Genomic DNA, 288,358 nt, shown 5'->3' with positions numbered 1-288,358 from the left:
TTTAACCTGCAGCCTGTAACTGTAAATCAAGGTTACTGCTTTCTTGTTCATAAAAAGTGAAAAGTATTGTGTGTTTCATGGGTCTTTTCCCAGACAAAACAAATCCATGCACAGATTTGCTCACTGACAGTCCTGAAATAGCATTTTGATAAAACTAAGATTGCTGGCAGTACTTTAAACAAGGTGGCTATTTCCTCTGCGATTCTTGTTTCAGAATGCTGTTTTCTTTCCCTTGTACCATTCTTGAATAGCTGCTGGAGGGAAAAAAGTAAAATATCATGCTAATGCTTTATGCCAGTGAGCTGTAGCTCTGTAGTAATCAGAGTTCAATGGAACTGCACATTCAGCAAAGTTGAACAGTGCTGAGAACATGTCCTGAGAACGTCCAGCTTATCCTGAGCTTTGTCACTGAAAAGCGCAAATCATCTTACCTAATCTTTCATGGGAACTTCCAGCCTGCAAAGCCAATAAAATAAGCACACTGATGTGTGCTTTCTGTCATTCCCAGAAAAGGCATTCTTTTGGCTTTAGGGATAATTTAAGTATACCTATATAATTTGGCTAGATGCCTCTATCAGAAGTGTGAACAAAGTAATGAATGCAGTAAAGAGAGTTACACACAGGCAGGAAGAATCCAAATTATTCTGTGCAGTGAATAGTACATGACCAGTACTTTTATAGTGAGCCCTCAGTGAGGCTGGATGCCCCTTGACAAGGATCTGGTACTCTCTTGGCCTTGTTCAGGAAGCCATTCAAGAAGAAAAGGAGTGATCATTTCAGGGTTTTTCAGAACTGTGATTGTTTGGAGACAGAAGAGGATTGAAAACAAGAACAGACTTCAGCCTGTATCTGTCAAACCACAGCCTTACTACCAACTGAGCTAGGAGGAGAGTGGCAAGCACTTCCAAGAACATTGAGATAAATGCAGTGGGATCTGTGGAAGTACTCTTTGAAATCTTAGCTTTTAGAGCTGTAGGATAAGAGAACTCTGTTCAGGCCTAGTGGAATTTATCCAGAAGCTAGTATGCAAAGCTTTTATATGAGTTTCAGTAAAAGAGAGACAATGTCATAATAGAGAAGCTCCTAAACAGGCCCAAGTAGCAAAAAAGTTGAGATTAGAAATAGGCACTTCACCTCCTCTCCCTCCCTCTCTCCTTTTTTCTTTCCTGCCCCCCTCCCTAAGTGGAGTGCTACAATTTTGCTGAATGGATAAATACCATGGGAGTTAATATAGCTATATTGACTGGTAAGTGTCTGAACAGAGTGCACCCACAATGTTAGTTATGGTCTCCTTCCCAAAGGAAAGGGAAAACAGGCAGCGAAGCCATTTAAGAGAAATTCTCATGGGTTCTAGCCAAAGAATATCTGAAAGAAAAGTACTGCAAATATCTTAAATAACCAATGCACTGCAGTTCTGTAAGTGCAGCTTGTTGTGGTATGGCTTTGATGAAGTACGAGAAACACTCACTCTTAAAGGGCAGGCTAAGGAGGTTGATACACACTGTGCATTCCAACAGGATTATTACAGAACAGGTCTTGGGAAGGAGATAATGCCTCAGATTTCAGTCTGCCACGTGAAAACAGCATAGATGGGATTGCTGCAGCTAAATTACCAGAAGATTGCTGAATGTTTTCAAAGGTGTGTATAATATATTGCATATGTACATCCACATCTATGAAGTTTGTATTTATGTTTTGCACTTTTCAAACAACAACAAAAAAAAATCTGTATCTGACTTAGCAAGCTCTCAGTCTCACTAGCAGGGCATGGTTGGAAGTCTAGATGCTTTTGATCCTGTATTTTGTACTTCCACATCTCCAGTATTCACATCTCAAATTAGATCTTTTGTACTGAATTTGTATTCCTTATAATCTGTTCAGATGAGTCAGCATGGAAATAGGCATAGAGATGTGGTCAAGTCTTCCCATATAAAGCCTGTTACCGGTTTCATTAGAAACTCTGTTTACTTATCTTGTTTTAAATTTCAAAACTTCTTTGCTCTAAAACTGTCTTCTATGTTTAATGAGCTTCCCTCACACTGGACAAGTCAGAAAAAGCAGTCTTGTGATGGGTATGGCAGTAGCACAGTGTAGGGAATGTACAGCAACATCTTGTCTTTAAATTCACTTCTTATTTTCTTTTGCTGTGAGAAACGTAACAAGTAGTTAATTTGACAGCCTTCCAATGAGAATAAATTAATTTATTGCAGAGTATACATTTGTTCAGTATCAAGTATCACTCTCAGTTGTTGTTCCAACAGATACCAGCTGTTGGACTCTAACCTTTATAAATATTTTGCTCTTTACCCTCTACGCTGAAGCAGCTTGTGGCTTACGCATCTCTGTTGGCCACCAGTGTGACAGTGGCAGTTCCTCTCCAGCTGTTTTTGGGGTGCTGCAAGGGGCTGGATGTGTGTCCTGCACAGCTCTCAGGTGGACTGGTAGCAAATCTTAAGCTCACCAAATGAGTGCATTTGTAGAATGGCATTTAGGGTTAAGCTTAGGTGTGCTGTCAGCTCTGCTTTTGTGCCTGGCACTGCTGTACAGAAATCACCAATTTGGTTAAATTACCACAGTCTTTTATAGAGGGGTATAATAAAGCTTGGAGCTGCCATATTTGAACATGCTATCTATCCTCAGTCAAAGAGAGCTTGAAGATTATCATGAACAGAAAGACAGAAGGTTGTCTATATAAATTTACCTGCTGACTTGCACGTCAAGGTGAAATGATGGTATTGTTACCCATGTGTTTGTTTTCTCTAAGTGCTAGTCTGAGGAGAAAGTTGGAAATGCAAATTTAAAGGATAAATTATGCACATGTCTCATGACATCTAATGAAGCTGAGCATTAACTCAAACATTTGCATTTTTTCAGCCACTACTATGCTTGGTAGCAGAGAAAATACTTGCATTAAAATGTAAAACTAAATACACTAGGGAGAAAATTCCTAAATTCTTTTTTAGCGGTTATACAGCTGAAGATTACTGAAACTAAATAAGATTTAGAGATTTCCTCCCCTTCCCAGTAATTCTTAGAAGAATTATTAACTTCAGAATCTCTCTAACAAGAGCATTTGCTGCTTGCTGGCATTTCTGTTTTAATTACTGGGGGGAACATAATGTGTTTGACAAAGCTGAAAGCTGCAATGGCTCATACTGTTTCAGCAACATACTGTGGTTTTAATTTATCTTAACCCATATTGATCAGTGGGATCTGAGTTTATGACAGCAGATTTCCAGTCAAATGTCCCATGATTCCAGAATGCCTCCAAGCTGTTTGGCTTGGGACTAACACTAGCTTCCCAAACTTTAATCAGCAGGTAAATAGCTGCCTACTGTGTAAGGCTAAGTGGGAGTTTGTATATTGAACTCTTCAGATGAACACAGCTGGTGAAACACAGGGTGTTCTCTTTATTGTGAAGACACTGGTTTGTGTATACACAGACGTACCATTGACTGTGAACAGCTTTCTGGGTGTGGCATAATTTTGAGGCAATCTGTGGGTTGATCATTGTTGTAAATCAAGCACATGTGAAAGCATTTACAGAATCAAGAGTTAAACATTTACCAGATCAAGAGTTAAGTAAATGCCTTTGTGTTAAAAGCTGGATGTGGGCAGTCCAGGTAGGAGAGGAATTCAAATGCTCAGTCCCCCATGGAGCTGCTGGCGTGGATGGCTCTGGTGTGTTGCTGCCCTGAGTGATCAGCACTTTTTTCTTCTTTGTCACAGCTCATCTTTGATGTCAGTTGTACTTAAGCAGAACACACAGTTCATTGCTGTTTTTCTTGTACAAAGCCTCTTCAAACACCAAAAAAAGGGGGTGGGGGAAGGAGAATTGTGAGATGTGTGCAATTGCCACTGTTGCTATGTGAAGTTTAAAAGCTTTCCATTAGGGAGGAGTAATACTTATGGCACTTGACTGTATTACAGAAACACGTATCAGCAGGTGAAACCTTGCCAAAAATAACTAATTTCCCTCACACTTCTCACAGGATCGAACAGCCCTTCTTATATTGGCACCAGATTAAAAAAAGCTGTGTCAATTCTTGTCTGTTCTGCTTTAAAAATACTCTTTCCAATTCCAGTCACTTGACATAACTCAACAGGAGTGCTGCAGATGAATTCAGAGTAGAACCTGGGCAGTAAAGAAGGCAATTATTTAACTTAATTTTACATCTCTGTCATACAGAGAAGAATTGCAGTGATACTATCACAAAGCTGAAAGAAGCCATCAATTTTATTTTATAGTCCTGTCCACCTAAAAGCACTTATTCCTTGCATAAGCAGCAGAATATATTTTCCAGGAACTAGATGTTTTCAATGGATTGTAGATTGGGAGGTAAGGAGTGGGTTGTATAAAGGAGAGAATAAAGGGAACACTTTTTTTTTGCTGCTGCTCTGTGTGGTTTCACTGGATCCTGCTTAAGGTCATAATAGCTTTGCTGAGGATAATAGCCTGTACTTCAAGCTAGACAGGTAATTCCATCCCATGCAAACCCATTTTGTGCAGAGATTATCACATTTCAATAAAGGTACCTTGGGTTATAGGCACCAGATTGGGAATTAAGCCATTTCTCACCACTTCTGTTCTTGGGTTATACTGTTAATTGATACACTAAAAGGCTGTTGAGTTGTTGTTTGTATCAGCTGTTCTACACCCAGAATGCCTGGGTAATTCATCACTGGTAGGAAGAGGGTTTATGATCATTTTGCTATCAAACTGTTTCTTCTTTAGGGTTGTATTTTGGCTTTTATGAATGAATTCAGGTTTTATTGGAGTTCTAGAGGCTACAGACAGTGCTGTGCTTAAGCCCACAGGGCAGTGAGGGAAGCACCAGCCCGGTCTTGTCTGTACCACAGCCGCATCACCAGTGGTACATGACAGTCACAGTGACATGAAAATCTCATCATTCCTCATCTATTCTGGCATCTGTAGCCGTGACATTTGTATTAATGCTCATCACAATTCTCACTAGTTAGAAGTGTTTTATTCTGTGAAACGCTGATCGTTGATTCAAGCTTGAATTCAGCTATAAAAGAAATAGAGGCTTCCTTGAGCTGCAGTTTTTCTCTGTTATGACAACAGGTTTGGCTAGTAGGTATCATTTGATTCCTCTCAAATGATGAAACTTGGGTCCAAGGGGATTTTGACACTGGGTTTTGTGGGTTTGCCACCCTCTCCCCTTCTTCAACATTTTCTTAATTATGTCACATTGTAATTACTGCTCACTCCTTTGTGACTTTCACGTTTATAGTTTGCTGGGGCATTTCAAATTTGGATTTGGTCTGATAATGGCTCTGGAAAGGAGGATTACAATATATACCTTAGATGTTTTTCGTGTAGTCTGTGTCAGTTCCTATTCATGTACAGTATTGCAAATAGTCCTACACACAAAAACTTAAACATTGCATCTTATGGTGCATTTTGGTATTTCAAAGTTCAGCTCCCACATTTACTATCCATGAATTTAGCTTTTGATCTATGTATGCACAAGTGTCTATAAGATATGGCTTGAAAGCTCTCAGAGAATGCTACATAAACACTGCAGGAGAAGAAATTCAGGGGGAAAAAAATCCCATCATACTATTTGAATTAATTTATTTTTATAAGGAGAGTCGTTTCAAGACCAATAAGTATCTGATAAGAAATGATACATTGTGTTGATTTCATTGATAGACACACGTTTGGGAGAGACCAGCAAATGCATCAGATCAGAGAAGTGTCATGTGTTTTATCTCTTTGTTAGAAAGGCTATTAGCTGCATTCAGTAACTGAGCTATCAAACATGACAAACAAAACTTACTACTTGGGAAAAGTTATGTGAGCTGTCTATTATTCCTACATAAATATAACTGATTGCCCAGGTATTAGATTTGCAGCACTTGTAATAAAACTTGTTAATTTTTGAAAATAAATGAGTTGTCTGCTATCAGTGAAGCAAGAACATTTTTATTTTAATGGTGGAGTAATAAGGATGTTGTTTGACAGTGAAGGATGTAATTAAAGCTTTTTTTGGTGTGGACTCTATTGTATATGAAAATACTGTTTAAATCAGTAAAACCAAATTAATGAGTTCTTCCTTGCTGCTTACACCCTGTAGGCATATAGGTACTGTTGGAAACCAAGGGAATTTTTTCTGAGACAGTCACAGTGAGGGCAGCAGAGATGCATATCTTTATCCCTTTCCTTCACAGTGCATTTATATCAAGCCATGTCACAAAACAAACTCCAAGTGCTGTGAGCCTTCCCATAGTATGAGTGCAGGCATCCATGAAAACTATCCTTTGTCTAGTGGCCTTTTCTCTGAGAATGTAATTTTTTTCACTCATGTGTGTTATTCCTTTGAACTCTGAATGAGCACTTTGGCTGAACTTGGCAGAATTATACATTTAGAATTAAATGCCAGCAGTTTCTTCCTCTTACCATGCAGAATTTTGTCATAGGCTTTTCAGACAGTAAGCACGGCAGACAGTGGGCTGTTTGCCCTTAACAACAGAAGTGCACGTTTATTAGGTTTTTAGCCAACTTGGTTATGGTTTATTTTACACACAATGTATATAAGGCCCTTTGCTTTTACAGGGCTGTTCCCCAACCCACCCCTGGAACATGCTGGTTAATTCCTATTGTATTCTATAACTATTGTGTTATCATCATTATATTTTCAGAGAGAGAGATTTAAGTGTTATCTGAAGCACTGTTCAGAACATTCAGTGTAGGCATCCTGACATGCTGTGGCATTGCTTAAAATGCTAAGTCTGAAAAGTGTAGCGTTCAACATTATCAAAACTAGTTCTTTATTTGCAATAGCAAGTGAGGAAAATGTTCTTATTGTCTGTAGAGGGGTCTTTGATCTCAGTCACCTTAAACTGAAATCTTTAACAATTTTCTTCCTTTTGGGTAGATGCATGTCTTGGTTGTCTTTCTTGAGTCTTAAACTGAGGTGCCAGAGCAGCCTGATGTTGCCAAAGGGAAATGCTGGAAGCTGCATGTCCTTATCAGGTTTCTGATAAAGAGTCTGCAAAACTTGTGTTTGGTTTTTATGAATGCTGTACTTTCTCAAGTGTGCGTTTCTGTCATTGCAGTTTGGGCTAACACATGGAAGAACAAAACACACGGGGTGATGTTTCCAATATTTGTTCTTTAAATGTGGCTTCCTAATGCAGGTACTGTAGATACAACTCCCATTCTTACATAATGGCTGGCCAAGGAGAACTTGTTCAGGAGCAGAGAGAAATTAATTCCTTTTTAACTTCCATTGCTATAAAGTACTTAGCCAAAAAAATCATACCACATCCCATGTCTGCATTCCATTTTCAGAAGGAAGTTAATTGCCCAAATCACCTTCTTGCATTAATTTTTTTGCTTATATATCTTTGATAATATTTGTTGTCCAATGGGTTGTCTCTTCCTAGCTCACAGAGTGCCCCACATTATAGATAACAGAGGTGTCCATAAAGGCCTCTCGAATTCGTTTTCCACTGGACAAAGAAACATCTGTGGACTTCACTGTATGTCCTCTCTCCATTCCTGTGCTAACCTTTCAAGAATCTTCCATACTTCATCCTTTTTCTCATGAAGCCAGCAGGAACTTTGTCTCACTAGGAAGTCCAGGGTCTGCTTCTAAACCAGAGCTGTTTCAGCTGCACACTTTGCCATTCAGGGCAGACAGAAGTTGAAAGTATATCTGTAAAATATTTTGTTGCCAGCCACAGGTGGCCATGTGTTCAGTACATTGGATATAAGTTATAGGAACAGGGAAATGAGTTTAGAGTCTTAACAGTGCAGTGCAGCAGGAGCAGACAGGCAGCCTTCAGCTCCAGCCTTTAGATCCAGCAGGATCCTTAGATGTGATTCTGGATCTCACCCTTATCTGTTGCATTATGGCAATTATTTTGGCCCCTGGCTCAGCAAGGCAAATGTTGAAAGTTAGAACAAAGAACTACCTGCAACACGCAGTGTGCTTCTGGTGGTTTTAAAGTATTAGAAGATGCAAAAAAACTCTTGTCAGCAAAGGAATTCATTATATTGACAAAGGCAACAGGGTATGAAAATGCATGTGATATGTAAAGTTACAAAATTAATGGCTTATTTACGACTTCAGCTGTTTTAGTACACCATTTTGCCCAACTTCAAATTGTTCTAAAAAGGATTAGATATAATTAATGCTGTATGACCTCCTTTTTTCTTCTTTTCAAAGAATGTAGAGCTGTACATCTAATGAGGACCCCTGAAAGGACTATTATGTCCAATTGTCTCAATTATGCAAATAGCGTTGATATTTTAGCAGAAGGGAGGGGATACTTCAAATTAAAAGTTTCAGCTCCTGCTTTAGCCTTTCTGCAGTGCCGGCATTTTTACAGCAAGTACATCCACTGTTTGAAGAGAGGAAAGGAGGTTTAACAAATTGGAGATTTGGGCACTATCAAAGTAGATTTGTTGTGCCTTGTTCCACCATGAGATGAAAATACCCTCTGGGCAGAGAGATGGGTCATGAGACTTCTAAAGGATTACCTTCAAAGGGAGTCATGAGATTGGTTTGAACAAAGAAGCTGCTCACATGCTTATCATATGAGATTCTCTTCTTAAAGTGGTGGAAACCCATCTCCTTGGGAATTCTCATGAACTTCAGAGAGACTGGAAGTCCTAACAGTAAGATGAATGAGAAGTCTGAACAGTAAACAGAAAGATGGGACAGAACCGCAGAGTTAAATGCACTTTATTTATTCTAGCTGTAATTCATCTTTCCAAACTCTGAAACACTTCCAGGGACAAGCAGGTAGGATATGATTTTAAATAATTTTTCATTTCATTCCTGATAGTCTTCTACCTTTTGTAGCAGTGAAATGCACAACTGAAATTTGTACTGAAGAGCTGCATACTGACCTGCAGTTGATGGGAGAAAGATAATTCCGTTGAAATGACAGTGTTCTGATTAGACTTCTTCTTAGATTTCTCATTTGGAAGTATGTGAAACATGAAGTACTAACTGCATGAAGACAAAATGAGTTTTCAGGTCCAAAAATGGTGTCTCAGAACTTCAAAATTAAAGAATTGCTTGAGTGTAACTGTGATGCGATGTAGACATGCTGGCAAAGAAAGATCACGTACCTTACATATTTCAGTAGTTTGAATGCAATTTCAAGCTACCTCAGCAGAAAATGGGGATGGAGTTCTGGGGTTTTCTTTTTTCTGTGGGTTGTAACTTTTCATTTTTGGGGGGCTGCTTTGAGTTTTCAAAAGTAGCCAGTAATATTACTTTCTGGAGCTCTCTTGTGGCAATGCACCTTCTAATAAGCAAGTTCTTTCTGTGTGTATTAGTTTCCAGGAGAGTTTATTAAGGTCTGATGATAGGTCAGGTATTATGGAAGTCTTAGAATGGAAAAGGGCAGAATTTAGGGTGCTTTTCCTCACCTATGAGTGTTGGCAATAAAGGAGGTTCCCCAGTGAAAGATGTTTAACCAACATCAGCAGCCCCGTCACATTTTTACCTGCAGTGCTGCTGCTGTCGTGTGAAGAAATGCATTCCTGCCATAAAGCTCATTGGGCTGTGAGGTGAGAGGTCTCACAGAGTCCCAGCCTATCTGTGATCTCTGAGTATTCATAAGCCAATATTTCTAGAGACTGAGGAGCCAAAGAAGCTCAGGTTTGGCCCTTGTTACCCCCCAGCTCTTGGAATCACAGCTCCAGAGAAGTTCCCATCCACGGCTGTGTCCTTCCTGCCCTTTGCTGTGTTCCCTCTAGGGCCCCGAGCAGGCACCTGCCACCTGCTGCGCCAGAGACAGCCGTGGAAACGGCTTCTGGCCTGTTCCACTCTCCTTTAGCTCCTCTCATTCCATTTTTGATAACAGATTAAATCCAGAAAATGGAAACTTTTATTATAATTTTTCTCTGCTCTCACTTTAATTCAAATAATGGATAGACCATCGCCATCATTTTAAAGAGAAGGAATCATGTGCTGGACATGATAAAAAAGTCCAGGAGCATGACTTGAGATTCTGTTTTCTGTTCTGTGGCACCTGGTAATTCTCTTCACCTCTTCATGGGTTTTAGATGCATAAGGACTGAAAAGATTGACCAAATTTTCTAAAAACTGTTTTATCAATCTCCCTTCAGTCTCCCATTGCCCTCACTCTTTGGAATTATTTCAGCCCTGAAATATTCGGGCTTTCAGGAAGTTCCCAATGGATGTTGGCAACTCTCTGGTGTACATAATGCAATATTTCAAACATAAGTATTTAGAGTTTTCAGGATATAATATAAACCTTGAATTCCAATGTGTTTGTAAGGATTTCTGAAAAATTATGAGAAATATTTTTGTGCAAACCCTGCAGCCTAAGAGTTTAAATAGGTGGAAATTTTTTTTTTTTTAAATTACAGAAAGCAGCAGGGAATAAAATGCATCTGATTGTGGCATATTCTATGAAAGGTGTTAGGTCTTAGCTAATGCCCAGAAAATAGTTGCTCTCCTGGTTGTGAAATTAGCCAGAGAAAGTTGCAAATTTTCAACAGCTCAAACTCTTTAAGAAGAACCTTACTGTCAGGAAAACTCTGTGTGCTGCAAACTAATGTTAATTTCTTCAGAGACAGATTGGCTAACTAGTGTATCACATACATATTTGCAAAAAGGGTGCATATTTGCATTATGCAGAAGAACTAAATGTTTATAGTGTATTTTCTCAAAATATGTATTTTTTTCAGCATCTCCAGAATTTAAGGACTTTTGAGATATTCATATATTCTTTATATTGTGAATATAGAAATGTTACTTCATAGCAGTTTTAAAGTGTATTTTATTAACATTCATCTCGATATGCCTTAAGAACTGGCTTTTTGTCACCACGTTTTGAAAATGTCAGTGTAACAAATTTTTCAATCTCAGCTGTTTAGTGTGCTTTTCACTTCAAGTAGTACTAATTACAACTGTGCATTTAGAACAAACTCTCACAGATGAGTAATATTCCATGCAACATGTAGTTTTTTTCTTCACGTTTTACATTTGTGGTTTGCCCTATTTCATAGAGAAAAAGGTCTCAAACCATACTATTATGTCCTGTATGAAAAATCAGCATGACAAGCTGATTTGTCAGAAGCTGTATAGTTCTCTCTGAGCTAGGAACTTGTAATCTCGTATATCAAAGAAGTACTTTTAGCCCCTTTAACAAACTGCAATCACATTTTTTATTATTTCTGATCTAATAGTCATTATTCTTAATAATGTGGACTCAAATGACCCAGATCTCTCTGATGGAGGCAATATTCTAGTCCAAATCAATGTTATTTTGCATCTGCATGGAAGTGTGGGCTAGTCTTTTCTGCAGGCATGATTAACATCTATTGACACAATTTTCTAAACCACAAATTGCCAAGAGAATTAAGTATGTGGGTAGTTTTAGTGAGAACTATTGTCAGGCTTGGTTTTGTATTGTGGGGAGTACCTTGTCACATTGATCATGATTTCATAAGTGTTGATGAATTGCACAAAGGAAGTTTTGCTGTTGAGGGTGTTGAATCCCAGGGGTTTTCATTATAATCGCAGTTTTCTATTTCGAGTAAGAATGGCCTCTACTAAAGGCTCATAGTTTTAGAATAACTTAAGGGAAATAGCCTACATGCAAATAATCTGGAGTCACCCTGACTTCCTTTAAAACCATTATCTTGCAGAGTCTTTACATTAGCCAAGACAGATAATACTAATAGTACAAAAACCATTCCTGAGCCTTGTCAGAACTATATACCAGGATCATTTTAAATCTTTAAATAAGAATTATATACAAAATTACAGAATAAACTAGTAATTGCTAGGCTACTTTGGCTAATATAATGTTAGAGGCTGCTTACTGTCTCTCCCTGCTCATCCATTCTGCTGTATCAGACCTCTTGAGAATAGTCACTTGCAGGCAAATAGAACTCCGCTATACATGAGGGTGAAGTTGCTCACCACTTCCCATCTTAGTCTCTTAGATTTTGTGTAAGATCTGGCCTGTGGTGTGTCTACAGGCCAAAGGTTCTTTGGGGAGAGAAGTGCAGAGGCTCAGTACAGGTTGGTATTTGTGCTCCCCATCTCCCAGGCATCCGGACAGAAGGGCTAAAGGCAAGAGGAGGATTTGGCAAGGTATTAACAGAACTGGATTAAGTAACAAATGGAGATTGACATTGTTAACACGTCTTCCCTGAAATTTGGTGCAGTAAGGGAAAGGACGAACTATTGCAGGAATGCCTTTTGCTTCCTTAAAATGTGGTAGATGTGATGTGTAAGGTTGTCAGTATGGAATACAGAAAAATTCCATATTGAAAAACTACACAAGGTGTGTTCCTCCCAGGCATGCACTGAGCCAGGCTGTGCAGCAGTACTCTCCAGATGGTTCTTTAAGTTGCTTTCTTATAGTTTCATTATCTGTGTAGTTACATTAGTGCTGGGCTGTGCCCAGGCAGCTGTGCCTGCCTCTGTAGGAGCTCATCCAACACACTTCGCTCCTGTGCCTCCATGGACTTTATGCTGGAGCTGGGGATCTCCACCATTTCAGAGCGAGGCAGTCTGCTGTGGTATTGAGGCTGTAGCTGTTTTTCACATTGCAAAGCCTTTGGGGAAGGGCTGTATCTCAGAAATGCAGCAGAATCATCTTAGCCTTGGAAAAAGAGCTTGTTACTTCTTACTTGAATAGTTTGCAAACTGTGTGCCTTCGTTAATGAACATAGAGAGAAAATGGAATAGTTTTCTTGTTTCAGCAGATGTTTGCTGTGCCTCTCCAGGAACACAGAGCGTAATGAAGCCATGAAAGCTCCTTACAGCTCTCTGTGCAGTGTAGCACCATTTTCTGGTTTGCACACCAGCAGCAGGAGGGATTTCTGGCCTCAATTTAAAATTACACTATTGCTTGCCTTGCTTACAGACACTGCCATCCTGCCTGGTCTGTGGTAGTCTCTACCACAGAACAAGCGATTCCCTGACTAAGTTGCTACAGGAGCATGGGTTCAAATTGAACAATATGAAAAAAACAGTGGGCTGACTGTTTTGAGATCATATATAAGATTTGGAAGGTCTCTCTATCCCTAATAATAAGAATTGCCCTGAGCAAATAGAATTTTATTTGAAAGAATCTTAAAACTGTTACAAATCTCTTCTTGATGTTCTTCTTAATAGCAAAAAATGTAAGAGATCCTATTTCTATTCTTCCTATTCTAATATTTACTAAAATTATTCTTGGTTCTACCAAAAAAAAATTTTTGATAGAACTCATGCTAACAAGAGTTTTGGAAATCTAGTAGATTCATAGGCTGTCGCTGTGTTCTGTAGTTGAGGACACTGTTCATGGCTCTGGCTTCTTCATGGCATAACACAAATTTAAAATAACATTATGGTTTTATGCCATGTTCTTTTTTAGCAATGAACTTTTAGCAATGTACTTTTCCAGTAGAATCTTACCAGTTTGTGAGTGGCTATTAACATACATCACATAGTTTGGAGGATTTTTCTCCAAGCAAGACCCTGTTATTAGGAGGAAAGTAATTTCTAGGTAGAACTAATCACCTGAAAGATTAATTAGTTGGGCACTGGAATAACTATTCCTTCAAAGTGAAGAAGAATGATGGATATTGTAATTGGGATGTTGCATTTAAAGGCAGCACAAAATAGAAATTGTTCTCATGTCAGGATTTAAGTTCTAAATAACAGAGATTCTGATAATATAATGATTTTTTTTCTCCAAACTGTTTATTGTTTTTATTTAATTTCTTTTAAGTAAGCGTGCACATGCTGTTGATAGGGATTTCATTTCACATTCAGATCATTTCTTTCTCTCACTGTCTCATCAAAGCAAACATCCCTAGGCTCAAATCCAGCATAAATATCCCAGTTTAATTCTGTAGAGCATTCTAATTTTATAACTGGGCAACACAGTTGAGATTTGAGTTCCCTTGTAATGCTACCTTTTCTAGAGTATACTGCAAGCCATAGGGCCTGCAAGGTTGGCCTGAAAAGTTGGTCAGATGGTGTTAACAGGGCTACAGATGAATGTTTCCGTAAATGACAACAATCAATCCGCATCTTAACAAGATGTTGGTCAAAGTGGTTTGTATTAGTCCACAGATGTAAACTCTGCTGCCCAGCCAGATCCATTTTTGCATTATTCTGTGCTTGATTTAGCCTGAACAGCTCTGTCAAACCCTGTATTATTCATGACATACATTTGGTCCCCTGCCTGCTCTCTCAGTCCATTTGTGCATCAGGCACTGTCTGCTGTGCCCAGTCCCTGTCCATGCTCCATGCACCAAGCCCTGCTGTTCACATGCCTGCTTGCCTGCTGACCAGCTGTGCCTGGTGCAGGCAAAGCCTCTCTGGGGTGCAGCAGCTGTGGGATACATGCTCCTTCCTTGGGCCCCAGGCTCCTCCAAGCTGTGTCACAGTGGATGCTCTGCAGTCACAAGGTGAGGCCAAAGCCCCGTCCCAACTTGTCCCCAAGACAAGCCAAGGCATTCAGCAAGGACAGGAGTCCCTGTTCCAAGGAGCAGCACTCTGGGGGTCACTGGAGTTCAGAGAGCTCACTACTGCTTTTAGATCCGCTTAAGTGTGGGCTTTGGATGTGCTCCAGTGACACAACTGACTCTCATCCCTGCCCCCGTTTTACTCCTCAAATTCTTTCACTTCCTTTGCTGGTCATTACGTTCATCACAATCATTAAATCCTGTTCCATCCTGCAGGGGTGTATCTTTACTGGAATTCACAGCTGCTGGTCACACAATGTCATGGAAGAGTCTGTAGCATGACATTTCCAGTGGCTTTCCTCTCCTATCTGGATTCCCACCTTGGAAGCTCACCAAGGATGGATTTGTGGTCCATAGCCCACCTGTTGCTCTTGCATAAAGCTGCAGTGAAACAGGACTGCAGACTTTGTTTTGGTACAGCCTGAAATGCAGGCCATTATTTGTTCACTGAATCCTTTGTTATATATGAAGTGAAATATGTAAAATTTAATGTTAATTTAGTAGAAAACTGAAATTATTTATGTATGGGAGTGAGAGAACATTCTCTTCAGTTGCTGGAGCCATAGACATGCTTTTTTCTCAGCTAATCGTGTAATTCATTTGCAATAGTCAAAGGATAATTGGTCTTTGTAGAACTAGTTCTTGTGTTTATTAGTTCCTATATTAGCAAGGTGACTAGTGATTTAGGGTCTTGATTTTGTTGCTCTGTGATTTACAAACCAGTTATACTGATTTCCTTTCATTCCTGCAGGACAATATCTTTTTAATGCTAAAGACAACTAGCAAAACCATACAGTGGAATGATATAAATCCAGTATTAACGCATTCTGTTTCTCAGCAACATTTTGGTTTCTAGACTGAAGTACAAGAATAAGCAGTGGTATGGTTTTGTTTCTATCATCGTTTAGGAGGCCTATTGTCAGTTTACACATAGAGAACGAATACACCACTGAAGATCTGAAATATGTTTTTTTCAGAACTAGGTTCTAATTAATACATTCCGGTTTTGCAATAACATGCAAGTTTGAATTTCCCTACTGTCAACAAGTTGGAATCTGCACTTTTTCTGTTTTCTTCAGAGGTGTATGGAAAACCGCCACTTGCTGTTGGTCTGAAAACTCTAGCTGATCTCTCGTAGTCTTTTAACAGTTCATCCATTGCCAGGCTAAAAAGTGCTTATTTTTTTTCAAACTCACAAGCGACCATATGTGTACTTACATTTTTCATTGAAAGACCAAGAGCTTTTCAATTCAGAGGGAGAAATGTACAAAATCTGTGTAAAGTAAGTGGGGAAAGTGCCCATTTTCTAACAGTAAATGTTTCTGCTCAAGTATTTGCACTGGATTATAATGAAGCTTTGGTTAAGCAGATTAAACAGACAAAAGCAGTGAAACTTCAAAGGCTGACCAAATGTGCTGAGGTTTTTATTTCCCCAGTCTGTAATGCCTGCTCTTGCCTTCCTCTCATTAGCACAGAAAAATAAGCCAGTAGAGCATAATGTGTAGTCCCTCTGTAGTGCCTGCAGCGACTGATTCCTAACGGGGTTCTAGGGGTGAGTATCGAAGGTTTTTTCCAATGTAGCAGTAGATAATAGACCTCCTATGAGAGAGGTTTTAAGAGCAACTGCACAGCTGAGAGTTCAGCTGTTTGTAGATACTAAGATGCAAAAGCGTCCTTCCAAACACAGCTGTTAAGTCTGTGACTTAATCCAATGGTTAATTAACTATTTTTACATGCTCAAAACAGCAAAAGAACCTCTGTGCTTTGGTAAGCTACAAGGAATAAGGTAAAGCAGTATTAACTGGCATGGTGTAACAATCCAAACTGATTTGCTGTTTCTAGATTGCATTTTCCAGTATTCTCTACAGAATAGTTTAGTGTGCAGCATCTGTTATGGTTTTTATTTTGAAGAGTGTTCCCTGCACTGTGGGATTGATTTGGGCTTTTGTGTTGCTTAGTCAAGGAGTTATCAGAGACCACACAGAAGTTGGAAGTTTTAATCAGGGGAGAAAATTAATATGTTTAGAATATGTAAAATAATAAAACCAAATTAATAAATTAAATCTATATAATTTTAGAAGTATAGAAAATATGTAAGCTCTGTAACAGGTTCCTGTTAAGGTAATTTTAAAATTTTGTCATTCATTAACTAATATGGTTACTTTATGATAATTTTATGGTTACGATAATTAATGTGGTGTAAATGAGAAGTAACAACAACACTGGACATAGTTGTTAAACATCAGTGAATTTGTACACTTTGTACATTTGTGTGGTTTTGGATTAATTCAGAAAAATTACTGTAATTCAAATCAAATGGACTATTTTTGGATCTCTGAATATTTTGAACTGCCTGAATACCTGCGAAGTAGCAAAATCTTGTACTGAGCAGGTAAATGGCATTTCTTCGGTTTATTCACCCACCTCCACATACCACAGAGCCTCATGGATCTCGCTTTCGGGGATGTTTTCTCTGGATATTTCTAGAACTGGATTCTGATGCTATAGAAAAAAAGCATTTTCTAAGCTCCACTTCAAATAATACTATTGCTAAAATTTGCCACGTAAAAGCCTTGCCAGAAGGTGTATGAAAAGAGCCTTTTCAATAATTTTGGAAGTAAGCCTCTTTAGTTTCATTTGAAAAACGAATCTGTGGAGTCAAGACAGAAAAGCTGACCAAGTCACATGGCCTTTTGATATTAAATTTAATACTCTTTTTCTTCTTATTTTGCTACATGACCAAGTTCTTTATGCTAAATGATTGAGATACATGCCTTGTCATTCAGAAAGCAAGTTAAGTTGTAAGCTACAGGAAGCTTTGTCTGTGAGTTCTTTGCTCTTCCTCACTGTTGTACTGTGAGGTCCCAAACAACTCCTTCTAAAATGACACAAGATGGTTCTGCCTTGCTGAATCAGTAGGATGAGAGTGGAGAGCGGAATTGCAGGATGTCCCAGGCCACTGACTGCCCAGACTGGCTCAAAGGCACCTGAGAGAGGTTAATGTTTGTGTACCTGAGTGATTATGGGCACCTTTTTCGTAAAATAGAAGCTTGGATTGGCAGCTTCTTGCAGTCACTTGCAATGAGGGAACCTCTAGTAGTCCGCTATAATTTTAAACATACTAGAGCAGGTGAAGAAGCCAGACAGGAAGTAAAAGGTCAACAAACAGAGGAGTCTCAGAGACAGCTCTTGCCTCTCATGAGAAAGAATGAACTCTGAAAGCCTCTGTTCATCACACCGTAGCCTGTGCAGCACTCAGGGAGCTCGGCTGGTCCCGAAGCTGCTGTCAGGCAGGCTGACAGGCATCTGCAGCTGACTTCCTTAAGTCAAAATCAGCAAGACTTTCAGTTCTTTCTCTAGGAAAAGTCCCCTTCCTCTTTTTTTAAGTCAGCCTGAAAGTTCTTTTGTCATTTTTAGCTTCTGTGTCTACAAAAATTTGATTTCACTTCCGCAGCAGAACCTAAAGCAAAACGCACAACATTTGCTTGCAACTTGAAAAGACAGTTTCCTAATTCAAACTCAGAAGAGGCAACTTTTATCAGCAAGGCAAAGGTATCAGTGTCATCAAATTGTGAGTGTTTTTTAACATTTCTCATTTCATTAAAATTAAAAGGCTCCTTTGAATTTGCTTTTTAAAATTGGTTTACAAGCAGTATAATAGGCCAACACAATTTGAAGGTCATTTTCTTTCTCCTGTTTCACAGATACCCGAAGAGTTTGTGCTTTTACTGTCATATGGTCTTGCAATTTAAAAATGCCTCCTTCCGAGACACATTCAGAGTAAGATGCCGTAGGAAAGACTGGGACTTGATTTACAATAGGAAAAAAATTATTTTACGAAATAGTTAATTAGGAAGGGAAAGTTACTGAGGAGCACTTTCTGCATACAAAGAATGATACTAAAGCGTTATTTGGAGTAAATAGTATTATCTATTTATTTCACAATTTATGCTGATTTTCTGTACTACATTGAGTCCATTTACTGTTTACTGCAGTAGGAAGGAGCAGGTGCATTTTTTGGTAGACCTTGAAACTTCAAGACCATCATCTTTCTCCATTAGGGTTTTTACACACATTCGAGGTTTGAATTTTATCCAAGTCATAGAAATTCACATCACTTTATGAGTAGATGTATCTGGTGTTTAAAAGTGATGTAATATTAGTAGCTGAAAATAGACGGTGGATGTTACTGTATCTGCCACACAGAAGTGTATCAGTACATTTCCGGGGTTTTTTCCTTTTCTCTCTTTTAAGGGTCAGAAGGCTTGGATAGAGAAGACCTTTTCTAAAAGAGAATGCATCTATGTAATTGCCAACAACAAAGACGCTACCAGGTAACATTTGAAGTTTTTGTTTCAGCAGAAAAGCTTAATACCAGAGAAACTCAACTTGATTTGGGTTTGGACGTGTGAAACCCAGTTTAGTCACTGCCTCTAAGGGGAGATGACAGGGGAACAAAAGCACAAGTCATGCTTGCACTCCAGTCTGCACAGAGCCATGGGACATGTCACTCAGAGATTAGAGGGCTGGGAGCAGGAGAGGCAGTGAGTTGTTAGTTACTAGCTTTACAAACCATAATAAATTCTTACTGAATTCTGTAAGCAAGGGTGCAGTAATGTGGTGCCATCCTTCACAGTTAGTATGATATTACCAATGACAACAGCAGACAGGGGGATTTGATTTCTTAGCCTAATATTAATATTACTCCATGGGCTAGCTGCATGTTGTGGTCCAGCTTGTGTGGATAACAGAATAGTTAGTGTCACATTTGAGCTGTCACCTCTAAGTAAGAAACAGGTGGCCAGTGCTCCTGTTCTGCATTCTTCCTCCTTGCCTGGCCTTTTACCTAGAACAGTTTTCTAGCGCATAACACAAATGAAGTGATTATTTTTTTAATCTTTGCATGTTAAAAAACACCTAAGACTGTTAATTCTGGCATATATGAGTATGTGGGAGGTGTTTCTATGATTCATGTACAGCAAGGCTTGGGCAGTTGAAAATCTAATTTCTGATTATTTTTTTTTTATTTTGAAGATACTGTAATCAAATTCACTTCAAATTTTAACCTCCAGGTGCTGCTGTGGCCAGCTCATTAACCAGCACGTTCCACCTCCTCCAAGTATAACAGCTAATAAAAATGAAGAAGAAACGAAGCAAGTGGAAGCTCAGCCAGAGAAATGGTCTGTCAGTAAACATACACAAGCATACCCAACTGATGCCTATGGAAACCTGGAATTCCAGGGAGGAGGACATTCAAATAAGGCCATGGTAAGGGGCATAGGGTACTCTAAGGTATTTATTCATCTGGTGCTCAACAGACTCCTGAGTTTTCTTAGCAGTACAAGTAACAGCAATTCAAACATCTGCAAAAGTTCTCTTTGTTTTTCCTCTTTTATGAAGAAATCCAAACTTAGATTTGTTTCTTTGTTTGCAAATTGTAAAACTCTCTCTTGAGGATGAAAGACAATGGTTACTGTTAACCATTCTTTGCTCAGACAATTTACAGAACAGGTTGAGTGATTACACATTGCTCTTTGCAGTACATCCGCGTGTCGTATGACACTAAACCAGATTCTCTGCTGCATCTCATGGTGAAAGACTGGCAACTGGAACTGCCCAAACTCCTCATCTCTGTCCATGGAGGCCTCCAGAACTTTGAAATGCAACCAAAATTAAAGCAAGTGTTTGGAAAAGGTCTGATAAAGGCTGCCATGACCACAGGAGCTTGGATTTTCACTGGTGGTGTTAGTACAGGTAAGCAATTGCCATAATTTTTAGTTTATTTAAGAATTCAGTGATGTTCATTCACTAATCTTTCCCACAGGCGGAAGATTTAAGTCTACATGAATGAGTGATTACCCACTAGACCAAAAAAGGAGCATTGTAATCATTTGTGTTAATCTCCTACCCAGCCCAGACCATAAGATTTTCCTGGGTCAGTATTGATTTGCATTTCTCGGTGTTTCCCCTGAAAATAAATTTCAACCTTGGTTTCAGTAGCAAGGAATCTATCACTGGTTTTAATATACTTCTTTTAGTGCTTGGTTATCCTTGTAGTTAAGAAGTTTCCTACTCCAAATTTGCCAAGCTTTAGCTTTGGTATGGGTTTTTTGTGCAAAGATCTTTTTGTTACTGAAAGTGTATTTCCTGATGTCATGGTTTGTGTCCGATGAATAACATATGTTGAGATGGAGGAGGGTACAGATTACACTGTGGCAAGTTAGTAGCAGGGTAAGTCTTCCACAGACTTCACTGAATTCAGCACAGTGATGTGAGAAGGTAATGGGACTTAGACACAACCATTACAAAATAAAACCATGGTTGTCTGCATTACATGTTCTGCTCTAAAGTACCAGTAGCAGTTTAGTAGTGAAAGCAACCCAATAGCTCCGTGAGAGACAAGAAGAAAATTCTGTTCTTTAGTGATCAATCTAAACTGCCAAAAATGAACTAAATTAATTGTTCCTGTAGGTGTCATTCGTCATGTGGGAGATGCCTTGAAAGATCATTCTTCCAAATCCAGAGGACGAATATGTGCCATAGGAATTGCACCATGGGGCATTGTAGAAAACAAGGAAGATCTCATAGGAAAAGATGTAAGTGTTTCAGGAAACAGCTGTGTAAAAAATACATTGTTAATATTTCTGAAGTATTACTTTTTTCCCTTTCTAAAGCATGCCTAGGAGGTGAAATTAAACGATTTCTTGAAAAAACCCTATTGTTTAAGTTTATTTCTCAGGTTGTCTTATATGACCTCAAAGTAAATATGGGATTAGTGAGGTTTCCATTGCTTTCATTAGTAAATACCTCTCTGTGGTGACAGTTTTATGATCTAACTTGAGTTTAGCACGTTGAGCCTTCTATAAATCACATAAGGGCCTTTATGGGTGCAAGGCTGGCATTTATTATAGGTACTGTGGAGTAGCATATGAATTACTAAGAACTCCAAATGAGAATGTATTTTCTAGTGCGCTAAGAGGATAATGTAACAACACAGTGTGTGAACAAGGAGAGCACAGTAATGAGCTTAGGGGAACATGCAGGGGAGTGCATGATCTGACTGTCATCCTCCAAAGAAAACAGTGCTGTCAGGAGTACAAATTTGGAATGTAAAAGCAAGCTCCATTTCTAATTCTCCCCTGGTTTTGGTTATAAAGATTTGCTTGTTTTGTTTCCTCAGAAGACTCTGAGTGTGCCTCTGTTGGGTGGTATGGGGCATTTTCCCATTCGATTCTTAGTTCTAATCTAGGTGCATCTCTCCTCTTGACACACAGGTAACACGAGTTTACCAAACAATGTCAAACCCTCTAAGTAAGCTCTCTGTGCTCAACAGTTCCCACACCCACTTCATTCTGGCAGACAACGGCACTTTAGGTAAATATGGAGCTGAAGTAAAGTTACGGCGTCAGTTGGAAAAACACATTTCCCTCCAGAAAATTAACACACGTAAGTACCAGTGGGGCAAACTGTGACCATAATGTCTTGAAGTGGTGGAAGGAGGGCTTGAAGTACTTGAAAGTATGGAAATTAAAGGCTTCTTCCAGCTTTTTCCAGTGGAAATGTGATCAGAACCATGTGACTGGAGTAGAAAATGTGCTGTCTGATAAAAGGTGAAAGAGCCCACATTGAACTGTGCAGAAAAACTATGGAGTAAAGATTGCATAAAGGAATGAAGAAAGGTTGACAAATAATAGTGAGGAGAAGCTTCAAAGCAGTGAGAATCTAAGGAAAAGAAAATGCAAAGAATTTGTGCACTTCTAGGCTAGAATTCAGCAGTAAACACACAGAATGAGGGGATTTTTTACATTTCCTGTTTACAGGAATCCTGTGCAGCTTAGTGATTTCTGATTCGGAATGCTCACATGAGCATTTTATTTTCTCTTTTATACACGGATTTGTTTCATCTGAAATATCGCACTCAAAATTCTTTGATCTTCCTGATAAACTTAGAAAGTACTTTGATTTTTAAGGACAATTAAGACAATTTTACCTTAATGCTTTCATATTTAGAGTTTTGTGCAGTTTTAAATCTGCTTCCAGTTATTACAGCTTCACTAGAATAATTTTTGAGAACCTGTTGTTATTATTTAGAAAAAAATTATTTTAAAAGATATGTTTTCCTTAACATGTAAATATTTTAAAAGGGGAAATAAAAAAATATATAAACTGTTTAAAAATAACCCCACAACCCTAATTAAAAATGGTAAAATATATTAATAGTTTTTGAATTTACACATCAGTTAAGAGCTACTGGAGAATCTACATCTTCCAGTTGCTTTTCTTACCTCTTACTGGTGCCCCTGTAAACTGTGTAGGCCTGTAAAAATTAGAGAGAAGAAACATCCAGAATGCAATTGTATTGTGCTCCACAGAAGTTTCTTAGAGGGTCTAAATGCTCTTACAGGAGGGCAGAAAGATTGAGTGCCAGGTAAAGCCAAAAGCTGGAATTGGAAATCAGCTATGAGGTATCCTAACGTTCCCTAAGTCTCTAAGTACTGCCCTGTGCCTATGGTGAGCCTAAGAAACAGCTCAGGAAAATGCTGCCCCTTGCCTTTGAGCACAGAAGTGGTGCCAGGTACTGCTGCCCACAGATGGAAACAGCTCAGCCTGCTTTTGTCATCTTTGTCTTTTGCAGAAGTGCTGGCAGAGCTGTAAGTTTGTAAAAAGGAGCACTGGCTTGGAAGATCAGGAATTCAGGGCCCAGAGACATTTTCTGTGTCATTCCTTTTAATACCACCGGGCCTTGGGGATCTGGACTCTGATTTAGGTAGTGTTTGATGATTTTTGCCGTGAGAAGGGCAAAGTTGGGAATATACAAAGAAACCTGTTCTGTGAAGGGCTGCAGTACACCTCCTAGTTACTACATACAGGGAGTTGTTTTGTTTCTTCTTGATCGCTCCAAGCACAGGCACCTCTGCTGGAAATCCCAGGAGGAATCACTAAATCACATGGACACACAGGCCGGCCCATGCTCTGTGACTCCTCCTTATCAGAGCTGGGGTGTACTGACAGGAGGATGTCAGGAAGCTTCTACTGTTACTGTGCATGGTGTTCCTGTTCTTCAGATATTGATCTTTCAATCAAGGTTGAAAGTATGAAGTCTTTCATGCATTCTCAGCCAAACACAAAGAGTGCATCTTTATAAAGCGCTGGTCATTTCACAGATTAAGAGCTGAATTCAAATGCTTATGATAGTGGAATTAGTCAGCATTCAGGTAATGTTTTGTCCTTCATTTCCCCGAGTTTCTTGTGACCAAGGCTACTGAGACCATGTGACCTGTGGGCTTCCCTTTGTCATCCTATGCCTGGAGATCACAGTGAGGCAGGGACAGCAAAGGGATGCTCAGCTGTCGTCTCTTCCATCGGCCAACCATTTCAGCCTCATGATAAAAACACTAATTCATTTTTTTTATCTTAGGAATAAGCATAGGTATGTCACCTTACTGAAGACTTCCCATAGGTAACCAACGAAAAGGTAAAGCATCAAAGGCTGGGAACCATCCAAGTAACAGTGAAGCTGATGAAGCAATAGGACAGTGATGTTAGCTGCTTTATCTGTACCTGTGTCTGTCGAGAGAGGTTACAAGCATCCACCAACACTGAGTGGATAAGTGATCAGTATGGAGCTGGTGCAAAAGCAAGGGCAGAGACACATCTTAATTTTTTCCTTTGGGACTTGGTGAACAGCATATGGATGTTTTTGCTCACATTGGCCACCAAATGGCCATCGTTTTTCCTAAGGGCTCTGGTTGGAAGTGGTGCTGTAATGCAGAAATCACATCCACTTACCTCAATTTCCTAAACTAAGTTTCAATGACACTTCTTTTTTTTTCTTGTTTCTGTTCTTCTGATTTTTGCAGGGCTGGGGCAAGGTGTTCCTGTGGTTGGGCTCATAGTAGAAGGAGGTCCCAATGTGATCTCCATTGTCCTGGAGTGTCTGAGGGAAGAACCCCCTCTCCCAGTTGTGATCTGTGATGGCAGTGGGCGAGCGTCCGACATCCTGTCCTTTGCACACAAGTATTCAGAAGAAGGAGGGTAAGATTTCAAGATCTTCACCAAAGCTGTGTTGGACTATATGCCTTGCTTTCATAGAGCTTCATTAAAAAAACCGTCAAGGACAAAATGCTGCTAACAGAGGCATTCTGCTCTCAGTCAGCTTTTGTTGCCTGTTTGAAGTTAATGAGTAGAAGTTGTTAGCACTTTGAATGCATGTTATTTTCCTTTGAAATGAGCTTGCTCTTGGTACAGCACACTGTTGTACAAGTTCCATTCAGGTTTGCTGCACTGTATTTGGTGCTGAGTTGGGCATGGTAGAAGCAAGGACAAGTTCCCAGGAGTAACTCTTTTCTTCAGGCCAGGGCTGAGGTTAATTAGCGCATGGATTTGCACAATTTGTACTGCCTGGTTCTGCTGTGTTGTGTGTACAAAATGAACTTCACTGTCCAAGAGTGCCAGACGAGCTGTGGAAATTTTGGGCTGCCTTCATTCTCTTGCTTTTGCTTTCCAGGCAAATACCTCATATATTATGTTAATTAGAGTATGGCATACCTGTCTTGTGCTGAAGACAGAACCTGTTTCCTTGACTGAAGTTGAAGCTTAGCTTGGATTAAATATTAAGCAGACAAGTAGTGTTGCAAGCAGTGTGGATGTTATTTGCTGAATTAGGAGAGCAGCTCTTAGGCTGGATTTTTGTTGGTAATTTAATTGCACCAACTGTATTTCTGATTCAGCAACTTTCCTTTCTGTCTAACAAGCTTCTTCAGTTTAGATCAAACTTGGCTTGTTTTTGTTTTGTTTTGTTTTTTCTTATTCATTCTTCCTATCAGCTCATAGGTAATTGAAAGAGCTTATCAGGATCAGTCTCTCTGAGATTTGCTCACTGCATGACTTCCCCTCCCAGTCCATATGATGCCGTGTCAAATTTTCTTCTCCAATAATTATGATAAAAGTATCTAGGAAGGCAGATCTATAATGAGAATTTTTTGTCAGTCCAATCATTTTCTCACAGTGAACTTTAAATTTTACTGCATCTCTCAGGCACCTGGTGGTAATGTTTGCCATAATCTGAAAATACATGTGTTTTATTGGGAAACAGATGAAGATTGAAGGGCTGTTTCATTTTGCTTCAGGAGATCAAACATTTCTGACCTTTCTAGAATGTTTTCAATCCAATTTCTTTAATTATCTTTTGGATTGTTCATTTGTTACTCAGTTGGGTATTATGAGGTTTCAGATGCATTAGCAAGTTCAGTCCTCTGTTTAAGACCATAACTAAGGTGACATATCAGAAATGTGAAGTATTTTGGGGGTTTTACTATATGCAAAGGGACTTGGAACATTTAGAAGCAAAGGGCAGGGGTCCTGTAAGGCCTAGTGATAAAATCCGAAAGACTGAACTTGTTAACAGAAATATGTCTATGATATATAAGAGAAATACCTGGATATTATAGTTTCTTAAACAGCAGGCCTTCTGAATATATATATAATCATTCTGGCAATTCTGACTCTTGTGTCTCATTTTTCATTTAGGATAATAAATGAATCCCTTAGGGACCAGCTTCTAGTTACCATCCAGAAAACCTTTAACTACAACAGGAATCAAGCTCATCAGCTGTTCGTTATTCTTATGGAGTGCATGAAAAAAAAAGAACTTGTAAGTATCCTAAAAGTAGTTCACAAAGGTAATTTCTGTGACCAAACCTTATAGAGTACTTTCAAGTCCCATTTTTCCGGTAGTTAATGTGAATAGTTGGTTTTGGAAAATGAAAATTTTGGGGGGTTTTGTGTTTGCATTTGGTATTAAGTTTGTTAACATAACAACATGTTGTTTGGTTATTCTGCTTTTGAATTATTATGTTCTGATATGTAATATTATAATCTAATACGTAGTTAAATGGCTAAGCTTTACATTAATTACAATTTTTTAAGTCATTGAATTGCAATGGACTGAACTAAGAAATGTGACTAGAAATAATTGAGGTTTTTGACTTGGTTCTGCCTGTTGGAATGTCATATGGAGCACATCCTGCAGCTAAAAAGTATATAATCAATAAAATGGATGCTATGATAACTACCTTGGGTAACTACCATTTCCATCACTATTGGGAAGTAGTAGAACCATCTGAAAACAATCCGTTTTGCATGGCAGTTTTGTCACCACTTTTTAGAATTCATGGGTTTGGTGAAGATTTTTCATCAAATTTGTCATGTTCACCAATGCAGGGATATTTTAGGATAAATTCACTGAAAGAATTTAATTAAACACTTCTGTAAAAATTAAATTTCTAAGAAAAATCTAGTGGAACTGTACTTTTAAAAAATCCTAAGGAAATAACAAAGCTGTACTGTTCTGCTCTATTTTCTATCCACATGTTCAGTGTCTGTCTTTGCTGTGTGGTAATTTTGTGTGTTTGGTTTTGTGGTGCCCTTTAGATCACCGTGTTCCGCATGGGCTCGGAAGGGCAGCACGACATTGAGATGTCCATCCTCACTGCTCTCCTCAAAGGTGGGTGCTCCAGGCACTTAGGAGGGATGCACAACAGCATCCCAGGAGGACATTCCTATGCACTGACTGACATTCACTCTTTGTGTTTAAGCCTTTGATTTCTTCACTTGGATTCTAACCAGTACCTGAATGTGTTTGGTTAATGTTCAGATTAGCATGAAGCATAAAATCTAGATTGAAGGTTTTGTGTGGCTTTCCTCCCCTGAAAGTGTGGGATGGGAGTGCTGTAACAACTGTACTGCTGATATTGCAGCTCATTTTATTGCAGTTCTAGCATACATTAATAAAGTTAGAGAAAAAAGTGGGAAGGTGAAATCTGGATTTTTCCAGATTTCAGATTGTGCCATTCAAACCTTAGAGCGATAAGATCAATTCCATATTTAATTGGGGTTTTTTATGTTTGCTGAAACAACTGTTTTCTGTCTGCAGTTGATACAGGCTCTATGTGGGTCTCTGGAGTCCCCAAAGCTAAGGAATAAAGAGGGGAGTTTTCACACTGTTGTGTACAGTATCAGCCAGAGAAGCTGAGAGGGGTCTTTAAGAATAGTTAAATGTCTGTCTTTAGCATCAGAATAAAAGTCAATGTCGAAGCTTTATTTAAAAATGGAGATAATCTCATTAATCCTTTGGAAATTAGGATTGTGGCGTTAAATGGAAGATGCTATAAACTGATTGGATGAATCCATTGCTTTGTGCCAGAATTATTCTAATGGTAGTACGATACAGAGCCAGGCTTGCTGTTTTCTAGTTATTGCAGAAGATTGTCCAGTTTTGTTTCATCATGTGTGAAGTGTGAAACATGTGTGTGTTTCTCTTTAGGTACCAATGCATCTGCCCCAGACCAGCTCAGCCTGGCTTTGGCCTGGAATCGTGTAGACATTGCACGCAGCCAAATCTTTGTCTTTGGACACCACTGGCCAGTAAGACAAAGTTTTCTCATTTTGTTTGTCAGTGGTTTAAATGAAGTTGTGTAATATTTACACCTTGGATTTTGATGCTGCACTAGCAGCTATGGTGAAACACTGCAGTTCACCTGTGTAACTAAAATCTTTTATTTAAACTATGTTCATTTCTCACAATATTGATGCTTTTTGCTTTACTGTGTGAACCATCTGATGCTGAATTACTCCAAAGTGGCATGAGGAGAGCAGCCTGAAATAGGCTGTAAGAATGAAGAGAAAGAATTTTGGCGGCTTTTTTGCTTAGTTGTCTTTCTTGAAACTATGCAATAAAATGACAGTCAAAGGAATACCATTCATCTGCATGCAGTGCATAATGGAGAGCCTTATTTCATTTGGAAGCCTGTATCATTGAATTTAAACAAATGTTGCTGCATATGCAGTTTTACTCCTTCACTTCTAGTAATGTGATGATTTCACTATTCAAGGTTCATTAAAATGCTCATACAGAGATGATTTGATAATCCTAAAGATTATGAAGTATAACTACTATTAAATGTTTAATTGGATGGAATGTCTCTATCTCCATGTTATTGTGGTTAGATTTAGAGATTCCACCAAGAACTGAAGCCTATTTCTGCTTTAGCCTGGTTCATACTTCTCCTGCACTGCAGTTTGTGGAAGCAGTACCAGCCAGTTGGGATTCATCATTCCATGTCCCCAGAGACTGCTTTCAGACCAGCCTCTGCTGCCACTTGGCAGTTGCAGTTTTGTTCAGGCTTTTGAATGGATTTGTGGTAGCCTGGCAGAGGAGAGGTTTTTTAGGACTATAAAACCCCAGGAATGAAGCCTTGTTAAAGGCTTAGTCCTGGAGTTGTCAGTGCAGAGCACAGGTAGTTATAATTCAGTTTTCTTCTCTGTGGAGTTTATGTAACCTAAGCATTATCTGGAGCAAGTTAAGCCTCTAAATCACAGATGAGTGGTGTGGTGCATGTGTGCCTCTGCCCTAGGCAGATAGGTTGGAAAGGGGAAGGACTTGAACTGAAGAATAAACGTGTCTCAAGAAGTATAAACAGAAATACTGTCTGCAGAACAGAAATGAACTAGTGAGTTGTTCTCTGTCCTCTCTTCTCTGCACTATGGATGCTGTTTGGCATCATGCAGCATCCTTATTAAGCTCTTACTGCTATCTATTTTGATAACTATTGCTTTCAGAGAGAGCAAAGGAATACTGAAGTGTCCCAGTCCTCTCACACTGATTTTATTTTTGAGAGAAATCCTCCGCAGTCAATCTCCTTCAGTGCTTTGATTTTCAGTGTTACTAAGTTAGACATAACAGCTTTTTTAAAAGGGTAAAGTTGTGACTATGCATAAAGACCCTTAAACTTAGAGAAATTATCATTGTTAGTTGACTCAATGTGAGAAGTGGTGACTGGGGGGTGAGCTTGGGCAGGGTGTGCTCAATTAAATAGTCACTGTAAGATCAATTAGATTTCTAATACTTGAATGCATTATAAATACAGCCTTTAGGAAGCCTTACAGCTCCTGATGGCACAGCTCCTGAGAAGGAAAAGAAATCTCCAGCACCTCAGACTAAAGCAGGCAGAGGGAAAGGAAAAGGGAAGAAAAAGGGAGGAAAAGCAAAAGAAGAACCAGAAGAAGAAACAGACCCAAGAAAACTTGAACTCCTGAACTGGGTGAGGTGAAAGTATTTGTATTAAAAACTGATGAATATTATTTTTTCATTCTGAGGTACAAAGTCAGAAGGAAGATATACACTTTCATTCTGTAGAATGCTCTTTTGCACATTCCCACAAGATCAGCTGTAGATTCTGCAGGAGTGCTGTTTGAGCCAAGAATCCCTCTCTCATCCCATGTGCACCACATGCAGCCATATCTCAACAGTACAAGTCAGTACTGAGCTGCAGCATCTTCGTCCCTGCACTTGTCAGAAGGAAATAAGACCAACAGTGAACATCTTCCTTCTGTGAATGTGTTGGTTTAATTTGTTCCCATCTTCCTGGGCAAGTTTTTCACATAATGTGTCAAGCATGGCATGCCTGGTTTAGTTAAAAATACTGAACAAAATGATTGAAATCTACATGTTGAAAGGCTGAAAGCTACAGTTGTACTGCTAAAGGTTTGCAAAACTCTTCTATCTCTATTCACTTCATGTGGTAAAGATGTTATTTTCTAAATTCCTTTTTACTTACAGATTAATCAACATATGTGGGAACTTAGTCCATATCCTAAGCAGTGAAAAGGGCTGTGGTTGCTTCCCAGCCAACTCATTTGTACTGATGTGGTCTCACATTCTCCACCCTGCAATGCAGGTGAACTCCCTGGAGCAGGCTATGCTGGATGCATTGGTCCTGGATCGAGTGGACTTTGTGAAACTGCTTATTGAGAATGGAGTGAACATGCAGCACTTCCTGACTATCCCTCGCCTGGAGGAGCTTTATAATACTGTGAGTGAGCAGTTTTGCCACTGTATTGTATGTGACTTGAATCACCACAGAAAGGTTTATAAAAAAGGGATATTACACAGCTCTTGATAGAAAGGTGTTTGTCAGTGTAGCCCAGTTCCTTCTTTTCACCTCTCTGGGGTGTGATGGCACATGGTTGTTGTCTAAAGTTCTGCTTAAGATGCCAGATCACTGATTGTCTTAGTGTTTGCAAAAAATCTGAAGAACTGAAGCTCTAATGAACCATGAATTATTTTTGTTTCAGAGACTGGGTCCACCAAATACGCTGCATTTGCTAGTCAGAGATGTGAAAAAGGTAAGCAGTGTTACATTTGTGTGATTGCATTAGCCATGTGAATCAACAGTAAAAGCAAGCATAGCATGGGGCCAAGCAGGCATTTGAAATTAGATGGCAGCTGTTAAAAGTTAAATGTCTCATTGTGGCAAACAGTGATGTCAGCCTAAATTGGATATGGCAGCGCTAGTAATTTAAAAACTAAGGTGTTAATGTAATTAAGTTCCTATAGTGTAATATGGAATTTGAGATTTAGGTTGATACTGTTTCTTCTTTACAAGAAGCTCCCAACGCAGCATTACAAGGGGAGGAGTGGAAGGAAAGGCCTGCTAGGTTAACTGGAAGCCCCACTCATGACTGCAGAGTTTGTTGCCTTTTGTTTCTTTCTTTTGTGTGTTTTCCAGTTACTTTTCTCCCACTAATCCAACTTTTACCTGGGAGAAAATATCTTCTGTCCTAAATTCGTTATTCATTTGTTTCCATTTCATTAAAATTTGTTCATTATATGTGAATGTGAATAGGGACAGTCATTGTGAGATTTGTCATATTTTCTCTCTTGGAGCTTTTGAAGCTTTTATTCAGTAAAATTCAGTTCCATGAAATCACCTGTATTTGTTTCTACAAGGAAAACTCCCGGTTGTTCTGTGGAGGTTCAGATGTGGGGATTATGCAGTACTGTGTTATTGTATAATTCATATTCATCTGCTTTATAGTTTAACACTTTGCTCATTCAGTGTTGTCACTATCAGTGTCACTAATGTTCCTCTGCATTCTGCTGTCTGTCTGTCTCTCCTCTTTTCCATTACATTTCCATGCTCCCTCCCTCAGCGGCAATCCCGGGGATTCAGTTGGGTTAACCTGGAGGTGATGTGCTTCCTTAGGCTGTAGTTGTTTCATCATAGCAGCTGCTCAGTGGTGCTGTAGAATCTGTCATTGCTGTAGGATGTAGCTTGGACAATGAAACAGTTTTTTTTCTATGGAGTCAATACAATTATCCAGTTTTAGCTGTGACCGCCAAAATTAGAGTTTGTGTTTTGCTTTGATTCTGGGCTGCACATTAATCATGGTCTGCATTGTAGTCTCAATGGTAGATAATATGATGAAATATCAGTTTCCATTTAAAATACATGTAAAGTATGGTTATCAGGGATATTCACCATGAAAATATCATGCTTTTATACAGGATAAATTATAATCAGTATCAAATTTCTTAAATTCATAAATATAACCCTGTAAACATCATAAACTTGTATGGACACTGAAATATGAGTAAATCAAACAAAAATTTGTCCAGAAATATGAGTTCTGCTAGCAACAAAAGCAAAAAGCTATGACCCAAAAAATTTTCATTATGTGAATCAGTTAATTTCATACAAAAGAATGAACCCAGTGGCTGTAAACAATAATGCCCATGTGCCAATTTAATCGTGACTTATGTCTAGCCAGGCAATTTAATCTGTGTCATGTTTTCTTATCCTAAATCCTTAGTAAGTTGTGGGGGTTTTTTTGTAGGGAAATCTTCCACCAGATTATCATATCAGCCTAATAGATATTGGTCTTGTCCTGGAATATCTCATGGGTGGAGCCTATCGCTGCAACTATACTCGGAAAAGTTTTCGGACCCTTTATAATAATTTATTTGGACCAAAGAGGGTAAGAATTCTGAGTTCATTCTGGATGTGGCCATTGTGCTGATGGTAAAAAAAAAAATAATGCTCTGTTCCTTTGTTTTTGTGAAAAACTGCCAATTAAATTCTAAAGAAATGCTGCAAGGTAGAAGTTGAAACTCCAAGAGTGAAGTTATATAGGAAAGTTGTAAGATATCTGTGTTAAAGGATGTGAGGACATTAGAGGTGGTGAACACACTGATCTGGAGGTGAATTTCCTCCTATTCCAGTAGTTCACAATCCAAGTATTTCTAACTTTGGTGTGCTTAGAAGCACTATTTTTTTTTTTTTTTAGTTTTGTGACCATGTGGTAATTTTAATTCTCAAAGCATTATTTATTAAATTATTCATTTAACTCTTCAGTCTAAATTAATATCTTTCCTTTGAGTGCAGAGTAGTTATTTCCTAAACCATTGCATTCTGCAAATACAATTTAAATGAAGAGTAACTAATTGCAGCATTATTGGTACAATTATTTATAATAATAAGTGTTATAATAAATGCTGTATATTTGTAAATGAAAATGGGTTTGCTTGGTATTATATGGTCTTTCAAATTTTCCTCCCATCTAACTGACTTTCTTTTCAATTTTTTAATATTCAGCCAAAAGCTCTTAAACTACTGGGGATGGAGGTAAGTTGAATTTATTTAAAATACTAGTTTTATAAAAAAAATTATTGGTACAGTTCTGTTCTTGCTCTTAGCTTTTTCATTATTACTGTGATTTACAGAAAAATTTCAACTAGGCAGGGTATTCCATTTTTCAAGCATTGTATTAAATACTTCTGACCAATTTTTAAAGGGTTGCATCTTTCCAAAGCTCTGCTTAGTGGTCTTCAGGCAATTTTTAGCACTATTATGTAATAACATGCTTCATGGCAGAACATACTGTAGACTTAATTATTCATCTGTATACATTAATGACATTGAAAAGAGAATATAATCCATCAGTGCTACTTATGGCAAAATCACCTTTAGCCATGAAATAACAATTTCTGTGCTTAATGATGTTTTACCACAGAGAAAACATTTAACTTGAGTGAAAACCAAGGTGGTCAGATGCTGCCTTCCACTATAAAACATCCTTGCTACTGTGATGGTGCCTTGTTTTGTAAACAGTGATGCCGATGCAGAGTTTTGGGTCCAGCCCCTACCTCTGTTGTTTGTGTGTCTGCAGAAATGTGTAATTGAGGAAAAGCAAATCTGGGATGATACCTAAAAACTCACTCTGTTTCAGAGGTAGCTGCTTTTGTTTCTGAAAACATAAATATCACCAGGAAATCACTGACACCAAGAGGCAGGTGCATTTCTCTAGGAAGTGGGATTTTACTAATGCTGTGCTAGTGCTCAAGCACAGGAGGTGTTCGTGCTGCTTGTGTTACAGTTGATGTGAACCATAGCCCCACATAAATGTCCCTATTTCCCCAGGCAGATAAGCAGCCCTTTTCTCAACAGAGAAAATCTGTAGAGAACCTATGACAGAGGTTGTGTTTAATCCCTCTGATCAGCTTCCTATTTTCTCCTGGCTCAAGGCCAAAAGCTCAGCCCCTCAGAGGTGTGACCCTTTTTGATCAGCATTGATCACAGGGCTTCTCCAAAAGCTTGTTTTGATCTTCCTATTTCTTTCAGCGAGAAATGTTTTATGTGGCACAAACTGAAGTGTTGTTTCCCCTTGACAGCAGGTAGAGCCTGCTCCTGCTTCCAAGAGAAAAAAAAAAGTTAAAAGAACATTTACATTTCTTTTGCCAATGTGATCAGTAAATTGCTGTGACTCCATGTGGTTGGTTTTTTTTTATTTCCAGTGTTAGCAGCTCTAAAACAGGAAGTTTGGACTCCTCAGCACTTTCTATCTTACACAGGGTTTTGTTTTTATTTGATTTTCCTAGGGTGTAGAGGACCTAATTTTTTGTCCTCCATTTGAGGCTTTTATGTCCTGTGCTTCAGAGATGGTAAATTCTTTGTGCAGTTGGTGACCCCTGAATTTTCCATAGAAGGCAGAGGTCACCACCTGCAGTTCTTAAAACTGCTGAAGGAGAAGTACATGCCCAGTTGCTGAGTTGATGAGTCATCTCAGGAAATGGTGTGGGAGGCTGAATTCTGAATTTGGATTTGAATTCACATTTCGTGGAAAAATAGTGCATTATGCTGAGCTTGCTTGAACAAGAACTGATTTTGTAGAATAGCAATTTCTTTTTCTTGCAATCCACTTCTGAGATTGGACTCTAGGTTTACAGTGATGATTAGCTCTGTCTACACTTATATATGCAATGTTCTTCCTACATTTTTTAAACCCTAATTTTCCCAATAATGGCTTTTCTCCCTTCAGGATCCTGCTTCATTGTCACTACTTCCCTTCAGTTACTTCCATGTTGGTTCCTGTAGTAATGGCCTATCCTCCCTATCCCTTTAAGAAATGGGATATTAATACCTTCCATGTGCACTGCATACATAAGAGGAGATTGCTTATTCCAAGGTGAAGACTCCCTTTGCTGTCTTGCTGTTCTTACAGGTGCTGTGTGCCTGTCTTTGCCTTTTGCATGTTGCCATGGCCTGCACGCCCATGGGAAAAGTGCTCTGGTCCCTGGAAGATGTGCAGCACTGCTCTGCAGGGACAGACACAGACAAAGTCAGAAATGACACTGGAGCCTGTCTCTAGGGAATTCAGCTTTGTTAGAGTCCCACTGACACTGCAGAGGAATTCATTAAATAGGAATTTGTTGCAGACCAACCTGTGCAATTCCACATGCAGTAGAGGTCTGTGTACAATGCAGTGTGGAGGGATGCCTTCAGTATCAAGGGGTTCTACTGCACGTTTCCAGGATGGGTGACTTTTAATTATGTATACAAGAAACAGCACCCCGAATAAAATCTGAGTCTGTGTGCTTGCCCAGTGCATGCTCTGTCCTTTTGCATTCATGGTAGCAAACAGCAAAACCAAGCTAGAACTTTGATTGTTAATGTGTCCTCTCAGTACTTGTTCCATGCATGGTGCTGTTGTCAGGTGAGCTGTTAAAAGCTGATAGGAACAATTCTTCTTCCCAGGATGATGAGCCTCCCACCAAAGGGAAGAAGAAAAAGAAAAAAAAGGAGGAAGAGATTGATATTGATGTGGATGATCCAGAAGTCAGCCGCTTCCAGTACCCCTTTCATGAGCTGATGGTGTGGGCTGTGCTCATGAAACGGCAGAAGATGGCCCTGTTCCTTTGGCAACGAGGGGAGGAATCCATGGCCAAGGCACTTGTGGCTTGTAAACTCTACAAGTCTATGGCCCACGAGTCTTCGGAGAGTGAGCTGGTGGATGACATCTCTCAGGATCTGGACAACAACTCAAAGTTAGTGAATGCAGAGCAGATTTTATATCCACTTGCTACAAGCTTGCTGAGAAGCTTTTAGTTCAGTACAATTCATTTCTAAATGCAGTTTCACAGAATGCCATTTGGAGCCAATTTATCAACTAGAGACAAGGCAAAACGTGGTCTTGGTATCTCAAGGCAGCACTGGCAAGGAAAAGACTTGCATTTTTTCTGACAGAATGCATTCTTTATTCAGCTTCTCTCTGTGAAACTAGCTAGCTTTATTTCACAAAGTTATTTTCAGAATTTACTCCTACAAATTAAGGAGTATCTGATGATATATCTAAACTGCCTTTAAGATATTACTGATCTAAGCAAATTCCCTCTGTTAACTAACAGTTAGTTTGGAACTTTTGTAGACTGTCCCAGATCAAGCTTGAGATTAGTTATCCTTGTCACTACACGTATGTGTGCATAAACATAATATCCAGTGAACAGAACTAAAACCCCAAAGCAGACTGATTTCTAAGTCAAACCACATTGATCTTATCTTGTATCTTCCAGAGATTTTGGCCAGCTGGCTGTTGAACTCTTGGATCAGTCCTATAAACATGATGAGCAGATTGCCATGAAACTGCTGACGTATGAACTGAAAAACTGGAGTAATTCTACCTGCCTGAAGTTGGCTGTGGCAGCTAAACACAGGGACTTCATTGCTCACACCTGCAGCCAGATGCTCCTGACAGACATGTGGATGGGGCGACTGCGCATGCGGAAAAACCCCGGCCTTAAGGTATTTCTGTTCTGCATCAGTTCCAAAGAGAGTTTGTTGGATGGAAAACTTCGTTACACACAGTGTTTGCGTAGCAAAAATGGCTTAGAGATATTTTAAGAACATATCTGCTTTAAAGTTAATTTCTTTTGTTTCAAATTTCAGAATATCTAAGGAATATCACGCCATGACAAAGGAAAATATAACTCCATAAAACACTTAACATGATTGTAATCTGAGAAAAAAGTTGTGGCTTTCAATAAAGCATGAGATTTGTTAATTGAGAGCATACTCTTTCTATTAAAAATTAGTGGAGACAAGCAGAAATATCTCCATTAGGGGTCCATGCAATGAGAATAGCGATAAAATAAACCATATGTGGACACATGCTTCTTATATTGCTTAATAGCGTACCAGTTGAAACTCAGTGTTGAAAACAGTGAAATCCGTTCAATTGCATTGTGTGAAACCATGTGATTTTTATTTCCTGCTTCTGTGATTTGATGATGCAATCTCTCTTATTGATTTTAATATTTCCTAACTGTTTGATTTACAAAAAAACTAAGTGATGTGAGAGGCCTCTCACACAAAAGAAACATGAGTGAGTCAACACCAAGAAAGCAGAGCAGTGTTTGCTTGTGTGTGTTTTCATGTGAATGTAATCCTTTCTTTGTTGAGTTATGCAGTTGCTGTCATGCCTATGGAGGCCCATGCTGCTCACCTCCTTATTTCTTTAAATCCCTTTACTGACTAAGTGTTGTATCTGTCCTCCCAGGTCAGACTCCCAGGTCTGCTGACACACACATTGCACTGTCTCTGCCATGCTCAGTTTATTTCCACTTTCCCATATCTCCCTCTTAAACCTGTTTAATATCTTCAGGCAACTGTCCTGCCTTTCAGATTGCATCATGGTACTTCCCAAATCTGTTTATTATTTTCCTTTCTTTTCTCCAAAGAATTAATCAACTTCCTGATGTTTGTTCTAGTTTCATTACCTGCCTTCTTTTCTCTGCTCCTTTTCTATACTTTGGCTTGTGTTTCTGTATCTAAGCAATCTCATATAGTAAGAGAATTTTCCCAAGGCTATCTGCAAAGATTATTTCACCTTCCATAGTTTTTTTAACTATTAAAACTAATTATAGTAGGTGACTAAAGTAACTATAAATTCCAGTAACAAACCTGAAGCCTCTTCTAACCACCACTGTGTCCATTCCATGACATTTCTCTGGACACTAATTCTGGAGCACAATTTCTTAGTTGCAGGGTATTTGTGGAGATGAGAGGCTTTCCAGGGTGCCATATTTCATGCAATACTTTATGTCAATGCTTCTTTAAGTACTTACTCATTCCTGTAGGCTTGAGGATGGCAGAATATCTTGAATACCGTTCAAATGAAAATTTTGGGTTGGGACCTACCTTGTTGCAAAATCTGTAATGTAAGCAAATATTGAGTTGAAATCTTTCTTGTTTACAGGTTATAATGGGAATTCTCTTCCCTCCCACCATCCTTTTCCTAGAGTATCGGAGTTATGACGACTATTCCTACCAGACATCAAAAGAAAATGAGGAAGGCAAAGAAAAAGAGGAGGAAAATGCGGTCAGTGATGGAGGTTATTCGAATGTTCTAATATCTCAGGACTGCTCATTTTTCTGACTTCTCTGGTTATGCTGTAGCTCACTCAGGTTAAAATCTCAACTTACTCCAGGGATAAACTCAGTGAAGAATTATGGGAGTGTATAGACCGGATTCTCAGGGCAAAGGAAGTGTCTGTGTAGTTCCGCAGATTTACAGAATTCTATTTATATCCTTTTAAAAAGAGGTTTGTTGCTCAGGGGAATCCCTGCATAGTTAACAGTTGGCTGGGGCTGTGGTTGAGGGAAAACTACTATTTTTTACTGCTGTGTATTGATGAAATCTGACAACTTTGGTCTTCCAGGATGCAAATGCAGATGCAGGCTCCCGAAAAGGGGATGAAGAGAATGGAAAGAAAAAACAACCGAGTCTTCCAATTGGAACAAAGATCTATGAATTCTATAACGCACCTATTGTCAAATTTTGGTTCTACACAGTAAGTCATGATGATTGAACTCATAGTGATCGATTTTTTCTCACACCTGTGAAACTGAAAGGATTCCAATATAAAAGTAATAACCCTGAAATAATTACATATTTTACTGACTTTTGTGGAATCTGATGGGCATAGCACTCTCTTTATTCAGAGAAAAATGCACAGAGAATAAAACAGAATGAATAACTGAATCTTACATTGTCAGTCTCTAAAGCTCCTATTGCTGAGGAGTTTTGATGTGGAATACACCAAACTGAGTGCAAGCTCCACAATCCAGTCACTCAATCGAAGCTAGACTGGATTCTCTTGCTTTCTAAAGAACCTGGATCCTAGTCTGCATTGAAATGTCCTTTAGGACCCAAGAATTAACCCCACAGTAACATTGCTGTTTGCAATGCTGCTCAGATAGGTGCAGCCTAGATGGGAGCACAGATCCCAGTCTGATAAGACTTCATAGGTACTTTTATTAAAGACAATTAAAAGCAATCTAAACTAAAATACTTACTTTTGACAGGCATCTAATTTTCTGTTTATTGCATCAAGAATTATCTGCTGTTAAACTGTTATACTAAAACAGAGCATCTGTTCATGCTGTTGCTCATAAATTTTGGATGTGCCCTGTAAAAGGGATACTGGTTCAAGATGTGTTCAAGATTAGGTTGCCTGATACCTTTTAGGTCATAGTAATACGTAGGTTTTTAGTTTTAGCACATTTTAATCACAAAACACTACATTGATCCCTTTCTGCTGCCTGAGTTAATAATTTAAAAGTGAAATTCCTATTTAATTTCAAAGAAAAGTATTCAACATGGCTTTACAGTGCAAAGAAATGACATTTTAGTAGACTATAAAAGCCCCAGGCATAAAGGGCCTGGTTTAGACTGCTTCAGAATTGCTGTTTTTCTTCTTTCAACAAATGAGATAATTCAGCTGTCTAGATCATATATTCCACAGCCTCTGTGATTCCTTTAGCTGCTGGAGGTCTGTGGAGGAAATATTTTTTTCTTGTGCAAGTAGGGGTCTTCAGCAGCTGAATTTTTTCACACTTAGCCTCAGCACACAGGTTGATATGAATTTCTTAAATAGCAAAGTTATTAGGGAATTGAGTAAAGAGGGCTTTGCTTTCATGCATTATCAGGCCCCTCAGCTAAGAGGATTTGACTGCCTTCTGTCTGGTGTTTCTTCTCTGGTGATGCAGCCTTCTCTGCTCTTACTGAATTAGGCTTCAGCAAGAAACTTGCTCCTGAGACTGGGAGCTGCCTAAAGTAACCAAAACAGCTGCAAACCTGCTGTCCATGTAGATGGGTTTAATTAACAAGTGTAGGAATAGGGACTGATAAACAAAGTTTGTATGCCTCTGGCTTCAGCTGAAGAGTGTTTTCTGCCCAGATGGGCTCAACCACATCATTACAGAGTGGAGAAAGCAAGTGGGATGTATGGCTCTTTGTTTTCCCTACCCCTCCAGGCATGTGCTGCTCACAGCTTTGCTCTCTGTTCTGCTTTATGTCTGCCTTGAAATGGTGGATAAACATTTCACACTGAAAATTCCATTCTTCAGAAAACTCCATTTTCTCCTGAAATATTTTTTGTTTGGTTAGTGTTTTGCTTCTAGGCTTTTTTTCCCTGATGTCATTGAATCCTTTTGGATTTCTTAGCTCTGGATTTCCAAGGTCTCAGAAATTTTTAGTTTGGCTGGTCACCAAAGGCTGCTGTGCAGCTTGGATACATCAGCACTCCCAGTTTGACATTTACACAAATGGTTGTAGAAAACTGAGTGTTAGTTCTTTTGGCTTACACTAATAATCCAGGACTTCGTAATGGAAATTAGTGGAGACTGGGTTTGTTGTGTGTGTGTGTGTGTGTGTGTGTAAGTCATCTCAAGTAATTGAATACTGCCTAATTTAGAAGGATCTAGGACACATCATCCAGAGTCCATAAAGGATTTTCCTCTTTTTTGGCAGATATCATACCTTGGTTACTTGATGTTATTTAATTACATCATCCTGGTGCGGATGGAACGGTGGCCATCAGTCCAGGAATGGATTGTCATCTCCTACATTGTGACCTTGGCTTTGGAGAAAGTCAGAGAGGTAAAGTCTGACCATACCAACATCTCACAATCCTTAAAATGAAAGTCACTCTTAGAAATTATAATGTCATGGACTTGTGCACAGGGTTGAGAGGCCATACAGGAGAGATGTATCCTCTCTGTATACTTATTCTAGAATATACTAGTAACTACAAATACTGTTGCTTGAAACAAATTTTGCTGACAATGGAAGGTGGCCTCAGACACCTGTTGAATATGACAAGATTGGTCTTTTCTCATGACCATTACTTCAAACATGTAACTTGGGGTTTTTTCTAATTGTTTCTTTGTTTTATGTTTGTTTGTTTGTTTGTTTCAGATTCTGATGTCAGAGCCTGGCAAGTTAAGCCAAAAAATCAAAGTTTGGCTCCAGGAATACTGGAATATTACTGACCTGGTGGCTATTTCAGTTTTTATAATAGGAGCAATTCTTCGCCTGCAGAACCAGCCTTACATGGGTTATGGAAGAGTGATTTACTGTGTAGATATCATTTTCTGGTACATTAGAGTACTGGATATCTTTGGTGTGAACAAATATCTGGGACCTTACGTCATGATGATTGGAAAGATGGTTAGTGCCTCAATTGCTATAAATTATGTCTTGAAGAACTCTGTAGGAAACTAAATTCCATTCTGCTTTAAAAAGAGGTTTTCTGTGGAGCAGGACTGAATACAGCCTGTGAAAATTGCCATATGAATTTCACACACACACACAAGATGTTATACTCATGCAATAACAGATTGCAGATAGACCAAGATCATCCAGAAAACCATCAGCTGTGCACAGGAGATGGTACAGCAATGATTATGTCATCTCTCTGCAACCACAGAGTTGGTCTGTGCTGAAAGCGCAGCATAGTACATCTGGTGCGAAGAAGAACAGGGATAACAAAGATTTTATCATTTTAAGTATTTTTAAATATAATAAGTAACCGCTTTCTCTGCATTTGTACGTATGCTTAATACCTGAGTATGATTTAAAGAATGATGTCAAGAAGATTCTTTTGCTATTTTCGTGTTTGCTGCTAATGCCTGCTGGCAGACAGACCTGCTGCTGCCACGGTGCTCCCTGGTGGTGCTGAGAGCCTCTCTGTGCTCTGTCCATGCAGATGATTGACATGCTGTACTTTGTGGTCATCATGCTTGTGGTTCTGATGAGCTTTGGGGTAGCCCGCCAGGCCATCCTGCACCCCGACGAGGAGCCCTCCTGGAGACTGGCTCGCAACATCTTCTACATGCCCTACTGGATGATCTACGGAGAGGTGTTCGCTGACCAGATAGACCGTAAGAGTAGAATTCATAGTAAGAGTCTGTTTCCTGTTTCTGAGGCAGATGATCAGATCCAAATTAAAGACTGCTTTTAATTTGGAAGTAGTGGTTTGGCTTTACAATGATGATGTTGTTGTTTGTTTGTGGTAGACCTGAGACTGAACAATTTTCTGTTCCCCACCTGCATGTCTGCTCTCTTGGTTTGTATCCAAATTCAGTTAACACAGAAAGTGATGTAGTTCAGAATATTCTCCAGTCCAGAGTATGGCAGTGTTAAGTGTTCTGTTTACTTGCAGGGATCAACAGAGATCATTCTGAAATGTTCTTTTCATTCAAAGATTCACTAAGAGTCAGTTCCAACAAGAGAAGAAAAGAAATAAATCCCTTGTGCAAGAGGTTAAAATACACAAATCCTTTCATCTCCAACTCACAAGCAATGAGCTCATACATTTTTACTCCCAGTCATACATCTGTCTGCTTTCAGAAACATTTCCATTTCATGAATCACTCATGTTGTTCAAAACCTATGGGAAAACAAAACAAAAAAAGCAAACTCCACTTGATTAGCTTTGAATTAGGAAATAGCCTTTCTTACAGGAAACCTGCACACTAAAAAAATAGCTGTTGGTGTTTTGAAGGAGATGTAAGATGTCTTGTTGCTGCTAATTTTGTGTTAATATTTGAAATTTGTACAACAGTCCAATGTGCAGCTGGCCTCCTCTAGTGTGTATCATGTAGTTTGCAGTTTATCTGAAATGATACAAGCTGTTTCAGCTTTGTGTATGTGTTACTTCAATCACCTGCATATGCTGACAGGTAGGGAAATGGAAGGCTGAAGAACCTGAAGGTCCAAGTTCAAAAACTATTAAGATTCATTATCATGAGAAGCTTTCATTCTAAATGTCATTAGAGTGTACTTTAACTGTTTAGAAAGAAATAAACTCATTAGTCTGTTTCTGAACAGTACCATGTCATCAACTTTGTTTTCCTAATGAATGCTTGTTTCTTTAGTGTAACTCAGGGTACACTCAGTTACTCTTGACAAGTGAAAGGTCAAGCCAGACCTGCTGTGTGATACTGCAGTTCTGGTGCACATGAGAGATCCTGAGCTTATCCTGGTTCACAAGTAGGGCAATTCTCCCATGGAGAGGAAGTGACTGTAATGGGCTATCCCATATCTCACTCTGTGCGTTCAAATCCTACTTCAGTTTGAACAAAGAATATTTGCCAGTGTAGATAGTTGATTTCCTTATAAATCAGAACTCACACTTTGCCAGCCATCTCTTTAGTGTAAGAGGTGTCCCAGGCTTCTCTCATGCTTCCAGTCATATACTCAGCATGCTTTGGATTGGAAATCTTTTTCAGCAGTGCAAAAGATTTGAGGGACAAAAGGTTTGGGCTTTCTGGTTGTACAAGTTCAGCTACTTGGTCCTTCCCAGGTCAGAAGCTTTGCTGCATCAGTAGCCTAAGCATAAACTAATGAGTTTGTATTGTTTTAATAATAAAATAATTCTGGCTATGCATGGTGTTCTTCTACATTGCCTTACAGTTCTTCTGTACATTTCCCCTGTGTAAAAGCTGATGGACTGACTCCCAAAGATCTTTTTGCTTTCAGTATGAAATTTTGACTCTAACCTGTGTGTGGTTCTCTCTAAACACACCACAAAAGCAGCCTCAGAAGTCATTGGGGAGTAATGACTATGGGCAGTCTAATATTACTCTGACACAAGTGCTGATGGCTGGTTTTGGCAAGGCCCAGGGGTGTAAACAATTTATGGAAGAAGTATTGCATCAAATATTCCCTATGAAAGGTAGTTGGACTTTTCAGTAGCTTCTCTGAGGATAGGATGTCATCTGGAGATCACAAGTCACAGAATTTGCTGGGCTTGGAAGGCACCTTTGGAGATCATCCAGTTGAACTTTCCTGCTCAAAACAGGGTAAATTAGAGTTATCCCAGATTGCTTAGGGACTGTCCAGTCATGTTTACAGTATCTTGAAGGATAAAGACTGTGCAGCCTCTCTGGACAACCCGGTTTAAATGGAATTTACCATCTTTCCACCTTTGCCCACTGCTCACTGCTGCTTCTGCTTTCACTGAGAAGAGTTGGGCCCTGTGTTCTTTTCTCCCACACATCATCAGGTATTTATAACATTGGTAAGATCTCCTTGAACTTCTCCAGACTAAATTATCCCAGCTTTCTCAGTCTTGCCTCATTTGTCAGATAGTCCAATCACCTTAGTAATCTCTGTGGCCCATGACTGGACTATTCTGATATGTCCATGCCTGATTTCTGTGGGGCAGCCCAGAACCAGACAGGCAAGTCCAGATGTGGTTTCACTAGGGCTGAGTAGAGGGGAATAATTACCTCCCTTCATTTCCTGGTAAAACTTTTCCTGATGCACCGCAGGAATCTCTTGTGTGCTTCACTCTCTTTAGAAGATGTGCACAAGCAATAAGTTATCAGCATCTTGTACTCAACAGCATCATACTCTTAAACAATAGAGAAGCCTGGATGAGTTTCTTTCAATGGTGTGACTTTTCTTTACCAGCATTTAGGAATTGACAAGCAAGTACCTAGACTGGCAGTCAAAATGGGCATTAATGATACTGATGTTATTACAGTGTACAGTAGCATGACTATTAATGGAAATGTAGCTATTCAAAAGAAACAGCTGACAGATTCAAAGCCAGGGTGGTTAAAAAAAAAAAAAAAAAAAAAAGGAGATGGGAAGGAAAAAAAAGAGGAGAAAATGTTTCTATAATAGCTAAAAGAATTATTTTTGTGTGATAATTTTGAGTTGCTTCGTGTTGATGGCCAGTTCTGTTTACTTGCCAGAAATATCATGTATATTTAAATGATCATCTGCCAGAAGCATTTTGTGATATATTGTTATCATTAGTTTGCTGCCATATGTAACATTTGGGGAAAGCAGCATGAAAAGGAAATTGCAGAATGCAATGCATTTTTAACAAAGACTTTTTTCTCAACGTATGTCTCTACTGTTCTGACATTTGAGTTGCTTATCTTTTCTTGGCAGCAGAACTGTATTTCCAATCATCTTTTTATTGAGTTCTTCTTTTTTATTATTCTATTGTTTTCTTTTTTCTCTCCCTGCCTCCTTTTCTATTCCGTTCCTTTGGAATGATGTTCAGTCTATGCCATGGAAATCAATCGTAAGTCTCTGTGGAGAGCTGATGATCTCATTTAGCTAAACATGTTCATTAAATCTTTTTCTTGAATAGGTACTCATATTTTAATTACAGCACTCATCCAATATTCAGGTGTGAATGTTTTATTTTCTACTGTAATAGTTTCATTTGAAAATGAGCAGAGCAAACTGCAGATCAGAAGTTTTAACTGAGTTTAAGTTCTTGCTAAGACTTGTTTCTAGTACACCAACAGTAAAATAATTGGGTTTTCAAAATTATGATGCATAAGTGGCATTGTATAACTAATTCTGTTTGATTACCTAGATACAATATTACTGAGGTTTTGGCAGTATTTTCATTTGTGGATTTGAATAAAATTAGGATTCATGTAACTTTCCTGCTATACTTTCCTGAGGAAAACCAGGAAAACATGTAGGTCTGATGTTTGAAAAGCAAGTAAAATAAATGTTATTAATTACAGTCCAAATAGCTCTTTGAGACCTCAGTAAATAAGCTTAGTTTGTTTTCAAATATTTTGCAGTATTTTTCAAGTGAGGTTGAAGCATTGGGTTTTTTTGCAAAATGTTTAAAAATACTAGGTTTTCTGTTCATATAAACTACATCTGTTATGAACTCTGTCGGACTTGCATTTGCTTAGATTACAGCTAAAGAATCTGTAGCTGACAAAAACTTTACCTGCTACTAAATAGTTAAAAGTTAGCCTTGTATTTGAAATTAGGTATGTTGGCACTGCACTTACAGACAGAACAAACTTGCTGCATTTATCCAATTCCAAGACAGCTCTTACCTGAGACAATCTATGTATAGAATTACTTCAGGCAATTATTTTACATTGGTTTGATCAATATTCTCAATTTTTGTCCCGTTCTTGGTAGTCTTATTTTGCTGTTACTATATAATTTTCATTTTAGAAATTGATTTTTGATAGCATTAACCTGCTGGTAGCATTAACAGCCCCAGACAGGTCAAGTAACAGTCTGGGGTCCATCTAGGGAATCCAGGAAGGGGCAGAAAGAGACAGAGACAGAAGGTACATCCAGGGGACTAACGCTGGTCCAAGGTCCATCCTGGAGGCAGGGGTGACACATAGCTCAGGCAGGGACAGAGGGGGTAGGTGTAAATTCCCAGTGAAGCTTGTCAGGGCCACTCAAGGCCTCTTCAATACACTGTGCACCCATAAATGTTGAATTTATGCTCAGCAATCTGGTGCCACTAAGGCAATGCTTTTGTCTCTTTGGCAAGGTATGCTTACAAGCTAGGTTTAATAACTTGTTTGTAATTCCACTATTAATATGTATGGATACACATTAAGATCTAGTCTTTGACTATTACTGTGAGAAAAAGAAAATCCATGGGAATGTGAATAGAAAGTCACACTGTACAGAAAGGAGTTGCCTCTCTGTTCACTAATATGGGAAATGTAGTTAGAAGCAGAATTTGAAGTAGAAATTATACATACTTGCTCCTGGAAATAAACTGACAAAATTTGGCAACATTTATGCATGTGTCATCATTAAATAAATATGAATAATATTTTTAAGTATCAGGCAATTTGTGAAAAATACCTTCGCTGTTTTTCCTTCAGCTCCTTGTGGGGACAATCTTTATGATGACGACGGTAAACGCCTCCCTCCGTGCATCCCAGGGGCCTGGCTCACTCCTGCTATTATGGCCTGTTACCTTTTGGTAGCAAACATCCTGTTGGTAAACCTGCTGATTGCTGTCTTCAAGTATGTAAACAATCATGCATCTTTGTCTTATTGTTGAGATAAAGTTTCTGTCCCACAAGAACTGATTCTGCAAGGTTTTGCATTCACTCAGAATCTCATTGTTCCATGCATGTGACTGGCAAATACTGGCAACAGGGTGTACCCTAGGGAAGAGTGAGTAAAGGTGGTTTTGAGTTTGCCAGCGATTGCAGCAATGTATGTGAGAGAACCTGGCTCCTTCCAATCACCTTCTAATGGATAGTGACAGGCCTCAAGGTTGCTGTGGAAAGATGAGAAGTGTGATCCATGAAAGCTGGCACACACCTGACACAAACCCGTGCAGCCACTGGCAGGCACAGCTCTGCGGGAGAGCAGCAGAACAGAGCTCTGAACGTCAGAAGCCTGAGGCATTTCCACTACATCATCTGGCTTTTTTTTTCTTTTTTTTTTTTTTTTTTTTTTGGTCTTGTTTTGTTTTCCATTTAGAAAAAGAAATGAGGGCCTTGCAGAGTCCTTTCATGACCCAAAAAAATAATCTGTGTTGCCTTAAAGTAACAGGAAGGATGGCTATGTGTTGCCAAGGTCTGTGGCCAATCCAAGCAGTGTGCAGTATGCACATATCTAATATTTAGACTTATCTGGAGTAAAATTTAATAAATTTCTTCTGCTTGTTCTTCCTACCTGCACTTAGGTTGCATACTTTTCCTCTCATGATGCAGAGATTAAAAAAAAAAATTACTTGCTGGCAATACTTTCTGAACAGAGTACCTGAGAAAAGCAGAAGATCCATTTTTGTTGCCTTCAAACATGTCGTGTTGGAGGGCTTGTCGCAGTAGGTAGCTTCTGTCACAAATGCAAAAATTTTACTTTGTGTGCCCAGAAATCTGCAGCTCACAAAGCCTGTCTTTCATTTGATGTATGTAGCTTAAAAGGTCATGAATTTAAAGTACTCAAATGCCAGTCACATAGCTGGGGAGAAGGGGAAGAATCTTACAATGGTAGCTATTATTGGCTGAAGGACCAAGGAATCAGCAGTTTGGGAAGTAGGTCATGCTGTTAACTCCTGCCATCCCAGCCTGCTCACACAGGGTTGAGATCTAGCTGGGGAATTCCTGCTGGTTATTTATCACTGATCATAGTCTCATATATACTTAACCTAAAGAAAGCAAAAGCTATGTGTACACAGGCATTCTTTGGTTTCAGAGAGGTGTTTTAACTGGTTTTATGAATGTAGATATTCTAAAGCACATAAAGTTAGGAAACAAGTGGACAGAAAATAGAAAAAGGAAGTTCCAGAGTATCATCACTATCATAGAAGTGGAGTGAGCTGCCTGAAGGTACTTGAAAATAGCTTGAAAAGCCTTTTCTAAGACAGAATATCAAGTCTGCTTTCTCTTAGTTGGTACTTCATAACTGTGACTATTGTTACCTCTGGATTTTGATTACTATCTCTTCATACCAACTGAATTTCAAAATTAAACATCTTTAAAACACACTTTACTTTGCTGTAAAAATGATGAACCTTCCAAGAATAAATTCCTTTACAAGATTATGCACCATGTTTTCAAATCAGAAGTTTGAAGGAGTAAAGTTTGAAGGAGTAAAGTTTGAATTTAGGACATTCTGTGAAAACTTGAAAAGTCTTCTAAGTAGGTCAAGCTGATTAGCATATTAAAGGCAGACTATGTGAAGCTTCTGAGTTTAGCATACAAAATACTTTTCATGGATTTAATACTTTGTGTAGCATCAAATACTGGCGTGTGTTAAAAGAAATAGTTTTTAACCAAGCCCCAAAATACCAATTATGTGATGCATAAATTGTGAGTTTCTTTTCATTGGCACCTAAGGGATTTGTACAGTAGGAGCAAATGGTCTGAGAGGACTGTTTTGAGTGGTGCCTGAGGGATGCAGAGCACCTTCTGTTTGTTACCTTCAAAAGGAGTAGTGAAATCATGAGTTCAATTTAATCCTTAGTTCAGTAGCACCAACAAAGAGCTGAACCAAGCAAATCATGTGGCTCCATGAGGTTACCTAGCTGCTGCTTTTTCAACATAGGACTTGCTCAGTAAGTGAGATTAGGGACCTCACAGTAGAAACTGTTCCTATGTTTCCTTTCAGCAATACCTTCTTTGAGGTAAAATCAATATCCAACCAAGTCTGGAAGTTCCAGCGGTACCAGCTGATCATGACATTCCATGACAGACCTGTCCTGCCACCACCAATGATTATCTTCAGCCACATCTACATCATCATCAAGCGGATCTGCTGCCGCTGCAAGAAGGGGGATGGAGACCAGGACGAGCGTGACAGGGGACTGAGTATGCAAGAAATCTTCTCTAAATAGAGCTCTTGGCACCCTATTAGCAGAAAGCAGCAGCTTTCACAACATTGAACTGTTTTGTTCACCTTGACCATCAAATGTGTTTGCAGAAGACAGTATGGGCCAATATTTGTATCAAGTTAACAGCTCTTGGGCTCTGTGGGTGCCTGAGAATTTGCAATTCTCTGATGCTAATACCTCCTTTAACATGCTTTCTTAAAACAGTGAGATAATATCTATTCAGTCCAGGGCTTTACCAGGTTCTGGTGGAGCCCATATGTTGGCAGGGGCAAATAGGAATTTCAGAGGAAGGGATCACAGTTTCAAATGTCAGCTATAGTGTCAGCTCTGGGATGTGAGCAATCTGTGACTGTGAGTATCCCCCTATCATTTAGAGATTTATCTGTCATTTCACAGGGAAACTGTGAGGATCCGTCTCCTAACGTATTCTGTAACTGTTAATTAATATGTTCATTATATGCATCATGGAAATAAAGAGAGGCTCACAACATCCCTTTATTTCTACATTTCACAGGAAACATCTTTGCACAGTAGGAAAAAAAAGCAAATTAACACTCCTTCCAAATGTAAAGAGACAAATCCAGATAAAGGCTGAATTGTTCCCAAAAGCTTATATTCCCCTTGGATTTTTCCTATGTGATTAGGAATTTCTCAACATCTTATCCAAACAATATCTGTGAAGAATCTGTTAAATTTATCTGTTGCCTGTAACTGGCATCCTTTTAGGAATAACACTTAAATGAAGGAACAGTCAAACTGGCAGAGATTGCCCAGGTCTTTATCTTGTAAAATCTGGTCTGTTTGTTCAATGGATGGCCATGGAAGCAGATGATGGTCATAATGCATTCCATTGCATCTGCCCATCCTCAGCTAAGTGCTCATTGCCTATTTTAAAAACTCATCCATTCATTTAGTGCAGGAGTAGAATCTGCAGTATTTCTATGTCCAAAATAAATTCCTAATTTGGATTTAAATTGTCAGCCAGCAGTTCAGAAAAAGGAAACTCTTCTTTTGTCCTTTTCTTTTGCACAGAGTTATTTCTGAATGATGAAGAGCTAAAAAAACTGTATGAGTTTGAAGAGCAGTGTGTAGAAGAATACTTCCAGGAGAAAGAGGATGAGCAGCAGTCATCTAATGATGAGCGCATCAGAGTTACCTCTGAAAGGTACCTATTGTAACAAAAACATCCACACCATTTGTCAGGAATGGTCTTTTTAATCTTCTTTATACCCATGGTTGAGTTAAAATACAAAAGCTTTTGATCTTAAAGAAAACCACCACTGACTCAGAAGCTGATCTGAGTCCCAAATAACTATCTGAGCAGGTGCATCTCGCAAAAGAGCAAACTTTTTGTTACTCCTGCTGTTATGGCACTAAATGTGGTTTGGGTAGCTTTGTTATAAGAACATCTTTGCTTATGATGAATTTTATACCTCTCATCCATCTGAGGATCACAGTTATGCTTTTTATCCATTTGAGAAAATCGCTGCTTTTTGAGTTTCCAACAGTTCATCCAACCATGAGAAACATGTTGGAGCTTAATGACCAAAGCACTGAGGGTTCTTCCCTTGGACTTGTGGTTTGCATTAGAGTCTGGCACTCAAAACTGCTGAATTTTAATCTCTGCCACAGATTCTCTTGCAGGCTTTGAACAAGGCATTTAGCTTTTCAGTATGAACTTCCCCATTTAAAAGATGGGGAATATTCACATGTAAATCATTATGCTTGTTCTGAGGACTAGTAATGTTTGCACATTGCTGTGTAAGCACACAGTGCTAATGGCAGCAGCCTTTTTTACCAGGTCACTTGGCAGGACTGTTCACAAAGGCTCTGCCTATTCTGTCAGTAGATCTAAGTAAGTCAAGAGATGGGGTCTTTTGTCACTTCCTTGAAATGAAGAAAAATTCTCCCTGTAATGAAAATTATACATATTTTAAACACTCTTTCACCTTAATCTACCTCGCAGTATTCTGTTGATGAAGCACACCACGTACATATTTATCTATAGATCCATATGTATGTATCTTCATTCTAACATTTGTTATGAATTAGCTCTGTGAGCCATATAATTCTTTAACAGATAAACTTCCTTCTCTTGAGAGAGGCCTTGAACCTGTTGTATTATTATATTTGAAATTTGAGAATAGAGAAGTAAATTGAACCTGCTACATATATTCAAGTAGTTTCTATCACACTGGTTATCCATGGCAATTTGTCAAAATCCTAGGTATTGTGGCAGAGAATAAAGCAGGGCTGATCAGCCTCATTGATTCGCTATGGTCTATGGTCACAAAGCAGATTTGCTTATTTCTTATGGCTCCTTGTTCCAGGTGCTTCATCATCTTTTGTGTATGGGAGCAAGAAAACGTTAATTTAATTTTCACAACGGATTTACTAGTATATGATCTCTAAGCCACATCCCAATTAATTACTTTTATATGCATTTTTCTAGTACCATCACATCCATTATTATGTAAATGATAAGAAGAAAATGGGAAAAAGTATTCTTTTAATTGAAGTAGGCAATAGTTCCACTCCCTTCAGCTGATACAAAATAGAAAGGTGTTTCAAGAGCTAAAGCAATCCCATCAACACCAGCATATGGTTCTCTCTCCTACAGCTGCAGAACCTGTTTTACAACATGCTTGATGCTATTTTAAGTCACCCCATGAGTATGTCATTAGAAAGTACTTTTCATGTAATTAATTTGATGCTTCACAGTGAAAGAGAATAACTGAGTACACAGTGGGTGGCACATGCAGAAATGTTGATAGTAGTCTGTCCCTAAGGGCTCTCTTGCCATGAATATAAGGGCAAAGTTCAAATACCCCTCTAATATGGTGTACAGAAGGCATAGATAACAAGAAAATGCTCATGCTTTTATTGCTGCACATAGGAAAAAAGAACAAGGCATGATACACACCACAAAATTCTGCCTTAGGAAGAAATCAGGACCCTGTAACAGGTTGCTGCACCATTCTACAGGTTCTGTTCTCCGCTTCCTTTTTTATACTCCACAGAGTTGAAAATATGTCTATGAGGCTGGAAGAAGTGAACGAAAGAGAACATTTTATGAAGGCCTCTCTGCAGACAGTGGACCTGCGGCTGTCCCAGCTGGAGGAGCTCTCTGGCCGGATGGCGAACGCTCTGGAGAAGCTGGCGGGCATCGACAAATCCGAGCTGACGTACACGCGCTCCAGGGCCTCCTCAGAGTGTGATGCTGCTTACCTCCTGAGGCAGAGCAGTGTCAACAGCTCTGATGGCTACAGCATGTACAAATACCACATCAGTGGTGATGAGCTCACCTACGATGACAGCACCACGCCCATGTCACCAGCCATGCGTAAAAAAGCCCACTCTATTGGTACCAAAGAAGATGGAGCAGACCCAAGGATGCTGCTTCCAGAGCACCAAACTGGACTCCATACCTCGAGTGCTAATGCAGTCACTACAGCAGATCACAGTAAATCCACATTAGAAATTGCACAGAATGTTTCCAGAGCCCATTCTGGTTCAGGTGGTTTGGGGAGTGAAAAGCAGGGGGGTTTCAGTAGCGATGGAATGATTCCTCAAAGTGTGAACCAGATGAATGCTGTTACGAACAGTCAGTCAGTAGCAGGACCAGATTTTCAGAACACTCAGTTAAAAGTAGAACGTACCAAGTTAGAAGCAACCATCTCTTATCCCTTGGACAAATCCAAAGCAATGCGCTATTTTCCTCCTGAAACTTTCAGTGCTTGTCAAACCACTATGATGAAGTCAAGGAGCTTTATATTTGCACAAGGTGGAAAGCTGGTTGGAGGAGTTAACAACTGGACCTCAGAATATAGTACCATTATGGATCAGGTGTGCCCTTCTACAATTGAACAGTGGGCCACAGAGTGGAAATACGAAGTTGAGCAGCAGCTTTCTGAAGAGCGTCCTCCAGAATACCCCGGGTTGATCTCTGAAGCAGAAAGGCAAGCAGAGGAGAAGCAGATGGACACAGATGATGATAGTAATGTTGGTGAAGCAGGTATGAGTGCCTCTTACACCTCTATGCCTGCCACTGTCAAGGCTGAGAAGGAGAATTTACTGTCAGTAAAGCCAGAAAGGACTTCTGGGTTCCCATCAGTACGCTCCAAGAGTTTGCACAGCCATTCCCGGAAAGCCAAGTCTGTGAAGGACAAATTAAATAGACCAGGACATGCCAGCAGTGTAACTAATTTGGTGGTAGCGTTTGGCAGTGCAACAGAAGAACAGAAAACTAGCCAAGAAAATGCATCCACAGAAACTGAATGTTAAAGTGGCTTATGGCCCCTGTTTTACCAACAGTTGATACAGCAGCATGACTAATAGAACAAATTAGAGATTTTAAAATTAATTTCTAAAGAAGAATTTTGAATATATGTATTTCTTTTCTTTTAAACTTAACAGATACATGTTCTGTTCTTAAACAAATGCTTGCTTGGTTGGGTAAAAGGGAGATATTCTCTCAGGGGCAGATAAAAAGAAGGTACAGTCCACAGATGCCGACTATATAGATCTTCCTTTGTTCCATTTCAGCCTCCTTCATAAGCTCATTTACTGACAAGTTCTTTATAAAAGCTCTTAGAGGAAGAGCAATATTATAATGTAATAATTTTTATCAGGCAATTTCTCAAAGTGAACAAATTTTTAACCAGCCTGAGTTTTATCCTTACTTATGCAGCTGGTTTCTTTGTGGCCATGGTGTTTTTCACATCAAAACAAAACTGTTGGAGGCAAGGAAAAGTTATGCAGTCTCCTCTTTCACTTCTGATTTCATGCATGCTTCTCAGCTTCTCTTTCAGAATGGCATGACATAGCACTTTTTATCCACTAAAATAGGTCAGAGTGACAAAATACAGTTGTGTTTGCAGAAATTTGACCTGGAAAGCCACCTGTAGATATATTCTTAATCTGTCCTTGAACTTTAGTGGCATAATCTTGCTTTCAGGATCACATCTGTCCCCAACCCAAAGCATGCTGACAGCCTTAAACTGTTGAAAAACAGTGATCATTGTTTCAAAATGTTTAGGGAGATTCTAAGAATATCAAGCACATGGAGATTTTAATAATAGAAATCCAAGATCTGCATTAGTGTTTTGTATAAATCAGGATTACAACAGAAGTCCATGTAGACTTACAATAAGATTCTGACTTTTCTTAGATGCCTGCAAGGGAAACAAATTGAAACAGAACAGGAAAGGTGTTCTGATGAGGTGAGATCAAAATACAGCAAATCTTTGCTTGAAGCAAATCTACTGTGACAAATTCATCTCCCATTTTGCAATTTCATCTTAACACATGAAGAACAAGGAACAGTTTCTAGGAGTCTGTCTAAACAAAATACAGATTTTTCAGATGAGAATAGAAATTCTCTACCTTTTCTTGAGTAAATTTCAAAAACAAATGTCAAAGGACGAAAAAAGTCTCTACAGCAAAAGTGTTTTGAGGACTAAGAGTGGAAATCAACATCTGTAGTTAGATGTATCAAAAGCACTTGTCTCCACAGTGGCACTCTAAGTATTAAGTTTTGATAATTTTCATCATAATTGCAGGGTGGTATTTGCATGTTTCCTCACTTAAATTTTAGAAACTGATTTCCCGAATATTCAGCACCTCTCTTTGCAGAGGATGCTTACCACTGAGCAGACAATTTTGAAAATGAGTCAAAGACATGTTACTTGTTCACAGAATGCTGGTCAAAGGTTTATGCTTAACTCATTACCCATCAGGACTCATTCATACACTCTTTTGAAAAGATGTCATTTCTTTTTTCACTCACCGTGAGCCCCACAGTGCAGGTCTCAATGTCCTCCTTGACAATGATGCTTACAGCATTTTGAAATGCAGAGATTGATGAAAGATTCTACAAACGCATTAATGGTATCTGATTTGTATTGTTTGCATTATGTTCTCATATTCCATCCATACATGTACGCTGAAGTTCTGTTACCAGACTGAATGATCGTGGAAAGTGCATAGACATTTCACAAAGTTCGGTAATCTTTTCTTTTGGACTTTATCTTGGCTCTTACCAGCAGGTTTACTGGTTTCACTGCTGTTGGAACAGTGTTGACATTTTGATTTTTATGTGGGCTTCTCTTTTCTTCAACTTTAGGGAACTTGACATTTTGTAAAAACAGAATGACATTTGAAATTGTTTCACTTCCATGTTTACTTCTGTGTTACCATTCTGTGCAACTACATAGCCATTGTGTATATGTGGTTAAAATAGCCTCCAGTTTGCCAATGCCTTTTTTATTGTTTGCCTGCACATTCACCAGAAATGGATTCATTAACAAACACAAAGGGATGCAGCTTTTCAGCACTGTGCTAAACAAGCAGTATGCATTGTGGAATGGAATACAGCGTGTTGCATACCTCTTGTTACACTGTCTATATGAAATGTGTGTTAATCATGGTTTTGACCACTTAATTTTTTTAGCATTTACACTGAAAATTTATCTGATAGCATGTAGATTTCAAAAGAAAATATTTTACCTTTGTATTTATATACTTCCTTTGTGTAAAAATATTTATAAAGAAACACATGAAAAATATGGCAAATTAATTCAATATACAGTTTTTTCTCTATAATGTCAAAACACTTCACTAATCTGTTTCTTCTTATGCAATGCATGGGCCAAACATTTTCTAAGCAGTTTCTTTCTTAACATTGCCAGTAATTTTCCATAAAATTTTCCATAAAATTTTCTACAGGGATGATTTTAAAAGGTTTGGATATTTTCTGTGCTCTCACACAGCATGAACTGAATGACAACCTCTCTGCCATTAACTGTGAAGTAACCACACTGGCTTTGGCAGAGTCATTTTAGACATACAGCCATTTTAAATAAGATTTAAATATAGTTTTGTATGTGCATAGAAGACCAATAATAGATTTGGAGCTCACTAAGCAGAATAATGACCAACACATTTGCATGTTCTGCCTCCATGGTTTCTTGAATACTGGCTGAAAGGATGCGGGCAGAGAATTTGCATTTCTGAAGAGGCATGTTTAATACTGCTTTTCAGGAAGATGTGTCCCCCTTCACTGCTAAGCATGTGGTGACTTCACAGCAATGTCACTGTGAATTCCATTGCCATGATTTATTATGTGCTTGACCTCTACTGAAGCAGGTCAGGCTGAAAGGGTGTGTGCTCTGGGACTGTGTCTATGCAGAGATACTACTCCAAGGTAATTTAAATTTGTTCATCTTACAGTATCTTGCAATACAGACATTTCCCTTTCCCTCAAGGCAAATGTCTTCAACACAGTGACTAATTGTCATATTCACAAAGGCAGGTTCATGACCCTTGCACCTGATTCTATGGATTACCCCTTTCTACATTGCATCATTCAGGGACTAGTTTAACTTTGCCCTCACAAGCCTCTCCTGTTGCAGCCACTCTATCCATTTTAGAAGCTGGAGTTCGATACCTGAGAATCAAGAAAGTCCATTTTTCATATTATTTAGTAATTCATTAAAGTAGCCATTGAAACCTTCCAACTACAGTTTCTCCATGCTGCTTATTTGGATGCTTTGCAAGGTTCTGTGTTTGACTATCATCTCTGGCAAAATATTTATCAGTTCTTCTAAATAAAAAGAACACATCTGCAAGGCCTTGTCAGGAAACAGGAACGTGAGGAAAGTGCATGACCAAGGATGTTAACAGGATCATTTCATTAGCTCTGCAAGATGAATAACAGGACTCTGCCCTATTACAGGTGTTCTGGGCTGACACAAAGCCTGTGTGCTGCTGGAGCCCTTTGTGTGGAGCAGGTGAGTTTTCCAAATGACAGCAGCCCTTGGACACAGTGCTGGGGTCCCACAGATGCTTCTGCAGCACAGTCCTGTCCAGCAGATCACTTCTGCCTGAATTAGGGTTGCACTCAAAAGCTGTTGGAAGCCTTGGATGTAAAGTCAAGAATTTACTGTTAGTGTAACAAGTTTTAACAATTTACTGTTAGTGTAACAAGTCTAATATATTAATTGTTATTAGTTTAGATCCATCTAACTAGAGAAGAGACAAGAAGAGGGAACAGAAAAGGATACTACTATGCTACTGATGGAAAAACAGAAAAACTACTATCTACCCCTTACTTTGATGTTCACTGACACCTGCTCTGATCCTCTGGGTCTAATGGTCAGTGTCTACAGTGAGGATAGAGAGGACATACTGCCAGCAGTCAGCATCCCAGGTCCTTTGTAGGGTGAGCATGATGATCATGTTGTTTCTTTGTCCTTATTTTTTACTACTTTAGGGATATTTTTATGTGAGCTACAAAGTTATATCTTGTTTTTCATCACTAGCCTTTAAATGCTACAAATAAATCTGAATTTCCTCGTCATTAGAAAAATTGCTTTCACAGCTAAACAAATGAAGGACAGCTCAAGGCAGGTTGAGGCAAGTTCAGACAAAGCAGTCCTGACAAGCCTCAGTCCTGAGGCCTTACAAAGTCAGCAGAAAGCCTGTGGCCTGTTACTAACAGTGACAATTAGCCTCTGCTTGCTGGGTTGTGAGGCTACATTAGCCCTAGGGGTGTTTTCTTCTCACTGCAACCACTGCAGATAAATATTCTATCACATTCAGCCTAATTGTGGATTTTGATCCCCTGTTGTGATCCAGCATCAGACAGGAAGGCAAAAGCAATGTGAGGAACTGGCTGATGTGGCCATTTAAAGGCCATTTCAAATGGTGCCAGGCACAGGGGTTTGGGGTAGTCATAAAACAGCACCCAGCAGTACTCTGCATTGTAGGCTGACAAACCACAAGCCTTGGGAGAAGTGAGACAAAGCCTACAGGTTTTCTTAAAACTACAATTTTCTTTTGCTTTTTTCAACTTTTAGCCTTATCTGCAGTTAGATATGGCAATGTGGTGCTTTATGGTTGATGCCCTCCATGTTTACAATGGATGTCTTCATAATAGGCTTTAAATTATTCTTTGCAGATGTTCAGCTGAAATATTTAAGTGCTGGTATCCACCTAGTGCTTGGTGTTGGAGTAATGAAAAAGAGGGTGCATAATTTCATGTGCCTACTCCTCTTTTGTCTCTGCAACACAAAACCCCCAATAAAACCACAGTGCTTCATCCTGCATGACTCTAGATGCAAGCATCTCCCTTTGCTTGTCCTGACTGGACTGCTGTGTTCAGCAAGCTATCACCTGAGCAAACCGACAGCCTTCAAAAAGGGCCATGAAAAAGGTCAGATTCTAGTTTAGAAGCACCAATAATCCAATAGTCACTATCACAATACCTATTTGAAATAGTCCAAGCCAAGGTAAAACACTGTGACATGAACAGCACCCAGTAACTCCAGGCAAGTAATACCTACACAATGATTAACAAGGAAAGTACCCTTATGTGACATAGCAAAGTTCCATACCATTAAACCTCCACACAAAGAACACAGCCTCCCCTTCACAGATGTGCCCTGCAAAGGAGGCTTCTTTCCTGAGATACCTCAAGAAACTAAAACCTCTGCGTAGTTTTTGTGGCTTTTGTACATATCAGAGTCCCAGACTTCTGAGTGCAGGCTGAGGCAGCTTGGGTGCACGAGTAGAGAGGAGTCCAGGTACAGTACCACTTTAAAGTACCACCAGGTAGAGTCCAGGTAACTGTACCACTTCCAGTAAAAAAATAGAACTGACTTTCACCAGTGAATCCCTGACTTCACAGACCTGCTGCACATTTGCTATAGCACTGGGCACATAGCTCAGCTGTGAAATCAGATAACACTTGTGTCTTTTTGTCTTGGAGTTCAAACCAATAATTGAACCAGTCTTCAGAGAGCTATGAAAACATGTGAGTTGCCATTGAAATACAGGCCTGGAAGAGATCATCTGCACAAGGCAAGTTCAGCTATGTCAATAGCATCAGTGGCAGATGGTGGTCTAACCTGTTCTTGAACATGTCTAATAAAAGCCATTCTCTAATCTGCTGAGAGATCAAAAGGGACCATTGTGAAAAGCTGTTCTGACTTAACCCCAGCCCTCATGCATTGCACAAGCCGAAGCACTTCCCCAGCCTCAGAGCTGCCTTGAGAGGTTGTACCAGAACTTTGGGGTGCCTGATCTGAGTGTGCACTGAACACAGCAGGTTATGCACCCCAGCCATAGCTAACAGATAATTATCTGCACTGTCACAAACAGTGGCACTGTATGTAAAAAGAGCCCCAGGAGACAACCACAGCGTTGGGGGTGATAGCACTGGGAGAGCAGGCCAGGCTGCTTCTCAGAGGGAGTGGCCAAGTGAAAGGGTCCTGGTCAGGCTGGCACACAGGAGATACCACTGAATAACATGGTAGAGGCAAGGAAAATAACTGTTGAGTAAAAAAAAGATTTTTTTTTTGAATGATAACACCAGACATCTGCAGTCTTTTCAGTTCAGCTGGCTTTGTTGCATAGCTGTCTTCCCACCATGTTTCATAGAACAAAGGCATTCTCAAAAATCTCTGGCTTAGCAGAACTGTTTGAAGAAAGTGAGTTAGGCAGAGCTGGGATGGCCAGAGATGGGCAGGCAGTTGAGTTCATTGCCAAAAAGGAGCCAGAGGATTTCCCTGCCTGTCTTGCTTGCCCTTTTGTCTTGTCTGCCCTGCCCTGCCTGCCTACCCTGCTCTGCTTGCCTGTCCTGTTCTGCCTGTCTGCAAGTTGTGACAATTCACTTGCTTCTCCAAAGGACCCAATTCTGCCAAATCAGCCTTCTCCTACTGGCGTATAGAACTCTTTCAGTGGAAACTTGTAACCAGTTCCAGTAACAATCCTCACAAATCTTGTGAGAGCTTAGGGTTTTATTTTTTATTTTGTTTGCTCCTCTTCAGAACAGCATTGCAATTTCAATATGTCACTGCAGTCCTTAATGGAAATTTTTGCTATTCTGTGATCATCCTCTCATGAGTAAGATTGCTTTTGCAGCTACTCTTAAAAAGTCTCTGTGCTGATGCAGAAATGCTCTCGTAATTCTGATGTGGTGTAAATAATCATCATTTTTAATATCACTGGCAAATTCATTATGTGCAATTTCAAGTCTGGGCAATTTCTGCCTTCCTCATCCCCTCACCTTCTCTTTCTCCCTTTTTGTGTTAAATTCCCTTTCACCAGTGTTCTGAATACGAACAAAAACTTTAAAGAAGGATAAAGATAAGGGCTAGTCCTGCATTAGTTCTCACTTATCAGACATCCAAAGGATTTAGGTTATGAAAGGGGATGAGAGAAGCTGTGGTTTGCTCTCACAGCACTCAGCTTTACACCATCAGCAGCATCTGCAGCACAGTGCACTCTCTAAAATGGACTGGGGCATGAAATCATGCCAGGCTGAATGATCCCACTTAGACAATGATGTTTGCAGAATAAAATAAAAGTGGTATATGTGAAAACAGAGGAAAAAGTGAACGGCATTGTCTGCCAACAGCAATAAAATGGGACCTTTGAGCAAGGAGGTGCACTTGTTTTGAAAAGTACACTTGGATTTGCTTTATCTTCTCTATCTCCAAGTCCAAGAGCAAGATGCTCCCTCCTGGGCTGCTGAAGAGCATGAAATGTATGCAGGTGCCAGTGAATTGTTTTCCTCCTCACTATTAAATCAAACTTTTCTGCTGCAATCAGTGAGGCAACACCTCTAAATTGTGGAACCCAGATTGTGCCCTAAAATCTGTTCTTTCATTGAACACACACCCTCAGACTTCACAAAAAATCCCAGGGTCTATAATGCAATATAATATACTTTCTATTAATGAGGGAAGATCTTGACCTTGCAGCTGAAATTGAGTGCTGCATGTGTCATTTTCTGTCTAAAAATGTGTCCATTTTTCTGCAGTCTTCACCACTATGCTGTAGCAGGCCTTTACTGATGTTACACTGCACATGAGCTGTTCCTTTTTCATGACCAAAATCATGCTTTTTAATATGGTGAGGCTCCAAACCCCAGCAGTTTGTTTGTCAGGTCCTGGCCTTCAACTCTCACCCCTAAACCATGGCCCTTGCTGTGAACTCTGCTTGGCTCTTAGCTGGAACCATGACCATGGTGCACCAGCAGCCAGGGGCCAGTTCTTCTCACCCTATTGAACACATCAGACCTGGCTCCAAAATCTGGAGAGACCTGGTGGTTTTACCCTTTCCCTTGTGGCTGCATCATCGGGGAACCCAGACTCTCCCTCTTCCTTAGATCTCACAGCTGACAGACCATGTATTCCTGATCTAGGGTTCTCCATTAAAGCACATTTCCACCCAAACTGTTGCTTTGTGTAGGAGGTATTTCTACTGTGGAGGCCAAGTCCAGAGCAGTTATATAATAATCACTTGCAGTATGGACCTTTATGGGTGCCATAAGGCCACAAAGCAAACATGAGCAGTTTCCTGCTTCAAAGATATAGCAGTGATGGATTTTGGCAGTTTAGGTAGGTGCCTGTGTTATTTCCATGTCCTGGAGAAGCTCAGGTAAGCAACATGAGTGCCTGGAAAGCTTAAAGAAAGTTACACAGATGTTGGATGAACATGCAGCTCCCAGAGTCAGCAGGGCTGCAGAGTGACAGGGTGACTGCAGCAGCTGCCTGGGGCATCATCCAGCCGTCAGAGAATCACACACAATGTGCTGAGCTGGAAGGGACACACAAGGATCATGGAGTCCAGCTCCTGTCCCTGCACAGAACCATCAAGAGTCATGCCTTGTGCTTGAGAGGGCTGCACACACCCCACAGCTGGAATGTGTACACCTTGTGTAAAGGGTGACAGGGGAAGAACTCCATAGCAGTAAGTGATTCAGAGTCACAGAATGTCAAGGGGTTGGGATGGAGCATCTCCGTTCCAAAACCCTGCCACGGGCAGAGGCACCTTGCACTAGGACAGGCTGCTCCAGGCCTTACAGAACCTGGCTGTGAACACTGCCAGCGACGGAGCAGCCACGACCTCCCAGGGCAGCCTGTGCCGGTGTCCCAGCACTCTCTCTCTCCACCACGCTGGATTTTACCACTGCCTTACGAGACACCCGGGGTAGCAGCAACTCCTGCAGGCCCCCGAACGGGGCGTTCAGTTCCCACGGGGCTCTGAGGCCAAACTGTGGCAATCCTGTGCTCCGGCAGCCGGCCCCGCCCGCCGCAGGCCCCGCGTTTGCCCGTTCCCTGGGGCAGGCCCGGGCCGGGCAGGACGGCCCCGGCGGGCCGGTGACCTGCCCTCGACAGCGCGGCCGTGCCGGGGCTGCGCGGTGCTGCGGGCCGGCCACCACCGCCCGGGGCCGGCCACCACCGCCCGGGGCCGGCCACCATCGCCCCGGGACCGGCCACCACCGCCCGGGGCCGGCCACCATCGCCCTAAATCGGCCACCACCGCCCTGACTTGGCCACCACCGCCCGGGGCCGGCCACCATCGCCCCGGAGCCGGCCACCACCGCCCCGGAGCCGGCCACCACTGCTCCGGCCCGGCCGCCACCGCCCGGGGCCAGCCACCACCGCTCCGGCCCGGCCACCATCGCCCTGACTCGGCCGCCACCGCCCGGGGCCGGCCGTCACCGCGGGCCGGGCCGCTTGTTCCCTCCGCGCCGCCGTACGCGGCCGCTCCCGCCCCTCACGGCCCGGCCCGGCCCGCCGGGGCCGCCGCCCGCCCAAGGAGCCGCTGGGCCGGCCCGGGGAGGCGGAGGGAGCCGCGGGGGCTCCATGCGGGGCGGCGGCGGCCCCAGCCCGGGCCTGCCCAGGCCGCTGGCTCCTCCCTTGGGGAAGGAGGGTGCGCCGGGGCCGCCCCCGCGGTGTGACGGGGAGCGCAGCCCGAGCGGCCGCGGGCGCCGGGCCTGAGCCGGCGGGTGTCGGTACCACCTCCGGGGCCCGGCCCGGCCCGGCCCGCCCGTCGGCGGCCACAATGTTCTCCCTCAAGCAGCCCAAACCCACCTTCAAGTCGTACCTTCTGCCTCAGGTAACCGCCTTTTACTGCCATTGCCGACCTGCCCTGCCTGCCCTGCCTGCCCCGGGCCGTCCGTGTCCCTGGCCGAGGTGCCGCCCCGGGGCTGTGCCCGCCGGCCCGGGGCTGTGCCCGCTGGCCCGGGGCTGTGCCCGCTGGGGCCCGGGGCTGTGCCGGACTGTGCCCGGGGGCTGTGCCCGCTGGCCCGGGGCTGTGCCGGACTGTGCCCGGGGCTGTGCCCGCCGGCCCGGGGCTGTGCCGGACTGTGTCCGGGGCTGTGCCCGCTGGCCCGGGGCTGTGCCCTCTGGCCCGGGGCTGTGCCCGCTGGCCCGGGGCTGTGCCCGCTGGCCCGGGGGCTGTGCCCTCTGGCCCGGGGCTGTGCCCGCTGGCCCCGGGGCTGTGCCCGCTGGCCCGGGGGCTGTGCCCGCTGGCCCGGGGCTGTGCCCGCCGGCCCGGGGCTGTGCCCGCTGGCCCGGGGGCTGTGCCCGCTGGCCGGGGGCTGTCGCTGGCGGCGAACAGCGCCTGGTGCCGCTGTCCCGGGGGTGGCCGACAGCACCTGTGGAGGGGCTGCCGGGCCCCGAGCCCTCCGGGAAACAAAAGCTGCGCAGCCGGTTCGGGGGCAGCCCCTCGGCCTCCGGGTCTCCGCGTCGCACACGGGCAGAGCCCGCTCTGTGCTCGGGGAGCAGGGCTTCTATCGAAGTGAAGTCTTGTGTTCGTTAAAATCTCCCCGTGCCAGATTATTTTGGAAAGTTGTGAGTTGCGCTTCAGGTGTTCGGGCTCGCTTTGCTCTCAGCGCTGGGCGGGATGAGGAGAAAGCAGCGGGCGCTGCTCTGCTGTGCACATAATTCACTTGCAGCCATCGTTTCACGTGTCTGATGGCATAAATAAGAAAATCAAGTATATTTATCAATTATATATAGCGCATATAGTACTGAGTGTGTTGAGAGCCACCAGGATTTTTTGTGTCATCTGGTTGTGCACTTGACAGAAAGTGATATTTTTTTACTTTAGACCAGACAGGACCTCTTCAGGCAGCGTGTTTGACATGTTGACTAATTTTTGTTTTTTCACAATTTTTTAGTAAAATGAGATGTCGATGTAATGCAGTTCTGGATATTCCTAGTCGTGGGAAATGGTTATATTCCTATCATTGTAGGAACCATGGGTTCTTTCACAAAAAGTTCCAGTCTTTTTATAGAAGGCTTTAATTTTTAAGGTTTGAAACTGAAGTGCAGGTAGGCATATGTGTGTTCTAGGCCTTGAAATCTTTCCTATGTTGGAAAGTTGTGCATGTTAGAAGTTAGCAGAGAAGGGTTTTTTGGGTATCTATACCTGTAAAACTTGCTGAAGATCTCGAGCTATTATGGAATGTCAAGCCAAATTGGGTTTTATTCATCCTGTGACTTGTGGTAGTTTGGGTTACCCAATTTGTTGAACATGAATATTTTAAATATTTTATTATTCTTTTGTTACTAATCTCAAACGCCCTCAAATTTGTTTAAAACTCTTGCTACGATTGGATTCTAGCTCCTTAAAATGAACTTTTTAAGTTAAAACAACTTTCTCTTCTTCACAAGCAGATCAGGCTTGCATCTGGCAGTAAAGTTCTGAGCCTTTAGTAAATACTCTCTTTTTTTTTTCTTCAGGCTGACGACAATGTAGCGTCAGAACCAAGGATTAAAAAACTGGAACCAGTACTTTTACCAGGTAGGCATGAATCAGGAATTTGACAAATACCTCTGTTGGTCTTGGCTTTGGTATATTTTAATCTTAGCATTGCTCATGGAGGAAGTATTGCCTTGAGTAGGAAAAGGTAATATTTGTGTCTGTAGAAACTTATTCTAACCCACCTGAAACACTAAATAAATACATAGGCAATTTTGCCTGTGTGATGCTTTACTGCTTCTAGAATAATGTCTTATTTTATTGTGAGTATTGGAAATTAAACCACTGTTAAGTGTTTTTACACTCTTGACACTCTTTGGAAGGCTACTGGTTATTACACTTTCATCAGATAGTCAGATATTTACCTGTGTGCAGAACCCAGTACCAAAGCTTGTGTCAGAGCCTTCCTTTGTTTTAAAGGAAAATAGTCACAGAATTTCCAGTATTGTGGGTATGATTGACTTCTGTATTGGCAAACTTCTAATGCCATCTTTATTCATTTACTCTTATTGATTATGGTGCTGTTAGGTAAGTTTGAAATAAGTGTTTTCAGACCTCTACAGAAGAACCTTTTTAGGGTGTGGGTGAAAGAGAGAGATTATTTTATTACTGTTCGTCATTACATATTTATAAATGTAGGGCATTAACGACATCCATATTTTAAATAAGAAATAATCTCTGGTAAATGTCATTTTGATCAGTGAGGGTTTCTAAAAGCCTTTTTTCAGATATAGAAGGAACAATCTACTGTTCTCAAGATTGCTTTCATTGCAAACTGTACATCACAGTAATGAATTTGGCTTGCAGTTTCTAAGGATAATTTGGAGTTTAAAACAATGTCATACTACAGCTTTTTCTCAGCATTCAGAATATATATTTAAAATACAAATTTACACACACACTGATATAAGTATAAACAACCCTAAAAAATTATTTCTGTCACTGCTTTACATTGGCCTGTTGCTAATTAAGCAGTACTAATTGATATGTGATATGGTCCAGTGAAGTATGTAAGAGGCTGAAATGCTGTGTAAGAGGTTCAACTGAAAGTGTAAATAACAACTTCCTGACATTCTTAATGAAACAAAAGAATGCAGAGTTTGCTTGAGGCATAAATATCTTAAAATACATTGCTGAGGTTGCTTGATATTTGAAATAGTTATATTTTTATGCTTGCAAAACTTCTGCTTACCACTTGGCATCTCAGTGATTCTGTTGCAGTTGATATTCATCCAAGGCCTTTGACTCACAAGGAAGTGACTGCATGTTCTTCTCTGAGACATTCCACAGCAAATGCAAGGCAGTACGAGAGTGCTCTGCTCAAAATGTAGCACATCTTGCCTTTGCTGTGGGACCTGGCCATGAGCAGTTACAAAAAGTAATTTCTGTGCTGACACTTCTTGCAGTGTGGCTCATTATCTATTTGTGAAACCCCCAAATACTCATAAAATGGTACTGACTTGGTTTGTTTTTCTCACCAGGCTTGTATTTATTCCCTCTTTGCATTATTTTCCTTGTGTGCACTCTCTTTGAAGTCAGCATTTCATGGCTTTTGGGACATTTGTAGTAAGTTGCCCCAAGTTATGTAGAAGCCACGGTGTGATCTACCACAAACTTAAAATTTCCACCTCCATATCATTCTAAGGTATTACTTTGAATTATTTCACAATAAAATTCACTGCTCTGTATAGCCACAGAGTAGCTCTGACAAAGTCTGTTCATGACTCTGTATGAGAGTTGGGAGGGTGTTAGAAGTGACTTATTTAAAATTACTTAAATGCAAGTCTTCCTGTTTGAAGTTAAGCACCGGCCTAAATGCATTTTTTTTGTTTCTGTCATCAGCCGTGCTGTAGGAAAGTGCATAAACAAGTACACATTGTACTGTTGGATAGACTGGCTTTTGGATTTGTCATAACCCAAGTTACTGGCCAAATTCCAGCTCATTTAATTATATTAAGGCTGACTTGCACTTCCTTGTAAATACAGTTTCAGTATGGCATTCCTAATATCCTATCCTTAACAGTTGTGTGAAATGCTTTTGCTCTCAGGAGCAGAGATAAACCTGAGTGGCTGAATATTTGTTATGCTTTTTTAAGTAGTGGAGTTTTTAAGGAGTTCTTTTGGAATTAAGTTACATTAGCACAAATGAGTACTGGCTTTAGTAATCTTCAAAACCTGCAAATGGTTGTATTAAGCTTTTGATTCCTAAAACGTAGTGACTCTGAGGGGGTGGCTTGCTTACTAATTCCAAAGGAGCTAAATACCCTGCTGTCTAACTTGTATTTGTGTGCAGTGGAGGTTAGGACAAGGAGTGACAGTCTAGGAAATAATACATCTGGTTAGAAAATGAAGTGATTAAAAAAAAAGAATTGGAATCAACTTTCAACCTGTAGTTTGTTTTAAAAGTTTCCTCTGGAGTCTAGAGCCCACCATGTCATCAGAATTTGGAGCAAAAGCCTGTGTTCTCGTCAGACTGTATGTGCTGAGGGTGTTTATTGGGAAAAGGAACAAGTGTCATTTAAAACAAGTAGAAACCTTGGTTGTAAGGGGCAACACTGATACTGCAGTAGAGAAAAGCAAGTAATTTTCTAGCATTTGGCATCATTGCAAAACACATGATATAGATTTGAGGTGGAGTTATAAAAATGTTTTGTTTTTCTTTCTGCAGCTCTATTTTCCTAGTGTTAGCTCTGTCAGTGAGAGTTTCTGCAGAATTAGTTAAGAGTTGGCCTCTGTAACAGTTTCACTTTGTTCCCCGTTGTTTGTGTGCATCGCTGGTTTTATAAGCATGTCAAAGAGGAAAATTACAGAAATAGCAGTAGTCTACCAGTGAGTCTGTTAAAGTACCTTGCCTGGCTGGTAGGAAATTAGTCTGTGTACCTTAAGGGAGTGCAGAGCTCAGGTTTTTAAGCCTGAGGGTGTGTTTTGTTCTGGTGATCAGCTGTAGCAAATTTCCACAACTGTGTCTGTCGCCTTTTCAAGTCATCAACTTGAACATTCAAAAAGCTGTCCAGCAGAAGTGGACTGTGACTGCAGAGTCTCCATGATGTGAATGGCAGAGAGGTGTGGAAAAGTGCAGTACAGGGATGGACAATGGACCAGTCCAGTGTCTGTACTGGAACCAGTGCCACACTGTGGTTTAGGCAAGACCAGGCTCTGAGATCCTCCCTGTTGCTCACACAGGCCATTGTGGAGCAGATTATGTAACCAGTGTGAGGAAAGGACTGTTCCTCCCCAATCTAAATGTCCACTTGACTTAGTTAAATTGTTTCTCACTATGGTAATTTGCTAGTAGATTAAGATAGTAGCTGTTACCTGTAAGTTTTTACAAAACGGCTAGAAATGGTTATAAAATTACAGTCTAAACTGAGTTAGACTAGTATTTTTTTATCTTTAAGGCTTGCTCATGCTGAGGCAAGTGAAAGGGGCAGTGGTGGTGAGGGGCTGCTGAAAGCAGTTGTGCGCAGGCTGTTGTGCCTGTGTAAGGTTCACGGGTGACCCTCAGAGCTGTGACAGTGTGGTGACAGCCCCAGTGGGTGCCCGGCAGGGCACAGGGCCAGCCGGGCGGGGCAGGTGTCACCTCTGGCTGCCGTGGCCGCGGGGACACCGAGGGACAGGGCAGCAGGGCACAGGCCTCACTCCCAGCTGCTCCCACTCTGGGAGTGCAGCACGGGCACTTTCCTCCCCAGGACCCTCATGGGGACACCCAGTGAGGAGCGACAGGATACAGGAGCAGTGCTGCTGCCATGGTCAGTTCCTCTTGCTGGATGTCTTACCTGAATCTATGCAGCTGCTTTCTGTAGCTGTGTGAACGTTTATCACCCACAGCTTCACATGGTAACATGTTCCACAGTTTAATTACATGCTGTTGCAACTCCTTTTAATTGTTTTCTCTGAAATGACCACCATCCAGTTCCTTTGGATAAATAATCCTAGTTCTTGTAGGATACAGCAAACATCAAGCCAATATTCCTCCATTTCATGCAAGTTGTGATTTTCAGACGTGTATTATATGTCCACTTTATTTTGCTTCTCTTTAGCTTAATTGTCTCGGTACAAAAAAAATGAAGTTTCCCATATCTGTAATAATTCTTTTGATTAATCTTGATTAATTCTTGAGCATTTTTTGTTTGTGCTGAGTTCCTGTTTTTTGCTGAGGTGGAATTTTGTATCATATTCAAGATTTTTGCCATTGGATATATTCGGCTTTTATTTAATAATGCTGATTGACTTTGCCACCTGCTTTTTTGATTTTTATTGGCTTTTTTTATATATGTGCCTTTAGAAAGGCAAGTGACTGTAGAAATTTAATTTTGGGAGGTTTTTAAGACCGTATCATGGAAAGATTTAATCTTTTAGAAGAGTCTGTTTCTCTCGCAAGTTAGCTCCCAGCTTTTTTGGATTTTTTTCTGCTTTCTGCAATTCCTTATTACATTGAGTCATGTGTTCCAGAGCAGCTGCAACACATCATGTGATAGGAGAGGGAAATCCACTGTTCACTGAGGCACCCTTGAGCATTAGTGCCCCAGGTACGGTCTATTCTCCGTGCTTTGGAGCCGTGCAGCTCTTCTCAGCGCTTTGGTGGCCGGGCTGTGTGAGCCCGGCCTGAGGACGGTAATGAGTAACCCCGAGATGTCTCGGCCCTGCCCCGCTTGGCTCTCAGCAGTTTGCCTGAATGCCTCCGAGGTGAGCTGGGCTTGTTTAGCCGGCACAAGTGCCGCGCTGTCACTGCTGGTGCCTTTTGCTGTGGATATTTGTGGATGCTCAGGAAGGCATTGCCTGCTCTGTTCGGTGTGTGCGTGTTGCTGGTGAGTAGCGACAGCCTCAGTGCTCGGAGCACCTGAGCAGAACTTGCCTGGGGCAGCTCCTCGCTGCTCCAAAGCGCTCCGAGCTGGTGATTCTCATTTCCAGAGCCGTGCAGTGCTGGCCAAGGCTCGCTCCCTCCTTTGCAGCTGAGGAAGGCATCATACTGCAGGGTTAGGGGTTTTGTTCCCTGCTTCAAGTTCGTTTATTTGAAACTGAAATGTTACTGTGAAAATTCATTTGTTTGTTTTTAAAAGTAATATGTGATATAAAAAAGGAAGCAAAAAAGCTTTGTAGCTGCAACTTGTTTTCAGGAATCGGTGTCATACAAAAGGATGAAATTATTTTAATAATTTTCATGTTTTCAACGTTTAAGAATGGCCAGATTAGAATATCAGATTGGCAGTTTAGAAAATAATGCAATTCCCTAAATCTTTTTTAAAGTAGAGAATTCAAATTTTTTTTGTCGTCTATACAAAGATTGCCAGAAGTTTTATATAAGTTATGAGAGTTTTGAATTCTGGATTCGAAATCTGGAGCAACAGGTTTCTGCAGACCAGCTTTTCAGAATGCAAGAAGTTTAAAACGGAACCAAACATTCGACTTAGATTTAGAACAAGATGTTGCTTACAGTAAGTATATGCTAAGTACTCTTTTCTGTTACAGCTTTTTTGTTTGTTTGGCTCAAAATAAATTTTCAGGCGTGGTTTGGGTTCAGTTAACTGCTTGTTCTGTGTTTGGGTTTGATTTTTTTAAGGATTGGCAGGACATAAGTACAGCCAAGGCGGTCTGCATGCAGAATCTAAGTACCAGATACAATCTTAGAAGTAGATTTTACTGGATGGAGTAATTTTGTCTTGCCTTTGTTATAAAAGGCATTTCTTAAAGCTTCTGACTAGCATTATATTTTAGTATTTGTAAACATCTGCAAAAATAATTGCTTATATGCAACAGATTAGCCATTGGCCAATGTGGGAATAATTCCTTGAAGCTAGAAGGATGATCCTGTTTTAAAATTAAGTATTTTAATGTTTTTACATATGCATTTTGCAAAGAAGTTACAAAGTAATTGATTTCTGCCTACTCTGCCCCACGTGTGTTTGATGCTACAAGCCATTAAAATCTAGTAGATTCTGAATTGTCATCTGTCCAAGCTACTGGGGGTTTTGTCTCATGGCAATTATGTTTTCTCCCAATGAAGCAAGTCTTCAGTGAACTGATTCCAAACTAATTTCTAAACAAATGTTTCTGTGTTTATTTATTTGGTAAGGCAAACCTGTATACTTTAACGAAGACTTGGTAGTACATAAGAAGTTGGCATCTGTAACTTGTATTGGTAACATAGTTATAAAAGAACAAGCTGAAAACCTCAGTCTTCTCAAATTGTTCCTGATTATATTGTTTAGGCAAAGTCAGGGTTTGGGAATCTGTAGTTTATGTAGCCAGACACAGTCTCTCCTCACTGGCTTGTCTGTTGTTAATGTTACAGAACTCTGCCCAAATCATTGCTAAAACTCTTTGTTGGAGGGGTTCTGGTGATAAGAGTTTATTTTAATTTGGCCCAGCTATACATACAGATGCCAATGGGAGCTGTTTATTATTCTATTTTTCTCACACACAAGTGCATTCTTATTAACTACTTCAGGTTCTTTGTGCAGCCAAAGAACAAGGCCAGATCAGAGCTAATTCAGGTGAAATTTGAACTGACAAAAAAGGAACTAAAATAATCCATTTTTGACTGGATCAGTTCTCTGATGTGACTAACAAAGTCTGTCATAAATGGCAGTGCCAGCACAAAGCTTGAGGTGGAAGTGAATGTTGAATATGGAACTGTTTCTACTTTAGCAGTAATACAAGTTTCTGGAATAAAGCAACTCTGTAAGCAGTTTTTAAATTTGCTGCAATGTTTTGTTTTCAATCTGTTTAATATTGAGAGCTTTGCTCCTGATGGATGTTCTGTTCTGAACTCCTGACTTTTGTTGCCTCCTCTACATTCTTGTGTCTTTAATTGCAGTTCTGAGATGTAGGGGAAGCTTTTGTGGAGCATCCCATCCTAGTTCAGAAAAGCAATTATATTCTCAGACAAACAGGTTTGTCTGGGGTTTGTGGGGGTTTTGTTTTTGGTGGTGGTTTTTGTTTGTTTGTTTTTTGTTGTTGTTGTTATTTGGTCTTGGGTTTGTTTTGTTTTTTGGGTTTTTCCCCCAGTGTTCGTAAAGATTAGCCATTAGTGGGCAAATACTGATTTCAGTCTTGTTATTTTGCATGGGAAACTTTGCATGGGAAACATGGAGATGATCTTTGAAGACTTACCAAGGAGCCTTTTTTTTTTTTTTTTGCTACTTTTTCCTTTACTGGTCATTTAAAAATTTATCTAAGATCTTTTCTCTTAGCACACTAGATAAACTAAAATATTAATATATCATATTTTAATAACCATTTTCTAATAAGCCTGGCAAAGCAAGCTCTTTTGGTACTGTGCATTTATAGCACACCACTCTCCAAGCAGTGGTCAGAGTTGTTCTTTGGTAGAAATCTCAGGTTCTCCTATTAAAAATTAATGCAAATTGTTTTTCTTTCTCCAATAATCACAGCATTGAGCTGTCCTTTTGGAACAACCTTGTAAGAGCTCATGAAAATCAGAAAATAGATGAAAGACAATTATTTCATGAGCTTACAAATACTTTTTTTTCTTAAGTTTGGAAGTGCCTGAGCACACTGAACAGAAGATTCATTTAGAAGTGGATTAGAGACATTAACATCTAAATGCTTGGCGCATACTAATAAACTGATACAATTTTGGTATTCTCTCCACAAGAGAGCAGATAAAGGCACAAAAATGTTGTAGATTTCAGTTACTTATTAATGAAGTTTTGATTGGAAATTCTTTCTTGGGAATTTCCAAAAGTTAATTATTTGCCAAATATTTTACAAGTGAACTCATTATCGTGCATTCTTAATGGTTAAATGGCTACTTGAATTAACTTGAGCTTTTCTATTGTGAACTTCTGTGTTTCACATAAACAAGCTGTTTTTCTGTTGTCTTACTTGGGTATAATCACTATCAACATTGTAAATGAGAAACAGGAGTTCAGTTTCCTAAGTGCATTCAGGTGCTAGCTTTTTATGAATTTAGGTAGAAATTTCATGACTGCACAAAGTACTTAATAACCTCTCTTATGCTTATGTCTATCTGACATTAAACATCCACAGGGCTTCAATGCTCATTAAAGAAAGTTTATGCTGATAAATCCATTCTTGTGTTTCTAGTACAGCATTGGGAAAGTTCCCACAGCAGCACGTAAGGTACCTGCAAACTCACAGAGCTTGTAGGATTTGCATTATTAATTTATGGAGTATGATCTCAGCCATCCATTGCCTCCAGCAAGTACCAGATTTTTATTGTGATAAAAAAAATGCTGCCTATTCACATTTGAAGATGTGTATATATGTGTGTGTGCTATGCTCCATCTGTCTGTATATGTATTGATCTGTGTATGTGTCTGTGTATATAAAACACTGCTCAATTCCTTTAGTTGTGCAGCATTGCAGTGCTCAGTCAGTATTGTTATTTGTTGAAAACTGCCCAGTTTGTATCACCTCCTGCATTAATAGGGTTGTGCTCCTTGATGCTACTCCAATCAGCCTTCTTCCCTGAAAAGTTACAAATTACTACCTTTCTAAAATAAACGAACAAACGAAAATTAACCTTGATCCTGTGAGGCAGGGCACCAAAAGTTACAAAAACATTATAGTGCCAACGGTTTTATTTTAGGAGGTTAGTGGCTGGGGATTGTGTTGCAGATTTTGCGGAACCAAATTGCCGCCAGGCCTGGTGCAGGGTGCAGCGGCTGGGGCTGGGCAGGGCACAGCTGTGCTGCCCAGTGCTCCCTCCTGCTCATCCCTGTGCTCAGCAGGGTCACTCCTGCCCCTCTCCCTGCTCCCACGCGTTCCAGGCTCTGCCCTCTGCTGCTTGTTTGGATTGCAGTGGGTTATGCATTATGGTGGATTAGATACATACCATGAATTCTCTTAACTTCCAAAATGTGAACCAGTCAGATTGCATGTGCCTTTGGGAGATTTAGGAGAATTTTTCTGAAGTTTAACAGTTTTTGAGGTTGTGTGTTAGGTGGAGGGTGTGTTAGCTAGATAGATCCTTCAGTGACTCCTGTTATTTTTGTGATTCGTGTATTCAATGTAGAAATGTTTTTATTAAAAATGATTAGGTTTTCTATGTAAGGGTGGCAACCTGTAGTTTCTCTTCTGGTTTCCTGTCAAAATTTAAACAAACTGCTCTTGTCTCCTGAGATCATTCTTTGACTCTTGGAGTCACATGGAAGTGTTGACTGCTGTTCTGTGTCTGGAACAGTTTGTGACTGTTTACTGGAAAAAAGCAGCAGCTACATTGTAGAAATGTGCAGTGTAGTATCTCTGAATAGCTCTGTTGTCTTGTATCGGAGAAGTCACCTACTCGACTACAAACACGAGAAGGGTTCCTTGTGCAAGTCCTGCTTATTACTCACGTTGTTTATTTACTTTCCTAAATTTTAATTTTGAAAGGTCTGCTCCTTTTGATATTGCTGATTATAGATGTCCAAATGAGGGATAAACGATAGGAGTCGCGTTAAATTCCAAACCTGCATGTCAAAAAAAAAAAAAAAAAAAATCAATTTCTAGAGGTGTTTGGAAACTACATCTACTAAATTTGCAAACTTTCACATGCTTTGCCTGAAGTTGGTGTGCACAGATTCTCTGTCCTGCCACACCTTAATCCTTAGGTCCAGTTCTGTGTTAGGGCTGTAAACCTGAGGACACAAGATAAGCTAGGCCAGAAAATCCAGAATGTGCTTGTGTTGGATGAAATGAAACAAAATGCAGTTGCACTAAAATAGGATTAGAATTAACATGTTGCAGTGTAGCCATACAATTATGAGGGATAAAGGAGGGAAGTAAAAAGGACTGGCTTTGGAAAGAGAATGATGTAGCAGGCATGTTTTGGACTGCAATAAATTCAAATTGAAGATGTGTGAATGTACTTAGTTTCTTTACTGTTTGGTTGCATCAAAGTAATGAAGTACTGAAATAGTAATTTTTAATAATTTGATAATAGTAATTTGTTTTTAAAAGTGTCTCTTATGTGATAGTAAAAATGGTTACACTTGGTAACAGATAAGTGAATGTTACCAAAAAAAGCTATGGAAGTTGCATTTCATTTCATGGTGTGTTTAACTCTCCATATTTTTTTTATTAGAAATGCAGTGATGCACTGGCAATACAGAGAGAGGGAAGAATAAAAGTTACTTTTAGTTACTTCAGTTTGTGAGGAGGTTGTTTTTCTTCATACACAGGAGGTGACTTAGAACTTCACATTGAATAGTTGGAGATTTAATACCAACACTGAGGAGAAATTGCTTCAATAAATGGTTTGGGCTTTTGCAGTTGTTTAAGTAAATGGATTATTTGAAGAAATGCTGGGCATTAAGAAGTTTCAGGTCAGACCATGCTATATACTGAAACATTTTCATTACAATGTTTAACAGAAGTAGGGCTTGTCATTCTCATGTACCCCATTATAAGACATTGTTTTCAACTGCTGTGGACTTGGATGGACTTTTAACTGTTTGTATTGAAGCTGTCAGAATCAGATTTTTTATTTTCATGTTCAAAAGCTTCGTTAAGCACAGTTTAGCACTGTTTGAGGAAAGACTTCAAAGCTCCAGGAGATTTGTTTATAGACATTTTCACAGTTCCTGCCATTTCTGGCATGGAATATTCATGTATATGATAACACAGGTCAATGAAACTTGTCTCCTCACATCTTCAAACAGTCCCAGAACACAGATCACAATTCTGGCAGCTCAAGGCTACAGACTTAGACCAAGGCATTTTTACAGCTGAACAACTGAGCCAAAGGCAGAGATACTGCTGCTGCTGCTTTTAGTGACTTCCAGGCAGATCCCTGATCATATCAGGGGCAGGAGATCCAGCAGGACCAGTAGGGCAGCTGGGTGGAATAGCTCAGGATGAGGAGCGTGTGCAGGGGCTGGGCCTAGAGACAGCCAAAGGTGCATTTCTCTCGTGTCTGGGACACTAAGGGCAATCCTTTCAAGGTGTTCTTACTGCAGTGATAACCCCCTGAGAAAAGACCTGCTCTACAGCACAGATAAATGGGGAATTCATTCCAGGCTGTGGTTACACTCCTTGGACATACAGTAACTGATTCCTGCCAGTCCAGCTGCCCCAAGAGCTGCTGTTTCCATGCAAAGCATGACTGTGAGATGGCATTTCAGGCAACAGGGACTCAACATGCCAAACCTATTACGAGCAAATTAGGCTCCAGCAATCTTTAGTCCTTAGTTTCTTCTAAGCAAAATCTCAGAGCCAATATGGAATTACACTTTCCTTGGAACACACTTGTACTCCCACGCTATTTATGGTAGACAGCAGCAGCAGGAGGTGGTTGATCTGATGACAGAAGTGAAAGCCCTGTACAGGAATAAAAGGAATTACCAAGTTGGATTACTGAAGGAGAAGTTACTGTTTAGTTTCCAGAAATCTTGGCTGTGGAACTGAAAAATATCATTCTGTGTAGAGATATACTTCTTCTTTTTAAATGTTCCTCAGTCTCATCTGCCTATATGTTTTTATATTTTATAGCTTATGCCAGACCAATTAGCATAATTTATTTTTTTTCTTCTTTTGGATCTTCTGTTTTATGAAGGAAACCAAGAAAATGTCTCCTTCATTAGACAGTCACAGTAAAAAGTTGGAAATGTGCTTGTGTTCTGTTTTTTGAATTCACCTGAAAATGTCTTTATAAATGCAAAATTTGGTGTGGCCTGATGATTCCAAATTCAGGAAGTTCATAAAACTCTGTGAAGTACTTAGCAATAGCCAGCTAATTTCAGTTTTTAAAATAAATACTAGCTGAAGTACAGGAATGTATGCTTGTTTAAAGAACAGTGTTGATCAAGCCAATGAATTTTTAATAGTGGAGAATTACAGATTTTGATCTCTGGATCTAAGGGAAGTGGTGTGTGGTTTTGTTGGGTTTGTCTGTGGGTTCAGTTTCTTGTGGGGTTTCTTTTTGTTTGTGTTTGAGGTTTGTTTTGGTTTTAAGTTGGTTGGTTGTTTTTGTTGGTTTTGGGTTTTATTTTAACAATGCAGTAGCACAATACTGTCCATTTTGGAATGGTAGTTTTCTCTTTTCCCTGGAATGGTGTTAGTTAAACTCTCTGTTTACCCAGAAGAGGTGGATAACTTGAAACTGGTAAAGAGTTGAGGGTTCCTTGGTACTACAGACTTAGAATTGTTGTACCTACAGGATTTATACAGGCTTCTCCTTTCCCCTCCCTTTCTTCTGTTTTAGGTGAAATTGTGGTGAACGAAGTCAATTTTGTAAGGAAGTGCATTGCAACAGACACAAGCCAGTATGATCTGTGGGGCAAGTTGGTTTGCACGAACTTCAAGATTTCCTTTATCACGGATGACCTGATGCCACTGCAGGTTGGTTATTGCTCACATGGGTGCATCATGAGTGTGATAAGTGAAATTATTCACACAGTCAGTCTGTGTCATATCTGATATAAACAGGTGCCTTCTAAGCAGGCTACAGGATGAGGTTCTGCTGTCCTGTTCTGAATGTGTCGTTACTCCATCCATTCATATCAGAACAAGAGCAAATTTGTACTAAAGTGCATCCAGCTCCATTCACCTCCATGTGTGGAGGCTATCCTGGGAAGTGGTTTTACAAAAGGCAAAGCAGGAATTATGCACAGATGTGTTCCTCCTCCAAGGAGCTCTTCACAAATGTCCCTTGGACTAGACAAGTGTCAGATCAGCAAAACTCTTCATGTGGTGGAGTTTTATTGGTGTTACTGATGGAGGACAAAGCAACCATGAAATGAGTTTTCATTGTAGGTCAAGCAACAAGAAGATGGGAGAAGAACTCTTCTGCTTTCTCAAAGCAGAACTCATAACATTTAAAACCATGATCAGTTTTAGAACAGCATAGCTCACAAAACTGGAAATCCAATCAGTGAGCTGCATGTTGTTTTCAGTAGAGTTTTCACTTCCATTTGGGACTTTTAAAGTAAATGTTCCATTAGCTAAAGATATGTAAAGCTCTGAAAGGAGATAGATGCTTATTCAATAATGGTTAGGAAGTTTGACCAAAGCTACTTCCAAAAGTTAATTTTTGGCACAAAGTAGTTGTCAAAACTTGTCTCTGAAAGTAGATTTTTTTTTCTTTCTGTGCTTACAAAAATAATAATTGGAGATTTCTTATGTTCCATATATATATATATATATATATATATATATGTATGTATATTTTATACTTCAATTTGTATTGAATTCCTAACAGTAATTTTTGGTACTAATCTAGTAAATTCAGTGCAAATAGGGAGGTTATTTTGCATATTCCACTGGGGTTTCTAAACTGCTGGGTGTGGAGTTCAGCAGCCTCTAATTACCTGGGAATAGGCAAGGGTGGTACCTGTCAGAAAAGCCTAGGCATGCCTGATTTTTATCATAATTTCTTCAAAGTTGTGCTGTATATATGGCTGCAAACTGCAGAACTGCAATTAATGGCTGTGAGTTCATGTGTTTCAGAAATTCCATTATAAAAACCTCCTCCTTGGTGAACACGATGTCCCACTCACATGCATTGAGCAGATTGTCACAGGTATGTCAAAAATAGTTAAGTATAATGACAGACTTTGTTCTTATTCAGTACCAAACTTCTACCTGCCTGTTAAGATCTGCAGAATTGTTGACACTTGAGGTTTTATGTCATTAATCTTCTCTGGTTTGAAGTATTTGGTTTATTTAAAATTAGGATAAAAGCCTCAAATGCTGAATTAATCTTGAGATGCCGTGCAGGAGACTTAGTTGGGTTTTTATATTATAGACTTTGTATTTATAACTACCATACTGAATCAACAGGTGCTTTAGGAGAGATGTTATAGCAGTACAAATTTTTGTTAGCAATGTTTTTATATTGAATCATCAGAATCTCTGCCACTGAAATACACTAGATTGCAAAAAGCACAGAGCTTATACAGTTAGACATAGCCAGGATTTCTGACAAGAGAAATTCTGTAGTTTTCAATCCTCTCAAATTCTTAGCAAGTTAATAGCTGGTGATCTCCAAAATGCTGCAAATGGCAATCGACATCTTAATCTGAAGAAACAAAATACTTCTTGTGGAGAATCAGGTCTTGCCTTTTTGGATTCTTTAGACTAACCTAATTGTTAAGAATGTTTATCATCTTGTAATTGTAAAATTACATAAAATAGATGATTTTTCAAATTTTGTTCATGGCATGGGCTGTTAAACACTTGGTTTTCTGTCTGTAGATAATCTAAAATTATTGGTTATGAGTTTTCAATGCCCAAAGTTGTTTGCGATCACTGTGAAAAGATCCATGTGTACCTGAGGAAGAACATGATGAAGAAATGGTATTTTATTTTACAACAAAGAAGTGCTGTTGACCTGTTATATTGTCTTGCACTGGCCCACATTTTATGCCTTTTCTAAAACATGAGGTTTACCCTAAGTTTAGTGAAACATAAGCTTTTACTAACAGGAATTAATAGATTTTCTATCTGAATCAAAATGTGCCAATAAATAAAAAACTTCTGGTAGCAACATTACTATGTCTGTCTGAGTATTGAACAGTCTTGTGTTTCCTTACAGAGCACAGTCAAATAACTTTGTCTTTTCTTTGCAGTGAATGACACCAAGAGGAAGCAGAAGGTCCTTGGTCCCAACCAAAAACTTAAATTTAACCCAACTGAATTAATAATTTATTGCAAAGACTTCCGTATTGTCAGATTTCGTTTTGATGAAGCAGGTCCTGAAAGTGCAAAAAAGGTATTATTGTCTTGCTATGAAGTCATTACATCAACTGTGCTGATAAGAACATTTTGTATTATTATGATAGAGAAGTGGGGAGAAGAATTGCAAATTATTCACATTACAGGGGAATATCTAGACACTTAGAGTCAAATCTATTAGGGGAAAAATTTTAATGTGATGTATTAATTGTTTAGTATCATATAAGATGAAACACTATTTCTTGTCATATCTGTTGTACTTTTAGAAGTTAATACGTTATTAAATAAATATTTTAAGGACTGGAATCAGAATATCGCATTGCAGATGTACAACAGATGTTTGCATTTTTATGGAGAATGTTTCAATCTTTGATACGTTTTCTGAAGGTCCTAAGCCTAATTTACCCAGAAGCTGAGTGTCCTGCCTTAGGGATATCGTTAATGGTGTCACGCAGCCCGTTCTCCGGCAAACTCTTGGAATCACCCTTTTGTCCACTTTCCATGAACCTGGGCTGTCTCTCAACATTTTGTTAGAGAAATGCTCGGCTTGTGCCGGGGCAGTCCTGGGCTCCGTTAGCCCCCGGAGGTTCCCTCGGCTGCCCGAGGCGCGGTCGGTGCCGCGGGGCTGAGCTGTGTGAGCTGCGCTGAGCGGGCTCCTGCCGCTGCCCCGGCTCCCTGCCGCCTTTCCTAAGGAATGACCCACTTTGCTCCCGGAGCTTAACAATTCCCCTTCTCAGTGGGATCAGGGTTCAGTTTAGCGCTCTAAGTCCCGAGGACCATCTGCCCAGCCATAAGTCTGTGTGCAGTTACTGCCTGGAGCTGCTGAACCGGCTGAGCCCCTTTACCCTCCCAGAGGTGTGCGGGCAGGAGCCCATCATGGACCACCCTGCCCTGGCCTTGCCCCTGTTCTGGCTGCCCCCCTGCCTGTGCTGGTTGCAACCTTTAACGTTTGGCAGTCTTTCAGCAATCATTCCCTTTCACAGTTTCTCCAAAATCCCCCTGGAGCAGCCGTCTCCTGCAATATCTTTACAGCAACTGTTTCTAATTGGCTGTCACAGCAGAGCGGAGTGATTAGCCTGGAGGAGGAGAGGATAAACTCAGCATCTCATTAACATTCTTTGTGCTGTATTTTCATATGCAAGAGCAAACAGTGAAACCCTTTTATGAAGGACTTTACATTAGGCTTTTATAATTACATGGTCTTAGGTGGTTTCTTCTGATAGGAAAAACAGCTAGGTCTAGAGAACCAGAGCCTGTGTGATTATAGAGGTTGTGCTGGTGGAGACCAGAAGTGTAACAATTGCCATGTTCAAATACCAGAATTAGTGGAGAGGAAGAAAACTTGTACAGGTATCAGCTATGTGGTTACTGTTGCAGTTTCCATGCATCAGGTAGGTTACTGCAGCTTTGTGTGGGTGTAGCACAGAAGCACTTTTACTGAAGGCAGATCAGGTTCAGCTAATCTAATGTTTCCATAATAACATTATTCTGTTAGCATTAAAATAAGTTTGTCTGTATCAGGATTTTGCTTAAATGATTTTGGGATGCCAGTGAATACATCTAGAGCGGTCTTATGCAGCATATTGAATGAAGTTGTTTTGTTCTCTCTGGCATTTAGCTGGCATGCTGGCACCACAGTATGGAAAGATTTTTATCTGGTTTCTGTTCCTGCCCTTCAGGTAGTACCCATTAGCATGATTGTCCTCATGTTTAAAAACAGAAGACAGTGATCAGGCCTCCTTCAAGTTCTGAAGCGCCTCTTTAATCTATACTTACATCCAGCTGTTTGTACAAGAAAATTTTGGTAGCTGTCTACTTGAAAATAACTCTGTGCATACCTTCTGTAGGAAAGACCAAGACTTAAAGTGTAGCTGAGTTCTGATGTGAGGGGAAGCCTGCTCTTGGGCTGAGGGTGCATTGCTGACTGACTTGGGAGAATGCTGTAGGAGAGGACTGACCATGGAATTGGAGTTCTGGATGGAGGGGCCTGTGGACATCATCACCTGGTCCACCTTTCTCTTCAGACTTGCCAAGATTAGATCAGGCTGTATTTAAAGGTCATCTTAGTAATACACAGGAGGAGCACTCTATAAATAAAGCCTTGGTAGGTCAAAACAAACTATCTACCTACTGAAATATGCATTTCAAAATACAGGAGTATAAATGTCTCTGCTTGCTGCCAGATGACTGCAAATGTTCCGTTTAGAGCAATAGTTATGTATAAACAATACTCATGGCAATTAATGTTTCAAAATGAGCTTTAAATATATGGAATAGCTAGAAGGACAACAGATGCTGACTTTATGCAGTTAAGTAATTTGTTTCATACATAGTTCCTTGCACGTACTGGAAATACTCAGCAGCATCCAGTGACATAAATTGGTGTTGGCAAAGAGAGTGTAATCTGTTCCTAAGGAAGTGTCTCTATTTGCTGAACAGGGCATAAGGGAGAATAACTAATTAAGCTGCCTTACTAGAACAGAGATTACTCCAAGTCTCTCTTTGAGGATCTCAGAAAGATCCTCTTTCCAAGGATCTCTTTGGATGCTGTGAAAAGAAGGATCCAAGTTTGAAAGCAGACTTTCTGACATGGACAATCTGACAGACTTTGCTACATGTAGACACATGGGTAATGTTGGCAGAACTTTCAGAGGTGTTCTTCTTTGTCTTTAAGCAGAAACTTAAAGACTGTGAGAAGACATGCTTTTATTTTCAGGTAAAGTATTATGGAGAAGCTTAAAAATCAGTTCTGTTAGAAAAATACCCTCAGTACTTGTTGCAGCCAATATATGCTAATAAAATACTGTCTCATCGTTAGTCAGCCAGGTAAATATTTTCTTCCTTGTTTTTGTTAGTGGATATTTGGGAAACAAGCGTTAAGGAAAAATAGAAGGAATGGAATTTTGCACTCACCACTGTTTAGCAGTTTAATTTTGTTTTGTCTCTAAAATAAAACGATAGAGTCTCCAAAGGAAGGAAAGCCAGATGGGTGTGGGAGGAAGTGGAGGATGGGGAAGCAAGGGTAAGCAAGTTGGGGAAGTCTTAAGTTAGGCGGTGCAAAAAAAGAAGCGTTTCACATTCCTTGGAGGAAAGGAATTATTTTGTTCCAAAAATGACAGCAAACAGTCAAACTGAAAACTCCTGCTATTTTTTAGGCACTGCAGTATTTGATATTAGACTGAGAAAATAAAATGTAAGAAAAGGTGAGGTTGTAGATCTATTAGGTGATGGCCAGTGCGTTGCCTCACCGTGCACATGGATCCCTGTGCCTCCATGAGTGTATCTCCATTTTCTCATCCCTTTCTCATGTGCAACTCCCTCAATTCTTTTCCTTCAGGAAGCTTTTTTGAATGAGTGTGAGAGCCATTCCAGAATCACATGGTCAATCAAAACAGAAGGAAATTTTTTTTATCTCAAATCTTGTTTCCTGTGCAATCAAAAGTAACCTTTCCTACGTCATAACACTTGGGTTGGAGGGGAACATTTTTTTCCCTAATTGTTATGAACAATAATATGAAACTCTTAAGAGGTTTGGGCAAACGGTCCTGACCCTTTCTAATGTGTTCCTCCTGCCTCCTCAACTCTATTATCTTGTTCTAATTGTTTATACAGATCACAAAATTGGTACTGTTTCAAGGCACTGGGAATGCATAAAATGCTGTCTTTGAAGGGGATGAAGAAAACATTTTTCAGAAGTAAACTTACAGCATCAGAATGGTTTGGGTTGGAAGGGCTTTAAAGCTCATCTCATTCCACTCCCCTGCCATGGGCAGGGACATCTTCCACTACACCAGGTTTTTAAAAGCCCTGTCCTGGTCTTGAACACTTCAGGGATGGCACAGCCACAACTTCCCTGGGCAAAGGTAAAAGGTATTTTTAAAAATACAGATGAATTTTAATAATTCTCTTAATGCTGGATGCTTATTTTCCCACTAGGTTTTCCAGCCTAGGAAAATGAACAAAAACTGTTTGTGGGACTTGATGTAGTCCTGCTTGTGTGACTTTCTACCACAGGTGTCTGCTTGGGATAGGAATTGCAGTAGCAATGGAAAACAGTCTTTTTCCAGAGTTCATAAGCCAGGAAGCCTGGCTTAAGGAAGGAGGGAAAATGTTGGGCTGTGCTAAATTAGCACATCTGAAATGTTGGTGCTCACAGCTTTTCTGCAAGAGCATTAGCAACACTTTGTAGCTCTTGCCCTTGGTAAAATTCCTGTTGAAGAGGAGGGTGTGCCCTGAAAGTGTAATTTATTTTTTCTCAGATCAGTGTTGAGCAGGAGACACTGACATAGGGAAATGGCTTTTGTACTATGAAATAACTACAGCCATTGTGTTTACTGCTTTTAATAAATGAACTTTCCAACAAGCAGCCTATTCTCTTGCTATTTGTCTGAGCCTAAATATCTTCAGCTTTACACAATTGTAAATTGGCAAGAATACCAAACATTTTTGAGTTTGATATGAGAGCGCTTCCTGTAAAACATGTTTGTCTTCCAATTTAGAGCGTTCTGCTTATGGCCATAATCTGCTGAGATCTGTGGAATGTGCTTGTCTTCTGAATCTCTGAGACAATAAAGCTATTATAGGGATTTAGTGAGGAATAAACAGAAAATTAGTATGTCTTTAGTACTTGCTCAGTGTATCTATGAGTGGAATTTTTCTAAAATGTAAAAGAGACAGTAGCAAGATAAATTTTTAAAATAAGAGAAATAGAAGTCTTGAACCTGTGGGTGGACTGTTACACCCATGCAATACATGGTGTGAGTTACATCTATTCCATGGAACACCCAGAGCATTTTCCAGCTCCTACTTTATTTAAAAACACAACTATGGTCTCATATTTTCTGTGGGGAACTAGATCTGGATGGTTACTATCTCCCCCCCACCATTTTATCCCTCTTCACCCAGCACACACATACTCTGTTTTTCAGATGTGGCAATCAAATGACAGAGATTTCAGCTGCTGCCTATTTAAAAATAGGTTTTACTGTATTTCTGTTGTGTTATTTGGCAGCACAGTGGAATTTTTTTCCTGCAGTTTGTCCTGAAGCCTTGAGAGTAGATTAGCATAGTAAAAGGATTTCAATTTTCACTCCATAAATGAAGATGAGGAGTAGCTCTGCTAGAATCAGTTACTGTAGTGAAAAGCTACATAGAAAAATGGAAATCAAAATGTGCATATACACAGATTTTCATTTTGTTTCCTTGTGAATGATAGCCAGAAGTAATCTGTTAGAAGAGGCCAATGTGTTATATTGTTGAATAGCTGGCTGCTTCTGCTTTGGTTCATACACTGAAATCACAAGATTTAGTAAAATGTACATGACTGCCAGTTACATCATTAAAAATTTTATCAAATCCTGGAAATGAGCTCGTAAATGTTCCTTAGGAAATCGTGTTATACTGTCCTTCAGGGACACCTGTACTGTTTGGGGTTTTGGGGGCTGTCACCCCTGGAATGTTCTGTCCTCTATTTTCCTTTGCAGTTTCATTGTAGAACTGAAAGTGTGGGGAGAACAGTTAAAGAAACTGTTGTTCTAAGACTCGACTGGAATTTTTTTGTTGAGGGTTTGTGAAATAACATTTTCAGCTCAAGTTAGTCTACTGTCATTACTGGTTTTATAAACAATCAGGACTGTCCCCATCAAAAGCCAAAGTATATAAAAATACAGTAAAGGTTCCATAACACCATGTATGTTGCATACAAACAATAAAAATACAGCAACTTTCTCCCTGCAGATCTCAGCATAATTGAGCTCTCGAGCTTTGTTCCCCTTGCCCAGTGCTGGTATTCCTTCAGTTCTGTGGTGCAAATCTTTCTGGTATGTCTGTCACAATAAGGACACTTCCCTTCACTAACAGAAAACAATTTCTTGGATGCACAGGATGCTTTTCAAAAATAATATTCAAAACTGCTAAATTCTGAATAAGTTTTGTGTGTTTCTAAATATGAAAAGTCGGGAAGAGGTGAAGGGAAGAAAGAAAATAAAAAGAAAAAAAATGGGTGATAAGAATGTGGGCTTACACTATGTCCCTGGTTAAAAGGTACAATTTAGTAAAATGCAGAAGCAAATACTGAGGGAAAAGGACAAAGTTAAAGACTCCATTCATGTCCTGAAATTTGAAGAATAGCAGCACCAATGTCTGTGATTTTTTTTTCTTCCTGAATTTGATTCTTCTAGACATTAGGGTTTTGTCAAATCTTTTGTATTTATTAGTAAATATCTACCTTCAAAGAGACAGAGACTAGAAATGCTTGATGGAATTTTAAGTCTAGGACCTAATCCTAAATCATGTGCTGCACTCTAAATTTGAATAATCTTAGGGAAAGAACCAGTGAGGGTTTTTTTAAAAGGAAGTCACACATGAAAAACCTCCTGGCCCAACTGGCAACTTTGTAGCCAAAATATCTGTCAAATGCGGTTAAACACTTATATCAGACTTTAGTTCAGGACGTGCCTGAACTGTTAATTGTTCAAAATTGTCCTGGTAAATTTCCATTATGTTATTTCTGTGTTTTCCCCTCTTCCCTAAGCACTGATTGCTGACTGCTATCAAAACAGTGCTAGACTGGATCCTTTAAACTGACCCTGCATGCTCTTAGGTTCTTCTGCTGGATTGATAAGTACTCTTTTCCTTCAAGTACTTAAAATATCAGAGGACTGTTTTTTGGCTTTTTCACAGCTCTGTATATTTGACACCATTACAATAAAGGGCTTTTTTTTTTTTTTTTTCTTTATAGATATATAAATAACGGTAATAAATGTCTCTTTCTAGGTGTGCCTTGCAATAGCTCATTATTCTCAGCCAACGGATCTTCAGCTGCTCTTTGCATTTGAGTATGTTGGGGAAATATATCATAATCCAGGTAAGGATGAAAATACTTGGATTGTCCTTTTTTCCTGTTTTGTAATACGTATTTTTAGTAAGACTTCTGTCCAGAAGCAGTGGCAAAAAGCATTTAAGGCTTTTCTCCAAGGGTAACAAAATCAGCTTGTTCTGCACCCAACCTCTTACTTATGTTTGTAAGTCATTCATTGGGATAGACATTAATGACCAAAATCCAAAGAAATGTCTTTCCTGTCTGAAACAAAGCCAAACTGTGCCAGCATGAATACTCCTACTCCTCAGTCCATGCTTCCGTCCTCCTGTTGTGTGTCTCTGTTGGTACTCTGGGTACCCAGTGAATGTCCCATCAGGCAGGCTTGCTCACCTGCCCTTCTTTTGGGAATAAGTTTCTCTTCTGGTGGTATTGCAGGAGGATTTGTGCAACTTGGGACTCCATACCTCCTTTCCTAGAGGCTTACTAGGCAGTTCTTCCCACTCAAAACCTCCACCACCCCTGCTGAGTTGGAGCACACCCTCTCTGCTCAAGGCCCATCTCCAACTTGTCAGTTAGGTAAGCCTGCAAAGATGCCTTTGGAATTGATTTGTAGCGTAACGCTGTGCGGTCACTGCTGAGTGTTCCCCAGCCGAGACACAGCTGAGGGCCAGCAGGTGTAGGGTGACCAGCCTCCCCACAGAGCCCGCTGCTGCTGCTGCACAGCTGTGCTACTGACATCTGGACTCAGCAGCTGCACTAGAAACCACTCCTCTGCCTGTTACAAAACGGGAACCTTGTGGAAATATGAGATCAGGCCTTCAAATCTGCCAGACAATGCATGGTTTTCAGCCAGGTGCCTCTATGAATGCCCTGTGCATGCACAAGAGCAAGTGTGCATGTGATAATGTTGCACACATCGATTTTCTTACCTCATATAAAGCTTGGGCAATTACTAAGGTCCATGTATTTTCGTTTTTTAAAGTACTAGAGAGCAAACCAATTTGCAGATAAAATTACAGTAAAATGTTAGGTTGTCACAAAGTTGCCTTTACTCTGTCCTTAAAATACCATTTGCTATATGGAAAAATACCTAGTGGAAGAATTATATAAGGTGGGTAAAAGTGTTCCTCTGGAGCAGCAGACCAGAATGGCAAGGGAGAGTTGTCCTGCCATGCTGCAGCTCCTCAGAGAATTTGAAATTCTTTTGGGTTGGGGTGGATGTTCTTGTTGTCCTGAACCCTGGTGTTTGTCCCATAGATCTCTGGCTTTGCTCTTGCAATTCCAGTGCTGTGTAATGACTCTCTATCCCTGCTACTCCCAGTAAAGTAAGAGGTGAAATGCTGTCTTTGTGCTTCCTGAGGAACATAAAAAGCCTGCATTGCTCTGGTCTGTGTGCATGTTGTTGTTTTTTGGTTTTTTTTCCAGGCTATATTTGTTAGTTATATATATATATATATAAAACAGGAAATTTGACTCTTTTTGTAGTTATTGTATTTCCCTGTTTACCATCTTTGAAGAACTACTTCAGTCTGATTTTAGTCCTGTTTTCTTCTGAAAATCCCAAGCCAGTGCAAGAACCAAGTTGATACAGAAAGCAGAAAGCACACAGGTTATGGGATGTCAGCAGAGCTGTGATGCTGTTCTGCTTCCTTTGGGCAGGCTTTTGCTAAGGCTCAGAGCTTTTATGGGGGAGGTAACAGGGCTCAATTTATTCCACTTCCATCTAAGAATGTACTTCAAGTGTCAAGAAACAAAATGTAATTTCTTTTTGACACAGCTGACTGTCCCCTTGGCATCTAAAGAATGACCAGCAAAGGAGAGAGATCCTTCTGTATAGTAACAGCCTCTCTAAGCTCCTGGGCCCTAGGAGATGATAGGCCATCTTTTTGTGTGGATATAAGCCTGTATAGAAACCCCAATATTTTAACATTGCCTTCCATTTCTTTTATTTGCTGTTAATACAGCAGTCATTTAAAGTTGCTGAAATTATATAAGTTTTATTTTGCTTTCTTGACATAGTAGCTATTAATGGGTAACCTATAAAGGGCTCATGTTTTTAAAACATTGCAAACTTCAGCATATTGAAAAAAAGAAAGCCTGTGACTGGAGATAACATTTGTTCCTGAGTATTAGTATGCCTTGGCTTCTACCAAGCAGCACAGCAGGCCATTTTTATGTTGCTTTTCTAATGAAACTGCAGGGAAAAAACACATTGCCATCTTCATGTGTCATCAACCTGCCATTAAATCACCGCTTTCTTGTAATACAACAGTAGGTAATATAGATAATACGAGTCCTGAAGCTAATGGCTAATTTTTGTAATTAGGAAGGAGAAGAGTTGAAATTTTATTTATTTTTTTTAATGGGCATTGATGACTTTTCTTTTCCTAGCAAAGAAGGTGAATGGCATAGACCCAGGAGGTGGTGGCGGTGGCATCGGCAGCACCAGTGGTCAGCAGACTCCTTTGTTTGAAACTTACTCGGACTGGGACAGAGAAATCAAAAGGACAGGTGCATCCGAGTGGAGAGTGTGCTCAGTCAATGAAGGTTACATGATCTCCACTTGGTAAGTGTCTCTTGGGACACCAGCGGGAGGGAATTGGGCTGGCTGGTCCTGTGTGTCCCACAGCCATGCACTGCACCTCTTAATTGTGCAGCTCCCTGGAGAGGCCCCCAGATGAAAAATGCTGCAAGTCTTGTCCCTAAAGGAAATATCATGTCCCTAAAGGAAATGTCATGTCCCTAAAGGAAATGTCATCTTTTGGCATCTGTTGCTTTGGTGCCTCTGTACCTCCATGTGGGACATGCAGTTTCTCACCAGTGTCCTTGGGGCTGTGCTGGGGCTGTGGCTGAGCCCTCACGCGGCACAGTGGCAGCCACACCCAGGGACAGCCTCACTGAGCTGGTGACACAGCACTGCAGCAAGAGGGAAGATGGTAAAAAACACGGGGAAAAGTAACCATTTTTATCGTGTTTTTTTCCACAAGCCTTCCAGAATATTTTGTGGTTCCGTCTTCCTTAGCAGACCAAGACCTGAAGCTGTACTCCTACTCCTTCATTGGGAGGCGAATGCCTGTAAGTGTCCTCTTTGTTCTGGTACTGCTGCTGCTCATTGCACAGTGTTCAACCTGGGGCTGTGTGTGTCAGTTAATAGGGTTCTGGGCACAGCTTTGAGGAAAAAATTGGTACAGAATAGCTCTAACCTGCACGATGACGTTGTTTCCTGTGTTTTTCCCCCATGTTAGTTATGGTCCTGGAATCACCCTAACGGGAGTGCCCTTGTGAGAATGGCCAACATTAAAGATGTATTGCAGCAGCGAAGGATTGATCAAAGGTAAATGACCTTTGTTGTGTCACTCTTCAGTCAGAGGGTTAGGACAGCACCAGTGGTGACTGTGTCACACAGCATGGGTGGCAGTGGAGGTGGCCTTGTGTGACACTGCAGTGTTGTAGTGCAGGAACTTTGGACAGACTGTTCTCTGGATCTGGTTCTGGCACAATTTTTTTTCAAAGCCTTCAGCAAGACAGTAAAAAAAATACCCTTCATTTGTGGCATTGGGAACTACAATCCAATAGATTTAGTCTCACAATGCACATGATACTTCTGTGAAATATTTGTCATGTGCTGTCCTTAATGAAAGACTGAAGGCATTTAGTGCCTTGTGTAGGTAGTTTACAAGCTTTGTGGTTTTTGGTTTAATCTGTAGTGTAACTTTCTGTAGTAGTGCAAACACCTGCATTGTGTTAGGCCAGAGCTCTGAGTTTTAGTTGAAACCCTGTCAGATACCCTGATTTCATAAATCTTATATATGTTCTCTTTATTTAACATAGGTCTTACTAAAAATAATGGAAAAGTAAAAACTGAATAGAGGTATTCAACTGTTAGTCAGCCTCAGATTTCATTTCTCAAATGTGATGTTTTCATGATCCAATTATGATGTAATTAGCAGACACCAAAAATGTTTGAGTCAGTACCTTTATGGCAGGAGCAATGTATTTCCTGAGTATAAACCAGTAAACTTTTTTTTTAGAATGAGGTGCATGTTTTATGTGGGTTTAATTGTTTTGCAGTTAGACAACGCATGCTTCTTTAAAGACTCTTTCCTCTCCAACAATAAACCTGCTGATTCTTCCTCCTGCAGGATTTGTAATGCCATAACTCGAAGCCATCCCCTGAGAAGTGATGTTTACAAATCTGACCTGGACAAGTGTCTCCCCAACATCCAGGAAATCCAGGCTGCACACAACAAACTCAAACAGCTCTGTGTCAATGGTACGCTGGCCTTTCCTTCTTTTATGGGACTTGTTTTCCTGACATGCAGTGAATTCCAATTGACCTGGCTGACAGGGACTGTTACTGGAGGCTGTTCTGCAATGTAATTACTGTCCCTGTTGCAGAGCCTTTTGATGAAACAGAAGAGAAGTGGCTGTCCTCACTGGAAAACACTCGCTGGTTGGAGTATGTTAGGTCAGTACCATTAATAAAATGATGTTCAATGGAATGTGCAAAGCTTTTAGCACTGTAAATGAGCAGTGCATCAGTTGAAGGATTATTTGTTTTAATATATAAGCTAGGTAAATATAGATAACCCAAATATTTTTTCTTGTAGAGTGTGAATATCTAACTGTTAAATCACTTTCTTTTCCTGTCTAGAGCCTTTCTTAAGCATTCTGCTGAGCTTGTCTACATGATGGAGTGTAAGCACGTTTCTGTAGTTCTACAAGGTAATACAACACAGAGCATGCTGTAATTATTTGCATTACTGTGATAATGTAGATAAACAGATTTAGATAAAATCAACTGTAATCTTTATACATAAACCCCATGGCTTCTGAATATCTCAGGCATTCGGTGAACTAGAAGGGAAAATAATTTTGTTACGTATCTGAACTGTAGTATAGTCCTTAGCATCAAAGGAGTATTTTGCTTTGAGTCTTTGTGGCTTTTGTTCTGATAATGATGATAGAATCAAAACCTTAGGGTGAACCTTTGTACTGTATTAATTGGACTAACAGTCCCTGCATAAGCAATACCAGTTTAATTCAGAGGTTCTATAGACAAAAGTATTTCACTCAATGCCCAATCCTTGTGTCTGTGCAAACAGGTATTTCAGAGGAAATGACACTGAAAAACTTGCTCATATCTGTAGTTCTGTAATTTCTGTAGTTTTTACAAGACCTGTTCAGCTGGTATATCCCACTCTCCCCATGTAATGGCCTTCCAAAACTTGCTTTGAGGTGGAAAAATGTTGAGAATTTCCAGCAGCATGAACACCCTCCTCCTCAGCACATCCTGGTTTAAGTACTAGGCAGCTGGGTGGGTATTTAGCTCTTGAAGAATGCACTGCTTTGCTGGATACTGCAGGAACCCTTTCTATAGTATGAGTCTGTTTAAGAAAAAAGAAGTGTGAATTTCTTCTAGTTTGTTGGGGTTTTTTTAACTGTGAGAACAAAACAACGAAAATTATATTTTAAAGGAAATTCTAAGAAAAACATGGGACTTAATACCACCTTTTTGCTCTTTGAAATCTAATTCAGTACATTTGCATTTACCTTATATATTCTGTACATTCTGTATGTTATTCACAGAGGAAGAGGGACGGGACCTGAGCTGTCTTGCTGCTTCTCTCATTCAAGTCATGCTGGATCCCTATTTTCGAACAATTGTTGGATTTCAAAGCTTAATCCAGAAGGAATGGGTCATGGCAGGATATCAATTTTTAGATAGGTGTAACCACTTAAAGAGATCTGACAAAGAGGTAAAAATGAATTGTATTTGCATGTGATCACAGTATCTGCTTGATGTCATCCTGAACATTTATTAATACAGAAATCTAAAAGTAAAATTACATTTTAACACTTTCCTAACTCATTATAATAGTATCAGAGAAAGTAAGTCTTTTTCCAGGGTAGAGGTATCTTTCCAGGGTAGAGGTATCTTTTCTTTACCCTCTGTAGCCGTGTGAGAATCAGTGAAATACCAGGTGCAATCCAGTGAGTTCTTATGTTGCTTCAGGGTTACACATGAAAGCGTCTCACTGCTAGAAACACTAGCACAGCTCACGTTTCAGATTGAAACCAAAGGAGGTGAGGAGTGGGGCTGGAGGGAGTGGTGTCGCTGTGTTTTACCAATCCCTGTGGTGTTACCTCTGTGCAGTGCTTTCAGAGCAGGGAGCTGCTGGAGCAGCCCCACAGCTGCATGAGCTGACATGGCTGAGGGAAGGAGGGGAGTGCAGGGCCCAGCTTCCAGCACTGCCAACTCACCCTGCTTGGCCTCTTCATGGCAAAGGAGGGGCTGCTAACTGCAGGTGGAAGCACAGAGGAAATGTGGAAAGTTAGGAACTTCCTTCAGGGATAGTGTCCAGAGTCACAGGACAAGAACATCCCCACAGTGTGGAACCCACAGATAAACCAAGAGCACTGAGCACCAAGCACAGAAAATATGTGAAGGGATAAAGAAATGAGACGCCAAGAGGGAAATAATGGAGAGCAAATATTATGGCCCTAGGAAAGGATATACTGAAGAGTGAAAATAGGAAGGGGAAAATATTTCTAAGGCTTTACATGAATTATGGTTTATGCTTTTGCCATTCTCAGGCTGCTGTGGAAAAGAGCTAGAAAATGTGGTGAGAAATTAAGGTGGCTGAATCATTAGCCCTCCAGTCATTTCAAACAAGGAAGCAAATACATTGTAGAAGCAAGGCCCAGTGGCAAGGAGGCACTAATTTGGAAATTAGGAGGGACATATAGATGGCAGAAAAGATTTTTGCAGCTGCACCAGTATGAGGGGAGCCCAGGAAAGAACTGACTGTGTTTTTACACAGAAGGGAACGCTGTACAAAGGTGGTGCTGAGAAAGAATACAGGCTAAACAGGAATACAGAGTGTAACAGTTGCATAGAATCGTGAAAAATGCAAGACACCAAATAGTTTACCCTGTGGTTGAGTAATGTGCCAATGGTACAGCCAAATACCATAACTGCAAAGAAATTGGTATGATTTGGGAAAAGCTTATGTGAAATCTGATAATTTCTTGTTTCTTTTCCCAGTCTCCTTTGTTCTTGATGTTCCTTGACTGTGTTTGGCAGCTGCTGGACCAATACCCAGCAGCCTTTGAGTTCTCTGAAGTGTACCTGACCATCCTGTACGACAGCGCCCGCATCTCCTTGTTCGGCACCTTCCTCTTCAACTGCCCTCACCAGCGAGTCAAGGAAAGCACTGTGAGTAGGAGGGGCTGCACCTCCAGCAGGAGACTGCAGCCTGCCCCCCTGGAAATAGCAGCATCCCAGCTGAATGCTTCCTGTGCGTCCTTCAAATCCCCACGCTCTGTTTGGGGCAAAACACCTGAGTATCCCCAGGTGAATACAGTCATAACGACTTTCAGGTGACCTGTGCAGAGACAGTCACTGTTCAAGAAGAAAGTCTATTGAATTTCTTTGTTGTTTTTTTCCCTAGGAAAACATTGCTACTTTACATTGTTATTTGTACTCCTCTAGGAAGCAAATCTATATCTGGAACTCAGAAAGTAGAATGACAGGCAATAAATAGAATTTCACGCTTCAGGCAAACTTTGAAATCTCTTGACATAATTGTTTAAATAGTTGAAAAAGTTGGAAATGTTGCATAAAATTCCAATAAAAATGCACAATGGAGCATTTAGAAAACTGAACACTTAAATTTGTTTTTGAAAACTGGAGCTTATCAGAACTGTGCATAGAAAACATTTGATGGATGATAAAAGTGAAACTTATTTCGTCAAATATTTTCCCTTTAAAGTTGTAGGTAGCAACCTTGCAAAGAAGTAGAGCATTGAGGGACTATTGGTGAATTCTCAACATGCCAGTTTGGAGGTTAAGAGTAAGCCAACAAACAATTTAATATAATTGAAAAGTAACTGCACAAATGCAGGGCGACAGTTTTCTTCAGCTGTCTTGCTGCTCTGTTATGCTACCCTGCTCCTCTTTGCCCAATAGTTACATGCTGGTTTTAAGATTCACCAAGAAACCCATTTTCTTTGATTGTAATGTGCCTGAATGTTGACTTCTTGCAGGAATTTGCCATAAGCAAAAACATTCAGCTGGGCGATGAGAAAGGCCTCAGGTTTCCGTGTGTTTGGGACTGGTCCCTGCAGTTCACGAGCCGGGACCGGCTGCTGTTCCACAACCCGCTGTACATCGGGAAGAGCGCGCCCGGCGTGCACAACGGCGCCCTGCGCACCTTCAAACGCTCCAAGGTACGGGGGGCTCTCAGGGGCTGTGCCCGAGCCTGTGCTCACGCTCAGGGCTCCTGCTGGGGAGGCTGCACGTGCCCTTGGATTAGCAGGAGGAGCCTTCATTGTCTCAGCTTCCCAGCCTAAAGAAATGATTTTTTGGTAGAAGTAAAGATGTAAATTGTTGACCCTTGTGTTTTAGGACGTTTTCTGATGTGGCTGAGTCACTGCCAACATTTGCATGATTTCACCTTTGGAAAAGTGATGATAGGCCACATTTTCCCCCGGGGTTGTCAGTATTTTCAGTAAATACTGATTATAAGTCAATCATTTGTTGCTACAAAAAACCATATGTATTTCGTTTTAAAGGCCACAGTTTGCCCTGTGAGCCCTGCAGTAGTTACTCACAAGATCAGAACTATTTAAAGGTCACAGCATTTCTCTGGATGATGCACCCTGGCAGTTCAGGGGAATTTGTTATTCCAATTAATGTGGAACTGGAAAATTACCAGTATTTATTTTCTGCAGAAAAACTACAGCTCCACATTGCGAGGTGTGCCCCCAGCACTAAAGAACGGAATCATCGGTGAGCAGGAGTTCCTTCCGAGAAGAAACTCTCTGATACTAAAACTGAAGCCAGACTTTTTGCAGGCAGCGGAGGGGCAGAGCCACAGTATGGAGCAGTACTTCAGAGACTGGTTTGCAAAGCCCGTTGATTTGCACGGCGTCATTCTGCCCCATCTCTCTGGAACACAAATAAAACTGTGGAAACTCTGCTACTTCCGCTGGGTTCCTGAGGCCCAGATCAACCACGGCGGCTCCATCACCACGTTCCACAGAGTCTCCTTGCTGGCGGACGAGGTGGACATGTTAAACCGCAGCCTGCGGCAGTACAAGAGCAACTCCTTGCAAGGCCACTGCTCAGAACTGGATCAAAGCAGGATGTACTTCAGAGCAAATGGTTTAAATGACACCTCAGGACCCCCGGACTTTCTCTCCTCCTCATTCCCATTTTCTCCTGTAGGGAACCTGTGCAGACGGAGCATTTTGGGAACACCTTTAAGCAAATTTTTAAGTGGTGCCAAAATCTGGCTATCCACCGAGACGCTTGCAAATGAAGACTGAGGTGATGTGGAGGTTTAAAGGTTTGGGGAGAATACAGCATATCATTTTGTCTTTTCTAACTTAACACTGCTAAATGCGGCATTGAAAGCTGTAATAATTTTTATATACAAACATTACGTAAGATTTGCACAAATATTTAAAAGCAAGGCAAGTCATGCTTCAAATCGCACAATTTTGTCTTCAGAAGTTCTCATCTGCTGGGGCTTCTGCTCCCCAATTCCTCCTGTTCTTGGGGGTTTGGCTCATTACAAGTGATGGAGCATTTCATTAGCTAACTGAAAGGCTTGGTGTGGTCGTTTGTGAGGGTTCTGCTTGAAATACCTTTATTTTCCCAGAAAGTGACTGAAGTGACCCTTTGATAAAACAGGAAAGCCAAAGTAGTGCAGTGGAGATGAACTGACAGCTGAAGTCTGGGAATATACCATTTTATCAGACCGCCTCTTCAGGAGTAATACTTACTTGCATAGATACAAACACACTAATGTTCCATGACTGATCACCCTACATTGTGCTAATGCAGTATATCCATGGAAGGGGGTTGTTCCCTTTTCTTTCTCTCCCCAAAATGCGTTCATTAACAATTAGTCAGATTTGTGCTCTTTGTCACAAGCTTGACTTTAGACTATAGAAATCCACATCAGGACAATGCACTGTTAACCTTAAAACATTTACTGTAGATATGGTATTGTAGTAGCTTTAGAAGTGCCTTTAATTGGGAAGAAACAGTAGCAGGATTACTCTAATGCAGCTGACACCCCCTCCTCCCCTTTTTTAAAACAGATTGTTGTGGCAAGTTCTTGATCCATCTCCTGCTTCCCCTTCTCCATTGCTGGAAACAACTGGCATCCAGAAGAAATGGATTGCAGGTGTTCCCTCTTTAAGGTTAAGCTTGTGTGTAAATCCCACAAGATCCTCACCTTTTTATTAAGAGCACCTCAACTACTCAGCATTATATCCCAGCACAGATCCTGATCCCTGCCAACCCTCTCCTCATTTTTTGTAGGATGAAGTAGCTTTCAGCAAACTCATACCTGAGCCCTGCTTGGTTCCAGAGAGGAGCACTGGCTCCCTGTTACCAGTTCCATGAGGGGTGCAGGTGCTGCAGGAAGAGCAGTGAGTGGTGCCTTCTTTTTGCAGACTGCACATCCACAGGGACAGTGCAATGCACAAGCACTGCCTGAGGGAATCGCTTCCAACAGCCTCCCTCTGCTTAATGCAGCAGCCTCCTCGGTGTTCTGAAACCATTTAAAATTATGCTTCTCCCTGGATGCTGTGCCACAAAAGGACACACAGGGAAAAAGGCAGGAGTGTGAAGAATTCCAGGAGGTTGGAGAAATAGTGATGTGTCATTCTCATAGGTTAAGGCTCCTGTCAGCTGCCTTCTCTGAACAGCAAGGCTGTATTTTGTATTAAACTATTTCTGTATAAACACCAAGGCTGTTGAACTGACACTGAACCTCTATGCAGGTGTTGCCTCACCAGTTAAGGCACCAAAGGCCTTATGCAATGGACTCAGAGCCATTCTGTTTTCTCAGTAAGGAAAAAAGAAAGCTGCAGGATGGGAATACACAGTGTATTCAGTTTAAAAAAGGGAGGGGAGAGGATATGGAGATCTCTGTTTGAAAACCCAAACTGATCTTGAGCACAGCCTAAATCACAAAGTGGGGTTTGGCTCCCAGGCTGTCCCTGACCTCCAAGGCTGTGCCGTGCTTGCACTGCTGGGAGAGGGAAGCGAGGCAGGGCCAATGCAAAGGTGAACAATGTCAGGGGAGGGGCTTCCTTTTTACCTTTCCAAACCTCCAGTCCCTGTTCCTATGCAAAGAAGCTGTTGTGTGTGTGCTGTGCACAACGTGGGCAGGCACAGGCTGTTGTGACACAATGCCAGGTGCTTCCGGGCAACTGTTTGTGAGGAAAAAACGTGTATTCACCTCAATTGCCTAATTATGCTGCAAGATGAGCTGAGCATGTTAAATGGTCCACAAACCAGTTGTGTTTGTTTCCAAGCTTGCTGGAGCAGTCATCTCACTTGTTCATTATTCAAATGTTTGTATTAGTTTGCTTTTGCCATTCCTCTTTTGCCATTAGCTAACTGCTTTCCCTGGCCTGATACTTGACATGAAGACCTCAACCTGTGTGCTTAGTGTCTTTTGGTACCAATTTTTTTTCTTTTAAAATGACAGTTAAAACTATAGTGTCTTTTTTTTCTTTCTTTCTTTCTTTCCTTAAAAGTATAACTTCTTTGGTTTAAAGGTACCAAAACTGTGTAAATAAATTGCTCCACAAAAGCAGCTGGTGGAATTAAAAAATGTGTAGGCTAGTACCTTTTGGGGGGGAAATGGGTACTATATTTAAACAGAATCGTCTTTTATAAGGAGATTTCAGACATTTTTACATTTCAGTTCTAAGATGTGTACAGATGCTGCAGAGGATCTTTGTATTTTATATATATAGCATGGGAGAGGGTTAAAAATAATATGCCTTTATAATAAACAAAACCTGTCGAAATATGTTTGCCAAACAGATTTATAAAGAAATTTTATACCACTCCAAAAAGGGAGTTAGGTAAGCAGAGGCTGAGAGTGGGCACCTCCTGCAAAGGGGAAGGGATCCACCTTTCCTTATACCTGAAGACAAGGTTCTGCTTCCTTGTGTTGCACGGCCTTGCTGAGGAGTCTGAGCAGCTGCTGTGTCTGTGGGAGTGACCGTGTGCCTGTGGATGCTGCTGCTTCCTCTGACTCAAACAGCTCAATACTTCCTGATTCACTTCTGAAAGACAGGTACCAAGTGTTGATTTTGAAATATCCTCCACTCTGCACAGTTGCCTTATCAAGTCAGTAGGGACTGTTCTGAATATCTTTAATAACTTTCAAAAGCAGTGTTGGGGTGTGAGTATATATCTAACTTCTGTGTACAGAATACTGACATGCAGGTGTGTATATATATGTCCGTGTATATATATGTACACATATTTTCAAATTTTCATTTCTATTCACCATTTAAAAGAAGATACCATTAAATGCCATTTTTGTGTTGCAAGAGTAGAAAAGCTACCAAGCAGCTCATCCTTTTGTGTTTGTAGAAAATGTGCATTACTGCAGCTGTTCCTGGCTGAGTCATGACTTTGTACCACACAGGGGGAGCTCTGCAGCTGCTGCAGCTGAGCCCCAGTGCAGCAGCTGAGCTCAGTGCAGGGCTGGGGCTGCAGTGGCACCTCAGCCCTGTGCCACACGTGTCCTGCCTCCAGAAATGCACTGGGAACTGTCTGTGTGTGTCTGTCCAGGCCTGCACGTGTTCGTCATGTGCACCTGCCCACAATACCACTCTGATCAATTAACTGCCTTGTGTTTTAATGAAAATGTAGCAAGCTGGGCAAACCTTTTGGCTTATTCTCAGATGGAAAGATATTAAAACCAAAAAAATTCTAACATGTATTTAAGCAAAGGATGAAATCTTAGATTTGCCTCTAACCAAGAGACAGAAATCTGTACCTCAAATTGCTCTAGGCAGTAGGTTTCTAATGCTGTTGCTGTGATGGTTTAGAGTTCATCATTTCAACTGAAACTAAAACCTTTGTGCCTGATAATGATTTACTGAGTAAAGTAGCAGTGGCAGGAAGATTATAAAACCCTGATGCTGAGTTGTGAATGTGAAGTAAATTAGAGTCAATAAAAGATCATACCTTTCCACAGTGACTTCAGGTGGTTTTCTTTCCCTTCCCCTAAGACAAAAAAAATTGTGTGTGTGTGTGTTTTTCCAAGAATACCATGGACACTGTGCTATAGAAAGATAACTAATAAAAATGATGTGCAAATTATCTTATTTCTTGCTATATTCTATTATAGCGTCTGCAGTTTGCATGGTGATCAGAACTTCTGATAGCAGGGGACTTATTCAATATGAGAATGAAGACTCCAGAGAAAACATATTGGCTGTGTGTTAAAATTAAGAGAAACCACAGGATTCTCGTGTCTTAAAAGGGAACTCATCTTTTTAGTTCCTATTGACTGATGTACTTCTGAATGAGCAAACACATCCATTTATGTGGGGCAGAACTGACTATCCTGAGTGTGGTCATCCTGGCACTGACCGGCTCCTGTCTACTGCCAGAAACATTTCCCTTTATACAGGTAATACAGATAAACAGAAGGGTTTGTTACATAAATTATCCTTTCATACACAGCAGCACCTTGGAGCAGCATTACTGCTTTCTGCCCTACTCTGCCACCCTTCAACACCCGTGTCTGTTTATGTACAAGTGCTAAATTCAAATACATAATGGACAGTGGGGACAGGCAGAGAACCACACGACCTGACAATCCTGACAAGGGGCTGCACTCACACCTTGCAAAGAGACTTGCCCAAAATAATGAATTTAGGCCCCAAGGGCACCAGGAAATGAGCAGGACCTGATGGCCCAGTTTCTGTACTGCAGAGCTGTCCTCAGGCCGTACCAGGCAGCTCTTCTTCTTCACTGGGCAAACCCCAGATTACCTCAGAGAGTAAGTTAGGGACTGTGGAGAGAAGGGAAAGGCTCTGCTCTTCTGAGCACGAAGTGACATGCAGTAAATCGTACTGACACTTTTCTCAAATTACATTTTAGAATGATTTGTGCTAAAAAGGACTACAGTAATGTTCCAAGAAACCAGAATTTTAGAAGAAACTATTTTTAATAAGCAGCAGCAGCAGCAGCCATTGGTGTGTGCTGCTGTTCCTTTAAGAACACCCGCGTTCCTCACATGATCCAACCTCTGTCAGCTGAGGCGTTTGCTCTTGCCTCCAATGTCCTGCACGTGACAAACCTCCACTGCAGCCCCCAGCTTGTGCAGCTCACTCAGCCACAGCGTCTGCTTGGGAGACAGGCGGTCGTTGGGGCCCTTCACCTCCACCAGCTACAAGGAAAGGAGGACGGTTAGCAGGGTGTCCCTGGAGGAACTCAAGGATCATTAGTTCCCACACAAGAAGTATTTTTTTACAGCTGCTATTTGCACAAAAATAATCGAGATTTTAGCACAATGGAAGGTCTGGTGAGTGCTGAATTATTACCCCATATTTCAAAATTTAACTGTAAGAGAATGAAATTTTATATAGTAAATATTCACCAAAACACAGACAGAAGCCCTGGTGAATGAAGATCTCTCATACTGAAAAATCGATTGTCTCACCCTCACCTCTTCCAGCTGATACTGACAGCAACTTATTCAGGTGTTCTAGAGAACTAATTTCCGCTATTCAGCTCTGTATCATAAACACATAAATTGCTCAAACAGATGAGATGTACAATAGTCTTCTAGTAGCTATTCCACTATCACACAAGGCACCATCCATGACTGTTTACTCAACTTCTGTAGCAGACACAGACACAGTTGTAGACTCAAATAGTCCAGATCTCGTCTAAGTGGTGCCAGTAGAACTATTTGGTAACAACAGTCAACGTGTGGCTGATTGGTGACAGGTGCTTTACACTACGATTAATCCAAGGGCGTTTCTCCACCGGCCCTAGGCAGTGTTGATGGCTGCGGCTCCCTCCATTAAAGCTGCAGCTCAGCTGCCGGAGGAGCCGATAATCCCCACTGCTGCCTGCGGCGGGGCAGCCGAGCTGCACGTCTGACTCCACCACAGGAAATCACGATTTGTGTGGGCCGACATGTGCAAGGCTTTACAGGAGGGAAGGCAAGTGGGCCCCGAGTACCCCCGCGCCCCCACGCACCTTGAAGTGCCGGCTGTGGGAGCGCCACACGAGCAGGTCGGGCAGCCCCCCCCGGCAGTGCCGCAGGTCCCTGCAGAGCCGCCGGAAAACCCCGCTCAGAAACGCTCCTCCAAGGCAAGACACCAGGCTCTGCAAGAGAACGTTTGGGAATTGGTTGGGATTGGTTTCATTTCCTGCAGAACCGTTTCCCAATCCTCACAAGAATACTTACTGGAAGGCCCAGCTCAGCTCTGTTTAGTCTCGTGTAACAAGAAATAGAAATAGATGTTTTTTACATCGATTTCCCTGCTGTGTTCCCAGCTACTGTTGCAGGAAAAGTGACGGTGTGAGAAAATTGTAACACTACCTGTGCAGGCATCCCAATAATCCCAATTCCTCCCTCCCACCACCACTCTCCATCTGCCGTGGCTCAGTGCCCCAGTACAACCTGCGAGCACACTAAGGCCATGTGTAATGTAAGCCTAATTGGCGTGCCCATGCTGGGCAACAGTTACTTACCTGCACTTGCTGGAGGGAAATAAAACGTCCCCAGTTAACCAGGGCTGCAGCTTTTCCCTCCTGAGTGGTCCAGACTTCAGCAACCAATTTTGCCAGTGTCTCTGAGGAAGCTGTGTGAAGCTGCTGGAGTCTGGCCTCAATGACAGCCCTCCTGTTCTCATAAAAGCTGTCAGTGTATAAATCCAGGGGGGATGTCTGGATGAAAAGATAAATACAGCTCTCAGGAACTGCCACCACAGCAGCTATTCCCAGAATGACAATGTCCTTCTTCAGATTTTTCTTACCTACAAGGTCGCTCAAACACTGAGCTGATTTATCTTGAACATGCCCACCACATAAATAGTTATTAATAGGGAAGAATTTGCCTATGTTTAACACCCAGTGCCAGTGCAACAAACACTGGCCACATCTCGGCCTCTGTTCCGTTGTTCTGAACTCTAGACAGAGGTTTCCTTTAACAGACAAAGAATTCTGTGCATTCCCAGCGCTCTGAGCAGTATCGTTCCAGGCTGAATTTGGAATCAGGATGCTCAGGCACTGAGAGCAGTTTGAGGTGAAAGAACAAAGCCATGATTGGGGCGGATCCTCCTGCGCCCACAGGAAGAGCCCGGGGACGGCGCTGAACACATCAGGGTGTAAAAAGCCTGCAGCAATTCAGTTTTGACGCAGCTGAAGAGACAGGGCCCGAGAGCCAGCAGCTTTTCAAAAGCAAATGCAGAGTGCTTAGGAAACAGCCTCACAGAATGGCTGCCACACATAATCCCACAAAACACAGCCTAGGAATGAGAGAGAATCAGGTGTGAGCTGTCAGCTCATCACTGGTGATGCCTGAGGATCATCACAGCTTTGCTCTGCATTACTCAGCACAACAAGAGGAGCTATTTGTATGAATTCCATTTCACAGTTCTGTATGGCCTTTGGAGGTACAGCTGTCCCCTTCCTGTCCTCAGCTACAAGACACAAGCTTCAGATGGTGAAGAAAATTAAAGGCACAAGTTCACCTGGAATCATCGACCTTAGGGTGTTACAGGGAGCTGTTGGAGAGAGCTGTGTAATTTTGTTTGCTTGCTTCTTTGTCAAAAAGGAGGGATGATCCCAAAAAATGGTGGGGTGGGCGGGAGTATTAAAAAACCCGAGTTTAAAATAAGGCTTTTGGAAAGAAACAGACTTTATTTTTCCCCAATGGAACGTGTCATCTTCCAAGAAGAGGGACTAGGCTGGGGAACAGCAGTTTCTCCACTGGCCATCAAGGATATCTTGCCCAGTGGGCTCAGCTACAGGACACAAGCATTTAACCAGACCAGTCCCACCTTCTCTGACTGGGAATCCAGTCTGACACAGCTACTGGTTACTGAGGAGGCCCTTGACAATAAACCAAATATAATAAATAATGAAGTAAAGGAAACACCGAGATCTGTCTGGGAAGTCCCTTCAGAATAAAATGTTACTCTAATCCTAAGTAAGATTTTAACATGGTTACTGAGTCTACAGCAATGGGCAAATAAATTAAAGAAAGCCTTTCAAAATTACCTGATAGGAGTTTCTGAACACATCAGGTATGTCATCCATGAAAATGATATCCCACATTAGAATCCCATACAATGTAATAAACGTTGAGCCTTCCCCGTGAATACCTAAAAGGCAGAATTCATTAAAAATGGAAGCATTAATTTCTACAATGTCATATGAAGAGGTACTGAGTCATCACAACCCAAAGCAGAAATATGCCATGCTCAGGTTCATGGCCAGCTGCTGTCAGCACACATTCCCACTGCAGCTGCAAATGCAGTTCATTCTGCCCCATTCCCCTGGCCTGCTGCTCCCAGGCCACAGGCCTCCAGCTGCAGCACAGTTTCCATCCCTGCTTGCTGGGCTAACTCTAATTTTTAAAGACACAACTTTTTTAACATTAAAAAAAGATACAATATGGATGATGATAATAATATATTCAAAACATGATATATATTTATAGTATATAATTAGATATTGCATATAATATTATTCTAGGTACCTGTTTTATAGTAAATATTATATATTATGCCTTTTATATGCATATATATTTATATATGTAAATACTTATGTGTTCATGCATGTATACATGTGCTCCTACACACCTTTATATGTTCGTGCACATATATGAGCATGTGAAAACAACATGTCAAGGACACCAAGGAAGGCTTCTTTGAACATTTCAACACCAAAAGGAAAACTCAGGCTAATGTGGGTCTGCTGCTAAATGGAGGGGGGCCCTGACAACAGGGGACACAGCAGGGCTCTGGAACACCTTCCTTGCATTGGTCTTCACTGCTAGCTCTCAGGGACCTCTGATCCAGGAGACTTGGGGAAAGGAATGTTGGAAAACCTTCCCTTGGTTCAGGAGGACTTGCTTAGAGAACAGCAAGGCAAATCTGACATCCACGAGTCTATGTGCCTTTAGGGGATGCACCCAGAGGTGCTGAGAGCAAGGTGACACCATGGTGAAGTCACTAACCATCATCTTTGGAAGGTGTGGCCATCAGGAGAGGTGCCAGAAGCAAGCAAATGCCACCCATTCTGCAGAGTGGGAAAGGAGGACCCAGGGAAATCCTGACCAGTCAGCCTCACCTCAATCCCTGGAAAGGTGACAGAGTGCCTCACTCTGGGGGCCATCTCTGTCCACATGGATGACCAGAAGGTGATCATGAGTGGTCAGCATGGATTCACTACAGCTAAATAATGCCTGATGAACCTGACTGCCTTCTAAAAGTGCTGTGCACTGGAACAGGCTACCAGGGATGCTGTGGAGTCTCCCTCACTGGAGCTATTCCACAACAATCCTGTGCCACGTGCTCCTGAGTGACTCAGCTTGAGCAAGCAGGTTGGACCAGGTGACCCCACTGTGAGCCCTTCCAACCCAAACCATTCAGTGGTTCTGTGATTCTGTGAACATTCCTACATATATGTGTGATCATAGAGAGACATATATATGTATGACTGTATATATGTACATATGCAAACACAAGGAAACACTTTTTCACTGTGAAGGTGATGGAGCACTGGCACAGGCTGCCCAGACAGGCTGTGGACTCACTCTCCTTGGGGATACACTAAAGCTGGACATGGTGTGGGAGAGCTGGCTCTTGAGCTGAGGGTCAGACAAGGTGACCCCCAGAGCTCCCTGTCAAGCTCAGCCCCTCTGTGATGTGTGTTTGTCATTGGTCTGTTAGTACAATATATTATCAATAGTGGTGTATGTAATGTTACATGTCACACATACAGATCCCAGAAGCACTTTGGTAACAAAGTGAGGAATTAGAGGTGTTTGGGAAGGAAACAGAAGCAGCCTATAATCTGGCCTAATGAAATCAGTTAAAACTGGCCTGTTAACTAAACTACTAATAAATAGTTTCTTTACTTACTCCCACAGTTATTTTACTGCAAAATATCCCCAAACCAACAGTGCAGTTACCCTGATCGAAACCATTCCTCCTGTAATGAGTTAATGCCAGCTCCTCAACTGAGCACATGACTGTGGATACACTGCAGTCTTCACCTCCTTCTCCATCACCAATATCCTCCATGAGAAACACGGACTTTCCCATTCCTGTCTGAGGACACATCTTTCCACTGATTGTAACCTAAACATATTAAAACATCTGGTTACTCTCCAGCATCACACTTAAAAAGCTTTAGCCCAAAATCCCCTTTGCAGTTTTCTTAAAATTGGAACTAGGTTTGTTTCCAAAAATCAACTGAATAAAATTTAACCTGTCATTCCTGCCAAATCATCCTGTTCAGCTTTTAAAAACCGGCACATTTTTAAGAAAACAAATGTCTAGCAAAAATTCTGGGCAGATGGGAATGTAGCCTTTCTATCTGCAGGACCAGGAGCAAAACCACAGAAAACTGAGGAGACAGACTCTGGGCTGAGACAAAGATGGGCTGCAGGAAGACATGTGGTGAGGAGGCTGAGAAAGGGAGTGAGGCTCTGCTCTGATTTTGCCCAGACAGAATTATCTTTACAATGGTATGGAAAAGTTAGATTTTTTAAAAATCCATTCTAATGTGATGCAAGTGTCCCACACTGAAATAACATTGTGCATAACACATATTTAGAGTGCATAACTTCCAAAGGTTCCTAAAAGAACGGTGGCTTTTTTTTGCCATTAATCTACTGCTGACAACATGCTAAGGTTACTATTAGTTTTTCTAGCACATAGAATTCTTGGCCTGCAGCCACCAGAGCCAATGCACTGATCTGATCAGACTCTTCAGCCAGAAAGGCTCTGAGGACATTACTGCTAAATTAGTTGAGTTTATGGCTGATCACATCCATAACAAATACAAAGCAATGCAAATTAGATCAGTGCACAGCTGACTAACTTCAGATAAGAAGCTGACCAACGTAGAAGTATTTGATGACAAGAGGCTTTTGTTTTATAAACACATTTGTATTCCTTTCCCCGCACCATGTCAGTCAGAGGCTGGTGCACAGCACCTAACGAGTCTCCCAGATTACTTTTCCTTGTCAGAATAGCTCCCGAGTGGGTGCTCCCTCGCTTACGTGTGTGACATCATGCACGGTGAGGAGGGGCAGGTCCTGCAGCAGGCCCTGGAGCTGTCGGCAGCTGGGGGAGTCCCTGATGCGCAGGGCGCGCTGGCACAGCGACAGGCGGTGCCCGGTGCGCACGGCAGGGTCGGCCAGGCCCCTCCGGATACAGCCCACGGCCTGGCAAGGGACAAACAGCCATTACAGACACCTCTGCACGCCTCAGCAGCAGCTGATCTGAGCACACACACGTCAGGGGTAAGAGTGAACGGACAGGACAGGGCCACCCTGATAACCGATGGGAACTTCTAACCAAGGAGGAACATTTTGTACAAGGAGGCTTCTGGATTCAAATTTACACCAGTACAGTAAAAAAAAAAATTCCTCTCAATTTCTACTGATCAGTATAATTAAGGAAGTGGATTCATTTTGTTAGTTGAAACTAGTTGTCTGACTTTAGAATTCCTAATAAAACTGCATTTTTAGGAGACTGTACTCCACTGCTCTTTCCAGAAGAAATACGTATTAAAAATGTTTTCAGACAATGCCTGCAGTGTTCCCAGCATTCCAGCAGCAGTTGTGAAGATACCTTCTTAGTGTTTTTCAAGTGCTGATGTAAATTCAGAGCCAGCCGATCCCACCATCTCCCTCTGCTGTCAGCACAATACACTTCCTGGGCCAGGAGGCTCTGCAGCTGCTGCACTGCTTCCTGTGGCAATGGGATTGTACCTTTATTAATCGGGTTACAAAACCAAGTTCAAGTTACCTTGTCACTTTCCCTTCTAATTAATGAATACTACAAAAACTTTGTCTCTGGACAAACCAAACCCATTATTTACTCCACTACTCAGTATACCCATTTCAGATCCATACATGTATCTTAAAAACTCTAGAATAGAGATATTTTTATGTAACCTTAAAGGCTAGCTGCCAAAACCACAGTATTTTTATCCTTTCTGTGTCCCTTACTGTATACGAAAAAAATCTTAAGTATTCATTGCTTTTTTGCAGAAGTAAAGTCTTTTTCCAAATAATCTGATTTCCTTTAATATGTAAGTTAGAGGCCTATGGAGATGTTAAATCATCTCCAAAGATGAAACAAGCATATCACAGCAACAGTTTTATGGTATATTACATATAGTAAATCTTCAAAGCATAAGCAAAAATAAAAACAATTTTAAACTTTCTAAAGCAGTACTAAAAAACTGCTCTTTTTCCTTAAAAGTAACATGTTACTAGAACTGCAGCAAGCCCTGGCAAACATTATCACCATTTTTCAGCCACATCAGAAATGTAAACTGATGCACAAAAATTTAACACATATTTCTATCCATCTCACCACTTTACCTTATACTTGTGAAGCCTCTGCAGAATTTCAACCCCTTGAGAAAGGATTCTTGTGTACACCCAGCCAACTGTGAAACGTCGCAGGTAATCAGGTAAAGTTCTGTGATAGCTGAAAAACAAGAGCAGTTCACATCAATTGAATTATGTCAGTTTTACTAAGAATACTTAGACCTAAAGCATTTACCCAATTAAATGCCTTATATATAGCCACATTGATCTGAAATGAGTATCCCAGCTGCAAAGTCAAGAACCCAAAGGTAAGGCATTAGTTTGGCTTAGGGAGTAGGTAAAAGCTGCACTTGCACAGCATATTTTAGTTTCAACACCAGGAGAATGATCAGTTAATCAGTTTTACAACAGATGCAAAACATACATAAACTTGCTACATCATATTTTGTTACCAATTCATTCTTATAAGTCAGCAGTTTAACTTCAGAAACAAAGCTGAACTAAAGAAAAAGTCTTGAGCAGGGATTTCCTGCCATAAAAGAAGACTTAACATCTTTTCAGTAGGCACCTCTGTGTTTCAGGACAAAGTCTTTTGAATGTCTTGTTAAAATCAAAACAGATTTTTCCACTGTCCTCAGTGTAAAATGGAACAGATTTCTAAATTACCCTCTATGAATATTATTTTAAATCAGTTGTATGGAATTGAATATATGCCAAACATAAGGCTTTAACTTGTGGTGTATCATTAAGCCAGAAAGCAAAATAATTGAAAGAAAAATTGATGAGGAGCACTTCAAACCCAATACACGTTATTTCAGTTCTTAGATATTCAGTAACACTTCCTGAGCAACACCCACTTGGAAATCTAAAGACATGGATAACCCAGCATGTTTTCCCATAACATTTGCAACATCCTTTTGTTCACAGTCAATTTTAATTTCTGCTTATTGCCATTTGTTTGAAAGCCATTAAAAAAACCCCCAAAAACCTATTACAAGGGAAAAATAAGGCTCTTGTTCTCCTGCACTGGCACATAGAACAGAACTGCTTTATCAGGTTTAAATAACATCCTGAGTTGATAAGCCTCTCTCCAAAGGAAAAGCACCCAAGGTAAGATAATGCACTAAACTATTTCCAGTTCTCTACCTCAAAGAGGGGTGATTCTTCAATTCACTCCAGGTTTCTTTAGCACACAAATAGAGATGGTTAGCTTCTTCCCAGTTCCCATTTACCATTGCAGTGGCTATATCATTTGACAGATGAACAGCAGTTGTATACCTGTGGTAAAAAACCACAACCTTATTACACTTGAAAAGCATCTATAGTTGAAAGAAATAAATTCTTTCCCTTCCAGTCTCCAAAGACATTGAGCCATGCAGCCACCTTTATTCTTACTCTTGTAGGACTAGCAGAGTTTAAACTAGCAGAGAACATTATGTTTGAATTTACTTACCACTAGAGAATATTTTTGTTTAGCTCAGAATCAGCACAGCAAATGAAGAAAAGCTTCACGTGATCATGAAGAAAATAAACAAGCTATTCTGTTTCAAAATGCAAGCCACTGTGAAATACTGGTGGCTACCTCGATACAAAGATGTTCTTAAAACAGTTGCAAAATGAACACTTCTACGTATTTACATCTGGAGCTCTAAATTTGAATTCTTATTTGTCTGCACAAGTGCTGCAGTAAAGCTTTTCTAGAAATGAACAGATTTCCAAGTTGCCAAAGCTCTCCCTACCTGATGAGGTCCTCTCTGTCCTGGAAGACCTGTGTTTGCCTGTTTACTGTGTAACTGGGGAACACCATATGGCCCATGTTTGCCCTAAGGACTGTGGAGAGCAGGCCTTGCCCAGCACTGCCAGCCTCCTCCTCCTCCAGTGACTCAGGCAGAGAAAACAGCAGCAGGATTCGGGAAAAGACAGCCCGAGCATCTTTGCAGACCCTGACACATTTTCCAGCCAGGTCCTTCACCCTGGAAGGACAAATAAAAATATTGTAAGTGACTTGTCAAAATGAAAATATACGTAACGAAGCATAACTTTTTTTCAAGCCAATTAATGCAGAAACTTGATTTTCCTTGAACGCAGAGAGAATATGCAGTATAGTATTTACCCTTCTCTTTGACTCACTGTGAACTGAAATGTAATGCCACCCTTTTTATCAATAAATTTACTAAATGCCTTCCTCTCTTGAAAAGGCATCTAGATTTCAGTCATTTGAAGCACAGCTTCCATTTACCCTCAAAACTTAGCTTAAAAAGGTAAACATTTACCTTTTTAAAATCACTGTCCCAAGACCAGCCTGACTCCTGCTGAAGATCGAACGCTGTTTTGACAACTTCAGAAGATCATCCACAAGTTGCTGTTTCTGACCATTTGGGTTTGGCAAGTGAAAGATTTTTGCCAGTATTTTTAGCTCAGGGGCTGAAAGCAAATCCAACCCTTCACACAGGTCTTCCAATTCAGATTCTAAAAGTAAAATTATCCACATATTTTCATTGTGTTATAACACTCAAGCAACAGCTCACGGCACATTCAAACAACCTAGTGCTAATCTAATGGTTTAGGTTTGATGCCCAAAGGACAGGTTGGAAATAAAACCCCATAGACCAGTGTCTATAGAGCTGGTATTTGTTTATTTCAGGGCTCTATGTGAGGGGGATTTCTCCTCCCTACCCACCCACCTTCGTCAAGTGCTGTGGTACATTTATACAGTAAGTATTGCTCAGTGTTACTGTGTCACTACAACATCTTCACCTATGTGCCAGAATTCATTTACGTTGTATGATCTCACAGTTATTAGACAGTTCTTCTGCACTGTGCTTGCACTTCCCCAATCTGGGGGTCATTTGGGGTCTTTGATGAAGGCTTCCAAAGTCTTCTTCATATCTGAACTTTCCAACCTTGTCTTTGGAGCAAGCACAGGTGTGGTGTTCCTTAGTCTGTCTGGTCCTAACCAAACTAAATTCTTTATTATGTGGCTAATTGGCTTTACATTTGCCAATTTCTCATTAGCACTATACTTATCTATCTATAAAGCTATCCACCTAGTGAGGTGGGTTTTTTTCTTTTTTGTCTATTCAGCATTAAGCCACTAGTTAACCATATACTCCATTACATTGTATAGAAAGTTATTTATATCAGGTTGTATAGATGTAAAAGTTATTATTCAGGCTGTATAGGTATGAAAAGCTATGATTCAGGTTATATAGGTATAAAAGTCACGATTTAGGTTACATTGATATCAGGTTACAGAGATACATCAGGTTACATTAATATCTTATAATTCAAGCTATAGAAGCACCTTGTAACTGTGACCTAAGTTATACAGGCATTAGGTTCTTCAAAAATGTATTAACAATGCTATCTGGTTCACCCTGAAATTCTTCTGCACCTTCTTCTGGACCTTTTCACAGGTCTGCTTTGAAGGAATGGAAAAACCAGAAAAAGAACACCCTTTACAACTTTGAAACAACTGCAAAGATTAAAAAATTCTGTTAAGTTATAAAAAAATGCTGTTCAGAAAAAACTGGTCTTCTCTATTATCTAATTTGCACTATTTGTATTTTCACAAGACCACTCATCTACCTGAAGCCTTTTTTCTGCCCCAAGGCTCAGATAAGCATGTAGTGCATCGATCTCTAATATGATACAACTTCAGATTTTATTTGTAATAGTTTAAAGGTTTATTAATGCTGGCCTTACCTGTTTGTAGAAATCTGGCTTCAGCCAGTTCTTCAATTATTGGTGACAAATCCACACTTATCTCCCCATACTCTATTTTGTTCACCTTTAACCAGTTCAGCTTGCGTTGGAAAAGTCTCACATACAACTTCTGCCCACCAACTGCAAATTTTATTGAAAGCAGGGAAGGACAAAAAGAAGAGTAAATTCTAAACACAGTACTAGGCACAGTCACCACATTAACCAGAAAAATTGCTTTGATGATCTCTAAAACACTTTTTCAATCTCCCCATGTACAAGCAGACTTGGTAAATTACCAGACTTACCTTCTCACGTATTTAATAAGTTTATTAGAATCTTTAAGTTTTGTAGGTGGAAAAGTATTACCACATATTTTGTAGGCTATTTACATTACTAAAATGCATTTTGACATGCTTACCCTTCAAGAAATATTTAGTTTTATAGAAAAAGATAACTTCAGTTTTCAATCCTGCAATTTGTGTGGTTAAATAGGTCTTTTTGCTTTCTTAAACAGTCATTCAATAACCAAATATTTCATGCTAAGGAACAAAAGAAAATGTAGTCTGACAGAATAATTTCATAAGCATAGAATATATCTCTGAGCAGCATTCTTCAGGTTCTTATTTTTCCAAAGATAAGTCAAATTATATTAATATATCTACTGAAAACAATGAGGAAAAAAACTCCTATTCATTTGATTTTTATCAGAGAAGTATTATTTTAAAGTACTTTTTAAAAAGACTTTTTAAGTACTAACAATGCTGAAATTCAACAAAATAGCTTATTAAATTTCAGCTGAAAATAGTCTAGCTATTATTACTACATTCAACAACCTTTTGAATACTTAATTCAACCCCCATTAATTTCTAAATATTTTACCCCTGTCTGCTATTGCTTAACTGAAACTGATCATTAACAAAAAACCACTGAAACACTACGTGACCTAGATATACTTAAGAAATGGCAGATAAACTTTAAATGTTTGTTTAATAATTCTCCTGTCCTTATAAGACTTTTTCAGCCTTTTCTTTAGTAGAATCTTTCCAGGATCAGTTCACTGGGAGGACTACATTCAGACATAAAAGCTTGTCCTTTTCTCTGTGGGGTTATAACTCCTTTAAAGCCCCAGTTTTTATGGTTCTGGAGAAAGGAAAAAGGTTAACATGTGGACATTCTTCCTCCAGACCAAACCAGGGCTGCAATATTAATTTCATAATAAGCTTCATAAACTTACACTGAGTTAGAGACAACTCACTGAAGAATGATAGATATTTCAGAACAAAATAATTAAATACTGGCAAATACCTATATTCAAGCCACTTCATGGTACTAAGCAGGTATGTGGGCTTTTTTGTGTTATAATAGCTGAAAGCCAATGCTTGGGTAGAAACTTCTCACGTGGGACAGATAACTCATCTACCTGAACTTTTAAAGCATCCTGCCTGGTATTTCTTGAAGGCAGTGACATCCATCTGTCAGTTGTCCAGGATTTGTTATCTATTGACTTAGTGCTATCCTCTCACTTCTCACAGCTCAACTCCTGCATCTTTCCTACCCTGTAAGGAGAGATTGTTTCATCCATGACCCTCACATCCAGTGCAGACATGGATTTATCAGCACCATTTTGCAGTAATTCTTTCTGTGTTCCCAACTCACATGAGAGGGGAATTCTGAAATCACACCACCAAAAGAGGAACAAGAAGTCCTTTTATCTAACAGAACAAGCTCCTGTTATTGATCAGTGTTGCTCACACCCAGGGAACAGTGTGGAAATGGGGAAGGTGTATCTTGAACATCTCTAATTTTGGTGTTTGTCAAAGTAGCCAACACCTGCATACACCCCTGGCCTAACTGTGAGTTTATTCCTGGATCTTTGGATGTAAATGATGTGCATCTATTGCTTGTCTCAGAGAGCCAGTGACAAGTCCTTTGTTGCTTTCTTTCTTTATATATTCCCCTTTAACTACCACAATATAAGCAAGGCATTGCTAGGCTCCAAGATGTCACTACTGTAATATTATTATGGTCTGGGGTGCACCAATGGGCTCTGCAGGCCCCCTGAGGTTTGGCTGCTCGTGTCCATGGCCAGCTTAGATCCATTAGGATGCAAGCCAGGCTGCTGGCAGGGCTGTGTGAGGCTGTGTCCCCCCATTCTCTCAGGAACATGAGGAGAGTTTATTTACAAAAAGGCACTGAGGGGTACATCTCCTGAAAAAAGGGAGCTTCTTCCCTTAAAAAATTCATCAAGTTAAATTGTCATTTGATATGGCACTTCTCACATGAAACTATGTAACAATGCTCTTTACAAGAGGGAATATGGAAATGTACTTTTTTTTAAATAAAAAAGATACCTGATAAATTGTAGAACTTGGTTATGATGTTCAAATCTTGTTCATTAAATAGTCTGACATCATCTTCATTTTCCAATACTGCTCGCAGCACTACCAAAAAATTCTGGAGGTAGTATGGGTGTCTAGGAGAGCTGGGCACAGAGAGGACCTCATCTACTTTGTCTAGAATGTCCCCAGTGGAATCCTGAGGTTCTGCCTTTTCCACTGTTCCTAACAAAGTATGGTTCATTTCATTCTTAAAGTCTTCAAGAACTTCCACAGGAAGCACCTCTGCATCATCCCTGCTAAAGCAATTTTCTGTCCCACAGTTCACTTCTGCCTTTGAGGGAGTAACCTCAGTGTGAGGCTGAGTCTTGACTTCCAAATCACTGGTCAGCTCTGCTGAAGTATGGATGGCTGGAGACGTTTCAAATTTATCAGGGCTAAGTATCCCACCTTCAGACCTGCCTTCTGCTTTGGTCCTCCTCGTACCAGATGGGAACTTTTTGTCATTATTGTTATCAGCCAGTAAAGGTACTTGAACCATTTCCACAAGGTCTTTTTGTTTACATTTGTTTATTTCGTTTTGAAATTCAGGTTCCTTCTTTGAAAAATTTTGCTCCTGGTCCTCTCTGTGAGAAGGCTGATTTTCTTTCTGAGAACTCTGCCCAGCATCAATCTCATCATCATCATCATTTGGTGCTGCAGCACTTCCACAGGCACTGTGAAGAGCTGGAGGTGAAGAGTTGATCTCTTCATACAGGACCTGTTTTCCTCCCTGCAGGCAGCGTCTTCTGGACAGTTTTGAAGACAAGCTTCCCAAGGAGACTGTTCTAACTGCTCGAGCCTGGCATTCACTGCCAACACTAAAGGCTGAACTATTATTGCTAAAATAAGGACTAGTCTGTTGTGCTGCACCCCCTCCTGCTTTCAGCAAGTTACTTTTGGAAGGACTTGTTTCTAGATTTAAGAGTTTTTTTGAAAAATATGAGCTGGAATTATTGCTCAGGTTTGCATCTGGGGGACTCTTATTCCTAAAAGAATTCAATGTAGCATCAATGGCACCATTCTCACTACCGTTTCTCTGACATGTTTCATCAATGTGCTTATTTATTCCATATCTTGGCACCAATTGCCCACACATGGGACAGCTAATCTTGGCAGGGGGGACATTGTTAAAAAAAGAAGTAATAGAGGATGATGCTGAAGGTGTAGATGGTGCTCCTGTAACTTCCGCTTTTTTTGTTGTTTCTTTTTTCTTCTTATTTTTACTGACTGACAAACTTACTCGGGATCTTTTGATTCCTGAAGACCTAGCTTCTGCCATTACAAAACTTCACAGCAATTACATGGCACAGACAACTCCATTCAGGCCATATTTCTTTATTCTGTAATACTTAAAAGACTTTCCTTGGTTTTTCCTGTTCCATCTGTAATCCTCTGACATGCCTTGAAAAAAAACCAAAAAAACATTGAATGAGTGATCTTCTAAGATATCATATGCAACTGAGATGAAGAGAAGAGAAGCAGAGAAGTCAAGCAATCCTTAACTTACAGTGCTACTTTAACTTGCCTTACCAGGCAGGAAAGCACACCACAGGCAAGCTGAGCACTGTAGCTGCCTTTAAATGGCTTAATAAATGGAAAATTAATCTCAAGTTTCCATTTACTTGCATGACTTGCATCAGCAAGTGAACCTGGAATTCAAATAGGCAAGTCCTCTAATTTCCACAGAAGAATCAGAGTTGAAAGGCTTCTCTGGAGATCACCCAGTCCAACCCCCCTGCCCAGCAGGGTCACCTGGAGCAGGGGACACAGGAACATGTCCAGGTGGGTCTGGAATGTCTCCAGAGACGGAGACTCCATGACCACCCCGGGCAGCTCTCCCAGGGCTCTGCCACCCTCAGCGTGAAGTTCTTCCTCATGCTGAGGTGAAACTTCTTGTGTTTTAGTTTACGGCCATTGCTCCTCGTTCTGTCGCTGGGAACATTTTATCATCGTCTCGTTTGCTACGGACGGACTATTTTCGGTGCCAAGCACCGTCCCCAGAGCGCTCACCCTGCAGCCCTCACGCCCCGGCTGCCGTGCCTGCCGCAGCCCGTGGTGCGCCCGGGCCGAGCTCTGCCGGCGCCGGGGGTCAGGAGCTGCCGGCGGCTCCAGACGGCTCCAGGTGCTCGGGATGGCGGGGCCCAGCTTCCCGAGCTGTTCCCGGGGCCGCCATCCTGACGTGCCCGCCCCGCCACCGCCGCTCCCCGCGCTGGGACCCCCGAGGAAAGGGGCCCAGCCGGAGCCCCCCACAGCCCGCTCGGCCCGGCCCGGCCCGGCCCGGCCCGGTCCCCCGCCCTTCCCCACGCACCGGCAGCGCAGCCGCTCGCCTTCCCGGGGCCGTGCGGGGCCGTGCCGTGCCGTGCCGTGCCGTGCTGTACCGTGCCGTGCCGTGCCGTGCTGTGAGGGCCGGGCCGGGCCGTGAGGGCCGTGAGGGCAGGGCCGTGCCGTGCCGTGCGGGCCGCGGCTCCCGCCCGCCGCCAGGCCTGAGCAATGCAGCGCCGATGGCGGCACCGCCCCCGCAGCTCCCTCACGCACTGCGGGCTCTATGGCACACACCGCGCCCTTTCCAATCCGCGGATTTAAAGTTTCCTTTCACGACAAGGCTGAGGTCCACAGGAGCAGCAACTGCAGGTTTCTTTTGTTGGGGGTGAGTTTTTTGGGGTTTTTTGTTCGCTCGTTGCAAATAGTGAAATATTTTCACCCTGAGAATTATGGTTTGTATGGAGTCTGAAAACGGTGCTGGTATGGGAGATGATGCCCCTGACTGGTAAAAACAAGCACGAAGAGAAGGGAGCTGATCCGTGCCTGTCAGTGTGTGCAGGGAGCTGCCGGGGCCGGGCCCAGGCTGTGCCCGTGTCAGACTGAGCGTGAGGAACAATTTATTTACTGTGCAGGTGACTGAGCGCTGGAGCCGGCTGCCCAGAGAGGGGGGAGAGTGTGGAGTCTCCCACTGGAGCTATTCCACAACAATCCTGTGCCATGTGCTCTGGGATGACCCTGCCTGAGCAGGGAGGCTGGAGCAGATGACTCCACTGAGTCCCTTCCAACCTGAACCATTCTTGGACTCAGCCTAAATTAAAAGATGCCATTTCCTACCTCTGGGTTACCACAGGCTTAAAAATCTTTTGTGTCCTCCTTTTTTTGCCAATCACAATTTTAAAATATAATTTCTATAATTTAAATGCTTGGATACATCTTAAGTTCTTCAATAAATGCAGCTCCTCCTGCTATAGATCCAGAGCTATTACAACAGCAGATAGAAAGCTCTGGGCTATAGATTAAAGATCTATACAGTCACAGCACATGTCAAGTATTTTACACCATTACATATCTGCCCACATCAAGAACCTTTCTTTTTGGAATAAATCAGAGTTCTAGGGTAGAAAATAAGAGTAAAATCTACAGAAAACTGTCTGAACATCACCTCAGAAGTCCACAAAGTATTTTAAAGATCAACACAGAATAAAAACTACTCAAAATCAGAAAAAAAAATTTAATATATACAAGATGCAACCTATAAAAAACTACAACTTCAGTTTATGAACAGAGATTGCTTTCTCCTTCTTCTGTTTCTTCTTTAATTTGGCATCTTTGATTTGCATTCTCACTTGATCTTGTAGCTGAGAAAAGAAGGCCTGGGATGATTTCAAGGCCTTGTCTTTACCTTCATCCTGTCATTGGACAAAATATTTGTTATAACCAAGAAATATACAAACAAGCACCATTATATTAACTACTAGATACTCAAGCATAATGGTATTTGACTTTAAAAAGATCTGGTAACTGAGTTTCCATGGGTATTTTTCACCACTCCTGCTATCTAAAGACATAAAGATGACATTATTTTCCTAAGTAGCAATTAGCACGATAGGTAAGAGCAGGCATCAAGAACAGATCCTTGCACATCATGAACTACAACTGGGCATCTGTATTTTGTGCTCAACCTGCCTTTTGAAAAGGTAAGTACAAACATCTGGAAATAATGGAGTTATTTTTCCTATTAGTTTCTAATACTTCAAGGTTTCAGAGATTTTTAGTTTAATTTAAAAGGCACCATAAGTGGTGCACAAGGTTACTGTTTTATAGCATACAAAACAATATCAATCTGATGAGACAGGAAAGGCTCCACAATAAGGACAAAGTTAAATAGGAACCAGTAAAGTTACCCAAAAGTTGAAACCAGTTTAAGTTACCCAAAACTTACACAGAACACAGAAACCTCAATGTGAATTCAAGTAACCCCACCTGATGAAGCGGAATGGTTAAATGCAGGAAATAAAGAACATGTCTTAGTATTTGCAGGAACATCACCTTGTGAACTTAGAAATAAATAGAAAAGTAACACCTCACAGGAGGTGGTGTTCTCCCTGATGAACATACTTTTATATACAGTAATTGTATCATACAGCTTTTTCATATTTTTCCAACCTTATACTTGTAAATATTTGAAATGAAGTTTCCTTTCTTCTCTAGCAAAAAAAAAATATCTATCCTTGGGATTTTAGTCTTACCTTGAGCAGAGATGCTTTGCCTTCTTTGGTAAGCCTTTTTAGTTTTGCTGCAGCAGCCTTTTTGCTAAGTTTTGTGCCTTGTTCTGGTTTCATCTTTTCAAGAAGCTTTTCACGTTTCTCCTTTTCCCTTCGCCTCATACGTTTACGGAGCTTTTTCCTTCTTAGTTCTCGTTTTTTGTCTGTGGGAGTCTTTTCTGCATCTGTTTTTACATCACCAGCTTTGTTCTTTTCCTATATAGAGCCATAACAGTGCAAAAAACAAGACTCACTTCACAGAACTCAAATCTGTCTCAGCGTTTCCATTATTTCAAGTGCCAGCTCAGGATAAGGCAAAGGCCAAAAACTGACAAAAGCTGGGAAATGCAATTTAAACAACTGATCCAGGACATGCTAATTGCTCTGCTCCACTGTCATTTAACTTTCCCCCTCTCAATACCCATAAAAATGTCGGGACAACTATGTCCATCACATAACAGTCAAGATCATAACCAAAGCATAATATTATGGCCTACTGGAGCCAAATAAAATTTACTCTTTTCCCAGTCAGAAAAAAAAACACCCCCCCCCCCCAAAAAAAACAACCCACACCACAACAACAACAACAAAACCACCCACCCCAAGAAAACCCAAACCAAACCAAAAAATCCCACCTCAGGCCCCCAAACTTCCCAAGAACCACCAATGCTAAAATTTTAGGCAAAAAAGTCCACAAGGTGAGGAACCACCCACTGGGATGGGAAGGGCAGAATTCCCACTGATCTGACAGACAGTGCATCCTTCTATAAACCACAGATCCTTTCCCTTATGCCAGTTTCTATTTACCTTGATCTCCTCTGGGGCTAAGAGAGCAGCATCACTAACAGCAACTGGTGCTACTTCTTCCATACTTATAGCTGGAAGGTTTGAAACAATCTTAACTTCTGGCACGGGCTGGAAATAAGGAGACACATTCAGCAGTGAGCACAGCATCTCAGCAGCTGATAGACAACTGAAGATCACAAGTATCTGGGTTTGTTTCGAGGCTATCACAGGGCATTTAATATGAAAGAAGAATGAGCTTAGTGAACACCAATGGTTACTTTGCTTTCCATTTCTGGAATTTATTTTAAAGTATCCAGTTTAAAAAAAAAAAAAGGAGAAAGCCACCAAACTTATGAAACTTATGCACTTACTGGTTTGGGTGTGAAGTGGAAATTACAAAGTGCATCCAGCTTCTGGAAGAGTGAGTCCATCATTTCCTGAATTTCTTTGTGTTCAGGATTTTCCTCCTCTTCAGTCTTTTGCTGCATTAAAAAATGCAATATAACTGTAACATTGGCTATTTGACTTTAGCAAGACTGGAAACAACACAACTTACAATTCAAAGCCCTTTCACTGGTGAACACTCAGAGAAAGACTAAACTACTTCCACTCTGAAAGAGTATAAATGAACACACAAGAGTACATGGTGTGAACCTCAAACCCAAAGGAAAGGAATTGTTGATGTTACCTGCTGAAGTTTCACATACTCTTGCTCGTAGATTTCAGCGAGACTCAGCTTACTCTTCTCATGATCCAAACTGATCCTCTTCTTGTACTCAAAAGCTTCCTCTTTGGGTTTTTCTTTTGGTACTACATCATCCCATGCCTGAGAAAGTCATAAAGGAATGACCAAAAGCAACTACAGTCAAGTACCAGCTACATCTTATGTAGAACATTTTTCAATTATTTATCTGGCACATTAACTAGTTTATGCATGTAGCTGCCCAGGACTCTTCAAGTTTTGCACTTTCATTTGAAAGAAAACAAAAGTAATAAAAGTTACAGCTCTGCTTGTGTCCTTGGTTTTAGTGAATGAAGGCAAAAACTATAACAAGTTACAAACTCTTGCCCATCTTTTTTAGTTCAAACAACAGTAAGGCTCAACAAGCTGTGAGATACAAATTTTCTGTCAGTGGCTTTGAAGCAAAATGAAGCAAACTACTGAGTTTTTGGTCAGTGTTCTGAATGCTCAGAGCAGTAGTTATGGTAAAAAACCAACACTTACAGGCTGGCTTTATATTCCAAATAAACTCCTTACAGTTTTATCTACACACATTCATGTTTTGAAGTGCAGCAAAACTTGGCATATAACAGGGATATAAAAATAGGTCTCCTTAGAAATCTAAAGACATATTCATCAAGACAAAAGGACAAAAGTCACAGGAATCAAGAAAATTCTACACCTAACACTGGAAATGCTTCAGACTCATCCTTGGAATGTGCTCTGTGAATCAAGTCTATGAACAACATAAGGAGGAACAGGTAAGATAATATTAACCTCATCCAATATTCTCTGTTTAATGATATCTTCAAGCTGAAAAGTAGTTTCTTCTGTGATCACAGGTGCTGAAAGGAAAAAGCAAAGAATTTTAAGATTAATGTTTCTCCAGCAAGAAATAGTTCTTGTTCTATAAACTACAAAAATATAAAGTAAAGCCTTCACAAACATGTAGCAATTGAAGGTGAAGTAAGTAAATATAAGTAAATTTAAGTCATCTTACGTAAGGCTGATAAATTACCAGATCTGCCACCAAAGTTATAAAATTCAGGTAAATTAAAAACTAACATAAAATTTATAATTTTGTGTAGTTTCTACTGTGAAAATGCACAACCTCAAAATCACACCAAGAAGTTGAACCTGGTGTCCTGTTACCCTGCTCTTGAGTCACAGGTGTTTTCAGCATGGTCCACAAGGTGCTGTGGGCCAAGCCCTGTCCCTCTCCTTACCCATTCGCACTGCGTGGTCAAAAAGGACTGTTTCTTCCAAAAGGCTGTTCTCAGGGCGTTTGTGCCCTGTCACTTCTCCTTTAAGCTGCCAAGGTTTCTCCTCTAGCAGTGCTTCTTCCAAGCTTTTTATTTTTTTGCTCATCTGGAAAACACAGTTTCCAAGGAAGTTTAAAACAGAGCTCACTCGTAAACTCACAGCAAAAAATTAGTGTTTATTTCAGGTATGTGAGGGAATATATGATTTCAGATGTATCTGTGTAGATAAACTATGTGCTTTCCTTAAATTTTACATACTCTCTTTGTATTTGCTGGTCTCTGAACAAATGACATAGCCAGGAAAAAAACACTATTTGCCACTGTTTTGAAGTATTAGCCAACTAAAATATGAACAAAACCAAAAGAAAACCAAAGCAAAATTACCTTTTCCTGTCTCTTCTCAAATGATGACTTTATTTCACTGGGACTGATGCCCTTCTCTGATTGCACTTCAGTTACATCTTCTGTTTCACTGTCATCTGGCAAACTAAAAGTTACTTTTTTAGAAGCTTCTTTACTTCTCATGTGCTCCACCATTTCATCCATATCCTCAAACCTGTAACAATAACATTTAATACAAAATAAATGTTAAGAAACCTTTACAATTTTTCACATTAAAATATTGCAGCCCTTAGATGTTTACCTGTTACAACTTACAGTTTATAACAGGTCTCAAAGGACCCCAAAGGTAAAAGGACACTAAGGAAGCTTCTGGATAGTAAAAATAACTTTGAACAACTCTTAAATGCTTTAATCAAATAAAGATCAAGGGAAAATATTTCAAAAAATTAAATAAGCTGATTTCACATCAGGTGACAACACAAACCATGAACATACAACAGTTAACTGAGAATGGCAAACTATGACCAGAGTGAGCGTTGTCAGTATTTTCTGCTTTAGTGCAAAATTTTGAGGACATTTTACCTGCACTTTACTTACTCAGACATACTTTCTTCATTTTGCTCTTCAATAGCACTGTCTGCTTCCTCTTCCTGATCCTCTTCAGCATCATTAGCTACTAAATCATCATCACCATCATCATCATCAACTGGATCAAAGAAATCTTTGTATGTGACATCTCTAGAACTTTTAATTGGCTAAAAAGGTGAGAGGGAAAGAAAAAAGCAAACATCAAACCACAGCTGTTAAGACTGACAGAAATCAAAGGGTATCCTGTCTTTTAAAGTCTTTAGTGCCTGGGCAACAGCACTACTCGTGTAACAGTAATTCAGGTTAGTGATGCATTAACCTGTGCATCATGGTAAAACTGATTTCTTTTCCTGGTATTTACAATTCTCTACCACTTACACATACAGAAGTCAAGGAGCTGTAAATTTTGCCAAACACTTGTTGGAATGCACACTAATTCCCTGGGTATATCTCTTACTTGTAGTGAGAATAGCTGGTAATATTAAGTAATTAAGTACTTATTTTTGAATCAATTACTCATCAATTTAAGCTTTATCAGAGTTACAAGGCCATGTCCCTGGAAAAAGCCCTTTGCTCTGCATCAGCCACCTCAGTGATCTTTAACTGCCAGATGCTGAGTGACAAATCTTTTTCATTTGCTGGGTCGCCTATTCTGCAATTCTTCCAAGGTCCCTGATTTTCTGAGGGAACAGTTTCTTCCATAATTCATGTAAAAGCCCAAGGCTTTGTAAGGAGAGACTGGAATAGCAGGATGCTACGTCCTTCTACACCAGGAAATTTTCTTACCAGGTATTCATTGTTAAAGTAAAGCTTCAGAAGTAATCATTAGTCACCTAAACAAATGTAACTTGGCAGTTTCTACACAGTGTTAAACACTTAATGGCCATCCTAACAGATGTCAGATTTTGATTTAAAGGAAAAGAAATACCACAAAACTGTTTTATTGATATTCTTACTTTAGCTTCTTCAGAGTCTTCCTCATCATCTGAGATAATGTCTTCAAAATAATTAATTTCTTCTTCTTCTTCATCCTCCTCATCTTCCTTCTCTGCATGTTCTAAAAAAGCTTCCATCTCAGCCAGCTTGAAAAACTTGTCATCCACTACAGATTTTCTTCCCTTTTTTCGCAATGTGGTTTCCTTGGCTGTTTTAGCTTGTTGCTCCAGTGCTTCAATATCGAAGTCAATATCAGAATCCTCATCACTGTTTTTCTGCATTATGCTTTCACTGAGTTTACTTTGCTTTCCTTTAGCTTTAGTTTTATCTTTATCTTTTGTATTAACATTCATCTGTTCACTTTCTACTTCCATTATGCTGTCTTCCAGCTCCTTGTCACTGCTGGTCTCTGCATCAGTACCATCCTCTTCCTGGTCTGAGAGAAGGCAAAGATCTTCATCCTTGGCATCCCTTGCAATGGATTTCTTGAAGAAATCGAGAACTGCATTGTTCCGGAGCTCTAGTTGCTGCCAAATCTGTTCTTCATCAAAATTTTCTATCACCAGCTCTTTTAGTGGCCCCGCACGGACTATGTTACTTCCTTTATTCAAATCGTAGAGAGTCTTTGTCATTGCTCTGAACTCGGCAGCCAGTCCATCCTGCACACTAAGAGCAGAAAAATAAAAGAGCTCAACACTTTCCATTAAGTCAATCACACGGTCACAGTGCTGCCCTTGTTGTATCTGCTCTGGTACTCTCGTGCTACAGAACAGCACCTTTCAAGAGTTACTGCTGTGGCTTAACTTTCCACGCATCTCTTGGAGTACTGCTGCTACACATTCATAGGAAAAAAAGACAAAATTCTTAATCCTTTCAGCGTCATTACACCTCGTGTATGAAGTAGCAGCTGGACAGAAAAATCCAGCTTTTTACAGCTGCATCTTACAATACGTTGATCTTATTTAAGCACTCCAGACATTTTGGAGAAGTAAACAGTACAGCAGTAACACCTCAATCGTCCAAGAGCCAGATCTCAGGTTTCAAAGAGGTAACTGCCCTTCTCCAGCGCCTCACCCCTCAACTTTTACACCTGGGCAGTGTCCTCCAGGTTTTTCTCTAGGCTACCAACGCCTCCGCCCGCCGCCCCGCGGTACCTGAGGAAGCGCTCGGGGCGCGCCGCCGCCGCTCCGGCCACCCTGAGGCACGTCTGGATGCTCTGGATGGCGGCGCTGCCCGGGATGCCCGGCACGGCCGCCATCGCCCCGCGCACACGTGGGTCCCGGCACCGCCTCCGCCGCGCGGCCCAGCGCTCCGGCCCGGGCGGCTCCCGCGCCCGCCGCCAAGGTTCCGCACACACTGGTTCCGCCCGCGGAGCTGTGCCCCGCCCCGCTGGCCGAGCCACGGCATTCCCACCTCCCGAGCCCCGGCATCCCCGCCTCCTGAGCCAAAGCATCCCGGCTCCTGGCCCAGCTCTTGCTTGTAAGCCGCGTTATCCCAGAACCCAAAGCTGGGGTTATGCCCGATGGCAGCTGCTTCCGGCCCTGGGAAGGGCGCGGTGTTGCTGTGGACTGGGATGTGCATCAGCACTGGGAAACCTGCTCTAAAGATAGTGAAGCTACAGTCATCTTACTTCACAGTTTTGAGTCTCTGACCTAGATACAAGGGCTATTTTGGAACCGCACATTTCCAGCTGATTTTGTGGGCAAAACACCAAATCTTACCTGGTGTCTACAAGTTCAGGCTAACGAGGCATTCACACACACCTTCACTGTCAGCACAGCACTGCCCAGTGCTCTTCAACTCCTCTCTTGCGTAATGTAGTTTCCTTAAAGTTTATTTTATAAAGGCAAATTAAGCCCTACACCCGCCAGCCACCCAGCTTGCGTTTCCAGCCACCCACACAGCCCTTTGGCAACTTAATCCAAAACCATGACTAACCTTTTAACTTCAATATTGTTTCTGCCTCGCCTGCTTTCATGTTTCCTTCTTACCACCCAATGAAGTCTTCTCAGTGCTGAGGAAAGAATGCCTCGCAATGCCACTTCTGCCCACTTCTGTGTCCCCTCACTGTCACTTAGCACACTCCAAAAACCGTGGTGAGAATCAGAGCCAAGCCAGCAGAGCTGTGACTGTGACCTGTACCTGCAATTCTCTGAACATTGGAAACACACCTGACACACAACCTGGACTGGAAATTGGACTTTCAAATACCCATTTTGACCATTGATTTTAATCTGCACTTTTAACTAATCACATGTTATCAGATTTGAAGTGGCACAAGCTGTTTATCTATTTAGGCTATATCTCAGCAACTTCCAGTGTGCTATGCCTTACACAGCAAGAGTGCAGCATCAACAGACAGTCCTGAGTCTCTATGGCACAATGCTTCACGGCATCCTGACCTGTGTCAGGGATAGTGTAGCCAGCAGGAGCAGGGAAGTGATTGTTCCCCTATATTCTGCACTGGTAAGCCACACCTTGACTTCTGGGCCCAGTTCTGGGCCCCTCAATTCATCGAGGTGCTAAAGCAAGTCCAGAGAATGGCAACAGAACTGGAAAAGTAATTGGAGCACAAGTGGGATGAGGAGCAGCTGAGGGAACTGGGGGGCCTAAACCTGGAGAGAAGGAGGCTTGGGGTGACCTTACTGCCCTCTAGAGCTCCCTACACCAGGAGGGTTTAGCCAGGTGAGGGTTCGTCTCTCCTCCTAGGCAACAGCCACAGGACTAGAGGACATGGCCTCAGGCTGCACCAGGGAACATTCAGGTTGGCCATCAGAAGAAATTCCTTCACAGAAAGGGTGATTAGATACTTGAATGGGCTGCCTAGGGACGTGGTGGATTTACTGTTCCTGGAAGTGTTAAAGGGAAGTCTGAATGTGGCACTTAGAGCTCTGGTTTACAAAGTCGTGTTCAGTCTCAGTTTGGACTCAGTGATCTCGGAGGTCTTTTCCGACCTGACCAATTCTGTAGGATTTGCTAAAAAAACTTCCTTGGAAAATGTTCCTTTATACCGCAGGCGTCTTTGGCACTTTTCTGCCCCAGGTCTATGCAGTGCCCAGCGCGGCCCCTAGGGAGAACACGACCCCTGCGGAGGGCACGGCCCCCGGGAGGGCACGGCCCCTGGGGACGGCACAGCCCGTGGGAGGGCACGGCCCCCGGGAGGGTACAGCCCACGGGAGGGCACGGCCCCTGCGGACAGCACGGCCCCTGCGGAGGGCACGGCCCCCGGGAGGGCGCGGGCTGCGGCTCCAATGGCGCGCTGTGCTGCCGGGCACGGCCCCTGGGGACGGCACAGCCCACGGGAGGGTACAGCCCCCGGGAGGGCACGGCCCTGCGGAGAGCACGGCCCCCGGGAGGGTGCAGCCCCCGGGAGGGCACGGCCCTGCGGACAGCACGGCCCCCGGGCGGGCGCGGCTGCGGCTCCAATGGCGCGCTGTGCTGCCGGGCACGGCCCCCGGCCGTGACACGCCGCGCTGGCGCCGGGCCCGCACGGAGAGGTGCCGGAGCGCGGCGCGGGCCCGCGGCCGGTCGGGCGGTGAGATGGCGGCAGTGCTGTGGCGCGGAGCGGCCGGTAACGCGGGGCGGTAACGGGAAGGGCGGAGGGAAGGGCGGAGGGAACGCGGGCGGCGGCGGGGCCGCACGGGGCGGCCGCGGGTCTCGGGGCCGGCTCCGGCCTGCCCCATCTCCCCGTGAGAGCCTCGTAGGCCGAACGAAATTACCGCTTCTGCAAATAAAACCGAGATCTCCCGATCCAACTGAGCACATTAGCTGGCATAGGGTAAACTTAGAGCAAATTCCAAACTTAAGGCGCAAGGAGGAGCTTGTCTTTTTTGAGATGTGTTTCAGAGGTCAAATTCAAAATAAGTTCCTATTCGTGATATTGCCCATTCTGGTAGGGTGGGTTAAACTCCCAATACCTAAACAAGGAGAAGAGCGAACGAGAGTCTCGGTGGTGTCAGTGATCGATCAGCAGGATACTGGGAGTGAAAACCCCTTTGTATGACACGGGTTTGATGGAGGGAACCAGAGCTGCAGCACACTGAGACTCAGTTTCCGTGAGCTGTGGAGCCCATCTAATTCCCAAAAGCCCCCTCCAGCACAGATGCAGAGCAGCACTGTGAGCCCAGTTTGCTTCCAGAATTCCCAAGATGCTCATACCAACTTGAAATTGTTGGAATTTAAGAATGACATCACTATGCCCTTTCTCCATTTGGTCCAGCGAGTGAACACACAGCCCCTGTGTGCCAGAATCCCTGTGGTAACAGCATCCTCTCTGGGAATTCGTGTCCACCTGACATGAGTGACAATAGAGCAGTGCCCAGTGACAGGTTCTTACTGCAACCCACTGTTGTAAAACCTTCTGACAGAGAACATGACTGAGTTCAGTTGGATTTGGCCTGTGTTTGATTCTTTAGCTTCTTTGATTAAGGTAATGAACACTGCTCCACATCAGAAGCAACAAATTTGCCTATGAATAAACATTTGAAATGTGAGGATCTCAGTTCAGACTTGTTACTTCATGATCTGCTCGGTTAAAGGATGTAACCCTTACTTGGTACAAATTTAAACTCTGATGTGCACACTACTAGCAGATCAGTCAACCATCAGTAGAATGACCTCCAAATAGAGCAATTTAAAAACATTCTTCAAATGGAGCTGCAAAAGTTACATACTATAGGATTAGTTTTGTGATGTATATATAAATACAAGTGTTTCTTTCCTGGAAACATGGAAGTGATGGGGTTTCAAACTGAAGTTTGCTGAAAAGCTTTCTTTTTCACTGCAGGGCCTTTTTTTGATTATTGGGTTGGAAGAAGATTAGAATTTTAAGTAATCTATATAGTTACTAATCTAGATAATGCAAGAAAAACACAAATGATTTTTGTTTAATCTCAGTCAATTCAATTATGGATTTAAAATTAATACTTTGTGCATCTGACTAAACCTAGGATAAATTCACAAAACTTCATATAATAAATGCTTATATGAGTGAGCATTTAAGTATCTTTGATTTTACAAGAACCTAGGAATATATTTCACTTTTTCAGTCTATTGTCTTTCCAGGAAACCCCACAAGAAATCAAATATTTCTGGGGCAGAACCAGAAGAAGGAGCATTTTCTGTTATTTTTTTTAATGCTTCACAAATATCTGAGTAACAAACAGTCTGTGTCTTTGTCAATTTACTTGAAATAGAAAAAATACAAATTAATTTACAATAGCTGTGTAGTCATATGCCCTGTGTGAAGTGCAGCAAGAATTATAGATGTCAGATGTAAAAAAATGGGAAAATCCTTGCCTTTCCATTAATAAAGACTGCTTGAAAAATATCTGTATTAGTGGTATTTCTATTGAACCTCATTCTGTTACTATTTGGAAGAAAAAATAAAACAGTAAAAGTTCTGGAAAACATGATAAATTATATAGTAAGGGATCCTTCTCCTTCAAAGGATTTTTCTTTTTTAGAGAATACTGCCTTCCTCTAAGTGGAAAAATTTCTCTTGCTTCAGAAAGAATTGAATAATGTCTTAAGAAATTACAGTACAAAACAGCTACTTCAAGCTTAGGTGGGCAGGAGAGACTCTATAGCAGATGTTAGGGGGGTTGTTACTTTTTGTAACACATTTATTTACTCTGGTTAACTGTCAAACCCTATACTAGTTAATTACCCATGCCTTTAATTATGCCATCGAGTTCCTGCATGTTTGTGCCTGGTGCATTTTAGGCATTGCACAGTACTGCTCCCTCACAGAATTACTTGGTTCACCCAGATTCAGCTGCATTGATACAGCAAGTGTTTCTACAAAATAGTTTCTGCACAGACATTTGAAAAACAAGATTTTTTGTTTGTGTGGAAGTTCGTGGGGGATTTTTTTAACTTGTAAAAAGTTAAAAAGCAGTTGCTGTCCTATAGCAATGTGATAGCTTAAAGGTAACAAGTGAAAGAACTGTGCAGAACTTCTGGCTGTGATGAAGGAGATGACAGGATGACTGTGTGAAAGCCTGGCAAGAAATACTGCAGTCATACTTGCAGCACTGGACAAGTTTCTGGAAATAGTGTAGGATGGTGATTTAGTATCACCAAAAGATTGTGAATAGACTTACTTTTTACATACTAAGTCCTTGCTAATATGCACATTGCATGTTGTAATTTTAAGTGTCAAATACGTGCACACATTTCTTCCTCCATCACAGCACTGTTGCTGTAGGACAGGAAAGAAAGATGAAAGATGCTCTTTTCAGAAGGCAAAGAGCATAGAAAAAAGACTTTATTGTCTAATTCTTACTACCTTTTATAAGGTGTTCTGATACAGACTTAACATGATTGGTGAATAGGAATGACACCTCTCTAATCCCTTTGTTTAAACTAGAGAAACAGTAAAACACCACCTGGAGAAAGACTGTTTTGAGAAAGGAGAGTTGTTTGCCGAGATTGTTTTGAGAAGTGACTTTCTTTAGAATTTTTTCCTCAGAAAAAGTTAGCAGCTGCTAGCAGGCTAAAATCCCTCAGACCCAGAAATACCAGGCCCACACAGCACCATGCTCAGAAAGGCTTAGGTTTAAGGCTTTATCAGTTATCTTTTTGAAGAAAAGTTACCTGGTAGCTGTAGAATCTTGAATTACTGTGCAGTGGTAGTTCTCAGTTCCATACAGTGAAGCAGAGGTGATTTAATTAATTACAGCTGTTACTGACCTTACAGATCCCAAGAGCCCAGCCAGGCTGTCTATCCACAGAGTGTTGCAAGGCATCCAGAATCTCAGTGCATCATTGGCACAGTCTCTTAGCAAAACAGCACATTTGTGACTTTAAAGCAAAGAATGCCTCAAAGACTCCCAAAATGCAAGATGCCTCTAGCTTGGCCTTGAGGCATTGGGAGCTCTGACTTGGCCTAAAGCAAATTGGCATGGAATTAAAATGTGGCTTTTATTAATATATCCTTTAATCTAATTCTAATTTTGGTTCTAGAAACAACTGATACTATCACATTTTCTCCCCATCCCCAAACCCTCTTGATTCTAGTACTGACAGATTAATTTTTGATGTAATTAATTTCTAAGTACTTTCATTTTATATCTTTCTTTTTCTTCGTGATCTTTTTGTTTGTTCACTACAATTTTGAGATGTACAGGCATATCCTTATTTCTTTCTCTACTTTGTAAGAAGTTCAGAAAATTTCAAAAGTCACTTTTAAACACATTATACAGTTGGCTTTTACAATCGCTCATGTTTTCCTCTTTTCAACAGGTATATGTAAGGATTTACACCAAATTTGAGTCTGCTTTGGGTTTTAATTAATATTTTTTTAATAGTCCTGAATATTTGCTTAGTCTGAAAACAGAGTAACTTTCCTTGCTCTCAGTCCACCCTGAGCACTCCCAATGACTTGGCAGCTCTACAAGACCTCTACAGGGGAAAGAGCAGGCATCGAGACTTTCTCAAAAGCATTGTGTCAGTGCTGTTCACTTTTTTTTCAGGGCTTCTTAGCAGATTGCAGCCTTCAGCTCCCACAGTACGAACTCTATCTTCATCAAAGTCCTTTTCACAAAATATTCCAAGCTGTTTGTGGAAACTGGGCCGACTCAATCACGTGGCAATTGCAGTGCCAGATTTGGAGAAAGCTCAGTCCTTGTATAAAGATGTGTTGGGAGCCCAGGTGAGTGAGACTGTTGCTCTTCCTGAACATGGTGTCTACACGGTTTTTGTGGAGCTGGGAAATACCAAGCTGGAACTCCTACATCCTTTAGGAGAGAAAAGTCCCATTGCAAGCTTCCTGCAAAAAAACAAGACTGGAGGAATGCATCATATCTGCATTGAGGTATTTTAACATAATATTTCATGTAATAAAATAGATACATTCAAGTATGCATATTTTAATAGGTTTGACCTGTGTCTAGAGCTAACATATAAAGCTGTCATATTTCTTTTCTCTTATACAAAGGAAAATTTAGACAGATGTTTTGATAGGCAACTTGTTTTAAAGAAAGGTAAGTATTTTAATACGAAATTAAATTATTCCTGAGCAGTTACAGTTTAATACCTGCAGTGAAAACCATGCTGGACACAGTAGAGTTAGAGAGCAGTCCAAGGCTGGTACTGTCCTAACACAGATGCACCCAAGGGCTTTCCAGTGTTTACTGTCACTCATCCTTGGGGAGGCAGGAATTCATTCCAGCTGAGCCCAGACTCAGTTCCTCTTCAGGCCATCTCTGCAGGACAGCAGCAGCAGCTGCTGTGGCTTCTCTGCTCAGGGGAAGAATCTGGAGGGGGCCATGGCACATGTCACATGTCACATGTGGCCTTTCTAGTTTAGATAGTTTGACAGTTATTCCTTTCTGTTTTGCAGACTGGTAGCTGTGTGTAGGAAGAACTGTAGTGATTTTGGAATATTCATGAACAAAACTGCTGCAAATGGGTAGGAATTAGCTGATGTCTGAATTAAAGCTAGGAATTTGCTTCTTCCCTACAATGGCATCAGGAGAGTTTACTCACCAAATTATGTCCAGACACCTCAGTTGTGAAAAATAGCAATGATATTACTTTAATTCTAGGTCTTTATTGGTTACTGACTACTGAATTTTCTAAACTTAGTGTTAACATTATTATTTCAGAAAATGAATGCATTTAAGTTTTAGGAAAACTCAGATTTCATTGGATGATATGACATCAGAACTTCAGATCACAGCATACAGTGTAGGCATGTTTTTGTTAATTACATATTTCTGTAGGAATCTGAACTGAAATACTGTATTAATGGCTATTAGTATAGCTGAGTTCCATAGGGAGACTACATCTGGATGTATTTTTGATTATTCCAAACATTTTTCCTTAGGAAACTTTATGAACCTTAACCTACTCAGAAGGAGAATATAGAAATCTAAAAGGGACTTTTACCTTCTGCCCACTGCCCTCCCTTTTCACCAGAATTTATTGAGTCAGTGCTCTGTCATCACTTATAAAGGGTGGTATTTTTCTTTAGTTATTGAGAGCTGGAAAGTAATAAAATCTTCCTAGTAAAAGTAATGCATAATTTAGATTATTTATGGAGTCCTTATTAAGTAACAACAAAAAAAAAAATCCAAATGGGCTTTGTGCAGGAGTGATTTTGTTTTATTAATTTTATAAATAAAGCACAATCTGTTTAAATGGTATTTTATAAAATCTTCAAATAACAAATGCAAACTTCAGGGCTATTTTTATTTTTAAGACTAGATGTTTTTAAATGGTTTTAAACTTATTTATTTTCAGAATTATATCAGAACTTAGAAATAACATTTCAGTAAGGAATTATGTTACGTTACTGCTCCTAAATGTAAAATCTGCATAAGACAGTGCAATATGTTAATTTGTGTGAACTGTATCTTTTTGATAAGGTTGATGACATAAAAGCGGCAATGACAGAGCTGAAGAAAAAAAAGATACGAATATTGAGTGAAGAGCCAAAAATAGGTGCACATGGCAAACCTGTGATTTTTCTTCACCCTAAAGATTGCCATGGAGTCCTTGTGGAACTTGAGCAAGCTTGAGCTGCTATATTCATAAATAAAACAATAGAAGAGTTGTGAAGTTCCTGGACTGGTGCTGGGAATATTGATGTGGTGTTCAGTCTTCACAAGTTCATTCTAGTTCCCATGGATGAAGTACAGCTTTTGAGTACTGAAATAGTGCTACAGATTTAGGGTCGGTTGTTGTTGCTGATCTGATTTTCAGAATTAACATGTTGGCATTTCTTGAATTCAAATACAAATACAAATGCATGAGCTGAGTTACATATGTACCATAGGAATTTATCTTTTGTTGTCTGTTTGCAGCATGATTTTACCTCTGTAGCCACAGAAACTGTACAGTTTCTAGGTCAAGCTGCATTGTTTTGCTCTACATTTTAGAGCAGAGACCCACTTCTCAGTGACAACAATATAGCTTAGACATTTTCTTTAGAAATAAAGGAAAACAAACATTGTGTTTTCTCTTTTCACCATTCACCATCTGTGCTTCACACTGATTGATTTGTTCATGCAATAAAAATTCCATATATTATTGTATGGGTGTCTGTAATCAGTAAATAAGTTTTTCTTGGCATAACAATTACTGCCAAGGAAGTTACCATGCATAAATCATCATTTAGTTGTTTTATGAACTTCATGGAAATGCAGGTGATGCAAGAAGAGAACCTGAAAATTATTTGCCTGACATATATTTCAGAGTGTAATGCACTTGTGACATTTTATTTTTTTCATTTTTAGGGTCTTTAAATTTTTTTCCCAAGCTTTCTCCACAGAAGAACATCTTGAAGAGACATGAACAAGCAGCAATTAACCTTTTCACTAACTTTACAAATACAGTTTTCCTGTGCAGAAGCACTTACAAAATCAATGGCAAACACACACCATGTAAATCTTGCTTCTGTACATGGTTGTTAACATTAAAGACCACACCAGCATGCTGATGCCACAGGCTGCAGGCACAGTTTTGTTAACTGATTTATGTAGAGACTTCACTATATTGGTGTATGTTACCCAAGCAGTCTTTTCCTGATACTTTCTTTTATAGGTTTGTTTTGACATTTCAGCTGTAGAAATAGAAGACTTGCTATTTCTTCAGTTTTCTCAAGCCTTAAAAAGTCATACTTTCTTAGCTTAACTAAATCTGAATTTTAAATTTTCCTACATCTCTTCATACACAGTAAGAACCTTCAGTTTGATATGAAGATGATTTTAGTCTAGGCAACTTTTTATTTAATGGAATTATTTGCAATGTGTGTCATGTTTGCAGCAACAAAATACAAATACAATGTTGACCTGAGATTTAAACATGTTTTTAAATACATTGATACTTCCTCATGAATTTTAGTTCTGAAAAAATCTCTACAAAGCCATGATTTTTTTTTAACAAGATAGTTTTGTACTCAAAATAAATACTCCTGTCGTATTTTAAGAAAAACACAGCCTTCCACGGGGTTTCTACACATCATCAAATCACTGTTCAGGGGATAGTTTGTGATCTAAATTCTAAACTGTTTAAATTTAGAAATCCTAAGGCTTATGATGGAAACACAGAATGATTTAATATTCCTGAAATATGATTCAGCCATTCCAAGATACATTCTATGAGCAAAGCTGCTTTTGTCTGTTCTTTCTGTGAAAGACTAGGAGGTTCCTTTTCTGCAAAACCAGCATAGGAATGCCAGTATTAAAAGTCTCACTGGTTAAGATAATTGAACAGAAGTCTTTGAACTAAATACCTTAGTTTCGTGCAACAGAAACAGTCCTCCCATGGTTCATTCTCCACTTCTTTGTCCTGTCTGAAGGAGATGGACTTTTGTGTATGAGATCTATCAATATACTCAGAGTAGTGGCTTGAGGTACTGCTAGAGAACAGATTTTTAAGTAAATAACACTTGCTCCACCTGCTGATTGTGCTTCCTATCTTACTGGCAGAAAGAGGCTTGTAAATACTTTTTAGCTGGTAACCAACAGTTTTCTGATGTGGGGTTGCCCAGCTGTAAGTCAGCTGATGTCTTTTGTTCTTTGTATCTAATTCATGATCCTATCTCACTCACAGTTTATACCTTTCTTCTGAATACTCCTAAGGTGAAAGTCAAGAAAGCACCAACACACACGCAACCCCAGCCCTGCAAAAGAGAATTTAGGTCTGCAAATTAGTTAGTACCCAAAACTGGATCATGTTCTTACAAGCTCTTACAATTTGATGGGATCATACCCCTCCTACTTATCTGGGTGTGCACTACAGGACAGCAGAATTTCTCCTTCTGGAGCAATAGACAGAGAATAGCCAAGGGAGCAAGACAGCGACAGGATCTGAAGACAGCTACAACCGAGAGAAGTTTCCTGTTCATAAGCTTAACTCCCTTAGACTTTAGTGGGAACAGAATCAGCCCCTATATACTGTGTAGTCCTTCACCTTAAGGCAGGCAGCCTTCACAGGTCATTGTTCTGACTTACCAAGGGGCTGGGACAGGGCTTACTTACATGGGCCTTACTCTTTGTCACTGCCAGGATTGTAAGAGGGGAGTAACATCAAGAAAAACAGTGGAAATTCAGGGATGGAAACTGGGGAACAAGAGACCTGTGATTTGCTCCTTTCAGTGGAGGGACATTTAACAATACACCCCTGTTGCACCATTTTACGACTTCTGGGAAGAGCAACAGTGGTTCAAGTAATTGGAGCCTGATTATCTTGGAAGGGAATTAGGCTTTGACAGTGTTTCTCCTTTTTTGTTTTTTGTCTGTTTGGTGGCTTTTTTAAACCAGCAAAACCTTCTCTGATAATGTCAAGCTTCTCTGAAGACAGAGTGTTAATATTTTGCCAGTAAATTTTCTCAGGCTTGTGCCATTTCCCTGTGCGAGTTCCCTGTTCCAATCTCTCCATGTGCCTTTTTTCCCCTCTCAGCTGAAGCGTGTTCCCATGTTATGCTGCCTAAGGCAGACAAGACACATTTTTCTGGAGTCCATCAACATTACTCAGGCAGCTAAAGAGCTCATAATTAAATGATGCAAAATATCTTTTTTTACTTCCTCTCTGCAATCCTCAAATCACTCCTGGGTGGGAGGAGGTGAACAGGCTGCAGAATGAATCCATTCCTTATGATGAGACAAACCTCAAAGCAAACTTAAAAACCTGAGGAAGAACTAACTGCATGATTTTTAAAAGCTAACCTTACAGTTCTGCAATTCTGCAAAAACTCCTTTCCTGTCATACTTACTCTGCCATTAATGCACCCAAATTTCATTCTGAATTCTGTTGCTTTCATTATTACCAAATCAAGCTGAAGTCTCACAGAAGGACCATGAAACATGGAGATGTTTACATTGTCTGGTTGAGGTACTTACAGGAGCTTTGAATGATATCCTTGACACTTCATTTGATTCTGTCCTTAAAAGGAATTCTTCCTGTAGTGATGTGACACGGGATTGTTGGACATAAGAACTGTTAAATAAGAGAAAAACTCAGAATTAATTGTTTCAATACTCAGTTCTTTTACCAAAGCAGTTGCCATGTTGACCAAATGATGAGGCTGTCAAACAGAATAAGATCATCAAGTTCAACAAATTAATTAGTATGAGAATGGAAACAATGTATAAATTAACAATGTATAAATTAGTCAAACGAGGGCTGACATTTTACAGTGGAAGACCTCAACCACTTAAGAATGCAAAATCTGTCACCTCTGATAAGCATTTTCAAAGCACTTTGAACAAATTATGAAATAAATATTTATCTTATTGTGGAGGGATGTTTGTATCCTGTATAATCCTTACATATCTATAAAATCATGTCAACTGTCAATTTTAGTGTTCATTTACACTGTCTTTTGTTAAAAAGCATTGCTAACTGCAAAGTTCATAGCATAGATTCAAAACTGAGGAAGAGTTCTCTGATACATTTTAAAGTAATGGTACATTTTGAAGCATTTATTGACTTTTCTAGATCTAATCTAAAGTGGCCTTTCAAATGTTACTGCTAACACAAAAATAGCGAATATGTACTAAAGTATTTTATGAAGTTGATCTTTAATGAAGATTTTTACTTATTTTAAACACTGCATTTTTTCAGTAATAAAGACAGGTTCAAAACATGATTTTAAGATCTGAAGTAATTTGTAACTGCAGGTACCCTGAAAGCATATGTGATGATGCACAATTTGCATTAAATAAGGGGAATATCCAACTCTGCACCTATGGTTGGCTTTTATGGAAATGATTATTTCCAGAAATTGAAGAGTAAGAGAGGTACATTCATGGACTGGTATCATGCACCCCAATTTTAACTTCCATTTTGGTATGTAATTTTCTATAACAACCATCTGTCTGAGTCACTGTCTCGAAAATTACGTGGAATGAGAATGTTTATTAAAAACCTAAATCTAAAAAAGTTTTAAAAATATATCCCACTCACTTTGGGACCTCTGAAGTCTCTTGAGAGGTCAGTTGTAGTACAATACTGGAAGCTGCAGTAACTTCAGAAAGAAAACACCTACCCTGTTGGGCTGGAAATACTGCTTTTGGTGTGTTGATAAAGTGAGACTTAATTATGTATATGAGGCTGTTTCATCGAGTTAACAATTCTGAGAATTAATAATATGAATTAAAACATCATTTGCCAAATGTTTAAACAACCCATCTACGGATTTTATCTGCAGATACACTGCAGTTCTGTGTAAAACATGCATGTATTACTGTTTGGGTAATGTTTTGAATTTTTAATATCTTCAAAAGAAAACCAAAATCAGTCAAGTAATTTGGATGTAGAAAGGGACAGATGGGAAAAGTCATCATAGAAAATCATGACAGAAAATAGCCTCTTAGTAGCAAATGGAGAGCCTCAACAAAAATCTTAACAACTGAACTAAAAACTAAAAAAAACCCGCACAAAATAGTGTTTCCATGAAGGGCCTTTGCATGTACGTGGAATGTGCCTTGATGCTAACACCTGGGGTACAGCTACCCCAGGGCAAATAAACACACAGCTATTACAATAAACACTGATACCTAGCTGAGTGCAGTGCAGTATAATTACATTAGGACAGCTTTTCACTTTTGCTATAGTGAAGAAGATTAGCTACTATCTCAAATTTGCATAATTATGAGCAAAGCCTATCATAATTGCCTTAAGATATGCGTTTCTTTATATACAGAGTCATTATCACCTAGCTGCCCTAGAAAGATCTAGAGGTTTCTAATAAAAGGCCTGAAGAACCACAGTGTTTATCACTCACCATAAAAAATATTCTTGAACAAACCCTCTTCAGTGAGCTTTTAAATAGTACACATTGAAACGCACATTTTTAAATGTTAGGGGTGAATCTATGTATTATTTGCACAAGGGCACAAAAATCATGATTTGTTCTCAGAAATCTGGCAGTAAAATGCAGCGTGACTGAGTCCAGTGCTGTCTCCTGCTGTCATGTTCAAACTTTCGGCGTTTGGGGTTTTGTTGCACTGGAGCACCTCAAGCAGCAGGGAAAAGGTGAGCTCATTACCTAGCAGGATTACATGGCATTGGGGAATGTAATTCGCGAGAGATGCTGCGGAGACTCTCAGAAAACACCCTGAGCTCCGGCCCAGCGCCAGAGCAGGTCCCTGGGGATGCCGAGCGGCCTTTGCCGAGTGCCACAGCGGGATGGAGGCGCCCGCAAACATCGCTGTGGGCAGCTGGCTCCAGGGCTCGGGAGGGCAGCTGGCCCGGGGGCCGTGGGCTGCGCTCTCAGGGCCGCTCCGGGCACCATCACCGCGGCACGGGGCTCCTCGGCCTGGCTCACCCGGGGCAGGTGCACGGGAACGCGTCCCGGTGCTCCGAACACCTCCAGACAGGGGGACGCCACACCCTCCCCGGGCAGCTCTGCCGGTGCTGTGCCACCTCAACGAGAAGAAGTTCTCCCTCACGCTGAGGTGAAACTTGTGTTTCAGTTTATGGCCATCGCTCCTCGTCCCGTCGCTGGACACCACTGAGGAGTGTGGCACAGGCGGGGCGGGCACGGTGCCCAGCGTCCCGCCCTGGAGCGGAGGGCGGACAGGTCGGCGCGGAGGGCGGACAGGTCAGTGTGTCCCGTGAGCCCGGGGGCAGTGCGGGCCCGGGGCCGCCCCCCGCTCCGCCCGGGCCGTGAGGCGGCGCGGGCGCTATGCGCCATGCAGGTTCCCGGGCGCTGGCGCAGGCAGGTTCCCGGGCGGGCCCGCCGCGGTGTGCGGCGCTCGGCAGCCACACAAAAGAGCGGCTGCGGCTGCGGCTGCCCCGCTGCCCGGGACCGGCCCCGCCGCTGCACCGCGGTAAGGACCGGGGCTGCAGGGCGGGGGACTGACCGACCGACCGGCCGCTTCGTGGCGGGCACCGGCGGCTCCGTCGGGGGTGGGGCGGCGGCATCCCGCGGGTCCCCTCAGGGGAGCGGGGAGCCCCCGGGCGCGCCCTCGCCCCGCGCCAGCACGGACCGTGCTCCCCTCGAATCGGGGCTGGGGGCTGCTCTCCCCGCGGGTGGCTGCCCCAGCCCCATCCCATTCTCATCTTCATCTTCATCCTTCTCCCCATCCCCATCCTCATCCCTATCCCCATCCCCTGGCAACCGAGCCGCCCGCAAGCGGCGGGGGAGCCGGGCTGAAGGGGAGCCCCTGCGGCATGGCGGAGCGGCCGGCGCTGTGGCGATCGGCGGCGCGGGGCTCCGGCTCCGGGGGCTGCCGCCCGCCCGCTTGTCCCGCTGCGCCCGGGGAGGCGCCGCCGCCGCCCCCCGCCAGGCGAGGGAGAACCGGCGGCGATCCCCCGGGCCGGGCTGCGGCTCCCCCGGGCCGGGCTGCGGCTCCCCCGGCCGGGCTGCGGCTCCCGCGGCCGGGCTGCGGCTCCCCCGGCTCCCCCGGCTCCCCCGGCTCCCCCGGGCCGGGCTGCGGCTCCCCCGGCCGGGCTGCGGCTCCCGCGGCTCCCCCGGCCGGGCTGCGGCTCCCCCGGCCGGGCTGCGGCTCCCCCGGCTCCCCCGGCTCCCCCGGGCCGGGCTGCGGCTCCCGCGGCTCCCCCGGCTCCCCCGGGCCGGGCTGCGGCTCCCGCGGCTCCCCCGGCTCCCCCGGCCGGGCTGCGGCTCCCCCGGCTCCCCCGGCTCCCCCGGCCGGGCTGCGGCTCCCCCGGCTCCCCCGGCTCCCCCGGCCGGGCTGCGGCTCCCCCGGCTCCCCCGGACGGTGCGAGCTCCGAGGCCGGCCCCGCCGCCTCAGCCCCGCCGTGCCGGGACGGCGGCTCCGGGTGACCCGGGACCGGCCGTGCAGCACCGCATCTGTTCTGTGGGAGGGCGGGAGGCTTAAGTCCGTTTGTCTTAATAAGTGAAGAGAAATGCGAGAGGAGCCTTCTTGTAATGCAGCACCGCTCGGAGTTTGTATTTGGTTCTGATTTCATGCCTCCACTGTAGCGAAGGGATCAGAGCCTTTGATCTGCTCTTTTCCCCTTCCTTTCATCATGAAATCTGGAGGGAAAAGGGTGCTCAATTAGGAATACCTGATTTTAGTTGGGATAAACAGCAGGAGATATTATAGCATGGTCTGTTTGCCTCTTATTGAACAGTTTTTTGAATATGTGTGTGTGGTGCCTTGTATTGCCATAACAAAAGGGATGGGGGTGGGGGAAAGGAAGGGAATACTGCATTTAGAGCTGCATCTTGGAAAGTCAAAGGCTGCCTTATTTTGCCTCAACTAGCAATCTGTGCTTTCAGATTTATGTACTTTGCATTCCCAGTGTCGTTTTGCTGGTTGTTGCATGCCGGTGAGGACATACAAGAAATTTAAATAAAGACAAGAGATAATGCAACGTGCATAGTGCAGAGATAATATGCATTGCAGTGATGTTTGAGAAAAGTCTGAAATTATTGTGACCAGTTTGAAAAATGCAAGCAGTGTTTTCAGTCGCATTACCTGGCCAAGGCCACCCTATAATCTCCCAGGAGGAGCTGGGAAATCTGTTTGCAGAAAAGGTATTTATCTCTTATGCCTGTAACCCAAGGATCCCTCATTACTTGACGAGTAGAACTGAAAAAGAGAAACAACTACTGTCACAGTTTTTTGTGGTTCTGTGTAAATCATAGTGTTTCCAATAAAACAGAGTTTTAAAGGGGGGGAATTCTAGTTTAAGTCCTTATTGCCACTAAAGATAAAATGCAGTATGTGCAGGTTATGTGTTTAAGAAGCAAAAGATTGACATTTATGTTAAAGCTTAAGATGGCAATTTATTGTTTTATTGCCGTGGTTCTTCTCCATATGGGACAGACAAGAGGAAAGAGCTTTTCTTTCATATGTTGTTCTGGAAGAACAGAACTGCTAAAGTCAAATCCACTGTCCTTAGTCCACTTGGGGCTCATAGGATTCATGCTGCAGAACTGTCCTTATAAACCCTGATTGTCAGAGTTTCTGAATTCTCTGATAGTTTAGCCTTTATCTGCACTTGGAAATATCTGAAGCTATTTTTAAAAATGCATCAGCAGTTACATTATTGCTCCCTCTTGATCTTCTGATAGTAAAAGAAAACTGTTCTTGCAAAGGCCATAGATGCTCAGCTCTTTTGGTCAAAGTATTACAGTTCTAAGGAGAAATCTTGAAAAGCGTGTTCTGTGCAGTTACTTGATTAATTCCAGTTCAGGTTGGGGACTGGACATGAATTTAAACGAGCTAGGTCTTTAAAAAGTGACCCTTGCTTAAGGCTGTGAACATGAGAAACCACTTCAAGAAGCATAATTTTACCATCTCTCCAGCTGTTTTGATAAGAATATTTGCTAAGAAATAATTTGTGAAAATACCATGGTTTAAGCATCTTTCAGTTAATATTCCTGTGCTGAGGGTGGAGAAATTAGAGAGAGTGACCTGTTCCAAGCTACCAGCTAACAGAGAGACACATGGAGGATTCTGGTTTTGTTCAGAACTAATCTTGGTTGTAGCCTTTGAACATATCAGGCTTTAGGTGCTTCTGCAGACTTTTTACATCTGTTTCCCTTGTAATCTGTGTTTAAATAAACAAGGCAGTTAATTCATGCTTTAAGCACTGCAGTGGTAGAGGCTGAGGAGCAGCCCTGCCTAAAAGGCCCAGAGGTCCTGGTGAACAGCAAACTGCACATGAACCAGCCACATCCCTGGCAACAAAGATAGCCAGGAGCATCCTGGTCTGTGTGAACAGTGGTGCAGCCAGGACATCAAGGGAAGGATACTTCCCTCCTTCTCAGCACCCAGTAGGTCACATTTATAACCCTGTGTCCAGTTTTGGTCTCCCCCGTTCAAGGAAGTTATTAAAGACCCAGGGTTCTGCAAGGCCACTGAAGTGCTTCGGGCTGGAGGCTGAGCTCTGAGCAGAGGGTGAGGGAGTGGGGCTTGCTCAGCCTGCAGAAAGGGAGGCTATGGGGGCACCTAACAGCAGCCTTCCAGTCCTTATAAAGGGTACCCCAGGGAACTGGAGCCAGACTGAACACAGTGGCATGTGCCAAAGAATGAGAGACAAAAGGCACATGTTGAAACAAAGGTTCAGACTGGACAGGAGCAAAATACTTTGCCCCACGAGGACAATCATACATGGAGACAAGTAGCCCAGAGAGGATGTTTGGTCCCTGTTCTTTAAGGTTTTAAAGACCTGACTGGAAAATTCCCTCAGCAAACTGATCAGGGCTTACTAATGACCTTGGTTTGAGCAGAATGTTGGACAAGAGATCTCTGACATTCTTAACAGCCTGAAGTGTTATGATCCTGTTAGTGCCTATCTGTACATGATACAAGAAGCAGACATGTTTCCACAAGTCAGATCTTTTAAAGAAAGATTTAGAGTTTCCATTCTAGGACTAATCCATGCATTTCAGCAAAGATGGAATACAGTATCAGTATGATAAATTAACCTCTATTACCTGTGAAACAGTACATTACATTAATACAAACTTACTATAAACCTCCCAAAGAGGAGATACTTGCTTGAAATAAACAAACAGAAGTGCATACTACTTGCAAGCCAGAGCTTTTACTAGGAGTTCTTTTGGCACTACTAAAAGGAAATTAAAGCCTTGCAACATTTGTGCAAGAGATGTAAAGGTAGTTGCTACATCTAGAGAAAATAAAGCACTGATGCAGTCACATGAGCTTCACAAGTTAAGAGGAAGATCTGAAAGCAGAATCAGAATGCTCTGGTTTTTAGACACATAAAAAAATTGCAGTGGCAGAGTCAAATGCTCATTATAAGTACTTGCAAATGCTTTTAGTCTACTGGTAGGAGTATTACATGTATGATTCTTTTCTTCCTGAGGACCCATGAGAGGTGCATGAAAAGCAGCTGAAGACAGCACCATGTGATTGGTGAAGTGAGTAGTGCTTTAGGCTTTTGCTGTCTGCAGGAGCTGAACATACACCACTTAAGCTTTGTCATGGCATCCATGAGAAGAGGACGTCCATTTGGATTCTCATTTCTGTCTGAACTTAGGTCTTATCTTGGCTAACAATACTATATTTTGGAAGGAAGGCCTTGCACAACTGGTAAAAAGCTATGGATTGAACTGTTTGTTTCTGATGCTGGTAGGTAAATGCACTGTCACTTGGGTACATGACATTCCTTTCCTTTTTTGTTGCAGTTCTTACTGTGTTCATTCACATGGTGCAGCAGAGGAAGGTGACTTGCACTTCAAGAGGAGTAAGTTAGAGCTGAGCAAAGACTGGTATGGAGAACTCTGGGATTAATAGGTGCTTCCACCTAAGCTAAAGAGGAGGACCTAGAAGATCTGTAGGTAGGGATGACGAGGAAAAAGAGTCATTGTTCTCAGATAACAGGATTATGTGAAATACTGCTGGAGATGCATACTCTGAAGTATACTGATGCATGAAGGGACCATTTTCTTTTGAAACAGAAGGAAATGAAAACGAAAGGAAATTGGCAAAAGGGTATCCAAAATATGCCAGTTATAACCAATGTGAGGTTTGCATTCTAGATCAGGATTTTCAAATAGTACTTCTGCAATGCAGACATCCACTGATACCACCCCAGGCTTCCAGTGGGAGTTGCATCAGGAGTATCTTGGGTTAGTTGACTGCTTTGAATTATTAAGATGAAGTTTCCTTCAGAAAATAGCCCTCCTAGTTACAGGCTTGATAATGAAGATTCAGCCACATTGAAATTGTTATTGATTTATTACTTAAAAGGTAGATTGAATATTTCCATTCTATTAATTGAATGGAGTTTTTGAACTTTGATTTGTGCATTGACACTAGGAATATTTGTGAGCATATCACCATTTGCATTATTTCCAGATTGCTGTCATTCCCTTTACTTTCTGAGAGATCCTCGTCACAGATGCACTTCTCAGCTACAACCTTTGCATAAGCTCCTCTTCCCAAGTCAATTGTGCAGTAACCCTGATCATTTTTGAGGAGTTAAATCCTTTTTGTTCCTGAAATACTCTCCAAGAGAGACCTGACCTTGCAAGTTTTTCTTGTGTATGTATTCTACCTTTGTGTTAAGAGTTCACAGGATCTGACCCTTGAAGACTTAGTGTAAGATTGATTTTATTTATTAATTTAAAGAAGATTAAGTGTAAGACAAAAAGATTTAGAAGTCTTTCACCTGAATATAGAGGTCGGATTTAGCTAGGAATTCATAATATGGTCATAGGAGGCACATTTACTTCTTTCTATCTTAAATGTACAAAACCAGCAACAATCAGCTCCCAACCCAAATAATAGTTCTGTAACACTGACCATGAGGGTTCTGGTGAGGGTGCAGGCCTAGATTTGACCACTGGAGTCCAAAATGCCAAGGGATATTATGTAACATGGGAACATGTGGTGAGAAGCAGCAAGTTCCCCAAGTTCCATAGGGACAGCACTGATCTAAGCAGTATTGTAAGAACCTCCCAGAAGAAGTAGCTGTGTTTGGCACTCATTGTTCCAGGTCAGTGAAGCAGCTGATTTTTAGGTGAAGAATAAAGGAAATAATATTCACACAATGCCATCCACATTTTTACTGCCTTCATCCACTATCCAGAATCAAAGGTAGATTCTGGGTAGACACTCTGTCACCCAGTGTGCCCTTCAAGAGCAGAAGATCAGAAGTGTTAGTTAACTTTGCCTTTCCCTGCTCCAGCAGCATGGTAAAATATGCCTGAATTACTGGATGAGCTGAAGAGAATGAGTGGATTCTGTTCTAGAATGACACAGGATTTTAATTTTTTTATCCAAACTGCCAAGAGTGAAATGGTATTAATAAATTGATGTTACTCTCAAGAATCACTGATATGAGCTACCACAAAAAATTATTTCAGTGCAAGGCAAGTGCATCCTTTTGGTTTAGTCAAATCTTAAAATAGGTCTCAAAACTCATGCTCTGAAAGCTGAGAGATGCCTTTTCAACACATCAGAGGGAGTGTATGGAGATGGAATTGCTTGTTTCTCATGCAGAAGCATTATTGCTTCAGAGCTGCTATTCTCCTCAAATCCATACCAAAGTCTCTCTCCTGGGAATAAAATCTTGCATTAAACACTGTCACTAAACATATCCTTTTTTTTTTTTTTTTTTTTTTTTTTTTTTTTTGTTCTAATCTGCAGCTTTTGTGTCTGGTAAGGATGGCTCTTCTGACTGGTAGCTGGTTTCACAGGGTTACTGTGCTATCTTGAGTTTCAAAGATCACTACAGCTCCTAATAGTTGAATAATCATGAAGGCAGTTACACAAAGAACAGAAATATTTCTGCTCTTATAAAATGATCCAGTATAGGAAAGAAGCAGACTTGCATGGTTCCAAATTCTTACTATGCTGCATAGCACGTTGTTGCCATGCTACCAGATTGCTTGCCTTGATATTTAAATTTGCACTTAGATTTGTATTTAAAAAGAATGAACTGTTAACAGTATGTTAAAATATAAAATAACCTGACAAGACATCAGCCTCATCACCAATTTGTTTATGGTCTTTTGGCCTCTACATGTTTTAATTTTCTTTCCAAAAATAAACACCACCATCACAACAAATCTAAGATGTGCATGAACCAATGAAATATGGAAAGGTTCTGTTTGGGAGTGTGATAAAGGTTTATATCAAAGGAGGAATGTTGATTACAGTTTCCATACTTAAAAAAATATGCATCTTGCCTGCCTTACTGAGCGCCTCTGGCCATCTTTTGTCCTCTCCAATTTACCATGACAAAGGGAAATCAGAGTATGATGATATTTTCTTCTTGTTGATGTACTGTGGAGGAAAAAGGAGCATTATTCCTATACATGTGTGTGTGCAGATATATATAAAATGTCCTTTAGGCACAAAATCTTGTGTTACTGGAAGACAGTTCTTGATTAGAGATAAGGCAGCTTTAAAAAGAAACTTATCCCTGTGATATTCTTAGCCAGTCAATCAGTGTGGCTTTAATTATGTAGAAGTATTTGACATGTTATGGCCCAGGAGATAAGAGCTGTTGCATACTAGATGAATGGAAGGGAAGGAATTCTGTTGGTGACTAGAAATTCCATGCTCAGTGCTGCATTAGGGACATAAAATGAGCGCTGGAAGGGAATCCTTCCTAGTAAATAGTAACTTGCATTGGATTGCTGATTCCAGGGTTATAAAGGTTGTTGATGGCAGAATTTTTCATTTCTGGTTAATGACTACTTGCTTTTTTCATGGAAGAGTTGCCATGAAAATACCTGTGTAGTATCAGGAATCAGTTGTGTTGTGTTGGCAGGAGTTTTTTTGTTTGCTTGGTTTTTGGTTTGGTTGATTGGCTTTTGTGTGTTTTTTTAAAAATAATTAAGGAGTTTTCTTTATATTTTCAGTGGTAGGTGGAAGTCTCAGTTTTCACCAAGTAAACAGTATCTGTTGTGATACTGGTTGTTTTCAGTACTTGGAAAGAGACCACCTTAAAGTTTTATCACATCAATTCCACACCTATCTGCAGTGATAATGAATGATCTGTCCAGCATGTCTTTAATTTTGTATTTTCCCTCCATTTATTCAATTTCAATTATTTCATTATTCAATTTGTACTCATTATAACTGACCCACCAACTAACAGAAAATGATTTGGGGGAAAATGGAGGGAAATTACATATTACAGCACTACTGTACCTTTGTAACAGTATTATTTTCCTGCCTGTGCATATATCTATATTTGCTTTTTAAAGTTTTTAGTCACAGTTTAGTAAAATACCTGTCTTATTCTTGAGCCAACATTGATTTAACTTAGATTTGTTAACATTTTTTAGTGTCAGGACTCTTATGATATTTCATGGCTTAGTTTAGGCTCCAGCTGTTGGTGTGTGAGAATCACAGCTTTGAGCTTATGCTCAGACAGGCTCCAGGAGAGAAGAAACTATGAATGTGTACTTTAAATATTTGTGGACTATATGATACCTTTAATTCTGGAGTTCTTGTGATTTGCAGTGCTACAGCAATTGTAGTAGAAACAAGTTCCTTAATATTAACCAGCATCTGTTTGAACGAACTAAGCTCGGGTTACCAGTTTTCTTTCTGTTAACATTGTTATAACCACTCACAATAAATACAAACAAGCCAAGTGTCATCCAGAGTTTCTGAAGCAGCTGTTTTATCAGTGAACAGTCCATGGCCTTACATACTTTCCTCTAGTCAATGCTATTCCTATTTAAAGTCATAATTAAGTAGTGTAGTAACCTGCTACAATATTGGTAAATCTCACGGGAAGGTTAGGAAGCAAAAGCTGTTTATTACTGCTCTAAGTTTCCCACCCTCCCCATGCCTTGGCACAATGAGTCTTGTTTCTTGACAGGATGAAATCCATATTGTCTTTAAGGTGTTTTCTCTGTCCTCAGCAGGTAAACTCATGACTAACTGTGGCTGCCAGCTGAGGTTGACCCTCACTGAGTGGCTGACAACTTGCAGCAGTTGGTGACACTGACACACTGAGTGTCAGCTCCTCAGGCTGACCCTGTGGCAGTCCTTGTCCCTCCTTCCTCCAGCCCGGGAGGCTCAGCAGGATGATTCCTGTGCCCGAGCTGCATGCCAGGCTCCTTGTCACAGGATCACCCTGAGGGACCCTCACACATTGCAAGGACGAGAAATGGGCAAATTCAAACAGAAATTCCTAAACAGTAAAGTTTGAAGTTTACCATACATGTGGAACTTAACCAACACCATAGTAGCATCCTGGATAGAATGGAGGTAATTGAAAAAAAAGATGAAAATCTATTGTAGTGGAGCCTAGTCCTAGTGTCTAGGACCCCTTGGTGGAAGGCATTTAGAAGACAGCAGTAGACTGTCTTTACTCAGAAGACTGACCTGTATAAATAGACTTCACAGTTTGGTATCTTCTGTTTAAATTAATCTGACAGAGGAAAAGAATAGTGTCAAAAAGTGGTACCAGGCCAATATAACCTCATATTACAGTAGCAAAAGATTGTGAAATGCTGGATTTAATCAATAACACGCAGACCAAACATTTGCTGAAAACCTGAATTATAGGTGTTTGTAATTATTTGAGAATATAACTTAAATGTACCTAACTGGAAAATCTTAATTTGGTGCTACTATTTAGTTGAATTTTGCTGTTAGCCTTTTTTCTGGGTTAAACTATAGAGATAAAAATAATTACCTTTGTAGGTTAAAATATTAAATATTTTCCCTATGTAAATATGAATAGCATGTGATAAAAAGTTCTCTGCTCTGGAGACTATAAAAGGATGGCTTTGCAGTTATTACACGATTTTCATTGTTGTTTTCTTTACTAGTACTGTGTCACTGGAGGTGGGAGTGGGGATGTGTTTGATTTTTAAACAAACTCCCCAAAGTCTGCTTTATTCATTTTTCAGCTGCAAACTTAGAGATTTTTAAGCTCTTTGTGGCAGGAATGTCTGCAGAATACTTAACATGATGAAATCCTGGTTAATGGACTTTTCCACAATACACATAATTTAGGATTTATTTGCCCCCAGTTTAAAGTTGCAAATACAAGACGAAGACTTAAATAGAAAGGAATATATAATGTGACTGTTCAGAGTTTGTATCTGGTACAGGGGCTGATATCAGGAGGCACAGAAGTTCATTATACCCTTGCAATGCTAGGCTGCTTAGGGTGATACAAATTTAGATCCTGCAGGGAAGCCTTCTAGGAGCCTGTCAATCCATTGGGAGAGCTCAGGAGAGGTGCACACAGTGTTAGGTAGTTGTTGCTTTACGGTGTGGGCCATTTCTATGATTAAGGGACTTGACATATCTTTAGGTGGCTGGAAGTTGACCTTTGATTTGAATTGGGTGCAGCTCAAGCATCTTTCAGGGCTTCAGTTTCACTACGAGCTGCAGCCTTCCCTGCAGTGCTCCTGTCCCTGGGAGTGTCCCAGCAGGACTCTGGCTGCCTGTTGCTGCAACACAGGAACTTCTGTGTCCACCAGGACACTGCCATGGGGTGGCGATTCAGTTAATTCAGTTGTTGATAATAATTAAGCTTAGAAAGATGAAACAGAGTTGACCTAATGACAGAAAAATGGAAATTGTTAAAAGAATTAGTCTATGTTTGACTTTCCCAATGAGCATAACAATTCTATAATGAGCAGTTTCTAAGGATCCTGTTCTGCCAGCCATAACACTTTATTATATATCTATGTATTTATGCAACTGTAGACATTACTTACTTTCAACCAGATATCAAAATTTATATACCTATTGCCTTGAACATCAGTTGAAGACAAACCAGTCTATTTGTGAGCAATGAAATTACTGAATAAATCAGCAAGACTTGTACTGCCATTTACATCTTGCCTCAGTAGCTACTTACTGCATGTTTAGTGATGGATTGGAAAATTAATGGGTAACTACAAAATAGACTGGCCCACAATGTATCAATGTGATGTGTCACTGATTTTTCAACTGTTTCATCTTGGAAGGAAAAATGTTAATTCTTGAAAGTCTTAGCCAACTGCATAGGTACATTTACTGAGAACCTAGGAAATGCATGCTTATTTAAATACATTATGTAAAACTTTTCTTGCAACAAATGAAATTAAATGCTGAGGAAATTCTTGTTTTCACACTAGCTTTTTATATATTTATTTCCAAAGATATTAGAATATTAGAGAATATTATTTCATTAATCTTCCCCTAGTCCTTTGCTAGCCAATGTGTCAGGTATGGAGCATGAGGCTTCTTGTGTGTAGGTATCTTCCATACTGCTGCCTAGCTATAACCTTGAGGTACAGCAACCTTGCACTGCAGGTTTTCTCCAACAGATCTGCTCCACAGAGGTTTTTTTCTGTGTAATGCCATTATTTTACATGCTGCAGTTAAGCCAGCTGCAGTCAAAAACTAATGTCTTGTTTAGGCCAACAGTAGATCTAATTAACCTTGCTGACACTGCATCTTGTTCAATCACAGACTATACTTCCTCCAAGAGAATGGCTGAAGTTGTATTAATAATTTTTAGAATAATGTCTAACAGTGAGTGTTCAGTGTTCTCCCTGTTCCATTCTGCACTGTTGTCTGCTTGGTCTGTCAGTTACTGATAGAGAAAGCCTATGTATCTGTGTGTGAAGAAAAGGAAAAAAAATCAGCCCCAAATGCATGCTAAGCTTTCCACATAGTTGGGATTTTAACAGGCCAGTAGAACTCTCAATGTTCCCATCTCTGGCAGAGCACAGGATGGCAGAGAGGACAAAGAAGAGATAGCCAGCTATCATCTCCTGTGCTTTCATGAAGTTAATGAGCATGGAGGAGTGACATGCACACAGTCCAAGATTATTCAAGAGACTAAGAAGATACAAATAGCGTAGATGAGCTGCCGAAGCTGCCAATCTCTTCTATAATTTCTGCTGGAATATTTCTGTTTACTCTAATTTTCATAATGACAATATTTCAGCTTTATCAGACACCTGTAGAGAGTAGGATCTCCTGTCTCATTTAAAACAGTTGTTCTTTGCTGTAACGACTTGGCAAAAGTGAAATGAACATTCAATTACCATCATGAAGGTCCAAAGGAAAATGAATGCTTCCTAAGACCTTCAGCAGGCTGATGTGTAAGGGAAGCTACACTCAGAAGTGATTAATTTATGGGGTGTCATCTCCCAGCATCAGGCTTGAATCCTACAGATTCTGTTGCAGTTACAGAAATCACCTAAAATCAAGATGCTTTTTTCCAAAGATGGTCAGAGACTTTAAGAAATATTCAGTCCCTTGATTTTGTCACCAGACCCACTCAAGATAGGGAATAAACTATTTAATAAATCAACTAAGGAGTGAACAAAGGGATTGCTTTGTTCCCCTGCTTTGTGTGATGAAGCTCAGTTCTTCAGTTTTCAACAACTTCTCCAAGTAGATGAGATCCACACACCTCTTTTCTCCTTTACAAGCCATTAGGATCTAATGGGATAAGACTGGTGCATCAGAGCCTAGACAGCTAATGATGCCTCACTTCCTAGCTGTAAGTGGAGCAATTTAAACAATAGAGTTAATATATACAGCACAGAAAATATGTTAAATCAAGAGTTTCACTTGAATTTTGCCTGCAGATTTCTTGAGAAGGGTTTTTCCACCTTTACTGAAAAACTTTTTAAACTAGAGGGTAGACAGTTGAGATAGCCAAAGTCAGATTTTTTCAAAGAATCCTTTAACTGCTAGCTAATTGCATATTTTATTTAATCCAAGATGAATGTTGTTTGTACTTTATGTAGCATCAGAAAAGAAATGAAACTTTGAAATCTTCTGTTTTGGCAATGAAGATATTGAGGGGAAAAAGAAGGAAAAAAATCAGCTCAGTTCTTCAAAATAAAAGAACACTGTCTTTGGTGTTGCAATTTCACAGATAGAAATCTGCATAGACTAGTCTGTTTATCTGCTCAAAGCTCTTTACATAACTGGCACTTTGTCATCTTCTGTCTATAAATTATAGCCAGTCATTGCTGGAGTGTCTGAGTAACCAAGCATAGGGTTTGCTGCTTTGCATATAAATGGAGCTACAGTCCTGGATCTGTGTGAACATAAATATGGCCATGAAGGCATTCTTGCTCTTCAACTGGATACCAGAAAACCCCCACCCTTAATTCCATGCATCTATGGATGCTGCTATAAATGTGGAGCAGATAACCTCTTTGGTTCCTTTAAAATGGAATGATGGAAATTGATTTGGGAGAAAGATGTGAGTGCATAAATCACATCAACGCAAATATGGATTTTTACATGAAATGGGCAAATCAAGTAACAAATTTTATGTCAAGTGTTTTTCACTGACTTGGTAAAGAGAAGACTTTTTTCAAATTTTATTATTTGCATTGGTGACACAATAGTAGAGACATTTTACATCTCAGAAAAGTCAGTCTGGATCAACTCAATTTACATCTTTCCTAGCGTGACACTACAGTAACATCTGGAAATGATCCTTAAATAGAACAGGAAATAGGCTTTATCTAAATATTCACCTTACTAATTAACTCTTCCTGATAGAGTTATAAGATTCTAATCTTTTAGTATACAGTGCACGTTACACCTGGAAGATTTAAACATCTGTGTAAGTGCTTGGGACTTTTTTGGAAAACAAAATATCTGTTTGTACAACCAAAAAAAACAAGCTGCAGAGAACCAGACTTCAAAGGAACTACAAAATTCTAAGTGTAAAACTCCACCTACCCCAACTGAGGATAAATGATGATATCATTACTTAAATTATACTGGTTACTGCGGATGATCTATCCATAGCTGATTGCTTCTTTTTTAATTAAATAATTTGCATTGCAAATTGTAGGATGCTAGGATATGTTTTTTTCAACCAAATCAGGTCAATTCCACCCAGGTCCTCTAAATCCAACAATCCAGTAATGAAGAGCATTTTGGCTACCCTGTTTTTCATATTTTGTTGGCTTAAATTATTTTCTATTGAGCATAAAGGACAGATATTTCTGTAAGTTCACTGTTGGGTTTCACAGATGTAGGTTTAAGGAGATTATTTATGCTTTAGGATTTAACATCTACCAACATGCTGTTCATTTGCCTGATATCACGGAGGACTAGTTCTTTCATTTGCAGTTTATAAATCCTCATCTTCAGACTTTGGTTTTCAGATAGCTAGATGTTTGAAACATGCAGCAGTTATTACTTTAATGAATTTTATCTCAGATGAACTAACAGTGTTGATTCAACCAACATGATTTATGGTAGGCCCAGGGTTTTGTTTTGAAATTTAAATAGAGTAGGTAATGCTAACCTGGTAGGTTGTTGAGGAGTTACCTTGGGAGCCCTCCCTTAGTTTGATGTGTGTTCGATGAAGAATGCTGTTTTCTTGTGTCCTTTACTGATAAATCTGGTGAGTAACTTTCCAAAAGGACAACAATAGAAGCTCAAAAACCCATATCCAATGTTTTTTTCCTTCCAAAAACATTGCCTCTGGAATAAAGAAGTCAAATTTGTGCTCTGTGTGCCTTCTAAGACCCTAGGTCTTTGCAAAGGTGGTAAACAAAGATGTGGCTGAGTCTCCTGTCAAGTTTGTCTCATGACTCCTCAGACAAATGCCTGTAAATGTGTCTGTTGTGGCTCATATAGAGTCTTACACTCCATGCAGAGCAACTATTCATATTCCTGCAGAAGCAGCTCCATATATTATGTTTGATTAATAAATCCTTTATTCCCTTTAGAAGTCTAGATCTTGAGATTGTACCAGTTTCCAATCCTGTTGTGCCAGGGACAGGACTGCTGGGTCCAGGGAGAACAGGAGTTCTTGGACATTTGCTGTGCAATAAATGAGAATCTGCTCATAAAGCAGGATGCTTGAAACATTGAAATGTGAGAACAGAAGGTGACATCAAAATGAGAGCCTTGCTTGAAATGCCTGAGTTAGCTAAATCTCTATGCTGCTTTCCAATATGTTGCCTATTCTTTTATAATTAAAGCTTGAAATTATTTTTATATGGTGCAGTGATTGACTTCAGAATGAGGAATTTAAAAAATCCCTATGAGAGAAAGCTTCATAATAATTAATATTATTATGCTCAAAATTTGAAAATAACCCTGTTTCTTTCTCAGTGGTTTTCATCCTGTTCTTGGCAAGCATTTTCCTGTGCTGTGTTTCTTGTGCTGTGAGAGCCATTCTGGATTGCTGATAGGCTCACAACTCAAGCAGTTTGTGTTCAAATGACCAAATGCCTTGATTTGATAATTCTGAGCTGGGATGCTGTGAGCTTTCAAAATGCAGTCTAGCATTTTACAGGGGCCTGCAGGCCCTGCTATAGTCTTACCAAGGGCTCACCCTGTATTCAGTTTTCTTTGGACTGTGAAAAACCAACAGAGGACAGAATTTCCCCATTGAAGTCTTATGTTTTCAGAGCTACTAAATAAAAACTGTATATCCTGTTATACTGTCATTTTCTAATATAATGCATTTTAAGCATGTTTTGTTACTACCAAGTACCACCAGATTATTGGTATTTTATGAAACTTTCTTCTGCCATTTAAAAAATAATACTTTGTCTTCTCTGATATTCAAAGACTAGGAAAAAACATGCAAATAAACCAGAAAAAAGACTGGAAAAGGCAAACAGTTGTGTATCAATTCTGCACCTGTTCAAAGGTCATTTTCATGCACTAGAAAGCTGGAAAGCCCTGCAAGATAAAGCCTGCAGCATGTAAGGAATGTTGAAAGAGGAAAGGCCAGAGGCAGAACCTCTGGATCCATCTGCTGTCCTCATGCATGTAATGGGAAGCTTGAGTAGATAATGCAGAGCAACTGGGAAAAAATCACTTCACTTCCAGAACTGGCAAATTTCCCCATTATACGACACACATACAGTGCTACACTCTGACAACATAATCTGACCTTGAAAAAGTCCAAGTGTTCTTCACAAACCCCCAAAAAGTATTCTTTGCACGGAAAGGTTCTTGATTTTTTCATTTAAAAGAAGAATCTATTATTCCATGCAATGTCCATGTTTAATTTTTTATATCTCGGTGGTGTTTACTACGATTGCTGATGCAGATTTCTACTGTTTTCATATAGTTGCAGCTGATCTTGACTAGATTTACTCTTGTTTTGTTTCATACTAAAGCTTTCAATGAGATCTGTTCATGAGGTATCTTGTACTACACACAGAAGTACCCCAGGGCATTGTATAAATTAATATTCCACCCATGAATGTAGCTAGTAGTTAATTTATCATTTGGCAGTGAGAAACAAGAGACTAGATTACTGATTAATTGTAATGAAGCTGAACAGGATGCTCACGTGTGTGCTAAAACAGACTATTATTGTACTAGTGACAGCCTTTGCAATAGGCAACCTGTCTTAGTAGTGTTAAGTCTAGCAGTTTAAGAAATAAGTAAGAACAGCGGTAAATAGTAGCAGTATTTTTAGTTTAGCTGATTAAAATTTTATGACTGGCATAGAGGATTTGAGTTTATGGCATCTTCAGATTTGGCATGGGGAAATAAGAGAATTCTCAAGAGTTGACTTCTGCTATAACCTGTCATATCTTATTATGCTGTTTCCAACTCTGTCTGATTTAAAACAGACTCATAATTTATTCTTCGCTAAAAAGAAGAGAAAAGAGAGCCCAGTCACTGCAGCCAGGAAGTACATCTGAAATAATACCATGATAGCTGCGAGCGGCTGTTAGGAGCAATTGCATCCATGATCATCCTAAGAATAATTGTGTCTTGCCTGATAGGAAGAAGCTTCAGAAAAATACCATAAGGAAATATTAATGGATTTCAATAATTACCTGAAATGTATTTACCAAATGCAGTCTAGATAAATACAAGAATATGTCCTCTTAAGCACACAGACTAAAAATGAATGAGCATATCTCTCCTATTGGAGAGCATGTGTGTGTGTTCTATAGAGAGGCCCTTGAGCCTTTTCACCTGGGCTTCAGACATCTCTGCCCCAGGAATATCTCCAGTTTGGTTTGTGAAAACTTGACTGCTCTGCTCTGCATCCTTTTAGGTTTTAGATTTTATTTTAAACTAATTATAATTTTAAAATAAAAATATAAGACTTTCCTTCCTAATGAATTCTTATATGGCCAGAGTCACAGGGCCATATATAGCCTGATGTGTCATCCTTAATTGATGTCTGCAGCAAAGACATACAGTTGTGCGAAGGACAGTGTGACTTAGGATTGGCTCTTGGCTGTGGGATGATGCATGGACACAGCCAGTAGTTAATTCTGTAAACCTCTGTCACACATTGTGGATCTAATAAAGGTGATTGCAGAAAAAAACTGACTGTCCTTTAATCCAGTTTTTCACTGCCACCGTCTTTGGCCAAAACTATTCCTGGGGTTTTCTATCTGTGGGAGAAATATGATGAAGAATAGTGATAAAACCAGTGTATCAAATGATTTATGAATTCAGTGATTTAGTAGTACTAAACTGTAACCCTGTCCAGGTGATCAGTGCTTGTGAAAGAAGGCAGCTCTGGGCATGGCCCCTGTAATCTCAGAAGGATAAAATGCCACAGTTGATTCAGAAAGCACTGTGCAAATTCGGCTTGTGTTTTGTCATCGTTCCACCAGTTAGGATTTACTGTGTTGATTAGTGGATTCAGACAAGGTAATTCTGCAGCATTTATTATTATTACTGCAGAAGCACCTTTGCATTTAAATGGAAAGAGTCCTTTAATTCTTCTCAGAGAGATGAGACTGGACTCTCCTGCATGACTTTGCATCTCCCTTTAAATAAACAGCTCATATATCTTTGGAACAGGAACATTATCCATGAAGGAGTGGCCATATGTCACTTCCTGCTCTTCTGACTAGCTTTCATTTACTGTAGCTTCATAGAAGACACTATTAATTACAGATTTTCTTATTGTACACTTTGATTTTACAGTAAGGATAGGAGTTAGGTACCTGCACTGTGTGCTCCTGTTTTGGAACAAATTTCTTTCATATGATTTGCACATTGGTACTTTGTACTGCTGTCTTTGTGTCCTATAATTTTCTAGTCAGTCATCCTCCTATATTCCTAATTCCACAAAAAATCCCCATTCATTCCTTAATTGATCTGTTGCAAAGAGGTTTTAAAGGCACAGCCACCTGTGTTGCTTGCTCCTGATATGCTGCTTTATACATACGCTCAATTTCTGCCTCTCTTTACTCAATTGCTCTAAGCCTCCTTCCTTAACTTCACCGAGACCTCAGCACTCCTGACAGGTGTAAAATACAGCAGTCATGTTGAGAAGAGCCTTTATTGGGTTATTCAGCTAATTCCTCTGCATCATGTCATCATTTCAGTGCTAAAGAATTTTGAGGAAAAGGCTTAAATTCACCTGGGCTTAAATGAAAGGTGAAAAAGTACAGAAAAACAAATCTCAGATCAGACTTGTCCTCAACAAACAAAATATGCTGCTGTGGGGCTGCAGGAGTGCAGTTGTAGTCTATCAGGCTGGCTGAAATTGGAAATAGCATTCTCATTTGTCATGCACTATAATCAAATTAGATGCAGATTTGCAGACTTGGACAACGATGATTGGATCTCATCAGTTATTTTTACACTGCATAGAGTATAAACAGTAGTGGCTTGGGGTATAATGTAGTGGGTTTTTGGCAGTGTTTATTATCTGTAGCTAGTGACATGCAGTGATTTTCTGTGCAGAGCAGCTGCTGGTTTATTTCCTTCTAACTGCTTGCCATACCTGTGTTTCTGGATGCAAAGAAAATGTTTCTCAAGATGGCAACTAACAATTCAAGAATAGAAAATCCTGGTTTTGATAGTCTGAGACCTACCTAGGTGCTAATCATCAGCCCTTTGAGCAATTTTAGAGCCTTCAAGTTTCACTGCTCATGTAGTAAAGGTGACACTATTGATACAACTGAGGGCTTTTTTTATTACTGAAGCACTAGCACTTATTTTTAATAACTTCCCTTTGTCTAGTCCTTTTGTGCAGACCTTCGAACTGTTTGTTCCCCAGACTCCTGCTTCACAGTTTATGGTGATGTATTTGGGCTGCAGCTGGAGCTGAATAGGAAAATGAAAATAAATAAGAATAGATGGCTTGTCACTATGGTCTGAAGTTGAACTGATGGAACTGAATTATCTTTGTCTAGCTTTTTAAAATGTGCAGTGACCACAGTAATATGTATCAGAGGGAAATAAGAAGAGTTTGGAAGGGATTTTGAGAGACATCTCATCATAATCCTAATGGACTAAAAAGATCTGATGATATACGAAAGTTACAGGTATTTGAGATTTTCCAGTTTAATATCTGTTCTTCTACCTAATGTACACAGGCATCATTTACTTAGTAATACTTTCATAATGTATAGGAAAATTTATTTCTTATTTCAGTTTATTTCTAAGAGCCCTCTGAATCACTTTGAATCCATACCCCTCAGCATCACTGGGGGTATATAATATAATTGACTTCTGGAAAATACTAAGACGACTAATTAATTGATCTTAAAATTTAATCTAAGATCAATTATATGTTGACTTTAAGTATCCTTTTCTGTATAAATTTGTGTGTGTTTTCAGCAATTCTGTTCTAAAACTGATGATGAAGGAATAGATGGATGAATTGCCCTAGGAAAAATGAATCAGGAGATCTCTGGTGCAGGCAAGGCTTTGTCCACTAGACAGAGATCTAGAACTCTAGAGAGGTGGAGTCCATGATTTTGAAAGAAAAATGCTAAGGTGGAAGTGGAATAAAGCTGGCAGGAAGTGTGACTAGCTAACTAAGTGTGATGCCTAAAGAATTAGAAGAATACTGTGTGCTCTGCCATGTCACTTTTAACTTCAAAGTATTTTGATTCTAAAATTAGAAATGTTCAAGTAAGAAAAGAGTTAATGGCAAAATATGTACTGCCCCAAATGTTTTTATGCTACTGGCATTTTTAAGAATCTTCCTAGCTAATACAATAGTTGTGTTATTATAAAAGCATTATATTCTTGACAGAGATTGTCTTAATATTTTGTGTAGTGGAAAATAGCAGCTCTGTTGAGGAAATGCAACTCACTACTAGATGTGTTCTCCAGCAGCATAACAAATATTCAAGTGTAGTAATCAGAGGAAGTAAGAGATGGATCAGGATTTGTGTACAGTTAAAAATATACATTAATTTACCATCTAGAATGGATTAAGTGAAACTACACATTGATTTTTCCTAACGATGGGCAGAATACCTATGAGGTGTTAGAAAAAGATTATTATCACCAGCATATAATCTAGTAGACAGTGTTTACTAGCATGTAGAATGTCTACTATGGTAAAGTTTATTTTTGTTTCTTTTGTTCCTGTGTGTGTCTTACTTGGCAATACAGTGTTTTATGGCTGAGTCCCTGTTGAAATGTGTCTCAAAATAATTGCAGTGAAATTTAAAAAACAAACAAAAAAAAACCCCTAGGAACTCTTAATTCATAAGATCTTAAATATATATATAAAAGTATACTTTGTTTTTGTACTCCATCTTTCAGCTCCAGCTTAAGTAACTGATCAGAATGAAATGTCTGCTCTTTCTGTGGAATAACTAAGGAATGAGTTATCTCTTCCTGAAGCCCTCTGCTCCCCAAACTAATCATGATAATAAACCCATAATTTATTACCCATGATCAACTTGAGATATATTTGCACATGTATGAGTTCCAGGTTACTCAGGATGACTGTATAACCTCTAAAGTTGTTGGATTTTTTAAAGAGCAAGTACCACATCTTCATTATTGTTATTATCCAGTAGGCACAGGTTTTTTGAGTCTTTTTGAGGAGTATGTCCTTTGTGCATCATCTCATGGCAGCATGGCAGCATCTGTTTGCCCACTATTAACTTCCTGTTTGTAGGAGTATATGTCCTCTGGTTTTGTGGTTCCCTTGTAACTTCATGCCTCAACATGAGGATGAACAGTTCTGCCAAAACAGAGTACAGGACAGGCCCTTCTTATTCCAAAAAGGAAGTAACTCCCACCTTGACCTTTAAAATGCATACTTGCTAAAGCTTTACTTGACTGAGATGTGTGGGGTTGTTCCTCAGATCAGACTTGCTGGGAAGCCTGAAGTATTTCTGTAAATGCTTGCGTTGGAAGGCTGCTTATTCATTCCGAGTACATACATGGGTTTGTGGGTTAGCCTAGGAAAATTGCTGCAGTGTGGTGCAGTGGTACAGCAGCTCACTGCCACCTCTTGGCATTAATCCCAAGGGTTGACTCTTATCACAGCCAAATTTTGCAGTACTTTTAAGCCCTACTGTGTGAAGGACCTGAGAAAATTAACTGATCTCTAACTGTAGATCACAAGGACATTATAATAAAATAATGTAATAATATAAAAATGTACAGCAAAGTATAAATGGCACCTTGTATAATTCCTATTGTACAGGAAGTGCATCTCAAAAAGCAGACAGAATGTGTTTGGAATGCTATGGAACCAAGTTATCACAACAAGATCAATTAGAGGTGATTGAACTCAGAAGCCCATTTAAATTACTTTAGTAATATCTTGAGTACAGTTTCTAGGAAATGTGCTTTATTAGCTGTAGCTTTCTTTCACAGACTTCTAATAATGGAACAGATAATTTACAGTGTTATAAAGGACTGCATATCTTAAAGCAAAATAATTAAATAGAATAATAACTGTTGAAAAAATTCCATTTTTAACACAGCACTAGAAATTCTTTCATGTCTAACCCAAGCCACTTCTTAAATTTTTTGAATATTTTAATTTCTTCTTTTAGTTGCTTAAAAACTCTTCATTTGCATGACTGCTGCAGCAGTTGTATAAGAACAGGAGGGAGACCAATATTACAAAACTTGCAGATAGAAATAACAGACTTACTGAAATACAAAGAACTTTCCTTTCCTTGCTGGCTGCTGCAATAATTTCAGCTATTTTTGTTAGAGAAAGTTCAGAGCTAACATCAAGTTGCTTGCGGTGTGTGATAAGACAGAGAAGTATTCTACTGTACATGTAGATGTCCTACATAACACTTTTGTAGCCCAGTTTCACCATTTTTTGAGGAGTTCTATCTCTTTGCAAGACTAGCAAGGGAAGAAAAAGAAAGAAAGAAAGAAAAAGTTGGGGTTTTTCCCTGCAGAGAGGAAGGGTACAACAGATGTACAAAATAAGTTGGAAAACTTTTCTGGTCCTTAGTGGGAATTTTGATCTCAGCCACCTAGACTTGAGGCAAGTCACCTCAGACATGTTCAAACACACCTGCAGGTCCTGAAAAGTGGCTGTGACTACATCCTGTCCCTGCTCAGTCCCTTGTAGCCAGGCAAGGCAGCACCCAAACACTGAACCAGGCTGAGCTCAGCGTCCCTCAGGGCTGCGGAATGCCGACGGGGAGCCCTGGAAGCGCTCTGTGCCTCTGGGCACTGCTGTACCCCCAGCCCTGGAGCAGCTCTGCAGGTGCAGGAGACCTGCCCAGGCTGGGGTTCTGAGAACCCACTTGTTGGTTGTCTCCCACTAGTTGCCTGATTATTCACAAAGCACTTAGAATATTAATGATGTCACTTACTGCAGGTGAAATTTCTTCATGATCTTATCCAGCTTGTGCAGAAACATTGTCTATGTTCCCCGGAACTGCTGTGCTTTCACCACCCTTCAGCAGAGATATTTTAAGAGTCTGGACTAAATCCTAAAAAAGAGGGGAAAAAATATCTAAATTGTGCCATAATTCCTGATGTAAGATATTAAGCTGCTAACCAAAAAGAGAACTGTGCATGGAAAACTTAGATTAAAAGTAGCATTGCAAATAAAAATACTTAATTTAATCTGCCAAAATACTTCATCACATCAGTTTATTTTTTGTGTCATGGGGCTTTGAGCAGCCTGTTGTAGTGGAAGGTGTCCTTGTCGATGGTAGTGGGGTTGGAACACGATGATCTTTAAGGTCCCTTCCAACCCAAGTCTATTCCTCTTTTCTTTGAGCTATGAGACCAAAATGCAGTCTTTCAGATGACACTGCTTTAGAACTGGTTTTTGATTTGAGACTTTTCATTCTGGTGGTCAAAGATCAAACCATTGCTCTGTTCTCTAGGGTCTTTGACACTGCCAGCATGATTTTCTTCGTGAAATTGTGCTCTCTGCTCTCAATCTTTCATGACTGTATTCTTTTCTGTGGTCCTGAATATTTTTTCAAGATGCCTTCCCAAGGAGTCTTTCTTTTCCTGTAGAAGTCTGTACAACAGTGTCCATTGTTCTATCTTATTGCCCTCCATACCCTTTGTCTCAGTAATCTCATATTTAGTTGAGGGATGATTTATACTTGCACCTCTATTCCAGACATTGCCTTTGTTCAGGGTTTTAGATGTTCTCTCAGTGTTCCTAAAACAGAAATATCTGAGCAATGCAGCTCTAAACCAGAAGTCTTTATACCCTATTTATATCCTTGCTTAGCCACTGTACGAAAGAAGACTTTTCTGCCTGTCCTTCAGGCCTGCAATTAGCATGAACCTTTTCATATGCCTTCTTAAGTGTAACATACTTTTCTGTATCATATCCAAGGAAATAATCTTCTTTCACATTTCTAATTAATTTGTGTCGAATTTCTGTAATGTTTTCTCTGACTTTAATGAATGCAATTTCTCTTTTCTTCTAGCAACTCAGGCTACCACTACAAAGATCATATTCTTACACCTCTGGTGTGACCACATCATCGAAACACTGCATCATTTTCCATTAACAGTAGTAGTAATAATAATAAACTAAAAAATATGGTTTTTAAAGTGAAAACCTTAAAAGTTCTTTGTCTCCTATTTTATTTATTATCCAGCAACCAACTAGAGATACAGAACTTTGATCATCCATTTATTATTGTACCTAGTAAGCAGGTTAGGCCTCTTCCCATGCTGGCTCTTGCATGTAGGAGAAGGTGTTAAGAAACTCTTGAAAAGATTTATCTATATCCATCATATGAATTAAGAAAATTTTCTTTTCCTCTACTACCTACTCACCCCCTGCCCCCCAAAATAAAAAGAAAAAGGCAACTGAAGTGCTAATACTGGTTGTCATTGACCTTGTATCAGTGTCTTTATGTTCTCCTTTGCAGCAGAGGCTGTTGGCTTTTACTTTGGAGCTGAACCAGGAACTTGCTTGGCCATGGCAAACCTGCCTGTTCTGTGTTTGACTCTCCACTGCAGCTATTCTGTCCTGTACTGTGTAATAGGAATAGTAAGCTGTAGTAGACTCAGCTAATTTCCTCTGACTTGGCAAACTACCAGCACAGGGAGGAGGAATGCACAGATTCCCTATCCTTCTCGTGAGAGAGAAGAGGAAGAAGTATGATGTAACTCTTCAAATCTACTTCAGGTCATTCTTTTCAGTTCTTATACTAATAATTTCTTGTGTCCAATGCAATAATGTCATTAAAACTAAATTTCTGTCTTTCTCCAATAGGAATTAGTAAAAATATTTATGGAGTATAGGAAAAGATCCCACTTTCTCTAGAAGCAGCACAAATTAATTACTTTTAGGCAATACCATAGAAAGGCTATCAAATAAAAAAATATTAAAACCAGATTCTACTCAAATTTTTCAGTTTCTGTATGCATATCATGTCTATTGCCTTAAACTATTTAAATTACTTTGGAGGTATGACTGTAAGGTCTCTAGGGAGATGAATGAGAACTTCAGGAGTTAGTTATAGCTTTTATTTGAAACATGGAAATGAAGTAAATTCGGCATGAAGAGTACCTGGTGTTTCCTGGTGCAGGATACCCTGCTTGTTTGAAGTTTTAACACCACTGGAGATCAGGTGAGATAACCTGAAACTATTCTAAACTTCCAAGCAGTTTTACTACCTTCTTTCCTCCTTTTCCATTTTTCCTCCCTTGAAGAGTTCAAATTTTCCCCCATCTATTTCTCCAAAATTATTTATTACATTTCCATCTACCTTGCTTATAGGCCTAACAGATTTCTTGCCATTGATCAGAAAAGATAAGTTTCTGCTTCTATAGAACTTCAATATAAGGACTATTAACCAATGACACAGCTATGTCAAAAGTGAGCAATTTAATATCAAATTACAAAAATTTTGTATTTTCTCTACTTGAACAGATGGTACCCTTACTCATTTTGTGAGCCTGAATTACTACCAAGCTTAAATTCATTTATTCACTCTTAGAACTGCAGCCAATAGCTTACTATCTAGCTACAAGAGTTTTCACATCCATCAGCTCAACCAGTGATCCAGCTCTTGGAACATTATGTTCCTTTTGTGATGCTCCTGGGAGGACTTACGGCCTCAGAACCAATGGATGAGCACACATTTCTTTCATTTGTGAAATAATACTCTGGAGAATCATCTTAGAAAAACTCCATGTATGATTCAATACATTAAAATGGAGCTATGTTGTAGAAAAACAGTGTGATAGAAATTACTCAAGGCCCCTTCCTGTGTATATTGTAATTTCAAATTATATATTCCTAGTTTATCGTTTTCTGTGATGGTGAAGTCCCTGAAAGCTTTGGAGACATTTGAAGGAAATTACTGTGTACTTGGGGTTTTCCTGTTCTTGGGTACATTTTGTGCTCAGCTGTTTCAACAAATTTCAGCTGAGGTGTGAAAACAAAGTTGAAGAATGAGAAAATGCTGTTGAAGAATGACTGTAAAGAAATACTAAAGCCTTTAAAATCTTACAGGTAGGGATTTGATAAGCATACAGCGGGAGAGGTGCCCTGAGGCAAATACGTGGGCAAGAGAACCATGGAAAGTCAGCAGCTACTAATTCTACAAACCCTGTGAAAGAAACAGGATGCTGGTATCATCTTGCTCCTCATCCCTTGCCAATACTAGCTTATCCCAATATACCTATACCCACTTTCTTTAGGATAGGGAGGCCAAAGCTGCAAGTGACAGCACATTTCTGAAATACATCAATTTACCACTTCTCAGATACTGTAGATTCTTAGAGGCCTGCAATTCAGAAGGTGTCATGTTTTCTGAAGTAGGTTTCGCTGCCCTGGACAAAGCAATAGTAGCTTGAGCACTGTCCTGACTATTTTTTGAGACACAGGACTGAAAAACTGAACTTGATTGAAAATGCCTGCTTGGTTTTCATTTATTTGTTGTATTCACCTTGAAATGGCTGTGGATTTTTTTGGTTGTTTGGTTATTTTGGTTTGGTCTTTTTAAGAGAGAAGTATTTCACCTTAAAGGACTTATTACTAACATTTTGCTTTTGTTGAAATTAAAAGAGGTGGAAAACCACATCATACATATCTATAACTCTTCTGAATGGGTCAGGTCCTGCTTAGACAGAGGGATCTGAGAACATTTTCTTGTCTCATTTTCTGCCTGCCTGCAGTGCATCTTCCCAAAGCACATATCCTGTTGCGTTTTTTTGAAACATGACCGTAGAATGGAAGCAGTTAGAGATACTGTTGTGTCAATAGGTTGATGGAGAAGGGAGGGGTATTCTTCTCAATAAATGCTGCTTTATGAAATATGCTGAGATTAAAATTTGCCGGCACTAATTGGCTTGCTTTGTGAACTCATGCTTTTCTCTAATTAAGTAATGGTTTCCCAGCTGCAGTGGCTGCTTGGGGATACCAAACTGATGTGAATTACACTGTCTTTGCCATGAAATGTTGTAATACTGACCAAATTTTGTTTGCATAGTATAATACTGCAGCCTAGAACCAAAGCTAAAGCAGCATGAATACTTTGATCTGCAGCTGAGATTCATTCAAATTTCATTGTGCAGAAATTTTTACTGAAGTAACACTTTGAATAAGTGTCTTTACCTCTGAGTGATCCTACTGAAGGACCTGAACTGAAGTTGTTTATAACTGTGGGATAATGTATAATACAAATATAGTTCTGGCTTCCCACTGCTCCTTTTTTCCTCCCACCTCTGTGAAAAGAGTTCAATTTGTGGTACTTCTGCTTTGGTTTCTCTGCTACAGTTTTCCACTTAGCAGTAGTATAAAAATTAATGGGCCTATCAAAGAGATAGTAAAAACTTTATCAAGATCCATCTTCCTGTGCTATTTCACATACATTTGTATAAAACTGCTTGCTCTTTTTTTGAAAAGCACTACCTCTGTATATCTAACGATTATTAATAGGCACAAGACTTAGTGAAGAGTGTAAAGCAAATCTAAGGTAGAGAGGAAAACTGAGTCCCTTTCAATATGGTGTCCAAGAGAGAACCCTTAAGTACTAAAATGTTCTTAATCTTTTAAGTTACACCAGAAGATGCACAGACTCTCATCATGTGCAGTGCTAATGGATTATATCCCCTCTTGTCACTCTTATGGATAATGTGCTCTCATTTTCCGATTTTCCCATTACTGTCACTTCTTCTCTCGGAGTCAACAGTAGATTAAATTTGGAAATTCCAACTTCCTAGTAAAAGTCACACTGTCTACCTGTTGTTGCCTTATTGAAGAATTGGCTTTGAATGAAATTTTTAATTAGGCTTAACTACAAGGTTTGATAAAGAGTTTTGAAAGATGTTACAGTTTCTAATTAGTTGATTTTTTGCCCCCTAACAGAGAGCTCTTTGGAGTTCATTCTGCAGTGATGGAGCTATGAGGGAAATTCTGTGGAGATTCTAGTACAAAAGAGGGTTGTTGCTCGTAAAAATCAAACTGCTGCTCTTGAGGATTTTATTCCAGTGCATCTGATGGCACAGAGTCTTTCCAAATGCAACCACATTTTTTGTTTTGTTTTTTATTTAGAATGGTTTATTTACTCTTTTTATTATATATCTAGTTATGGTGTTTCAGTTCTGAATATGTAATATAATTTAGTCAGATTTAGTTTATTTTTTAAAATATATCTTAAGATATTCATATGATGTCTATAGAAGTATTTTCCCTAGTTGATTTCTCTGGGAAAGGTTATTTTAGAATGTAGTTAGCAGTGATGGCTTCCATTAATGCAAGCAGTGAACTAATCTGCACTTCACAAAGCAGAATCTTTTATCAGGCACAACACAGGCATGCAAAAAGATAAGAGGAGCAGCAGGTCTCCAGGCAGAAAGAAGGTACAGATGGCAAAGACTGAAGGGAGGTTTTTAATGGTAGAAACAGCAGTTGACACATCCAATATCATATATGCATTTAGAGTGAACCCCATCTTCTCTAAATCTCAGACATGCCTGCTGTTCATATTCCATGTACCAGAAACCCACTAAAAATAAAATTACAGATGTTTTTCAAAGATATGGGGATCAGCCTGAAGAATGGTGTTCATGATCTTATGGTGAAGCTATGCTGATTTGTGACTTTCAAACTTTTACTCGACTTTTGGAAGTTTGTCCTAATCCTTGACTGTCCACCTTTCTTCACTAGAAGGTTATTTTGAAAATCAAGAATGAATCAAACGTAGTAACAATGTCTCTTTCCTCAAGCTGCCTCTCCTTGCCCTGTTTGGTGCAGGGGCAGCAGAACAGGAGGTGCTGCAACTTGGCTGTCTCTGGATCCCACAGCTCAGAGGAGCCCTGAGCTTGGCAATTAAAAGCCTTCCAGCTGCCAGGCACCAACTGGCTCAGGTTTCAAAGCCATTTCCACTCCCTACTTGTTTCTTACTTGTAAAATATTTAATTGCATATCCTAACAGTGCTCTAAACTCTTAAAAGTTATTCCCAGATATAGAAAGGAGTTAGTTGCAACCTCATATTCTGATATTGCTCTCATTTTATTTCCGACTATTATCTAAAAACACTCTAAATAATACATCATGTGCTTATTTTATATAACCCCTTGTTGGTTCTTAATGAATAAGTAAATGTATTTCAGATCTTGCAAATAGTGGCCTAGACAATACATGTGCTGGACTTCAGAGATGCGACTCAGCAATACATGAAGCAGACCTTGGGTTTTACTGATCATTTAAAGAAGGGAAACAAAGGAACGTGCATTGCTTCCAAGCCTTTGACAAGCTGAAAGTGAGAGAGTGAGAAGAATACAACTAGGCCTTCTTTTAGTGAAGAATGGGATTGTAAGGGAAAGAGGGAGGAGAAAATTAAATCAGAGTTCTCCCATTTAAAAGTGTTGTTAGCCTTAGACAGAATTCCCTATCAAATTTCTTTCCCCTCCCCCCACTTTCTGCTGCAGTTACAATACAAAACACTCTCCAGCATATGCACAGGAACCATTCCAAGGAGAACAAAAAATGCCAATCTGAAATAGCCAACCCAATCAAAGTTTTATAGACTAAGGAAACACTGGCAACATAATTTATTTTAATGGACATATTAAGCTTTCACCATCTGTTCTGCCCCTAATTATGAATGCCAAAAGAACATATTTCACAGTTAAATCAGTAAGATGTTATTCATGCACTTATATGTTACTTCTACACTAACACTTCTGCAGTGTTCTCGTGCTGCCTACGCAATTCAGAGCAAGCTGCTCACATCTGAAATTGAATTCCTTGGTTAAAAGTATTTTTCAATAACTGTTTCAGTGGGAGAGTACTTAGTGTAAAACATATTTTTAAAGAATAATAGGGAAAATTAAAGCCTTTTGTTTTGGTAATGACTTGTTAAAATCAACACTGTGGACAAGTCTGTTTTTCTGCTTTCTTGCATTTTATTGCCCTTGTCTGTCTAGATGCTGTGCATGCTGTATGTGTGTACAGTGCCTGCTGCAACTGTTGTTCCCAGCAGTGTTTCCTCACTGGGGAAGGTAAAAGGGAGCAGCTATTTTTGAGAAAGAAAAATTGAGTAATTTATAATGCTCACACAATCAAGTCAAAGATCACCTAAAACAGCAAGAAATACTACGAGTGACACTTATTAGTGTTGATGTTGAGAAGCAAAGGATGTCTTGAGTGTACAGTACAACAAAAGCCCTGAATTCTTCTCCCTGCATGAGACATCTCTGTTCCTTCCCTGGTCAGCTGCAAGGCTGTGCCAGCTGGAGCTGTGTCCAACACACGAGATGAGTGTTAGCATTAACTGCTATGGTACCACCTGACATTTAGTGGTGCAGTCTGTACCATCCTTTATCCTGCCCTTAAGGAAAATAACGTAGATAAATACTCTCTTTTAGTCTTCATACACCATGTCTTTTTTGGTTTAGCAATTTAGCCCTTAAGATTTGCTTAGCCTTGGAAGTGGTAGGTGTGGTAGTTGTGTGATGCAGAAGAGTCTTAGTGTGAAAGAGGGGAATCATCAGAGTGTTAGATTGGTGTCCAAGGAGCACAGCTATCATCCAAGTAGTCTGCAAAGTACAAGATATCTTTAGCACAGAAAATTATTTTAGTACTGAAAGATAGAAAGATATTTTAGTACAGAAAGCAGTAAAATGGAGTGGAAAAAAATGTAATTGATATTATGTGGTTTGCTGAGGCTGAACAACAAGAAACAAACTTAGCAGAGCACTGGAGTCTTACAAAGAAGGATCTGAATTTTCTGCTGCAATATCATTTATATTCCTGTAAAGGGTGGAAGAGATCACCATTTTCACTTAGTTCTTTTGCAACAAGTCAACTGGATACAGACTTTTTAAAATACAACTGTGTAGAGATTGATGCTGTACTAGCAACCACTAACTAATTTTTAACAGTATAAAATTAATAGGACAAACTAATCAAGATATGTAGATTATGAAGTGCTGCCTAGAGGCAGGGGGAATCAAAGAGATTACCAGCCTTCTAGAGAATTTTCTAAATGAAAGGAGGTAGGAGATGCCAGGAAGTAGATTCTTTTTTATAGAATCAGAAAGGGAACAGAAATCCTTTGTTATTCTAACCTGGGGGAGAATTCTTCCTTTATCTGCACAGGCATAAAAATAAAATACCCCAATATCCTGTAGAAACATCAGCTTGACAGAAAATGTCAGGAAATGTCCTTAAAAATAATTCTGACTTAAAATAAATGCACCTATTTGTCTCTGCATATGGTTAGAATTTAGTTCTGCTACAATCTGACATGACAGCCTAACATACTGAAGTTTCAGTTAACTTTCATTCTAGAATTCCGTTTTGCAGACTCAGTTTTTAAAAATTGTGGTCTTTGAGCTGGTTGAGTGTAATTTTTTTTATCTTTTTGTTGAATCCTGGGCTATTCAGGAGTTGAAACTTCATGTCCTGTAGCTGTTGACAATGAACATATGCTCACTATCTAAAAAGAAAGGATAAAGCATGCATTCATTTTTTTCACTTTCATTTATGCTTATGCATGGATATATGTGTATGGGGACTTGTCTCCGTGGACATACATGAAACTATCCAAAAGATAGTTTCATGTATGTGAGGATATCTGACAGTAAAAAGTGTGATGGCAAAGGAATCCAGTTTCAATTGAAGGCATTTTCTTACAGCACCATTTAAAATATCCTGGTTTCAAAAGAAGAAGTTTCATTTTTTCTTGGAGTCGCTAGGTATCAATTACATTAAATTCTATCAATCTCTTATTTTATAAAGGGGGAAAGACATTGGTAGATGAAAAGTAGAAAGGTAAAATTTTGTGCACAGATTGATGTTTTAAATAGATATTACATTTGTTCATTTATGTGAGTACATGTGGAAATATGTCCTTGAGCCGTTGATACAAAATTATAGGAATGCTGAGAAAAGGAATTGTATTCACTTTTCTGAAGTATCTTGCAATTTACACTGGCAATTAGGAAACTGTGTGAGAAGTAATATAAAATCTTGGAAAAAATACATATTTAAGTATATCCAATACAACTATGATGGAAAATCCTTTCTAATATGAGACAATACTTGGAGCATCTTTAATTTTCAGCTTTTAATTTGCCTCAGTGATCTGGAGCTCCTTAATACTCTTGGAGTCCCTGGTGCAGTATCCTTTCCTGTACAGACTCCTTTAATTACAGCAGCCAGCAGCAGCAAAGCAGTGCTGGTGTTCTGTGTTAGCAGGTCACCCTGGCAGGCTCCTGATACCAAACTGAGGGTTGTTCACACATAACCTGATCCACCTTGTGTGCTTGTGGCCCTGCCTCAGTGAATACTGAAGTTTGTGATGCAGATTGTTGGTGAAGATAAAAACATTAAGCTGAGAAGGCCTTTTGTGCCTTCATTACCTTGGAATAATCAATAAGGACAGGTTTTCCTTGGTATGTTTTTATGATGCTTGTCTGAAGTCAACAACAGCACATTCTGTTGTGCCTCCTAAAGACACAGCAGAGGTTTTCAGGCAGCAGGTGATGTGGAGATGCTCTTTTTGCTGTTCCTCAGGTTATTCAGGACAGCTTGTTACTGACAGCAAATCTGCAGGCATTCAAAGCCTGCATTACTTGGGTTTGTCTGAGACACAGACAGCATTGATTACTGTAGCATGTTGTCAGCTTTGCTGTGTCAGCAGGAAAAAATTCTTTTGATGTGGAGAAATAGAAATAGAAGGCATTCAGTGTGTGCTTAGCTCCATTTGTGACTGCAATATTAAAGTGATACCATGCCAGCCTACAAATATTTTTCCCTTTTCTCCTCCAAAGAATATTTTCTCAGTAGGACTATACAATATTTATGGATTACTGCATTAAATAGAATTTTAAAAAAAACCCTTCAGGTTTTTTTTAAAATACAAAGACTCTCTTTTAACAAGTTCTTGATTGTCAGCATGCATTTCTGTAGCCTGTATTAACCAGCCTCACAGATGCAACTTCATGAGCAAGATGAGAACAAGTCCTTTTTCCTACCTCCTACAGTGGGAACATTCATCTCCAATTCTTCTTGCACATGTTCTTTTCAAGAAGCCCTTGCAAATAATTAAAATTTAAAAAATGAAGAAACTGCTACTCTCAGAAATAACTGTGGCTGCCAGCCAACATGTGCAAGACCAAAGGTCATGACTACAGGTGGTTAAAACTGGCCAGGAAGAGTGGCAGAATTTTCTATTTGAACACATATGGGTTAGTAAAATGCCTTCTTCCTACTTGTTGGCGTTGCCTCTTGGTTGGCATTGCAGAACTAAGACTCAATTAAGCCACTTATTAACTGTAAATACTACCAAAGCATTTAAAGATCTTACTCATGATCTTAAAATAATAAAATGTCCGTGCTTTGGATGTGGATAAATTAATTTTCACCAGCCTTTTCAGTGATTATTCAAAAGGAGGGTCACAGTAGTACTCTGTGCTTATGGATATCATATATACCCAAAACCATGGAAATTTGCTTCTGTGGCAGAAATTTCAAACTGGAAATTTGGTTGAATCCTAACTAATTTTTTCCAATTTTATATGTATTTTTAATTTCTTTGTAGTCCACTTTTTTAGATGCATATGTGAGTTTCATTCAGCCATACCTGCTCTGAGAGTATTTCCATATATTGTGTTTAGCTAGTGAAATTTTAATCTTTCCTCAGCAGATGTTTGGGGTAGTGTTTGAGTGAGCAGGACAGACATTCTGAACAAGGTTACTACTGAAAGTAGATTTAGAAAATTTTGGATACATGTTTGAAACGTATTTTAAAGAACAATGAAAGGAAAAAAGCTTGATAGCTAATTAAAAAAAAATTAAAATAACCTGAAAGCTACCAAGTTGATTATTATTTTCCTGTCAGCATCATAGTTTTGAACATGCAGCTGCCTGCCCACCACCTCCAGTGATACTCTCCTCTTAGCAGCTCTAGGAAAAGCCAAGCAGAAATTGCATATGCTTTAGAAATAATGAAATTGAATAGACCCTAGGCTGCAAAGATAAACCAAATACACTGGAGAAATAATTTTTGTCAATCCTTTTTGGCTGCAATATTTTTACAGGGTGGCACTTGTAATAGCCACAGATTTGGGGGGTTTTATTTAACTGAAATCCTTCTAAATAGCATGATAAAAATAAAGACAGCTCTTTGGTAAAAGGTGAATTGTCACATCTCTTTCAGACATCCCTATCTCTCAGCAGCAGACAGCATACCCTGAACACATTTGCTGCTTTGCCACCTAATATACATGAATTAGTAAACACGTATTTAAGTGAGCCAGGAAGAAGTTTTATCCATTGGTACAACATTCTGTGAATTTATAGATGCATTCTAGATTAATGCTTTTGATCCCTAAAGTTAAGTATCCAGGCACAAAATTGTCAAGATATGCAACAGCTATGATTTACCTTGAGCCAGAAAATCTCATTATCTTTGTGTTACCAAATGTTAAATCACTGCCTTGAGGCCTGTTTTGAATAGCTTAATCATGTGAAAAGGAAAAAAAAGATGATCTTTACTTTGGAGATGGTACTTACTTACATTTGGAGACAGAGACATAACTTTAAACGACTTGAAATCATAAAAAGCAGAAGTAGAGAAAAATAAAACTAAATAGGTACTTCCTGGAAACTCTTGAAAAGTAAGTTGTTTTGGTTTTTTTTTTAAATAAATCTGCTTATTTTTCTGGTTATGTAGTCAATCGTAGTTAGAAAGGAAAAGATGGTTTAGCTGTAACTATGGTAGTAGATGCAGGACTTTTCCCTGAGAAGCATTCAATTTGCCCTTGGTAAATGTTTCTTGAGGAGAAGGCATGTTAATGAAATACCTCTTGTGAAAAAGGACATGAGATCCCCAATCAGTATTAAGATCTCTCCGGTGTTGTGCTTTACTGAGCAGTAACAAAGAGTTGCTGTAGCTGATGTTAACTTGTGTGGGGCCTTAAAATTTGGTAACCAAATCCACAGTACTCTGCAATTGCAGTGTAACACTGCATTCGGTGTTTTTTTCCTAAGGTACTAATGCAGAGAGCACACTACTTTAACCTGTTTCTAAAAAAATAAATTGCATTTCAGAAAGATTACTTTCAGCAGCTTGGCTCTATAAACACCTATTACATATCTTTTCAGAGATATCCATATTTTGTGGAACAATTCTTTACCCAGAAGTGCCCCAGGTTAAGAATTTTGTTTTTAATAACTAATTTTCATCCCAGTAATTTGACCTTCTGATAGATGAGGATATTTTGTGCTGTGAGTTTTTCTGGTATGCCCTAATGCAGTGAAAGTGTTTGTATTTGCCTTTTTTTAATTTTAACAAATATTTTGAGTGATAATTAACTATCCTCTGTGGGCAAAATTCTCTTTAGTCTAAACTCCCTGTCTCTGCAGATAAGAAAATAGACTGTCTGTAATGTTGATTAAAAGGGGGATTTTTTGACCTAAATGTTTAGAAAACTGGTACACATTAATTTTATATCAATTAAAATTCAAATTTATGCAAGTCATTATTAAAAATAATCCTAGTAATAATTCTTGAAATTTTGTGAATAAAAATAAAAAGTTAGAATTAATACCTGCCTCCACATGTATCAGCTTACCCGGAAGGTAGGAACTGTCTTAGAGCTATTCACTGGCAGAATTTGAGTTAGGTGAAATGCTGTGCTGGCTTAGAGGAAAAACAGTCATCAGGCCCAGTATCCCATCTCTCAGTGTGGGCAAAACCTGATTTTGTGGGAAGACAAGAACAGAGTAATAGCTAATGAGAACTTCTCCAGAACTGTGAACCTATTTCTATGAAGTCAGGAGTCTTTTTGAATGTGTTTTGTCTGGGACTTCCTCTTTTCCCTGAGGAACATCAAATCCTTCACTTTTAAAATACTTTAACTGAGCCTCAGAAGTAAATGAGGCTTCTTGTAAGAAGAAAGATGCAAGTTTATTCTCTTTTACTCGAGAGACATTTTGAAGCCAGGTGTTGCTCACCAACTACGCTCTGCTTCCCTTAAGGTCAAGTCCAGTCTGCATTTTTAGATATTATTTACTAACCTAATAGAAAGAAGATGTTTGTGATTAAAGTGCTGATTTGGGAAATAAAGGAGCAGCTCACATAGTTCAGGTACTTTAGTCTGGGTCCTCAGTGGGTGGTAAATACGCATCCATGAAATCACACGTGGCTCCATATGACGGGGATATGGGGTTTACACACTGATGAGCTGCTCCCATGCTCAAAGCTAAATGATTCTGCAGCTCCTTTGCTGTCCAGCATCTGAAACAGCCTGTCAGGTCAGCTGTACTCCACAGATACAAGGCTTAGTTCTGCCAGATCCACCAGTGTGCCTGTGCGTGCTGCTTCTTGGGCAGGCTTCAAAGCAATGAGTGTGGGATTTGATTTAATATTGGCCTTATAGCTGGCTCTGCTGGACCTGTAGTGACTTAGTGAAAATCAATTCAGTACAGATGCCCAAGCTGCATTTGTTTTCCCTTTATGCAGCACGTCCTAGTCCCCATAGCCATAGGGAACAGCAGACAAAGGAAGGACCAATAATCCATTTGTCAATATCCATTTAAACTGCAGACTTAGTTCAGAGCACATCCTTCACTGCTCACATGGCACTGAGCACAGCATCCTCCTGTTAGGTCACTGCATGACTCTAATACCAAACAGGAGTTTAAGGCATTGTGGTTAGTGCTTTGTTTCCAGTGACTATGTACATGGAAGCCTGCTAAGCTGTAAGTGTGTCATTCAGAGCACAGTTAAATAACTTTGCATTCAGAATTCTTATTTAGAAGGAAAGGTCTCATTTCCATAAGGTGTATATATACAAATCAAAGCTGGTGGGTGTAAGGTTTCAAGCCACCCTGAGGATCTGCTACAGTGACTGACAAGAGTCTTTATCTTCTACCCAGATTTTTATACATTGGAGAGGATCTTACTGATACGCAATTTGTGCCTTAGAAACTGAGAGGAAAAATCTTTCTAATCTTGCTTTTCAAATGAGGTGATCATCTACTAAGCAGCAGTGTGCCTGAAATACAACCAGCTGCCAGCTACGGATATTTTTTCAAAGGTGGAAAATGCAAAATCCCACAATATAATTCACAGTTAAAGTCTCTGATTATCTTCATTATCTACTACTCTTGTTAAATCTTTATTTTGTAAAAGGTCTCATAAATTAACCCTGCAATTTGCTAATTCTGCTGAACAAAGGCAGACTATTTTATCTTGAAAAGACCTAACATAATAGTTTTTACCCTTGTTTTATTCTTTCAAAAGATTTTTTTATTTATTTACTAAATCTACTAAGTATTTGTGTGAGTTTAAAAACTACAATCTTCTATTAAGGAGTAAAATACAACCTAATCCTCTTATACTAATTAAATGGGAAGAGTGTTAATGAGAAACGTGTCAATTGTCAATGCCTGAAAAATCTAATTAGTTTGACTCATTAAAATGATGCTGTCAGTCCTTTTCCTGTAACATTTTAAAGAAAAAAAGATTACTTTTTCCCTGTGGTTATCATACGTGACTCTGTGAAACCATTCACACAACTTGAAGGTCAATAGTGATAAAGGGAAACCTTTCTGAGGAGTTATTACACTCAGGATCAAGAAGCTGTAAAATTTGAGTGTAAATGGTTGGGTGGGAACCTCTAACCCAGCACTTAAACCCTGAGTTATGGGAAAGTTAAGCATCTCCATTTTCTGCTATAAATGAGGCCTTTCCAGTGACCTCCCTCCAGAGCTCTTCTAAATTGCCCATCTCAGTATTCCAAAGTCCCTCCTCCAGCCCTCTCACCATTCCCTGAATGGATGCTCTTGGAGTAGGGTTAAAAATTTGTGCCTTAAATGGTACAGTTTGAAATGTTTTGTTGAATCTCCAGGCTTTATTTAAGGTGACCTATTCTTCATTATTCCCTTCTGTATTGTTATTTAAACGGTATACATAATTTACCTCTACCTAACCTGAAATTAGTATTTATTGAAGGAAAGCCATCTTTTCTTTTTTTCCTCATGAGGCTGGAGAAGTGCATACATGTAATCCTTTCACAATGATTAATTAATTGCCTGTGGTAATCGTTTCCAGTTTTATTGTGTTAAAAATTTGAACAGATGCATTAAAAAAAATCAAAGGATCTTTTCTTGGTAAATGGTAAACTGAAGTATAAAATAAGTAACTTTTGAAATGTTAATTGCTTGTGCACCATGTATTTTTAAGTAAGTATCAAGTTTAAGAATTTCTTCTTTTTTTGAATAGAACAAAAAGACGAAATTTTTAAATAAGGGCATTCTAAAATGTACCCTTTTTTCCAGTGTCATTATGTTTTACTTTGATATGACATCACCTCTTTGCATGAAGGGATACTCTAAAATACAGACTTTGCTGATGACATTTATTTCAATGAAGAAATTTGATAGCAATAAAAGGAAAACAGTTAAAAACGTAATAAAGGCATAATTCTGTAGTATTAAAATAATAAAGCAATCTCTCTGTAAATTAAATTGAGCCAGGATGCGAGTTGGCAGTATTTCTGTGAAACCACAACAAAGAATAAAGGGAGTGGAATGGAGCTGTGTTGGTGAGAGTAATGGTGGAGTTCAGGTGCACCAAGTCCGTGTGGTTTCCTTGTGTGTGTGGAAATTAATCTGCAACAAATGAGAAGTCTTAAAAGCCATGTGCCTGGCTTTCAAAAAATAAAAAGGTGATAAAAAGAATTTCCAGAAATGCTTTTGGGATATTTGCATCCACCCTGAAGAGCTAATCCTTAAACAGCCATAGCTTTCTGAAAACTGTCAAGAAAAAACTGATTTCAAAGACAAAAAATAACAGGAATATATGTGGTCTCCATATTTCAGATGAAATTGGATGTGACCAAAATGCAGCATTTTCATTATGTCTATTTAGTGGTGATGTTGTATTGAATAAGTCTGCCTTATAGTTATCTGATATTGTTAATGGATAAATTTATCCCATTATATAAATCCTCAAAGTACTTAAATGATGATGTTTAAATGGGAAGATCACATTTTTTGAAATACTGTCCCAACCCATATTACTGTCTTGGCATTCCTCAAATATTCTTTGATAAGCTAACTCATCTTTCAGAATTATTTTAATATTAGAATAACCCCATAACTTTTCTAGAGAGATCCCTATTTTTTTTTTTTTTTGTTCTAGTGGGAGCAGGAACTGAAGGAGATGAAGTTATAGATTTACTACTTATACCTATGTGGTTATTAATATTATACTTATATAAACGTCTATAAGAGATATACTTGCTTGTGTATTTGTTGTGTAACATGCATGACCTGCTAGAGAAGCCTTACTTCCATCTGCAGCAAGTGGGAGTGTGTGTGTCTGACACACAGCTCCAAAAATTAAAGGTTTCGAATTCGTGATGAGCTAAAATTATTCTTGCGTGTGTGTAACCCTATTTAGCCAACACCCATCGGGTGTTTTTATAGCTGTGTGATAGCAACAGAGTGCAAAGCTTGCTCCAACAGCTTAAATTTAACCAATTTCCCATCCCTTCTGGCTGCATGTCAGGTTCAATAAAACCTGTTTTCGTTGTAGCCAGCAGTAAGCTCAGGTCCAGCCTCGGATTGCTGGAGCTCACAGCAGTCAGTGTGGCTGCACCACACAACAGGCACTCTTCTGCTGAAGGAAAATGGTCAAATTTACAGCTTAGACTTGTATTCTTCTGGAAGGGAATCTCAAGGAACCAAGAGATGTTATATTTCTTCTTACTGTGAAGATCTTTTCATTGCAGTTTGGTTTTTCCCCCTGTAGTAGCATTGAAATTTGGAATTTACACATCTTGTCAAAAGTACCAATCCCTCACCTTGGATGAGGTCCCCACATCCTGCCTCACCTTTCACCTTTACCCCCAAGTCACCCATCACCGTATAAATTTGGTGGCTTAAAAGGCTCTTCCAGCAATTTGCCATCGCAGACTATTATTTTTTTCCATATTCTAGACAAGGTAGATTTTGTCTGACCCTTATAGAACATTTCTGATTGCACAATACACTTTACAGGCAAATCTCAAAACACTGAATTATTGTAGACAAAAAGGGAATAATTCCATATATTGACATTTTAGCTGGAATCAGTTTTACTCCTAAAGTAGTATTTAAACTGACATTAGGGCCCAAATGCGTAAGTTTTTCTTTAGTGCTTTTCCAGTGAATAATCTTTTCCAAAGTATACCAGTAAATAGAGATAAGACAGAAATTTATTTCAATTGGCAGGTTTTTATGAACATTTTGACCAAAAATATGCTGTGCTAGACTTGCAGAACTTGCAGTAGGTGATGGTTTTGCATGTCAGTCATGCAAGGGCAGGTTGTGCTGATACAGATTGTGCTAATACAGCTGTGACCTCGGGAGGTTTCACACAGCTGCCTCCAGCCTCAGTGTCTGTTCCATTGCTGAATTTTAGCCACATGGCTCCCCATTGTTACACCAGCCTCATGGTGTGCTTAGAGGGATCTGTTATCATTTAGTGTGAGTCAGTATAGAAACCAACCTTGTTATAGAAATGAAAGTGTTACCCAGTGAGTTGCAAGATGACAAGAAGCATACAAATTAGCAAGAGATAAAAAGATGGCCAGAGTTCGGAGTAGCCTCCACAGTCAGCAGAAACTTACTCTGCAAAGCCTTGGAAAACTTTGTATAATCCATTCTAAGACAGACTGGAAATTCTACCAGGACTCTGGATAGATTGTAGGTTGTCTCAGAGTGGCTGAATGTGTTTTAATTGAATGGCATATATTATTTATGCATGATAATGTTATATATAAATATAACATACTTTCCTCTTACTCCTGTATCTCATTCCCTTATTCCTAGTAAATACAGAGATACAATAATCATAAGAAGACACTAAAATTTGTATTTATTATGGAATAAAATTCAAAGTTGATGCCTCTGCATAGCTATCACTGTAACTTTGTGTGCTTGAGGGGTACTTTTTCATTATTTGAAACTGATGTTTTGGAGCACAGCAGTCACAAGAATATCATTGCTTTAATTTCAGAGTCTCATTCTGTTGAATACAAATAGTCTGCTTCTGTGCTTCCCCATTTATGGGACCTTAAATAAGGTTCAGGTTTTGGTGGCTTTTTCTCTATAGCAGGTTTAAAACTGCAAAACTGATATTTGTCCTAACTCTCACAACTGTATGGATGCAGCAACTTGAGCTGGGGAATTAAACCCTAAAGAATGATCAAAGCACATCAACAATAAATGATAATTAAATATGTGATCACACATTTTTATAACTATAAAAGCTACACTCAGCTGGGATATATGCTCAAGAATACCATCTCTGCAGTGCCATTGAATTTTGCACTGTCTTTAGCATTTCTATGTCTGTTCTACTTTTAATTTCTACTGGTGGGTGCCAGTTATAGAGCATTTTTAGAATGGCTTTTACAAGGTAATGATTGAATTTTAAAAACCTATTAGATTAAACCAAGCAAAACAAATACTACATACCATGAAAAGAAATACAAGAACACAATTCAGAATGTAAAATCTTTTAAAAATAGTTAAATCATCTGAAAAAACCCTTGATATCACCTGGTGAATAGCACAAAAAAGATTTTCAAACCCATAGAAAAGTGGTTTTAAAGATTTCACTCTCAGGTGAGGTAATCAGACATCTCAAATGTACTTGTTCATGTTGATGGGGTTTAACAGACATGCCATTGCACATCATCTCCTGTGTGTTGGTGGTTTCAGGGTGAGCAAAGGGGCAGTATGGCTGGTCAATAGATGCTGGTCATGTCTTCAGTGCATTCACAGTTCATATTCTACTGAGAATGAAACCTGCACACTGACAACATTTTGTTATAGCTCAGTGGTAGCTCAGGACAGGCTGCTCCATTTTAAGAGCATTGCCTGTGGATACAGGGATGTGTATTTGCAGTATTAGAGCTTTAGGCAGAATTTCTGCAAAACTGCAAATGAAATTATCCTGACATGCAGAAATGAGCATTTGTTATCTCACAACTTTAATTTCTCAGTCTGCTGTCAGTTATTGAACTAATAAAATGGGCATGATGATGATTAATAATGGACATAATATTTTCTTTGTTTGCCTATTCAGTGTTTTTTGGTGGTTTTTTTTTTTTTGGTGACTACCTCAGGTTCACAGTAGGCACATGAGAGGAAGCAGAGAATGATGAGAAAATTTTTTTTTTGGTCTTAGCTACACAGGAAGACCCTAGTGGCTACTCTTGAGATAACTGGCAAGTCATGTATTTTAATGCCATCTATTTTTAGATGCTGCTCATTTTCACTTCCCCCACACATTTCCCTCACTTCTTTAAGAATTATTCTTGCTCTGCTTCCCATGCAAATCTCTCGCTGTTTTCCAAGTCTCTATTTCAATTATGTTAAGCGCATTGAAATAATATTTAGATGATTAATTGAAGCTCTGAAACACTGAGTAACACCTAACATAGAGTTGTCTTTAGATTTTTTCCTCCTGGCCTATCCCAACTGTGCTTTTAAAAAATCAGAGGCAGGTGGTATAAGATAATGTGTAACCATAAAATTGTAACACACTGTGTGAGAATGGAGAGTTGAGGTTAAAAGTAAGATCATGAATCTGGACTTCACCATGTTGTTATATCTAAATAACTTTTGTTGAAAGTTTTAATTTGCAACTTCTGGCTTTATTTTTGCCCTTATTGAAAGCAAGGGACTGTGTACAACCAGACACAGGGTCAGAGTTAGATGAACCCCAGCTGCTCTCAGGTTCTGTAGGTGAGCTACAAAACTCACAGCACTCACTGTGTGAGCCAGAGGCACTGGGGGAACACAGAGAATCTCCTTCTTCCCTCCTCAAATCACAGAAGGTGTGTTTGATGGTTTTCTGGTTTGGCTGTTCAGAGTGTGTAAACTGCTGTGTTTTCTTTTGGACCTGAGGCAGTCCCAGCCTGGCACCAGCCCAGCAGATGGGAGATGGGAAACTGCGTCTTGATAGAAGAGACTAAGAAAATGAAGAAATACTGAAAGACATTTAACTACAGTGTCGAATTTATAAAGTTTTTTGACAAATGGTCATCATTTTCTACAGCTACCCATGGAAAAGACAAAGTCAGATTAAAACAGGTGAATTTTGAATAGAATTTCACAGGACAAAAGAAAATGCATTTCTGAATCCCAAGAGGTTTCTGCCTGGTGCAGACAACAGTATTTGGGAAAATATGTATTTCCTTACTTGCATTTTGTTGGATTTGAATGACGGAAGTGTGAAGGAAAAAGGAAAGATAAATATGGAAATCCTACACAGCAAGTTGCTGTTAATCTATCCACATTTTATGTTTGCTACTCTTATTTTTATAACACTATCTAGAAGAGGTCAAGCATGTGAGAATACAAATACCTTAAAATAAGTAGCAAGAGAGCTCATTTAAGACTTGTCTTCTCTCATTCCTCTAATTCTTGTTGTGGGTTGAGAAGAAAATTCTCTTGGATGAAAGAAGAAGTGAAAGGATTATTTAGATCATTTTGCAAGAACCGAGACAAACTAGGAAGTTCCTAAAGTTAAGCTTTAAACTTCCTGGAAATGTCCTGAGTTGTCAGCAACACAGACAGAACACTTCAGATTTATTTCATACAGAACATCTCTTTCTCAAAGCTAGTTTTCTAAATGGCTTCTGACTATTTTCAGTCACTTCCCGCAAAAATTAAACTTAGCAATTTAAAAATTCTTCATCAAATGTATTTTTTATGCACAAAAACTCATAGAAAGAAACATACTCCCCATAAATTCACTGTCGTCTCTAATTCTCTTTGAGTTTGCCTGTTTGGGGTTTTTTTTAGCGAGTCAATAGCACCACTGAAATGTCATATATGTGCAAAGCTGCTTTAGTGTGGCTTACGTAATTCTTGTTGTATTCATGCAGGTTTTAGTAAAGCATGTAGGAAGCTTTCTGAGCAAAGACAACTCACATACATTGTAAAAGGCAGAAGTGGGGTTCCCAAGCCTGACTCAACTGCTGTCTGTACTCATACTGGAGTTCTATACACAAGGAAAATGTAGACCTCAGCCTAGTTTTCAGGCTCAAGTTTCACAGTAAAAAAATCAGATCTCAGCTGCCAAAATTTAATAACTTTTCTATGCAGGCACTTACCTAAAAAATATTCTTTATGGTATGTTTTTATTAATAGGTGAATAAAGCCATTTTATCATTTCATAAATATCAAACCATCTCCAAGTGAGGCATCAAATCACAAAGACTGGATTTTGGCACTACCACTGTCTAGATTTCTCAAGCGTCTTTGTCAGTTTCCCCCCTTGCTCCCTAAAGGATTTTTGGAGGGAACTGAGGAAATTTGCCATCTCAGAGACATGCAGTTCAAGCAGCACTCTTGAATCATATATGACCACCATATTCCAAAGAAATCCCAAAGAAACACGTGTTTTGGGCCATGCTGGACCTGCTGAGGAAGAGATATTGCATGCATAGGACTCTGTAGGTATTTACTGTCACGCAGATCTAACGTCCTGGACATAAAAGGACCAGTTTGATTATGGCCTAATAAATGAGGTTTCTATCCTTGACCTTTCCCTTCTCTGAAACAATGTGTTGGTGTTTTATAGAGTGTTTTTGTTTTAAATTCAAAAGCCTCAGAGAAAAGGAATAGACATTTTTAACAGGCCTGCCTAATAAGTCCTATGTCTTATGTCCTATGTCCTGTGCCAGCCTGAGTGAGAGAACTTCAGTAACATTGAGATGGCACTTGGAGGGTCATGACATGAGCCTAATTTAATTATGTTGTGGTAGTCCTCATTGTGGGAGACTCCTTCCACCCCCAGCACTAGAATGTCAGTGTTACCCAGGCTCACTCTGTGCAAGGGGCACCAGCAGGCCCCTTCCTCCTGTGCTGTGTTCCCTCCTCCCTTCCCTTTGTTAGAGACTGTGCTCCTTCCAAAATCCCATGTCACGTGCTCAGTCTGCTGTCACTGACACTGCCAGATTAGGGCTCCAGTGAGAGTCAGGGGCCCAGTTCCACCTGCTTTTAGGGGAGCTGGCAGTCATCCTGCACTCTGCTTCTGGAGTTCTGCAGAATCAATTCTCATGGTCTGGAGAGTCAGCACCACTGAAAAATGAAGTTAATGCAGTTTGGCCTTGGGGAATCAAATGGCTACAGACTCTGACATAGTCGCAGCAGGCTTATGCTCTTTTATCAGCTTATTAAAAATACCAGTTCCCAGTCTAGGATCACTCATAATTCCTCTGGACCAACTTAGCAGATGGGAGCCTATTAAGTCTTCTTTAATGAAAGCCTACTGAGAAATACTATTAGTTTAATATTAAAAATTGTTTTGAATTAATTGAAGTGAGATTCTTTTCCACTTTAACTTATCTCTTTATTGAAGAAGAGACTGGTATAATTAGCATAAAGCCCTGCAATCATGAATTTTCTGATGCAGTTCTGTTGAAAATTACTGTTATCTCAGTTACAGATGCACTGAGTAAGTGGATGAATGTAGCAGATCTAAACATATGTCCATGTTGAGAGGGTTGGGTGTTGTTTTTTCTTTTTTGCAGCATTTCTGGAGTATGAATGTATAGGGCTAACATATGGAATAGCTTCAGTGAGCAGTGCATCCACGGCACAGCTCAGCAGAGAGAAGCAGGGCTGTGGGCTGTGTGTGCTGTGGGCTTGCCTGGCAGTAAATTGTGTGGCAGTGCTTATAACTTACATCTGGAGATGGCTTCTAAAGAGGAGAACCAGTTTAACAGCAGCGAGATTGCAGAGGATATCTGTGGAAAATAGGAGGTATTGAACAATTCCAGGGAAGCAAAACTTGAGTGTCAAGTTTGTCAAAACTGACAAAGGGTGCAGATATCTGAAATGTGGGAGAAAGACTCAGGAGTAGATGGAAAAACAAACCCGGGGGGGAGAAGGCACAGGAAAGAGGCCTTACAAAATAAAGTGAAGATATCAAATTCAGGCCAGTAAAATTCTTAGGTTCACCTGTAAGATGGAACAGCAGGGCTCAAAAATAATTTGGCTGTAGATATAAGCATACAACAGTATATTTGTTTCCAAAAGAACCCAACAGTGCTCCCCTGCACCCTCAGATCACTGTGCATGTTAAATGTAAATAACTTGTTTTGCTCCCACTGAAATGCTATTCAGTTTGTGAATCAAGTATAGATCCAACGCAGTTCTTTAACCACAGCCAGCAGTATGACACTGGATAATTCACCATGTTTATAATTGTGTACCATTTTCCATTTTTAATGCTAATTTAATTGGTTTCTTTTACTGGGAAGACAGTAAAGAGATCTTTCTACACAGGTGAAAAGATGTAGAAGTGTTAAGGTTGATAAACCCCTCAGTACAGCTGTTTGAGATTAGGTGCAGCAAACTCAGGAGAAAGCTAATGAGTATAATGAGCACTGATTAGAATGAATTCCAGCTGTAACCCAGTAGTCCTGTTTCTGGGAGCAGAACAAATTAGTTTCCTATGCATATTCCTTTTTACTCTCACATGGAATTGCAGCATGTGTTTCCTGGAGATTGATTTTCCTTTCAACATTGAGCTGAGCCAGGGAAAATTAAGAAAAATAAAGTAAAACCATTATTGAAAGAAAAGCATTTTTTACTGAGAACCTTGTGTAACTGGTCCCTTATTCACTGATGCTGACAACACTGATGGAGATTTAGTGATGCTCTGTACAATACAACTGAAGTCAGGGTTTGATTGTCTCAGCAAGATAAAATTACTGAATCCCAAGGAAGGTAAACAGGGATCCAGCACTGATCCTTGTTCCCAGCAACACTTCATCCCAACTGCAGCCAGAAGGGGAAAAATATGCTTGGAGTGATGCAGGAGTTTGACCTAACTCTGCTATCAAGGAGGGAGGTGAGATAGAAGAAGTAGGAGGGAGTCTTACACCAAGCAGAGGAAATGATCTGTAGGCTCAACTGGAGGCTTTATTGAAAAAGTGCCTCTGAATCCAGCAAATCATTACTCCTCTTTTCACTTTAACATTGAGTAATATTAGATAGAAATCCAAGGTTTTCTCCAATTTCTAATTTTCTCAAGATACCTATGATGCTAGAAGGTTACAATAACGGATGTGAATATTAGCTAAAATAACTAACCCATGCAGTCAGGGACTCAGAAGGCTTTGTGCTGTAGTCTGAACAGCAGAACACATGGTAAAAATTTGGTATCTGCTGCATTTCTAAAAAAAGTCAAAATTCTGTTTTTTTACTTTGAAAACCTGGAAGATTAATGTCTGTAGCTTAGAATAGTTCAGACCTATGGCCCTCAGGAGCATTGCTATGTGACATGAAACAGCTTAAAATATTCAGGGTATGCTAAACCTAATCACTGACTAAAGCATCTTGCTAGGAAGCTTGAGAGATATTTTGATAGAGGGGAAGAAAACTAGGCTGCCCTGGCTGTTCTAATATTTGAGTTTAAATACAGCTGTGTGTTTCCTTGACAGCAATGTATGTACAGCTCCATAAAGAGCAGTTCTCAGACTGGTGTTTGAAAACTCAGCTCAGTAATTCTGATGTGTTGGTACAGTTGGAGAAGTTACATTTTGTACTTGAAGATGCTGTAATCAGTGCACATTCAGTCTGCAGTTCATGGGCTGAAAATAATAAATTCTGCCTTTTTATTTCAGTGCTTTGCTACCTTAAAAGTAGTGCCTGAGAAGATTGCAAAGGAGGCCAACTAGAATTGTAATGGTTGTGCAGAGATTGCTGCACATAGCATTAAGATCAGCATTGCCTCTCACCAAAAAATCCGGCTTATTTTGCCTCAGTTCCAGCATACAGGGGTAAAGCACTGTCCTCAATCATTGCTCAGGCTGAATTAACTGAAAACCCATTTCCCATGTCCCAGTACATCAGTGCTGGACATGCTTGAGAGGAATTATTTTCTCTATTTCTTACCACCCATGCTTGAAAAATTTCCAGTCTGCCACTAGTTTTTTGGAAGTTCTTCCCAGCACAGTGCAGATTCTGCACATTAACAGGCCCCAGGTGGGGCAGACTGCAGTGCCCAGCTGAGAACCCTCAGCCTGGCAGTTCCCCACAGCTGATGGAGACCCACTCACCAGCCACCCCACCCTCCCTGGCTCCTCCCCTGCCTTTTGGCTCTCACAACACATTCAGCTGCCTTCCTGCAATGTGTTCTAGAATATCTAGATTGCATTGGATTTTCCTGCAGGTAAGTAACGTCTTTGAGTATTCTCTACTGGAATTTATAAAAGGCTATTACTGCAGAGATACCACTTATGGCAGTTTTAGGGCCTGGATACTAAATGAAGACTCTCAGATGTGGGTGGAAAAACTCCATTACGGTGGCTAAAAAAAGGGTTCTCATCTCCATATGCTTTAGGAAGATCTGAGTCATTGGCTTTAAACTGTGCTTGTTACAGGCTCTGTGCTTCCCTATCTTCACCTACACTGTAGTGACTTATGTGCAGGGTCAACTGCACTGTAAATATTTAAGTATTGCTTAATATGGATAATATTTCCACTAGAAGATTGAGACCATTGCAGATGAGAACTTTTCTTTCAATAAAGGCACTTAATTTGTTCTGTTCTTAACCAAAAAAAAAAAAAAAAAGTGGTTAAACCTGATGGTATCTCTGTAGTTTTCTTGCGGTGCCATTCAAAATTATTATATCTTAACTCATTTTAGACATGCTTGTGTAGTGTACTCATATCTGAAGTGGTCATACAAGCAATTTGTCTTGCTTGTGGGCAGCTTTTTGCAGTCTGTGCAGAACATTGCAGTGTTGTGACTTAGATTACTAATTTAATCCAATATAAAATAAATTTTGTTTATACTGTAGTCACAGTATAGAAATACCCTTAGTTCGTAGTAAGAGCTGACTAAATCAGAGGTAACCCTAGTGGATGGATGGCTTGGTGTTCTGAGTTTCTTATAACTGACTCCAAAGTAAAAAAGCATCATTAGTGAAAGCACAGTGGGCATACAGATTGCATTGAGAAAACCTTGCAAGTCTGCTAGTTCTTCCAATAGTGAGGAGGGGCAAGTAATCACTCAAAGTTTTGCCTTCTCTGATCTCCTTTGAAACTTCTCTTCAGCTACACTAATTACTTTAAAGCTTTATTCTGTCAAGACTAATTCTGCAAGGTAACAATAACTAAAAAGGTCTCCATATGCTGGGTTTCTTTCATACCTCCTCCTGTTAGTAACATCATCTCTGCTTTGTGTCTCAGAATCTAGAACCCATGTTTCAGGGTTAGATTTGCCACATGATACCTTTGCAATAATCCATAGATACATCAGATCCCTGGATTTACCATAAACTAAGGATTGGGAGTTTTACCGTGCTATCAAAACTTCTACAGGGATATCTATAAGGTTCTAGGTTACAGTGATAAATTTTTTTTCTAAGTTTATAATGCCTAAGAAATTACTCTCTGTATAGCTCCTCTAATCCTCTAGCTCCATGGTAGTATTGTTGCTCAAGCCTTGGGAAACTGGTTAAATCAAAATGTTCTTGCAGTTGTGTGGTGCAGGTGAGGAGCCTGAGCTCACTTCAGCCCAATGAAGTAACTGCACAGGTCAAGATTATCATAAGGGTACAACAGTGAAATACAGAGAATCACAAATTCTAAAAGTATTATGTTTCTCCCTTCCAAATGCAGCAGATCACACTTGTCAAGACTGTCTAGAATTAGCTGTTTTCTTGAACTGTTTTTTATAAAATTCATATAACCCCTGCTTATTTAGACCAACAACAAAGTAATCTAAAGTAGCACAAATGTTTTGCAGGAAGAATTAGTGAGCTTTTACTGTAAATATGTCTTTTACCTGGAATATAGACTAGACTTTGAAAAACAGAGGGATCTGTTGCAGAGGGATTGGGATAGATTGGAGCATTGGGCCACGATTAATTTAACAATTCTAAATGCCAGGTTCTCCTCCAGGGTGCTGGCTGACAGTTCAGGACTCAGCAATGTGCTCTGGCAGCCCAGAGAGCAAAGCACATCCTGGGCTCTATCAAATGCTGTGACCAGCTGCTCAGAAGAGAGGATTATCCTGCTGCATTCAGCACTGATGCCTCCTCACCTGGGTGCTGTGTGCACTTCTGGCCCCCATCATTTAAGAAAGGTCCTTGGATGCGTGCCCAGAAAGGCAGCAGAGCTGGTGAAAGGCCTGGAAGGAGGTGTCCTCTGAGGGGTGACAAAGGACTTTGGGCTTGTCTGGTTGGTAGAAAGGAGGCTGAGGTGACCTCATTGCCCTCTACAGCATCTTCCAGAGGGAAAGTGGGCAGGGAGGTGCTGAACTTCTCCCCAGAGAAGGTGTCCAGTGATAAGATGCCTTGGAATGGTTCAAAGCTGTATCACAATGGGTTCAGACTGGACATTAGGAAGCATTTCTTTACCAAGACCATGGTCAGATGCTGGAACAGGCTTTCAGTGGCAGTCAATGGCCAAGCCTATCAGTGTTTTCGAGGCATTTGAACCAGGCCCTTAAATGATGCTTTAACTTGGTCAGCACTGGGTGATTGTTGTAGGTCCCTTCCAGCTGAAATAATCTATTCTAAAAGCAATATTTGGTTCAACAATGGGAGATATTTCATGACATCCAAATAGAAAGGGCTAATAAACCAGCAAGTGCTTTTTTAAAAATAACACTTTTAATACCAATGTATTATCTTTTAGTGCACTATGTGACTGCCAAGTTAATAGAATTATTTTCCTTTAGTTTTGGTGAGAGCAGGTCAGATTCTAAATGTTTGCTTTCAGTACACGTTAAAGAAATGCCTGAGCTGAAAATTGAAAAGAGGCCCCGTTTACTGCATAGCGATCAAAGCATGACCCCTTACTGGCAAGAAAAAGAAATTGAAAACTAATTTCAAGGTTCAGGATTAATTCTCTGTCAAATTGACAGAAGAGAGCCTACACTAGAATACATTTAGCATAAATGTAGAACCTTCTCTTTATCTATTCGTTTCAGAGTGCAACTTATTACTTTGATTTCATGGTTCCACAGCATAAGCATTTTAAAAGTTAGCTGTCTGAACTTGGTCAAATATCTACAAACACAGGCTTTTTACCAAATGAATCTATCATTTTGCTTCCTATTAACATCACTGTTCTTCGCTGATGACCTTTTCCTGAATGTGTGTTTTTCCATCTTCCCTGCAGTAATTGCTGGAAATGATTGTCATGTAAGGAGCTGGCTATGGCAAACAGGAAACATCAAAGCACTACAGCCAGCATGCTGGATCACAGAGCCAGAGCTTGCCCGACTTCATCTCACAACAGGGAGCCAGAAAATGAAGAAAGTGACCTTCCCATTGAAGATTATGCAGCGAAGGAGGCAGAACTAGCAGCTGTCAGGCCAGGTAGTCCTACCCCTGTGGAACATGAGTGCAATGACCACAGTGGAGATGGTGACTCCAGCTCTGACTATGTAAACAACACTTCTGAGGAAGAGGACTACGATGAAGGCTTGCCAGAAGAAGAGGAGGGCATCACATACTACATCAGATACTGTCCAGAGGATGACAGTTACCTGGAAGGAATGGACTGCAATGGGGAGGAGTATGCTCCCCATGAGGAACACCATGTTGAGACAGATGAATGTCAGGAAGCTGTAGAAGAATGGGCTGAAGGTAAAATTCAGCACCAAGATGAAAATGAGGTGATGGAGAGGCAAGAGTGGCAGGAAGGTCAAGATAATAGCATTCAGATTTTGGAGGATGAAGCATCATCTTTGGAGATCCAAGACCAAGAAGAAAACATCCAGTACTGTCAAAGTGAAGGTGACTATCCGGACTATTACCCAGCAGAGGCTAATGGAAATTCACAGGGAATATCACCATACCATTCTAGAAAGGAGGATGCAGAGCTGGAAGAGCAGGAAGAGGACATTGACCAGATTGTAGCAGAAATTAAAATGAGTATGAGCATGAGCAGTATTAACAGTACAACAGAAATGAGTCCAGAGCACACTGGGACTGAAAACATGGCACATGACTACAAAGAGACTTGTTCAAAGGGAGAAGCTGTTCACAGTGCTAACAGGCATGAGGGGAGGCCAAAATCACTGAATATCCCATCTGCCTCTAAGCACAGTGGAGATGTGCATCGAGGTTTTAAAGCAAAGTCAAGATCCCCAGAGGACAGACAGAAGTGGCCACAGGAGCAGGTATGAGGTGCTTTTTTTAACCAGACTGTCAGAGGCATTATGCAAGTGTTACATTAGATATTTCAAACAAAATTAGCAATATTTTAGCATGTATTAATATGCAAATGTATTAACAACATTTAAAATCTTACTGTAACTGCATTCACATAATCACATTGTGTGTTTAGAAAGAGGTGCTTAATGTAATCAGCATACATAGAGATCTAGCAAAGAGGTTTTGCACAGAGAAGAGACAAATTCAAACAAAGATATTCCAGATGCATGGGGTAAAACCAATTTCTTTAGACTATTTTCATTCTGCAGTGACAGTCTCGAGAAACTTAAAACTGGGGTCAGCATTGAAATAGTTGATTTTTTTTTTTCCCATTAATGGCTCCTGTACCATTGTCTTAGTGGTTACAACTTTCTGGTTTTGATAGAATGTATATCGAATCCAGATACTGTATGTTGAAAAAGCCTTTAAGACGTGCCTGCATATTGCTGTGGTTGTTTTTACTAGCTGGACATATCTTGACCTTGACAAGGAGGCAGAAATAGAAGCTTTAGTCTTACCAAAAATGCTGTTAAGCATTTTTATCACAAGAATGATGTAGAAGTTAATTTAAACTGTGCATGATCTTTTCTTGTTCTAATGCTGAGTGCCAGAAAAAGAGTCTAAGAACAAAGCTCAAGCTTTTCTAAAGGAAAAGAGATGTGACTTTTTCGCCTGAAGTTTTAAACTGAATGTGATTAATTCTTAGAGAGACATACCTCATTCCCTAATGTAATTTTAGAGCCTTGACTTGGCATCTCTAAAATTATATGCAGTTGAATATTAGTTATCTTCTGCAATGAACAGATCTACCTAAAAGAGTTGAAACATAACATGTACTTGGATAACAAACTAGTAAGGATAAATGAATTATTTTGCTTTATTTTTAATTTAAATGCTTTCTTAAATTTTGCATGCATAAGTTTCCTGTTTCAGCTTTATCAACTCTGTAAATAGGATTTTCTTTAATTAAGTGCCCCACAGTTAAACAGTTTAGTCTATGTGATTCCATTAAAATACATTAATTCCTCTGAAAAACAGTAAAATGAAATCAAATGTTTAAGTATATGCTGATGAAACAGGTCGACCTTCATTATAATTGTGAACAAAAAAAAGTCTTAGGGGGATATTTTCAGATTTCCCATATCTGCAGCAGTTTTTTAATATTCATTACTACATTCTATTTCCAGAAATATAATTAGAACCAAATTGTGCAACTTACTATATTCAGTGCCCTACTGCCAGCATAAAAGTCCCTTAGTGAATAAGCTTGCTGATGTTGAATGGTTTGAATAGCTACTAGGTGTTGGCTGGGAGCACAGAGGTTTGAGGTAGCATGTTTTAGACTTAGTGATGGTCTTTCTCCCAGCAGCTAATACTGGGAATGATGTTCCTTGCAAGTTCTCAAAATATTTGCAGAACAAAAGACAAGAGGATTTCCTGAATAAGAAATTCCTCAATGCTTGACTAAGTAATTGTTTGGTTTCCCCCACCACTGAATGACTGCCCATTCTAAACAGTATTTGAAATAGACTTTCATTTTGACAATTTTTTGTTGTTTTGAAGTTCATCTATCAGAAGCTGAGCTGAACTGCATTGTACCTTTGTTACTCTCAAGAGACTCCTAACAGCTGAGGGTTGTGTAACATCTGGGTATTGACATCACTGCCCCGGTGTGAAAAAAAACCCCAAAAGCACCTAAGGATTTCTGAACTGCATGTCTGAGGCTTTGTTTGTTATTTCCTGTCAGTCTTGGACCAATGCCTTCATCTTAGTTAATAACGAGGGAGGCACTGCTATGATAGGTAACCCCAGGCTGGATGAAGCCTGAGCTTAGACCATCACTCTTAACAGCAACCACAAACTCCTGTCTTAATGGATAGAGAGCACTGGACAGTACACAGTGTTTCATTCCTTCAAACACAGAGACAGGAAATTAGAGATGCAGCAGTACAGGTATCTGCTCCAGATCAGGCTAAACAAACTGGGAGACAAGGCAGGCATTTCATTTATAAGAAAGGTGACAAGGCACAGCTGCTGTGGGCATTTCACTGAAAAGAGCAGCACAAAGCTCCAAGGCAAAAAGCTGTGCAGTGGTATTTCTTACAGATATAGAGGGTCACTACTGGAGACGGGAGGTAATTCAACCTCTACCCACCCCAAGCCTTCAGGGATGTAAAAGAAAAAATTAAAACCAAGTTCAATAATCTTTGGCAAGCATTACTTGAATGTGTGTGTCATGGCAAGACTGGCTCTGTTCTTCTCACCTACTGCAGATCATCATTCTCTGCTTTACCCACAAATCAGGCTCATGGTGAGGGCATTAGAATAAGAGTTCTGTACCCATTTCTGCCCAACTTGGTTTTTGTCTTAATAGCTCCTTAAAAGTCCTTAGCACAAGGTGGGATTTGATGTTAAGCATTAATATTGGACCTCAAAGAATTTAGATAATGTGCAGAAGATTTTGCTTTTCTTTTGGGGCACTCAATTTTTTTAATATTTACTGTGAAACATCAAAGGGATGGATGGAATTAGAGTACTGTCTAAATGAACCTGTCTCTCATTTGTGAAAAACAAGAGAGCCATAATTTTAACTACAATATTTAAACCAACTACAATAATTCAATTTCTTCCATAGTGAAAGGGAAAAAACCCAAGGCTATTGTACATTTGCATTCTAAACTTACTGTTTGGAGAGAAACTGCCTAGAAGAAGAGCCTTGGTTTTGTCACCTTGCTAAAAGATCTGTTATTGTAAGTGTGCATCTCACGGTACAAAATATCAGGCTGAAAGGGATGACAGAGGCATCCATGTTGCTTATAGAGCAGTTTTTTTGCCTCAGTTATCTTTAAATAAATGTAGATTTGAATCCTTCTAGGCTAAATCAAGATATACTATGTGTTTGTCAGTTTTTGTAAACAATGAGCAAGCAGGAAGGTGCATTTGTTATTTTATGCACATAGTAAGCTATCCTTAGCTTTTTCACGTTTATTTATTTCCTTCTCTCAGCATGGGGACAGTGCTCTGCTACTGCAGAGTCCAAATCCAGGGAGTTTTTGTCTGTTAAAGATTTCACCTGTAGAACAGTGTGAAAGAAACTAAGATCATAGTTTAGAAAATGTGTATCTTAGGAATGTCTTGCTGGAAGTCAGGCTGAGTATTACGGGATGCATCTGAGACCAGTTTGTAGAAAACACAAATGGGTATAAATGAAGAACATTAAAGAAGGTTTCTGCATTCTCCTGTGTGTTCCAGGCAGCTGTGGGGCAGAACTAATAAACAGCTGTTACCAAGTGACAGTTCTCAAACTTACCAAGTACTTACTGGAAAGTGCTAAACAGTCCAAAGGGTCTCAAACAAAACCGGTTTCTCTGTGCTAATTGGCTGAGCCACAGACTTTTAGCCTCAGCTCGTGACAGCAGTCGACAGCAAAATCAATATCTGTTGCCTAAAGATGCATTAGTGACAAAGTCTTCTCAGGAAGTTTAAATCAGAAGGTAGCTTGTGCTCCTAGTTACAACTTCCTAAGAATTCAGCAGAGCTGTTTCTCTGACACTCATCGTGGCTGGGTCTCAATTTTAAATATATGCAAGGAAAAAAGAAAAAACAAAGAGGCTCTTTGAGGTGGTAAAAATAAATTGGCAATTATTTTAATGTCTATTGAAATTTGATAGAGTATTGAAATAATTTTGTGGAATGCTTAGATCTCTCAACTGACTCCTCTTTTCCTAAACTTGACTTGCTTACTTAGAATTACTTGTCAGAAATTTTTTCTCTTCGCTCCTGACATGTGCTAGCACCACCACTAAATTAACACATAAGTAATGGAATCTTGGTGAGAGAAGAGTGTGAAGTCTGACCTTTTTTCCTGTGATCACGATCAGAAAACTTCATCTAGTCAAGAGCTGCCTCATTCCGAGTCTATATTGGTGAGAGGATCCTGCTGGGCCAAACTGCTGCTGCTGACAATGTTACCAGTGCTCAGGATAACTAATGCAGTGCTCAGGGAGGTACATTAGCCCATTCCATTACACATCAGTAGACTTCAGCAGGGAGCTTGTTTCACTTGTGCAATTTCACAGGAATAGGACTGCCGTAACAGACTTGATACTAGGCTACCACATCTTCTTTTAAAGGATGTTTTAGATGTACCTTGAGGTAAGGACACATCACCCAATGATAAACTGTCAACAGATAACAACACATCACAGAAAGTAGCAATGGAAATTTTGTCCTTAAGTGGCAAACAAGATCCATCTGCTTTGTGTTTGTTCTAGAGAGAGACAATAAACCTGGCTGAAAGGTTAGTCAGGTCTATGGGTTTCCTTGTTCAACAAATAACAACAATTCTGTCAAAACACCTCTTTCCCAAGAAGGTTGGTATTTTTCTCCATAGAGCCTAACACAAGGAACTTTTTTCAGCTGGAACCCACCACAAAACATCTCTTTTCCAAAAAGCTTAGCCATCTTCAAGATGAGTTTCAGAAAATATAAGCCAGTACACTGGTCTCTGAACACATTATTTGCTAATGTCAAACAGCATTGCTGCTAAAGAGATGGGCAGATGTGGAACGTAAGACTCATTATTTACATGTTTAAACACACTAACAAAGCCCTTCTCCCTGTACTTCCTTCTGCAGGCAGCTGTTGGGCACAGAAAGTCTGAGAGAGGCACAGCTCCCCATACATGGGCTGCTGCTGAATGCTGTGATACCTGCAGAGCTGGGAGGAGCTCAGTTATGTGATGTTACAGTCAGTTTTGTTTGCAGGAAGTGCTCACAGTGGCATTCTTCCCTCCCCATCATAACTTTTTTTTAAAATAGCAAATTGTAATAGATCAGCCAAAGGCAGATAATACTGTTTGGACAGGTGTGCCTAAAAGGAAGGGATGAGTTCTTTGTGCCTGAGATTCCGCCTAATTATTCTGGGGCTGCTAAACACATAGACAAAACTCTGGGGCAAAAATAATGGCCCTCATTTTTGGACACCAAATAATAAGAAAATACATTGGTCATGTTCCTTGTGGAGGTGGTGTGATTGATCCCAACTTATCATGAATTCTGCTTTGGCTTCTCTTTGGAACCAGGAAGTACACAATAATGACATACAGAGTACATATGTGACTGGGAGTTTTGTTCATGTTCCTGAAATCCTGAAAACAGGAGTTCCACTAAATCACACCTCTGGATAAATCAAAACTGAGAAGCTATGCAAATGTTTAGCCAGGTTTTTTTTTTTTTAGGACTGTGTGGAATTACATATGCAACAATTACCATGATTGGCATGATTGATGAGCATGAGCATGATTGATACTACAATCCCCAGGGCTGACTGAATCCACTGAGATGGCAGATTTGAGACACAGACCTGTTTCAATGTTACAGCACCCAGGTGATGCTGACAAAAACAGACAATTCTTTCTTTACGTGCAGGTGCATTTTCAGTTCAGTCAAGTTTGTGGTAATCAGAACTGGCAGAGCTTTAAAAATACTCACATTCTGTTCTACATATTAGAGTTAATGTATTTGCTGTCAGTGTTTACAGTCTAATGTATCTTCATTGTGGCCATGTCATAATCCCTGCTTAAAGGATACTTGATCTAAATCCTGCTACTTTAGGGAATAATGTATGATTATTATGCTTGTTTTATTTAAGTCCCCTAGATATTTGCTTACCTCATTAATGTATTTCACTGCACATCAATACAGATTGCTCTCTATTAGTTTAGCCATGCAATATAATTAGATTTGTCTTGTCTCAAACAGAATAGTGTTTATAAGCAGGGATATGGTGGGTTTCCCAAGTCTGGGCATAGCTCAGTATATCTCAGACAGTCATTTCTTTCTTAAAGTCCTACTTACCACTTGGGTGAATCTTTGCTTTGTATTTGTTGTCTTACCTGAAAATTGTCATTACTGAGCTCTAATGTGCCTGCTTCATTAGCGTATTTTGTTCCTCTGGCTAGATATTAGTCATAGGGAATAATCTGTCTTGAGGTGAACATAAAGACTTGATTTGCCTACAGCTCCATACTGTGTTTGAAGGCCAGAAGCCATTTAACATTCAGGCTGACCCTTTCAAATAATCCTCAGTGTTTTCCATTTGCACAACTGTGAATACAAGTTTTTATTTCTGAAGCTTTACAATGGCAGTGGCATTTTGGTCCTCAGTTCTACACATTATAGGGAAACTAAGATAAAAGGGAAAATTAAATATCCTAAACCATAAAAATTTGTTCCAGAAATCACCTTGGTTTTCCACATTTGTAAGACTGAAAATCTGAGCCATAAAAACTTAATTTTCTTGGTACTCACTAGACATGGGCTCTCTCCATGTTGGGTGCTGGTGTTGTGTGACTTGGGTCAGATCTGGAAAAGAAATTCTGTCCTTGAGACTAGCGGAAGAGGAAAAAAGTGTTGTGTAGTTTAAAATAATGTTAGTTTAGTGGTTTCTTTGTGTATGATTTTATTTTTTTCTCTTCTGAAGCCTGAGGCTGTGCTGCCAGCATCCTGTAGATTTGCTTGGCCCATGAGGAAGGAGATGCCATGAAATATCTCCTACAAACACAGGATCCTACATTCAGTGCCAGAATTCTGTTTTTCAGACCAGAGATGGCCATTAGGGCTGTTTTGATTTTGTACAGTAATGAGAATAAGCACATTTTAAAATTCTGACTTTGCCTTCTGATTAATTTGGACATGATAGCATTTGACTTAATTTCATATGAAAAATTTGCATTGACATAAAATAATTTAAATTTAAATCAGTACTGTAACTTCTGCTTAATGATAATTGAAATGTACTATTATTTACATCAAAGTAGATACTTTATTATAATTAAACAGCTGAACATTTTTATGTGAAACTGATATTTGCTAAATTACAGTAGGAAATTCCAACTGCCATATCACATTATAATATTTTGGTACCAGTAATGAATATTCATTGTACATAAATAACTTCAGATAATGAATGGAGAACATGATAAATAGAGGTAATGTTTTGTGAATTTTTTATTTAATTTAATCTGGTCAAAATTTTATGATCATCTTTGCATCATTGACTTCCACTGAAATCTGTAATTTGTTTTGAAGCTTTCCAGAAAACAAAAAGATCTGAAATCCTTTCTTTTTTTCTTGCAGATGTGCAACGGTTTAGAGCAGCCCAGGAAGCAGCAGCGTTCAGACCTCAATGGCCCCGTTGACAATAACAATCCCCCCGAGGTAGGTACCTGGGACTGCCAGTTGTGCTGCCTGGCTTCCTGCAGCCCTCTCACTGTCAGCTTCTCCCTCTCACACACACAAACCCAGGCTCCCTTTCTTTTCCTGAACTGACAATAAATACCATATCTGCCTACTCTGAAAAGGCTTTAAACTATACCCATGAATTTTTGCTGCCTCATTCATTTTATGTAACTGTCTATGGCGTGTATTCAAGCCTAAAATTTTCTGACGGCATGCAGAGTAGGGAGAACACTCCAGAAGTTCTCTTTTTGGATTATTGGAGTGCAAAAGTGGCAACCAAAAGAAATCGTGTTCTGCTTCCATTCCTCCCCCGCCCCCTCCCAAAGTCAGTCCTGGCTTAGTCAGCTGTGAAGAGACACAGTGATAGACAGACCTGCTCTTGTCACTGAAGACTGGAGCAAAGAAGACATCAGAGAATGCAGAATGAGTTGTGCTTGGGGCTAGGCACAGTGAAATGAAATTGAGACTTAAAAGCAGAAGTCTCTTATCTCAAAACCATAACATTTTTAGCCTGTAGCCTGTTATATTAACGAAGAGGCACTTTCTAAAGCCTTTTCTCATAATGCAGAAATCAGCCTCTTTCCTGGAAATTTGAATGACTGAGGAGGCTGGCAAAAGACAAGCAATGGAAGGACTGTATCTGTTCCCTGTGTCTGGGTACAGTAGCTTAGGAAGAGCACTTTCATGGCGCCTGCTAATGTACTGAGCAGTCAGGGACAGTTCTTCTTATTCACTGACCCAGAATCTTGATTTGTTAAACATTGGTAAATGTTCTTTATTGGAAATTTGGGATATCACTAATAGGCAGTGTGATTTAGTAGGCAACTGATTGCATTGGGAATTGCTGGTTTGTATTGTTCATTTGAAATTTGACTTCCTTGGCCATTTTCATGGTCTTCCCCATGCCTCCCTTAAAATTTTGTCTGGTGAGACCTTAGAATACTTTTAGAGTCCCAAGTACAGAGCACTGTGTAACAGTTAGGTTGGGTTAGTGACTGTGATGTAATGTGTTCAGTGTGCTAAATAGTGCTTATGTGACAGTGGTCAGCTTTTTAAATATAATAACAATTCATTTCATGGTGTGAAAGTTATTTTGTTACAGCTATACCATTTTTATTTCTCAACAGACAAAGAAAGTGTCTTCCTTTCCAAGTTTTGTTGATGGTAAGTTTGACATCATCCATAGCTAAAGTAGGATAAAGTAGAAGCAAAAGCTTTAATATATATATAAGATCACAGTTTTAAAAACCAGTCAAACCCAAGAGAACACAGCTGAGAAGTGTGGGAGTATTTAACTTTTTCACTCTCCTTATGGCAGTGGGGTCCTAGTGGTGATAAAAAGGAGGAGCAGGTAGAGCTCCCAGAAGGATTCAGGTGAAAATGAAGAATGGCTACAAATCTGGAAGGGGTTAAAAAGGGTGTAACAGTGGGCCCAGCAGGAGGTTTATGAAATGGAAAGGTTCTCCTGAACTGACCAAACAATGGTAATCCAGTCCTCTGTTCAGCAGAGCAAAGCTTTCACATGTTTCTTCAACATCTTCTGCAGTGCTATTGTGTACATTTTGTTAGAAGAAAAACAAGTCAATTTATTAACACAAGCAGGTGGACAGAAATAAAACAGGATTCTGCTGAAAAACATTACCATGCTGTGATTCACAGACAGCTGAAGAATTTTTATAGGGAAAATGCACACAGCTCTTCCTGCAAAGAAAATGACTACACTGTAAAGTGAGAAAAGACAGGAGGACACTTTCAAGAATCTGATACCTTAGATCTGCCATGGATATACACAATAGAAGCCTTAAAAGAGTGTGAAAAACTCTTAATTTCTAATGCCATTCTCAACTCAGGGAAAACTTAAAGCAATTTAGAATAATATTAGCATGTCCAACAGATTTTTCTTTTATTCCCTGATATCACCATCTTGACAAGCATTTTCTGTCTCAGTAATTTACTTAAAGAAATAGAACAAATGGAAAGTTCAAAGATTGTCCCTTCGGGTTGACATCTGAGGGACATTACATGGAACACTTGGCATGTACTGGCTAACAGGCCCTAAATAGAGGTACATTTCAATGCATTCCCCAAGGGTGGCAGAGACAAGAAAGCAAGCTGATGCTTTGAAATAAGCATCTGCTGATTGTATAGTGGACAAGCATAAAGCAAGGCCAGCATGCACAGTACTTTAAAGCAGGCGAGACAATTCCCCCTCACGGCGCTGCAGATACAACTGCACATTTTAATTTTACTGGGATAAAAAGGTTACGTCTTTTTCTTTACATACCAGTCAGCTCACTACTCTGCTGGAAAGGGGTCAGGATACCCTTTACATAATATAATACCTTTTTTTAGTTCAATCATTTGCTTGCTCTGATTTTTTTCTGTAGTGGCACAGTACGTGAGGATAAGCTGTCTGTTAGGCTTTTTCTATTGCAGGTATTGTATGGCATTGTCTAATACAAATAAATACATGGCTCACTAGGAGCTTATGATAGCTTACATGACTGCTCTCTGAACTCAGAGAAAAACACAGTTTTTATTATTAATTTGTATGTAGACTCCCAAAAAGAACAGGACCCTTCTGCACGTAAGAAAATATTCTTCCAGCTAACACTGCTATTGTTCCCTGTGCTTTGACAGCAATATCACAACCATATTCTGGTTATGTTCCTATTCAGTTTTAAAGCACTTACAGCATGACTCCCTAACTACAGTAGCTATATCTATGTTTCTATTGATACATAATATTTTTCATGTACCATGTGAGCATAAAAAAATACCTTTTAGTCTGTCATATCTAAATGTCCTTTGGTGTTAGAATTGTTTCAGAAGTAGTACCACTACATGCTTGTAGGAGTAATTAGTTCTACATTCAGGGTTCTGGCTCTTCTGCACTCTGTCCTATCACCATAGATTTTATTCCCTTACACAGTAACAAGCATGATGAAGTAAAGAAGTCAGGAAATGGGAGTTGTAGATAGACATTCTGGAAGGTGACTGATGCCCTGTGTCCATTTACTCCTTATGGAAAATCTGCTGCAGTGCCACATATCCCCAGGTCTCAGTGACTTCATGGAGTCTGATAGTTCGGCAGGAATCTGAACTTCTCTGCTCAGAGTGCAGTCTCCAAATACTGTCTGAATCCTTGCCTTACATGATGATAAGGAGATATAAAAATGCATTCCTAACAGATTAATGAATCCAATTATGCTAAATTATTGATTTTTTGTTATTGTTGAGGGTGGTTTTTTTTTTATTTTATGAATACAAACATTATTTTTAAAAATGTTTGGACCTAGTCTACTTAGTCTAGAAATATCTTTATTCTTGTTACAGTAAATCAGCAGAAAACCAAGTAGTCTCTATTGCCTTGACAAGTGCAGAAATTTGCAGTTAAATTTTTCAGAAATAGTTATCTAATGTTTAAGCATCAATATTCAACATAAAATTCCGATCTTTGCTCACATTAAACTGCCCTTCACGTTTGAAACCTGTTCCTTCTTCCCTTCCTCATCAGTAAGCCTTTACACATGCTTGCAGTCAAGGGCATGCTTAAGTGCTCTGATGAGCTGGGACCTCAGCCAAGTCTGCATTTTTGCATTATTTAAAGCAGACAGAGATAAGGGAAGAAAACACCCAGGTGACCCAATTTGACCCTGGCAATTTTCAGCACCATTCCACCCTTTCATTCCATCCGTCTTGTTTTACCTGACAATTGCTTGCATTGCCTTCATGATGGGAAATGTGGGTTGGAAATGTTTTCTGCCCAACATGTCATGTTGTTGTTGTTGTTGGGTTTTTTTTCTATACTTCTGTAAGCATTTTCTGCATGCTGTTGATTTATACATGATGTAGCTGACTTTGTTGCTATTACAATGATTCTGCAAAACATCATTTTTTAAAGCTATGAAGAGGCAATGCAATGACATCCATCCAAAAACTCCCAAACCTTAAGGATTAGGATCATAAAATTGCTTAACATCCCAGATTATTTCCATGCTCAAGGATTTTTTTATACAGATTAGTTAAAAACAGCATTGCTGCCACAAACCAAGACATGAGAAGTAGTTGTTTCCTTTGTAGCATCCATATATTTCACAGACCCCAAAGATACCCTGGGCATTTTGGTCAAGGTAATAATGATTGTATGAGAATTTGCACAAAGAATTGCAGTTTTACTTGTCTTCAGACACAAACATTTCAAGAAAATTAATCTAAATTACCTACTAAGGGAGTTTACTTAAACTGATTTAAACATGTGGGTAAGCCTATTTCAGAGTTAAAGCAATCTTGATTCAATTTAGTCTCATTTACTTAGCCCGAAGTGAATGAAAGAAAACAAAATTAAAGCTACTTTAATTTTGAGTGAGCCTGTTGATGCAGGTTTCTAATGAAGTTTTGCTACCTTAACATTAAATTCACGTTGTTAATTAATTTCCTTCTCTGCTGCCCTTGAAACAAGATGTCAATATCATGCAACATTAGTATTTTGTTGCATGCTGGAAGAAGTACAGATGTATGAGACTACATTTTAGACTTGAAAGACAAATGAATAACACCATCATACAAAATACACCATCCCTCTGCTGAAAAACATAATGGTACAGAGATGTAAGCAAAGAGAAGCAGTGATACAGGAATGGAGTTCTTGTGGAATTTCAATTTTCTTTGATTTCTTTTAGTGAATTAAGGCTGCAAGAATAAGGATTGTATTTTGGGATATTGAAAGACTTGGCCTTTATGAAGAATTTCAGTGACTTCTAAATTACTGGCTTCTCTAGGATTTCCTTGAGGGTTTTCATACTTCTAGTGGAGATTGTCAAGATATTTTTTTATGCTTTTCCAATACTTAAAAATTTTTCAATTCCACAGAATTTTATTCTGAGTTATAATGAAGATTTAATCCATTACTGGATTTGTACGGATGTGAGCTAAATCAAATGTGTTCTGTGGTATATAATTATCCTTTTGAAGATTAAAACTATGGTGTTTGATAGCAAACCAAGTAACTCCAATTTATGTGCACATTGTTAGTTAATCTCAGGTCTCTGAGGAGTACAGGACTGGTATAAATATATATCTACATGTTTATATACCTTGAGTACTGAATTACAAAGACTGGGTTTTTCAGGGGGCTGAGATTTCTGGCAGGTGGATTTGAGATCTACAGGGATGAATAAGTGTCAGCAACACTGCCTGAAGAGGAAAGCCACTCCTTTTAATCATGTTTATATTCTGTTGGAAGACTTCTGCTAAATTAGAATGGGAATAGGAAGGATAGGAAAGCTCACTAAAAGATGTATGTGTAAATCACTATTTCAGTACATTTAATCAGCATAGCATGCCATATATTTATTTTCCACATAATTATCTTCCACATTGACTTGATTATAAGTAAAATGAACACTGAACAATAAACCTTTTTTAAAATTAACATTCCCCTTCAGTGTCATTTTTCTCCTCACACAAGATTTTTAAGGGAAAAAAAAAAGGCATTAGAAGGTCATCAAGTGGATCTAGCTCAAAGCACATTTGTATTATAAAACTGTTGAGGAATAAAAACTGTTCACTATCAAGAGATTTCATCCTAGCTCTGGAATGACTGCTCTTTACTGTCAATCTAATCAAGTGGGATGTAAAGCTTAACAGCTGACTAAAGAGGACGGTGAGCATAGTCCCAGTATTAGAAAGGTTGTTGAAGCCTCAATATCCTTTATTCAACTTCTCACCTCCCCAGTCCTTAGAAAGGCAGTAACTGCAAATGCCTCCTGTCAGTTCCAGGACCTTGTGAACCCGAGGACCTCATCGATGGGATCATCTTTGCAGCCAATTACCTGGGCTCCACCCAGCTGCTGTCCGAGCGCAACCCTTCCAAAAACATCCGGATGATGCAGGCCCAGGAGGCAGTGAGCCGTGTCAAGGTAGGGCATCTTCATGGCCTCTAGAACTCTCTGATCCTTTCACAGCTGATCCCTGAGTGGTGCAGGATCTGCAGCCTCACACCCCTCCTGAGATGCAGTCAGGTAAGTATAGATCAGTATTGTAAATGCCATTAGTTTACAGTGCTTGCTGTAAAAATACATACAGCAAAATATAAATTATTCTGGAGTCTATTCAAAATTCTTTGAGAGCTGTTTAACAAATTCAGGTATGAGAGACGAATTGCAGACTGCAATTAGAAAATATTCCAGTGGCAAAGCACTGGGATATTTGTTTGACTGTGGTTTTACTCTTCTGTTATTACTTCCTTTAACTTACTACAAATTGAGAAAATGTCTCAATATTATTACTTATATTATGACCTTTTAAGGACAAGAATATTAACTGCTATTGTGTTTGGATTTGGTGTTATTTACAGTATACAATTGCTTTGTAAGTAATGTATCATAGACTGCTTCATACAACTGTGCAAAGAAAACAGTCTTTTGGTTAAGAATCTAAGTAGGAGATTTTTATTTTATAAGTTATTTTACCTCTGCTGTGAATACCTCATCTGAATAAACACAACGTTAGAGGCAGATTTAAATGCTAGGAGAAAAAGTATGTGCATAGTCAATGAAATATTTAACTGCTAAAATTTGCATGGTTTTGAAGGAAATGAGTTTGGAAAGGCCACTTAAAAAAGATTGTCATGACTGATGATTGATTTAGCATTTAGAAAGAAATCGAATGCAAGAAAGGTCCAGTTCTTTAAACTTTTCAAACCTTTCTGTTTCTATTTAGCATGTTGTGATATCTCAAGCTACTGTAAGCAATTGCTGATTGCAATTAACTCCCTAAAAACTGTTCTATGTATTTATACCAACCCAGTGTGTCGGGGTACTTGAGTACTCTAGACAGTCATGGCAGGGAGCTTGAGCTGTGTTTTGTTCAACAGCTACATGTAGATGTGTTATGGAGACAAAACCTTGTGTTTAAGATGCATGTGCTGCCATTTGTGACTGCTGTAAATTTGGCAGGATAAGTGTTGGGAGCAGCTGACACAGACAACACTTTGGTACCAATTCTTTTGTAATTGATTGAAAATGATCATGCCATGAAACCCAATTATGCTTGAGAACTGCATAAGGTATAAACAAATCTTTCTTGCACATCCTTCCCCCACTGCTCCCAGTTTTTTTAATTTTCAGCAGTCTGGATTCACAGTCAAAGTTTCCCTGACTTCCCACACTGTCTTTTCTCTTTCCTTGTGTGTACATCTGTCTGCATTCTTTTTTTTTATGCTACTCCTCAGAGGATGCAAAAGGCGGCTAAAATCAAGAAAAAAGCGGTGTGTAAACTGTTTTTCTTGAATGCTAATGTTTACTTACATTTTTGTTGTCCTTGTTTTCCATGGAGTGTCATGTCATTCATTACAGATCCTCATAAAGTTGTCATTTTGGTTTCTTCTTTGGTCTGCAGTAGAATAGTGAATGGAGTAAAATGAACTCATTTTCTTCATTGTTCATTTGCTGGAGTGCCTGTCTGATGCCCTTCTCTTGTTGAATACCTGTGATTTGTTTACTCCAGATGTACAGCCATTGTTATCTGGGAGATGTTTTTGAATGTAATGCTTATTTTGATTTTACTAACCAAAGCAGTAAGACATACTTCCTGTGCCTGTGACTTACTATATATTTATTAAATTATTGTTGATATTTAAAACCAAAATAAATTCACCACATAGTAGCTGGAACAATTCATACAGGAAACAGTCCACTCAGTTAGAAACAATACTTCAAATAACTAAATACAGTCGACAAAAATATCACCATAAGGATGGAAGCAATACAAGCAGCCTCTGCCAAAGTACGTGCTTGTTTGTATTTTGCTGGAAGATAATTTGAATAAAATTAATCTAAATGAATTATAGGCATAGCTAAGCCTTTATAACTCCAAAAAAGATTAGCAAATACATAATTCTCATCATGAGCCAGTGTCTGACCTGGGGACTGGTGCCTGCCTTTAGCCCAGGCTGAGACAATCTGTGGCCATTTTATTCTGAGGCCGCTGCCACAGGTGCTGCTCCATACCAGCTGCAGTGGTGCCCTGTGGCCAAGCAGCTTGGAGGAATCCATATGTTCCTGCTGGACCAGAGAATTAGGGAAGCTCTTGGACAATGCTTCAGTGAGAGGCAGCAGCTGCTTTGCCACTTCTCCTGTTTCAAGTGGACAGAGCCAGGACTCACACTGGAGTGTGGCATCACACTGTAATCCCTCTTGCTCTGTGACCATGCCCTATGCACTATGGAAGTGTTTCCCTAGTGACCAGTGCTCAGAAGCAGCTGTGGTCTAAAAGTTCCCTGATGGTCTTCTGTGATATGAGACAAACATTAGTTCAGTGCTCAGTTCTTTATTTTCTAGGGAAAGCCCGAAAAGCTAGAACAACTGACCTAACCCCCACCACAGTACTGAGCATCAGTTTGCACTTCTTTTGGTGAACTCACTGAAGGTGGCAAGAGCCTAAACAGCTGATGGAGACTAAGTCACCTTCTCACTTCTCCTGCTTCATCAAGTCTGGTGCCTCAAGTACTGAAGTGCATCAGTGACAAAGTGAGGAAAAAACAGCCATACTTTTTCTCCTGTTTTGGATATAAATAGAGAATTTTGATACTTGAGCTGTCAATCCCACAGGCTCCAAACATTCCCTCTTACCCAGAAGATCAGAGTAGGCCTCACTCTGTCTGTGCAATAAATGTACTCTTTGCATGTCTTTAGAAACACCTTTGAATAGGCAGCTCTGTAATGGTTTAGTGCAGTTGCCTTGCATCACATTATGCTTGAAGCAGTCAGTGAATTTGTCATTCTGAAAATTAAAAATCCCTTGTAACAAAGCATCTATCTTTTAGACCTCAGAGGGAGATTCCCAGGCCTTGACTGAAGTGGATCTGTTCATCTCCACACAGAGAATCAAAGTTCTAAATGCAGACACACAGGTAAGTTAGATTTAGTCTCTTGGAGAATAATGTTGAGTTAGACTGCGCTCTTATACAGTTAATGGGACACTTTATTGAACCTGGATAAATTCAGGTCCTCAGAAAGAGCTCCTATTGTTCCAACACTTGTCAGTATAGTAACACTGACACCTGTTTTGCTTTTTTGATATATTGGAAGATATGTTGCTATAATTGAGCTATAATTCAATTCAGTGAAAAAAAAGATTCCAAAGTCTTTCAGAATGCATGTACACCACTCCTCTGGAACAGCTTCAGAACCCAGATTTACTGTCCAACAGGGAAGTAATTTGCTGCTTTGACTAAGTCATTCATATTGTGCCATTTTTAACATTTAATCTCAATTTTTTTCCATAAATCACACTGAGCCACAGTCCTCTGCCTAAGGTAAATTATTAATCATTCATATAAAAGCAGCATCTGGAGACAACAGCAATGATCAGCCTCATCTTCTAGGAATGCTTGTATATTCAGCAAGAGGTGATCTTCATAAAAAGGAATTTTTGAGGAATTTGCAACTAAATACAAATAATTTATACATGGATCCAAATATTTAGTAATCTCACAAAATCTCAACTTCGATCATACAAGAAATCTTCAGATTTTCATTCTGAGAGATACTGAATTATGAGACATATTGAAAAGGGTGATTTTAGCAATGTTTTGTCAGAAGTAAATAATGTCAAATAAATATTTTTCTTTTGTTTAGGGGATATATTTATCCTTGGCACAGAAATAGCACATCATCTGTTTATTTAGATAAGGCTTTAATATCATGTAATATTTTTTAGATTATAGTCTCTAGATATATATCTAGAGATAGAAGCCGGCTTATAAAACCTTCAGAGTGTACTTGTGTCTGATACATTGTCATCTATGTGGCAATGTAAAGAGAAAAAGGGCAGAGTGACATTCACAAGCATGTTTCTCTAATGTTCAGTATTTCCAAATACCTTGGAAAATAGAGAAAATGGTTATTGAATTTGTAACTTAGTGTATCATCAGAGTTCAGAAATATGGCTAAATGAAGAAATTAAGAGCTGAAATTATAGGAGACACTTGAACAAAGATATATGAAGCACGCTACATTTAGGATTTTGGTTTTAATTACAATTGTTTTTAAACAATGGGAACTATGAAGCACCTTCTTTTCCTGAAATTTAGGAGAACATTACTATCCTTTAATGTGAGGGTAATGACAGTGTCTCCAGGAAATGGATTATTTTTCTTTTAATATAAGCAAATGTCCTTAACGTGCCACTAGAACTCCCATGAGATGAGCCAGATGAGTGGAAGAGCCCATCTAACATGGGCAGCAATATTTACAACCTGCCACCCATAAATCATCCTGAAACTGCATTTTATCCACCATAAGCAATACCACTATTGGTTGTGGCTCAGCCTTTCCTTGACCTCATGGGTAAACATGCATCATCCAGAGATTATATTACCAAAGCTGATAACTACTTTTTGCATTAGCAGAAAATAGCATGCTCATAATTATCAGTGTAAAGATGACTACAGACAGTTATTAATAAATGAACAGCTCCAGTTTATAGTTGGAACGTATGGCAGTTAACAGGTATGGTGTCCTTGTTGAGTTAGGATTAGTTAGTTCAGCATTTCAGCTGAACATCAATCTTCTTAAAAATAAAAAGGGAAGGTCCTCTGAAGTAGCCCATAAACACTGTTTAAAAAGCTGGCATCTTACTCTTCTGATCCCCTGAGATTTGTAATGATGCAAAATGCAATGCACCATCATGAGTGCTGTTTAATATCTGAGCTGTTCAACCAGAAGAAAATAGTAATAGTGGAAATTGTTATAATTCCAAGCTCTCTAGTGTTTGCCCTGGGGTTTTGGTTGTGGTTTTTGTTGGTTTTGTTTGGTTTTTTGTTTGTTGGGTTTTGGTTTTTTTTTGTTTTGTTTGGTTTGGTTTTTTTTTACAGTGTGTCTTTCAGAGAGCTATAACAGAATTATCCCCATGACAGCATTTTTGGCTTGGTAACTTTTTAGTGCTAGTGAAGTTCCTGGCTGGTGTAATTGCCATGGGTCTATTTGAGCTGGAGTGGCAGCTGGCAGAGACAATCTGTACTTTCATGGCTTTATCAATTCCATAAACCCTATTTCTGCAGTATGCCCTGTGTTTTAATCTATCTTTGGTGTTGTACAGCTCACGTGAGGTAACAGCTGAGTGAAAATGTAAAATTCCCATTCAGAACATGACATGCAGCAGGGTTCAAAATGCTGAGCAGCACATCAGGTGCATTCCCAGGCTGGAAGAGAGCCAGCAGTGGTGATTCTATTGCCCTGAACAGCACTTGGAGATGGTACCTCTGCCACTTTCTGGTTGCTTATGCATTTAGTTGCTGAATACATTCAGCCCAAGTTGAGCACATGTTTAGGGATGAAGTAGGAGCAGCCTTATGTTTGGCCACGTGCCTTGTTGATAGGAAAGGAATTCTTCCCTGTGCCACAGCTTTGTGGGCTTGTACTCAGTGCCCCAAACCAGCAGAAGCCACAGCAGCTTCTCCCAGCTTCTTGCTCAATCGGTGAAGAGAAGCTGAGGGTGAAGCAAGTGGGAAAATGAAGAAAGAAAAATAAAGATGCAGAGCTCACAAATGTGGATGTGCAGATCTCTGGTGCATGATCGGCTCCATCAAATCGCCTGACTCATTAGGCTGTCTAATTCACACTCCCACAGGACTACAGCACTTTAAAGCTTGGAGGAATGCTTAGGTTTTTTCCTTCAGCTGTTCTTTGGGTTTCAAGAGAAACAACAAACAAGATTCTAAAAGAATTCTATGGAGAAGAAGGGAGACTCTGAGAAAGGGCAATCTAGACAGCAGAAGAAAACAATCGTTTCAGAAAAGCCTGAGACAGGCTGAATTTCTAAGGACAAATGTAAGGGCAGTAAGGATGGAATGGATGGGACTAGAAAAGGGATAAGAACAGAGAGGCAAATGGGCAGAGATGGAGGGATTTATGGGAAAGTAATAAAGGAGAGGGATGAAAAAGAGGTATTGGTAATGGAAAATTGAGTACAATATAATATGGAGAGAGAAAGGAAAAAGTCAAGACACAAGTGAGTCAAAAGTAAACTCATGTTTACAGTCACTAGATAGTATCTGCTTTATTCTTAACAGGAAAAATGTGGGAGGGATAGGGAAAATGATTGCTTTCACCCCTAGAAAAGGAAAATAAAAAAACTCAAACCCTTTGAGTAACCTCAGTGTGACGATATGGGCAGAAAGCTTTCTTGGCAGGTGAGATGAAATGCCTTCATTTTCCCAGTGCATTCACTCTTGTGCACACTGCATGTATGATTACACCCTTACACAATACTTGGTGCACACGGCTGAAAAGCAATTATCTCTGCAGAGCTCCCAACATCCTGCTGAGAGATGTCCATTATAAACCATTTCTCCATTCTGACAGAAGTGCTGTAAATCCTCCTGAGCCCACGCAGCCCTTAGAGACACTCCCCAAACCACCTCTTAACCATCATTACTTTTCATAGGTTAGGGATAAGCATTATTTCAAGCCTGAGAAGAATCATTACAATAATTTTATGGGTAGTGATTAGCTTCAGTAAGACAAGTGGTTCTAAGAAACAATGATAATTTATATTTTGTCTGTCAAGTTAAAGTGTACTGAAATTCTTAAAAGAATTACTTTTGTTGACTTGAAGAACAATCCTTCTTCCTTAGACCTTAGAAAATTATTCAACTAATGCTAAACTAGTGCAAAGCTGCTTAGATAAAGAACACTGCTGCTTAATATAAATTATTAAAATTGTGAAATATCTTGTACCACATTTTTTGCTCCAATTAAGATGGAATTTGGTGGATGCTTTTAGCTGTTCAGGGTGAGAGACAGGAATGGTCAGGACACATCCTCAACTACTTTGATCAGTACAACTATTCTGCTTTTGGTTGCCTCTAGTTTGAGCAATAGATAAACACCTGGAAAAACTTTCCAAACTGACCAGTGGCCCCAGCCAGCAGCAGTTTTCAGATGTGCCTGTTCTATTTCTTTAAGAACAGTTCATCCTAACAACTGCAAAACACTTAAAGAAGTCACATCATTCTTCAACAGCATAAAAATCAATGTAAAACAGCAGCATAGCTTTTCATTCTTGCTTTTCAGTAGCAACCATGCTGAATTTGTTCAGGCAACACTTCCATTGAAGCCAATGTCTTGAACAGCCTCTGTGGTTCCTTGGGAGCTGGGGCCCATCGACTGCAGAGGGAATACCTGGTCTGGGCCCATAGGAAGTGCTTCTGTAGCTTTTGTGTTTCTCAAGCAGCGAGGAGAGGGCAGGTGCAGTGTTTGTAGGAGAGCAGCAGTCATGGAGAAGTGCCCTGTCTGTCCTTGCTGTGTGCAGGAGACGATGATGGACCACGCGCTGCGCACCATCTCCTACATCGCCGACATCGGGAACATCGTGGTGCTGATGGCGCGGCGCCGCATGCCCAGATCCGCCTCCCAGGACTGCATCGAGACCACGCCCGGGGCCCAGGAGGGCAAGAAGCAGTACAAAATGATCTGCCACGTCTTCGAATCAGAGGATGTGAGTAAATGGAATTGATTTATTCAAACAACATAGGTCATGTAGAGAGCTCTGAAGTCGGTGGCCATTCACGGGCAAAATTAACCTGTGGGATATCAAATTGATCATTCATCCTGGATTATATCCTTTAGTCCAGTGGGTTGGCACAAAATGACACATATGTGCCTCCAGGCACTTGGAATGAGATGGAACCATTCTGGACTTCTTTTTAATTGAAGCCAAATTGCTTCTACTGCCTTGGCAGGGCTGCACAAGGCTGCCTGCTGCCCACTCCTGGTGCCCTGTGGCTACTGACCTGTAGTTGTATGTACTCTCAAATGTGCCACTTGATCCTTTGGTGTTTAGGAACACATTCAGTGTTGATTTTTCAGTTCTTTTTTCATGCCTAGCAAAGGTTAAGAACTAGAATTTTTATATAGAATCCTAGAGTTCTGTCCATCTCTGCTGTACATTCTGTTTCACTGTTGTGAAAAGGGCTAATGTGCCTCTTGTGACAAAACAAGATAACCTTGTTTTACTGATGTTGTATACCCAGGTTTGGGATTGTAGTGAATTAGGTACTTGTGTCTGAAGGGGCAGAGCAAGGGACTTCAACCTAAAGCATTTATGGAAAAATATACCAAACCAGTTAAACAGAAAAAGCAAAATTTGTTGTCTGTTTCTAACTTGACAGTAAGAAGCAGTACTGCATATTTCTCATCACTGTTATTATAGGAACAAATATAGATATAATTCTTAGGTATATATTTAGATATAATACCAATTAAAAAATAATGGAGTTCTTTGGGTCAGACAGTCATAACTCAGAGGTTGCATATATTTTGAGCTAAGCAATCCCTTTCCATTATTTTAAAGCAATTAAGCCTGTGAAGGAGAAATGGCATTGTCTAAAGGTTAGAGTGCTAGACTGGGGTTGTTCTGAGACCTAGTTAGTTCAGCTGTGTCACAGCTTTGCTTGGGTGACCTTTTCAAGCAACTTAATTACATTATCTCTAAGTTATGCATAATGCTGAAGACTTTCATAAACACTCACAAGACCTCAGAGACAGAGATGAAATTAAGATGTGAGAACTGGCTGTTACTGGCAGCAATAGAATAGAGCATGACATCTGGAGATATTGGTTTTGGGAATGTAGAATGAAGGCAAAAGCAGAGGATGAACTACAGACAAAACAGTGGTAATGGAGGTCAGAAGGACTCAGTAAGGACTGGTGATGAACTTTAATAGTGGAATGATATGAAAATGTCCTGAGTGACTTCTGTACTACCATGCTGCCCAGGGCAGTGGTCAGAGCACCAAGCCTGACCCAGCTCAAGAAGCATTCAGACAACTCTCTCAGGTGCACTGGGTGGAATTTTGGGGATGTTCTGTGCAGAGCCAGGAGCTGGACTTGATGATCCTGATGGATCCCTTCCAACTCAGCCTATTCTGTGAATCTGTACAAACCTCTTGCTGTAGAGTGAAGGCTTGAAAATACCCTTTAAGCTATGAAGAAACAGTTTGTGACTGGCTAGGCTACTTATGTCCTTGATTTTCTAAAGTAATTTTCCAGTCAAGCACATTGGTGCTTTTGTGTACAGCAGCACAAATGAATAAGGAAACAACCTTTTAGCATCAAAGAAAACGCTTGATCAGTAGATTGTAAGGAGATACAGATTTATAATGTCCAGAAGACCCCATGCATTCAAAATGCATTTAAAATGTAATGACTGTCTGAGAAGTTGTGTTGCAGTTCCAGAATACAAGTTTGATTAGTAATATTTTTAGGGAGTGTAAGGTGCAATTAATGTTTCATATCATCAGGAGTTACTCGTATGCCCCAATGACCCCACAAATGATGACCCAAAAATGCACAAAACTCAACATAGCATTCTCCTATGAGCTACAGTAAACTCAGAGTAGGGAAAAAATAATTCAAATGTAGAAAAATTTGACTTTTAGTCCAATTCCTTTTAGTGATCTCTGTTTCTCTGTGTTCCCTTGCCATCTAGTGGAATGTGCAGCTAAGTGCTCCAAAATGTAAGAAGGACAGGGAGTTTTGAATGGGTGTTCTCAACATTAGCAAGCTTTAATCGTGGCTCTGGCTGCATTCCTGAAACAATCCCTGACATCGCTAGTCGAGGTGTTAAGGGGAATAGCTGTCCTAGATGTGCAGTGGGTGAGCAGGGGTTTGTTTCACTGGTTTGCTGGGAATGTGGGACAGGCACCGTGGCAGCAATAGGGGAGCAGATGGCTGTGTTGAAGCAGTGTTTTCAGTCCTGGAAAAGCAGGGTGGAGAAGCAGCAGGTGACACCACAACCAGAATCCTCAGTGCACACACGTCTGTGCAGGCATGTGCAAGCCGAGCATCCCTCCCCTCCTCAGCCCTGCACACAGACTGTGTTCAGAGGCAGGGCTTGTGGCACTCTTCCATCAGCTCTGCTCCATGTTGGGCTGAAGCCAGGACTCTCCAGTGTTTATTGGAACGGGTACACGAGCAGCATATGGCTGCCTGCTACTGAAACCTACCGAGGGGAGAGCAGCAGGGCATTTTAATGGAGTTTGCAATTTGATTTTGGATGTAATGGGTTCTTTCTGTCCAACAGACCTTAAAGTGACTTTGTATCCATGCTAATGCAGAAACCTTGCAGGATCCTTATTTTGATTCTGTGTTTAAATCCAATCTCTCTCCTGGTTTCTTGTGGTTTTGTTGGTGAACTGTTAATCTGTCCATCCTCTGAGCTGTTTTTTTCTACATTCTAGGCACAGCTCATAGCTCAGTCAATTGGTCAAGCTTTCAGTGTGGCTTACCAAGAGTTTCTAAGAGCCAATGGAATTAACCCAGAGGATCTTAGTCAGAAAGAATACAGTGACATCATCAATACCCAAGAGATGTACAATGATGATCTCATACACTTCTCCAATTCAGAAAACTGCAAAGAGGTAAACTAGTTTTGGATTTTCATTTCAGATTGATCCTTTTTTTTTTTTTTTTCAGAGTAATATAGCTCTCAGAAGTATCTTTTGGCATTTCTAAGGACGATATTACAATTTCAAGATGTATCCTTCATCAGTCCTGTGTACTAAAACCAGCTTTATGGGTTATTAGGATTTCTTGTTCTCATGTTCAGGGTCTTTTTGTTTCCATTGATCAGAACAGTAATAAAGTACATTTACATCTGAGCTAGATAAACTGTGCTACTTACAGTACACAGTGTAAGATGATTTCATGTAACCACTGACACAGAAAGAGCTGACAGAGTTGTGGCTTTCTGCAATTGATAACCTCAGCAGAAGTGAGCTGGCCATCAGCATTCCCTGTCCTTCCACTTTTGAGAGAAAATAATTCCCTGTATTTGCTTCAAGAGCATATTCTCTACTTAAACTCTTGCTCCACTTCACAGGTGTTGGCTGTGCTGTGGTTACTGACAGTTCAGAGAAGGTGTCATTTACGTTACGTCAGGGATCTTACATGAACATGCCAGGCACGAGTATATTCAGTAATTAACAATATTAATAACAATAATGTTAATAATCATGAAGAGATCCTTGTCAGAAAAGAAGGACAGCCAAGCCCTGAGATCAAGAGACAACCTGTGCAGTACTGGCAGGAGTGGAGCTGAACAAAGCCTGGGTCACAGGCACTGCCCGAACCACAAAACGTTAGAGCCTCCCCCTCTGGCTGCCAGGTTCCATGGACAGAGACTTCCTTAGCATTCATTCCCATCCACTTAGCATCCAGCTCCACCACTTCCTACAGAGGTAACCATGTGTTAGTGTTTTGCTCATTAAACCTAATGACCTTCAGCAAACAAGTGGAGGCTGCCCCTGAGAACAAACAGCTGTGTGTTCCACAGTTAACACTGAAGTCACACTACTACCTAATGGCAAAGAACAGAATCTGATTTGTGATTTGTAGATTTATTCAGGAACAAGTGAGATACTCATGCTCAAAGTCAGATGAATCAAAGCAAAAAAAAAAAAAAAGAAATGTTTTTCCTTTTTAATTGCAGCTCCAGCTAGAAAAACAGAAGGGAGAAATTCTTGGGGTAGTGATTGTGGAATCTGGATGGGGATCCATTCTACCCACCGTTATCCTGGCCAACATGATGAATGGAGGCCCTGCAGCACGTTCAGGAAAACTGAGCATTGGAGACCAAATTATGTCCATTAATGGTACCAGTTTAGTTGGTCTACCTCTTGCAACATGCCAAGGGATCATAAAGGTACCCCAAACTTACAACTCTATGCTGTAGATTATAAGCCAACAGAGGTGTAATCTTCTGACAAGTAATCCTGTAGATTTCCAGCAGATACAATTTTTCATAACACTGCAAAAACCCCCAGTAATCTGTCATTAACAAAAATCAGAATTAGAGATTCAGGAGTGATAATGAACAGGAACTTAGGGCTGGAGAACATGACTGCAGTCTTATTACTGGGCTATAACAAAGGAGGCCAGGTCTGTAAGACTTGCCTAAATTAAGTTACTCAGCTGTCTTCAAAGTTTCAAGCTTCCTCACAGCTTCCAGAATAAAATACAAGGATTAAAATCTTCTGTGTGTTTTTGGGCTCCATGCAGATAAAATGGCTGGAGGCTGGTAGACTGCAGGATAGATCAAGTGAGCAGATGAAGAATCTGCAGACACAATGGAATCTCAGAATGCATTATCTTTAGATCTGATGTCTGTGCAGATTTACCAAGAGCAGCAGAAGCAGGAGATTAATTAGCCAGATGCTGGAAAAGGGCAAGCAGTAGTCAGTTTTTATTGAAAGATTTGTTTAAATTTCTGTAGTAATTAAAGGCAAAAGATTTAATGTTTTGTTGAGCCAAATGTCTTGGGAAATAAATAAGAGAAACGTATCTCTAAGTTAACCAATTTCTGTTAACTCTCGCTGTTCTTCCTCAGATCAGCTGTTTAATGCTCTCACAATTAGGAAATCACAGATGAGAGCACAGTAAGATTCACCTCAGAAATACTGACTTTGGGAATATCTTACAGGGACTCAAGAATCAGACACAAGTCAAACTGAACATTGTCAGCTGTCCTCCTGTTACTACTGTCCTCATAAAACGGCCAGACTTAAAATATCAGCTGGGCTTCAGTGTACAGAATGGAATCGTAAGTTTCTGTGCTCTTTAATTGTTTGGGGACTTTTCCCTTTACATTTTGTTTTTTTCTTTTTCAAAATACATATGGAAGTACTGAAAGAATCTTACATGACCTCACTTTTTCTACTGTTTATTAAAACCTTATGGTCTCTGAGTAATATAATGCAAATGGATGGCACTGGGAGTAACTCTTGAGGGATTTTCCTATGTAATACAGCAAGAAAATTTATAGCCCAGATTATTTGGTGCAATACCCTGATCATGTAAAACTGTCATTAGTGCCACAGTTGCAAGGAGAAGTTTTGCTGAAAAAGGTTTTTACAATTATAGCACTTCAATCTTAGACCTGATTCTCTTTCTCCTTCTAAAATTTCATTATGCACCCACTAAGACTTTTAATTTTTCTTCTGCTGTGCATAATTTACGTGGATCACATGGTAGTAGGCAATGGAATATAATTGTGACCTTCTCTTATTAAAACTAAACTCTTACAAAATATAAGCCTCTCATTACAAAGTAATTGTATAGGTTGTGGCCCAGGTGTCCCTTCTCTGTGTGCTGCAGCTTCCCTGAAATAACAGCAGCAAAGAGGAGAACAAATGTGGCAGGGAACACTTACCCCAGGCAGCTCAGAGTCCTCCTCTTGCAGTTCTTCCTTCCCAAGCCGTTCTCTGACACCTTTCCAAAGCAAACTCCCCACACAACTAGCCCAGGTATCACTGGCCTTTCTGGGGGCTGACACTAGCATTAGACACTGGCTGCAGTGCAGGGCCATCACCATTTCCTCTTGCTCCAGTCTAGGAAAAAAAATAATCAGGCGGCTCACACAGAAAACCACATCACAAGGCTGTGGGCTGTGTCCCCTGCTCTGTGAAATGCATTGATTGAAGTCGCCAGAGCTCTGTTTACCACCCTTTGAAAAGGTGGAAGAGGAGCAGGTGGCTGTAGGATGTGTTTCATGGGCCTTCAGTAAACAGATGGCTCAGCAGTGGCTTTGCAGCTCTCCTGGCCACCCCTCAGTTACCACTCCACCCCAATTTAAAGTGTTCCACCTAAGATCCCATATAAAGGACACTGCTGCAGCTGGATGCACTCTGAAGTGATTCCTGCCAGGACCTGGTTTCACCTGATCTGAAGGTGGTGCCCTGCCTGAGGCACTGATCACTTCCCTAATTGCTTGTCTTTGTAAATCTTGTATGTTCCACTATGATCAAAAGAAGGGAATACATTTAAGGACCTGGAAGTATCACTGATTATCAAGTTTTCAGGAGCCCATTCACACCTTTGGTGGGGGTGGGATCAGGCTGAGGTGGATTAGGAGCATCCAATGCCCTCACATGGCCAGGGAGTCTGTGTGTCAGTCTATTCATCTTGTCCCTGCTAATGATCTCCCACAGGATTGGAGCCTCAGTTGAGTAAATTCTGCAGGCTCTGCTTGTTTTCTGTCACAGTGTGCTCCCTCCATCTACTGGCCATTTGTCACCACACTGGTGGATCATCATTCCTTCCAGTTAAATGAAGAATATTCACATGACATCAAATATAAAGTTCACTAAATTCAGAAAAAAAAGTCCTTTTCATATAGGGAAAAAAAAGCCCCTTGCATTGCATTTCATTTATGAAAAGTCTGTTTGAATATGAAAGCCAGTGAACGAAAAGATGAGATTAACATCTTTTGTTAGGCTGCTATGGAGACAAACCCCTGGGCCTGTAAAATCCTTTCCTCTGAAAAACTCTCCCTACATTTGAAAATATGACTGCAAAATACATCTCTCTGGTAGTTTGACACTGTACTCTTTAAAAGTAGTTTTGTAATTGCCAGCAATTGTTACAAATTATTATAGGATCCAGAAGTAATATTGTTATTCTTTGTTGGCTCAGCCTTAGCAGAGCAAAGAAATAAATGGCTTGTCAAAAGAGATATAATTAAATTCCTCGTTCTGGTAGGCCATTACCTCATTACCTCCCATGCAGCTGGGACTTCTTTCTGTGCATCCTCTGCCAGCAGCTTTGCAGAGGGTCCTTTTCACCCTGCCTGTCTCATCAGTGCGGGATGCACAGCCATTAGAGTGGGAGTTGCCCATGAACACACAGAGCAGCTTCTGGCCACACAGAAATCTGAGCAGGGTTTGCCTGCACAGGGCGTCAGGCAGATGCAGACACTGCACTGCTTCAGCTGGAAGAAAGGATGTTGTGCATACAAATGTACCAAGTGTGAACGTTGTGTGATGGGGAGGTGAGCAGTAGATGACCTATCAGCCACCTTTTGAAAGTCATTATGCTACAGCTCTTTTAAAATTATGTTACTTAAATACAAGAGGTCCTTGTGTATCACATTATTTTTTTCTAGATTATGAAAAAATCTGTGTGTTACCAGTTATATTTTTACTGTGCAGCCTAGATCTCACTCTCTGAGAACTCTATCTACCCTGTCCCTAGCCTAGCACAAGCTATCTAAAAATACAGTAAAACTTTACAGAAGATTTTCTTCTTTCTTCCCTTTGTTTACTGTCATTTAAACTGGCAAAAAAAATTACACGGTTTCAACACTGTAATATAAAAGTGAGATGAGGAGAAATCTGGTTTTAATAGGTTATGATTAAGGCATTTACACAGAATAAAGTTTGGAACTATTTTATCCTTTGCTACTCTATGGACAGTTGCAATAAAACTGATTGTGAAGCTACTGAAGTTTCACACCTGATGTGCTTGTCTAAGACACTGCAAACCTGTCACAGCTGAGTGGATTGAACCAATGTGGTTTACACCTTTTATCTTTTTTCCCTTCAGTTTACAGAGTCAATAGAATATAGACTCCTGCTTACAAGAAGCAGATCTGTCTTGCTTTATTTAATAATATTATAGCTGTTGCCATGTTCAACAAATACAATAAGTTAAAGAGTTCTGGCTGAATAAAATCATATTTACTTAGAGTTCTGCTCAGTTTAAACTCACCAGCTCCAGCTGTCACTGGCTGGAGACAAAACTCCTAAGGCTGCTTTGAATCAGCCCTTGCAAATACAGGAGTCACTAAATGTGTGCTGTAAATGCAGAATATTTTTTTCTCTCTGTGTTCTGTCTCTGGCTTAGCAGAGTCTGGGAGGCTGGGCAGAGCCACTCAGCCTCTGTGTCTGCTTCTCTTTCTACCTCATTAAAACACTTAATGCTCACAAAAGGAAACTGCCTTCCTTCCCTGGAGAGGGATTCCTGAATGAAGAGAACACTTTCTACATCTGGGGCTGTTAGAATAAAGAACCTCACTGATGGTATTAAAAGTGCTAAAAGTGCTTTGAGAGCCACAGTGAAAAGGGCTCTGGATAGATATGCAAGCCATTATCTTTTCCTTTATGCCGGTGGGGTGAGGGATCACATTTCCATTTGCTCTAAAAGCTTTTATTTCAGCTGTACTCTCTATTTTCCTTTACACCACGAAAAATGTATTTACAGGATTTCTTTTGGTACATGCTGCTTTTTGTCCTTTCTGATTACTGCTCCTCAACAGCAAGGGCCAAACTTATTCTAACAGAGTTGAAGTGAGAGGCTTTCTGTAAAAGAGATCTGTGTAATACAGCTTGTCTTGTGAGCTGTGTGATTAGAAGGTAGACTACTGCAAAACAAAATATTGTATGTTCTGAAAATCAAGACACAATTCGGTAAAGTGATAGTGCTTCTTTCCACTGAAGCTCACAAGAAATACTTTAAGGACCACAGGAGGTAACAAAGCCACTGGAGAGAGCATGGTGAAAGAAAAATATCACTGCAGGAGGAGTGTATTGGGGTTTTTTTTTCCTGAAGGCTGAGAAAGGCCTTTTATAAACAAAGAATAACAATATATTCTTATTCCTCATATCAAACAATCTGAACTGAGAGGGGAGGGTCTTTTTTTAGCCTTGTTATTTGTGGAGAGGAGTTTAAAGGAAGCTGCTACTGCCATACAGGAAAAGATTTCAAGTCAAGCACAGACAATGTTTTACCTTCAACACGTTCCAGACTGGCCACTCCCCACACACTGTGCTTCCTAATTAGATAACAAACCCACTGGGGCACAAGCCACATCTTGTACTTGTATTTAGCTCTGAGCTGATGACCAGATCATAGCAAATAATGATTCTTGGGGTACCGTTCTAACCATTGACAGTACCTGTAGAAATAGGTATTACCTGATGCTCCAGCACTCATTTCTTTTTCTCCAAGAACTGGTTTTTCTCACTAAACAAAAGGTAAATCCCAACGCGGCTGAAGTCTGCTTAGTTCTAGAGATTTGAGCTGTGCATTATCTGCCTTGTGTGATTCATGGGCCTAGTCTTTTGAAATAATTGACCAGCAATTTCTCTCTAATGCACAGCAGCCGAGTCTGCCAGGGAGGATCCCCTTGCAGCACAGATACTGTTGCTAAGGAGAAAACATTCTCAACCCACACTGGATTGAGATTTCTCTTTCTGCCTGGACTCTAGGCATGTTGCAACCTCAGGATACTTCAGGTATCAAAGTCTGCTGGGACTGTGTCTGCTGAATGTAGTTCTTGTAGAATTATTACCCCTGTTGCAGGGGTAAACATTCAAAACTTGTGCCTAGTTCTTTACTGAACCTCAGCTGCCAGTTAAAGAAGAGTAGGCTAACTTGCCTTCTTCATCCTGAGCTCCCTGTGCCAGCAGCACTGAACAAGGTGGAGGGAAGCTGTCACCCTGGAGGGCAGAGCCCTCTCCTCTTCTGCAGGGGCACCAGAAGATGTGTCCCAACACAGGATAAAAACCTCTTCCTCAACTCCACTTTTGTGTGGCTAACACTTGTATCACTGTGAAGGGTATTTTTATGTTCCCAGAGACTGAAAATTAAAATTATAATAGGCAGAAATCTCAGAAAAAACCTCCCTCTAACAAACCACGACAGCAGCATTTAAGAACTCATTAATTAATCCTTTCCACAAGCATCTTCTGGAATCCTCACAGTGTCACCACTCGTTATTACACATTAAATCCCAGTAAGTGCTGCATGATGATATTTCTGAACTCCCCTGAACGTTGCTTTCTCTTGGCAGATTTGCAGCTTGATGCGAGGCGGAATAGCAGAGAGGGGAGGGGTGAGAGTGGGACACAGGATTATCGAGATCAACGGGCAGAGCGTCGTGGCTACTGCTCATGAGAAGATTGTACAAGCATTGTCAAATTCAGTGGGAGAGGTAAGGAAACAAAATCTTTACCAAGGAAATAAGAGTTGAAAAAAATGTATGTTTCATTTGAAAAGGGTGTCAACACAGCATTAAAACCACCAATTCAGTAAACTGACTTTGGCACTAATACAAAACCACAGATTTTTTTTTTTTTTTTAACAAATAATGATGCACATTCACTGCATTTTTCCATTCATATTTAAGAGTTCCTGGCATAATTCTGTACCTTTGACCTACTGTCTGAATTAAATCAAGTGATTAAAGGAAGAAATCACTCAGGTGTGTTGGCTATGAAAATGTCTTTTGGCTTATCATCACAGCATCTGCCATAGAAATGAATTACTATGTCTGAGATATGCATTTTAATAATTTAATTTCCAACTTACCTTGGGAATGAGTTAAGACACCTCTCTCTAGTACTTCCAGTGAGATCAGTAATGAATAGGCAAGATTGCCCAGTTTTTCCAAATGCCTCCTGAATTTAATGGTAGTCTAACACAGAACCCTGGCCAGATCTCCCACTGGTTCCTCTGACAAAAATAAAAGACAGCTGGTTTCCTTCTGGAAAATGATAGTTGACAAATCATAACAGAGTATATGCACTTTGTCAGGAGCAAAGCTGTAGATTCCAACAGCCTCTCCATGCCTTCATGGTCCCTCTTTGCTGTGCAACTTCTCACCTGAGATAGGAATAAAGCATGAAACTCTTCTTTACAGCATGAAGAGAAGATACCAAGGCAGCTGGTGAGGGTCAGTTAGTAAAGTTTCCCTTCCTTTCCCTTCCCTTCCTTCCTCTTGTGTTGTCCAGTAGGTGCTTAGAGCTGTAAGTGCAGTTCTGGTGGAGCCCTGGTTCCCTGAGCCTTGGACTCTGTCAGTGTGTGAAACCCCTCTGGCACTGGGGACTGCAGTCCCAGAACTCCTTGGGGAAGGAATTTAAGTACATCAGCCATGAGAGAAACTGTTCCACCAAAATCTTGATTGGCATTTAAACATCAGGTGGCAAAGTCCAAGTTTTGTGTTTGGAGGATCACACTGTAATTAGGTGAAAATATGAAATGACATTCCCACAGAGAAGGAAGACAAAACACAAATCCAAGTTCTGTTAATACCAGAACAGCAGAAAGAATTTTCAGAGAGGTTTGTGCTACTTCTTATTTAATGTCTGTAAATTTTACTGCAATTGGAATAGGGCGTATCAACAGAAAGTGTTTAGGTGGCTTTAAAACTATACGATGTCACATCATGTAATTATCATTATTAAATAGTTAAAACACAAAACAAAATGAAACAAAAACCCCCGAACCACACACACAAAAAAGCAAAGACAGCAAACCAACATCTTAAAACCAAAGAACTCTGAACTAGAATCTCCTAACAAATCTGTGGAAGCCAGGACAAAACATGCACTATGACCACAGGGAGAGACACATGGGGCCTTCTGGACTATTTTAAACTAGTACCAGCTCTATTAATGTCTGTGTAATCAATTGACAGATTCACATGAAGACTATGCCAGCTGCCATGTTCAGGCTTCTAACAGGTCAAGAGACTCCCCTGTACATCTAACATCTTCCATCCAAGCTGAAGCTGCCATAGCTGAAGAGGATTTTGTATTTTGTATGAATGGAAGGCTTGGAAGCTGACCTGAGGACTCCAGAACAAGGAACAGACAGGTGTCTCTGCCTTTTCTCTCCTTCCTTTCTATTGCTTTGACAAAACGTGTTGAGAAGGATGGTCAAGGACAATAATCACTGACAAAAATCTTTGTAAACATTGAAGTATTTTGAACATCTTCTAAACTCTTTTCTCATAGAACTTAAAACATATTTATTTGTAACCTTTATGTGGAGTGATGTATGTCTGTCTTGTTTGATAACACAGTGAATGTGAATATTTGATGAATGAGACTGCAGGAAATGGCAAAGAGAAGCAATTAGAGAAAGTCCTGGCTGCCTCAAGTTAAAAAAAATCCCAGTCCCCATAAAGTGGTCCAATACTGATGACTTTGCATAATTTTAAAACTGGTGCTGAATCGATGGTATTTCAGTGGAAAGGAATGTGTGCAGTTCAAACTCTTAGATTCTACTGTAAAGAAAACCACTGTAGTACTTGGTATTGTTATGACAAGTGTAACCTGTTTGGCAAGGTGTGAACATAAACATGTAACAAGTGTTTCATATGCTAAATAAAGAATAATTGCCACAAGATTAAAATCAAAATATTTATTTAGATACATATTTATTTTTAATGCTTGTGATTTTTATGATTTAACAGAGTTATTTCATGGATAACTTATTGCACAGGTTGTGTAATGTATGTGTTGGGCTGGGGTTTTTTTTCTTTAATTTTTGCATATTACCTTTTTGTTCATATTAGCTCAAAATGGGAAAGCCATGCTTACCTGTTTCTGTCTTTTATAAAGCATTCTTATTCCTAAGGCAATGTGTTCTGAATGTAAATTGTTTTGACAAATAACCTAGCACCATCAGCAGTATTAGAATGTGTGTAGATAAAAAACATAGTAGTAAAGTTGTATTCCTTATGAGATAAATGTTAATTGGTGTAACTTTGTCTATTTTTTTTTTCTTTTGGCCAAGGCCTTGAAGAAAATACACTGTGACTTAAGAAGCCTTACCATGCAGTAACTAAAGAGCTTTAGATGACTGTACTTCAAGGATTAGTGTGTTGCATGCAACTGACCTTAGGAAAGAATTAACCTATCACTAATAAATCTGAAATAAGAAAGGAAGCTTGCTTATTTTGTTTGTTGTGTAACTTTACATAGTAAAAATTCCAAGTAGATCATTTAATTCTTCATCTAAGTGCAGTTGCAAAGGTCACAGATTATTTTTTAAAAAGGAAATATTCTCTTGAATTAGGAATTTGTGTATCATTATGATCTCCAGAGTAGAAGCTTTCAATTAGCATACCTTGTTGCCACTGGATGTCACTGTAACTTCACATCAATACAAAAGCATGCTATAATTAAAATACATTAAAATGGATGAATCTGTAAAACTTAGACTACCCATCTTCAGCTACGTTCCTTTGTGACCTTTTCACAGGATGTCTGCCCAGCTCAGAGTGACACAAATGAAACCAGTATATGATTAAACCTCAAATGGAAACTAAGGCTACTGACAAGCACTGCTGCAAAAAAACTAAAACCCCGAAACATCAACCTGTGGTAGGTTCTTTATGAGAACCTTCTGTTTAAGGCCTTTCCAATTTCCTCTGAAAGAGCCAGGATGAAGCTTGCACTGGAAGATGTTGCTGGCAGACCTGTGTTTATGCTGGTAATGAAATCAGTGTCAATATTTACTTTTTGATTTTTTTTTTAAAGATCCATGTTAAATAAATCATAAACAGAGCAGAACCACAATAACATGTTTTAGTAATAAAATTGTCAAAACTATGAATTGGAGTAACAATTCTTTTTGAAAATATTCAAGGCTTTGCTAGATAAAAAAATCCTTTAACTTCCTACCAGTTGGTGTTGGTAAAAAGTTTGTGAAAGATGCTTTTTGGAAATGCAGAATTTCAGTGTTCTTCCCTAATGCATCTTGTGGTCACACACCGCAGAGGATTAAACATCAGTTCTTGGTCGCCCACACTAGTGCAGGACTGAGCTCGTAACATTCAGAACAAAGCAGGAATACACCAAACTGGAGTTTAAAAGGGCAGCACTGGGACGGGCGGAGGGTTTTAACTGGACAAATCAGTGAGTCTGGAATGAAAGACACTGGAAGAATGGATTAGAAGCAGCACTGTATGTGTGTATAAATCACCTTTATGTTTGTATCCAAATCAGTTGTTGAAAAGGCAAAGTCCAGAAATACTTTTTTATTAAAACACTGACGATAGTTAAAACACTTTTGAGGTACATTAAATAAATACAACTTTTAAGTTGTACAGCCAGTCTCTGGTGGGTTTTGCAATAGTTTTCAAGAAATGCTGGGCAGCATCAGTAGCATTTCTGTAAGTACAGTGAAATAAATCATTTCTGGTTGGGAAAACACTTGTTATGACTTAACTAATAAATCGATTAAAAGTTTGCAAAAAATCAAGGCTGAAATTTACATTCAGAAAAAGCAGCTGTTCTCATCCTGCTGTGGGGGGGAAAAAGTGGAATTCCAAAGGAAGACACTTTTTCCTTTTCAAGTCACGCACTACCGGTATTTGTGCCAGTCGTGGTTCCCTCCACAGGCGCGTGGCTGCAGTGACATACCTGCGGGCTCTCAAAGGATGGTCTCCCGGCACACGCCGATGAAGCTGTGCGGCCGCTCCCGCCGCAGGGCGCGGCGCAGCCGGGGCGGCCCGGCGCCGGAGCTCAGCGCGCCGCAGCTCCGCAGGTGCAGATCCTCCCGCTGCCGCTTCCTGCAGCCGCCCACGTTCTGCTGGGAACTCGTCATCACCTGCGGGAAAGGGCGCGAGGGGAGAAGGGGAAAACGGGGTAAGGAAAGGTCTCATTTAAAAACGCTGTTTAACACTGAAACTCTTCCAAAGGAGGGGCAGCCCTTCAGAACCCGTCCTGCTTCTGTCCCTGCAACCTGGTCAGGGCTCAGGACTGGGCACCTGGAAAGCACAGCCAGCCTTTCTGTCTGAACTGCAGTGTAAAAGCCACTGCTGCCCAATAAATACAAATTATTTCTTACTAATGCCATGTTGCTATAAAAGCGCTTCTGTAGGAATTGCCTGAAGAACTTAAACTGTAAAACCATTTAAACAATATATTTGTCTATGGAAACTGGACACACCTTTAGAACATCAGTGGCCTACCTGGTCTATGATATTGGCACTGAAGATGGCTTCTTCCATGTGTCTCTCATCAGATTTAATGACTGACCGTATGCTGTTCACTACGTGACGCACTTCTGGAGGGAGATTACAGTTTGAATGTTCCAAAAATTTTGCCACTAAAATTTTTGTGTCTTTATAGGCCTTAAGGTCCACTAAGGAGTGTGGCCGCTCTTTTGAGACTGTGTGAAAAGCCTTTGGCTTTAGGTGCAGGTCAATTTTCCTTGTATCCCTCTGTTTTCCAGTTGGTAGGAAACTGCTCAAAGAATGCTGGCAAGCAGAGGCAGCCATATGAGAACCAGAGACAGGAACTAAAAAAGGGGGGGAAGAATATCTTTAAAGTAATAGTTTAAAAAAAGAAAAGGAGAAAAGAAAAAAAAAAGGCGAAACAAATATTGTCACAAAGATTTTACTCTGCCATAAAATGTCTGCTTTGTTTGAAGAGTAGCACAAACATGCAGCCAAGGAAACACTACAAAATGGGTAATTTTAACCAGGGTCAGGAGTAAGACCTTCCCATGGCCAAGGAGGGCTGCCCAGAGAATGAGTGAGGGGGTAATTAAAGAACTTCACAAACCAGACATTTTTGTTACATCCACCTTCAAGGACTTCAGTTGACATTAATGATAAGGAAGCCCACCAGCTCCTCTGTGTTACGTGTAACTCATAAAGTTTTAGGCCCAGCCCCTTACCCCAATTTTAAGACTTAAGTTCTGCCTATTTCTAGGCCTTGGAAATTATATGCAAGAGAGATTAGTGAGAAACACAGAGAAAGCAAAAATGCTGATCTAAACCAGAGGACCTGATTTCACAGCATTTTTCAATCAAGGCAGGTTCCATCAGCATTGTACACCATACACGGATGCTGTTATCTGACTTTTCTGCCACAGATTTTTTTAAAGCTTTTTCCCTCTCAGAAACTTCTCATTATTTTTAAAAGAAAATAAGGAAACCCATCTTCTGTTTTAGAAAACCAATTCTCACCTGTTTCTCCTGTAGCTGGAAATAATCCTGCATCTTGGCACTGCCTGCACACAGGAGTCCAGGCACAATTATCACCTTTAACCAAAGGCAGACAGAAAGAGCAAAGTCAACCCCTGCTGTCCTCTGCCCAAAGCAAGGAAAAACACACTGGAACCTTTTGTTATCTCCTTTACAAAATGAAACTACTCACAAGAAATACTGCTTTCAAGATGTCCATTCAGAAAGAGAAGCTACTACACCCAGAAATACCCTATGAGCTGTTACACAGATACAGGAGACAGAGCTCATGTTTTATGGTTTCCTCTGTAATCCTAAATATTTCAGGCCTAATTGAAACTATGGAAAGCTCCCTATAGAGGCAGACCTCAGAACTTTTCTGCATTTCCTGGGTGAACAGAGTTTATCTTGGAAAATGGGAAAAATGAGAAAGATTAATCTCTCTCATTTCTACAAAACAATGTTGAATTTTATTCAACATTCCTCCTCCTTTTAAAAAAGATATTCTCATTATTTTCAGTAAAAATGTAATACACCACTGTTTAAATTAATGGGTAAATGAGCAGGGTAGTACCTGATGAGCCAATTAATAAGAAATGGTTATGAAGCATCTACAGACAGCTTTGAATGCCATCTAATGACAGTTTCTGGGATTCCAGCATGAGAATCAACAATGATGAGATCACACTGTGCAATTACTACTACTGCAGTATTTTCCATTTGTGACAAGATGGAATTAACTCTCACATTTGGTTGTTTATCTGTTCCCAAGACTGAAAATTAACAATTGGTTCTGAACTTCCAGGTAGCTTAGGAGAGATTTGCTTCCATATCTCCAGGGACAGTTTATAATGAAAAGCTGGCATAATCCTCTCTGGTGGAGTGAATAATTAAATGAAAGAAACAAATGTAAGATGCTACAAACATAGAAAATCTGTAGGAAATTAAGAGAGACAGCTTCTATTTTGTCTTTAATTTGTTCTATTATGCTTAAGTACTGCAGCACATGAATCATGGCATGGTTATTAAGAGGAGACACTTCAGAGGTTCTGCCTTCCCATCCATTACTAAACTGTTTAACTGTTGTACTTGCAGCAAGTCAAAGCTACATCACTGGACATGACCCTGAATTATCTGGAACACAAACACTACAATAATGACTCAGGCACTTAACTGATACAGCCACATGGTCTATCATAGCTGATTATAAATGAAGTTTATTGTAATAAACATCTGTGCTAGGAGTTGATTTAGTCCTCCTTTGCCATGACAAGCTTTACAGGGAAAAGGCAGAAAAAATGTGCAAACTATTAAGTCATTATTTTAAGAGGGAACTATGACAGCAGTATGTGAACCCACCATTTTTATGTTGTTCAGAAGTACACAGTGAGTATAAAGGCACCTATAAACCTTCATTTGTAATTTCTCCAGTAGAAATGTCAGGTTTTTCTAAACAAATTCACTTCCAGCATAAAAGGTTTAGTGGGAGAATTATTTGACTAAACCATACAGACCCCATCAGGTCAAGATGTGCTTGAAGCAAAGGAATTGTGTTTTCTTAGCCTAAAAGACTGGTAATTCATTAGACCTCACTGCTGTTGTGTCACTGTCCTGTTGCACATATGCACCATCCCCATGTCAAATAATTTATGTTCCAAACTATGGGCAGTGCAATCATAGCAATATTCAAAACCAGTTCCACAAAAATCTACACAATAAAATGTCAAGGTTGTGCTTCTAAACCTCTTCACATTGGCTTGTACAGGGAGTTGAGGCAGAAGATAAGTTAGTGTTTTTTCTTATAGCATAAAGGCAGCGTCTTAAGAAAAACCCACGCCCCAGCTACAATCTGACCACTGTGTTTTCCCTTTTGTGAACATGGCTAAAGCTCCTCCAGCCTCAGTTCCCCAAAATCCACAGTTATTAGTATTAATGTGTAGTTACAGCTGTCTTTCATCAAGTCAAGTCCACTTAACCAGCTCTTTTGCTCCAGGACAATTTTTAAAAGTAAGTGTATGTTACTGAAAAGAGCCCAAAGCATTTTTTGTGTGTTGGTTGAGGGAGCTCACTTGGTTCCCTTTATCTTTGCCTATTATGCAATTCCATGGGTATATTCAAAAATTCTGCAGTGAATATCAACAGTCAGCAATGAAAAATCCAGATCAAATGCCTTTTTAAACTTACAAAGACTGTAAAGAGCTTCAGCTGTTTGTCACAGCTTAGGAAAAATATGCTTCAGGGCTGCTACAAACAGCCAGAATGTGTTACTAGAATTGGGCTCCTTGTAACCTACTGATTTCCAAATCAGGTCCAATAAAAAGTAGAGGAAGGGGATGCAATGTAAACCTTCACAGAGTAAAATTCTGCAAACTAGTTTGCCAAACATATGCATGCAGAAATACATCTAGGCTTAACTAGAGACTCAATCCAATGCTTCCCTTGAAGATTTCATTAGGAAGTGCCTCCTAATGAAGGCAGCAAAAATGGCAAAGTAGCACCCAGCCCCTCCAAGTCACTGCTCTTGCTCCCCCTTCCCTGTGTGTCAGTATCTCTACAACTTTCTCTCCCTCTTTACTCCAGTCTTTGCTAAGCCCAGGTACATCTCAGCAATGTCCCACTCGTGTCCCTCCATGCCACTTTCCCAGAAGAGACGATGAACGTATTTAGGACAGGTTAAAAAAGAAGGCAGAGCATCTGTTCCAGCAGGTGTCCAGAGCCAGCTGGAACACGTGGCTGCGGCTGCCCACGGCAAACGCTGCTCAACGGGCAGATGGAGCAGTGCTCTGGAAAGCTGCACTGCCTCATCCAGAAGAGAAAGGGTTGTTCTTCTTGACTTTCACACAGCAGGAAGGATTCAGAAATTCCTACTTACTGTCTGCATGGCAGCCTCATAGCACGTATGTCCTAGCAGAGGAAATGTCACAAAATAAGGGCAGACTTCTAGATTAAAGAATCACTTTTCCTGGCCCAAGGGCAGAGGTTACACTACTAAAGGTAAAAGACATTCAATTATTGAGCTAAGTATGAAGTCTCTGAAATTTATAAAGATGCAAGAAGTGTAATAGAACCAAAACATCATCCTAAATGAAACCAGTTATATCAATATTTTATCTCCTTTTGCTTGGAGCTAGTCACGATTCCTCCTCTAGATCCCTTAGAAAGGCTGGTGAACAGATCTTGCAGCAGCACAACCCATGACATCTTAAAAAGCTTTTAATCTTTACCTTCAAGCCACTTCTCTGGGTTACCCTTCTGAATCTCCTTGAACAGCTTAGATCCCTCTCAAATGGTCTAGACAGTTCTACATTCCTGCTATTATTCTCTGCTAAATCAACTCTTTCTTTTTCACTAACAAGCAGACTTCTGTGAAGATACACTGTTCAGCTAACATCTCTTCCCTACTTCTCTTCTCTACTTTTCTAAAAGGAGACTTATATCAGAAGACACTTACCCACTAGAGCCAAAAGCTTTCCTTTTCCTTTATCATCTTGTCATGTGCCTCATGTTCATTTCTTTGTCCTTCAAAACTTTTCACCATACACCCCAAGCTGCCACTAGTCACAGTGACTGCCTCTGACATGCCCCATTACTGCCAATGTCAGTGTCACCTTGAGGAAACACATCCTGCTGTACAACAAGCGTGACAGCTCCAGTAATAGTTTCCTAAATAAACCCCAGCTGCCATTGCACTTCTTAGTTTAGCCTCTCAGTAGAACAGCAATAGAGAGTTGGAAGCAGCTACTCGATACACAGTTTTCTGGGCCGTGCAGAAAGAATGGTGAAATTTAGAAAAGCCAAAATTAAATTTCTCTCTGTCAATTTTTCCATTCTTAAAGATTTTTAAATTTAGAAAATACGCATGGAGCTAAAGCCTTCACACCTAAGACAAGACTCTTCAGAACACTGCATGTAATTCCCAGCAGCACCAATTGCTGCACAGATCAATATTAGTGATCTGCTGCAGGTTTGCTGCCCTGTGGTCCCACACCCACCTACCTTCAGTGGCAGAGGAACAGGACACAGGGGCACTGCTGGAGCGGACGATGTTTGAGGCTGGGTGTTTTGTACCGTGCTGCTGCTGGACAGCAGCCTCGTGGCCACTTGCACAGGGTGAAGTATTTGCAGGCCCCAAACAGGGAGAGGTCTGGAAAGGGGCAGGAGGCTGGCTGAAGTCCACACAGCAGGTTTTCTTTTGCTTCAAAGGCGGCGTGGCACTGCTCTCTTGAGCAGAGCTCTGCAGTTCTCTTTCTGAGGGGCTGTAATTCCCTGAGGAACAGTCCAAGGACCTGCTGTTGGCACAGCTCTTTTCCTGTCCTTGAGACCTGTCTGTAGAGGCTGGGCTGTGGGAACTGTCACCCCCATCAGGAAGGCCCTCTGAGCGAGTTCTGTGAAACCTGCAGTGAGTGTGGCAATCCAGGGCACTGCAGCTCTGCTCTGCAGCCCCCTTGGGGGTTATGCAGTAGGGAGAAAGATCCACAGAGTGGAGAGATCCTTGAACTTCCAGCGAACAAAGATCTTCGGAGGAGTAGCTATGGTCTGGGATATCAACAGCCTCAGAGACCATCAAAGAGGTGCTCTCAACAGAAACTACAAAACAAGACATTCAGAGAAAAACAAAAACTTCTTGACCACCCTCCCAATCTTCTCCCCCCCCCCCCATATTCTGTAGAGTGATTGAAATCTAGTCATCTGCAAATTCTTTCATCAATAAGAACTCAAAAGCTCTCATTATAAGAATGCCAAAGCAAAAAACACTGAAGTAATTTACTTTTTTCTAATGTCCTTCAGCAAAGGTATTTTTGTGCTGTTCTTGATACTGACTTTTCAGCTTTAAATGAACAGCCTTCATACTGCTACTCATCTACCTGCACCCCCAACATCTGTGCTTCAGGCAGCAAGCCTCCTATTGAGGCTCCTGGAAGCCATGGGGGAAACTACTCTTTGGAGGAAGAGTGTGAGGATCAGGAAGCCACCCATGGTTGCTGACACTGAGACACAAGCTGCAAGGAATGTGCAGAACTCTTCAAAGAGAAATACAGTCACCAGATCCACCTCAAAGGGCTTAACTAGAGCTTGCTGTGTCTAGCATAACCCTCCTCTGCATTTCCAGCCCCAGCCTCTGACTGTGAAAAGGTCCTTTTTGCAAGGAATAACCTGAAAGCAAATCCATCTTTCTCCATTAGCAAGGGCAGAAGAGAAGAGAAACTTCTCAGAAGAGAAACTTGCCCCAAACTCCCACTCCATCTTAAGAAGACAAATGCAAAGCCACAATCACCTTGCGTGCTGAAGTCCGGGGTCGCGTTCCTCTCCCCCAGGCTCGATTCAGACACTTGCTGAGCAGCACCAGTGACCTAAATGGACATGTGGGATGAAAGAGCTCATTAACCTGCAACTTACCACACAAACTGTGGTGCTCGGGATCTGAAGGACACACCTGACAACCCTGAGTCACTTTCATAGGAGCTGCTATTCAGATTGAAAGCTATTTAAAGTACTTTATATCTTAGGGTCAGGAGCAAATGCAGGGCAAAGGCAAATGCTGAATGCAATTTTTCATTTCTCCAGGATCTACAAGGTAAATTCATCTTGAATTCACAGGCACTTGGGCCTTCAGGCTCACACTACTGAACTTAATGTCTGCAATGCTTAACACCAATGGGTTTAGTAAAAGCAATCTCTCTTTCTACAGTCTGCGTTTCTCATATTGCGCTTGGTTTTTTTTGGGTTTTTTACATCATATCACCCTAAAATAGGAGAGAGAAACCCAGAAACCACAAAAACAAGCACAAAAGCAGAATTTTCCTTCAGTTATTTGTGAGGATGTGTTTTGAAGCCCTTTAACACCTCATGTGTTTATTGTGTCTTGAAGCCCTGTAGCATCGTTGCCACTCAGATGCTCTCCAGCCTGCTGGAAATTGCTGAATGGAGATAATATTACCACTCACCTTTTTTTGAAGGAGTGGATCTAAGGGGGAAACTTCCCTTCCCTTTTTGAGGATCATGTGAACAAAATACAGAATCATTCTTGCTGGAAAGACTGGATCCATAAATACCTGAAATTTAGGAAATTTTCTTTCTACTGATTTGAATAGACTTTGGATTGGACCTTGTTGCCAGTATCGATAGATTTTTAGCAGTTCTTTGGAAATGTGATTATCAAAAAATTGATTCCAATAAACAGCTGGTAAAAACAAATGAGAAAAAATACAAAAAGGGTTGAAAGGAATGAGATTGAAACCATCTTGAGCAAAAAGGCATCTCATCTACTTCTGTCTGTAGGGCCACAATTAACTAGTAAAGCTTATTCTGGTTGGTGACAGTCCAGAAATCAGCATCAGTCACCTCTGTGCAAACCTTTTTGTCAAGCGCTTAATCTGTGTCTGGCCTTCTAAAAAATTGGATGTGACACAATTGGTCTGACTCTATTAGGGAAAGAGCCTCCATTTCACATGCCAGTGTAGATTAAAGCACACACATTTGTGCATAACTTACTGTGCTCATTGTTTCTCTCTCTCTCTCTGTATTCCATCTACCACTATGATCAAGTGACCAGGAAACTTCTTTTGATACAAATTAGTTTTAAAAACTATCTTAAGGGTTAGCATATACAACTCCGAACAAAGAACACTACCAGCAATACTTTAACTCAGCGAGAAATGGATAGAGGACTGGGAAGCAAAAGTGAAATAATTCATGATTTTAAACAATTCCCTTAGAAATTTCTTAATGGATCTTTCTTGATTGTAGCAGAGTATCACATCTGTGGTAAAAAGTAAAATGTGGTGTCACTCCAAGTCACAGATTGTTCCTGGGATCTAAGTGTGGAAGTTCTGGGAACTAACTAGAAAAGTAAAAAATGTTCACCAATGCTCTTTGTTGTAAAAAACTCAGACTGACTACCTTTTGGAAAAAATAGTATAATGTTTTAAGGGTGTTTATTTATTTTTAAAAATACAGGGATTCTAGGGGCTTTCATAAATTCTTAATCTAGGTTCTTTCATAACCACTGACTTAATTTCTTAATCACTGACTGGAAAATATCCGCTGGAAATTTGTGCTGAAACATTTATTGACACTCTGCATTGTCTCTGAATAATTGCTGAATGTATTTTATATGCATTTGGAACTGATTAACCTTCTTGCTTGGGGGAAGGAGAACCAGGGTTTTAATTGTAGAAGGTAACAGCGACAATTTTGAAGCCAGGTCACAGCTTTGGTTGACACAGGAACAGCACGTGGTTTTGTGCAGGTTCCTGCAGAGCCAAAGGTAACAAAACCTTATTGAATTCCACATCCTCAGACAGTCACTAGGCCATCAATAGAAAAAAAAGGAAGAAAAAGTTGTGCTTTTAATAAGTCTGCACAGCCTATAGGTTAGAAAACATTACAAAACACTGTCATTGATTTAGTTCACCCAGAACCCTGATCTGTTTGTTCTCATCTTTTCTATACCCCAGTCAATACTTGGCATGGAAAACGGTGTGAAAACCACTTTTTGTTACAGTCATGAAATGGGAATTCCTAATCAGTAAAGATGACAACAGCAATTTTTACATGGATGTAACCACTTAAATTAGCACTGACATTTGTTGCCCATAAATGCATGAAATATCAAGCCTAATTTGGTACAATTTAATAAAATTCTAAGGACCTCAATCCATTTAAAAACAAATAAAACCTATTGCTTGATGCACAGTAAAAGATTTTACAATTATGACATTATTACATAATGGTTCCCAGAAGCACTTTTGTAGCTAAATCCCTGCCATGATTTCCATTGCCAAACCTGCCTTTGAGGGATTTATAAATCTCATTATTTCAGTTCCTACTGTACTGTGCTCTATGGGAGCATTTGCAGCACGTAAGAACTCAGGTCTCCATTTTGTTCTTCCTGTAGACCCAAAACCGTCTTAGACTTTGGTTCCCTTCTCCATTTACAGCTCAGCTGGGACACTAATTGCAAAAAATACACGAAGGCTTTTGTTGTGAAGAAAGATCTGTGGCTACAGAGTCACTGTAGGCTTTGGTTATCCCTGCCAGTGAGCTCCAGTGCTGAGACACAGAGCCTGTCACGAGTTCTCTGAACAGCAACTACCACGTTCATATAAACTCACTCCTGGAAAGAAGCTATGTAATTATTACTATTAGAAATGACTATCACTCATCTTCCCTGGAGATTAGAACAAACACCTCTGGAGTTCAGGTGGCAGAGGTGAACAGGCAAGGTGCTAAAACTGACGCCAGGTGCCAAAAATTAACAGTGACTACATCTACTTATTAAAGCCAAGCTCTTCTTGCAAGAGCATGACTTTGCTTTAAGTCACATCTTGTTAAATTGTATTTTTGTTACATGCTGGTGCTATTGTGCTGCTGGAAGCTTATGCTCACACCAAGAGTGGTTCCAGTTACAAGAGTGATCAAAATGATTTTGTGCTTTACTATAAATAGACACTTGATTAATCCTTACTTAGTACCACATGAATTCTTAAGGACCCTTGTCTTTCCCCCAAAATCATGCATGAATCATATCACTTTTGTCCATGTTTTTTATCACTGAAAATTATTGACCTCTCCAAGGCCTGCAGGTTCATCTGAGTTACCGCCAAGGAAAAAAGGATGGAACCGGGATAAAAAATATTCTAAAAGGAGATGGCCTTGAAAACTCCAATTTTGCTGTTCAGCAAGGAACTTCACTCATAAGCAGTTTATACAGATTAATTTCATTATAGCCAAACAAATTAGAAGTAATGCAATGTCTGGCCTGTTGGTTGTGTTGGGTGGAGGTTTTAGTACAAGGCAAGGACCAGAAGATCTGTCAGAAGCTGCTTTGTCAGTCACAGAAGCTGCAAAGTTAGGCATATCTTGAAGAGATTTAATTGCATTTTTGTTGGAGGTTTCACATTCCAATGTTCTTTTTTTCTCAGACACTTGTCTTATTAATTATCTTAATAATCTTCTTGAGTATATTAGTGAAAAATTGTATAATTTCTTTAGGTTTGTGGTTTCAATTCTGGTTTCCTCGAGTGGGGAAAAAAGTCACTAGTGAATATTTCATTGTTGTATTTTGGGGAAAGGCAAAGTAGTCCCCTCTGTAAAGTGAATGCAATTTGACAACCTGAACACAGATATTTCCTCTGTGTACTATTAACAATTGATAAAGAAAACCTAGAACATTTGACTCCTGGAGTTTTTGCTGAAGCCTAAAAGAAATTAGAGCTTCTAAAAGCAATTGTTAGTATTTTCCCTTTGTGACAGCTGATTCAATTACCACAAATCCCTTCAAGCAAAGGCCTCCATCAGCTCTGGCTGCACATGCAGACACATTACCATTTCGGTTTCAACTCTGTACAGTACAGAATAAAGCAAAAGGTGTAACGTAAACATTTGTCTCAAGTACACTGGATCCTTTCTGTAAGTTCAGGGTAAAGGTGTTCTGCACTCTCAGGAGCAGCAGTTTCTTGCCACATAACAGCAGAAGCTGATGACTGAAGACTGTAACAATCAGAAGGTTAAGCAAGAAAGAACTAATCACTGCTGTTGCATAGGGAGTAAAATTTGTTAGCTAAATCCTTATAAAGAAAATGGTCTGGAAAATGTTCTTAAAGAATGTAATTTTCTAATGGTTGTTCTTTAAAGTTTATCTAGAATTGCTTTGCACCATGAAAATTTGAAGAGCACATAAAGAATTCCCTTTGGTTTTCCTCACCTGACTGGCAGGCATCTCTCCAATCACTGCCTCATAAGGAGGAGGCAGCTCACTTGGATACAGCATTCCTGGGCTATTAATGGTTACTTCATATAAAGCACCAAATGGGGAATGAGGGAAGTCCAAATGGAGACTTCTACATAAAAACATAAACAAGCAAACAATTAACAAATGGCATTGGATCGATTACCTACACCACAGTGATATAAAGACTTCTCTGAATTCAAAGCCAATACACTACAAAGAATTACATTCAAGAAATTTATTAGGCATCCAAAATGAAGCGCTTGTTCACAGGGTAGCTTTAACAACTGTTATTATTTAGGATGCCAGCCATCTTTACCAGCCTATTTTGCCATCATTAATATCTTTCACTACTCCAAATAAATACATGTTAATTGCAATGATTTCCTTATAAAATTAAATCTCATACTCAACTTCAAACGTATAATGTTTATAACTGTGAAAGATCACTTCCAAAGGGATCTTTGCTCAAAGCTCAGGCATTGCAATCCTTATCTTAGCTAAGTTCAATCATTTCTCTACTGCAGCAGTGCTTTAACACAAACATTTCCAGATGTAGCCTAACAAGCTTGCAAAAAACCATTATGTGATTTCTCTGGAAAAGAAGAGCCTAATGTAAGTGGAGGACATCATTTGGCTTTGTGTTCTTTGAAAGAGCTCTTAGCCCCCAGCTCAGAAGCAGTGCAGAGTGCAAGGACAGGGAAGGAGAATCACCTCTGTGCCTCGCCCACGGGTGTGCAGGTGTACTCCGGGGGGTAGTAGGGAGGTGGGGGGATTGGGGGGATGAACTCATCAAAATCCAGCGTTTGGTGCAGGACAGTCCCATGTGGAGTCATGCAGTCAGGATTGGCAGAGTGTGGCCTCTGTGGCAGAAACTGAAAATGAACAAGGTAAAGTTCCTTCAGACGGTAGAAACATCATCACCAATATCAACAATTTTAATAACAGGCCAATATTTGTGACCCTGACCAATACTAAATTCATGAATACCCAAGCTGAAATGAAAAAGGCACTTCTGGGAACATAAGAATACTTGTGATCAGTGAGGAGGGTGAGTCAGGTTGCCAAAATACAGCACAAGGTTCTACTAAAGACAAAGGCCATGGACCACCACTCGGTCACTCTTAGGATGCAGGACACAGACATTTACCATTTAATGGCGTTTCAATAAATATTTCTACACTTGTATATTGTTTTATTGTAGCCCCATATAACCAGTTCTGTTTTGATAACTGATCAAAAATAGATATAACTACTAAAATAATTACTTGCATGTTTTTGTTTCCAATCTGAACTGCCTTGCACTTACAGAGAAAAAAACCCCTCAATACCAACCCACAAAACAACCCCAAATAAAACTAACTAGGAACAGGCTACTACATAGACATTATGTTATGAATAAAACAACTGGAAATATCCCACCCATTTTTCACTTCCAATGAAGGGAGCGTTTTTAACTATTTTTTATTATTCTTGTAAAATAATATACCCTTATTAGCTATTTGTGGTTTGGTGATACAGACACTGCACACTTAAATGTGGTATAAAGGTTGTAAGTACTGCCATGAAAGAAGAACATTTATTCCATATACACATCTCAAAACCCAAAAGAAAATAACTACACTGCACAATAAAAAGTAGTAATACTGAGAACCACATCAACATTTGTGACAGAAACCTCATCAGCTTCCAGCAGAGCAGGGATTTAAAGAAGCCATTCCAATACCACTGATAACAGGAACACTCCCAAGTGTTCTGGGAAAGACCTGAACTAATTCAAGATCAAATAGGGCCATCCTGAAAATCCCACAACCCACATCTGGCTCTATTTGGCCCCCATGGATAAAAGGGGACTAAAAGACAATCCAAAAGCACAGAATTTTTTCTCCAGGCAAATTTCTGCTGTCATATCACTTTTCTTGGATCAGCAGATGACTTGATATTTAGCTCCTGCCTTCTAAAACAAGCCAGCTAAGAAACTTTGCTGAAGGCACATTTCTTTTTTAGACTGGAACAAGACAACATATGTTTTTGTACTGTTGGCTCATTACATCACTGTTTGTTTATATCCCTGCTAAAAATTTGGGAAACAGTAAAATAAAAGGGAAAGTGTTTATGCTTAGGAGACCCAGCAAATCGAAAGTAAGTTTCCTTCATTTTTAATATCACAGTTCTATATTTATCATTTTTTGAAATTTAACTTGGTGTAGTTCTGCTGAATTTATATTACCACAGAAATGATACTGGTCCTTTGTGTTTTTAAGCTTGAGTTACATCTTAGTTCTATTAAACTCACCCTGTGTATGTTGTTTCAAAGGTCAGAGCTGTAATAATACAGCACAGCAGAGAGTCAGGAGGACCAATATCAACTGTTTGTGAAAATGAAGTATTAGCTGCTCACTGATCAGCTCTCCAGAGATATTTCCACAAATAACTAATAATAAAGAACCTCCTCTGCAGAATGTGTTACTTCCTTACATCCTACAGCCCATCAAGGACTTTCAGCCATTGTGTTCTACTCACAGCACAGAAACAAAGGCATGGCTTCAGTTTGATTTACTCTTAGTTATGTGAGATGGCTGATGCTCTTTCATCCACCACATGAGGTGAGATGCTTTTATCCCAGGTACTATCAGACATTTTTCTATGTGGCTTACATAAAAAAAAATCCAAAACCTTTTTTGCAGTCATTTGGTCTAAACTCATCTGATCTTTCAACAGCCATTTCCCAAAGTGTAACATTACACTAATATCAACCATTAAACTCCAAACATCTGCCCTAAGCAATCATCAGTTTGCTACCATCTCAAGTACATGGAAGAATCTTTTAGGAAAAAAGGAAAGAAGCAAGACAAACTTGAACATAATTATCTAAAACCTGTCAACATTTATCATAATGAAAACAAGTATCTGAAGACTCTGGGTAACATTCTGTACATATTTGACTCCATCAAACTCAGGACTGCCCTCATTTTCCTAAAAGAGTTGATAATTTGAGTTATTTTCACCATTTGGAAACAAAACAATTTTAATTTACAACTTCCTTGACCTTCTCCCAGGCTGTTTCCATACCGCCATGGACCCCAAGCTTTGGCTTGCAGCAGAGAACTTGTGGCTCCATCCCCTCAGTCCTGGAGTTCCCTGCAGCTGGATCCATTCAGCCTCTTTGGGAGTGACACTCTCACCACTGTCAGCACAGAGTAGTTAAACACAGGGCACTTTCACAGCAGCTGAACCATCAGCACACACTTTGTGGGACATGACAGAAAGGAGAGGTTTTACACAGGGCAGGAGGGGCTGTGGTTCCAGGAGGAGAAGACCTAATGCTTGGATGCAGCTCAGTTGAACAGCAGAATTATCTGCATCCCTTTCCAGATCTGGCAGTACACACCATGGCAACAAACTGTGACCGACACTTGACAACGAGCAGCAGAATGGACATGAAAATACACAAGTTTGGGGGGTGTTTATAAACAACAGTTTACCTGTGTGATATCATCCTGCTGGAAGGCACAGAAATTAAAGTGAAAAAGGCTGTAAGAGGGAAACTAGCAGGAAATGAAACAATAGCAAATATAAGGGATTACCACAAAGAACAGACATCCTTGAGAAAACAATTGAAAGCTGGTAAGTGGGAATTAAGTCATATTTTATTCCATACTATGTTATCTACTGATCTCTGCTAGCCTGCAAAAGCTCATTCTTCTACAGAAAAATGTATTTTAAAAATCTTCAAGAGTTAGTCTCAAATAGTGAAGTCTGGCAGGATTTCAGCAAAGGCTTAATACAAATTTCATAGCTTAAAAAAAGACAGCAATAAAATGCAAAGACCTGAGAAAGCTGAAGAAACATCGACAAATACTTTCACACAGAAACACACATTTCTAGTATTAGAAGACAGCTGTTACCAAATATTCAGTCTCAAGATACTGATGGCAAGTGTGACAGGCAACAACAAGAACTGCCAAGCAGAAAATGGGGGTGGCCTGTTCAGTCACCAGGATAAACAGGATCAAGTTGCACTCAGTATCATGTCAAAAACTACAGCTCACACTATGGAACAACTCACACAGTGGGTCTCCAGCCAGCCTTGGGGTTAAAACAGTGGCCACTGCAGAAGCAACGGATAGAAAATGGTTGCAGACAAAGATAAACAGCATATAGCATCTCTGGTAAATGCTAAATACCCAACTGCATTAAAAGCTTAGCAAAAATGTATAGCTATCAACAGATACTTCAACTTCTTGCTAGAAAGAAAGATAAAACCCATGGCTGTGCAAATCCAAAAGACTCAACCATTTCTGTTACCATCCTGGAGCTGCTGGACACTGGGAGCTTTCAGAAATCTGACAGGCAAAGAAACACAGATCTGGAATTCTCGATCTTCTTTTAAGAAACAGCTGACCTTATGTTTGAAGCTTGCCATTCAAACTATGACACTCACACAGGTGTTTTCTCATCCTGGCCCTTACTTTAGTGTGTGAAATGTGTCTGATACCAGATGGGCACTGAACAGACCAGTGCATGTACTAAAGGGTTGTGCAACACAGAGAGCACAGTGACCACAGACCTTGGTGGGTTTTCACTGGGCACATCTGACTTGGACAGAGTTGAACAGCCTGATTTAAACAGCCCTCACAGTAAGGACTACTTAATTATCTTATTCTGTCTGCAGTTATGAGGGAAGAGTAAAACATGCTGTCTGGTTGCAGCAGGGTAAACAAGAAAGCTGTAAAACACTGTCAACCCACTGCTTGGACCTGCATTCAGTACAGAAGTTTGCCATGGCAGCAGCACCAAGTTGTTTGGAAGCAGAGAATTAGAAGCACAAATGCTAGAAGTACCCCACTTCCAGAAGAGGTAAAAGTTTTTGAAAATGCAGTTATGCTCAAGGTTCCATTGCCATAGTACTGAGAATTCCACAGAGCCAGCAATGGGGCTGGGCACCAGTGACCTCCTCTGCCAGCTCACAGGCAGACACATCAGCTATCCCTGCCCAGAGAAGAATAACACGTCTTCTCTCAGTGGTTAACTTTTCCAGGTGAAATAAACACCATTACATAGATGCGTGTAAAATTGTGAAACTCTTTCACTTTTTGCCAGACTGAACTTCCAGCTCTTCACTAAAAGGTCATCTCTAAGCTGGTCACTGAAGTGATCAGAAGGTATTATCATGTTCCGAATATTGTGAGTACACTGAGGTAAAAGCTGCTGGAGGAGACCCAGTTAAGGAACTGAAGAAACAGCAGGTAAGACCTGTCAAAATAATTCTCTATTGAAACAATTCCTCATGTGATACCATGTGGTCCATCCTTCTGCCCAAGGTAAGTGAGACCAACAGCTCTGCAGCAGGATTCCCAGCTGTGGGACCTCCCCACTGAACATCAGCAAAGACATCCTCTTCTCTGTGCATCCTGCAGCTGCTCAGCACCACTGACCCACAGAAATGCCAGTGCTGGGAGTCACTGCTCAGCAATTACAGCTTATCTAAGCCACAACTGCCATGGATCAGTTTGTGCCTGGTGCTCTAAGGGAAACTTATCTGGAGGTTTTCCTATATCTGCATGTAATTACATCTGCCTTCCATATCACATTTATTAATTCTACTGTATAACTTCAAAATCAGTCCTTTAGAGACCCCAGAGTTCATTGTTCTCATTTCAGTCATTTATTAAAATCTGCTGATTTTTGTGAACGGGAAATAAAAATTTCTAATTGCATATAATTAAATTCTGGCATGTTACCCTGAGTAAAAGTTCTGTACAATACACTCAGGTCTATAATTCTGTCTTCAATTAACTGTCCTCCTGGACAGGCTGCTGTTTTCCTTTTCTGAAACATTGGAATCAGTATCTGCTGAAGGGAAATGCAGTAATTGTCTACAAGAACAGAAGGACCATGACTGACTCTTCTAATTTGTCCCTGATATGAAAGGGAAATTATGAGACAGAAGATATTTTGCTAAGGAAAACACATTCAGATTTTTCTGCTCAGTTGTTTTCAGTTGCTGCTCCTACAACCATCACAAGCCATTAGCTCTGTAGCCTCATGGGCATTGCTCTGGGATATCTTTCGTGCAGTACTGACTGTATTTTCGTCTTAAATATTGAATATTCTTATTCTACCAATAAAATGTTTGAAGAAAAATGGTACATTTGCATTTATGGTGGGTGTGAGGGGAATATTTATGCAACCATATTTACATTTAGGATCTTTCTGTGGATGTACATAATTCCCAATGCATATTTTTAAAAGGACTGTCATCTGGGTTTTACAGTACCTGTAAATGAACTTTGTGACCGAAAAAGGATTATTTAAGTCTTGATGTAATCAGATTAAATAATAAATTATATATAATAATGTAAGATCAATTCTCACTTAAGCTTCGTCTTGCAGGGTTGGGCTTTTTTATTACTATTTCTCCAGAATATGGGGATTAAATAATGTCAGCAAGATATTACCCTTGAACAGAGATGCTTTCTGTGAGGTGTTTGATTAGAAATATTAACTACAGCCTATTAAGATAATGACAGGCTGAATTATCATTAGGACTGATGAAAGCAGTAATTAAATGTTACAGCTTGCATGTGTCATCATTACCTTATTTTCTTTACAAAATAACAGATGGTTTTAGGTATCACACAACATGAACAGTTACTAACAGTGATGGTGATAAAATCAGAACACACTCAATGATACCAGTGCCAGCACTTCTAAGATAAGAACTGTATAAACATATCTGAAGTGGAAGGAGGACTGGAATAGGTGTAATTCATGCTTTAGCTCGGCCACAGTGGGTGTAACATCTTGTATTTCTTACTTTAATCCAGGCAGTCACCTTTTGAAGAAAACTGGGTGCATTTTTGCAGTAGCCATTCATCAGACAAGATGCAAACTGAAACTGCCTCAGGCAACAAATGAAAAATCATAGAAGTGACAGTTTCGTTATTAAGAGAGGTTTCTTCACATTACAGAGCCTTGATATGATCTGATTTGATTCACATTTATCTCCTGGAGGGGTGTGTACACAGAAAGAACAATTCTGGGAAGCCCTGTGATGGAGTGCAGCCTTAAACTCTCTAGTGAAACACAACAAATGCCTTTTCAATCTTTAGCTATGGTATCACTTTCTCTTGCAGCTTTAGTACAATTGGTAGGGTTCCTTTGCCTGAGCAAATGGATATACTTAACACAGTGAGAAAGGTTAAAGTGAAATGAAAATTTCAGGTCAACCCAAAATAAGGAACAATTTAGAAAAAAATAAAATATAAAGCAATAAAACCACCTTGAAGTATTCTGCAGGGTTGTTTTCCTTAGCACTTGAAATAAAATATTTGTTAGGTGGACTGTTTTTAAACCAAAAAATCCTCTTCAAATTCACTGGAAAATTTCAACTGTGCTAAATACTGGACAGCCTGTGTTTGTGTTTTCAGGATGTTTTTCCTAAAGGTTGGGATGTCAGAAGAAAGCAGTTTCCAGTTAAATACATCAGTTTGCCTGTATGAATCAAGACACTGTATGCAAAATTCATGAACAAGCCACAAAATCACAGAATCATTGCTACAGATTTTCTTGAGACTGTTACACCTGCTTTATGTTGCTAAGCAATAAATGGAAATTCTTTGAATTTGCAAAAATTACCATTCCAATGGATTGATTTCTGAGACAAGAACACTAACACAGCACAGGAATCACAGAACTGATTGCACTAAGGATAACCTAATGACATCCAAGGAGGGTGTTCCCTATTGCCTCCCCTGGCTACAGGAGAGCCTACAGAGCTCTGAGTGCTGTAGAACACAGTAAAACTATCAGCACAATAATGAAAACCTTTTCAGCTATGAGGAGTGGTATCTCTTGCTGCTGCTGTCCAACTCCCAACATGGCACAACCCAGCTAAGAGAAGATGCAAGCATCAGTGGAGAGTAAAAGGAAAAAGCACAAATCTGCATTAACAAGCAAGAGAAAAGAAAGTTAATCAGATTTCTGGGTGTAGCAGAGCAAAGGAGAACTGCAGATCATGGGACAATAGGCTGAAAGTAGTGAAAGAAAAAGAAATCCTCAGGTGAGAGTTCAGCTGGGTCTAAGTCAGCGTAGCTCCAGGGAAGTTACGCTCACTTAGGCCTGGCAGGAATCTGGCTCAGCAACCTGAAAAAAGAAAGGGAAAATCTGATAAACAAGAAAAGACTGGGATTGAGCAGAAATATATGTACTTTTTTCCCTTCTTCCAGGGAGAGGGAAGAAATTTCTTGTAGATGGAGCTGAAAGGGTGGGAGAACGGACAACTAAGCAGGAAGACAGAAAGCTGGAAACACAAAGCATAGGAAGCAAAAAGAAATTAACATAATAGCAGCATTGCCAGGTGGGAAAAAAAGATTCTTAAAGACATCAAGAATGAGGTGGCAGAGAGAAAACTTAGATGCTTTTAAGGAATTTGACTTCCTATTGAGGTTACTGCTTCTTGCATATGCCCACCAGAAGCACTTTAATATTGTTCTTGGTTCACTGTTATCTGTTTTTATTCTTCTGACAGTGCTAAATACCATTAAGTGTAGATCAAGTTTCTTGGAATATACACTTCTGGACCACCACTACCATTTTTGCAGAGACAGACAGATTTTTTGAGGTGTGGTAAACTCTTCATCTCCCCACCATCACTGCAAGGTGAGAAAGTTCTTCAGTCAATGGGTATTCTTGTAGCAAATATGGATGGGGAGAGTGTGTGAAAAGAAAGAATACCCAAAATATGATAAAAACCCTTGAACATTTAAAATGTAAGTGTCATCAGCTGAAATTATTATTTCTGTTAATTGTGTTGCATCCATACTAGTGTTATTAAATAAGGACTCTTTACAGGACTGCAAAATACACATACACAGAGCCCTAGAGCAAAAATGCATTTATGTACTATTTGTAGTAATTACCTAAACATATGACCTTAACTAATTATACCCATTACTATGTGAAGCAAACACCATGTCCCAGATTGAAGATATTCTTTAGCTGAGTTTGAAACCCAGTGACTGGAACACTTGTCTAGAAAGAACAGCCTTATCTGTGTAATTCATGCACTTAAATCAATATCCATGGCACCCAGTGTATTTCTAATTATTTACTGATTTTTAAAACCACCATGCCTGCATGGCAGGCTAGACAACATTTCTGTGATGTTTAAATGGTTTGCAGCTAACTTGCTGGGCCAGTCTTCCATCCATGCAAACTTTTCCAATCCAAGAGGTACAAATGGTTATTTATTAGATTTGTGTTTGACCTCGCTTATGAAACAGGACATTTCCTAGATTAATCAGCAATAGAGCAAGGTTACAAGCAGTGTAGCCTGCCTGGAAAATACAAAGGGTTTTAATTTTTTATTTTTTTATTTTTTTTTTTAATTTTTATTTTTTTTTTTTTTACATTGGAACCTCGTGAATCCCAACACGCATTTGGAATAGGAAAGCTCCCTTTGTCCAACCAAAATAAGACAGCATCCTGTGATGTAGCTGACTATGCAGAAGACTTTTCCCTTTTGTTTTGAATACAAATGCTACTCTCAGGCTGAACATATGTGTTTTCCTTATGAAAACACAGTTATTGGCACACGGCTATGAAAAGTTCCAGTTTTGAGCTTCTACTTCTCATACTCTATAGTTCTCATACCAATCTAGTAGTGAAAACCAGGCTCTTAAAGCCAAGCAATTGCTCTGGGGACTGTGGAAATTGGAGATTATACACAAGTGATGACAGCAAATACCAGATGCATCTGTAACTGAACCTTGTTAATAACCTCGTTAACAAAAATAGCACCTCCCAATTGCAAAATCCTGATCATAACACTCCACTAGAATACATAAACATTAAAACACAGCAGCTCCTCACCCTGCATACATCTATACGCTACATTTATATAGATGTATGCAGATAAAAAAATACACCCATGTACACACACACTCTAACACTACACAGGGACACACAAATAGGCTGTAGTTTCTAAGCAAAGAGTAGGTGCAAATGAATATCCACAGAGCAGGACACTGTTACGCTGGACAAGCCCTGTGTTGTCACTGAAACGTACTCACCATTTGCAGAAGATCAGAGGAAACCATCTGCATGCAACACATTGCTGTTGCCAAAGCACAGACAATGGTGGAGATGATATTGAGAGCGCACACACTGAACAACAGGTCCTGCGAAGAGACATCAGCAGAATATCATCTCTTACCTCAGGGACACAAAGGACAGGAAATGCTTCAGCAATCTGATAACAAACACTGTCAGCTGCTATTGATTAATATGGTCTCAAATCACTGGGTAGAACTCATTTAGCTTGTAATCTTTTTCAGGTAGCAATCCACAAAGGCAGCAATTACAGAAACAAACATCTTTCCTTTCCCACTTCTCACAACACATTTGCTATTAGATCTTTCCTCAGAAATATCGAGGATATTCAAATATCAGATATTCAAATTTCCTAGTTCCACAAAAAGACAAATTACTCTTTCACAGTCGACTCCAAGCTGCAGCTATCACAAGAAAGATACTATGAAAGACACTTCTGATTAAAAACATGCAGAAATATTATTGCTCTATGTAGTTGAAATCTACAACTTAGGGTTGTGTGTTGAAAAAATTCTAGTATGAAATAGAGACTTATCCTGTGTCAGAAACTCGATGCATCTGAAATATTTTTATGCATGAGAGAAAAGCAGTGATTACACACCAAGCCATTTCACCTTCTACTGATGAACTGAGTGCCTATGGTCATATTGTTAGCTTGGTTTTTCAAAAAGAATTTTAAAATAGACAGAGAGTACTGGTTTAACAAGGAGAATACAAAAAAAGAAACATCTGAATTAAAATGGAACATCTTTGTATCAATGGTGTCATTAAAAAGAAAGTGTCCAGCTCTCTTCCAATCACTGGATTTGTATTCACTTTCTCCACAGCCAGTGAAAAGAAAAGAATTTAATGTGCTGGCAACATTTCAAAACTACTACAATCCTTGTACAGCAACTGTGTGGCTGCTGGGGCTGTTGTGTGGCTCAGTTCTCTGAACAGCCAGTAAAAGCATTTGAGAAAAAGCAGCAGAGAGAACAGATGAAAAACTAAATCAAAATTGCTACAATACCATGAGTAAAAAACATTCACTCCGTAAAGAACATTCCATAGGATCTAAGTTTAAAAGAGTATTTCATTCACTGCCAGTGCATAAAATACCTTCCACGCTATAAATGGCTTTGTTTTCCCCAACAGTTCTGAAACCATCGATAGAAAGGTGCAGATTTACTCCTGCCACTGTAATTGCTTGCTACTCAAGTGACCTTCATTTGAGGATGGAAATGCCAGCCATGGGGATCAGGCAGACAATAGATGCGCCAACAAGTTTTAGTTTAAAAACTTACACCGAGCCAGATTTGCTCTTGCTGATCTAGTCAGGAGTTTTCTGTCTTGTTGGCCAGCCCCTCAGCCAGGGGAATAATGAACCATCAGCATTAGCAGCAAAATACTGGAAGGGCCAATCCCTAACTCACTTACAGAAGGGGATATAGAGGACTCACTCAAAGTCACACAGACCCACTTAGAGCATTCAAATGGAGGCAAGCAGGCAAAGAGATCCCTCGAGATTCAATTAGTAAACAGTGGCAAAAAAGGGACACTGAGATCCTTCATGTTCTGCTTTCCATATGCAAGCCTGGGTAAAGAACACAGACAGTGACAAGACCTAGGGTAGAAAATAGGACAATTTCCTAGCAGGAAGAAGCTTAATTCATTGCCTACTACAGCCATTTAAATATAAAAAACTTAGCCAATCTGAGGGCATAACTTAATACCATTTATGCTAAATAATAAAATAAAAACTCTAAATTAGGATGCAAAGTGTCTTTAAGACCCTCATACAACTTTACACGTCCCAGGACAGACTTAACTGTGCCTCTAAGTCTCATGACAGATCTTTCTTTGATCTGTTACTAAAGATCCCACAGCTTCATCCCACTATTCCAGTGTTTATTTTTACCATCAGTGTCCTGGTTATGTCCATCCCACAGATGAAACCCATGGCTTTTCTTCCACAGCTCTTGAGAACAGTCTGTTACACAGCAGACTTTTACACCTTTGAACTCTATTTTCACTCTTGAAGCCTTTTCCACCTTTACTGCATGACATATTAACACCATTTTCTCCAATTCTCAACTGAAATCAACTTTCTAGGCCTCTGATAATTTTCATTAAATTAATTTGTTTCACCTAACCTGGGTCCACATTTTCCCTTAAATGCAGAACCCTAAAGGAGGCACAGCTGAAGGCCTTGCAAACACTGGTTCTGGTGTGAGAATTATTTCTTGTGCCTTGTAGGCTACACTCCTCCTTACCCATCCTGAGACTTTCCTTGGCACGCTGGGACAGCTGGGCTACATTTGTTATTCTGCATTATGGTTTTGATGTAGGGCAGGGACTACAGCTCATAGGAACAGCAGCCTCTTTCCACACACCCCTTTCCAGGCTAAGCACACAATTCCTGTTCCTGCTTCAGTCTCTTTGAAGGTGAAGGTACAACTAGCAAATTCCAAATGCAGGGATGCAGAGTTTTAATGTATTTCATAAAGATGAATAACGAGCAGACCTCTAGCAGCCAGAAAATGTAAAAAAGCAGCAAAGTTAAACAACGAGATGGAAAATATTGTAAGTTTAAAATTTTAACAGAGACAGTAATAACTGAGCAATGATTGTGGAATCCTCATCACCACTAGATATTCATTAAAGCAAGACTGCTTCTGTATTTGTTTTGGCTCTTTTATCCTAAAGTCTGTTTCAACTCAAAAAGGAATCAAGCCACAACCCACCCTTCTCCTCTGCTCCCCATTCCCCCCACCCTCCCCAAACATTAATCAGCCTCAGGCAATTTACCATTTTCAGGAAATTCTCACTCCCTGTGCCCTGGAGAAAAAATAATTAGGTGATCCATGACACTCATTTATTCAGCTATAGATAAAAAGTGAGCAGGAACTAAAGCCCTCCATGGCCAAAGATGCTGCCAGAAGGACAGGGTAGGTGCTCACAGATGGCAGCTGGAACAAACAATGACAATTAAGATGTCCTTTAGGGAATGTCTGTGGAAAAGCAGTAACCACAACAGGGCCAGTCATAACTCCCCACAGCCCCAGCCAGCTGTATTTATAGGTGTCTAAAGGAGCAGGAAATCTGTATTAAATACAAAATCGGGGAGCTTTAGTAACAGATCTTTAGTTGACATCTACCAGAACACTAATCAGAGCACACAAGACGTGAATCTCTAATGGCATGAAATACAATTCTCTGCTCCTCAGAAATGGCTGAACCAATTTTCTCTTAGCTGCTGTCTGTGTCTTTTTAACACAGAAGCCTGCTTCTTCAGCATGTTTTTATGGTAACTAATGCTCTGATAGGTAAAATGTACTAGGTAGAATTATTCTTCTACAGGTTACATATACAATTTTCTTCCTACACCTTAGCTCACTAACTGCAGAGGACACAAATCCCCTTCAGAGTGGAATCAGCTGTCAGAATTGCCTGGAACCATGCCTAGTCCACATCTACACCACAGGAGTCAAACAGCATTGTGAGCATCTTCTCTGTGGCCACTTATTTTCCCAGGTACGTCCCTCACTAAATCATAAAAGTGGGACTAAGATTTAATACTGACAGTGAAAAAGCAAGATTTCACGGTTGCAGTATTCAGTTTATATTACCATTTGAACAATTACCAAATTAATGGTGTCAGCACCTGCATTACTGTTCATCATGCTTTCCCTCCACAATAACAGACACCTTTGACTTATGCTGTGGTCCCAAAGGATATCTGTGCATTCCCCCAGGATACCTGTGCATTCTCAAATCTTCCTCATACTATCATTTTCCATGTGTCTAACTTAAGGACAGAACATCTATTTTTTTTTCTTTTTCCTAATTCAAGCTGTTTTCACTATTATTCTTTTGACACTGTTTTTGTGCTACTGCATCTCAGTTCTTCCTTTACTACACAATTAAAATAATACATAAATGCACAAAAATGCATGTTCCATAAACGTGCAGCTCAAAACTCTATAAAGTACACTAAAATTGGAGATGTATTACAAAACCTGAGCATTATTTAAAATCTGAATGTTTAATAGCAATTTTTTTAATATTCTATATTTAAAAAATATTTTTAAAGATATAATTAATTGAGAATATAATATCAAAAAACTCATACTGCAATATGGTCAAAAAGCAATTTATCCTAAAAACTGATTTTCCTTGTTTTCCATCAAACTGCTGGGTGATAAAGCAGTCAGATGGTATCAAACTGGAATAAGTAAAAAATTGGTGACTGTCACATCGATAACTCAAATGTAGAAACAATCATTTAACAAAGCAATTCAGAACAGCTGTTAGCACATGCAATTACCTGACAGAAGCAAAGAGACGAGATAGAATCGAAAATGAAAAATGACAATGGCACAAATCCCATCACCCAGTGACGGACGCACTGGCAGAGCTGGGTCCTTTATAACCAGTGAATAGTCACTGCATGTGTGTTCACCCTCCTGAAATTTTATCCTTCAGAACGTCATTTGTGCCTCCTATCACAGCAGATAGAAAGCACAACTGGAATAGCATCACTTCACTCTAATGCTGGCCCATACCCATAGAGCTCCTTCAGCTTAGAAACCAATCCATAATTTGTCTCTAATATCAGTTATCTTTCAAAACCATCAAACAAGCCAGACTTAAACAGGAATGTTCAAAACTCAGCTCAAATGAGGACTTTGGTTAATATTTAGTCACTCTCTTGCCTCTTCCTATCATAGCAATAAACTGTACTCTAAATTAAGTTACACGCTTGAACATCAAAGCAGAGAGTTTGTCACTCAGTATAGACCATCCCATACAGATGAAGCACTATTACCTCAAAATATTCACTCTGCCAAGTATGATACAGAAAATTAATCAGCTGTGCTGCTTACAAAGAATTGAGAAACTATTTAAACCTGTTTTTCTCTGGAAGGAAACAAAGTACATTCATTTCATTTTATGAGTTCCAGTCTGCTCAACAGTATTGAACTGACAGCTCTCTTTACAACACACTCACATCTTGCTGGCTGAATAGATTTATTTTCCTGTGGAAATAAAAGATTTGTAGTCTTTGAGGTTCTTAAGTTCTTGGCACTTTTGAGATCCTAGTCAATATACGATGAAAGGAGCAAAATTAGCTTGCTGATGTGTAAAAAGAACACTCAGTAAGCAGCAGCCCTGAACACACAGATCTCAACATCCCCAGCGATCAATGGCTAAAAGCAGCTCCACGGCCACAACGCTGTGGAGATGATTTCTTTTCTCCTTGATTGACTTCAATTATAGTGCTTCATTTCTTAAACCACTGTATCCTGAAAAGAGATAATGAGCAGCAAAGCTTTTTCACCCATGAAATTAGTGCCAATGTGCCTCTTTTATTTAAGAATTCAAGGACAACAATCCTTTTAACTCAAAATATAACTTCAGTTGTTCTCACTGGATACGTCTGGAAAAACACTGGGGAAAATATCTGCTCTAATACAAGGGAGGCTCAAGAATTAATGCTGAGCCAAACAGGTCCCAAACACACATTGCATCGTAAATGGAGAGATGGCCAACATTTGAGGTTCGAAAGTACAGTAGAATTCACTATAATTGTAAGTAGCAGAGCAAAGCTGCTACTTAAAAATAATCTCAAAAAGGTCTTCTCTACTTGCATGCAAGTTTGCACACATTCCAACTCAGGTGTCTGCATTAAATTTAGTATTGGGGATATGACAATTACGGGCTCCTGAAAGGCTAAGGTTCCATATCATAACCAGACAAGGATGGAAAAAACAGAGTCCAGTCATTCAAAGAGGCATCTTTTCAGCCATGAGAGAAGTTTACAACTATATTCACTCACTGTCCATGCTAGGAACAGAAAAAAGCATGAGGAAGGAGAAGTGGCTCAACTATCCAGACTACAAAGCCCACCCTGACCTGCCCTATTTTTGATGGTCTCAGTGTGGTAAATACACTCTGAATGTAGGGAATATTTTCAGCTGCCTGTAAAGAAATCTGAAACAAGTCCAGCATTTAAAAAGCTGATCTGGAATTACTTAGCCTGTGCGGAGCTTTATCCCATTTTAAGTAGCTTATGAAGCCTTTCAGGTAAGTCATTCAATAAAATTAATAATATTGCATTTGGTCTTTGAGTGAACCTGAGGAAAGACTGTTCTCATAACTCAAAAGAACATGTTAGGAGCCACCCTCCTCTGTTTTGCAAGTGGAAGCATCTTCTTCTCAATGAAAAAATATTCAAACATATGAGTAGAATTGGTCATCAGGAAACTCAGTAATAATAAATTCGGATTCAAAGGAGAGGAAAGAAAATAAAGTATTCACACATAAGACTGCAAGAGCCAAGCTACATAAACCTCTAACAGAGATACCTAACTAATCAATGGAATCAAAAACCTGAAAGAGCTATTTACTATTTATATTGTACTTGAATTTTAGCAGCTCCAAACCAAATATTTATGCTGAAGACAGAAGAGGAGGGAATCAGCTTCTCTCCTTGCCTGATAGTCACAAAACCATTCCACAGATGCACCTTAAGTAAAGCAGGAAGCAATTATGTAAATTGCAAACCTATAAATTCACATACATGTCTGCAGATATTCTGGACTGTGTGAGCTGTTAAAAGTAATTAAAAATACTGGATCATTACTGAACCAAAAGAGCATATCATTCTCCTCTTGCCTGTCAGTATCAGAAAGCAATAATATGTTATAAAATAATTCAAATTCCTAAATACTTCACTTTATCCTCTCAAAATGTTGCACGTGCATCTTCAGTAAGTTCAGAATACTCTGAGTTTAGAAAGAAGACAGAATTTTCACAGATGAAAGATGTAAGGAAAATTTAGCCTTTGTACTTTAATTAACATTAGAAGACAAACTCAGATCCTTAAAATTTCATCCACAAGCCAACACACTTCCTGTGGTAAAACAGATTAAGTTGATGTTGTCGAAACTTCATCCTAAATCCATCCCATCTGTGGCCATCATCTCATTTTTGGACACTTGATTCTTAATAAACCTTTTAAACTCTTTTAACTAAATTTGTAAATAGATAGGATTTGCTTTTGCCTTATTTGGCTTTAGTTAAGCCAAGTAACTTCCTAATAGAGAATAAAGCTTTTCCAGAAGTGTGGTTATTGTAAAAAAAAAAAAAAAAAAAAATTAAGATACTGGGACCCTAACATCCTTTAGAAGCACAGACTATTGACCCTGAGTATCCAGAGGAAAGCCAGGAACTTTATTTTTAAGAGAAGAATGCAGGAAAAAAAACCCCCACAACTTCTAGTGAAATACAGAAAGCAGGAAGTCTCTCCATTGTAAAACAGGGCAGGTGGATCCCACTTGGGTGCCTGCAGATCTTAACAGCAGCTCATCACATCATGTAAGTGTGCTATTTTCACTGATGTGTGCATACAAGACTACAAGTATGATATCTTATAAATATAATTCTAACCCTACCAATTCACCCTCGAGTGGGCTGAGACCCACCACAACAGTGAAGTGGCACCATATTTTTGTCCATTTTACTGTAACACATAGTTTTGTGCTGAAATCCCACTATTCAACTAATCTCAGAAATCAGCACTGATAGATCAGTCAGTATTTGCAATCAATACTCACATCTATAAATGCACAAATCTGTGAGCATACATACTGCAGTGGTTGTTCTTTTACACCCATTAAAATGTTTGAGTAGTTTATTCAGGGCTTGAAATGAAGGAGGAAGAAGGACTGATTTACAAAGAAGCACAGAGAGATGGCTCATTGCAGAAACAAGAACAACAACTTTAGAGACTTTTCAAAGCAATTATAAACCCCCCCACCCGACATCATGCAGGGCACAGTTAACACACACAGGACCAGGAGCCACTGCTGCTTTTCCTTGTCCTGTCTGACTGCCTGGGAACAAGATCAGACAGCTGACAGGTGCTGGGCTGCTCTGTTCACAGTGGAGCTCCACAGCTGCTACCACCAAACCCCACAGGTGACTTAGTGCAAACACCAGCTTTTTACCCCACTTGCAATAAAGAGGAGCATGAAACCTACATAATCTTATACGTGAAGGTGTATAATCTTAACTCTGCTTTTCTACATTTTCTCTCCCTCTGGCTCTTCAAACAATGAATACAATTGAGCTTTTGGTACTAAAACATCTGTTTCTTTAAAATCACACTGTAGTTGTTAGTTGTAATTAAAGAGGATGAGCCTTTTCACAGTCAGCTGGTATCTAATGAGCTGTAACTTTTTTTCTTTGGAGCTTAGTAGAATGCTGTCCTTAAATTTACAGCCAGGAATCAGAGCTAAGTCAAATGGAAAGCAAATGTAGAACTAAAACTGTAAAAGATGTAAAAAACTTTCTGAAATAGTTATTTTCCTAACTACTCTTTCTTAGATGAAAAGTTCTGAACATAATTAAAACTGCACTTAGACTATCCTCATGGGAACTCCTGTGTTTAAATCCATTCTCTTGTAGTGTGAGTTGATATGTCAATTCCCCTTATAAATGATTGAGTTATATCTAAGAAGAAATTACATTTTGTGCTTGTATTCTGGTTGCTGTATTGGTTAGAATCCTTGTCTTGATTTTCAGCATATGTCACTTCCACTCACTTGATATGCTGACAGTGTCCTCCAAAGATAAACAGTTGTTTTCCCTCTCATTAGAGTTTACCTTACTGACATATTTACAGGGAGCAGACATATGCTCCCTCAATCTTTATTTTTATGGGATTAGCAAGTCAAGTTTTCCTGAATGACAGGTTCATGTCTCTGCATCTGTCATACTTTGGGGACCGTCCTCAGAAGTCACCCTCTTGTAATACAACATTTCACTGAAGATTGGAATGTTTTGACCAGCAATGTCAAGTTATGCTTCTTTTCCACTTTCTAAACTCCTGCTACCCAGTACGTTTTTGCTCTGTTACCTTTATCATTAAAACCTGAGGCAGTGTTTCACCTAATTTTGGGGTCATAAAAATACTTTAACTTCTACCTCATCCTTATTATTTGGTAGCTATTTTGCCTTGTCTTAACAAGGCTGAAGAACATTTAGGTATTTACTCCATACCTTGAACAGGATTTTTATCCATTCTGAATTTTAAAATATATTTTCAAATATCAATAAAACTTCCACAGCTTTCTCAGGACCCACCCTATAATCTACCTCTCTAAGATCCTTCTCAAAATTAATTTCTCTGCACTCCATTATTTTCTATTAGTTTTATTAAAATACAGATTTTGAAATTGAGAGGCACAGATGCAGAGTTCTGCTGATCACGAAACTAAACATAGAATGAATCAATATCTGCCTCAGCCTAGTGTTCCTTTTTCTGAGCATTTATTTCATTGATTCCTTATTATTTTTCAAAACAACATAGCATCAATGCCTTCCCATTTGGTGATAATGAAGTCAAGCAATGATGGGAGCAATTACACTGAGCTCTAACTCATATAATATTCGTACTATTTGCTCTCAATTTTTTCATCTGGGTAGTTGCAACACAAAATGCTACAAGATTTAAACTTCTTACAATGTTGCAGGGCAGTTTACAAGCAGGTTTCCAGCATTACCCAGAAAGAACACTCACTCTTCTCTGCCCTGCCTCCACAGTAGCAGCTCATCAGGAAATATCTCCTCATTGTGCAATACTTCGTGTTTCTTTGCAGTTTACCACAGTGTCTGTAAACACCACCTCAGAACAGCAATGTGAGAGATACCTGTGCTTGCACCTGCCAGCAGCTCTCACAGCCAGCTGTAACTTCTGTTTTCTGAATAATCTTTAACAAAACAGTTACCCACACAAATGCTGATTTTGGGATGAAGATGTTTTTACACTTAAGGGTGGATGAAGGCAAAGAACAGCAGATGCTGCTCCTTTCATCACACACTTTGCCTTGCTCAGTTCAAACTGCAATAAACAGTTAATTCCTTCCTAACACACCTTTAGGGTCAGCCTCACTGCATTGCACTCCTGCAGAGGGTTCAGTTTCAGTGTTTCTCCCAGGTTACTGCAGCCTGACGTTTGATGCTGCATTTCACAGCAAACACAGACACCATCGCTGTCGAATTTAATCTGTGGAGAAAAGAAAAGGTCAGAAAAAGTACAAATCAACAGAAACACACTTCCCAAAAATGGTGTTTACAGTTACAGTAATGACTACTAAATGCAAAATGAAAATCTCTGTGCAGAACCCTTGGAGCAGAATGTTTTCCACTGGTTAATAAAAGCTATAAAAACAGGCGAAATACAGAAAGAGGATTCAATGTCAAAGAGTGTTACCTTTTATGCCTCTTTTTGAAAAAATTTGCTTTCCAGGGGCAGGTGAAACCAGAGTAACTCAACTGAATAAACATAAAATCATACCCAATGTGGGAAAACCAAAAATAACAGAAAAAGGTCAGAAAATATGTGAAGGAGTCATGATCACAAATCAGTCCTTTATTCCCCAAAGTAAAGATGGAAGCCCAGTGGCTGGGTGGTGAGATCTGAATCACCCTGTTACTTACTCTTTTGCATTAAAAAACCCTCAAAATTTCCAGACACGAGTTCACAAAAAAAAAATTCCTAATGCAAATACACATCTGCCTTTTTAAATTCAAATTCCCCCTAGGATGTTGCCAATTTCCTGAACAAAAACAGGTACCAGCATTCCTTGTAGAATTTCCTTGCACAGCCTTCTACATAGAATCATTTTAACAGAGTATTTACTTACTTCTTAAACCTCAAAGAATGTTTAAATTGTTCATATACTCTTAAAAGTTATATGTTTAAATATATGTATTATTTAGTGCTACCCCTACCAGGCATATGTAGCACTCTCCCCTTACATGCCAGTGACCAGGACAGCAGATGGAGGAGCAAAAATAAGAGTCAATTAAAAGAACATAATAAACTTCTCCAGATGAGGTACAGATGACTGAATGCTTGCTTACTGTGATGAAAGAGTGCTCAGGGCAGGAGCTGTCTCAGGGGACCTCAGCTCCTGACACTCCAGATTGCCCTCTAGCCAGCACAATTTGTAAAAGGCTTCAGAAAAAATTGGGTATGTAAATTATACCATTTCCCATATTCTCCAAGGCAACACTGGAAATAATTGTCTGTGGCAACTCACAGACTGGTCATACCCTATGCCATGGACACTGCAAAGAAATAAAGAAAAAACATAGTTTGCTCACCTCTATGATAGTTGTGGGGTTTATTTCTCATTAGCATACAATTTAACTACAAAGCAGTTTGAACAATTTCAGACTAGTTCTTTTCCAATTCCTGTAATTTTTAATACTTTCTTTTAAAAAGTAAAAGATCTGAGCAAAACCCAACTAAATGGTTTATGATCAGCTGACCTCAGCCCTTCAAGCCGATGTAAAATCAAAGCATTGGATCTCACTGGGGAAGTCTTGCTCCCAAAACTCTCTGGAAATGGTTCAGGGATTGAGAAACGCTGCTGAGGAAGTTTGGAACTCACACTTTGAGTTTAGAGCTGTGCCAAGGCCAGGGGCCAGAAGGCTACACCTGGCAAATCAATATAGGCTTCAGCCGCTAAAAAGTCTCTGCAGTGAGGAAAAATGGACTTCAGACAAAGCTTTCTACTGCAAGATCATCTACTCTGATTCTTACTGCCCCTGTTTAATAAAGGACAGCACTGCCTCATGCCATGTATGTGGCATTTCCAATGTGCAATACAGATCCCAGGGTACCTGTGCCACATGTAATGAACAGCTATGACAAAGACAAGGCTCAAAAGGCTGGGTCAAGATTCCCCATTTATGAGAGACTCTTAATTAATTCTGAAAGTTGTTCCAGAACTTTGTACTGCCCAGTAGCTCTTCTTTAAATTTAACTCTTAAAAATGAGTTAAAAGCTAATTGTTTACATGACAGTTCATGCAAAATACAGGGCCATCTTAAGACTCACAGCATATTCAAAATCACCCAAGATTCACAACCACATTGGTAGCGTATTATTTCTGGAGAGGTTTTACCAAGGTTTTACCACTTTGTGAAGTGACCTCTTTGCTGAGTTGTGTTTCTGCAAAGGGGAGCAGAACAAAAGGCTGAAGGTGTCACTGCATTCGTGTTCTCAGCAACACAGCAGCTGAAAGCACTCCTGAGCCCCCTGCTCCAGAACACCCTGCTGCAGTCTCACACTGGTGCAGACAGGATCAAGAGCTCATGCAGCTATCCTGTGACCTAAACAGTGCCAAAACTAGCTGGTTTTTCATTTGGGAAAGAAGGAGGAGAAGTGGTCTATTGTTAGCCCAAATCACATCTCAAACACCATGCACTGTGTGACTTCATAAACAGAGAGAGCAGCACTGACAATAAATCTGCACTGGTACAGGGAGAAGGGGTTGGGATCACTCCTTCCAGCTGCTGGGCTGGTGTTTGCCAACCTCAGACACAATTACATCAGCAATGACTCCAAAACTGTGTGTTTCAATCTCCTTTTGGCTGGCAGAGCTCAAGAATAAAGCATCATTCACTTCATCCCCTGCACATATCCCCACCATCCTGTGCATATTTGTGTCCCACTTCGTGATTCTTACTCATAGTAGAGTTTGTGTGCTTTCATATTTATGACAGTTGCACAGAACACCCTCATCCAAACCATATTTAAGATTTCAAACTTCAGCCAGAGCTGCCTATATGCATAAATTCTCTTGCAAGTTCATTTTGTTTTGTCAAACAGCAGTGCTGTTACTTCAAAAGTCATAAAACCCATTAAAACCTGACTTTTATATAGCAGAGAATCAAAAAAGGAAAGGACCTTTCGGGTTTATTACAAATATATACACACACCCTCTCACATGCCTTATGTTACTTCATCTGTATCAATTCATCAAATTCTGTCAATGCTGCTGAAAAGAAGCTTCTTTGGCTGCTAAGTGCACACACATTCTCCCCAACAGGGCAAATGAGGAATTAGTTAACACTGTTACATTGCATTCTACCATATCCTTAATACAAATGTAAGTCTTCTAGTAAAAGTAGTAATAGATTTTACTTCTTCTTCTAAATTAACCTTCAGGGTTTTTTACAGGGAACATAAAAAAGGGAAGGAAAATTTTCAAAATGAAGTATGAGAGTTCCAAAGCTGGTAACAAGGCAGTGCAGCCCAAGAAAGCTCCACTGGTGTACTTAAGGGAAGGAATTTCAGTCAATTCTAGGACCTTATGCAGAGGGAAAGACAAGAGTATCCAGTAAGGATAAAGTTGCATTGTAGGGAAATATCAAGATTAAAAACTGACAGATGAATAAGAACAAAACTGAGTACATTCTTTTTCCTGGGATTTTAAGAATTGTTTTTCGATATGCACAGACCTGAGTTCAGCTCCAGTGCAAAATGGAAAACAAATAAACCTCAGTTCTGGACCTGGGCTCTGCCATTCAGCTCTTTGTGAACCTGCACCTGCTTCACTTTTCCTTACTTTGCCTATTCCAGCAAAAGATAATTCAGGGGAAAGAAGTTCCTTTCAGTGTAACTGTAACCACCGGCCAATTTCAGCTGTACAACCAAAAAGAAAAAAAAAAAATTATAAGTAATCTTTCTACAGAGAGATTGACACTATCACTACTTTCCTGAATAACAATCACCTGTAAATTTGATTAAAACTGCAGCATTTATTTTAAATAAATTTAAAAACTCATTTATTTTAAAATGAGTAAGTGACTTACAAGATAGGTAAAATCAATAAAAAAATATAGATGAAGAAATAAAACCTTATGTGTCTTGTGCAGGAATAGAACATAAATTAAAATGTATCAATTTCTCTAGCCATGTATTTTAAGAGCAATTTTTAGAGAACCATTACTTGAAAAAGAAATTCCTATACAGGAATGTTTCTCCTATACACATTAATGAACAGCTTGAGCGTGTAACTTCTCTGTACACATCCCACTCTCACTGATTTAAAGCAGTATCTTGAGGTTTTGGCTACAGGATCTGCAGCTAATTATGATAAAAAAATTCCAATTAATTTTTCGTAACAAGGCGTTAAAGCTCCTGCCCTTTTTCCCCCCTCAGTGTTGTATGTTGCTAAGCTGCAGGATAAAGGGCACAAATACCAACTTCACAAATTACACATTCAAAATGCTAACATATGGCAAGCACATTTCTCATATTCACACAAAAATCCATATTATGGAATCTACAATAAATCCCCAGTGTTTAAAGCAAAATAAGACCACTGTGCCTTGTTCTTTTTCCTTGAATAACAACCCTACTAGTGAAGCACTGCTGAATTTAAACCCCATAATACAGTAGATACTATTATCACTTTTAAAGCCATGCACTCACCATGAATGTGTTTGACAGAAATACCAGAACTAAAACAGAATTTATTTAGAATTTGACTTTTTTACTATACTGTGCTTGGAAATTGACTGGTTCAGCTGTATGGGATGTTAACTATATTTCAAACCACATGTCTGCAAAGGCTGGATTTTGACTCCTTGAGCTGCATCCCCAGAGTGCATTTGTATCCTAGGAGGCAAGTAAAGGATTTAGATTTGATAATGTACACCAGTCACATAGTGCAGGATTGCACACATCTACAGCACTAAAGAGAGCCATCTAAGGAAATTAAAATTAAATACACACTTGGAACAAGCTGTTAAGAAACTGAGATTTTTTCCTTTTTGAGTGAAAAATGGTAATAAAGTAATTAAATATGCTCAGCATAATACATCATCACCTTCTGAGCCAAATCCTGGGCTTAATCATAAAGCAGTGCTGTTCACTACAGTGCATCCCTCCCAGAGGGTGGTCTATGGGAACACAACTCTACAATTCCATATAGATGAGCCCTGCAACATGGCAATGCAATAAATCCATGTCTAAGTCCCCAGCCTGACTGAAATGGGATTTTGAGCAAGGAAAACCTAAAGAGTGAGGTCTGGGTAGAAAACCTGTTGCTTTTTTGGGGCTTTTTTGGAAACAGCTAAAATATGATCAACAGCCATAATGAAATTCATTTGCCCTTACAGAGTACAATACACTGTGGCAAAGCTACTTAGCATTTCATCATGCTCTGAAAATCAAAACCACAGTGTGAACACTTACTATTTAAACTCAAACATTTCAGTCTACTTCTGTAGACATCTTCCCAAGCTGAAGTCAGAAAATATGCTACAACTCAATGCGTATGTACTTTTTTCCTGAGATAAAAACACAAAGGCTTTAGGTACTATAATTTAGAGAGTGCCACATCACGGTAATTTGTATTATTCTGCATTTTATTTAACACAAGTAACATTCATTTACTTTGGAAATTAAAAAGTAAAACAACTCAGGTTGGCAAACAAAATATTAGCACACACATACCAAAGTGTTACTGTTGTGAGATCCACTGCCTGGAGAAGTATTGGATGGAAGGAATCCTGATCCTGCTGACATCAGATGGTGACCACCACACTGCTCTGATGTGGTGTATTCCATCTGTCCTGCTGGAGCACCATTTTTACCATGACAGTAAGAAGTCAATCCTTATGATATTAAAAGTCACTTTTTGAGGTGGCAAAACATTAAATCCAGTAGCACTTTAACTCAAACTTTTCCCAAATTTTTTTTTTTCAGGTTGTAACACATACAGATCACGCTACTAAATGCCTACTGCTTTGGAAATGAAAGGAATGTGTGTATAAAACCCCAACAGATGAAAAGCAGAATCCTTGCCCTCGGTCAGAAAGGTGTTCTCCATCACTCACCAGCTGACATCCTTCCAGGGACTTCACCAGCTGAGCGTTCTGACAGGAGAGAATGGACCCAGCCAGGTTCAGCATCACACACACTGCAGAGAGCAGCATGAAAAAGGTGATCTGGAAAAAAACCCCAAGCACCCTATTATTACTCACTCCAAGAGGCACACAAGGAAAAAATATAATTTAGACGTTCAAGAACTTCCAGCCTGTCACACAATTACATGGATGGCAACATTTTATGTATTTTAAAGAGAGTAGGGCACTTAATCTGACAGCATCCTCAGTCTTGCACTGTAAGAGAAAGCTAAATCAAAACTAGACATGACTATTATATGTTTTCCTCCAGCCATTTCAAAATAATCCGTTTATCTCCCACTTTTATCACACACTCTGAAAATTTAATGGGTTTTATTACCAAGCATTACTAAAAAGCAAGATTTGAAAAATGTTTTATTATAAACAGATGTAGTCCTGAAACAATTTAAATCCTTTTGATGGGGAAATGGGTATCTCAGACAAGAAAATTATTTGTGAATATCACGTATCATGAGCGCCTACAAGTTGGGAAAAAGGAGTGAATAAAATTCTAGATATATATAACTATTTGGTTTTTAAACAACACAATTTAAGCAGCACCTTCCATATCAATTAACACTCATGGTGTTAATTACTCCTTTTTTCTCATCTCAAAATGTGTCAAAACAATCATTAACCTGATTCTACCAGTTTAATTATCATTTTATTGCTTTAAATGTAAAAAACCCCTGGTCCAGTCAGGGCAGACAAATCTCAACCTATAGGGAATGGCATAAGCAATAAGAGGCCAAGAACAAATGTGCACCTGATGTGTGGCCACCTCGAATATTCAGTGTTGACACTGCCAGAACTCAACAGGAGTGTGAGTGTATTATATGAAATTAGTAAGAAATTCTCTTGCATCACTTTTCCATATGCATGCTCACAGTTTAAAGCCCCTCACTGTTCTCACAAGATGTTATCTTTTGTCAGTGCATGTGCTAGGAATATTTTTGACAGCCTTAAATCCAAAATGGCTCTACATCTTTTTTAGTGCTCCTGGACAAACCCCTGCCCCACAACCTCCACAGTATTAACCAAAGGACAGAAGCCGTGTTACAAATTTTAGTTGCCAGCTTCAGACTCTTCCAAGCATCCCAGCTGACAACAAGGGCTATAACCTACATCAGGTTTATCTATCTTTGCAGTACTTCCTCCATATCAGCATTCATTAACGAAGAAACCTCTATTGGTGTTTCCAAGGTAACCTCTTCCTCTTGTCACTGACAAAGACAAGAGAGAAGGACCCAGCATTGTCAAAATCATGAAACAGGCTCTTAGAATTCCTGTTCATCTCAGTGGGTCTAAGTCTCACATTCAGTTTGGGAGTTGCATTTCAAAGTGGCAGCCACCACATGATATCAAACACTGAAGCTCCCTGTCACAATTGTTATCCCAATTTTGCTATTTTATGCCTCATTTCTTTATGTCCCAGGCAAGGAACTGTCTATGCTGGACATGGAACTAAAGGGGAAAATTCATGTCCTTTGCAAGTCTTTTGAAACTACTTTGCCTCTTGCAGAGCACAAAGATCCTAATAAAATGAATTGAAGAAATTCCAATCTCTTCTCTTAATGCTTCCCAGTTAAATACCAAAAAAAGCCTTCTACAGATAGAGCAGAACACACCTGGTACTCTGTTATCACAACTTCGGAGGCAAAGTTTACCACCATGCTGAAAACCACAACAGAGAAAAGGAGGCCTAGAAGTATTAATTACTACATTTACAGACATGAAAAAACATGTTCAGTGTGCTTAATTTTTTTTAATCACAAACCAGTCTTTTCTAACACCGGTACAGGTGCAGCAGTTAAAATAAACACATTTGCAACCCTTTGAAAGAGTGGCCATTGTGGATTATGATGGACACCCAACATTACACTATGAAACACTGTAAATGAAGTTAGACATACACTATTTATGAAGTCAAGTATGTCTAATTTACACATTTAAATTTTCCCCAGAAAGAGAGCTACCAAATATTTGCTCTGAGAGCTCAGTGTGACACACTTGAAGGAGCAGTACGAAACTATAAGGAAAGCGAATATGACACAGTCAACCCAGAGATCAAGGGCCAGAACTTCCACTGAAGTAAATACAGAATTGTGAGACAATGAAGGGTTATGACATCTTAATGCTGATTTAAAACTATAATACTAAGTTCTTCACATTTCTAGTTACAACATACAAACAAGATAAAATATTCCTAGAAATCTACAAGCAGTATTAATGCCACAAAGTGCCAAAAGTCATCAAGAACTAACACATGAACAAAAAGGCAAAGTCACTGGATTTATTATGACATGGTGGTAGCAGAATGAATTGGAGAAGTCAAATCTTATATTCTATACAAAGGACTCTCAGGAACAAATGTTAGTAGGACTTCCTATGGAAATGTTACCATGGTCCTAAACTAATTCCACAAAACAAACGCTTCAGATGCAATGATTTAAAACGATGTAACAACTCACATAATCAACAACTCATGTGTGAGATCCCACACAAGGCACCCCTTTTTACTCCATTTCTGGGAGCTACTTTAAGCATAAATATGCAGAGCATATCAAGAGTGAGTTTGCATCTTTGCAGTCTCAACAGACCACACACATCTGCACAGAATGAAAATATCAGCACCCCCCATGCCTTGCAAGGGAGAGGCCAGAAAAAGTGCCCTTCTGTCATGGAAGGAAAAAAAACCCCAAAAAAACAAAACCCAAAAAACCTAAGCACTAACAGGTTATATTCCTTTCCACTAGGAAGGAAGTTTGTTTGTAGTTCTCTCTCTTCAGTTGACCTTTTTGAGAATTATTAATTTTTTCAGATTATTTGTGAACATTTTTTCCTTCACATTTCTTAACTGTAGATACAGCCATTCACCTGCCTTCAGAAGGTCCCAAGGTAGATCATCTTAATTCTATGGATACCACCAAAAATATCAAAGGGATTTACAGAAGTTGATATATTCTCCACCCTCCATTCTTCCACATCCCTTTCATTTTTGCCTCTTAATATTTCTCTTTTCTTCACAACTGGCCTCAAGTAATTTATTCTCTTTTGTTTTTACCATAAGCTTTACACTTCCTTTCATCTTCTTTCCCAAAGGCACTGTTAAAACTGTATTACCTGAAAACCCAAAAACTTTAATCCTTAAGATAGCTGGCTCAAAGCACCTTCTTGCCCTTACTGTGCCTTTCACAATTTGTTCTTGAATTGACAGGAGGTAAAAAGAGGAGAAACAAATGAACCAACTTTAGCGCACACTGCAGTTTGTGACTTGCAACACAAGACATTAACAATTTAGATTTTCTGTCCACATACAGCTTTCTACCAAAAGAAATGGAGTGAGAGCAGCTCTGAGGAGAAGGACTTGGGGTTGTTGGTGGGTGAGAAGCACAGCATCACCTGACAATGTGTCTGCAGCCCAGGAAACCAGCTGTGCCCTGGGCTGCATCACGGGCAGCATGGCCAGGAGGGGATTCTCCCTGTCTGCTCCGCTCCTGTGGAGACCTGGAATGTGTGCCCAGCTCTGGGGCTCCCAGGGCAGGAAGGATGGGAACCTGTTGGAGAAACTGCAGAGGAGGCCACAAAGATGCCCAGAGGGCTGGAGCACCTCTGCTCTGGAGACAGGCTGGGAGAGCTGGGACTGTCCAGCCTGGAGAAGAGAAGGCTCCAGGGAGAACTCAGAGCACCATCCAGTGCCTGTGGAGAGCTGGAGAGGGACTTTGGATGAGGGCCTGGAACGTGAGGATGAGGGGGAATGGCTTCAAAACGCCAGAAGGCAGGGTTAGAAGTATGGAAGAAATTCATCCCTGTGAGGGTGGTGGGGCCCTGGCACAGGCTGCCCAGAGAAGGTGTGCCCACCCCATCCCCAGAAATGTTCAAGGCCAGGTTAGATGGGGCTCTGAGCAACCTGGTCCAATGGAAGCTGTCCCTGCCCATGGCAGGGGGTAGAACGAGGTGACCCCTCTTCCAACCCAACCATTCTATGATCTATGCCTTCCACAGATTTATTTAAAGCCTGCTTCGCCAATTTTTTGGTGGGGATTCTTTAAGTGACCCAAAGCACCCACCCACTACTGCATGTACACACATCAAGAGCACAGTAAAAAGGAACAGCGCATACTATAGTTTGAAGAGATACTTACTACTACAAGCAGGAAGAAGTTTCTACATGCAAAATAATTAAAGTCCTTCAAAAGAGATGTAAATATTGTATCACATGAAACCGTATTTCTAAAAGCAACATTTTATTTCACTCCTCACACTTTCATTTTGGAGATATATGAAACAGGATTGCTTTTTCATTGCTGGCATTTCTACTTCCCCTGGTGGTTTGGAGTGGTTTGATAGCCAGGACATGAACACTTAGACAAAACATTACCCTCTGTGTTGATAAATTTATATTTATATTTCTCAAGTTTCCTGCGCAGGGTACTTTAAATAAAACCACATACTGCCACGGTAAGCTGGCTTCTGTAAATCTGCCACTCCTCTGTACCTGTAATAATGTGTCTACATGTTTTTTCCTGTTAATTCCTATTCTGCAGCTTCTGAAAGGTCAGAAAACCTCCTGGAATGAACTTTGGTTTACACTGAAATCATTTGCAGAAAGCAATTTTTTCAAGACACTGTAGTTTGACACGAGGTACTGCAGCCTTCTTTCCAATCATATGTGTGGGTGTATTCAATGGGATTTCAAATATACTCCTTTTAACACACATATTTCTCATCTGTGAAGCAGCAAGAATAGCCAGAGGTAAACGTGCTTGTCTCTGTAAACCACTGTATAAGTAGATTAAAAACTTGCTCCAAGGTATTTTGCTCACAGAACTTTTTCTTACATGAACTGCAGACAGTAACAGTTTTTGTTATTTGTGCTACAGAATTTAGACTTTCCCTGACAGAGGTGCAAGAAGGTTAAGCACCAGAAGCAAACTTGAAAATTTATCACCACCAATAGCTATGAAGCAGTGAGATCAGCAACTGTGTCAGGACTAAATTAATGCAAGATTATCTGAGGTACAGCCAGGAGCTACCTGTTGGATCAGCCAGATGCTGAATGCTCATCACATATTATACATTTAAACAGATAAAACATATCATTTTTAAAGGAGCTCGTTTTAAAAACCTACTAAGCAGAAATGGCACTCAAACCAACACTCTTGACTCATCGTTTGCAAGTGTACAAGAAACAACAAAATTTATCTTCCCATTATTTGCCTCATAATAGATTTCTTTTTCATGATTTCTCAATGCTTGCCAAGAAGAGACAGGATGAAAAGTGTTGGCATTTCAGATCTGTTTAATTCAGTATTCCATGTCATTTGCCTAAATTAAAATAAAGATTTGAACAAAAATATTTTCTCTAGGTCTAAAGCAATGTTCTATATTAAATAGGCAGAAATATTCCCTGTAGCGTGGCATAGCATCAGATTAAAGATTTTATAATTTTTATGTTAGGAATCATATATTATATCCTGTTTTATCCTAAATTATATCAGCCTGTTCAATTCCAGTCGTTATTAAATTAAATTACATTTTCTCCAGATTAAATTCCTTTTGACTCCAATGAGGCTATTTAACTCTGTAAAGGAAAGCTGAAACCTCAGTATAAATACCAAAACCCATGCAACTATTTCTAATTTCAAAGCTAAATAGTTCAAATGAAAACTTCTGAACTTGAACTTGGTGAATGTGATTTTACTGACCCTGTTGTGGCCCTATTAACTTGTTTTCATTTGGCTAGATCTTGGAATTCAATTAATTATTTGTCGCTTGGTTGTATCTTCATTTCTATATTTTTATTAAAATATTCCGTGGAAAATTCTAACTTCAAATACGATTCTATATAAGTTTATACACAAAGCTACTGGTTTGGATTTACAAGAAGAAAGGGTGCCTCCCTCTGACTGTATTATATTTATTGCCAGAGTAGCAATCAGCTCCCAGCCAGAGGCACGCTGTACCTGTGGAGAATGGTGTGAGTGCTGGTAACAGCCCCGTGTGCAACAGACAGGGGCACTGGGTGCTGGCAGCAGAACTGGCCTCACACACAATAACACCTGTTTAAAGGCCAGGAGAAGTAGTTTGGTTTCCTCCTGTTTCATTGTGCAGCAAACAATAACAACACCAAGTGAGGGATTTGGTAGTTGCTTCCAAGGCTTTTCAAGAACCCTGGAATCCAAAATGCAACCTTGGCTCTGTATACAGGAGCAGAGTGAGAGACAAATGCAAAGATGCATTTATATCAAAACAAGTCTCCTAATATCTCATAATAAGAGATATTCAATGCCTCCAAGAAATTCCCTGTCACTAGAAGCAATGGCCACACAATTTCCTCAAGTGTGATCAGATTAAAAGACTAAAGCAGTGAGTGCAGCACTGTCACAGTCTACACACAGCAACAAGTGTTTGTTGTTTCTCTAATGCTGTTACAGCTCCAGCAGTTACACTATTTATTGTAATATTTCTTAGGAAAGTGTAAGAGGGGGCTTGATTCAGTAATAAAGACCTTGTGCTCTCAGCTCAGAAACATTAACCAGAAATTTGTCAAAAGTAGATATTTCAGCATCTACTAATTTTCTGCTCTTTTGATTCCAATTAACTCTTTTAGCATCTACACCTGTCTGAATCACAGAATAGTCCGAGTTGGAAGGGACCCAAAAGACCATCAAGTAGCCTGCAGACTACTGGCATATAAAAGAGAAACAACAGGAGATACACCTTTTTTTTTTTTTTTTTTATAAAATTCAAGGTATCTCTTTAAGTATTCAAATAATGCAACACACTTCTAACAGCAATTGTAACAAAAAGAGTTTCCAGGTAATTCGTTCTGTAGCAAAGAGCTTAAGTTTTGTCTTATAATCTATATTAAAAGGAAAATGAGGAGTAGCCAGATAATATGCTAAAGAGACTCATTCAAAGTTTGCTACATGAAAATAAGCACTCAAAGGAACCTTTCAATGATCTGCAGCTAATACTGCAACAAAAATAATCATGTAATTTTTACTATATGTGCAGGCATTTGGACCAAAGTCATTTGGACAAATTTTTTTTAATAGTAGTTGTATAGTCTGGTTTTTATCACTAACATTTCCATTTATGCACCACTGCTCCCCTAAATAAAAAAATCTATGCCCACAAAATTTAACTTAGGGTAATTTGGAAAAAAAAAAAAGAAATTAAACAGCACTAACCTATTTTAATGCTGCTCAAAATGTTGTCAGTTTAAAAATGCTTCAGAAACAACTGCTTCAGCTGTACAGTCAAGTGGAAAAAGAGTTGATATACAGTGTGATAATAAAAACTTCAAATATAATGCTTTCTGGATAGAGCTTTGACCACACAAGCCAGATCTAAAATTTGCAACTACCTCAGCCATATTAGTTTAATTTTCCTTACAACATACTTTCCAAGGAAGTAAAAACTGAAAACTTTTTAAAAATTAACAAATAAGACACTGAGTTTCAAAAATGTTCTGCAACAACAGCAGAACAGGAAAAAAAGGTGATGTTTAAAATCTTTAGATGTGTAGGATGTTAGGAAAGACAACATTTTTCTGAATTAGTTTTGTATACAACAATCTATATTAAAACAAAACAGATGAATCAGTAAATAAAAATGAATATATTTTTTCAACAATGTGAGTAGTCTAATAACTTTTAAGAAAATCTACATACGACTGAATATATTTACTCCCATAGCAACTGCCTAATGGGTTCATCCACCTAAACAATACATTACTTTTTGCAAGTGTCACATTGCAGGAAGGATTCACCGCCATGCACGTGTCAGTGAAATGCTATTCCATATAAATTAACCTTCCATAACATCTGTAGCAGCATTCCCTGAGGAAATAAAGGCTGGTGTTGCCCTGCTGACAAGGACAGGCATCAGAAGCTCTGTGAGCAGCCCTTGCTGGCAGCAGCGTAATGAGACACAAGCAGGATGTAAAGGTCACACACAGAGATACTTTGCATCTGTCTTTCCCAACATATTAATAGCAATTAACTACTCACTTGCAATTATTCTCATTAATTAACAACTGCGGGGTCTCTTCTGAGCCCTCCCACAGCAGAACTCTGACTTTCATCCCTGAGGAGGAAAATTCTGCCAGGTGAGCAGGGTCAGCAGCCACAACTGCTGATCTCCATCAAGAGCACAGGAGCATTTTCAGTATCAGATTCTGAGGGAAGGCTTCAACGTGGACAGCAGCTCCTTCCAATCTGATTGTAATATAAACTCATCATACTTTTGGCCATTTCAAGAAAAACTGCACACACATCTCCATGGAAGACTCACATGAATAATCTGATGAAGATGCATCAGTAAATGAACTTTAGAAAAGACCTTTCCTCATATATCTGAAATAATACTTAATCCATAATGCTGTTGGAGGTTTTATAGCATCTGTAGTGAGGAAACCCAAACACCCAATCACACAGATGTCTAGCTCAGGATCTAAACTGTTATTTACCTGGCAAGCAAATCCCACCAAAATCAAAGTATTTTTCTTCAACAAGCACAGGATAATTAGATTCTCTTTGGGTAACAGTGCATTTCTTTCCATCTGTCACACAAATAAAACTAAAATCACATTATTTTTGATTGAATACCTGAGTACAAAGAGTGAGGTATCCATTCCCAACTCCATCACATGTATTAGTTCATACAAATACTTATGCTACTTTTAAAAACGTTTGAAATGCAGCTCATCTTGTCTCGAATAAATTTTGGAAGCTAGTGTTCCCCTCACCATTTGAAAACAAAATACCAAATTCAACAAGCAGTTCCCATGTTGCCCAACTAGCCTGCCCCAGTGATACATGACACCAGATTAATTTACCAAGGAGGAAGAAGAAATGCTGAAGCAAACCAGACTCACACCAAGAGCGAACTGAAGAAATTAGACCATGCAAAGGCTGCCAAAGAACTCCAGGAGCAGATGGGATGCAGCCTGCATTTCTAAAAGAAGGAGCAGATGAGAGGAAAGAACCACCAGCAGATATATTTAGAAAGCGTGTGAGAACAAGGGGATTACTGATGGGCTGAAGAGAGGTGAATGTAGCACCCATAGCACACTCCTCATCCCAAGCAGCAGCACTGGGACTGGAACTGAGAAGTTTCCTGCAGCAGGGAAGTGCCAGCAGGAGCTGCTGCCATGGTAACACCATGCGATGGCAGCAGACAGGGAGGAGCAGGGGCTCTTTAAGGGTAATTATGAAGTGCCTATTTAGGAAGGGGCAAGTGTCATGCCCCAGCAGGGTTTGTCTGCTCTTCAGGAAAAGCTGCTTGTGGTCTTTTTAAACTCTGCCACCGGGGAGAACTAATTAGCAGATGGATGGTCAGCACAGGAGTCGGGATTCTCACACGAGCCACAGCTGGGGCAGGAGCTGGCAGCCTTGTCAAAAGGCCATCAGAGAGAGGCAGACAGAGACCTAGGCAAGAGAGAGCTTCAAGAAGTGCTAAGCTGTAAAAGAGGATATAGAATGTTCATTCTAAAGAGATGCTTCACCCTGTGACATCTTTCCTCCACCACTGCCAAGATTTCCCTGATTCACTACTGTTTCCATCTCAAGTTTCCTGTCTTCACTACTTTACTGGGTCATTCTCCATTTCTTCCCCTCTTCCTCTTCTGTCTGGTCTAGCCCACTGAAAGGGCACTGGAGGTAGGTTTTTCTGTCAGTTATTTCTTGGTATTAAAGAAGAAGAAAGAAGGGAATCAGCATTAAAAAAAAAAATATAGAAATAGCAACAGGCAGTGCACTTACATTAAAAAAAAAAAAAAGGGAACATGAACGTAATTACAGTTTACACAAACTCAAATTGCAAAGTTTGAAGACCACACTTTCAGCAAGAGACATTATTTCATGGTCTAAACCAACAGTTCATACACTGGGAAAAGACCTCTCAGGGATTAGTTTGAAACAAATATCAAAGAGAAGCAGCTTCAATGAAACAGGGATATATTTTAAATCTATTTTCAAACTGACGTAACCTGGAATACGGTTATCACTAAATACATTAACCTCATTTCTAGATCCTGTCTCTCAGACTTTTAGCACGACCTGCTGCAATAGTGTGCAGACAGATGGTGCAGTTTGGTGACCAGAGCAGTACAGCCCCATTTGGGCTTTATACAACTAACCCTCAGTGAAGGGAGAACAGGAAGGCAAGAGGCAAAGAAAATTAACTATGTCCCAAGTACAGGACAATACTATTCACAGCCTACACTTTCTTCATTGAAATAATTCAGAACTAAGATACAAATCTATTGCAATTCAGTTATTTATGGTGCTTGGGGCACTGAACCTTTGAAATATCAGAGATCCCATTGTATGATTTCTTATTGACATGGTTTTTGTTCACATCTTTCTGGTCATCTAGGTCTTGTTCTTCTCAAATCTTCTGATGTCTATCTTCTTCGTGTTGCCAGACTCACATTTCAATTTCTCCTTCCTGTCCCAGTCCTCCACAATTCTCTCCCCCCTGATTTAGCATTCAGCTCCTCTGAATTTGAGTTAGTCTCCTTCCATGTTCCCAGAAAAGAGGTCAAATCCCCCCCCCAGCTCTCACTGCCAAAGCCTGGGTTCACATCAGCTCTGAGCAAAATGTATAGCTTTACATCTGAGGAGCTACATTTTGAACCAGCACTGGATTTGCCTTCCAAACAGGAGTTATTGCAGCCCCCCAAGTTTCTTTCCAAAAGCAGAAATACCCAGCACTCGACCCCTGCCCAGTTCACTAGAAACTGAAAAACATGTAAGATGTTAGTGTATGGGTAATGTAAGGGTGTGTAAGAGGCACTTGTTTTCACCCAGTGCTTTGTTCACCTTTAAGCAAACTCTTCAGCCTCAAAGACAAGTGTTTGTCTAATAGCAGGGTTCCTAATGAACAGTTTGATCCAGGAATTCAAAGAATACTCGTGCTGAAATGCTACTGCAGAGTGATCAAGGGATGTGTTAAGGCACTGGGATGTGCTGCAGCTCCTCTCAGCATCACACAGGTATCAAAGCCAGCAGTGACACACGAGGTGATGGGTGCCTCACTCTGCTCTTCTCCCATGCTGTGCATCCCTTCACTGCTTTTCTCCTGCACTCTTGACCTGTTTATGCTGATGTTGTCTCTCCACTACACAGATCATCTTTTTATTCCAGGAACCAAACACCAAATCTCTGCTTCAGGGGGGTATTGGAGGGAGGACAACCACTCTTTTTTTCTTTTTTTTTTTAAATTGAAAGATTTCTCTCAGATTTCACCTGAAAGGAAGCTGTAAAATCTCTTACAAGAGTTTAAAAAAACTTATCTCATCCCTTAAGGTACTCTATGACCTCAGGTTACGCAGCATGGCCAGGAACATGTCAATACTCCACCTCACTGAGCAGAATATAGGAAACTTACTTTTATATGATACACTACATATATATATATATAATACTAACACACTACTTCTACACATTTTACGTCTCATATGTTTCCTGAAGTTTGGTTATTCCTGCTGCAGTCTGCAATGATATTTAGTGAGAGGAGATAATCAATGAGGAAAAGCATTTGGACCAGTTTTACATATCCATGCATTTTATGGGGCAAGAGTATATATTGATGTATTGATTCAAAAATATTAGCAATTTCCTTTTTCAATGTAGATATTTTTTCTAATGATTTTTACAGAAAAAAAGAAAAATATTCAAGTCTGAATTTCAAATAATTCAAGTTTTTCACTGTAATTCTAGAAAGAAAATCTCTCATTTTGCAACAAACTACCAAGCTGACCCAAGATGACTATTTCCTTAAAAAGACAATATTTGTATTTTACTGAGTCTTACCATGGGTGCAGTCTGAGACTTTGCACAGAAGTTCATCCTTTTGCCTGACATGCAGGTTGAACTGCAGCTATTTAGGGTGGCTTCTCTTATTTTTCTTAAATGAAGAATATCCTATGTGCTTATCAAAACCAAAAAAGGCTTGAAATAATGGTTCATTTGAAGGAACAACACACAGAGTTATACATGCAGTCATTTGCACGTTTACTGGTGCACAGAACTGGATCTGGAATGCACATTTCAAAGTAAGTGCTTTTAAGTAGCTATTCTGAGTAATCAAGATCATTTATTAATAAGTAGTATTATCTTGTGCTCACAGACATTCACAGACTTTAAGAAACCCCACATTTCTGTTAATTGAAAAAAATATTAAATCTATCAGTTTATTGTAAAAGCTTTCAGTTAGAAATGTAAAAATATTTTTCTGGGGTCACCCAAATGCCAGATGGCAACAGAGAAGCTTTCAACTGAATTCAGAGACTGAATTAATCTCCTTAGCACAAACAGATTTGCAATTACCATAGATTAGACTGTAACAGAAAAATAATCTGACTGCACAATTTAAAGTTCTTTTACAAGTTAACTCAGCCTCAGGAGCTCCACAAGCTCTCTCCCAATCTTCAGACACTTCCATAAACCACGAGGAAACAAATTCCTACTTTAACACTGCATTTTAAAGCTAAGCAGTGGTAGTGACACAGCCAACACTTGGTTTCCAAAAAAGGGACTCCTGAGAGATTTTCCCAAAGCACTACCAATACGCTGAGATTTCAAAATGAAACTAGAGAAAGCTTAATGAGGAAACATCTGAAATATACAGAAAGTGCTCTTCAAAATCAATGAGTGAGCAATTTAAACATGTCCTTCGGCCGAGTGTTTCCTCAGGTTCCTTGCACTTATAGAACATTTTGGCAACACAAGCAACTGATGGCTAGGAGGTGACCAAGGAAATTCAGATAAACTAACAAAAAATCTGGTGAATTTTCCAGATAATTAAGATTTGCAAAGACACTTTAGCAGGAGAACTTCTAAATTCCTGCACATTAATATTGCAGTAAAATGTTCTTAGTGTATACACATTTGTAAATCTTTGACTGAATAAGAATAGAAAACAGCATTCATACTAATAGCTTATAAATATACAACTACTCTCAGTTCTGACTTTGGTTCCAAAGTCTTAAACTGTACAACAACACACTCATTTCTACACCAACAGTACATAACACACTTCTAGTATGATACAGTCAGAAATTAAAGGTTGATGAACTATCTCTGTTAATTCTTCAACTTCCTCTGTTTGCCTGCAGAAAATAATAAATTTGCAAAGGAAAGACACTGCATCCATGGGAAAACCCTGTCTGATTACAGTGCTGAGCATGGTGCAGTGTGGGGGCTGGCCCTGGCCAGCAGGACAGCACCACACCACCACCCACCCACTGCCCCTTGCAGCAGGACTGCAAGAGAATTAGAAAAGCCCAAGTGGAAAAAACTTGTGGATGGGGATAAAGAGAGTTTAATAAGCAAAGGAAAGAGGAAGGAAAAAGCCAAAGCAAGTGATGCTGTGTGGGAAAACCAGAAAGCCTTGATGCTGCACAAGTGCTGCTCAGCAATAGTCAAAACACTTGGTTATTATCAGCCAGTTTTGTCACAAATCCAAGATATGCAGAAAACTGCCACCTTAAAATATTATCACAGTTTCACCAGTTTTCAGGACGTCACAGATGGTGGATGGTTTAATTTTATATAACTTTATTCATAGCTTCAAATGATAAAGCTATCTATCTTTCTGCTATCACTCTTGGCAATGCCACCTTTGGTAACACACTGCAACAAAAAGCCACCTATTGTAATCGATTATCTAGCTGCTTATAACACCACAAAACAGGTTAAAAGGTAATTATTGACCATATGTATTTGCCATGTGTGTTGTATAAACAGAGCAGGAGAAATGTGGCTCATTAGCATGTCGGTGGCACTTTGTGCTGGTAAGATGTAAAGTTGTACATTGATTACTAATCAGAACAATCACCCTGCACACGTGGAGCCCCACTGCTCAAAGGTATTCACACCTCAGCAAGGAAAGCAGGACCTTATGCAGCCACTGTAAACCCACTACACAGCTACATCACACACAGAAGTGAAAACAACCATCCCTGTCCCCACTCTTTAGCTGATTATTGCATCACCACCAAGGGTCAAGGGGAAGATCAGGATCGAACTCAAGAGCATTAAGCTTGCTCATGGAAATAAATATTTCCTAGAGCAGATTTTAGGAAGATGAGCTGTTCTGCAAGCAGTAATATTCCCATTACTGCTTCCTCCCTTTTATCTTTATTTCCTTGAATCACACTGACCATGGCTGCCGATTTACATTTCACTGAATGAGTGGATAACAGCAAACCCAGCTGAATTTACAACATGCAGGTGAGTGTTCAGGAATCAGCAAAGCCAAGTCTCAACAAGCCTGGATAACATTTCTGATGTGTGAATAGTATTTATGCCAGTGATGTAAGCTCTGTGCCTACTCTTTGAGTTCATAATACTGAAAGATACACCTGAACTTCTAATTAAGCTTATTATTATTACTACAAGACTTCTAACTTCATACTGTCCATTATACTCTTTATTCCAGGGGCTATCTTTAGTACTATGTCACAAATGTTTCACGTTCCTCTGTTACAAATGCACATTGTCTCAAAGGCAATGTTTATCTGCTAACCCATCCTTATTGACACAGTCATCACGTGCTTTTAGTAAGATTGATTTCCACCTAATACTGCTTTACATTAATAGGCTGACTGAGACTCTATTAGCATGCACACACAAAGAATGGATTACTGTTCATTATTAAGTAACTACATGTATCTCACAACAGCAATAATAATGTAGCTGAAAATCTTTCTGCAGATGAAAACAAAACACCACTGATTTGGAATGGGCCTTTTTCCATCCAGATACCTGCTAAAAAGATTGCTCTGAAGTGCATTTTTAGGCCAATTAAATTAAGTGCAAAGGTACAAGCAGATCAGTAGTCTGTGTGACAGCAGAAAAATATTATTTTCACCCAGATAGTTTATACATTACAACTTCAAAGGCCATTCACTTTTTGTACTGTGTGTTTATAAATACCAGGATACACAACAGCAATGCAAATCATGCCCACAGCCTATCAGGCTTCTCTATAAAGACAAAAACACTGGGAGTTGCTCACCACAAGGGACAGGGGCCTCTTCCATGAAACAACACCAATCAGTCCTGACAGCAGCACCTGGAACAGAGAGCAGAGTCACTGAAGAGGCATGAGGGTTATACCAGTGCCATTAGAAACACAGCAGGTAATAAGATGAAGTCAATACACAGTCATGTGTATTTATTTCCAGAATGCTGGAAACCAAATGCTAAAAAGAAAATGCTTTCCTTTTATTCTGGAAAAAAAACCCAAAAAATAACAAATAACAGAACTAGTACTAAGCTGTTTTTAAATTAATTTCAATCCAGCAGCCAGATTCACTCAGTTCTGATCAGATCACAGGAAGTCACTAAAACATTTCTTCTCTCTCAGACCCAAATGTTATCAACACTAAAGGAGAATAAATGTCTAGGGCAAATTTTCTTATGGTCTTTCAGCACAATTGAAAATCAGTAAAAAAAAAAAAAAAAAAAAGATAAACTACAGAACAATCACAAAATCATCCAGGTATCCTGATAAATTAGCAAAAGGGGTTTTTGTTCTGTATCACCCACCTGAACAACCTCCCCACTTGATCTTATGTTTGAGAGAGGAGCCATACATTTATTAAGACTTGGACTTCAAACACAGATACATTACTCCCTACACTACAAACCAAAAGCAAGCAGGATTCAGACCTTTATACATCTAAGCTAATCTTAGGCATTTTAAAATAACATGCAAGTTACAGTTGAGATGCCATAAGCTTTACATGTAGTTAAAAATGGAGAAAGAAACAAGGAATGAGGTGAGGGATATTGACCCTGATGTGGGAGAAAAAAGGGAAGAGGAACATCGAATTACAAGTATAGTTAAAGTAGAAACCAAATAAAACGCAGAGAAAAGAATGCAAAATGTATTTATTTCAAGAGTCCACAGTGTCATTTTTTCACCTCAGCTTGTGCAAAGTCTGCAAAACAATAACTTATATACTTATCTAGTCACCATTCCCACTCCATCCGGCTTTCCTAACAATCTTTTGGGTATAAAAATAGTTGAGCACAATAAACAAAATGCATCTCCATCCAGCCACTGCAGAAGTGATGTACACTGTACTGGGAAGCAGGCTGGGAACAATCCAGCCCAGTGATGCTTGGTGTGAATGTGGGAGAAGGAGCTGCTGGTTATCTGGAGCAGCTGCACTGAGGAGTGCTCAGTTAAAGCTTTCACAAACACTAGTCTGTGGACACTCGTACTGTGAGCATGTTTCAAGCATATTTTACAATCTGACAATAGCCACAGCTGCAGCAGCTGTTGACAACATTACTCAGAAAGACAACACGTGGAAAATGTGCCTTTTGGTATTTTCTTTAGTATGCCATCCCCTCAAATGATGCTTTTCAGTAAAATCTCAGTGTCTAAGTGAAGAACAAATGCAACATTGCATTTGCAATGCTGAGAGAGAAATGCAGAGGAAAACTGAACCAATATCAGGATATGGAAATCAAAGACCATCCAGATAATGCCTACATGCAAATGTGCATAGTTTGTATTCTACAGGGTTTCCTACAGCAGAGATGTTACACACTTCTGGATGTTGGCCAAGTGAAGGAAAAGCCGAGAATTCCATCTTTGCAGTTAATTAAATGTGCTCACACAGCTATGTTAGCTTATTATTACTGTACGATAACTTGGCTCTGGGCTGATAATCCTGTAACGTGAAACTGCACTCAGAAGGTAAAATGACAAGGTTAGCTAGTTTATTTGCTGGCTAGACAGCAAGATGCTCTCAATTAAATAAATGGGCTGGCTGAAATTGGGAGGTCATTAAAGAAAACCCTTTAGGAAAAGCAAGCAATTGCATTCCAAACCACAGCATGTATTGATACATAAAATATCCGTACATAAGTCAGTATTTCTCAGTCACCAAGTCAGAGCCATGATACTGTAGTGCACTACCTACGAGTAGCAAACCTTTACTTCCATTTACTGTGTGACCTCCCTTCCACGAACTAAACCTCTACCCCTCTTGTCTTATTTGTGACATTGCACAGAGTGCAAGAGGGGAGCTGATCCCTTTTGTTCTGAACTATAACTGTGTTTGACCTTCACAGAGGCCCTGTAAGATGAAAGAGGTGCATGTGTTTTGGAAAAGGAGAGCTTTGTGGCACTGACTGTACTGGTTCTCCATGCAAAAGGTCAAGCACAGCCAGGCCACTTGATAAATTTACACTGATAATGGACACAAGAACTCAGTGTTCCACCTGAGTCTTTAATACTGGCATTATAAGAGGTACCCTCTTATAATGCTGTCATTTAATTTTCCAGCCCCTATTAGTCCCCTGTCACAGATTATCCAAACAACTTATTTTGCTTTGAGAGGCTGCTACTTCCAGTGCCAAGCATCTCACATTACCCACAATGTGCACAGCTATATAAGCAGGAAAAAAGCACAGAGAGGACAGCACATATCACATTTAGATAGAATACAGCAAATGACTATCCAAATAGAAATCTACAGATTTCTCTTGATATTTCTCCTGATACTGAAGATGGAATTTAAGAACAAAACCAAATCGACCAAACCTCCCACAAACCCAAACAAAAAAACCCCAAATCCCAACCAATAACACCCAAAAAGCCTCCAGCCTTAAGGTTTTGTTTTCTCTTCAGCTTATGCTTCATATAAAACAACACTAACATCAAATGCAGTGAGTAGAAATCTCACTTCATTTCTCTACAAAAGTAGCAATTATTTGAAAAGTAGTATGTAATTTACAGGCCCAAAATATCTTACAATAATCACTTAGAATATTCAATAGCTAAACACTGCAATCCATATGGCTTGTTACACTTCTCAAAAATCACTATATCACATGTATTCTGTGCACAGGTTTTTTCTTTCTTAAACGAAAAGTAAATTGGAGTTTGAGGATTTTAACAATCCCTTAACCTTGGCAATGTGTTCTCATTTCAGAAGCTGCAGAGTACATTTATCTACTACCTTGGACCCAACTCCCATCAGTTAAATTGTAGTGAACCTCTCCATCACATAATCCTAGAAATAAATGACAGCTACTAAAAACATTCCAAAAAGTAGCTTTGCCTGGTTCCTTAAGGAGAATTCCCACAGATCTATGTAGACACATGTATCTGCTGATGACCACAATGCTGACACACAGAGAAAACAGAGCACATCAGCGCTGACTTGTGCAGCATCAGGAATGCAGGAACTCAACATGCATATGAGAACTCCATTAGCATTAATGCAAGTGGTGCTCAGGCATGACAAAGATGCATTTACTTTAACAGGCACATACTGAGGCAGGACAAAACCAGAAGGTAAAATTACTTTCCAGTACAGGGACTGCAAACAAAGGATTAGCCCTTGATGGTGTCTCTTCCAGCATTTTGCCTCCAGAGTCTGGTGAATCCCTAGAAATTTAGAGGGCTCTGACTTTGAATATGAGACAGATGAGATAATGCAGTCTCTTGATATATCTTAAATCATCTGCTTCCCAAGTCTCCAACTCCAAAGAGCCAAAATGCCTCTTGTATGTAATAAATTCTCTAGTGTAGTTCCTTTAAACTTCTTTTCTGAACTACATAAACCAAATATTTATATCAATACTAATTAAAGCCACATTAAGTACAGTGAAACACTATCAAGATACAAAAAAAAAGATAGAAATTTAAAATTACTGACATCTGTGTATTAATTTGCTTAATAAAATTATTTTTCTCCTTAGTTCAACCTGGGATCTAAAAATGGTTTCCTAGTCTAATACAGAGCATGAGTTATGGAAAATTTCAAGTTTTATTCTCTATTCTTGTTCCTGCTTCCTTGCTCAGCCTGGTACAACATATATCAAGTAATTTGGTTATTTTCTACCAATTTAGGGGTTAGTCATGTTTTTAGCTTGTAAATACAAGACAAATTCTCTAGTCAATAGATTCCGTCACATGAAAATAAGCATACAAGTTCTTCACAGTAATTGCAGAAATTCCTTCTCAAGGCTCCTGTAAGAGCCAAAGGTATCTGTTTACAGACAGCTGTGTACGTGTTCCCAAAAGCGCGTGCTGTGAGCGCAGGTAGATAAGGCAGGAACCAAGGAGCCTGTTTGTGACAACACATCAGACACACCACCAGGGTGGGCCAGGCAGAGCAGGCAGCTGAGTGCACAGGGCAGGGCAGTACCTGGGCTGCCAAAGGGAAACCCCAGCCCCCAGAGCAGCAGCATCACCAGCGCTCTCTGCCAGCCAAGACAACAGCAGCTCTGCTCCTGCACAGGGCCTGGAGCCACTGACACTTCCCAAGGCTCCCCTCCTGGGCCACAGGAGCACAGACCACTGCAAGGATCAGTTCTGTCAACTCAAATGTTCCTGGAAGGATGAAGTTCTATTGTGCCTCAATAAATCCCCAATTGTCTTTGGGTCTAGGTGTACCTCAGAGAGCCTAAAACAATGGCTGAAATATCTTCCAGGATGATGTTTCTGTGAAATCTACCATAGCCCTTGTAAAAGGTAGATAATTATTAAACAAAATGCAAGAATTAAATGCTGTGAGTAACGTCACAACTAGCACACACTCAGAGACTATAGAAGCATGACACATTACTACCAGAGCATGAAATCTTCTTCTAATAACACTCTCGGCAGCATCTGCAATCCATTAGTGCAAAATGCTGCTAAAATTAAATACACACTACAGGAAAAAGAACTATGCTGCATGGGAACTAGCTCAAAAGGGACTGAAAAGAGTCCACCAGTAATATTACTCTCCATTCCAATTCCTGGAAAAACAGAAAGGATGAAAATCTCATGGGGTGAGGGTGGTATGAATTTATTAACCAGCACCAGAAGAAGAAAAAGGTTTATATATTTCTATATGCATACACACATGAAAACTGTATGGACAAATACAAATAGAGTGGCTTGGCTTTGGAATGGTCTTCCAAGAAAGTCACCCTAAAGAGTGGGTGCTGATAAAAATCATACCATTACACCACATTCAAAACACTGCAAAAACCAGTTATGGGACAAAGAGGTTTTTTTAAATAGTTAATATAAATATTTATTAGCAAATATGCAAACTGATTATTCAACCTGCAGCTATCACTAGAATCCAGGGACTGGTTCTCATTTAAAGGCTACATCCCTGTAACACAAAAAGTATAGAGTGCCACCAGACTGCAACCACAAGCAAAATATCCAGATGCTGAAAGATAAATACAAGCAAGTCAACAGCAACCAGAAAACCACAATGATTTAAGCACAGTTTTGGGCTACTTTATAAAAAAGACTTAGTGTGTTCCTGACTCACAAGCACTACATCATAGCTTAGTTGCTCTCATTTATCCACTGTGAACCTAAAACTAATCTAATTCTAATTGCCATGGAAACAGGAGCAGAGAAACAAAATCCCTTGGTGCCCCACAAGAACAGGACAGCAAAATTACCTATATATTGACACAGCTACCAGAATGTATTAAGAGCACACAGTTTTGATCTCGTTTTAAGCTCTAGGGTGAGCTTTTTTTGGTTTTGTCTTTGTATTCCTATCAAATGTTCTCCCTACCCATCAGAAATCTGTTTGTTACACATCTGTAATTTGTTTCCAGAAGGAAACAATTTGACATACAGAGAAAAACCAGAACTGATGGAGCACATATCCATCAGAATAATACATTTTTCAATTATAAAAAACTTCGTATGTTCTGTTTTTTGTTACTCTTCTGAGCTGTTCAGAACTGTTATGTTCAACTTCATTAAAATATGCAAACTTTATTAAAAGCTATGGACAGGGATTTAGATAAGATATTAAGCACAGAGCTGATATGCCAGTTACCCACAATACAGTCTTAATTCTAATCTGGTTTTCATTAAACATATTCACAGAACACACTATTACATTATCTTCTATGCCCCATAACGTGATCCATGAGCATTAATAATGCACACAGCCATTAGCATAAGAGTATTTAAACAGAAAGGTAACTATGCAGTTGGAACCAAACTTCCAAGCCTCCAAACGTATTTGATTATTTATGAACAAACCTGAAATAAACAGATGACTGAAGAGCAAGCTTAATATAGGCTGCTTCACAGGGGAAGAGTTTGAACTCAGAATAAAATCTACTGAGATACTGTAAGCGATAACAGAAGATTTTGTAGCTCTTGGACAATTCTCTGAAATTAAATAGAAGCTCCCTCACAATCCAAGCAACTTCCCTTCTCCAGAATGACCCATGAATGAAGCAAAAGGACACAAGTGCTTCGAGTAACACCAGCAATAACACTGCTGCAGAACCAGCTGCTGTTTTCCACAACATCCAAAATGAAAGCCAGACCAAGGAATTGTTCCACAAATAACTGACTGAAGAAATGTGCTGCCCAAACATGATATTCAGCATCTCTACAGTAACTCAGATCAAGTGTGGACAGCTTATCGATCCTCTGAAGCAGGAAGGGTTTACTGAGGCAGCAGTCAAAAGCTTAATTAAAATGCAGTGAACCAAAGAAATCAGTGAAATTAGAAGCAGTTTGTCCAATAAGATAGATCTGTATGCAGGTGTTGTAAACTCCAGTATCAATTCTTTCCTCATCTGAATATTTATTTTCTTGTTCTTTATTTGCATTCCATACAATAGATTTACAAAGATGATTTCTAACAGGGATGAAACCTCCACACCTAAAACTATAGTGAATATCCTTTCCAAAACTGACACATTTTCAATTGTTTGTAATGAAACAACTAATGCACTTGAAATCATTTGAAAGCTATTATGAGTCTGTAAAATAAATCATGCTTTATTTCTTTCATAATAGTTACATTCCTTCAAGGGCTGAAAATGTGAAAATTTCATCTTAACTCCAGTAATTAAGGATTCCATATTTTTCCATCACTAAAGCAAAGGTATCACCCAGCTATCAGAATTTCATTTCCAGAATTTTCATTTTATGTTTCATTGTATTTTTTAAAAAAATTATATCCATAATGTTATTGTGACAAAACCCCAAAAGTTATAAATTTCTTTAGACATTCCCTAATCTGTTTTCACACCAATCTTGGCTTGTATCATTGACTCAGTACAGAAAATTACTCTAGAAATATTGTTTCCCAGTAGCATTAGGAAATCACTAATAAGATTTTTGCTGCTGGGTTCTTCCAATAATTATAAGAATGAAGACTGAGATTGTTTAGATAACTGGAATGAGACAATGGCTCTTTCAATTACTGCCACAATTTCTCAGGGGATGAAAGCTGAGGTGTATTATAAAGTGATCTAAGTATCAATAACAAGAGCACTTTCTTTGCCTCAGACTCAGAAGGGCTCCCAGAAGCACAGAAAATGCAATGCCTCTGCACATCACTAGTACAGAGTAAGCTCCACTCCTCCAGTTCCATGGATCTTTTGGAGCTATATTTCAAACTGCAGTGCCATAGGGCACGTGGAGAGAGATTAATCAAAAAGCAATAGACCTCACACTCTAATGTTCATGATTAGTGATTTGCCTCAGGCCATGCTTGCAGATAAAGGAAAAGGTTAAAGATGCACAGGCGGCCATGAGAGAGAGAAAGGAACAGAGTAAATATTAAATATGATCAGATAAATGCCGTCCTCAGCCTACTGACATCTGTCACCATGTTCTTGCTGCAGGCCACCTGCACCACTGCACTGCCCACCTTTTCTGAGACAGCCCTCCCCAGGCAGCCGTAACCACTACAGACTGCTGCTCACCACATCCATAACAGCACTTCAGAGGGAAAGGACAAAGGAATTTGGATAAACACTGGCTTAATTTAAGGATGGAGAGAGGCTTTCCAAACATGCCAACAAACCAGGGGTTTGGAAAGATGAATCTCGTGGCAAGCTGAACATGGGCCAGGCATGTCCTGGGGAGCATCAGGCCCAGCATCATCAGCTGGCCAAGGGTGGGGATTGGGCTCTCTGCTCTGGGACAGCCTCACCTCCAGTGCTGGGGACAGCTCTGGCCACCACAAGATAAAAAAAAATACAGCTGTTAGAGAGCGTCCAAAAGAGGGCAAGCCACACCAGGAGTGGCTGAAATCACTTGTCTGTTCAGTTGAGAGAAAAAGAGACCGAGGGGACACCTTGTCACAGTCTACAACACCTGCAAGTGAGGAAGAGGGGCAGGCACTGATCTCTTCACCACAGATGGGACTTGAGGAAACAGTATGAGGCTGAGTCCAGGGAGGTTTAGGTTAGATACTAGGAAAGTTTTTCCCCCAGAGGGTGTTTTGGCACAGGAACAGGCTCCCCGGGGCAGTGGTCACAGCACCAGCCTGACACAGCTCCACAGTTTGGACAATGCTCTCAGGGACAGGGTGTGATCTCAGCAGTGTCTTGCACAGGGCCAGGAGCTGGACATGATGATCCTGATGGTCCCTCCTCAAGACCTGTCCCCCAGCACCAAATCCATCTGAAGCCTTTTTCTACTGAGACAAGATCAGGGAAAATACCTGCACCTGGTCCTCTCCAGCCTCAGTGGCACAGAATGGGAATCCAGGTGCCATCAGCAGCCACTGTACCCCATATACTGTGTCCCTGCTCAGGATCCCCACAGCACCCCTGAACTCCAGACACTTAAAGCCCGCCAGCAGCAAGACGCAAAAATGAAATTGTGCTGATACAGAGTCAAAATAGACTGAAGAACGTAATGTGTTCAGAATAATTTAGAGCATTACCTCTATTCTTAACTATAATAATCTCATTAGTTACTGTTAAAGATTTAAAATACATTATTTAAGACATGCTGCATGTAAGTTGTAAGATGCCTGTTTTTGACAGCTCTTGAGAATAACTTATAAACATTTCCAACCGGTTTGGAAAGAAAGAGCAAAGGACTTGGGCAACTAGAAAAGAGTGTATCACTCCAGCACCACAAACCAACCATGAAGTTTTACAATGCACCCACAAGAAAATGAATTTTTAATGCCATCCCACGGAGCAATGAAAGCCATCAAGCTTTACAGAAGAGAAGGCACAAACTGGAACGACCTAGGGAACAGGCAGGAGCTTTTCTCACACCAAGCTCTTGTGGCAGCACAGTGACATGGACTTGCAGCTTAAGGCTGCAGAACAACTTGGCAAAATCAGATTTCTATTGAAATCTGATACATGACATGCCCCCAAAATTCAACCAAACACTAGGCAAGAAGTAAAACCACCAAAACCTCTGTAATCGAAGTCTAATTCTACTGTGGAGGTTTTTAACCTGTCAGCAGGCAATAGGTGTGGGGAGCACACAAGATGCTCTTCCAATAATTTTAATACAATTGATTATTTGGGCAATAATAACCCAAACGCCGAATGAATCAAAGTATAACTTTAGTTCCAAAATCAAAGCCCAGAGCTATTTCAAGTGCAAGGAGAATGTGAAAGAGAGAATCCTATAAACATTATAGAGCAGCTAAAATGTTGTCTATTTTCTCTCCATAAGAGATTCAAGGAGATTACTGATGTATAACACTAAACTCATTTGCACAGCAAGTTGTAATTTATAATAAACATGGTTAAAATACACAAACACTGAAACACTGCAGACAAACACCCTGTATAACTCTGGTTACAAAACCAAGCTGGACCATCAAATTGAATTGTTTTCCATATTGATTTGGAAATAAAGTGAGAATAAACCACCAGTCCTCATGTGAGACCTCACATCACACCAGACCCATCTGCCAGATCCTGGTAGTCTGCTCTCCAGGAGTATTTAATGGCCATTCAACCACAAACCACACTCACTCTACAGAAGCCCTTTTCCCACAGAAAAATTAAGCTCAAGGAGTTCAAAGGCTTATTCCACCTGACTCTAAGGTCAAGACTTCTGGTAAACATAATGGGAACCTTGTGTCAAGATTAAGAGGAAAAACATCTTATAGTCTAAAAAGAGCACTTCTGCATTTTTACATTACTGCTAGATCAAAACATTTTACTCTAAAAATTTGTTCCTGGGGTTTTGCAGAATCATTCATCATCAGAAGAAGTCAGAAAGTGGTTCCTTACTACATCAAATAAAACCTGCACTGTACAAGACACAACTGTATTGTCACCTCTGGAGGAAGTAAAATCCACAAAAAGTGATTTCCATGTGAAGCATGCTCATTTAACAAGGATTACAGATTTACCAGCATTATGTCTGACCCTTAGAGATGGATCCATCATGACCAAAACTAATAAAATGTTAATTTCATATGGTACAGCCATTCACATATAGGCATTAGACTGAGTTTTTTATTCTCTTTAAAAGACCTTCTTAAATACCTCCTAAGAAATCACCAGGATTTCATCTAATATTAAATGGCTAAGTTCAAATATGACCATTTTCTCACTTCATCACACAGTCAGATGTCTTCATTTAAAAAAATTCCACAGAGTCAAAGGCGAAGAAAACTGAGTAAGCAGTACATCAAACTCAATTATATTTCAAAGACAGGGCCTCTTTGGTTTGTTCTACTTGTCTCTGATTGCCTGCAAAAAGCTCACAAAGAAGCTTTGAAATTACCATCCCAGTAAGATTCCCACACTCTCAATGTTTGTGTTACTGCAGCCTGGCTGACCACAGACTCAACAAAAGCCTAACATATTGACTTTCATAAAAGCAGCTATAGCCCTACTTCAGCTGGAGATACTTTATTCATTAGGACAGCATAAACTAAAAACAAGACAGAGACACTAATACTGACTTCCAAATGATTTAGGGCTATTGCATTTTATGCACACTAACACAACCTAAAAAGTTTTAACTTGTAACTTTGGCATTTCGTTTCCATCTTAATTAAATAATTTTGAAAAGTAGCTCTCAAAACCCAAGACAGTGAGATGGTATTCCAAAATATGAGGTGTCACTTGTCTTTTCAAAAAAACATGCTTGATCTTACTGAGCTTAGGTTTATAATAGAATGGGATAGTGACTTTGCAGTCAATATCTGGTTTTGGGTCCATCTTCTCACTATCTTTCCAAATTAAGTTTTCAGAATCACCACCTGAGAAGCAAAAGTTTTCTTTTTAAGCCAAAGAATGCAGAGACAGACAGACCTCTTCTGCTCTGGCCAGCAGCTTTCATTTTGCACACATGGAGAAAGCTGACAGGACAACAGTGACAACAA

The 288,358-nt window shown here is 39.9% G+C and overlaps 7 protein-coding genes across 12 annotated transcripts; 4 read left to right on the top strand and 3 right to left on the bottom strand.

Moving 5' to 3' along the window:
• Positions 1 to 19,687: 19,687 nt before the first annotated feature.
• TRPM1 (transient receptor potential cation channel subfamily M member 1) lies at positions 19,688 to 54,605 on the top strand. Of its 2 annotated transcripts, none has more exons than XM_066328565.1 (24): positions 19,688 to 19,750; positions 20,023 to 20,236; positions 20,954 to 21,078; positions 21,757 to 21,928; positions 24,343 to 24,517; positions 26,012 to 26,135; positions 26,915 to 26,987; positions 27,807 to 27,907; positions 29,410 to 29,583; positions 30,220 to 30,354; positions 30,617 to 30,667; positions 32,159 to 32,299; positions 32,917 to 32,946; positions 35,356 to 35,645; positions 36,171 to 36,399; positions 37,853 to 37,975; positions 38,316 to 38,447; positions 40,409 to 40,537; positions 40,856 to 41,107; positions 41,646 to 41,820; positions 46,564 to 46,708; positions 48,806 to 49,005; positions 50,061 to 50,193; positions 52,049 to 54,605. In XM_066328565.1, the coding sequence occupies exons 1-24, from the start codon at positions 19,748 to 19,750 to the stop codon at positions 53,310 to 53,312; spliced, it is 4,590 nt and encodes a 1,529-aa protein (XP_066184662.1). In that variant the 5' UTR covers positions 19,688 to 19,747; the 3' UTR covers positions 53,313 to 54,605. The 2 variants fall into 2 exon arrangements, with proteins under 2 accessions (XP_066184662.1, XP_066184661.1); XM_066328564.1 differs by having other exon boundaries at positions 41,646 to 41,838.
• Positions 54,606 to 62,674: 8,069 nt separating this feature from the next.
• MTMR10 (myotubularin related protein 10) lies at positions 62,675 to 99,193 on the top strand. 2 transcript variants are annotated; one of them, XM_066328562.1, is made up of 16 exons: positions 62,675 to 62,936; positions 64,568 to 64,628; positions 76,756 to 76,892; positions 78,000 to 78,072; positions 79,121 to 79,263; positions 86,001 to 86,091; positions 88,438 to 88,612; positions 89,034 to 89,121; positions 89,292 to 89,380; positions 90,189 to 90,319; positions 90,445 to 90,514; positions 90,701 to 90,771; positions 91,636 to 91,805; positions 93,095 to 93,265; positions 94,096 to 94,278; positions 94,783 to 99,193. In XM_066328562.1, exons 1-16 carry the CDS (start codon positions 62,883 to 62,885, stop codon positions 95,377 to 95,379), a joined length of 2,304 nt encoding a protein of 767 aa, XP_066184659.1. In that variant the 5' UTR covers positions 62,675 to 62,882; the 3' UTR covers positions 95,380 to 99,193. The 2 variants fall into 2 exon arrangements, with proteins under 2 accessions (XP_066184659.1, XP_066184660.1); XM_066328563.1 differs by lacking the exons at positions 62,675 to 62,936; positions 64,568 to 64,628 and adding an exon at positions 69,013 to 69,115.
• Positions 99,194 to 100,027: 834 nt separating this feature from the next.
• FAN1 (FANCD2 and FANCI associated nuclease 1) lies at positions 100,028 to 115,853 on the bottom strand. 2 transcript variants are annotated; one of them, XM_066328560.1, is made up of 14 exons: positions 115,800 to 115,853; positions 113,465 to 114,892; positions 111,114 to 111,254; positions 109,682 to 109,877; positions 109,148 to 109,381; positions 108,555 to 108,686; positions 107,460 to 107,568; positions 106,702 to 106,821; positions 106,128 to 106,292; positions 105,033 to 105,201; positions 103,115 to 103,218; positions 101,585 to 101,779; positions 101,087 to 101,215; positions 100,028 to 100,268 (listed from the first exon to the last, which is right to left on the bottom strand). In XM_066328560.1, the coding sequence occupies exons 2-14, from the start codon at positions 114,768 to 114,770 to the stop codon at positions 100,131 to 100,133; spliced, it is 3,138 nt and encodes a 1,045-aa protein (XP_066184657.1). In that variant the 5' UTR covers positions 114,771 to 114,892; positions 115,800 to 115,853; the 3' UTR covers positions 100,028 to 100,130. The 2 variants fall into 2 exon arrangements, with proteins under 2 accessions (XP_066184657.1, XP_066184658.1); XM_066328561.1 differs by lacking the exon at positions 106,128 to 106,292.
• Positions 115,854 to 116,919: 1,066 nt separating this feature from the next.
• MPHOSPH10 (M-phase phosphoprotein 10) lies at positions 116,920 to 123,935 on the bottom strand. Its single transcript, XM_066328559.1, has 11 exons — positions 123,807 to 123,935; positions 122,673 to 123,318; positions 121,726 to 121,883; positions 121,171 to 121,342; positions 120,751 to 120,892; positions 120,302 to 120,369; positions 119,492 to 119,629; positions 119,175 to 119,285; positions 118,825 to 118,932; positions 118,003 to 118,233; positions 116,920 to 117,162 (listed from the first exon to the last, which is right to left on the bottom strand). Exons 1-11 carry the CDS (start codon positions 123,908 to 123,910, stop codon positions 117,016 to 117,018), a joined length of 2,025 nt encoding a protein of 674 aa, XP_066184656.1. The 5' UTR covers positions 123,911 to 123,935; the 3' UTR covers positions 116,920 to 117,015.
• Positions 123,936 to 126,160: 2,225 nt separating this feature from the next.
• Positions 126,161 to 135,900, top strand: MCEE (methylmalonyl-CoA epimerase). Its single transcript, XM_066328566.1, has 3 exons — positions 126,161 to 126,223; positions 130,128 to 130,468; positions 132,024 to 135,900. Exons 1-3 carry the CDS (start codon positions 126,193 to 126,195, stop codon positions 132,174 to 132,176), a joined length of 525 nt encoding a protein of 174 aa, XP_066184663.1. The 5' UTR covers positions 126,161 to 126,192; the 3' UTR covers positions 132,177 to 135,900.
• Positions 135,901 to 138,353: 2,453 nt separating this feature from the next.
• APBA2 (amyloid beta precursor protein binding family A member 2) lies at positions 138,354 to 224,521 on the top strand. Of its 2 annotated transcripts, XM_066328556.1 has the most exons (13): positions 138,354 to 138,434; positions 188,810 to 189,815; positions 196,989 to 197,069; positions 198,218 to 198,254; positions 202,866 to 203,011; positions 204,325 to 204,360; positions 205,918 to 206,004; positions 210,408 to 210,593; positions 213,337 to 213,516; positions 214,587 to 214,799; positions 215,577 to 215,696; positions 220,725 to 220,865; positions 222,351 to 224,521. In XM_066328556.1, exons 2-13 carry the CDS (start codon positions 188,847 to 188,849, stop codon positions 222,420 to 222,422), a joined length of 2,268 nt encoding a protein of 755 aa, XP_066184653.1. In that variant the 5' UTR covers positions 138,354 to 138,434; positions 188,810 to 188,846; the 3' UTR covers positions 222,423 to 224,521. The 2 variants fall into 2 exon arrangements, with proteins under 2 accessions (XP_066184653.1, XP_066184654.1); XM_066328557.1 differs by lacking the exon at positions 204,325 to 204,360.
• Positions 224,522 to 225,083: 562 nt separating this feature from the next.
• ENTREP2 (endosomal transmembrane epsin interactor 2) lies at positions 225,084 to 262,270 on the bottom strand. 2 transcript variants are annotated; one of them, XM_066328554.1, is made up of 10 exons: positions 262,165 to 262,270; positions 256,400 to 256,531; positions 246,441 to 246,548; positions 237,079 to 237,239; positions 236,341 to 236,476; positions 231,910 to 231,985; positions 230,631 to 231,221; positions 226,638 to 226,712; positions 225,636 to 225,964; positions 225,084 to 225,271 (listed from the first exon to the last, which is right to left on the bottom strand). In XM_066328554.1, exons 1-10 carry the CDS (start codon positions 262,261 to 262,263, stop codon positions 225,095 to 225,097), a joined length of 1,884 nt encoding a protein of 627 aa, XP_066184651.1. In that variant the 5' UTR covers positions 262,264 to 262,270; the 3' UTR covers positions 225,084 to 225,094. The 2 variants fall into 2 exon arrangements, with proteins under 2 accessions (XP_066184651.1, XP_066184652.1); XM_066328555.1 differs by having other exon boundaries at positions 225,636 to 225,730.
• Between the last annotated feature and the right edge of the window lie 26,088 nt (positions 262,271 to 288,358).

Source organism: Sylvia atricapilla, chromosome 13, assembly GCF_009819655.1.
Source record: "Sylvia atricapilla isolate bSylAtr1 chromosome 13, bSylAtr1.pri, whole genome shotgun sequence".
NCBI lineage: Eukaryota > Metazoa > Chordata > Aves > Passeriformes > Sylviidae > Sylvia > Sylvia atricapilla.
Note: the sequence above shows the minus strand (reverse complement) of the source record. Positions and strands in the feature narration are given on the sequence as shown.

What these genes read in the sequence shown, in the direction of transcription:
- TRPM1 (XM_066328564.1), top strand. An exon ending in GATCTGGACAACAACTCAAA is followed by an intron (nt 35,646 to 36,170) that starts GTTAGTGAATGC and finishes TGTATCTTCCAG; the next exon opens with AGATTTTGGCCAGCTGGCTG. An exon ending in GGAAAAACCCCGGCCTTAAG is followed by an intron (nt 36,400 to 37,852) that starts GTATTTCTGTTC and finishes TCTTGTTTACAG; the next exon opens with GTTATAATGGGAATTCTCTT.
- MTMR10 (XM_066328562.1), top strand. Translation starts at nt 62,883, where the DNA reads ATGTTCTCCCTCAAGCAGCCCAAACCCACCTTCAAGTCGTACCTTCTG. An exon ending in ATGACCTGATGCCACTGCAG is followed by an intron (nt 76,893 to 77,999) that starts GTTGGTTATTGC and finishes CATGTGTTTCAG; the next exon opens with AAATTCCATTATAAAAACCT. An exon ending in GTCCTGAAAGTGCAAAAAAG is followed by an intron (nt 79,264 to 86,000) that starts GTATTATTGTCT and finishes GTCTCTTTCTAG; the next exon opens with GTGTGCCTTGCAATAGCTCA.
- FAN1 (XM_066328560.1), bottom strand. Translation starts at nt 114,770, where the DNA reads ATGGCAGAAGCTAGGTCTTCAGGAATCAAAAGATCCCGAGTAAGTTTG. An exon ending in ACTTGAAAAACACTAAGAAG is followed by an intron (nt 106,293 to 106,701) that starts GTATCTTCACAA and finishes GTCCCTTGCCAG; the next exon opens with GCCGTGGGCTGTATCCGGAG. An exon ending in CCCACAGCCGGCACTTCAAG is followed by an intron (nt 100,269 to 101,086) that starts GTGCGTGGGGGC and finishes CTTTCCTTGTAG; the next exon opens with CTGGTGGAGGTGAAGGGCCC.
- MPHOSPH10 (XM_066328559.1), bottom strand. Translation starts at nt 123,910, where the DNA reads ATGGCGGCCGTGCCGGGCATCCCGGGCAGCGCCGCCATCCAGAGCATC. An exon ending in TGACCACGCAGTGCGAATGG is followed by an intron (nt 120,370 to 120,750) that starts GTAAGGAGAGGG and finishes TTTTCCTTTCAG; the next exon opens with CACCTGTGATCACAGAAGAA. An exon ending in AGTATGTGAAACTTCAGCAG is followed by an intron (nt 119,286 to 119,491) that starts GTAACATCAACA and finishes TTTTTAATGCAG; the next exon opens with CAAAAGACTGAAGAGGAGGA.
- MCEE (XM_066328566.1), top strand. Translation starts at nt 126,193, where the DNA reads ATGGCGGCAGTGCTGTGGCGCGGAGCGGCCG. An exon ending in GCTGTGGCGCGGAGCGGCCG is followed by an intron (nt 126,224 to 130,127) that starts GTAACGCGGGGC and finishes CTTTTTTTTCAG; the next exon opens with GGCTTCTTAGCAGATTGCAG. An exon ending in TGCATCATATCTGCATTGAG is followed by an intron (nt 130,469 to 132,023) that starts GTATTTTAACAT and finishes CTTTTTGATAAG; the next exon opens with GTTGATGACATAAAAGCGGC.
- APBA2 (XM_066328556.1), top strand. Translation starts at nt 188,847, where the DNA reads ATGGCAAACAGGAAACATCAAAGCACTACAGCCAGCATGCTGGATCAC. An exon ending in ACAATAACAATCCCCCCGAG is followed by an intron (nt 197,070 to 198,217) that starts GTAGGTACCTGG and finishes ATTTCTCAACAG; the next exon opens with ACAAAGAAAGTGTCTTCCTT. An exon ending in ACGTCTTCGAATCAGAGGAT is followed by an intron (nt 210,594 to 213,336) that starts GTGAGTAAATGG and finishes TCTACATTCTAG; the next exon opens with GCACAGCTCATAGCTCAGTC.
- ENTREP2 (XM_066328554.1), bottom strand. Translation starts at nt 262,263, where the DNA reads ATGCTGCTCTCTGCAGTGTGTGTGATGCTGAACCTGGCTGGGTCCATT. An exon ending in CCCTGGAAGGATGTCAGCTG is followed by an intron (nt 256,532 to 262,164) that starts GTGAGTGATGGA and finishes TTTTCTCCACAG; the next exon opens with ATTAAATTCGACAGCGATGG. An exon ending in CTGTTCCTCTGCCACTGAAG is followed by an intron (nt 226,713 to 230,630) that starts GTAGGTGGGTGT and finishes CTTTGGTTAAAG; the next exon opens with GTGATAATTGTGCCTGGACT.